Source organism: Lissotriton vulgaris, chromosome 11, assembly GCF_964263255.1.
Source record: "Lissotriton vulgaris chromosome 11, aLisVul1.2, whole genome shotgun sequence".
NCBI classification, from domain to species: domain Eukaryota; kingdom Metazoa; phylum Chordata; class Amphibia; order Caudata; family Salamandridae; genus Lissotriton; species Lissotriton vulgaris.
This window is the reverse complement of record NC_141699.1, coordinates 261,658,841-261,885,268: the sequence shown is the minus strand read 5'-3', so window position 1 is coordinate 261,885,268 and position 226,428 is coordinate 261,658,841. Positions and strand designations below refer to the sequence as shown.

Here is a 226,428-nt window from a genome sequence, read left to right as displayed (position 1 = left end):
GTCTAAACCTGCAATTATTGATCGGGAAATATACAGTTGCCAAGAAGGGCGCACTTTTCCTGGCTTTTATGGACCTGTCATCGGCCTTTGACCGAGTGAACAGGTCCAAATTGTGAACTATGCTTCTGACTTTAGGAGTTGATAAAAACATTGTCCACTTTCTTGCAGATCAACACAGGGGCCTATCTGCTACTGTGAGGTACAACCAGATGGGCAATTGTACCGAAGGAATACCTATTGTTAACGGTGCCAGTCAGGGGTGTATCTTGGCGCCCCTGCTTTTTACACTTTATATTAACAACCTGGATTCCACCCTACGTGCTTCATGTAAAGATATTCCGCGTGTTGGGAAATCCTTTATGCGGACGATGCCGCTCTCTTAGCTAGAACTGCGGTAGGATTACAATCACTTTTAAATTCCTTCACGGTTTTCATGAGATCTTTGGATCTTAGTGTAAACTTTTCCAAATCTCACGTAATGGCTATTGGTCAGAGAACAACAAGGGTCAAAACCCTTCACTGTGAGGGGAACATATTAACCAGGGTATCGACGTTCCCATATCTAGGAGTTCTATTTGATGACCAGGGCTCTTGGGAACTCAAATTTTAGCAAAAAGAACTGTCTTGACAAGAGCACATCAGCTGTCTTGGGCTTTGCCCGTAAATTAAGAGCTAGACCGATGAAGGCCCTTTTTCAAATAAATAGAGCTAAATGTGTATCCCTTGCAATGTACGGGGCTGATTTGTGGGGTATCAGGAATGTAAAGGCCATCCAGATGGTTGAAGACAAGTTCCTTAGGAACATTCTATCTGTCCCGCAATCAACAGCCAGTTAAATTGCCCATCAGGAATGCGGAACAGGCTTTGTTGAAGATTTAATTGCTGTGGCACCCTTGTTAAAATGGATAGTGACCTGGCTAAACCCTGAACTATGGCTAAACCATGACATTTTGAAAGACTGTATGGCACTTGATCATGGGCGTTGTATCCCCTGGCTTAGATATATCTATAATGTATCAGTAAGGTTGGGAGACCTAAATATATAACTCACCTGAAAGGTTGCTGAGGGGAGATGTAAAATGGACCAAAGAAACATATCTGCGAATAGCCACTATGGCTAGAGTAGAGAGGGAGCTGGCAAAGCCGACAGAAAGGGCTCATCAATTGTTGAAGACTACCCTGTCCATGGAACCATACTTGGATATTGTCACAAACCCCAATCACAGATTTTTATTGATTAGATTTAGATTAAATCAATTTCATTTTCTTCTTAGTGATTCGCCAGGTTGGAAGAGGGTTGAAGACCTAGGGGTTTGTTCATGTGACAATTTGTCTGGGCAGGACACTATGCATTTCATCTTTTTCTGCGAGCATCTCACTGGTATTCGGAAGCGCTTTATTCTTCCAATCCTAGTTAACAAGGGCTTTGTGCAAGTTAAGCCAGCTCTTCTCTACCTGCAGTTATTGACAAATGTATGGGAAGTTTTTAATATTGCCAACTTTCTCTCTGCGGCTGTAAGAATTATAAGGAAAACAAGTTAAGCTCATATTGTACATATTTTAACTTATTGTCATGTCCTGATGTAACTTACCCAAACTGCCTTTTCAACTGTTTAATGCATGTAAATATTTGTATATCCCTAAAAGTTTTTATATGTGAATCATGGTTTTATATCTCTTTTGACATCATATGTCTTTTAGTATGCTTTTATGGTTTGTACATAAACCGAATAAAGTAAATTTGACTGACTGACTTTCTAATATGCTTCATTTACTCTTGTTCCTCTATTCCCCATGCCTGCTCTGACTCATGTCTCTCAACCTATTTTTTGCTTGGACTGTTTATGATTATGTATACCAGGCCTGCGCAGTTTTTCTCCCCTTGTACTTCTGACCCCCCGGTTATCTGATTTATAGGTCTCCTCTTTTTCGCTCATCTTTAAAGCGCTCTGATACCCTCATGGGTATTGGTCGTGCTATATAAAACTTTTAAAATAAATAAACCCAACTACTCATCTGCTGTGGATTTCTCGGTCATCCTCTCCTTCCTGACATCTAGGTTACCTAAATTCTCTCTATCTGTATAAGATCGCTGGCTTCCTTGCACTGCCTGAACTTCTGGAAGAGGGTGTCTGATGTTAGAGCCCTTTCTCTATACGGCCTGCATTTTTCCCAGACAGTGCAATATTTTACATCTAGGCTTTCATCAAAACATCTTCTCTCTCTGTTCTCTACTCTTACTTTCCAGGTGGCTTCCTACCTTCAGGAACCATCCCTTGGACTGGGAGTTTTGGATCCTCAACCAACTTCTTTCATTGAAGTTCCCTCACAACCCAGTCTCCTGGCCCAAAGTAACCAGCTGGGCCAGGCTAAACATGATGGATATGAACAGCAACACTTCTTTCCTTGGAGTCCACTCCATTTGTGGTGTACTGGCTCCAAAGCCTCTTTTGCTGACACCAGGCTTGAGGACATCTTTAATGTCACAGATCAGTCTCATGCAGCCACCTTAACCTTAGCCCTCCTGAACACATAACTTTCCAAGTCCTCACCAGGCTTTAAACCTGGATATTGTCTGGCTCCATGTCTTGCTATAAAATGGGTATCTTCCAGTTTTAGAGAAGAGGTTATCTGAGAATTTATTAAAGACAATGAGGCATGTATATTATCCATCCCTCCCTCTCTTCTTGTTCCTTCACATTCCAATTGATCCTTTTGTGTCATCACTCAATAACATCATTGGCTTAGTCACAAAGTAAGAGAGGGGATTGATTTCTGCTCAGCCTCCTAAATACTGTCAGTGACATCACTAATCTTTGTTGTGTCATCTCTCATTGCTGCTGCCTGGCAGTCAGAATTATAGAGTTAAGCATAATATACACGCCTCATTGTCTTTAATTAAAGCTCAGATTTCATCTTTGATGTAATTAGAAAAACATCTATTATACAGCAGATCAAGGCACTAACCAAAGCCTTTTTCTACACATTTTGGATTCTGCACCTTAGTTTGCCATTCTTCCTCAGAGCCCAAACGTGAATTTTTGATAGCTGATTTAATTGTATCATAAAATAACTTACTGAAATTGCCTATATTTTGGCCTTCCTGAATTTCCAATACTTATTTACAAAAACTGCAAAATGCAGTGGGCTGTAGGCCACCGAAAGAGGCTCTAGATTGCATATCACCCCAGTCTTGACAAGACTTCAATGGCTAGTAATGCCAATATACTTCATTTAGGATCTTGTGGCTTGTGCATAATATTTAGGGACAATTCAGGGGGTAGTTCCCACATTTCTGATAGATATGTTCTAGCACTATATCCCTGGTGGTACCTCGAGATTTGTCTAGGTCAACTATCTGCGTCTTCGCAGGTTTCAGAAAACCTATAATGGCTGCTGATCCTTCTCTGTACAGGGCGCTTAGCTGAGGAGCAAACACATGTTAGATCTAGTTGCACATGGCAACCATTGCCATTTTATGAGCAAACTGAAGACATGATGATTGCACATGGAAGTGACAGGTAATGTTCACCTTTTCTTTTGTCAATTTAGCACTGTTAAGCCACTTGGCATCCAAGCCCTTTACAAACAAATAAAATAAAAAGTAAAAGACGCAATAAGGAAGAGTTGCATTTTTAAAACGTTTACAAAGCACAAATATTTGAATAAAAGTTTGTTGGGTGATGAAATATGCAGTCGATGAAAGAAGGATTCTTTTGATGATTTAGTGGGGTGATTGATTTCATAGATGTGTAGGATCTTTTCCTCAGTATGTCTTATGAAGGGAGCAGAATAATATAAAAAGTTACATCCACGGGGAGACAGAGAAGTGATATAAGCCAAGACTTTACATGGTCACGGCTCATCAGATTCAGACACAATCTAGTACCTTAATTATGAAGCCTCCCAAGGTTTTTAGTGAGGTTGCTGTAAACACTGTTACAGTAATATAGTCAAAGCATCACTAACGGTCTTGCCAACTCCACCCAATGGTTGTTTCTGAGGAATGAGAGGATGCAGAGGAGCGAGAACAGCTGACGGTAGATGCGCTTGATCAATATATTGTCCTGAGACACAAAGGAAAGCTCTGCATTAAATATAACCATCTAGTTCTTAACTACACATTTGAACCCTATGAACACTGCTCTCTCCACAGTCTGACATATTCCATAACCTGAGTGGCCAAGGAGGGTGAACTCAGGCGTTTGTGGCAGGCACTGCCACCAAGATCAATGGAGGGCAACACTTGTCTAGAGTGTAAGGAAGATTAGGAAAGCATTCGACAGGTCAATGGGAAGTATTTGACATATAAGAGTCACAATGATTCCAACACAGGTGATAAGAGCTATATCTATAGACTGTACGCGCTATTGCTGTTGATTCCATCACAAGCTTTTACAACCCCAGAATGTGCACATAATGTACTTGTCCCTATGCAAACAGAACTTCATAGAAAGGGTGTCCAGACTCTGAAAGAACAGTGGGATCATATAAATAGAAGAAATACACTATACAAATGCTAATAGGATAACACCATCAGCTCTCCATTCTCCACAAACATCAGTGGCTCAGGATTTTGGACACAAACACACCACCACCTTTGTCCTCTTTATACTTACCACCATGGGCTCTGCCCCTTCACACATCCTTTCAGCCCTAAGCCATCTATACCTAAAGACATACAAATACAAACGCCTTGAGTTCCGCGCCTTTACACATATGTACAATAACTTATCTCCTCTACGCAAAGACCAATATGGAAAAGTGGTCCAGCCTCAAAAAGTGCAGAAGGTTGTACAAATAGCACAAATGCACTTTAGAAATGCTGATAACATAGCACTGTCAGCTCTTAATTTACAAAATATAAAAAGCAACAGGGTCTCTGAAGCCTCTACACGTACACACGATCATCTTTGTATTCTTCATACATAGACACTATGGCTCCTGCTCCCATGCCCTCTGCACCTTCATACACAGGAAAACCAGATGCTCTCACTCTTCACACATACATAACATGGACTCTGTCCCTTTACGCATGTACACCCCACAGGCTTGACTCAGTCCTTATGTTTAAAACATGAAATCTCTGCCTTCTCTACACATTGATACTGTTTAATATCATTACACATTATGGGCTCTGCCCATTAACATACATACATCCTGTGTTCTGCCCACACCACAAATAGGTCATGGATTTGCCTGCTTCTCACTTGCACAAAGTGGGTTTTACCTCTCATGGACATACAATATGGACTCTGCCCTTCACACATATGCAACATGGGCTCGGTATCCTCTGCACAGATATTACTGGCTCTGCCCACTCTACACATAAAAATCATTAGGCTGGGACCCTCTATATCCATGCCAATGACTCTGCCCTCTTCCCACAAGCACACCATGGGTACCTTTTCCACACATAAACCAATGGCTTTGCCCTGCCAAACATACACCTCATGTACTCTTCTTCCTCCATTCATATGTGCCATGGGCTGTGGCCCTTTATGCCATCTGCTATACCCCTGCATAGATATACAACAGTAGCAGTGGCATTTCACAAACAACTTATACACCATTCCTCTTCCACCCATGCACACCATGAGATTTGTCCCTTGGCTCCTGAACACCATACATTTCATTCCTCATCCTCCATACCCACCATCGGCTCCTTTACATGATGCTTTAGATAAACAGTCATCATAAGTGATGTCAATTTTCTTCAACTTGTCTCTGCATACAAATGAGAGTTCTTTTTTTTGTTCTAAAGTGGGAAACGTTGGGGCGCACCTACCCAATCATTTCACCATATCCAGCAATTCAGTTCCACAGACGGAAGGCAGAGACAGGAGTGTACAAATCAGTAAATGTGTGTCTTTGGTCCATCGCCTGTCCTTTGTCACCCGCCCACTCTGCTCCCACCCTTTTCCTTTGAAGTGCAGATGGATACTCCTGATTCATGTACGGAAACTCCAGCTCTAGATCTCTTTGCAGAAAGTTCCTGGAACAATATATAAAGAAAATAGTTAATATGTACAAAACCAATATGATTCTAATCACCAGCCTGCATTGTTTAATCTCCATCATACAGATGACCCAGCCCATAGTGGGTAACAGAACACCAGACGGCCTAACCTGAACATAAAGTTGAACATTTCCCGGGCTGATCCCATTTGCACATTGTTAATTATTCATCTTGATTCTCCTGATGGATCCATTCTCATTCTAGTTCTTCCCCCTCACATGCATTCATGCCAATGAATTAACACTACATCTAGCCACAGATTTGTGATGCCAGTGGTACAATAGACTCACCCCATCCTAAAGTCACCCACCCTTAATGCCTGCTTTGATAATGCACCCTATCTTATCATGTCCCTAATTGTGATTTAATTGAGTGTACATGGGTTTGCCACAGTCCAAATTGTTGTTACTAAGCAAGGTTAGAGGAAAAATAGTGCCAAAAAACTGGCCTTGAGTGATGAAAAGGTTGATAGATGCTTTGCCACACTGTGAGCAGTCCAGGGGAGGACAATGCGTGAGCCATTTACAAAGAATCATACCATGTTTATATTATATCTAGCTGTAGAAAAGTCAGACGTGTGTTCCATCATCCACTCAAAAGCCAGACCGTTTCTCCTAGATAAATAACTGGTAAAGGTCACCTGGATTTATCTTTAGTAATCTAAGATCATGTTGCCACAGTCTGAGCCATGGATAGACTGACGTCTACTGAGTCAAAGAAGGTGATGTTCTATCTAGTTCCAGGTTAGGATTGGACATTATTTAGAGTAATTTGTTTTCCATGTTCTATGCTTAACTGTCACTACACATACTACCAAGTGGTGTTATGTATGTCATTATGTCCCCATTACTACGTTTGGTATAGCCTAAAAGGTGATGTTTATTTTTTGTTTTAAAAAAGTATAGACCTCACCCACAGGGGCTTTGGAAAAATTCATAATCCCTTTACGAGACAAGGAAAGGATGATAATCATGGCTTTGTTTCTGTAATGTCCCACTCCAAACAATATATACCTGCCCCCCTCAACCGGCACACTCCTTATTAAAGTCAGTGGGTAGTATAAAGGCACCAGCACACTGTCCCACTCTGCACTGCACCTGAACTATGAGCAGTGCATTAGTGAAAGGTGGAATGACTAATTGAAGTCACTGCTTTGCCGTTCACTTTAGGTGGAGACCAGCAATCATTTGGAACCCCTCATATTGGAGCCCTATTGCTCCCTTCCAAGAGGCACTCTCCAGTGGCACACTGAGTCTGTGCCACCTCATGAGTGCCCTTAAGCACACACCTGTAATAAGACACAAGTGCAATGGCAAAGCCTTCCTCAGCTGCATGCGCCCAAGCCTACATAAAAATCAGGCCATGACACCTTTGTGATCACACTGGCGCAAATGTTGCTGCAGGGCAATACATACTAAAGAAGGCGCTGCACAAGCATCTGCGGCTCCATCTGTAACATCAAAATGCCCCTGGGGTGCAAAAAGTGGACACACTCCTGTTTCACTTCCAGGGTAATATCTATAATAATTTCCAATGCCAGTAACTGCTTTTTGATTCATATTGCTGCGGCAAAAGCAAAGCAGCTCAAATCCCAGAGTATTTTTATTCCAAGACATGACAGTACATCCAGTTGCTTAACAAATTACCCATGCCATGCTGCCAAACAGATCTTCTCTGATTCACAATCATTACTCTTAGCCACAATCAAGCCATTGCCTTCACTACAACCTTTTGATTCTCAGCACTGGCCAAGCCAGACAGCTCAGCCCCATCTGTTCTACACCTCACCTTAATTAGGCAGTGAAGAAGGCTGGCTTAGTATATGGTGCACACTTATTCAAGTGATGCCCCATGCACTAATCCAGACAACATGGTGATTTTAGTGGTCTTTGATAACCTTTGAAAGCTTTCAAAGAGGTAGCTGCGGAGAGCAGCCTTACGGCTTATCTTTAAGGAGTGTAAAGCAGCTTGCTTTACCAACTTTAATCAGTGGTGTAGGTTAAATGAAAAGAAACCACATAGTGTTTATAAAAAAAGATCTTATTTATTACACACACTATCACTAACACATTGATATATCTCCTACCCGGAGATATCAACACAATACACAATAATACTTTGCACACAATTGGGTAAGTAGCACAAAATACAGTGGTCTCCAGGGGAAGACCAAACCATATACTAATAAAGTAGAATGTAAATTGCAACGGAGAACAGGGTGGATTCTGGAAGTGAAAAACCTGCAAACAGAGTGGACAGAGTCCATGCCACTCGTAGGTGACCAGGAGGCATGGAAGCAAAATGCACACCGATGTTGGGAGGTTCTGAAGTGACAACAGTAACCTTGTTGCTGCAGATGTGAGGACCAGGGCATGCTGAGTAAGACCAGGAGCCATTCAGGAGCTGTCCCACGTCGGATGTCGGTGTCTAGGTGCTAAATGTCCGGCAGGAGCACCAACAAGACTTGGTAGCCACAACTGGTGTGGAAGACGAAAAGGAGCAAACGTTGGGACCAGCAAGTTCCAAGGGACTCACCAAGAACTGGAGAGTCAGAGCAGGCCAGAGCAAGCAGGGGAGCCCACTGAAGCAAGAGAAGACCCTCAGGAGGACCCAAAGGCCGAAGGCACAGGAGTCGCAAGAGGACCTCAGGCAGTCCTCACCAAAGATGAAGGTCTATGGTGCAGAGAATGCAGTGAGGATGCAGATCTTCGGAAGATGAGGTGCTGGATGCCGGAGCTTCTTGTAGCCCGAAATCTCTCTTTAAATTTTTTTTTTTTTATTGAGAGCGAAGTAACATAGCAATGATACATCAAAGTGACTTTTTAGTTTTTTTAAATCAGAATCTTCCAGTAAAAGCCCGAAATCTCAGGAGTGCAGAGCAAACACGCCTTGGCAACGGGAAGTTGATGCGGTGCACCAGGGTTCGGTCCTAGCGGTTCTGACGAGGGATACTGGCTTCAAAATTGCAGAGAGGACCTCTGGAATTCCGTAGGACGACAGGGGCAGCAGGCCGGTCAGCTTTGTTGCGGTGCCGGCAGATGCAGGGGAGTAAATCCTTCATTCCAAGGGAGATTTCTTCAGGTGTCCTTGATGCCCACAGGTCTGTTGAAGAACCCAGATGATGCAGAAGACTTGAGGAACAGCGAGACCAGGAGCAGCAGGAGCCGTTCTTGGTGCAGTCTCGGTTCCAGTTGGAGTCCAAAAAAGTCCAAGTGTCCAGACGATTGAAGAGTGACGTAGTTTCAGAGTCTTGTTGCACCCTTACCCTTAGGAAAGCTTTGAAATGACTTGGAGGTCCTTCCCAGAGGAGGGGCTAGACAGAGGTGAGGATACTCCCATGTCCTTTATCCCGTTTCGCGCCAGAGCGGCAACCAAGGGTTCATAAACTGGTTCAAACTGGAGAATGCAAGCAGGGCACCAAATATGCTCTTTAAAGAAGTCTTTTGGTGCTGGCAAGTGCCCTCACCCCAGACCAATAAACTAAGCCCTGTCCAGGATGTGGTCACTACTAGCTGTGACAGGCAACCTATTGGTCTAACTTCTCCCGCTCGAGCTTGGCTCAGCAGCAGGAGGGCAGAATCATGTCTGTGGTCTGCAGCAGCATTAGCTTGCTTGCAGACCCTGAAAGGCTGTTACTGGGAGTACCGGGGGGGGTCCTCTATGGAGTCTCCCAGTACATGGGATCCAACTTCCAACATTGGAATCGAAGTTGGGGTATGATTCTAACATGTTTGATACCAAATATGACTGAGTTCGGTGCAGCCACTATATAGTTAGACAGCTCTTAATGACTGATGTCCACTATATGTCTAAAAATGTCTGACGGCACTTACAAAGCCTGTAGAATAAACTCCGGGGTTTGTAGGGGTGTCTTCCTCATGCAGGGGCATCCTCACACGTATAACCAAGCACCCTGTTCTCAGGAATGAAGAGCCTGCCATAGGGGTAACTTATAGGTTTTAAGTGCAGTGACCTCAGATATAAGGAAACATATCTGTTGTGAGAGGTGCAAGCACCAACTCACACAGGCTGCAATGGTAGGCCTGTAGTCACAGTTTAAGTGGACTCCCATGGGGGGCACAATACATGCTGCAGCCCATGAGACCCTTGGTGTACCTATTCCCTGGGTATCTTAGTACCATATACTAGGGATTTATAAGGGTACATCAGTGACCAATTGAGGAGGTACCAAAGTACTTACCATAACCAATTTAATGGAGAAAGCACCGTTGCTGGGGTCCTGATTATTAGGATCCCAGCAGACTAGGTCAAAAACACATTAACACCAGGCATAAAGTAGGGGTAACCATGCTAAAAGGATCCTACATGCAGTACCTCTGATTTTATATTTGGATCCTTTCATGCTGATGATCCACCCATTCCTAACTGATCAGTCAGTAGCCACAGGACATGTCACTGTTCCCAACCACATCAACATAAAGTAGAATGTGAATTGCAACGGAGAACAGGACTTGGACCAGAAGACCCAGAGGAGCCAGGGACACAAGAATCCACCCAAGGTAAGTATTGGGAACCCCACATTTACCTTGCCCACTGTATTTGTTTCCAACCTTTTGCAAGCGTTTTATCTTTAACATTGGTTAGTAATTCAATGAACCACTACTAATCCAACATTGGATCTTTTATATAGGGGGGCGTGGCTTAGCACGCGAAGCAAATGGTCGCCTGCGGGTAGAGCTCCGTGCCGAGTTCCCCTTCCCGACGCTGTTCTCCGGGACAGTTCTGCCCTGAGGCCGCCGAAAACCACCGGCGAGTGCCCCACCAGACCCGACGCGACGCCTGTCCAACTTTGGCGCGGATCGGACCCGCGAAACCGCACCGGGAGGTGCCGGCCGCCCGCGGCCGCGAAAGTTGCAGCCGGCCCGGGCGTGGACCCAGGAAACACCGGGGATCCAGCAGCTGCGGTAGGCCCAGAACCGAGGCCGACACCAAACGCTAGCGGACCACGCGCCAAAGCACCGGAGGCCGCCCACCCCCCATGACGGTGAGGAACTGGGGCGAGATGACCTCACAAACCCGGCTGGACTTCCCAAACACGCATTAAGGCGGATCGGCGGGAGTGCCCTAATCGCCAGGCCTGGACGCGTCACCCCTGCATCGGGAGCTACACTGGCCCTGAATCATAGCGGTGAGGAGTGGAGAACGGCTGGGCTTCGGACGCCTGGGGAGCTAGAGGGCAGTGGAGGCTGGGGCACGCAACACGACGCTCGCCGGCAGCCACACGCGCCGCGACACACGGGGCCCCGGTCGCAAGCAGCACCCATTGGCTCCGCAACACAACGAGGCCTGCGACCCACCGGCGCTACCCCAGGCGCACACCGAGGGCATAGCGACGGCTTGAGGGGACGGAGACCCGCACCACCTGCGATCAGAGCGAAGCTCAACACCGAGCGGCTGCCATACGAGCGGAACCAGCCGCCGCGCCAGCACAACATACAGCCCACTGGGATCCACACAGACCCTGAGCCCCTTGCCATAAACGGGCTCACGACTCAAAAGGGGCACATCGCGGAACCGCGCCACACACCCAGATATACCGCGCAGCACCGAGGTGCGAGGCGCCCAGCAGCTGTCTGCCCTCCTAGGAGCGACCGAGTGCCACGCGAACACCACGCAGATAGAGCCTAGCGACACCGCCAGCCGGGCCCCAACCAGCAGCAGACGACCCTCACCCACCTCCCCGCCATTGGCCGGGCCGGACTGAACCGTGCCGGGACGAGGAGAGCGGACTCCCCGTAGGACGCCGATGTCTGGCGGGACCAGGGCGCGGACTGGCACTGGGGGCACGAGGCCTAAAGGCGACATGAACAAAACTAGCAAAACCACAGACCAGGACCAGACGGCAGCGAAGCTCGACGTCATGCTGGCAGCCATGGAGCGGCTAGAAGAATCAATTCAACTCACACGCACCTCCTTGGCCACTAAGATCGACAGTGTGGCCATAGACCTTACGCATCTCCGCGAAGACCACAAAAAACTCGCTGACCGCACCTCGATGCTGGAGGGAACCGTGAAGGAGCTCCAACCCCAAGCCAGCCGGTCGCATACCCAAATACAGGACTTACTGAACCGAGTGGAGTTCCTTGAAGACCGGGCCGAGGATGCAGAAGGCAGGGCGCGGAGGAACAACGTACGCTTGGTCGGCGTCCCGGAGAAATGGGAAGGGAGAACACCGGAGGAGCACATGGAAAAATGGCTGACATCCATCCTGCCTGAGGGCTCACTCTCGCCTCAATTCGTGGTGGAACGCGCCCATAGAGTACCGACTGCGCCCCTGGCTGCGGGCTCCAACCCAAGGCCCATGCTCCTCCGCATCCTGAATTATAGAGACCGGGACTCCATACTGAGAGAAACACGCAAACTTGAGGAGGTGAGAATCGAAAACACCAAAGTAATGTTCTTCCCGGACTACACCATTCATGTACAAAGGCAGAGACAATCCTTTTTAGCCGCGAAGAAACGCCTGCGCCAGCAGGGCCTACAGTACTCCTTACTATTCCCTGCGAAACTCAGAGTGATAGCCGGGGAGAAAACCCATTTCTTCACAGACCCAGATGAAGTGGAAGCGTGGCTGGACAGTGGCACGGATACGGCCCCCAGGACCCCGGCAACCCACGCGAACAGATACCAACCCGGCGGGAATAGGAGACGACGGCGCCCGAAGCAGCGGACGCAGGGGCGCACGAACGGGCCAAGGAAGATGTCTCCCCCTGCCGACGCCACGCAGCAGGAAAAACAAGACGCCCTCCGCCTTGTGCGGGAACTCAGCAACTCCCCAGCGCCTAGCGACCCAACTGGCAGCGGCACACAAGACCCCCCAAGCGACGACGAAGCAATCTACGGAATGTCGGACTCTCCTGCGACAGATCCTAGACCGGACGTCACCCCCCAAACCTCGGAATACATCGGCTAACTGTCTCCTAGAGCATATCCACCAAGCCCCCCACAGGAACACTCGAAGGGCCACCCATGTGGAGATTGCGGACACAGACTGAGCACGACTGGCCCGACGAGACCTCCGGACAACTGAGAGCTGCACCTCGTCCTGGCGATGGCCCAGCGGACGCTGGGCGGCCGGCCCCCCACTCCTGTGGCCCGCCACCCTGCTGCACACGAATCAAGACACGTAACGTATGGCATTAAATGTTGGTTTTATACCTATGACTTTTACAGTTGGGGCTGACTAGGGCCTTCACATACCCACCGGGAAGGGGAACGACCCCTCTTCGATGACTCTACGAACACTTGGCCAGCTGCTACTGCTAGCACTGCACGGCCGCCCCCAGAACTGAACTAAACTTTGTTACTCTCCTTGAGAGCATGGACGGGAGCACGTTTGCCCACCGACCTCTTGGTATTTCGCATGTTTGCGATGTTCATTGGCTACCTGTTTTATTGGCCACGTTAACTACCCGTTTTCCCCCTTCACAAGACTGCAATGGCGTGCGGGCCAATCACTATTCCTTACGAACTGCGGGCGGGCGGGGGGTGGGACGGGGTGGCCACTCTGGGGAGACCGTCAATACAAAGCAATGTCTGTGATCACTATATGCACATGGAACGTGAGAGGGATGCACACACCGTCCAGACGGTATCAAATATTCTCATACCTCAAACGCCATAATGTACATGTTGCTCTCTTACAAGAGACGCATCTCTGTGCGAAGGAAGTCACCACCCTGCGCCGCAGATGGCGTGGCCACCTATACGCCACGCACCACTCTTCTTACGCTAAGGGGGCGCTGGTATGGATACGTCCGGGCACCCCGTGGATAATGCAGGACGCCTTGGTGGACCCCGGGGGGAGACATGTAGCAGTCAGGGGCAGGATAGATGGGAACCCGATAGTGCTAGCCTCGATATATGCACCCAACACAGGGATACAGGATTTCTTAACACAACTGTCCAGCACCCTGGCGCCATGGCACGGCACACAGTGGATACTGGGCGGGGACTATAACTGCACACTGGACCCTTCTCTAGACCGTTCTCGTCCCCCGCGCCCTAACTCCCCAGCTCTTCACGCAGCGCGAGCCCTCCTAGATTGGTCCACGCAATGGGACCTGCTAGACGCATGGCGTAGCCACAACCCAGACACCAGGGCCTACTCCTTCCACTCAGGGGCACATAATCTGCATGTACGCCTAGACAGATACATGGTATCCAGGGACTTACTACCGGCGATACGAGACACGCAATACATGGGCCGCACGCACTCGGACCACAACCCTCACTTCATGACACTCACCTGGGAACAGCCGCGACCACCAATCCCCACCTGGCGACTACAACCAGACCTCTTGCTTGACGGCACATTCAGATCCTCGATAGGGGCGCAAACAGCACAACACTTCGAGGAGAACAACAACACTGCCTCCACACCCCAGATAGAGTGGGACGCGTTCAAAGTGGTCCTGAGGGGGCTATGCCTCGGAACCCAGGCACACACCCGCCGACAGCTGGAAGCAGACCTGAAACAGATAGAAAGGGATTTACTGCACAAAGAGCAAGGGGCGACGGGAGGGGATGATACAGAGCTGCTTGAGGCTAGGGCAGAACACGACAGGCTGATAGGCAGATTAAAACAAGTCAACTTCACTGCACACTCAGCACGCACACACCGCTACGGCGACAAGCCGGGCAAACTCCTAGCCTGGCTGATAAGGCGAGAAGACCGCTCCGCCCCGGTAACGGCCATAAGCCCTACTGCGGATACCGTGGTGTACACCCAGGCGGGCATACATGCAGCCTTCGTAGCGCATTACAAGACACTATATCAGTCGCAAATGGCCAATCCGCAACCGGACATCCAAGCATACCTGGAGGAACTCACACTTCCCGCCCCGTCCGATGACCAACGAGACGAGCTCGGAGCCCCGTTGGTAGCGGAGGAATTACGTGAGGCCATATTCGCCCTCTCTAACGGGAAGACCCCAGGTCCGGACGGACTGCCTGCAGAATACTACAAAGCGTATTCTGACATCCTAATCCCCGAGCTGCTCAGAACATACTCGGCGGCTCTAGACGACTCATCCTTACCAACATCCATGAACGAAGCCATACTAGTATCGCTTCTCAAACCGAACAGGGAAGGGATGCTCCTCGGGTCATATAGGCCGTTAGCTCTGCTCAATACGGACTACAAAATCCTGGCATCAGTACTGGCCCGTAGACTAGCGACCCTGGTACCGGCCCTGGTGCACAAGGACCAGAACGGGTTTGTCCCAACGAGATGCACCTCCCAGAACATCCGGAGGCTGTTCCGGGTGCAGGAATACGCAGCCCAGACGTGGCCGAGATCGGGTTGCCTGGTGTTGGACCTAGAGAAAGCGTTCGACTCTGTCGAATGGCCCTATTTATCGGCAGTGCTACGCAAGTTTGACCTGGGCGATGACTTTCTAGAATTGGTCGGCCTGCTATATGGGAAACCTGAGGTGAGGGTACGCACTGGCAAGTTGGTCTCGGAGCCCATAAAGGTTAGAAGAGGCACCAGACAAGGTTGCCCACTTTCCCCACTACTATTCTCCTTGGCGATTGAACCACTGGCTGAACGGCTGCGCACCAGCGGAGCACTGTGGGGTATCCCGCTAGCAGATGGCACGCATGCAGTGTCGCTATACGCAGACGATTTACTCTTATATATCAAAGACCTTGAGAATGCGCCGCAGGAACTGTCGGACATCTTCCGCACGTTCGAATTGATGTCAGGCCTCAAAGTTAACTGGGCCAAGTCAGGGGCTTATTCGTTCACCCCCGACGCTCCGGACCCGACACTTCACATTAATAATGAACGACTGACATGGTACCAAACCACGTTCAAGTACCTGGGCATCCATGTATACAGGACGCCCCCAGACATTTTAGACGGCAACCTGACACGGGCCATAATGTCTGTTCGCACACAGGTCGCCTTCTGGAAAACTCTCCCCATCAACGTGCCAAGCAGGGTAACCTTAACGAAAATGATAATACTCCCCAGGCTCCTATACTACTTTGCCAATCTCCCACTCTACATCCCGGTCCGCATATTCAGAGAGCTGGAATCCATGCTCAGAGATCTGATCTGGAACACAGGTAGGCCGAGAGTAGCACTGACGAAACTCTACAACCCGGTCACTGAGGGCGGCGCAGCAGTCCCGAACCTAGAGCTCTATTACCTAGCAGCACAAGTGCAATGGGCAGTGGCCTGGATTTCGGGCAGGAATCTCGAGGACACGGCTACGGCCACAGACGTCCTTTCCCAACTGCAGGTACTCACCCTATTTCACCCGCTGACGAGCCCTAGGAAGCACCCGCAGCTACACGTGGCTGTAGCCACGAAATGTTACGACAGATGCTTACGCCTCACCAGACCCACCATACCGTATGCGCCAGCGCTACCGCTCCTGGGCACCCCCAAAGCCACGTCAGTCGTGACAGAGGCGACACTGGCACAGTGGACCCACGCAGGCATAAAGACCATGGCAGATTTGTACGCAGATGGCGCTTTACTCTCCTTCGAGGCACTGACTGCTGACACGGGACTACCCGCGGGACAATTCCTGCAACATGCCGCAATACTGCGGACACTTACACGGAAATGGGGGAACATCGCTGACGAACCGCCCACACACCAGCTAGTGCAGTGCATGCACGTGATGGGCAACGGGACGCACGTGGTGCACTGGCTGACGCAGGCGCTACTCTCGCACACCCAACACGCATTGCAACCTCTCCGGGACAAATGGGCGGAGGACAGAGGGAAGGCATGGACGGACAAGGAGTGGGCGGCGATACTCTCAGGCCCCCGCAACATTCCCCGCAATGCACGTTTCAAACAGATCCAATTTTATGTTCTACACCGCGCATATCTATCCCTGGACAAGATAAACTTGTATTTCCCGGGCACGGGAGCCAAATGCCCGAGGTGTGACACGGAGGGAGCGGATCTCCTCCACATGCTGTGGCAATGTCCCCAACTTCGGGCATACTGGCACTCGATACTCACGACACTGAAACGATGCACGGCAATGTCGATCCCGCTCTCGTGGGAGGCGTGCCTCCTGGGCCTCTTTCATAGGACCAAACTGAACAGGGTGACTTCCCGCTTCTGGGACCTTGGCCTCATCACAGCCAAAAGACTCATCACGAAGCACTGGAAGCGGGCGGCACCACCAGCGGCGGAGCACTGGCGCGCATCACTAGATAACTGGGCGAAAGCGGAAAGTATATCATTACATAATGAGGAGACAGCGGGATTGCGTAAATACCCCATAGCGGCGCCTTGGGACGATATGATCCGCTCTTTCCACAATGGACCCCAGGCACCAGATACTCCTGAGAGACAGACACCCCCAGATGGGGAACATAGCGATGACCAACACACTCCAGGTGCCGCAGACGACAGACACAACGCTCATACACCTGACCCCTAGGCACCCCCCCCTCTACTCCCCCCCCCCCGGCTCAGCTGACACGCCAGGATTGCCGACACCCTCCTGCATCGCCAGCGTACTTCCCACACATGCAAGATCAGACACGAGCCTGCTGCAACATTGCCACTGGGTCCTCCCCCCCCTCTCTCCTCGCCCCCCCCCCACCGTAGGCCCCACCAGCTACTGCACCGCACGCCCCACGACCCCAAGTTTGACACCCCCACCCCGTTACGTTTTCATCGAAGTAGCTTGATTGACGGGATACAACAACTAAGACAGCATGATCACGCACTGTTTGAACGCTGACACTCTCGGCGAACTATTGTGATATACTCTGCAGACTACTCCATGATCTATGTATGCATTACCTTGAATATTGAATCTTCATACATTGAGACTCTGTATGGAATATGCTTGTATTCTTCTTTTCTCCTTTGCATTGAATAAAAGACATATTTTAAAAAAAAAATTGGATCTTTTATATATTCACATGGTTGCATCATTCCCCTTCGTCAGGCTGGGAATCCCATGTACATTAAAATAGCAGTATACAATGCAACATATATAACAGACAGTATATAATGTAAAATGGCCATAGGCCTGAAACAACATAGTATGTTTAGCAACACATCCACCACAATTGAAAGAACCCAAACTCTAGCCAATGAGGCGGAAGCATAAGCACTCCTACCCCTTTTAGAGGCCACCATAGCTCAGATTTCTACTACACGTCCTGTGTGAGGGAGTTGAACCTGAATTTTTTATTTTTTTGGTCTGCCCTGGACTTGAACCAGCCCTATCTTCATCACTACAGTCTTTTTAGGGAAGACATTTAAAATTTCTAACCAGGAAAATCTTTTGGTCTGACAAGCAACTGTCAGCACCTATCACCATTAAATAAAAAAAAAATTTTATTGGGTTTTTGATGATTGAATATTGTTACATACTTTTGCCACATAAAATTGCATGTGAGGCATATCATTGCACACACCAGTTACATAGCAAGCATCAGGGGGCAACAATGAGGCACCTTAGAGGTGAGTGTTACCCCTGAAGGAGGTGTTGCCTCCTGTTATCTTACCTAAGAGAAAAACTTAAGCTGGTAACCTGGGGAGCAAATGTTGGGTTGTACGATTAGGGGTAGGTTAGGGCGGGGGTGTTTTAATGCTTCAGAGGTGGCAAGGAGAACAGGGTCTAGCGCATGGGAGCACGCGCCCAGTGGCGTCACAGTGGTATTAACAGCAGCCGAGGCACTGATGAGTTTGAAGGGTATCATAAGGAAAGTGGGTCTCGCCTCCTGAAGGGAGCGTAGAGGGGAGGTTGCTCAGCGAGATGCCCTTTGTGGGCCTTGTGACTGCGGGAGGGTAGCATCGTATTCAATTGTTTGCTGGAAAAGAATGAGCAAAATGGCCCATTCAAGAGAGTTTGGGCTCTGACACACTCAGTGCACTTCTTCGTTTCGGAGCGCGTCTTCCTTTGCAGAGCCCCATTTGTGCACTGCTCCTATCCAGGCCACTAGAGGAAGGCCCACAGGCACGCGCCAATGTAGTGTGATATCTCACTTTAATAGAAGGGGCGCCAGGGCTGTGAAGCGTGTCTTGACCATGTGTTGCTTCCTATGTTTAAATATGTCTAGCGAACAGGCTTCCCAGGAATAGATGTCCAGGAGTCCAGTGTAGCATGAATAGCTTGCCAGTACTGCTGCAAAGTTGGGCAAGCCCAGAACGTGTAAAAACACTGCATTAGGGGTGTGACAGTGAGGGCAAGCAAATTGGGACTCTGGAAAAGTGGCGGTGGAGCTGTGCCGGCATGATATAGACCCGGTGTAGGGTGAAGAACTGTATATTTTTGAAGCAGAAGATCTGGGAAACCTTCTTTGGTAATTCTAAAGCTCGCTCCCACTCATTATCATGGAGTGGCATAGCGTGTTCCTCGCCCATTTTTGGCATAGACAGGTGAGTGGGACGTACGTCAATTCTTGGATGGCCTTAGATCGCCACGTGATGAGGTGCTGGTCGGGTCCCATAGTTAACACAGCATGAAGCACTGGGTGGGTCGCTGGCTTGCCTCCAGATAGGTACCAGAAGCGCTGGCAAGCGTGTATGAGCTGCCAATGAAAGAGGAACTGCTCTGGAGGAAGTCCACTCTCCTCGACTAACTGGTCAAAAGGGAGAAATTTCCCTTCAGAAAAAAAGAGCCTCCACCTCAAGGAGCGAGTGGTTGGTCCAGGTTTGTAATTCACAGGCAGTGTAGTAGCCACTGCCATAGGGCAGGCCAACTACCGGCAGCAATGGGTTATAGATCGGGGTCCCCGGGGAAAGGCGGCGGATTCAAAGCATTGTTGCCCTCGCAACAGTCACTTGTATGGAGTGGGTTGAAACGGAATGGGCTCACGGCAAAAGCGAAGGCATATTGCCGACAAAGGGCCAGACACTTAGCAAGTATCACTGAGATAACGCCCAGCTGTCCAGCAAGACAGCCACTGAGCTGCACCGCCAAAACATGTGCCTTAAATGACGGGCCCCAAGACCAGCCCGGTCTACCGGCAACTGCAGCTTGGCTACGGCAACTCATCGGCGTTCATTCCCCCATATAAGGGAGCAAAGCAAGGTGTCCAGTTCTCTGAAGATGGAGTGGAAAGGAATTACCAGAAGGTTCGCAAAATAGTATAGAAGGCAGGGCAAGATGATCTTCGCCAGGGCAATTGTTCCTATAGGAGCTAAGGGAAGAGTGCTCAAAAAACCAACCTGGGAGGGTATACCCACTAATTCCCTGCTATGGTTGCCCTCATACAGGTCACAGGGGTATGATACAGACAGACGCCCAGGTAGTGTGGTGCCTGTTCGTGCAAGGCGAGGTGAGAGTTGCCAATGCACACCCTTCCGCGGCGAGAGGGTAAATTGCAGACCTCGTCCAGTTGACCCTCAGTCCAGCCGTGGCAGCCAAGTCCGACAGCGTGCCCAGTAGAGGTTCGAGATCAGCTGAGACATTCCGTGTGTAGAGGAGCAGGTCCTCTGCCTACAGGGACACGCTGTGGGACTTGCTCGCTAGAGGGATACCCGAGTCTATCCCCTCTTTTCGGAATCACACAGGTAGGGGCTCCCTGGCCAGGGAAAATAGTAGGGGGTAGAGCAGACATCCCTGGCCTGTTCCTCGAGTCTCTGGGTAGGGAGCTGAGATGTAGTAGCCCAAATGATCTGGGAGGTGGGGTTTGAGTACAATAGCTCTGTGTAGACTAGAAGTTTGGGTCCTACTCCCATACAGCGGAGCACCTTGAATAGATAAGGCTACAGGGTCTTGAACGCCCTTTCCAAGCAAGGACAAGGCAGGCAAGGTGTTGGCCAACCAGTTGCTCCCAGTCATATGCAAGCTTGTACATCCAGACCAATCGGGCTTTATGCCTGGAAGGAATACGGACCTCAACCTTAGGAGATTGCATGGGGTAATGGGGAGGATTGGCACTATCCAGGAGGATGCTGCCCTGCTGCTGGATGCAAAAATGGCATTCAATACAATCAAATGGACTTATCTATTTGCTCTACTTAAGCGCATGGGCTTCGGACCCACATTCATAAAATGGGTGAAATTGCTCTACATTAACCCGACTGCCCAAATAGTCGTCAATCAACATACATCCCGGCGATTCCGGTTAGAGTGGGGTACTAGACAGGGCTGGCCCTCATCACCCCTCATCTTCACCCTGATCCTGGAACCGTTAGCGACTTGTGTTAGGGGCGACCCCAATATCAGAGGTCTGAAATGGACCCAACACCACGAAGAGAGAATCTCCCTCTTTGCTGATGACGTTTTGCTATATGTCGTGGCCCCCTAAACCTCGATCCACAGGGTCCTCCATATCTTTGCCATTATTAGCGCACACTCAGGGTACACCATTAATTGGACAAAATCTATATTGCATATGCTTCAGGGCCCCACTCCAAGGATGCCCAAAGACACCAACGTTACGGTTGCAACAGAGGGTTTTCGATACCTAGGCATATATATGACTTCACACACCACCTACTTTTACTAAACCAATCTTAAGGCTCCGCTGATCAGACTCCAGAAAGATGTCCTCCATTGGCAGTCCCTGCCTCTGACTCTCCTGGGTAGGGCAGCGCTGTTTAAAATGCTAGCATTGCCCAGATTCCTATATGTGCTGCAGAACACCCCCTACAAAGTCCCGGATACATACTTCACCAACATAGAGAGCGAGGTTAGGACTCTTATGGGACAGGCAATACCCCCGTATTGAGACACATAAACTGACTAGAGGGTGGTATGATGGCAGAATTGCACTGTACGACCTCAAATAATACTACAGTCATTAATCACTGGGTCTTTGCCCCGCCATCTGAACCGGCATATCAAACAGACAATTGGTTAATGAACCCAGGTGGGTATCAGAGAGCACTCTATTGTAATCCTAAACGCAATTGGTTTACAGGCCCCACTGCCCAAACAGTCGCTATTTGGCACCGAGCTACCAAAGCACTGAGGTGGCACAAGAAACTAAAACTAACCAACCCGAGGAGGAGCCTAGCTACCGACCAAGATGGCCGCATAGGGAGTCGGCTCCGCCGATCTCCCCCTCCTTCCAAGACATCCTGCGGCATATCCTGTCCCTGCGTCCCACTCCCATGTGTGGGAATGGTAGCGATGCCCGCTAAAGTTTGCCCGAGCCGCCTCTGAGGTCCGGTGGCAAAGTTACGTCGCCGGACAGTTCGGGGACAGTTCGGGGCCTGGTCCGGCATCTAAGCCGGGGCCTCAGGTGATTCGGGACCCAGCTAGGAGCGCGTCAACACCGGGGGCAGTGGATCGGGACTAACTGGTCAAAAGGGAGAAATTTCCCTTCAGAAAAAAAGAGCCTCCACCTCAAGGAGCGAGTGGTTGGTCCAGGTTTGTAATTCACAGGCAGTGTAGTAGCCACTGCCATAGGGCAGGCCAACTACCGGCAGCAATGGGTTATAGATCGGGGTCCCCGGGGAAAGGCGGCGGATTCAAAGCATTGTTGCCCTCGCAACAGTCACTTGTATGGAGTGGGTTGAAACGGAATGGGCTCACGGCAAAAGCGAAGGCATATTGCCGACAAAGGGCCAGACTCTTAGCAAGTATCACTGAGATAACGCCCAGCTGTCCAGCAAGACAGCCACTGAGCTGCACCGCCAAAACATGTGCCTTAAATGACGGGCCCCAAGACCAGCCCGGTCTACCGGCAACTGCAGCTTGGCTACGGCAACTCATCGGCGTTCATTCCCCCATATAAGGGAGCAAAGCAAGGTGTCCAGTTCTCTGAAGATGGAGTGGAAAGGAATTACCAGAAGGTTCGCAAAATAGTATAGAAGGCAGGGCAAGATGATCTTCGCCAGGGCAATTGTTCCTATAGGAGCTAAGGGAAGAGTGCTCAAAAAACCAACCTGGGAGGGTATACCCACTAATTCCCTGCTATGGTTGCCCTCATACAGGTCACAGGGGTATGATACAGACAGACGCCCAGGTAGTGTGGTGCCTGTTCGTGCAAGGCGAGGTGAGAGTTGCCAATGCACACCCTTCCGCGGCGAGAGGGTAAATTGCAGACCTCGTCCAGTTGACCCTCAGTCCAGCCGTGGCAGCCAAGTCCGACAGCGTGCCCAGTAGAGGTTCGAGATCAGCTGAGACATTCCGTGTGTAGAGGAGCAGGTCCTCTGCCTACAGGGACACGCTGTGGGACTTGCTCGCTAGAGGGATACCCGAGTCTATCCCCTCTTTTCGGAATCACACAGGTAGGGGCTCCCTGGCCAGGGAAAATAGTAGGGGGTAGAGCAGACATCCCTGGCCTGTTCCTCGAGTCTCTGGGTAGGGAGCTGAGATGTAGTAGCCCAAATGATCTGGGAGGTGGGGTTTGAGTACAATAGCTCTGTGTAGACTAGAAGTTTGGGTCCTACTCCCATACAGCGGAGCACCTTGAATAGATAAGGCTACAGGGTCTTGAACGCCCTTTCCAAGCAAGGACAAGGCAGGCAAGGTGTTGGCCAACCAGTTGCTCCCAGTCATATGCAAGCTTGTACATCCAGACCAATCGGGCTTTATGCCTGGAAGGAATACGGACCTCAACCTTAGGAGATTGCATGGGGTAATGGGGAGGATTGGCACTATCCAGGAGGATGCTGCCCTGCTGCTGGATGCAAAAATGGCATTCAATACAATCAAATGGACTTATCTATTTGCTCTACTTAAGCGCATGGGCTTCGGACCCACATTCATAAAATGGGTGAAATTGCTCTACATTTACCCGACTGCCCAAATAGTCGTCAATCAACATACATCCCGGCGATTCCGGTTAGAGTGGGGTACTAGACAGGGCTGGCCCTCATCACCCCTCATCTTCACCCTGATCCTGGAACCGTTAGCGACTTGTGTTAGGGGCGACCCCAATATCAGAGGTCTGAAATGGACCCAACACCACGAAGACAGAATCTCCCTCTTTGCTGATGACGTTTTGCTATATGTCGTGGCCCCCTAAACCTCGATCCACAGGGTCCTCCATATCTTTGCCATTATTAGCGCACACTCAGGGTACACCATTAATTGGACAAAATCTATATTGCATATGCTTCAGGGCCCCACTCCAAGGATGCCCAAAGACACCAACGTTACGGTTGCAACAGAGGGTTTTCGATACCTAGGCATATATATGACTTCACACACCACCTACTTTTACTAAACCAATCTTAAGGCTCCGCTGATCAGACTCCAGAAAGATGTCCTCCATTGGCAGTCCCTGCCTCTGACTCTCCTGGGTAGGGCAGCGCTGTTTAAAATGCTAGCATTGCCCAGATTCCTATATGTGCTGCAGAACACCCCCTACAAAGTCCCGGATACATACTTCACCAACATAGAGAGCGAGGTTAGGACTCTTATGGGGCAGGCAATACCCCCGTATTGAGACACATAAACTGACTAGAGGGTGGTATGATGGCAGAATTGCACTGTACGACCTCAAATAATACTACAGTCATTAATCACTGGGTCTTTGCCCCGCCATCTGAACCGGCATATCAAACAGACAATTGGTTAATGAACCCAGGTGGGTATCAGAGAGCACTCTATTGTAATCCTAAACGCAATTGGTTTACAGGCCCCACTGCCCAAACAGTCGCTATTTGGCACCGAGCTACCAAAGCACTGAGGTGGCACAAGAAACTAAAACTAACCAACCCGAGGAGGAGCCTAGCTACCGACCAAGATGGCCGCATAGGGAGTCCGCTCCGCCGATCTCCCCCTCCTTCCAAGACATCCTGCGGCATATCCTGTCCCTGCGTCCCACTCCCATGTGTGGGAATGGTAGCGATGCCCGCTAAAGTTTGCCCGAGCCGCCTCTGAGGTCCGGTGGCAAAGTTACGTCGCCGGACAGTTCAGGGCCTGGTCCGGCATCTAAGCCGGGGCCTCAGGTGATTCGGGACCCAGCTAGGAGCGCGTCAACACCGGGGGCAGTGGATCGGGAGGTCCCGGTCTGCCCCGATCGCTCGAAAGAAAGCTGCCGAGGGACTGCGAGCCACAGCGGCGTGGAGGCGGGGCGGGGCTCGGGCCAAGGAAGACGTGCCCTCCCGAGCAGGAGCACAGCGTGTGGGGCCACAGAAGTTCACTCCAGCCCCAAAGATCGGCGATTACAAGAGGAAGACTCTGCCAATTTCCCGGTTGGCGCGATGTATGGAGCGCCTCCGAGACGACGGCGAGGTTGACCGTGGGAGAGTAGTCCCGGAGGTCAGCGCGAGGAGTGAGAGCCCTGGCTGCCGCTTCACTCCGCCCTGAGTATTGGGAGGGGGGCGCTTCCAGAGAGAGTGGCGGTGAGTGTCTCGCCCCGTGGGGGGTCTCCAGGAGCTGGGAGCAGTGTTGGGGGCCATACGGGGGAGACATTTGCCAGACCATCGTGAAGGAGGTCCATTGGCCTGGCGGGTCTACTGCAGGTTGCAACTGGTTGCGGGGGGTGCCTGGGAGGCACTCCCCATCAAAGGGACACCAGTGAGTGAATAGCTGCGGCTGGAGACGGAGGCGCAGAGAGTTGCTGGAGCGACGCTTGGGAATATGAAGAGGCACCAGACAGAAACTCCAGTACACTGGCCAAAACAGTGGTGAGCTCAGGGGGTGAGCCTGTTGTGGACCCTGCAAGGCAGAGCAGTGTACCTGCGTGATGAGTAACCGAGTCTGAGCCGACTAGGTGTTGTGACCTGAGAGTGGACTTTGGGGGCGATACAGTAACCCTGCGGGGGTGGACGCTTTTCCCGGAAGCTGTGCAGTTTGTTGGACATGTAAGGGACCGGGAGACGAGGCGAGGCCCGGTGGAGAATCGGGGGGCGAGTTTGGAGAAGGCCTGTCATTGAGTATCGGAGAAGGGCAGAGGTTCTACGACGCTGACCACAGGAGAGGAGAGGTGTGACAAGGGCGTGAGCGGCAAGATGGTGACGAAAACTGATCAGGACAAAGCCTTGCCTCGATCCTCCAAAGGGGCCAGGAATGTTCAGTCCAATAAATTGGATCGTTACACTCTGCCCTAGGGGTCCCCGACGGAGTCGAAAGTGCGCATGTAGGAGGGGGAGAGGACACTCCCGCTTTGGTAGAGCCAACAGTCGCGGCTGGTGACATTTGAAAGTGGTGGGGCGATTGTGTGAACGTGCGTACTGTGATGGCTGGCGAGGCTAAATGGTGGACAGCGAAACTGGCAGTGTGTGCTGGCTTTGTTGTATAGAGACAACAAAATAGAAGTATAAGAGGTTTATATGAAGACATAACGGGGCTCTATTAATCCAACAACATGGTGTGAGCGCGTGTGCCTCCATCTCTCTCTCTCCTGTACTGCAATTGAGAGATATGCTATTGTCCTCCAAAACATTCCCGCTTCGTTGGGGAAAAAGGGCAGCTGGTCCATTTTCTTTCAACCCGTGGCTTTTGACACCATTATATAAAGACCACCACGTCCACGAAATATGTTTCCATTCACAAATAATTGGATTCCTTGTGTTACAACAGTCATGTAAAGTAAAGATTTTCCTTCCCACGGCGTATTTCATGAGTGAATGAAATGTAGTACAAGCTGCTCCGGTAAAAAAATCTAAAGCAGCAATTTAGACAGTTTTACCCTCCCATGGGAAAAACATTAAATGTATGTGAACGTTATATGTTCCTCTCACACACCACTCTGTTCTCAGTCAGTCTGCATCCAGGGAAATAATTTTTCATCCACAATGTAATCAAACAGACTAACAGGGTCATTGGTGACAACCTGCTGCTCACTCAGGGTGTCCACATTGATAGTCCGAGCCGAGAACTTTATCTGTCTCCGGCAGCCAGGCTCTTTGCTTGGCCCCACATAGAACAGTCAAACCCCGGTTTGTACATCAGCAGTCTCGGACACTAAGCACCGATATCCGCCCCATGGACATCACCCGTCATTCAGACCTAGTGCTTCGAGTATTATAAAACGCACAATTGAAATATAAAGACTGACTGCCTCATAATGATAAAAATAAATGTAAAAAAACTTACCTTGGCTTGGCTTGGCTTCCCGCTCTGGCTCTCGACTAGAGTCCTGTCCCGAGCGCCGAGACTGCAGACTCCCGCGCGCCATCCTGGATTTTTTTGAATGCCTCGTCACCAGAGTCGTCACTGAAGGCTGCAGGCAGCCTCCCTCCCCTCCATGGCAGCCGGCGCTGATTGGTTCGGCCGGCTGCCCTAAATACGTCATTTCTCCTAGTCTGTATGCTGCAGAACGGAGAGTGGGAGGAGGCTTGGGGGAGCGGCTTGCCCACTGTTGCTAATACTGTCTGTTTGGACAGCCTCTCAGGCTGTCCAAACAGTCCGTATTCACAACAGTGGGCAAGCCACTCCCCCAAGCCACTCCCCCCTGCCCTGAGGCTCGACTCGTAAACAGGAAGTTTGCTGACTGCGTTCTCGCCGTGTGAGAAGGGCAGGCAGAAACAAATGGTAGTTATAAATAAATACCTACCATTTGTTTCTGCCTTCTTCTCGCACGGCGAGAAAACAGGGGGGGCGGCGCCCAAACGCCCCCATGGTAAAACCGCCACTGAGAGCCAACATTGACTGATCTTATGGTGGCCATTAACGGTGTCCAAACGTCTCTGGGTCAGAAGATGTAGGCTCTGGATAATAAGCTCAACACCATCACAATTGAAGTGGGGCTGATAAGAGCGGATCTCACAAAGACAAGTGAGAAGGTGAAGTCATTGGAGGTCAAAACATCTAGCCTCATAGACGATGTGAATCTGTTGCAGCAGGAAATGCAGGAACTTAAGGCCTCAAAAGTCCTCACAGATCGGATGCTGGATGATTTTGAAGGTAGGGCACGGCGTAACAACGTTCGCATTTTCGAGAAGTCAGAGGGTCAAACGGCTGACCTGTTTGTTGAAAATATTGAACTTTTTACGGTTGAACGTTCACATAGGGTCCCGGGGGGCAGACCCAGGCCTGGGGCGCCTCCCCGTCCTATGATTGCAAGGGTCCTGAACTTTCGAGACAGAGATGTGATATTACAGGCGGCTCGATTGGGGCCCCCACTGAGATTTGAAAATGCAACCCTTTCTTTCTTCCGGATTTTACTCAAACGGTGCAAAAACAGTGACAGGGATTCTTGTCGGTGAAGAGGAGATTGCGTGACAAGGGCATGAAATACGTCATGATGTTTCCGGCCCATCTTCGAGTGGAGCATAATGGGAAGGCCTGGTTTTTCGACAATCCTGATGTGGCAGCGGACTGGTTGGGCAGTACGCATGCAACAGAGACGGAGGGCCAAAATAGTGGAGAGGCGGATTATCAATAAATATTGAACATGGTGACTGAGCGGGCTTGAACTGTGGTATGCTGTGCACGGGAGGTGGGACGGGCGAGTAATAATTCCCCAATACCGCTAAGTTGGTAAAGATGCCTTGGGTGATTGATCTATGCAGGGGCAGTGTAGGGGGGGTGTGGGTGGAGGGGAAGAGGCGGACCTATCCCGGGGCCCTCCTCTATTTTCTACTTTTAGTTATTTGTAGAGTAGGTTGGGGGGCGACAGGCACACTGCTAGTTGGGGATGAGCGTAAGCTACAGGCAGGGATGCAGTGTTGAGAGTTGCAGGGTGTTTGAGAATTCAAGGTTTTTTCAAAATTGAGATCTTAATATGTGTAACACTATCAGAAATTTGTTTTTGTTGTTTTGTTCATGCATCAGGTGACTTAGATATGATGTACCATTTCAATGTCTTCTGGTAGACAGGGGTTGGGGATTGTCACACTCAGTTGGAATGTGAATGGACTAGGGACAAGATAAAAAGGGGGATGGTAAACCAGCTGATTAGGAGACACTCCCCGGATGTAGTGTTGCTACAGGAGACACATCTGATTGGCAATCGTTGTATCGTGCTGCATAGGGGAGGGTACAAGCTAGTGGCGCATGCTGGATTTACCACGGGGTCCAGAGGGGTGGGAATTCTAGTGAGAAAATCCTTCCCACTGATCATTCAGGCCACATGGGCGGACAAACGAGGCAGATACATTGGCATTTCGGGGTTGTGGGAGGGGAGGACTGTTACCTTCTTGTCTGTATATGTTCCGCCGGCCCTGCAGACTGACACCTTTCGTGACCTGTGTAGAATTTTTTTAACTTTACCCGTGGGGATATTGATTGTGGGGGGAGACTTTAATGCTGTGATGAATGGTGAAGTCGATAGGCACCCCACCCGAATTCTGCCACAGTCTCGGCTGTGGTTATCGGATTTCGTTGAAACCACTGGGCTAGCAGATGGTTGGCGACTGAGGAACCCAGGAGAAACACATTACACGCACACCTCTGCTGCACACCACTCCCTCTCAAGGATTGATTATGTCTTGGTGCCGACGTCACAAGTGGCAGGGATCCGAGAGGTGCGACATCTGGGTAGAGGGATCTATGATCACTCACCGATCTGGCTTAGAATAGAGGTGGGACAGAGAGATGTGGGTAGGATTGCCCCCATAAAATGCATGGCGCTTAAGGGACCCTGCCACCAAGAAGGAGATTGTGCAGATCACGGAACGGTATTTCCAGAATAATGTGGGAACGGTGGAGTCCAAGTGTTTCCTGTGGGAGGCGTACAAAACCGTTGTCCGAGGGGAAGTGATATCTTTGATCTCGGGAAAGAAGAAAAAGGGTCAGGCGGAGGTAGACCGAGTGGAGGCAGAATTGACGGCCTTGGAGGGAGAGGAGTAGAGGGAGGGCACTCCAGATGGAGTGCACCGTCTGAGACTCCTCCGAGATGAATATAGGAGCCTGGTGAGAGATAGGGCTAAGGTGCAACACACTGCCACTCAGAGTAGGATTTACGAGCACGGCGATAAAGCCGGGAAATTGATTGCGTGGTTAGAGAGAGGGGATCGGGCATCGCGGTTGGTGCCAGAGTTGCAGACAGCGAGCTTAGATAGAATAACAGATCCGCAGCAGATAGTAGAGGAGTTCTCGACTTACTTCAGCTCAGTGTATACGGCTGCAGATACATATACAGAGGCCGACAACGCTGATATGATACAGGATATCCAGATGCCTGCGCTCTCGGAAGAGGACAGGAAATATCTAGACTCCCCCTTCACTAACGATGAGGTTGTGCAGGCTATTAGAGGGGTGCATTCCGGGAAGGCCACTGGGCCGAACGGAATGCCCATAGAGCAGTATAAATTGAATGCGAACAAGTTACCGCTGTTTATTCGTGACATGTTCATTGAGAGTAAGGAAAAGGGTCAGCTCCCATATGATCAGCGTGTAGCCAATATAATCATTATTCATAAGGACGGTAAGCCTCGGACAGTGTGTTCTTCCTATCGGCCAATCTCACTTTTAAATGCGGAGCCGAAGGTACTAGCAAAATTGCTGCCTACCAGACTGGTCAAGGTTATTACGACTCTGATCCATCCGGATCAATCTGGTTTAATGCCCCGCCATAACACAGCTCTCAATATACGGAGGCTACAAGGGATTCTGGCTGGCACATCGGACATACATCTATTTGCAGTCTTGAGAAAGATGGGTATTGGACAGGAGTTTATCGGTTGGGTCCGTCTCTTATATACAGATCCCTTGCCAGAGTAGTGGTGAATAACCACAAATCTGATGATTTCCCTCTGGGAAGGGGCACACGGCAGGGATGTCCTCTTTCCCCATTGTTGTTTGCGTTGGCGCATGAGCCACTGGCGGACTGGGTCCGTTGGGACAGGACGATTAGAGGGCTGCGATGGACGCCCGAATGGGAAGATAAAATCTCGCTTTACGCAGATGACATTCTGCTCTATCTTACTACCCCCAGGGAATCCTTGATTCATTTTCTGGATGTCCTGGCCATATTCGGGAGATATTTGGGATTCGCCATCAATTGGGCGAAGTCAGTGCTTTTTATTATCAGCGGTGACCCCTCGGCCATCCCGAGCTCCTGCCCGTTGCGGATGGAGTCGGTAGGTTTTCAATATTTGGGAACTTATGTGACCATGGACCCTAAGCTACGATATGATAATAATCTAGGCCCCCGTTGACTAGATTCCGGAGGGATGTGGCGAGATGGAAGGCGTTGCCGCTCTCCCTGTGAGGTCGCGCTGTACTGTTCAAGATGATGGCTCTTCCCCGTTTTTTTATACGCACTTCAAAATACAATGGATCCGGTGCCCTCCTCATATTTCAAGGAAATAGAGTCCCTCCAACGGCAGCTTCTCTGGGAAGGCAGACCGTGTATTGCATTTCCCAAGCTCACTTTACCCTGGTACGACGGAGGAATCGGTTTGCCCGACCTCAGGAAATACTACTGGGCATCCCAGTTGGCTGCGATTAACCATGCGATCTATGGATTGCCCCTGGACCCCGGGTATGTGATGGACCAAGGCCAGATGCCAGGCGGAGACTATATGAGAGCCCTCTATGCTAGAAAGAGACAGTTTTCCCTTGTTGGGCCAGCGGCACACTCGGTTCAGGTGTGGCATGCGGCTAATCGGTATCTTAAGTGGGATGGGAGGATTACATTGGCTACCCCGTTATGGAGTTCGGAGGGATTGGGTAACCTGTGGAAAACAAAGGGCTTTGACAGATAGGATCTCATCGGGATCTCACGGGTTAAAGATGTGTGGGGGAAAGACGGGATTCTTACATTTGACGCCCTGCAGAAAAGTTACCAGCTGCAAGAGAGCGAGCGGTAACGGTATCTCCAGGTTAAGCATGCCCTACTGGCGAATATTCCCCGAGGGGCTATGCCTCCGGAGGCTTCCCCATTAGAGGATCGGATGCTAGACGGTCATCTTCCAACCAAAACTATTTTTCTGATCTATAAAAAACTGGTTAATCACACTGAAGATCCACTGGTAACAATTAGAGAGCAATGTAGCCAATGGCCTAGTCTTAGATGATGAAGACTGGAGGGAGGCAGTCTCTTTCCTGAAATTAGTGGCTATCCAAATGAGACTTAGGTTGGTGCAATTGAAAATCCTACACCGGTCCTACATCACAGGACCTTGGCTTGTACAGATGGGATTGGCGGAGGATGGGAAGTGTCGGAGAGGATGTGGAGAGACCGGAACATTCATGCATGTTTTATGGCATTGTACCGAAATACAGCAATATTGGGTTAAGATCCATGAAAAGTTTCGAGAGGTGCTGGGAGTGGAAGTGTTGTTGGAGACCTGACGTTGTGTCCTGAATGTCTGGGAACCCACTGATCTTACTGCACATGGGAAGCATTGGGTGACTCTGGCATGCATGATTGCTAAGCGTAATATCGCGCAGTTGTGGGGTGCCAGTCAAGTGCCCCAGTTGGGGAAATGGGTGGAAGATTTGGACTAGTGCATGTTTAGGGAAAGGTCCGTGTACGTGGCCAGGGGTCGACCTGGGAAATGGGGGAAAATTTGGGGCGCTTGGAATAGCTACAGGGGGTATATTTATACTCCAACTGTAAATGAAGATACTGTAGTGTTGGAATCTCAATGATCCCTGTGTAACATCCTAAATGTTTATTCTGGTGTACTGAAATGTATATACACTATTGTAATGGCGTTGTTTGTCACCTGATGCTTTTCTTTTGGATTTGTTAATAAAAATATATATATATTTTTTAAAGTAACCACCCCTTTATGGGAGACCGAGCAACTCGGCACACTGAGTAACTGCCCAGGTTTTGATAAATGGGACGTAATCAGCATCTCTTCAGTTGGTGACCTTTGGAAGCGAAACGCAATAGTCCAATTTAAAGACTTGCAAGATGAATACCAACCGGCTGGGTCGGAGGCATTCCCATATCTGTAAACACGCCATGCCCTAACTACTGCTATCACGAACGGTGAGGTCCTGGCCGAAGTGTGCCCCCTTAGAGGACAGACTTGTAACGGACCCCATGTCACGCAAGGCAATATCCCTTACATACCGAAAATTATTTAACAATAAGCCAGACCGGCTATTACGTCTCTGGCAGCTGTGGGAATCAGATATTTCGTTCCTGGAGGATGACGCCTGGTAAGAAGTCATTTCTTCTCCCAGGGAGGTGGCTATTCGAATGAGGCTACATCTAATCCAGTTAAAAATCCAACTCAGAACTTATGTTTCTGCACACACGCTAGTCAAAATAGGGCGAAGACCTGAAGCTGGGTGCCTTAGGGGGTGTGCCGCAGGAGGCACGTTTTTCCATACGATCTGGGAGTGTCCAACCATCCCCCAATTCTGGGACAGAATTGTATCCACACTTGCACAGGTGGGTGGGAAGAATATCAGCAACCCCCCACGACTCTTACTAGGATTTTCCCTTGCTAAGAGAAATATCGCCCAACTATGGGGGACTGGTGATCTGCCCATCTTTCGGAGATGGGCCAACGATATGGACAGCACGATGATTGCCGAAAAGGAGGTTTTCAAAAACAGGGGCTGCCCGAAGAAATGGGACCAGAAATGGGCCAAATGGAATGTATCAAGAGGTGAATTATGTGTTTCCCCAACGGAAGAACTGCAAAGGGCTAATGGGGGCTTTGATCTTGACTCAAGTTAACAGTATACAGATAATGTGCTGTTTGTGCAGTGCATTTATATCAGTGCTTTACCCCTGTCATGTCTAAAATGTTGTGTGGCTTCAAATTCATCTCACTGTACTGTCACGATTGTCCTATAAAAATAATATAAAAAAATATATAAAAAAAGAAAAGGACAAGGCAGGCGGAAAAAGACCCCCAGCCCGATCCTGGACATGGAAAAGACGGCAGATGTTTTGGGAGAAGCTTCTGCCGGGACAAAGCCATTCTGGTCTGAGTGCAGTAGCTCTGGGAGGACTTAGGCATATCGGTCGGCTAATATTTTGTTTAGGATTTTGTAATCCACCCCTAGTATAGCAATTGGCATATGGGAAGTTAACAAGGGTAGATCCCTGTCTGGCTATGGGATCGAGACTAAAAGGTACTTGCGAAGAGAGTGGGAATGCCCACCTTAGCCCAGGACCGCCTTGTAGATTTCCTCCAGCCGAGGTACCAGGAGAGCCCAAAAAGTGCTGTATTAATCCAGGGGCAAGCCATCCAGACCTGGCGTTTTATTACCAGCCAGATTCAGGATTGCGATTGCCTGCATTACATCACCTGGTGTGATCTCTGCATCACGGTAAGTTCTTGTGAGAGGGAGTATGTGAGGCAAGGCATGGTCGGCTAGGAACTGCCCTATTAATTCTGTTTCATTCAGCAGAGCTCTGTATACAACGGCAGAATAGTCGTAGAAGACTTATAGAATGTCAGTTTGGGTGCGGACCCTGTCGTCGGAGGGGGGGACCACCTCAGTGATGGGACAGGGTTCTGAGTCCTGCTGGATAAGCCATGCCAAGAGTGCGCCAGGTCTATCGCCCTCTCAGTGCACCCTGTGCCGTGAGCCTTAAAATTATAACATCTCAGCTCTTCGAGAAGAGCCGAGTAGGTGGTATTTGCCTCCACCAGCCGCATCACGAATGCCAAGGTGGCATCCACAGCCTTGCTAAGAGCAGCCAGATTGTGCTCATCTGTCTTCAAGTCCCTCTCAAGCATTCTGCGGATTCCCGCTATCTGTCGGATGCAGGTACCCTTAGTCACCATTTTAAAGGTGTTCCATTTCAGCGTTGTGGAATTTTTGTGATTTTCAGAAAAATAGCAGCCGATGCTGGTTTCCTGGTCCTGATGAAACACTTGATCCTCGATTTATTCATGTGGCAGTCTCCAAGAGAGAGTGGGGTGTGAGGGAGGACTCCACTTAAGGGTCATAAGGTGCGTGTCATGATCAGAAATAACCCGGTCTAGGAAATCTGCAAACTGGATCAGAGGGAAAACCGTAGGAGAGCATAGAAAGCGGTGAAGGCACATGTAGAAGTTATGTAGGACAGAATGAAAAGAATATAGCTCAGTCATGGGATGCCAATGCTCCAAGAGTCCACAAGCAACCAGTGGTGCACCCAGGCACGTAAGCGTTCTGTCTGTGCATAAGGCGGGGAGCGAGGAAGGGCAGAGTGGGACCTATCTAGGGAAAGGTCAAATATAGTCCCCCCTAGTATCCATGATGTCACAGTAAAGCAATCAATAAGACTTATAAGGCTAAAGGGAAATGTTTCTGTGTCTTTTGCAGGATTAATGGCTATCATCCACTTCAAATAAAGCCTTCTCATATCCTGCCATATTGGTTAAACTTGTCCAAAAATGGTCTCAAATATTATTCTGTTAGGGTCCATCTGACTGTAAGGACTGACAGTATTTACTTTGTTTTCCCAAAGGATCATAAACAGTCCAGGAAAGGGCTTTTTAGAGAATTTTCATCTCGTCAACATCCTCCGGTTCCATGGGAACTTAATACAGTCCTAAGTCAGCTGATGTTACCTCCTTTTGAGCTTATGCATAGAGCGCATTTAAAAAGTGTTTCATGGAAGACTGCACTCCTGGCTAAGACATCTGCTAGGAAAGATGGAGACATTCAGAGAACCTTATTTTCCAGTCCATTAAGGACAAAGCGATACTTAGAACCAATCCTAAAATAATTCCTAAGGTTACTGCTGGCTTCCATTTGAATGAATCTGTTATTCTTCGATCCTTCTTTCCAAATTCATCTTCACCAGCAAAATGTCTATTGCACTCTCTAGAAATGCGTAGATGTCTCAAGTTCTGTTTATACAAAACCAAGGACATACGCACATTAGACCAGTTATTTGTATCTTTTACACAACCAAGCCCTGTCCAAACAGGGGAAGGCATTTTGGCTTTCAGTCTGTACTGCTCTCTGTCATACCAAAGCCAATCGTCTTCTCCAGGGAAGAGTGAGAGCGCATTCCACCAGAACATGGCTTCAACTGCAGCACTCTATGATGGGGTGCCTTTGAAAGACATTTGCCGTACAGCCACCTGGAGGAGCAGGCATATGTTCATGAAGCATTACTGAATATATGTGGACGCAGAAGCTGACGAAGCAGCGGGACAGGCAGTCCGGAGAATCCTCTTTCACTAAAGGTGCGCCTGCTTCCTGCTTTGTTGTATTTCATTATATGAACTACTTGATGTTCTGATTTAAGCACATGAATATATAAACAATGTAATGTTGGAGAACAAATGAGTTACTTACCTGCAACTCCAGTTCTCCAACACTGGTACCTTTTATATGTTCACATGCAACCCTCCCTCCTCCCCAGTCAGAGGCCCATTGTATTTTATTCTACATTTGTGCTTTGAAATCTGAGCTGTGGTGGCCTCTAGGAGGAGACGGAGTGCTTAAGTTTCCAACTAATTGGCTGAAGTTTGAATTCTTTCAAATGAGGTGGCTGTGTTACTAAACAAACTATTTACACTGTATACTGCTATTTTAGTGTACCAGGGATTCCCAGCCTCACGACGGGGAATGATTTAAGTATGTGAATATATAAAAGATACCAGTGTTGGAGAACTGGAGTTACAGGTAATTAACTAATTTCTTCATCAAGACCATGTGACTGGCTCCATACTCTACTGGTCAGTCATGAATTCTGAGCTTGCTAATGATCCCAAATTATAGTCTTGGCTAATCTCTCACAATTTATATACAACCATCCCATTGTCTTGGCCCTCAACGCATTAATCCAAAAATATCAGCCACATCAATTATTCTTCACCTTCCCAAAACATTGGTTGCTGAGACGTCAATGACACAAAGCTCCGCCAATACTCAGTGTATTTATTCTCCAACACCTCTGTTTTTTAATGATCCGCACACATTAATACTTAATTATAACGGCTGATTTATATGTTGGCGGAGAGGGAACTTTGTCGCAAAAAACAGGGACAGTGTTCCCTCCCTGCCAATATAAAGATCCTCCTGCTCAATTAAAAGTCAGGAGAGCAATTGGTTTGATGACAGCAGTCACTAATCCATCTCCATCATGGTCAAACCCCTCTGACCGTCAAACAGAGTAAAAGCTGTCAGAGGTTTGGCTATACGTATGCCCACCTAATGTAGATGGACTGACATACAGCTGATTTTAAATGCCCATCACCATCAGGAAAAACCTGACATAAGGGGGCACTGAAAAGTGCTCAACGCCACCGCCCCCCCCCCTCGCCATTGGAGTTAAATCCCATGGAAAGGGGCAAGTGTTTTGTTTTCTGAACAAGAAAATCCCAGAGCCGCCCATCAGACTTACAGTGCATTTTGGAGAAACTGATGTGATGGTGATTCCTGAAAATGCAAGAGCTGTCCGCTGGAGAATGAATTTAAACATATATATATCCATCCAAACAAAATTGAGTGCTCCTTTCGTCCCACACGTCTGTCTGTAGTTGGTGCACAATGCAGGCGGAGCCCATCAGTCGTAATATGTCGAAGAAAAAGTAGGTGCATACTCAGGGGATAGTTCCTGAGCCATAGATTAAAAAAAAAAATATATATATATATATATATATATATATATATATATCACAGGCTTCCATTCAATAGAACAGACGTCTCCGACACTAGAGAGTTGCAGTGCACGTAATTATTTTAATCAGCAGGAAAACAACGCGTTTCGCAATGTAGCTTGATCACGTGAGCGAGACTGGTAATATACCGGAATCTTGGGTTGATATATATATATATATATCCAGTAGCCCTCGAAAGGCCATTGTATGCCTGCCATTTGCAAAATCGCCAAGGCAGCTATGAGTGCAAAGGATGGTTGGGAGTCCAGAGAAGTTTGTGCAACATCTTTGGACTATTATAGTTTGGAAAACCAATCATAGGAAAAGGAACAATTAAAGTGCAAGAGTAACTGTTGTTAAGGTGTTTTTTTACCTCAAGATATATTTGTTTCTGGTTCATTAAACACTGTCATGGGACTGATCACATTTTGCAACAGGGGGCAGAAGAATGTATGTCAGGCCAGTTCTCTCTGGATAATTGGGCAATCCTTCTGAGAAACATTGCCTATTATTTCTACAACTGCTGGTGGAAAGTAGTATTAAATGCTCACAGCTTAGCCAATCAGTCGAACAGAAACCAGTGCCAGCCCTTCTGCTGACCAGCCACTTCCCTCCAGCCTGAGAGCTGAGATCTTCCTCAGGTTCTGAGACCGACGACCAGCATTCCTAGCCGGGCCAATGTGTGAAGATGTTGACTGCGAGTATTGTTCCACAACCTGGTTCACATCGACCCAGCCCGCAGGCCTAACACCGTCCCTCTGGGCGTTGGATGTAAAACCCACAATTAAGCCAGCAGCCTTCCAGTCTGCTACTGCCTCTCAGCCATGGCTGCACACTGCACCACCCAGATAACCTCTAGCAATAACCAGACTAAAACTATCTTCTCTCTTTTAAAAGACCTTGTAAAGCCCACCGCGGCCACTGGCAGCACCATATCTTCGAATCTGCAATGTGAAGCACTGGCCAAATTCTTTCTGGAGAAGGTAGAATGCATCTACAGTAGCTTCTACCCGGGGTAAATTCCTCGAGACACAGATCAGCGCGCGTCGACTAGCTACGAGTCCTATACGCTCGCAGTGCTTCTCCCGATCTCTCAGCAAGCCAAGGAAGCCCTGTTCAGTAAAATCAGGATCTCCAGCCAACCCTATGAAACCAGATGCCTTACGGAAATATCAGCAATGCCTCCTGCCCAAGTGCCTGTAGTTAATAAATCTGTCCGTTTCCTCTGAGGTGGTCCCTAAGCCATGGAAGAACACCAAGGTGGTCCCCGCACTAAAAAAAACGTCATCAGATATTTCAATGCCAGAAAACTACTGTCCCATCTCGCTGCTTACATTTCTGTCCAAAATCTCTGAATCTTATGTCAATTCTCTTCTAACGGCCATCCTGCAAACTAATTCCATACTTGACGTCTCTCAAAATGGATTCCGGCCTCGGCACAGTACAGAGTCTGCTTTGCTGGCAGTCACAGAACAATTACGGACCTCCTTGGATGCCGGCCGAACCACAGCATTAATCTTGCTCGATCTGAGTGCAGCCTTTCACATGGTCTCACGTAAGATCCTGCTCCTACGGCTGGAGGAGCGTGTGTCAAAGGCTCGGCCCTCTCTTGGTTCTCTTCCTTCCTGGAAGATCGGACCTTCCAAGTCTCGGCCCACCCTTCCACTCTCGCACTCATCCACTGCGATGCAGGATGCCCCAGGGTTAAGTATTAAGCCCTACTCTATTCAATGTTTATGTGAGGCCGCTGGAGCTGCTGGCTAAAACCCGGGGCATCTGTCTGGTGTCATACGCAGATGACACCCAGCTGGTGTTTGCATTCTCCAATAGCCCCAGCCAGGATTCAGTGAAATTTAGGCAGGATCTGACAACAATCTCAGAGTGGATGGCTGCTAACTATTTGCAGCTCATCTCGACCAAATCCGAGATCCTTCTGGTAGGCAGAGATTGCCATCACTGGGGAAATGAAAGGAAGCCTCCTGCTCTCGGAGCTCCGCCCACCCCAAAATCAGCGGTGAAAAATCTCGGCATAATGATGGACAGTGATCTCACTTTCGAGTCCTATGCCAAATCAGTGGCAGGGAAATGCTTTGGACTTGAATACGGCCTCAAACCTATGCTGGATCTCGTTGACTCCAAGACTCGTCAACTGATCATTCAATCGTCTGTCCTTGCCATACTAGATTATTGAAATGTGCTCGTCTTGGGAGCCAACAAATTCCTTGTAAAAATGTTGCAGTGTGTTCAGAACGCAACTGCTTGTGCAATCTTTGCCCTCCCTAAACAATGTCATATCTCTGGTCTCCTCTGTCGACTTCACTGGCTCCCCCTCGAACAGAGAGTGCGCTTTAAAACACTGTGCATCACTCACAGAATCCTGGGGGCATCAGCTCCAGTCTCTTCCACAGGCAGACTTGCTCCTGGACAGAGTTTCCCGGATACAGAGGGCCGGAGCAGGTGGGTGTTCTTTCAGGTGGTTAGCTCCTGCCCTCTGGAACTCCCTCCCTATCCACATCTGCAGCACTCCTGACCACCTCACCTTTAGAAGGCTGGTGAAGACATGGCTATTCACCCAAATCTAATCTTTCTTACGTTCTATTGTCTCTCTTGGTGCTCATCTTAGCCCTAGGACGCCCGGTTGCTGGGGCAGCCATGCGCTCTACAAATACATTGACATTAAAAGTCGACTTGGACTCCACTCCTGGCGCCAAAACAGCAGCACAAGACCTAGGCTTCCTCAGCACCAATAGCACCTTATAAGCAACAGGTCCTTCAATACAGTCGCCAAAAGCCTCTTCGGAGCTGCAACAACACTCCGTATCAAAACCTCACTCAAAGCCAAAACATACTTTGGCGTTTAGTCGACCAAGAAAAGCCCCTTCCTCTGTGGAGTCTGATGAGCATGACCAAACTATTCTGCAGTGCCAGACTTTTAATTTAAATGGGAAAGGTTTCTCCAAAACCACAGCCTAAGGCTCAGGAGACTCTTTCTCACAACAGTAAGATTACATTTGAAGAGCAGCCCGCTCTAGAGCCCTTACCACCTCCAAAGTAGAGGAAACACCAAGACAGGGCCACCAGTCCTCTCACCCCCTGTTCCTCCTCTTCCTCATCAAATATCTCCTCCTCTTCCAACCCCTCCATGATATAGACCACCTCTGCCACCACCCCCAGAGGGCTTCCCACTTTTATACTATTGGGGATGGGGGTGTAGTGGTAGTGCTTCAGATCTGCAGGGCCTTTATGAGACTTTATTCAACCCTGAGCCCAGGGACGATCCCTGCAACCATTATAATATCTTTCCCCTGGGGACAAAGACCTTCATTTATACAAAACACAGGGTGACCACCTTCCACAAGGTAGACCTTCACACAATCCCTGAGGAGGATGACTACTCATTGAAGCGCTTTCTAACACCCCACGTTCCATCCAGTGTCTCCCCATGCTCAAGGTCATGTTCAAAACTGTTCATGACACCTTCAAAGATGCTGTGAAGGCCAAAGTGGTTACTCCGAGGGAGAATAAAAAGTATAAACCCTCCCCCTCTGACCCAGTTTACATACGCCGCCAACTCTTACCTGACACACTGGTAGTGTACACAGCACGTAAACAAGCTAATGCCCAAGGGACTTGATATGCCCTGCTGCCAGACAAGGAGACTAAGAAGATTAACGGCCAGGCGAAAGAGTGTCTACAAAATCCTTTACCCATTGGCGCATCACCAACTTGGTCAGCTTACTCTCCAGGTATGACAGGTCCGGTAGGATGAGATGGGAGACTTGATCCACCAACGCCTCCGGGATCAGTAAAAACAGTGTTATACTGATTAGTTCGTTTCAGAGGGCCAGACTATATTTACTAACACCATTAAGTGTTCTCTGCTGCTGCTGACACCGCCGCCAGAAGTATCAACTAGAGCATCCTCATTTGGCATCATGTGGGGCTTTGTGTCTCTGGTTTTTATGCCAGAGGCCAGTCCAGCAGCAGCTGATCATCCTGCCCTTTGATGAGGAGCAAGCCTTTGGGCTACAAGTTTATCAAATGGTAAAGAAAATCAAGTAATACACAGACATGGCTAAGGCAATGGGTACCCTTCAGTCCCCATTGCTGCAGGGGTCCTTTCACAAAACCCAGTTTCCTGGTGGTGCCAAAGCAACCTCTCCAGAGACTTCCACCCTGTATCAGCAGCAGCAATAACATTAGCAACCCTCCCAGGCATACTCCAGGAGAGTCTGCAGAGGTAATAACCCCAAAGGGGCAGAGAAGGATGCAGCAATGGGAGCCCTACTACCAAGCCTTGACTCTCTCTCCCTTCCCCTGACCACACAACACCTGTCAGGGAATGGTTGCAGGGGTTTCTTGCAAGCTAGCAAAGGATAACCTCTCATCAATGGGTCCTTTCCATTGTAGAGCAGGATTACTGCCTGATACTCGATGCTCTACCACCAAACCTTGCCACACAAACACAACCTTTCCACAGAACAACAGTGCCTCCGACAAGAGAATTACAAGTGCTCATACTCAAAGGGGCCTTGGAGCCTGTGCCACCACATCAAAGCGGCAAAGGGGTGTACACCCTGTCCCCAAGAAAGACAAATCCCTTAGGCCCATCCTCAACCTCTGGCCCCTCTCGGAGCACTTCCACATGGTCATGCTCCAGAAGTCATTCCTCTGCTGCAGCAAGCCGACTACATGAACGCGATCGACCTAAAGGATGCTCATTTCCACATCCTGATCCACTTGCTCACCGCCACTACCTCAGATTCGTAGTAAGCTGACAGCATTTCCAGTTCAAAGTTCTGCTCTTCAGCTGCTAAAGTCTTTACAACATGCCTTGACATGTTAGCCACTCATCTACGTAAGATCTGCGTAAGCAGGCAACAGTGTTTGTCCCACAGCTACATCGCCTTAGATCTTTTACATGATCTAGGTTTCATCATCAATACGGTCACGTCCTGCTTGCAACCCCTTCAGAATACAGTCCTTATTATGAGCGGTTTTCAATTCTGGCACCGGGAAAGCTTATCCCAGCCCTGCACGGGTTCAAGCCTTCCAGCTTCTGCTGCCCTTTTTTCAGCCAGATCCCCAGATAACGGTCAGTACAGTAATATGCCTCCTTGGCATGAAAGCTTCCTTTATCGCCATTGTTCCCCACACACAATTACGTATGTGTTGACTTCAGGAGTGAATTGTGGCACAATGGATACAAGTGGAGGGTCTCTGTAAAGATCTAGTGTTGATCTAGGCCAGCAACCATTGCTCTCTGCACTGGTGGAAAAGCAACAATGTATTGTAAGGCAGGCCCTTTCTAGACCCAGTTCCCCAAGTGACCATTACCATGGATGCCTCTCTCACAGGCTGGGGTGTGCATCGTCCGCATATGACAGCTCAGGGCATGTGGACATCCCTTCAACAGGGCTGCCACACCAACTACCTAGAGTTACTAATAGTCTAGTTAGCTCTCAAGACTTTCTTCTGCCAGGTACATTACAAGGTGCTCCTGGTCAGAGCAGACATGACTGCCATGAACTACCTTGGAAATAATGAGGTATACACTCTCCTCAGTTGTCTGTGTTAGTACAGATCATTTTCCATTGGGCGATTCACAACAGAGCAAATCTGGAGAGGACAACAGTTTGCAGACCTGCTCAGGAGGACGCAGCAGCACGTCCACAAGTGGGAACTCCACCCACAAGTCCTACTCCTGTACTTCTGGCATTGGTGGTTCCCCCACGAATGCTGAAAATGCGAATGTCCAAGCTTCACCTCCAAGTTTCAGGGCCAACGGTCCATAGGCAATGCATTATGGATGAACAGGTCAGGGATATTTGCCTACGCTTTACCTCTTCTACCAGTACGTATTGTATTGTATTGTATGTTGGATTTATATAGCGCTTATAACCCAGGGGTCTCTAAGCGCTTGCCTTGGGAACCCGTCCTGGCTTTTCCCTGTGAGATAGCCCCTACAGGGCATCCCCAAGGTGAAAGCCAGGCATCCCGCAGCAGGGGGCTGTTGTGGAGATTAAGCAAGCTTAATGCCCAGAGTGTGAACCCATGATTAGGTCAGGCACCGAAGCGAGAATTATCAAGTCCGTGGACATTTGAGCTCAAGACCCTGCCGCATCAGGAATTGAACCCTGGTCCCGGGTCTGACCTCTGCTTCAGGGTCTGCCTGCTCTAACCAGTGAGCCACACTTCTCCACTACTACAATACAATACAATACAATACTACTTCTGTACGTGATTCGAAGCCTACAGCAAACATTCCTCACCCTCACCCTGGTTGCTCCCAAGTGGGCCATACAACTTTGGTTTACTACCCTCCTTAGTTGTCTATGGTCCATTACGAGAGGCTGCCCAACCAGCCAGACCTTCTCATTCAATACCAGGGCACACTTAGGCACCTGAACCCCAGGCAGCTCAATCTTGCGATTTTGTTCCGAAGGTCCTAGAGCTTGATTACCTGAATTACCTTTGGAATGTATGTCCATATTCAAAGAGGCTCGCCATCCTACTACACAAGCCTGCTATGAGGCAAAGTGGAAGAGGTTTCTTCATTACTGCCCATCTAAACACATTTATCCATTAAATCCAATATTACAAAACATTGTTTGCTATCTGCTTCATTTACAATGCTCAGGTCTCACTTACACATCCATTTGGCTGTCGCTGTAACTTACCTACAAGACAGGCAATACACTTCACTATTCAGAATACCTGTCATTCAAGACTTTATGGAAGGACTAAAAAAGGGTAATCCCATCCAATGTACCCCTGGCCTCTGTCTGGAGTCTCAATGTAGTCCTAACTGGACTCATGGCCTCCCTACAAATCATGCTGTCGCCAATTTCTAAAACTGTTTGTCCCCTACACTAAACCACACAAAGGCAGTGCCATTTCAAAAGCAGGTGTAGCTCGGCGACTAGTGAAATGCATTCAAACTTGTTATGCCAAGGCCAAAAGACATTATTATTATTATTATAAAAAGAAACATATAGAGCGTGCAGCTACCCAAAAGGGTCTCCCAGCGCTATAAGCTTTCTCCCTGTTCCATCCAGGTTGCATTCTACACACAAAAAGGCAGCCTCCATGACCTTTCTGGGTAATACCCCAATAACTGACATCTGTAAGGCAGCTACTTGGCCCACCCCACACACATTCAACAAACTCTACTGTGCTGGAGTTCTAGCACAGCAACAAGCTCAAGTTGGCCAGGCTGTGCTACTTATGGAGGAACTGCATTACAGCCCACGCACAGCGTGCTTATCTACAGCTACATTTGCCAAGAACGGAAGATGTTACCAAAGATGTAGGCATCTGTTCATGGCATTTAGAGCTGCAGATTCACATATGCCCACCCCCTCCTGGAAGCCTTCAGATGTTTTTCCTTTAATTTCTTTTTTCATGTGCATGTTCTTCTGTGCTCCATTTCCATCCTCACCTGCCCAGTGGGAAAACAATCTAACAATGGTGAAAATGCCCATGTGCATCAAAAATTATAGGAGGAGTCACCATACCTTGTGACTTGGAAGACTTCTTCGAATATAAAATAGCTGCACACGTCCAAGTAGAACACTAGATAGCAAGTGTATGCAGAGCATGTGAATTTACAGCACGATATTACATGAACAGATGAGTACAGGATAACATCTTTCTTCTGTGCCGGCTTCTAAGGTTTTGCAGAAGCAGGTCTCTTTCGTAATACTGGAGTATGTTGCCCACTCTTTCAGTGCATATAGCTAGGATTTCTTCCTGTATTCCAGTTCTTTCCTTGTGCTTCATAAAGTCAAAAGGTCAACATCTGACCTGTCTTACAGAAGCAGTGTACATTCAAAAACAAAGCAGCTGGACCCAAGCCAACTGCAATTCAATATTTGTAAACTCTTGAGAGGATTAATTTGTACCCTATTCATATCACCATAGGGGTTATTGGTTGCATAGAAACTAGCTTTCCAGGAAATGTTAAACCACATTGGTTTCCTTAGAGATAACAACAATATTATACCATCCACAGGCCATATGTATGAGGCCATGAAGCCTCTAGCCAATCAGGATGGGGTATGGGCAGATCACCAATCTCCTTTGTAAAGGTGTGCCTCATTGTCATTCGACTTGGCCACATCCCCTGGTTCATCGTACCTTTTTCCAGGCCACAGAATGATCTGCTCTAGATGGTTTCATTAATGGAAAGTGCTTCCTAGAAAAGTATGTAAACTGAAAACCAGACACACAAAAATGGTCTAAAACAGCTGCAGCAGGACAGAAGACAGGAGGATAGAGATTGCAGCATGTGGATACATGCAGGAATGGAGAGACATCATACATCGGACTACAACAAACCCTATAAAGCACTTAATCATCTTGGCGATAGATATACACATAGTGACCCCTTAAACTGGGGTAACACAATTCTCATGATTCCAAACAACAATTCACACACATCTCTTAGAGACACAGTGGGTAACAAGGGTTGGCAGGTCATTATATCACACAGATTTTGAAAGGCTGAACCTACCTTAGTCCCCACCTGCCAAAGCAATATTTCACCCACCTCTTACAGACCTTGGCGATGAAGCGATGCCACGTCATGAAAAATTACATACAATTTACCAGGATATACAATCTCCCTACTCTGAGTTGCAGGAAAGAAGTGATTTACTCTACAACTATATATCATATGCCACTAATCGCTACTGGTGCCATGGCCTGGTAATCAGGATTGCAGTCACCCATGATAAAAGCAGTTGCTCTTTTTGTGGACCCCTACAGACCAGCAGAGTCTAGAACTCCATTTGAGAGCAACAAAGAACATCACACAGAGCTACAAAGTTGAAATAAGGATCAGGATAGCACACATATTTTCAAACCTGAAAAGTGGTTCAAGATAAAAATTATTTGTGTATAGCTTATATTTCTCTTGGCCTATTCATTCTACTTGCAGGACATACAACACATTCTACAAAGACATTATCATTAAGAAAAGACGCATTGGCCAGATAATCGACCATGAACGCAATAGGACTTTATCGTGAAGAAAAGGAGAATATGTTTCTTATTTAGTAAATGTCCCTAGATTTTCTGATTCTGATATTGCCCCTTTCAATAGAAAAAAAGCCTGTTTATCCAGTGTTGGCTAAGAGGCAGGGTCATGCTGAACGGTTCAACTACAAGAGGAGTTTTAGGAATGTTTATCGTCTCTGTGGGTTATATCCCCTAAAGGGACACATATATAAATCACTACCCACTAACAGACAATTAGAATATTCTAGAATATCATAGAGTGGCAGCTACCTGCTGGCTGTTGCTCATGTCAGGCATCAACCCTTTGATCTTATCTCACTCTATGGTCTCCTTTGACTGCATAGAGCCCTTGTGCCTTTCTTAAATTCACGGACATTGGTTGATCAGGTGATTGAGACTGTTGAGACATATTATTAAAATAATACCTCCTGAGTCTTCATGAGATTCTGGAGTCTCCTAAGTGTCATGTCGAAGGGTCACAGGGGTTAGTGATGGAGCCATCCGGTAAACCAATGTTAAAAGACAAACATTCGGGTAATCAATAAAAAAATGATATCATCATTAGGAATGATTAGGAGGTCAATGTCAAGGACTGACTCATTGGCAAAATGTAACACTGGCAAAGTAGCTCTGCCAGAGGTCTTTAACTACATCAAAAAAAGAAGTGGACTACCACCACTATTAAAGTTGAATTTACAAGAGACGATCAGAGTCAGTCACAGACTCCGAAAGATGGTGAAGGTGGGAAGTGTCATCTCCTATTACAGCTTCAATAGAGAGGAGCCTCTTGATATCTACCTATAGTAGGAAGACTTTTCTTGGATAAGGTTTAGTGCCCTGTCTCATTCCTCCCACCCTATTTCCCATGCCCTCTCACTCATTCCTCCCTATCCACCCTGCCCAGTCTCACTTCTTCCTCATGTTTGTCAAGCCGGCTACTTTCACCCCATTATTCCAGCGCAGTCTTCATCCTTCTTTCACATTTCTCAAGTCCAGTCTTATGTCTTCTCCTACTTTCCATTCCCACAGTTTCATGCCAGTTTCTCCCCAAAATGACTTACCCAGAATGTTGTATTTACACAGGGGGCAGGTGTAATGCAGCAGAAGCCATGGATCAACACAATCCCGATGAAACCGGTGTAGACATGGCAGTACTCGCAAACACTGCACAAGGGATGTAAAAATAGACTGAAATATACTGCAACAAGAGGTGACTCTACAGTACAGCACAATGTAGTAGACAGTCCACAGGAACAGTGGAGGAAAGTTAAAGATAAACACTGATACTGTGTAATTGGCCTGTAAATTACGGTGGTGCATTCTGTAACCTGTCTGTAAAGCACTAAGGGCCAGATATACGACCATTGGCATTAGCGACTTGCAATTTGCGAAAAATTGCAAGTCGCAATTTAAAAGTCACTAATGCCAATGTACAACAGTGTCACAGACACTGTTTGCGGTTCCCAATAGGGTCTCAAATTGCATGCCTCATCAATATTCATGAGGCACTCGCAATTTGCACCCCATTGGGAATGGCTGGCCCTCCCAGGTATGGTGGGCTGCTGGGTTCAGCAGACCTCCATGCATGGGACTGCTTTCAAATAAAGCATTTTTTTTAATGCAGTCTGTTTTCCTTAAAGGAAAACAGGATGCATTTAAAAAAAGAAATAAGAAACGTTTTCATTAATTTTTTTAAGGGCAGGTAGTGGTCCCAGGGACCACTGCTTGCTTCAAAAAATATTTTCCCCTGTATTCACAAACAACAAAAGGTCCCCTTACGTTATTGCGAGTGCTTTAACACCCTCTTGAAGAGGGTGGTAAACTGAGAGTGTTAAGTGACCACAATCGCAGTCACTAAAATAGTGTTATTACATGGCCCACAGGATTTTTGCATGTGCAAACGGGTCACAAACCCGTTTGCTCATGCAAAAATGGGTCGTACATCTGGCCCTAAATCTGAATACAAAAGATTGTGTACAAACCTCAACCTGTATGTAAATTTTGCGAGATCTAAAAGTTAGTTTCATATAAAGTATAGCATCTCCAAGACAAGAGGACTGGTCTATAAGCCTGAGGAGAATTCCACCTACATATGTTGAGATGATTAATAAGGAGAATAAGTGTTATCTTGGCATACTATTTTTATTTTTATAGAATTATTGTTAATCCTCAACAGTTTGAGGCCCACATGGAGGAGAAATTACTAAATATGTTTGAATCTAACCTTTGTGGTTATAACCCTGATTGGACACTACTCAGTTTACGCATACAATGGCACATGTCTGCATAGGATTACTTCCTCTTCATTTTTGTTTTTAGATCTTTTCATCGTCCCCATTCTGTACCACAACGTAACAGAGGCCTTGTTGTTGGCAATGGGCAGGGAGGATTAGACCACCTGATATCAGTCCCACTGGAATATTTTTTGGTAAACTTAGTGTCCTGGGTCGCGGGGTTCCTGAGCCAACCCCTTTCGTATTTAGTGCTATGAAAGGAGCTGGAAAGGGCGAAGGACTAATGGAAAACTTAAGGAAACACTAGATGAACGGTAAACGGAGTAGAAGCCCAAGTACCCTGCTGTCCTTTCCCCCGACCAGAAAGTTAGCCTTGAGGCTGGGCAACAGTACATCAAAGAGGATATATATTTATTTATAATATACTGTATCCCATCTTAAACTTTGAAATTCATGTTGGAACTTTAGCTTCTGCAACATACTTTCTTCAACCTCCAGCTGAGGAAAGATGTGCTCCCCTTTTAACTATTAGTTTGTTCGTCGATTATTCCTCAAATCTGGCTGAACCATCCATTTCGCCCCCCCTACAAAGGCACTCTGTAAAAAATCATCTTTATTTTGTTTTCACTTTTGTAGACTTTCAGCTGTGTTCATGTCTTTCACTTGAACAGACAAACAATGTACCTAGTAGTCCGTGACATACCCTATGGTCCCACATAGATTAAACAATCTCCCTGCAACTCATTAGCAGCCACCTCATCTTCAGACAATGCAAAACACAGCAGTTGTATTGCAAATAGGTATGGAGAAAGCCAGCCCAAGAGGGCACAACTGTCTGAATATTGGCAAAGTGGTGACCTTCAAGCCGAAGATCTCATCAATAAATCCACTTGAAGAGCTGGTGACTGACAAGTCGTATTTCAAGAAGACTCCTATGCACCTATCTTCAGAACATTATGCTTGTCTTGAGAGCTACTATTCTTTCAAAGGGAGGAGATAATTTGCTGTCCATGACCTCTATCTCACCCCCAGGGCAGTCTACCCCTATGCACCGTTGGAAAAATCCTTAATGGGTATATATGCACCAACGCCAGCACCACTAAATAACAGCACCTTTAGGTGAAGTGGTTTGCATAGTGCAACATCTAAACAATAATAACAAACGTTATCTGTGTTTTTTGTGTTTTTTTAATGATTAAGGTTCAGGTGACAGAAAGCTTTATAAATTGGCGAGTCAAGCAACAAGGTTGATTTGCAGTTGATTAGAGGGGAATTAGTAAGTGGACCTTTCAGGAGTGATGTTATTTTAGGTGGCATTTATAAAATTCACAACAACCAATACTTGCCTGGGTTATACTAGTTTACTGAGTACTAGAACATTGGAAAGTTGAGCGCTGCATTGAAAACAGTGGAGTGACCTGGACTTCTAATGGCCGGTAGAAGCCCGGAGCATCAACTTTCCATTGTTTTCAACCCCCTCCGGCTCTGTGAAGCCTTTGTTTTATAAATTAGAATAGTCTGCCTTCTCGGGGAAGAATGTTCTAATAGCCTTAGAGCCCTCCGTAGCGGGCTCTAGCAGCCATTAAAGCCCCACTCCCTTATTTAAGGCCCTTGTCTTCGGCTCAGGCCTTTAATGGCTGGTAGCGCATGCTACGGCTGGCTTTAAGGCTGTATCAGAACATTGGAATGTTCAGAGCTCCATTGAAGACACTGGAGTGGCTCGAGTCTTATAATGGCTGGTATAAGCCCGGAGCTTCAACATTCCAATGTTTGTCTTCATGTTTATTACTTTTCAATTTCGAACATTCTACCCTTAGTGGTTGGAATGTTCGAATAGTCTTATGGCCCTTATGCCTCTGCTGGGGCCTGTAACTCGGTTTCTTTCCATCCCTCTCACCCTTCCTAGTATCTGTGTCACTTAGTCCCATTGGTCAACACCCCCCATTCTGCCGTTCAAGTCGATTTCCCAGTGGTGGGGTTCCATATCTTGGTGTTTATGTCAGACAGCAACAGTGTCAGTGTTTCCCAGTTCTAAACTCTTGTCCATGTGACTGTGTCTCTCTCTGTCCCAGCTTGCATGTCAGGAGTTCCTTGTACCAGTATGTGTGGCAGCATTTAGTGCTCAAGTGTCCATTCCTATGACTTCAGTGTGTGTCTCGTCTTATTTTCTATATATCCATGTCACTGTGTTCCTGACTCCCTGTCCTAGGATCTGTTTTCCTCTGCTGCGATGTCCATGTTTCCTTGCCCTATAGTACACTATCTTCTTCTCCTTTCTCCTCTCTTCCTATGGACATATACAATTTTTGAGCACTAATTTAAATGTAGACCTTTTCATTCAAGCTAAATGGTAAAAGAGAGCCTGTTAACTTACCAGTGTATTGCACCAACAGATAAATGCAAGTTGAATTAAAGTCATAAATTACAACTCTTGGTATAATGTAGTACTCACTTGAAGAATTCAGGTTTTGGGTCATAAGTGAATGTTTTTGCTAAAATTATTGCTAATATGACCTTTTATATTCCCTTTCCCAGTGTCTCCGTCTGTATTTTCCTGTCCCAGTGTATGTGTGTTTTCCTGACATAGCAGGGATGTCAGTATTTACTATCGTAGTTTCCATTTCTCTTATGTCAGTGTAAGTATTTTTCTATTCAACTCAGGGTCAAATGTTGTCTGCGCCAGTGTTCTTATCTTCTGTCCTAGTGCCCATCTCTCCATGTCTCAGGTTGTAGAGCTGGGTTTTGGTGTTGCTTTGGGTGTCCATGTCTCAGTGTCCATGTCTCTTATCTCAATCTTTGTTTCTGCATTTCACAGTTCCTGAATAGCCCTTTCTTTTCGCTCTGTCTTAGTATCTATGTTTCCGTATCCCCGGCCTTTTAGTTTAGAAAGCACTGAATGTGCAGGAGATGTTTGACAAAGTATTTTAATTTGCTTCTAATTATGTGTGATCTTGGAAGCAGTGGTGGTACAATGATTGATGTGTAATTTGCCTTAAAAATGTTTCTAGTACAGAAAGGAGCTTAAAAGATTGTATGACAGAGATGCTATATAGTGTGTAATCTAACTTCAAATTATGTCATTTGAGGGCAAAATGTTTATTGACTGTGCAAACAGTCTGTTAACAACTTTAGGTTTTGATTTTACAAAGTGTTATATAATCTGTTGGAAAGCACTTTGAGATCTGAGTATGTGCTGTCTGTTGTGTCAGTAGTTGCTGCACTATGAAGTACGAGGACAGGTTTCTATTGCTGGTTTACCTTGAAATGTGTTTTTAGAGATTTTTAAAGATCCCCAGCTCAGCAGACCACTCACCTCGTTCTTGTGAAACTGGTCCAAGCACACAGCACAATTTTCAATGTCAGGAGTGTGTGCCCTGTGACATTTTGGGGGATGATATCGCCGCGTCTTCAGAGCCGAAAGTCGCCTCAGGATGTGCTGCCGGAGGTCCACCTACAAAGTTATGACATCATGAGCTGTTACACTGTTATACTTGATAGAAACTCTGGTTGAATAGTAGGGACATTCATTGGTGGCGCCTTATACTGTAGGGGTAAGTGAACATATGTTAAGAGCATCATTCAACATATAATATTGGAAGGGAAACACATTGTGAACATTCCTCACTTACTGTTGGGAGAGAGGATGAGATAAACCCATGTAACTGCTGCATTAGCAGCACCATCATCTTTTGGAGTGTAGGGTAAGGTGAATATATACCCTGGGCTACTGGAACCTCAAACTAGTGGAGAAGGTCACTTGCTGCAGGATGCCCTGTATTCAACAGGACGTCAAGGGTAATTTGAGGGTATTCTGAAGACACTGATGTATATGGCTGAAGGGATGCAATTGTAGGCATACATCAGAGTGTGTGGGCATCATATGAGTAGTCAATGACTGTATCAGAGGCACGATATGCTGTAGGAGGGGAAGTCACTATTTGCTTTAGGGTAGGAAGGGGGAGATCCTTGGTGGAAAGAGAAAGTAGTGTGAGTATATGTTAATGGCTGCAGGGAGCACCACAAATAGTTAGCCATGGGGTGCATATACAAATTGAAGGGGAATATCTTGTTTATACATTACAATGCATTCAAATGGGTGTTCTATTGCTAGAGAGGGGACATAGTATGAACATAGCTACACATAACTACACATGGGGGATGTATAAGGGGGATGGTATAGTAGGTTAGAAGGCTGTGGTACTGGCACGGACTCCTTGCTTCACACTCCTGTCATCTATCACTCAAGTCTATAAAGTGTTAAAGCAAATGTCCTAAGAGCATGAATAGCTTCTCTTAAAGGTCTAGTTGTTTGCAATAGTAAGAAACACAAAAAGAAAAATACTTTTCTATCCTGGTACCTAGAACCTAACTCCAGGCAGATGCACTTTTGATCAGTTGGGCAGGTGTGTTTTTATGCAGAAGCTCAACTTAAGATGAGCTAATCCAAACTAGCTGAACTGCTGTGGCCTCACCATTGGTGTTATGCATTCACTGTAAAAGAACCTAAACATGAATGTCCTGCAGATCGGATGTCCTCTCCAGAATGGAAGGCATCATTCTACTCCATACTTCCAGTACTGAACATAAGTACACCAACATGGTCCTGCATATTTCCATAATGAGAGAATATACCCTAATGGAAAAAGGTCACCCAGGATAATCTAGCTTCCAACGCTAGTTGTCACTACAATTTAACTTAAGCTTAAATTGAACACTCTGAAAAATTCCTTCACACTTTAACTCTTTCCCGCTCCTAGAGTTGGTTTTCCAACATTTAAACCTATCTACCCGACCACTTGCCATCTGGGATGGCAAACTCCTCTGTTCCAAGCAATCAATTTACCCTAATTAAGAGCATTCAAAGCTAAATGCTTGACCTGGGTCCGTCTGTCTTGCTACTAATGTGGTCACCCTGTCGACACAATACTTGTAACTCAGAGCTTGGAGTTTGTAATTGACTTAATGCTGTTACATCTATGACTGTGGCAAAGTGTCAATTGATGCTTCCTGGCAAAAAGGTATGGAGGGCCAGGCTTAGGCCTTTCCGAGATCTGGTAAGCCTCCCTCCCTGCACCAATCATTGACATTGCACCAATATTCTCCTGAGACAGCCTCAACAGGCATTCCTGGACCAGGTCCATCTGGAATAGGAATAGCTCTATATGAGTGGGACTATTATTTCAACTCCTTTTAATCCGGACCCTCCAGTCTTTGATATATTAACACTGACTTGGGCACAGACAATTTGCACCATACAGTGGATTACTTCACCACTGAACTTGAAAGTTGTCCTGCTGCACCTCCTCCACTCTATATAAATGGAACACAGGGCTGAGGGGTCTACAACCGAAACATTAGTGACATCACTGTAATAAAAAAGTTTTTTTAAACAGATCATCTAACCTTTGCAACAGGAAGTGGGGGCTGGCCCACAGACACTGCTTTGTCCCACTCAAACAGTTTCAACATGACTCCTGGAAACAATATTGGGGTGCTCACTATACAGTGAGAGGTCCAAGCAGCAGCACCGGGACCATGATTACATATCTCCATACGGCTAGCCTTGGAGGCACAACTGTTCGCAGACCACCCAATGCCCAACCTTAATTTGGATCACTGGTTCCACGTAGGTTCCTTGAATCCATGTTATTTGAAGCACATTACCATGTACCTTGAGGTTCCCCCCACTACTGCCATTAAAGCATCCAGGATCACCCAACTAGCCATGATGTTGCTTTGAAACTGCAACTACATGCAACAAGTGCTGCGATTTTAGTAAGCTTCATCACCCCTTGCACTAAAGGTGACAGCAATACACAGTGATACATTGAAAGCACAACATATTGCCCTCAAATCGGATTTGCTTTGCAGCTCTTTGACTTCCCTTGGAGTGAACAACCCTACAGCCTCTTTTTTAATTTTTTAATATTTTATTAAGGAGATCACAGTAATACAGTACATGGTTGAGCAACACATTGCTGATACCATCAAAAAATCACAAGTCATCATCAGTCAGTAACTTTCAGGGAACATCTCTCACCAAGCTTTCTTGCCGGCGCATTTCCATTTCTACCGTGGGTGACATACAAATATCTCCCCTATGTTTGTTCCAGTGGGACCATTTCCTGTCCCATTTCTTAGGGCACCCCCTTGCCTTAAAGACCTCTGTCATACACCGGTCCATTTCCTTGCCCCATAAGGTAACACGAGGCAGGGATCTATCTCCCCACCCTCTAGCCACCTCTCTTTTCACCATTGTGTAACCCAGTGTAGTGAACTGTTGTTCGAATTCCGTTAGGTCAGTAGCCTCCCAGAAATGTAGTAGTCCTAGTCGTGGGGTGAGAGTTACTTCCTTCCCGATTGCAGTGGACATATGTGTCGTGGCTCCCTCCCATATGAGGCGTACCTCTGGGCACGTCCATAGTGTGTGGTAAAACGTGGCTTGTTGGCCACACCAGCTTCCACATCTGTTGTTGGGTTTAGCGCCTATTTTTGCCAATACTTTCCCGGTTATGTATGAGCGGTGTAGTATTCTCAGTTAGATCAGGCGGAATCTCTGAGAGATGGCCGCCTCACAGGGGGACATCAGGGCTGACTGCCAGTCTTCGTTTTCTATAGGGCCTCATCCTGCCAGCGCTCCCTAAGCTTTAAGAAGACGTCTGGAAGATTATTACTCAATTTTTTGTAGGTTAAGGAAATCGCCTTCGAACTAAGTGGTCCGTCAAGCAGACGGTCTTCAAGTTGGGAGGACTCCGGTATACCATGAAAGGACGGAAAGGCTGTCTGTAACGCGTGTCTAATTTGGAGATACCGGTAGATCTCTCCTTGAGCCAGTTGGTACTTATCCTGGAGCTCAGCAAAAGTCAAAATTGTCCCCTTTTTAACCAAATCTCCTACTGTGGACAGTCCAATAAGGTCCCATTTATCAAACCCGGGCTGATATCCCAATCTCTCCAACTTCTGAGCAAACCAAAGTGGCGTAGCCAAGTTAAGGTTTCCACCAATCCCAGTCGTGACAAGACATTGCGCCAGATGTCAAGCGTATGCTTTATCTATCCAAAGAACTTCCCTTTGTTTTTCTTATCTGTAGTATACAAGGCGCCCAAAAAACCGGAGCGATCAGTCTGGTACCTATCTAGGGCATATGCTGGGTCATCCGGGGGTAGTATATCCAGTGATTGACAGTCACCAGATGCGCCGCCCAGTAGTAGCGTTGTAGGTCTGGGAGTGCTATGCCCCCATCATACCAACTTTTGGTCAGTTTGTGTCTAGCAATCCCAGGGGCTTTTCCAGCCCATACCAGCGTGTTGATCTCACCCTCAACCGCCTTAAAATAGGAGTCTGGAACTTTATAAGGGCAGTTATGTAGAGCGTAAAGAAAGCGAGGAAGTGCTAGCATCTTAAAAAGCGCTACTCTCCCTACAAGCGTCAGAGATAGGGACCTCACCCTACAGCCTCTTTAACAACACACTTCATAAATATACCCTATAATCCTATGCTATTTGAGGCAACTGATACATTTAAATCTTTTGTCGTTGAACCTCCACCTCAACTGACTTAATCTTCCTAGGCTTGAAGGTTCCACTTTCCCTCCTTTCATCTTTGGGATAAAGGCATCACCTGTCGGTCACCGAAGCTGTAAGATCAACCTGAAGCCTCCACCCCTTACCAGACATTCCTCGCCCTAGCTAGGCTGCTGGTCTGAAGTGACTCTTCCTAATTACTCTCTTCCATAAAATCAAAATCACTTTCCAATGTCTGGGAAGTGCTATTAGCAATTTACCAACCCAAGCCCTATGATCAAACACAGCAGCAAACTTGTCAAACCTTTAAAAAACACTGACAAAGCTCATTATCATTCAGCTAACTCTAAATGAATAAAACTACATCTTTTTCACAACCAAATCTTTGCAATCCCAAACCTCCTCCCACATATAGGATATAATTCTCATGATCAAAGCTCAACTTCAATCCTTCAGTGGCCATTGTAAGATGAACTTAATCTCACCATCTAAAATTCGGACATGGTCCATCATCTCAAACTGATCAAGACACTCTTCTGAAAATATAAGGGATCCTTTCCGTGCTGCATACTTAAAAAGAGTTTCTGGTGGTACATGTCTGTGTATAAACAGTGGTTCTTAAAGGCGATAACCTAAATGTTTTCTTTACCTTTGGAGTAAATACTCTTGATTGAACCAGGTTCTTAAAGTTCTTGGTAGAGCACTTTACCATTGTCGTAAGCATGAACAATCACAGTGTGGTGCGCTAAGTTGGGAAGAGCATCCCAATGTGGAAATCTTCCTCCTACTCATTCACATGCATGGGTACACTGTGGTGTTCTTCCATCCTGACTATTACCTGGATAGGCGGATTTGGCACTAGATGGGTAAGCTTTAACAGGGTATGATTCTAAGGACCAGGATCCAGAGAGTTTGTTCTGTAATCATGACAAGTGCAATTACATTGATGTACAGTTCACAAATTTGAGTTAGATGGTAGGAGACAGGGGGGTGAGCAGAGGTCACCATGCAATTCCACGAGTGATAATGTTTGAATTCTGGCAAAAAAATAGATTGCATTGTTTGTTCCTACTCAGTTAGTAATGCTGCCACCCACACTTTGCATGCAATAGTACTGTTCCATAGAGTGGATTAACAACAGGACATTTAACAATTAACAAGACTGTGGATGAGCAGAGGCATGAGTTAAGGAGCTTTATGATGTGTATATAGGTTTTAGTTTACAGTCTTCTGTTGAGGTTCTTATGCATATTTTTAAATGTGTGTGTAAGAAAATGCTTCTTTTTGCATTACCACCCCCAAATGTTTGGACCAATGCAGCTGTTGTTTTGACTCTGAAAGTGCACTTAGATCTGCCAAACAGGCCTCAGTGCCTGTGATCTGACCCTTAAATGTATTTGTTTAGTTGAGTAACCTCCAATTTACATAAGTTAACTTACTTAGAAGTCGCTAGTATACAGTATCAGGTGTATCCAGGACTTGTAAGTAAAGTGTCCCTCGTGGACTGAAGCACTTATTGCGCCACTACAAATGTCACAAAGCAAAGCAAAGCCGAAGCCGCGCCTAAGCCAAGCCCGTCTGCGCCCGTCCGCGCCAAGACCGCGCCAGGCGCAGGACACGCTGCTCCCACTTCCCCTGTTCTCAGGTACGACTCTTCTGAGTTGTTATCTATGCGCCCCTCCTTACCTAGTCCTTCCTGCTGTGTGCATTCCTTTTCTGACCACCTCTGTGGCCCTTACACCTGCCGACCGTGTGGTTGGTCATCTTCCAGCCCCGCCAGCCCCATTACTCCCCCTCCCCCTCGCCCTCGGCATAAGCCAACCTCCTTTAACGGTGGTCTTATCAATGCCAGATCCTTAGCGCGACATGGACAAGACATCCATGATATTATCATAACAGCCAATCTTGATGCCATGTTCATTACCGAATCTTGGTTGCATGATGCTTCAAATCCCGATCTCGCCACCGCTCTCGCCCCTGATTATACCATCCTCAGGCGAGACAGGCCCATTGGTCGGGGAGGCGGATTGGCCATCATTGTAAAAAAAGCACTCAAGTGTCACACATTTGATCTAGCTTCCTTCAAGGACTGTGAATCCCTGGGATTTGTAATCCAAACTAGTTCCTCCTCCGCCTTTTCTGGAGCACTCGTCTATCGCCCCCCCGGAAATGCCGCTACTTTCCTGGACTCCCTTGATGATACGCTGGCAGCTTTTCTTACCCATTACCCTACCTTCACCCTTCTTGGAGACTTTAATCTCCACTTGGAATCCGATACTGACCCCCACACTCTCAATTTCCGCCACTCTCTTGAGATTTTTGGTCTTTCCCAATTAGTCTCCCTTCCTACCCATTGTGCCGGACACACCTTGGACGGCATTTGCACAAACTTGACCTCCCTAGATGCTTCCACCCCCGTGCCACAAATATGGACAGACCACTGCCTCATTCCCTTCTCCATCAATAACAAAACCCTGCCCTCCCCCCCATGAAACTTCCTCACACCCCCTTCCCTATTAATTGGAAAAAGGTAGCTGAGTACATCAAACTCAACCCTCAACCGGCTGTACCCCCCCCTTCCATCACGGGTGACGCTTCATTAGACTCCACTAATTTCCACCTGTGGATTGAGAGAGTAATCCCTGCCAATGCAAAATCCGTCAACCAAAAACCTGTCCGAGGAAAAAAGAAACCCAATGCTCCCTGGTATACTCCGGCCCTCGCTGACTGCCACCTTAAGTGTAGGCTTTTAGAGAGAGAATGGAGAAAAACCTACGACCCAACGTCCAGATCCACATACATTCTCCAGAGAAAGCAATATCTCTCCAATATAAAAAAACAAAAAAGGCATTCTTCACTCAAGCAATAGACTCTGCGAAACAGAAACAACAAACGATTTTCAATATCGTAAAATCTTTTACTCACCCCAAAGCACTGGCACTTGAAATCCCCCCCTCGCAAGTCCTTTGTGATCAAATTGCTGATTTCTTCGAGGAGAAAATTAATAATATCCACAAGGACTTCCCCCCTGCACCTATTCCCACCCAAGAGCCTGACACAACTATCCCCTCACTAAACCAATTCAAAGCAGTCTCCCTATTGCAAACGCATAAAGCCATACTAGCCTGCAAATCAGGTGCGCCCACGGATTCCTGCCCTCCAGTCATCTTGCACCATCTTATTGAGGCCGTTAACCCTCTAATCAATGCGATCGTGAACGAATCCCTTGACTCCGGCATTGTTCCCCCCGAGTGGAAGAAGGCCACAGTCAAGCCCCTCATGAAAAAACAAAATAAATCCCCTACTGATTTGTCTAATATGCGCCCAATCTCACTCCTCCCTGCGCTAGGCAAAATCACGGAGCAACTAGTTCATGAGGAACTAAAGAACTTTGTGGAAACTCACTGTATTCTTCACCCACAGCAATCCGGCTTCCGCTCCGGCCACTCCACAGAGACCGCTCTGATTGAGTTGTCAGACACCATCAAGTTCTTGCAGGATGAGGGCAGGCAGGCCGTCCTCATCCTGCTCGACTTAACCGCGGCCTTCGACACCATCTCACATGCTATTCTAATTAATAGGATGCGTGAGATTGGTGTCTCGGGCTCCGCGCTTGCTTGGATAACCTCATTCCTGTCCAATCGCTCTCAAACGGTCTCCTTGGGCCCCTTCCTCTCCAGTGAACGATCCATCATCTCAGGGGTACCTCAGGGTTCCATCCTGAGCCCCCTTTTTTTCAATGTTTATATGGCCCCCCTTCTCACGTTGATCGAGTCATATGGGATTCTCGTGACATCCTATGCTGACGACACTCAGCTTGTCGTCACTATTGATAAAAGACTTCCGGATGCTGCCATCAGATTCCAAAGCTGTTTGTCAGAAGTTTTTTCCTGGCTAAACCGGCATCATTTAAAATGCAACAGCGCCAAAACAGAAATAATTCCCCTTGGCAAAGGCACACTCTTTTCCCCCAAAGACTGGTGGCCTCATAACTCCGAAGCACCACCAAGCGCGGTCGCCTCAGCCCGCAACTTGGGCGTTCATTTGACACGTCCCTCAGCTTCGATGAACATGTGCGTATTACCGCAGGGCGCTGTTTCAGTCTGATCAGGCAACTAAAGAAATTTTTTAATTTTCTGCCTATCACAGCCAGGAAAGCAGTCGCGGTGGCTCTTATCCTCTCCCGGCTGGATTATTGTAACGGCCTCCTTGCAGGCATCAAGAAGTCCTCTTTAAAAAAGCTGCAGAGTGTCCAACATGCGGCAGCTAGGCTGGTTTTGAAACTCCCCCATAGGTCCTCAGCCTCTGCAGCCCTTAACACTCTCCATTGGCTGCCCCTCCATAAGAGAATCTTATTCAAGCTCTTGGTCACTGTATTTAAAGCTAACAGGGGCTTGGGTCCATTCTACCTGACCAAGCGCCTCCAACGTTATACTCCAACCCGCTGTTTGAGGTCATCTGACGCCAATTTTATTTCTGAACCCCGTATAAAACTAAAATCCAAGGGAGGAAAGACCTTCTCTTTTCTGGCGGCTAGGGCATGGAACCGTCTCCCCCCCAGTCTCAGGCACGCTCCCTCAGAAAGCCTATTTAGGAAATCTCTGAAAACTTGGATTTATTCTCAGTCCGACTCCTTAGTCCTCGCAGCTATTTGATCCATGCCCCCCTAGACGACCTTCTGTGTGCCCAGCGCCAAGATGCTCCCTCCGGAGCGAAAGTTAGCGCTTTATAAATGCCAATAAATATCAAATATCAAATAACTCCCAGTCTGCCACTGCAGACTGGCTGAGTGGTTTTAAACTGGTACCTCAACTTTGCCTTTAAAAACAATGGCAAAGCCAAAACCTTCCTATTTAATATGTATTTCACCCCGAAAGGCTGACCTAACAAGTGCTATTGGTAGGTTGCATTGTATTAAGAAGAAGGACGTGTGTTTTGTACATGTCCCAACAGTCAAAAGCCTGCATTGTAGTTTTTACTGTGAAAAAGCTAGAAACACCATTGGTTAATATGGAGTTACAAGCTGACAACTAAGCAGTGCTAACTTCCAATTGGTACTACTTAAAAAGGTACTTGAAGGTGTCAATTAAACCTGAGTTGCATTAAATCCAAGTCGTTTCTCAAGTTACTTTAATACAACTATTTTACAGATGGCAACTTGAGAAAGTTGCCACTTTGTTGCTCAAAGTTGTCTAGCAGTCATTTTCGGTTGCACATAGCTGCTGTCCTTGAGACAGACTGCTGCCCTTCAGGGGGGAAGTGAGAATGACTATCACAAAGAGGAACAGAGGACCTAAGAGGTTTGATCTCCTCTTGGCACAATGACCAGAGAGGGTGTGAGCCCAAAAAGTGAGCTTTAAAGGGTAAGCAGTCTGTGAAGTGCGAAGGGGCTGTTCTTTTGTTTTAGAAGACAGGTTGGCATTTCGAACAAAGAGGGCAATGCCGTTGCCAAACCGTTTATTCAATGGGGAGTGTAGCCCCAGGTAGCCACACCTCTGGGCTGGGCTATGGAGCACCAGACACAGAGAGAAGGGTCTCAACCTGTTGGGCATGGGAAGAATAGTGCACTCTGGGATAGCTTGATGTCACAAGAAGTTGTCTTCAGGAGAGAGAAGCCCTGGTAGCCCATTGACTAATTAGACACTACCACCCCTTTTGCTCGTAGCTGGCATTAAAGGGGCAGCCCTGGCATCCAGACCTCAGATCACATCTGTACCAAAGAGAATACTGAAGAAGGTCTTCCCTGCTACTCACTGGACCCAGCAAATAGAGGCTGCACTAAAGTCTGGACTGCACCTGCCGTAACTGTCAACTAGCAAAGAGAGGACTGTACTTGAGGTGCCAGACTCGTGCACACATTGTCCATGTTTGCCAGACAGAGGCAGTGACTTCAAGAGTCAGTTGGTCGACTTCCTGTTACAGCCACAAGTGACATAAAAGCTGAGAAGCCTGTGCCCCTATGAGCCCAGAGCCAAGAAGCCTGACCGCAGCTGGACACCGAGGTGCAGCCTGGGAGACCAAGTCCTGACCCACACAAGTTGCCCCAGAGTCTGCTGGGCCGGGAAGAGTCATCAGAATGAAGTTTGGTCACCCGACAAGAAAGTTACTATAAGTTAAAGGAAACTACTGTGTTTGTTGTAACTGGAGACAAGTAAACCTATGGCAACTGGTCTGGTGCTGGACTTCCCCCGTACACTGTAGGAGATTGACCTTCAAGACCATAGTTTCCCTCCACCCCCCAAGCTCGAGGACCTTGGAGTGGCCACAGGAAGAACCACTGCACCTGCTCAGCATCCTTGGCATCTTCAGCATTCTGTATCCCTTGCTTCTATGGTGGTTTGACCTAAGGACTTAGAACAGTACTGGAGACTGCTAAAATCGACAGATAACTGTCCCCCTGGAAACAACTGGTCCTTGTGACAGGCTCCTATCACAGTTGGCCCATCGAAGAATTCCTAGATAGCTGTTTTCAAGTGTCTTGTCATGGTAACCCTAAACTGTGATCACAGCAGATTACAAAGTTTTATTGTGATTTATTGTTTATTTAAAAATTCATATATCCGGAACATCACAGTGTATTTTTGCCACTGAAGTGTCTATTTAAAGATAAAATACAACCTATTTTTATGTCATTATTATATGGTGATGTTGCACAACCATACCATATAATAATCCACATTTCTCACAGTGCCAATCCTCCAGCCTAAGAGATTTTCTTCACAAACTATAATCAATACTACAATGGTTGGTCTGGGCTAGCAGGCAGGCAATAGTTTGGTGGAATGGCCTCGCAAGACCGCTGGAACAGGGCGGTCTGGCTACAGCTTACTTCCATTTGGGCAATCTAGCTGAACAGGCACACAATGCAATGTACTAGTTTCAGCAGCCTAAGTACTGTAAAACAATAATAATCAAAACAGATTACTTGAAGAGGGCTATCTCCAAACAGCTCTGGCTAAACCAAAGTAAATCACTATGAAATACACTTGGTCCAGATCAGCCTCGACCCTATTATGATCTTGCTAAAATAGCTGATCCTTCCCAGATATTCTCGACTATCTTCCCACTCGCTGATAATCCAAGAATTTAGTATACATTGGAGATGGGATCCAAGAAGAAACTAGCAAAGGTGTAGTTACAGTTGCAAGGGGATTTTTTCCACATGGTGCAGTTCCCTACTTTACGTTACTTCAAAGGTAAAAGGGGGTTTCCATTATGTCTAAACTACAGTCTTTTACATGCATATGAGGACAATGCTCATCCACTCCAGTTCTACCACAGGAATATGTGCTATTGACCACGATGATACTGAGAAGGACTATAGGACATAAAGTGTGTTTTATACACTCAGAGATTCTTAATGTACAGATTCTAAACAACCCCGTGGCAAGGAAACTCTGAGGGCAGATGTAGGACAAGCATAAACAGACAAGCACTGGGAGTATTGCTATAAGCAGGTGAACTGATATCTTTCAATAGCAGACAAACTACAACATATTAAGTTCCTACTTTGAGTACATCATACATTTCTGAAGCTAGCCAAGGTCAGATCGAGGGGTGATACTTGTAAGAGATGTGCTATTAAGGAGGTAGATGTTTTCATCTACATTAAGAGTGCACAGTGATCCAGGATATTTTCACCCAAGTGTCTGTGAAACTGATGTGTTTGATTTTTAAGAGAAGAATGGAGATGCCTGTTTTCCCAGATTCTCACTGTTAAGGGAGAATCAATCAATCAATCAATCATAGGCATTTATAGAGCGCTCTACTTACCCGGAGGGTCTCAAGGCGCTAGGGAGGGGGGGGTGCAGCTGCTACCCGAACAGCCAGGTCTTGAGCTTCTTCCTGAAGGCGAGGTGGTCTTGGGTCAGGCGCAGGTTGGTCGGGAGGGAGTTCCAGGTCTTGGCGGCCAGGTAGGAGAAGGACCTTCCTCCTGTTGTCTCTCTTCGGATGCGGGGGACGGCGGCGCGGGCGTGACTGGCTGATCGGAGGTGTCGTTTGGGAGCGTAGAAGTTGATGCGGTTGTTGAGGTAGCTCGGGCCTTGGTCGTGGAGAGCTTTGTGTGCGTGGGTAAGGAGACGGAAGGTGATTCTCTTGTTGACCGGGAGCCAGTGCAGGTCTCTTAGGTGTCCGGAAATGTGGCTGTGTCGTGGGATGTCGAGGATGAGTCTGGCTGAGGCGTTCTGGATCCGTTGGAGTCTCTTCTGGAGCTTGGCGGTGGTTCCGGCGTAGAGGGCGTTGCCGTAGTCCAGTCGGCTGGTGACGAGTGCCTGGGTGACAGTCTTCCTGGTCTCGATGGGGATCCACCGGAAGATCTTCCGTAGCATGCGCAGGATGTTGAAGCACGACGAGGAGACGGCGTTGACTTGTCTGGTCATGGAGAGGGAGGAGTCCTGGATGAAGCCCAGGTTGCGTGCGTGGTCTGTCGGTTTGGGTGCGGTGCCCAGGGCGGGGGGCCACCAGGAGTCGTCCCAGGCGGAGGGCGAGGATCCCAGGATGAGGACTTCCGTCTTGTCCGAGTTCAGCTTCAGGCGGCTGGTCGACATCCACTCGGCTACCTCTTTCATTCCTTCGTGAAGGTTGGCTCTGGCGGCGGCGGGGTTGTTGGTCAGGGAGAGGATCAGCTGGGTATCGTCGGCATAGGAGATGATGTTGAGGTTGTGTTGGCGTGCGATGGCCGCGAGGGGGCTCATGTAGACGTTGAAGAGGGTTGGGCTCAGCGAGGATCCTTGAGGGACGCCGCAGATGACTTCGGTGGCCTCTGACTTGTACGGTGGTGATTAAAGACCTCAAATACTGTAATGAGATGTTTGAAATTTACTTTGCTATGCTCCAACCAACACCTCATCCGTACAATTTTTGGGACCCATTAAGAAATGTTTTTCTCTACAGAAGGGAGGCTGTACTCTCGGTGATAACTATGAAAAGGAGTCGTCTGTGGTGTGAAACTGTAGAAATATACGGTGTGGGCTTGTCTGCATATAACCCACTGATCCCTAAAATAGGATAATGTAGAGCAGCACAGTGACATGAGGTGGCTGGCAAGGGCTACTCTAGAATGCTTACTATATTGGTTGTGCAAAGACCAATACACCCTGACGACTGTAATGTACTGTGCTACTGTATATTTCATTAGAATGTGCTGGCATTACAGCATCATGACAACCAGCTGTAGCCAATTATTTTGTGTCTGTGTTTTCTTAAAAAAGATAAGGTCACAAAAACATATGGGAACTGCCACATCCCTAACACTAAGATCCTTAAACTCAAAGTGTTCTTTGATCTTAGCATTAATAAGGGAGCCGAGAAAGCATCTACAGTCAAATTGGGTCTTTGCCATTTAAGAGTGTTTATGGTTCTAAGACCTCTCATCTGGGCTTGTATCTGCTTCACTGTGTTGCCCAACGATTTTACAAACAATTTTCACAGGCTGGTTATTCCCAGGTGTGGCCCAAAGTGTGTATTGCCACCCCTCCAACATTTATTGCTACTGCAAAATGCAAGTGACTATTATTATTGATAGAGCTACAGATGAGGGCTCACGTCCTTCAGTCATTTATTGCTACTGACTATTGAATCTTGCCTTGGCGTGAACGTGTCACTTTTTCTTTCCTTCGTTCCCATGAATATTCAATATAAAGGTATTTTTTGCAGTGTGATTTGAGTGTTTTACATCAGAAAAAGAAAGTTACCTACTTGTAACAATTGAATTTTCATGGGCTGTTCCTCAGACTCATGACCAACTTGTCAATGCATCCCATGGATTTTCAGAATGAGTGTGAGTTGGCATACTCAACATTTGAACTGAAATTGTTCCCTGAGTGCACTCCTTTCTGCAAATCGCATCCCCTGACCTCTGCTTTTCAATGGCACAGGACTCTTTTCTCAAGGAAAGCCATCTGTGTGGGTTTAAAAAAGGTTGCCATTTTCCAAGGTATCATTTAAAGAGTTAGCAATGTCTGGAAGATACTTGTCATGAACAACTGTTGCTAAAGGTAAGTAACTTTATACTCCTATCACTTGTTGCAGAAGGACGCATAGTACGAAGTTCTGTTACTAGCTGTCGCTAACACCTTATCCTGCTAGATAGTTAGTGTCAAATGTCACAGATAACCACTGAGGGCACACTATGTCCAGATGGAGGGATTACATCAGGCAGCAGGGGGGCCTATGTGCTGGTAGTAGGATAGTATGAATATCTATTACTGATTGTAGTGGACTGGTAACAATATTTCAATAGTTGCAATAAAGGGGTATGTCAGCTGAAGATCAGTATTTTGATTAAGGGATGGCATGGTTCTCTGGGACGGTTGTGTTTACACCGCACTACCATTACAACGCTGGTTTTACAACGCAAGTCATTACCACGACTTGCACTGTAGGGTGCTGGACTTAGGAATAGTAAGATTTACTATTCCAACACCAGCCTAAGTACAGTAGGGAAGGTGTTGGAATAGTAAATCTACTATTCCTTAGCCTAGAGAGCCCTCCAGCGCAAGTTGTGGTAACGACTTGCGTTGTTAAACCAGTGTTGTAATGGTTGTGCGGTGTAAACACTGCGTCATAATGGATGTTCCCCTCTGGTACTATCAGTGCTCAAAGACAGTCTTGACAAGAATGAACAATTGAGTCACCAGATGCAGCCTATAGTGGAAATTCCTGGGGATAAGAAGAACATGCTACATTCAATGGTGGCTGTGTTCAATGGCTACAACAGAGATGGATGCATTTGTGGAGACACTGACCTCTGGATCAGGGTTTGACAGCTGAAGTCTGGAACGTCGCTGGACATGGACGATGACTCCTGTGCACACAATCAGAGAGACCAGCAAGATTGTGTTCCACAGCTGCTGCAGGTACTTCTGCAGAGAAAGGATCGAGAAGGGTTAGAACTTCAATACAACAAAGGTCGCTTGTACACTTGTACAGTGAAAAGTACCCCCAAGGTGGATGCAAGGGGAAAAGGCCTCAAAGGAGCAGTGGTGAGAAAAGAACTCAGGAGAGGGGTGGGGGGCACAATGCCAAGAGAGAGGCCACACTGTTATAGAGAAGAAAAGGGAACCTGAAGTAAGCAAGAAACTCCATGTACACAGATAAAGAGAATAAGTTATATTCTAAAATGGAAGAGCAGAGAGAACCAAGAGAAGGATATAAATCACCCAATCAGGAACAGAAAACAAAATGCCATGCAGGCCCAAGCAGTAAGAGAAAAGAGATAAAAAAATGAAGAAAGGAAATGAGAAGCTGAGAATGCACAGAATCAGAAGTGACCAGCTCCAACAAATGACAGCATATTTTTTACAAGATGTTTACCAGTGTTGACTAATATATTTAAAACCCCTATTGACTTGGAGCTCAATCGTTCTTTAGTAATTTCTATCATATAGTGTTCCTTCATTTTAAATGATATGCTATTATCTGGTTTGGCTTTTCAAACAAGCACAATGCTTGCAACTAACAGGACACCCGACTGCCATCTACTCCCCAACATTACAAAATTCCATGGCAACAGCCACAAACCTATGTAGTCTGCATTACTTTTTAATGACACCCAGAGTGCGATCTAGTAACTGCTCCACGCATGGGGTAAATTAGTATTTTATTACATAATATGGTGTGTATGGCCGCCCACATCAGTTTCACTTGTTCTGTGTGATTTAAAGCCACATACATATGATTTCCGACTTTAAGTAGGGAAATATATTCTAGTCATGCAGTGAGACTAGCACCGACTCGTACAACTAGGAGCAGCTTTACAAAAAACGTATAAACACAATGTTTTTGTATTAGCTTACATGTTATGTCTTGGAGGTTCCTTCATCCTTAAAGGCTCTACCACAGGATAAAAATGCCTGAATTCGTGACTGTTTATGGAACAGTTTCGAGCAAGTCTGAAAGATTCTGATGGATGAAAGAGGGAAATTCTTAAGGAAATAAACTCAGATAAAACACAGAGAGTGGGGGCTTTTGACCAAATGGAGGGAGTAGCGACTAAATAGCCTTTAATGGGTGTGGTGCTACTGAGGAAGTGAGAAAGACAGAAGTATTTATATTTCTCTCATTAGAGGAGAGAGGATTGCAGGGGGAGAAACATACACAGATATAGGAGAGGAGAATGCTACAGAACCCAGGGAACGCCAGGAGTCAGGGTGAGAGAGATAAAATGTAACAGAGCAGTGGTATACAACATTAGCCCGCAATGACCAGAGACACTGTAGTTTTTCAGCTTCATAACAGGCTACATAAAGTATTCTGTTGTGTATTAATGACACATGTCATTAGGGTATAGGAATGAACCATGTGAATGGCTAAAGGGCCTGTCACTGAAAAAAAGAGTACCCCCAAAAAATATATTTGCTGGAAAGAAACCCCAGTATGAGGAGAGCAGCTAATGGAGATGAGAAAAAGAGATTTGCTGCCAACGGGCTTTAAGGGGAGAAGAAAGAGGAGAGACTCCCAAGGGCAGAGATACTGACTTTAAGGATAGAGAAATAACATCTTTTTTAAAAGAGGCAGTGACCTTAAGAGAAAATAATTTCGACTGCAAGGAAGAGAAGCATATTCTAACTGGTTATCCATATAAAAGCAAGAGAGGAACAAAGGCTGGAGGGACGTAAGTGGTCCTAAAACAGGAGGCTGGGAGGTGAAGCCAAAATATAGAATTTGTAGAGGAGGAAACCAACTATGAAGGAGCTGTGTATAATGGACCGGAGATAGAATCTCCTGGTTTAAGTTCCAATTCAGGGAGAAGATCCTCAGATCAAAAGACTGTGTGATGTTTTGAGTTCGGGGTTAGGGAAACAACTGAGGAGAATCAGATATTGAGGAAGCAGCAGAAAGGAAAATGGCTTCAAAGGGGGATAGAAAGACTCAAGAGAAGAGAGTAAGTCCATGGAGAGGAGTGAGGGATGTAATAAGAAGAGAACTCCCTGCAAACGCAAAAACTCAAAAAAGAAAACTATAGGGAATCCACACACCGTTGTGCATGGACATAATCTTGTATCTCTTGTAAAGTACACACCTGCACCTGTGAGCTGGTCTCTCCTGTGCATATCACCCCCTGCCATTCTCCGTACAGGCCGCCCCGGGAGCGCCCACATGTGGACCACAGAGTGAGTGTCAACCCCTGCAAGCACATTTCAAATGTCAATATCGATACAAGAAGGAAATACATCTTACATAGCATTACCGTGTTCTTGCAACACCACCCTTTTGTAAAGTGCCTTTGTAACACCAGGAAGTGATATTGTATGTGCAACTACAGCATCAGATAGTATCCAACCGAGCAACATCAGCTTTTCAGGTATTCACACAAAGCAGGCACACAAGGATATCTGTGCAACACCATCTCCTCATACTATCAATGCAACATAAGCACCTCAAAGTATCTGTGCAATAACATCTAAGAGAACCCTTGCAACACCAGAAGCATGCCTGCATGCACATATGCACAAACACCCCTACATTTTGTGGCTACTGAACACTGGTACATGGACACTCAGAATGCCAGTGCCCTTGCTGTTTAGGCCTCACCCATCCAACTCATGGAACACGGCCTGTGTGATAAGTGTGTCCTAGTAACACCAGTCACTCACATCAAGTGGTAATTTTACTGCTATAACAAATGGGGCATACAGAATTGCTATGTCCAATTGTCTTTTAGAATGCACTTATCTTATCTATTTGCTCTCAGCATATTAGTTTGAGACAACTTAGTGTGCAACTCTTCTTAGGCTCCAATTAGGAGGTGCTATTTATTGCACCTGGTAAATCACGATACCCTGGGGTTAGTTATTGGGTGCAATAAATAGCACGTATTAAGAGTTACTGTAATAACATGCGGATTGAGTTGTTAAACACACCAAAATCTGCATGGTATGCTAAATACCATACACATTTCCCCTGGTAAATTGCGGCAGACCTGACCTGTCCAAATTTCACGATTGTTGGGTTATTTAACGCATCCGATAATTATCAGGTATGTAAAATATAACAAAACTCATTATACCGCCCCATGCGTAAAGAGGTTTTCACAAGGGACGGAATTAACCACCCAACTTGTAATAGTGTCTAAGTGTCTGTAACAATTGTTGTTGTAATCACAATTTTCGAACCCTTATCTCCATACTTTTATGAACTCAAAGTTTTCCACATGTACTCTGAGAAAACATGGCGGTGGACCGAATGTGGGCCAGTTTCTCATACATCTACAACTTTAAAGCTCAAATCATGGTACTTTTAAAGTGGCAACTGACCCAACTCTCGAATGTGGCCAACCAAAATAGGCAATAAGCTGGTGCCCAACTGTCAGGTCATACACACATCATGTTCGTTGATAATTTGTCATTTCAGCACAATCTGTAAACTCAGGATAAGAGCAGGGTTTTTGTCTTATTATCAAGATCCTTCCACTACTTTAATCTCAACATCAGATTTATATATTTTGGATAGTCTCTTGACTGCACTACTACAATGCTCTTCTCCCAGAATGTTTTGTTCTGTCAATTTTTCTGTAGACAAACCCGTCATTGACCACTTTGAAAATCTCACAGTGCTTGTAAAGTAATTCAGATATTTATCCATTTTCCATTAAAAAGACATGGAAATATTACTGAAGTGGATATCCTGCATCCACATCGTATACCTTGTATCTTGTTTAATAGGACTACTTTTGGCCATTGTTCTCCAGCTTCAAACTTGCTACCTTTTGTAAGAGAAAAACCTTCAAGATATGATGAGCCATTCAATGAGCTTAATAAGTAAAGAGTAAATTGTACGTACAACACAGTTATCTGACAGAGACTTCTAGCCTCAGATTCCTTGCCTTAGAATATTCCACAGACCTCAGTCTGAGTCCGGAAAATCTTAAAAAGTACACATGGGTGCCAGTATGTGGCATCGAGCAGCTCCACATCATAATCATAGGAGTCATCCTCACCAGATGTGACGTGAACGGTACCTATATCAGGAACTGTCCTGACTGCTGCTCAATGAAATCCAAGAAATATGAAGCTTCTGACGGGCTGACATGGAAAGCCTTCGCATCGCTCCACCTCCCAGTCATGTGGAAGGTCCCGGGCCAGCTCTCCAAGTTGTTCCCATTAGACGTCGTTCGGCTTCAAACCGTATTGGGGTAAGTCCCACACACATAAGAAGTCAAAGAAGTTGAAGCACTCTTAGAGTTCAGTGTCATCAGAAGATGTGCAGGAACGATGCCACAAGTCAAGGCCCTGCTCCCACACTCCACCCACGGAGGCTGAGCCTGGGCCCGCTCTGTGTCTCCCTGAGTCAAAGCAGCCCCCGTCAAACTCAAAAGTTTTATGAAGCTATATACCTCTTTTTTGGGTCTGTGGACACCTCTGGAGTGCCTTTGCCCTGCAGGTTCGCTTTCAGTACCAGTCAGGCCTTCTGAATCTGACCACAACTGGTATGAGGAGCTGCAGGACGCAAGTGGTCAACTGGACAAATCGCCAGATACTGGCTTGGTCTTTCCTCCTAGTGTGGCTATGCAGTAATGGGCCTCTTTTGCTATGGTAGTAAGGAGGGCAGCTGAGGTCCTCTGCCTCCAGCTGCCCTCCAAGGAAGTCAGTCAATCAATCAATCATATCATTTGTAAAGCGCACTACTCACCCGTGAGGGTCTCAAGGCACTGGGGTGGGGAATGCTGCTACTGCTCGAAAAGCTAGGTCTTGAGGAGTTTTCTGAAGGTCAGCAGGTCTTTGGTCTGCTGTAGGTGGATGGGGAGGGTATTCCAGCTCTTGACGGCGAGGTGGGAGAACGATCTGCCGCGGGAGGTCGCTCTTCGGAAGCGGGGGGCTGTGGCGAGGGTGAGGTCTGCGGAGCGGAGCTTGCGGGTGGGGGTGTAGAATCTGAGTCGTCTGTTGAGGTACGTTGGTCAGGTGTTGTGGAGTGCCTTGTGGGTGAGGAGCTTGAAGGTTATCCTCTTGTTGACCGGGAGCCAGTGTGGGTCTCTCAGGTGGGGTGTGATGTGGCTGTGGCGAGGGATGTCAAGGATCAGGCGTGCAGAGGCGTTCTGGATGCGTTGGAGCCGTCTCAGGAGTTTGGCCAAGGCTCCTGCATAGAGGGCGTTACCGTATACCAACCTGCTGCTGACGAGGGCCTGGGTGACCGTTCATCTTGTTTCAGTGGGGATCCACTTGTAGATCCTGTGGAGAATGCGGAGGGTGTTGAAGCAGGAGGAGGAGACGGTGTTGACCTGTTTAGTCATGGAGAGGGTGGGGTCAAGGATGACCCCTAGGTTGCTTGTGTGGTCGGTGGGTGTTGGAGCGGTTCCCAGTGTGGTCGGCCACCAGGAGTCGTCCTAGGCCGAAGGGGTGGATCCGAGGAGGAGGCCCTCCGTCTTGTCTGAGTTCAGCTTCAGTCGGCTGTTCCTCATCCATTCAGCGACGGCCTTCATTCCTTCGTGAAGGTTGGTTTTGGTAGTCTGAGGTCCTTGGTGAGGGAGAGGATCAGCTGGGTGTCATCGGCTTAGGAGATGATGTTGAGGTCGTGCCGACAGGCGACGTGGGCGAGCGGTGCCATGTAGATGTTCAACAGAGTTGGGCTGAAGGATGAGCCCTGGGGTGCGCCGCAGATCTCGGTGGTTTCGGAGCGGAAGGGGGAAGGCAGACGCTCTGTGTTCTGCCGGAGAGGAAGGAGGTGGGCCTTCTCTTGGATCCCGGCGTTGTAGAGGCGTGTTCATACTGTGTGGGGGCAGACAGCGTCGAAGGCGGCTGACAGGTCCAGGAGGATGAGGGCTGCCGTTCCTCCGTTGTGCAGCAGGGACTTGATGTCATCAGTGGCGGCAATGACGGAAGTCTCGGTGCTGTGGTTGCTGCGGAACCCGGACTGGGAAGGGTCCAGGATGTTGTTCTCCTCGAGGTAGCGGGTCAGTTGTTAGTTGACGGGCTTCTCAATTACCTTTGCCGGGAACGGGAGCAGGGAGATGGGCCGGAAGTTCTTGAGGTCCTTGGGGTACGCCTTGGGTTTCTGGAGTAAGGCGTTGATCTCGGCGTGCTTCCATCTCTCCGGGAAGTCTTGAAGAAAAGGAGGCCCTTTTGGCGGATCTGATGAGGTGATGGTGTCTGCGGGTGGCGTTCTTGTAGGCTGCGTGGCTGTCCAGTGTTCGTTCACGGAGCCAGATCTTTTCCAGCTTTCAGCAGGTTTGCTTGGAGTCCCGGAGGTCTTCAGTGAACTAGCTGGCTTTCTTGTTGGTGTGACTGTTGGAGGGTTTCTTGATCAGGGTGAGGGTGTTGGCGCAGTCGTTGATCCACTGTCTGAAGTTGCGGGCGGCGGTGTCGGGGTCGGTGGGGTAGGTGGGTAGGCTCTGGGCGAGGGTGCTGGTTAGCTGGTCTTCGATGACTTTGCTCCAGCAGCGGGGAGGCATCTGTTGGGTGCGGTGGTGCGTGGTGGGTTTCTGGAAGGTGAAGTGGATGCAGCAATGGTCGGTCCCGTGGAGTTCGTTGGTGTGGTTGAAGGAGACGTGGGGGCTTGCGTAGAAGATGGGGTCAAGGGTGTGACCGGCAGAGTGGGTGGGTGTTGTGATGAGTTGTCTGAGTCTGAGGTTGGCTAGGTTGTCGATCAGGGTGGTGGAGTTGGTGTTGTTGTTGTTCTTGAGGTGGAAGTTCAGGTCCCCGAGGAGGATGTTGTCCGCGGAGGTGAGGACGTGTGTGCTGACGAAGTCGGCGATGGAGTCGCTTAACTGTGGTCGGAGTGTCTGTAGATGAGTGTTCCTCTGAGGGTGGTGTTGGGGTCGGTGTGGATCTAGAAGTGCAGGTGTTCGGCGGTGCGGAGGGTGTCGTCGGTGTTGGTCGAGACTCTAAGAGTGTTCCTGCGGACGATGGCAAATCCTCCTCCTGCTCCGTTGGTGCGGTCCCTGCGGGTGATCTTGTAGCCTTCCGGGATGGCTATGGCTACGTCGGGTGCCGAGATGGGGTCCAGCCAGGTCTCCGTCAGGAAGGCGACGTCTGGGGAGGTTGAGTTGAATAGGTCCCAGAATTCAACGGGGTATTAGCGGGTGGAGCGGGTGTTGAGAAGGATGCATTTGAGGTGGTTGGGTTCTTTCCTGGTCGGCAGCATGGTGAGGCGGATGCTTGTGAAGCTGCAGTTCTGGCAGGTGAAAGCTCCGTGGGCGCGCTTCGGGGTGGCCAGGAAGCAGGTGTGTGATCGTCCGGTGTTGAGTGCGTGGAGTGTTCTGGCATAGTAGCGGTGTCGGGCATCGTGGCATTCGCGGAGTCCAGGGGTCCTGGCGCTGGGCGCGGTCCAGGCGCGGACGGGTGCAGACGGGCTTGCATTAGGCACGCCAGCGGCACGCCCACTGCGCGAGTCTGCTGCGCAGCCTTCATATGAGGGTTTGTGAGAGGGAGGAGCAGCTGGGAGGCGGGAGCGGGCGGCGAATGGGATTGCAGGGAGGCGGGGAGATAGCGGCGGGAAAACAGGCAGGCGGCAGGAGAACTGGGCACAGGAAGGAAAAACAAGTTTAGGCAAGAAAACAAGTACAGGCACAAAGGAATAAAAACAAGTCTGGGCAAGAAAGCAAGTTAGGCACAGAGGAATAAAAACGAGTCTGGGCAAGAAAGCAAGTTAGGCACAGGGGAATAAAAATGAGTCTAGGCAAGAAAGCAAGTACAGGCACAGGGGAATAAACACAAGTCTGGGCAAAAAAGCAAGTACAGGCAAAGGGGAAAAAGACAAGTCTGGGCAAGAAAGTAAGTCAGGCACATGGGAAAAATACAAGATTAGGCAAAAACAATGCAGACAGAGCCGTGCAGCAGCATGGGGAGCAACCTGCCTGCGAGCAGGGTCAGAGGTCAAGACCAATGTCTTGTTGGAGGGGCTTCAGCCAGGGGTATCAAACACAGAACTCCTTTTAATGAAGCCCTCTCTGATGTCCTGCTTGAGCCTGGGCCAGGCCCTGCATGGGCATTCTCGAGCAAAAGATGATTGCTCGTTGCCACCGCCCCACTCCTAGGGACACGGCTTTCCCAATCCAGCCCTCCAACCCTGAGAACGTGATGGTGCAGGCCTCAATGTCCATAGTGAATCCTGGCACATTCCCTACCACTTCACCAGACATGGAATCCGGAAGAGGATTTTCTCTTCCACCAACCTTGCGCTGTGGTCTCTTGGACAGATATAGCCACACTGTGTGGGACTCGGTTGCGCAAGTACTGCCTCTGGTTTTGGAGGAGCCCCAATCCATACGGAACCAGGCTATTGCCGATGGCAGGGATGAAGTAAAATTCAACATCGGATTCAGCAGGACACAACAGACTCACTGTGCAAGGCCATTGCTTCATTGGTGGCACACTGATGCCACGCCTGGCTGCAGTCATCTGACTTTTCGGGGGTTATCCAGGCATCCCTTCTGGACATGCCCTTTGATGAAAGTCGCCTTTTGGTGACAAAGCCGACTCAACGCTTGAGCGCTTAATGGACAGTAGGGTCACTGCCCGATCACTGAAGCGTGCTATGGCCCATGCTAGCCTCAATTTTCTTTTTGTTCCAATAGTATATGCTACCAGTCACGTCCTTCCCAGCAGAGCCACCATGTCCAACAGGCTTTACCACCTTTTTGTGGCTACGGAAGCAGCTCCCACAAGTCCTGTGAGAACTAAGGTCAGAGATCCACCCAGTCTGCCAACCTCCCGGCAGCCTCCAAATTCCTCAAGTATGCCCTTGCAACATCACAGGCACTCTGTTGTAGGCAGGATCAGGTATTACTTTCCCCAATGGCAAGTCATAACTTTGTATAAGTGGCTGCTCCAAGCTGGCCGGTGGGATTATGTCCTGGAACCCCCTGCCCCACGCACAGTCCTTAGACCAGCTGATGGAGGATCAGATGACGGAGGATCACCTCTTCTTGTCGCAGCAGGAAGTGCAGGCTCTTTTGGCCAAAGAAGCCATTAAGAAGATGCCCATATCAAAAGTAGGTTGTGGTTGCCATTCTTGATACTTTCTGGTGCCAAAGAAAGACGGCGGCCTCTGGCCTATTATAGATTTGTGTCCTCTCAATGCCTTCCTGAGGAAGGTGAAATTCAAGATGCTAACACTTGCTCAGGTCCCGTCTGTGTTGGACCGCAGAGACTGGATGGTAGCGTTCGATCTTCAACACTGGGGCAGAGAAGATGCAGGGAGATGACTGCCAGTAAAAATAGCAAATGTTGTGGAAATAGTAATGTAAAAAATAACAAAAGGAAAGGATGGTACACTACGGTCATTATTGAGGTTTACAGGATCCACGAATATAACGTTTTAACAGTGGGAGGCCTTTAGAATAAATCAGACTGTTTTTTGGGATTGAGTGATCTTGAAAATGGATCAGTGCAGAGCAATGGATGAGGTATATCTACATTTCTTCAGAATAACACAGAAACATCCAGTGATTATTAGGTAGAGGGGCTCAAAGTTTTTTAAGGAGCCCACTGTATGTATTGCTGAATGCCAGGCTTGCTGAATCATAAGCCTGGCTTGTCATGATTCTACTCTATGCTTCTTTTTTCCTACCACCATACACTTCATGCCTCTGTACCTCACTTTTGCTGGCTCTTTTTTCAATCTCTGTATTCTACCTTGGGCATGGTTTTCCTTCCCTTTCTCTTGCTTGTAATGGGCCAAACTGGATGATGAAAAATAAGTACTGGACCCCCAACAATGAGTGCTGGTGCCCATCACCAGCAACCATGTGCACAGAAATACTGTTGTTATACTGGATATACACAGGTACACTGTACACTGCAAATCTGCAAGTGAGCCAAGGAGTTTCAATCTGAGATGTAAAGCAATCAACTTGGTTATTAACTATAAATCACTGAATATAAAAACACCACAGAATACAATGTCCAAACTGACAAAAACTGCCATGTTAGCCTATTTTATGGTTTACATTTGTTTTATTTTTCAGAACGAAGAAAATACACATATACTTGCCTACAACCTCTGGTCAGCATGGATTAATTGGTCATTTCCCCATATCTACATCCTAATATTTAATCTTCTCCCAAAGGTCTCTAATCACTTGTTTCACTGCCCTATGCGCAAGAAACCACATTTGTCCCCTTTGAGAATGTAGTGAAAATATTTTTTTATTAACTTGGTCATGGATAATAAAATGGGAATCTAGGGATAGTGAGTTATGTACATTTTGCCTACAACTTTAAGCACAGCGGTGCTGTAAGTCTGCATCTTGATGCCGAGCCTCAAGAGGTATATTGGAATGCCCTCACTGTGACATGCCTACCAGCATTTACTTAGCTGCATTTATCCTATTCCCATAATTCCTCCAGAGTGTGGTACCAATATGTGGCTATTTTAACTAGGGTCTCCTTTGCCGCAATAGCTCTTGTTGAATTATATACAGGGCCACCGGAATTATGCAGCAAGGGAGGATCAAGTTATGCACTGGAGTATACTAAATTAGGCAGCAAGAAAAAGCAAATTGTGTAGCAAAATACAGCACATTTTGTGACAGTCTCAGTACATTATTTTGTTGATTTTATCAATCTTACTTCACCTCATTATTACTAGTCTATATGCAATTGAAAAGTGATAAGTCAACCTTCTGCTGCGCCACAAGTGTCGCATTTTTTGTACCTTTTGAGCTAGAAACTAGCATTTTTGGGGTAAAATCTGCCAATTATGCAGTAGATGATGGGGGGTTATGAGGCTCATGCGGCATTTCCAAATTAATGCAAAAAATGCAGCAACTGCAGGATCATATAATTCCAGTGACCATGATGATATGTCCTTGCAAACCCCCCTCCATCTTGAGTTGGATAATGTTCTCCCCAATTTCTCTTCCCATCTTTTCTGGCCTAGACAGGCCTAGAGAGTTTGGCACCTTTGCTTAGTTTAACAGGACTTTGTCAGTCTCAGAGATTAAGTTCTTGTCATTCTCTTTACAAGTAAGCCCTTTTTTCAATGCTAACCTTTCCCAAACTCACAATGTGGCCCTTGTGACTGGGAAGAAGTACAGTCCCCACACCCTACGCTTTTTCGGAAGCCAAAAACCTATCTGATCTGTGTATTTGCTCTTAGGTTGTCCACAAAGAACAAATGTTTCTCTGTTTCTAGGCGTCCCCACTCTAAATGTATCTGTGTGCTTTGATCATCACTGGTAGCTTTTTTCATCATGTTCTAATCTGTGCATTATCCCTGCCAAAGCAAAGTTATCTGTTTGCCTCTGCAGTATGTGTATTCTTGTAGGGGATACTGGGAGTGGAAGTTTCTCAAACATGTGGTGAATCTTAGGTGTGTTCATTTTTATAGCTGCAGTTCTTCCACGCCAGGTGCCAGGAATTTAAATCTATTAGGGCGGATTGCAGCCTGGAGTTATAAATGACTTGACAAGTTCATTGTAGGGTGGGACCTAACAGGATGCCAAGGTAAATAATCACAAAGGTAGTCCATTGAAAGGCAGTGATGGGCATTGAACTGTTTGTCATTGTCATCATAATATCATGAACATACATTATAATATCATGAACATACATTACCAATTTATGTGACACCCAGCCCATTTAAAAAGAAGTGCCAAAGCTGAAAGTCACCATAGTTCGGACTAAGAAAGGTCAGAGCACATAATTTAGCCCCTTCTTAGCATGCACTGAGACTAGCAGTGTCTCTTTTTTAGTCCTATTGATGTTTCTGATCTGGTGCACATGGTTTTTAGGTCTCGCATAGACAGCGCATGCGCTGCCTCTATGAGGCATCAAGTAATCTGTATGTGTTGGCCAGCGGCCTGTAGTTTCCCTTACCGCTTGCCATTTGGTGAATGTTGGCACAGCTCCTGTTAGCTGGCTTTTTACTGGCTATTGATGGCAAATGGACTTCTGTGTAGTCTGGAAGCAGCGGTCACTAACTACAGTTTGCGTCCGCCAGATCGCACTTTTTTTTTGCTGCGCATCTCGGCCTGATGTAAACATATCAGCGGCGCATGCGCAAGGCTGCAGCAGGAGCCGGCGTGCGCGAGGGACGGGAAGCGCATGCTGCTTGTTTAGGACTTGTGCCCTGTGTGCATACAACTACCACCCCTCCTTGCATGCCTCCCGCTGTCCCTCCTTCCACCCTCCCTCCCTCCACCCTTGAATTGCAAGCCTCATCCTTGCGATGCAGCGATTGCATTTAAAATGCTTGTTTATTACTATGCAGCTTCAGCTTTACTATGCTTCACAAGCTGTCAGGCACATACATTTTAGGTAAAAAGGCGCCGTGCTTTGTTTCACAAGAGCACCTGTTTTCATGTTTATGGGCTTCAATGTCTTTTTTCTCTGGCTGCAGCCTCCAGTCCTTGCACTCTCAGCACCCACGCTGTTGCGCGTTATGCATGGGCACTGCGTTACTTGTTTTTGCACGGCGCTCTCTTTTATGGCTCAATCCTGCTCTCCCTTGGCTGCTTCCAGCAGCAACAACGGCAATGGAGTCTCGGTGTCTGGCTTTTCCAGTGACGCCTTTCAAGGAGCAAACTTGGATTCTGAAGTGCCAATTTGGGGGTTTCAGAACTCCTTTAGGGCATATAACTTTTACTATGCACGGGCGCCACGCTCCATGTTTTAACATGGCGCCCTCTTTTGTGCTTAATTTCTTTTATTAACATGGCTCCATCCTTGTTTCGGCCTGCCGCTGCTCTCCCTTGGCCGCCTCCAGCCCTGCCTGCCTGTCATCCAGGAACACAAGCAGGGACAGCTCCACATACGATGGTTCTGCCCACGGCACTCCAGCCTCCATCTCCTGATCCTCCGGTAACGCCTTTGATGGTGCAAGCTTGGATTCTGCATTGCCAAATTAAGGGACAGCTAGTAGCATTCACAGCGTGCTTTATCCCCACGGCACAACACATCGATTTGCTTGTAAGTACCTTTATTTGTTGTTATTTTTATAAGAATGTGTTGGCATAACGTACACCTCCAAATGGTATGTGGTCCAACACAGTATATGATTTTCTTCGGGCAGTACAGAAAGTTCTCCCCGTCCTGCCTTTTCAGTCCAGGAAGCAATTAATCCAGGGTCTAATTCTATCCAGACTGGATTATAGCAATGCTCTTTTCCTGGCAGCACCAAAAGCCACGATTAATATCCTGCAGCGGGTGCAGAACGCAGCAGCCAAGTTGTTTATGGGGGCGCCAAGAAGAGCCTCGGCCAAACCATTGCTGAGAGCCCTCCACTGGCTTCTAGTCCATGAACGAATCGCTTTCAAATCATCTTGTATCGCTCATAAGACACTGCAAGGCAAAGGCCCTCCAGCCAGGAGAAACCTGATTCGTCCCTATAGACCGGCTCGGGCCCTCCGATCGGATGGGGACAATCTTGCTATTGTCTTGAGAGTAAGGAAGGCCCGTACTGGAGGCCGCCGCTTTTCTATAAATGCGGCAAAAAACTGGAATGCTCTCCCCAGGGATATCCGGAATGAATTTTCTTATCTTAAATTCAGAAAATCACATAAAACTTTTCTTTTTCCTAAAACCTCATAAAAATTCCAGATACTCAGAGTTTTTTGTTATTAGTTAGGTAGCGCTGGGACGCTCTAGGGCAGCCATGCGCTTTACAAATCAAATTTCATTTAATTTCATTTCATTTCTTAAACATCAATCTGAAACGAGTCCTACCTTCTTGGTACGGCTGTATGCAGGGCATACTGTTTGTTAACACTTATTGAAAACACACGTGGATTGGGCTTTTGTCTCGCCATGACATGCATTGTATGCAGAAAGCAATCCCTTTTCTGTTTTTTTCCTAGGGCAGCAGACTTTTAAATGTCTGGAATTTAGTGATTATTACAAATGCACATACAGGTTGCCACAGGCATGCATGCATGTCTAAACCGGCAACGTAAAAAACAAAAAAAACAACATTGGTAATTAGTCTAAGGCCTCTTTGTGAAGAGGGATGGTTGCATGTAGATAACATAGCCAATTAGTTAGACAAACAGGCCTTTACAGTCGAGCCATGCAACTGTCTTGGGAAAAAAGCTAGTCTAATATTTTACCATCACCAGTTTGCAGTGCTAGTTAGAGAGATGTGCTTAAAATTATCCTACCCGGGTAACCAGTTCTACTCTGGGTATAACAGCAGGTTTTATCCTGGTTGTGTCCGAATTATTTTCAGGACACCAAACCAAGGCTTGAGTTTAATTTTACAGGAAATTAACATATCTTCATTAGCACACTGTGATCTTGGACGACTTCATCAGTATCCCTTATGGGGGAGCGATAAGTTATGGAGTGTGTCTAGACTTAAAATCTAGCTGTGTGGTTGACTATGCAACAGACATAGCTATTTCTGATCCTCCATGGCACAAATACATTTGTTTATTTATGTTTGTCAAATTATAGTAACCAATTTGTTTTCTCACAATTATAGTTGAATTATGGCACAGGCGTAACTATTCGACAAAAGCTATATGATGATTAAATAGCACAAACCATCCTACCGTTAGCCAGGATGATGCTTCAAAAATTAGGTTAAGATATGGTTTGAACTAATGCTATGTTTAAGTGAAAAGTTAACTGGAATAAAACCACATTTATCAGAAAATAATATGTCAAGCAATTTGTGATAAAGTCTGCATTAGAACATTAATTCCATATATAATTGGGTTGCTGTAAGCCTTTAGTTTTGTTTACTCCTTGAAAGCTGTTCCCTTCGTATGGGGAATCTGTGCTCTCCTCCAGTAAAAAAGAACGCACATTGTAATGAAGTTATCTTTTGGCTCACTCCGTAAGTACTGCTAATTGGTTTGTGTTCATCATAAAGCAATAGAGGTATATCATGCTGAAGAAGATTCCGGTTAGATTTCTGTGGTGCTCTTCTTACCCGCCCTACAGTATGTGTATGACGCAGTCCCCAGTCAAACGCCATGAGGCCGTTTTTGGCTAACTTATGTGCATATCCCAAACCATACTTTCTGTGTAAAGTACTTGCTGTAGAAACCCAGGTTCTGAGTGGTTGCTCAAATTGCAAAAAATTGGTTCATCTGTTTTACGTAGATATTCATAGTGATGGTAGACCTGCGGATAGTAGTGTGAAAAATAGACAGTCTGCAGGCAGATGTGAACATTGTGTGTTGACAAGGAAGCCCCTATGAGGATTTCTGGTAGAGGAGAAAAGTTGCTAGCTCTAGAGTTACTGAGACAAGTGCTCAACATATTCAGTACAGCTCTCAGTACTATCTAATCTGTATACCACATAATTCCAAAACAAATACCTTCAGCACTGCAAAATTCAACCACACAACTAGCAAGTTCAATAAAAACAAAATAATACATTTATCAACTATACATCTCATGCCCACTACCCCCTAACATCTCTCAATTTCACTACCCCCTCACATCATGAGGGGGTAGTAAATAGTTAAACAAAGTTAAACTCCATTTCTCACCTCCACCACCCTCTAGTTAACACTTACACTACTCCTTCTCTCTCTCACAACACTATCTAGCTCTCTCACACACTAATACATAATTTCTCATATTTCTTCAATTCATGTAATTCAGCACAGTCTCATAACCACTCATTTTATACAAATTAGCACCTCTAACACACATAACCACGCCCTGCTTTTTCTGTCTTTTACCTACACATACATGGCCTCTTTATAAGTCTTCAACATTCTCTACCCTCCTTTCATTCTTTCACATACAGTTCTTCTACTACTCTCTCCAGTGTTCACTCACCACTTCTAACACACACTATCCATATTACTTTCAATATATTCTATACAACGCTCACCAATATATATTCACCATACCACATAATTACAAAACATAAATACACTAAACACCACACAATTCCACCTCACACAATTTAACAACTAACAATTCCAATACAAACAACATATTACCACTACAAACAACATACATCCACTCCACTACAAACAAAAAACACATATGCAAAAAACATTATCGTTTGAAATACTAATAGCTTTAACTTTCATAAATGCAAGACCTACTGCATTGCAAATGCTTGTTGATAATGTAACTGCAATTTCAGCTTGATACAAAGCTGACTGATCTGGGTCTACTAGTCCTGGCAAGGTCCTTTCAAGAAGACCCACAAGAACACCTGGAAACAGTTTAGTGTCAGTATTTACAAGGCTCTGTAAAAAAACTTCATAGCCGTTTGTCTTTACCAAGTTTGGGGATGATCAAAATTATCGACTGGAAAATTGATTTCATAGTCACCATCTACTCTGTAAAAATGTTGAATAAACCGATAAGTAAGGGACCAGGTTGTGATCGAATGATTTTGCAAAAAAAAGGGGAGTGAACTCGTTGGGGTCCAGCAATTTGTTTATTTTTAACCTACTTATGGTTCTGATGATTTTGTCAATCAGTATGGACTTTTCCACCTGCTCGGTCATACGTTTTTGTACATGTGCATTTGAGGAGTAATTGTCCCATCAGTAGGCACAATCTCTGGCCAATCAGTTTTTCATAGTACTTCCGTAAGTCATCAGTTATGTGTAGGTCTCCAGAAAGTAATTAACCCTCCCCGTTCTTAATGGAAGATATCCATATTCATTCTATTTATGCTCTGTTTGTAGGCCGATAATTTACCAGCTTCACAGCCTCCATTATAATATCCTTGCCTAACTCGCAACAGCGCATATTCAGCTTTGTTTGTGTCAAGAACTTTAACTTGAGCTCTGGCCGCAGAAAACTTCTGCCATATTTTTAGGGAGCTAGTGCATTTGTGAATTTCTTCCATCTGTAAGTCCGGTTTCTACGTGTTCTCATTTCTCTCGCCTTTCTTTATTGAGCCTCACTGAGGCAGAGAAAAATTTCTGTTACTACTTTTTACAATGCACTCTAGAGGAAATCGGATTTCACCTCCCCATTATCATTATTTTCCAAATAGTTGTAAATGCATTTCAGTGCCCTGCCCAGCTACTTCTTTTTTACGAAATAGGGAGTCTTTTAGTTCTTAGAATTTCCTACCCGTATGCTTCCCACATTGTATCAGTAAGGTTGATTGATTATCTTTAAGTATGGGCGAAATTTGCGAATTCGCGGTCCTCGAATTCCTGCGAAATGGCAAAAAAAATCTGCGAGTTCTGATTTTTGTGCCATTTGCACAAATATGTGAAACTGTGTGCCGGTAACTTTGCCAGCACGCCAAAAGGCGCCGAGGTCCCTTGAGTGAGCTGGCCATTATAGTGGGGACGGGCGGGAAGACGTTTCATACCGCTAGTGTGTGGTGGACGGGGCCAACGGGCAGGGCTTCTATGCGAGTTCACATGTATCTTGTTTATAAAAGGTCGGAGACCGAGCAGAGCTGCAGATGAGGAGAAAGCAGCCTCCTGGTCATAGGAGCTACACGGGGATGGTGCTCTGGGAAACTCATGAATGCAAAAATAAGTTTGGCACAGGACCCCAGAATCCTTCAGATGTCCAAGATAGCTCTGCTACGCGTGTTGGTACAAAGCCATTCTGATCCTGCTTAGTGGGTTCAGGCGCATGCAGCTGCTGCTGCTGGACAATGTCCCATCTCATACTAAACTGCCCCCTACAGGCATATGCTGGCGCTGGGCAGTAGGGTGCAGTGGCATGCGGGTGCTCCACGCCTGGTACATGCGCATACCGGTGCCAGGGGGAAACGTGTTTATTGGTGCTGTGTAGCAAGTTATGACTTTACATTTTGACTGCACCAGACGGTGGTACCACCTACACAGATCAGGAGCATCCAGGCACCAGGCTCATGGTGCAAGAGCATAATGGTGCTGTGAAGTACAGGTATATATGTACTGGGGGCAGGGGGGCACTTAGCACAATGTGGGCTCACACCCAGAGGGCTCCCAGGCAATCGAGCACGAATGATTTTTACACTGAGAGGGCTCTGGGGCAGTTCAGCAGCACGGGGGCTCACACCCACTGGGCCCCAGGGCAGTTCAGTAGCGCATGGGCTCACAACCCCTGGGCAGCTCAGCAGCGTGGGGTTCACACCCACAGGGCTCCCGGGCAGTTTAGCAGCGCCACCCTCTGGTTCATCACTGCCACCCTCTGGTTCATCGCTGCCACCCTCTGGTTCACCGCTGTCACCCTCTGGTTCATCACTGCCACCTTCTGGTTCATCACTGCCACCCTCTGGTTCATCACTGCCACCCTCTGGTTCATCACTGCCACCCTCTGGTTCACCACTGCCACCCTCTGGTTCACCACTGTCACCCTATGGTTCATCGCTGCCACCCTCTGGTTCATCGCTGCCACCCTCTGGTTCATCGCTGCCACCCTCTGGTTCATCGCTATCAACCTCTGGTTGATCACTGCCATCCACTGGTTCATCACAGCACCCTCTGGTTCACCACTGCCACCCTCTGGTTCATCACTGCCACCCTCTGGTTCATCACTGCCACCCTCTGGTTCATCACAGCTCCCTCTGGTTCACCACTGCCACCCTCTGGTTCATAACTGCCACCCTCTGGTTCATCACAACACCCTCTGGTTCACCACTGCCACCCTCTGGTTCATCACTGCCACCCTCTGGTTCATCACTGCCACCCTCTGGTTCATAACTGCCACCCTCTGGTTCATCACAGCACCCTCTGGTTCACCACTGCCACCCTCCCCTCTGGTTCATCACTGCCACCCTCTGGTTCATCACTGCCACCCTCTGGTTCACCACTGCCACCCTCTGGTTCACCACTGCCACCCTCTGGTTCACCACTGCCACCCTCTGGTTAATCACTGCCACCCTCTGGTTAATCACTGCCACCCTCTGGTTAATCACTGCCACCCTCTGGTTCACAACTGCCACCCTCTGGTTCACCACTGCCACCCTCTGGTTCACCACTGCCACCCTCTGGATCATCATTGCCACCCTCTGGTTCATCACAGCACCCTCTGGTTCACCCCTGGCACCCTCTGGTTCACCACTGCCACCCTCTGGTTCATCACTGCACCCTCTGGTTCACCACTGCCACCCTCTGGCTCACCACTGCCACCCTCTGGCTCACCACTGCCACCCTCTGGCTCACCACTGCCACCCTCTGGCTCACCACTGCCACCCTCTGGCTCACCACTGACACCCTCTGGCTCACCACTGACACCCTCTGGTTCACCACTGTCACCCTCTGGTTCATCACTGCCACCCTCTGGTTCACCACTGCCACCCTCTGGTTCACCACTGTCACCCTATGGTTCATCGCTGCCACCCTCTGGTTCATCGCTGCCACCCTCTGGTTCATCGCTGCCACCCTCTGGTTCATCGCTATCAACCTCTGGTTGATCACTGCCATCCACTGGTTCATCACAGCACCCTCTGGTTCACCACTGCCACCCTCTGGTTCATCACTGCCACCCTCTGGTTCATCACTGCCACCCTCTGGTTCATCACAGCTCCCTCTGGTTCACCACTGCCACCCTCTGGTTCATAACTGCCACCCTCTGGTTCATCACAACACCCTCTGGTTCACCACTGCCACCCTCTGGTTCATCACTGCCACCCTCTGGTTCATCACTGCCACCCTCTGGTTCATAACTGCCACCCTCTGGTTCATCACAGCACCCTCTGGTTCACCACTGCCACCCTCCCCTCTGGTTCATCACTGCCACCCTCTGGTTCATCACTGCCACCCTCTGGTTCACCACTGCCACCCTCTGGTTCACCACTGCCACCCTCTGGTTCACCACTGCCACCCTCTGGTTAATCACTGCCACCCTCTGGTTAATCACTGCCACCCTCTGGTTCACAACTGCCACCCTCTGGTTCACCACTGCCACCCTCTGGTTCACCACTGCCACCCTCTGGATCATCATTGCCACCCTCTGGTTCATCACAGCACCCTCTGGTTCACCCCTGGCACCCTCTGGTTCACCACTGCCACCCTCTGGTTCATCACTGCACCCTCTGGTTCACCACTGCCACCCTCTGGCTCACCACTGCCACCCTCTGGCTCACCACTGCCACCCTCTGGCTCACCACTGCCACCCTCTGGCTCACCACTGACACCCTCTGGCTCACCACTGACACCCTCTGGTTCACCACTGTCACCCTCTGGTTCACTACTGCCACCCTCTGGTTCATCACTGCCACCCTCTGGTTCACCACTGCTACCCTCTGGTTCATCACTGCCAACCTCTGGTTCACCACTGCCACCCTCTGGTTCATCACTGCCACCCTCTGGTTCACCACTGCCACCCTCTGGTTCACCACTGCCACCCTCTGGTTCACCACTGCCACCCTCTGGTTCATCATAGCACCCTCTGGTTCATCACTGCCACCCTCTGGTTCATCACGGCCAACCTCTGGTTCACCACTGCCACCCTCTGGATTACCACTGCCACCCTCTGGTTCATCACTGCCAACCTCTGGTTCATCACTGCCAACCTCTGGTTCATCACTGCCAACCTCTGGTTCACCACTGCCACCCTCTGGTTCACCCCGGCCACCCTCTGCTTCATCACGGCCACCCTCTGCTTCATCACTGCCACCCTCTGGTTCACCACTGCCACCCTCTGATTCACCACTGCCACCCTCTGGTTCACCACTGCCACCCTCTGGTTCACCACTGCCACCCTCTGCTTCATCACGGCCACCCTCTGGTTCACCACTGCCACCCTCTGGTTCACCACTGCCACCCTCTGGTTCACCACTGCCACCCTCTGGTTCATCACAGGACCCTCTGGTTCACCAATGCCACCCTCTGGTTCACCACTGCCACCCTCTGGTTCACCCCTGCCACCCTCTGGTTCATCTCTGCAACCCTCTGGTTCATCTCTGCAACCCTCTGGTTCACCACTGCCACCCTCTGGTTCACCCCTGCCACCCTCTGGTTCATCACTGCCAACCTCTGGTTCATCACTGCCACCCTCTGGTTCACCACTGCCACCCTCTGGTTCATCACTGCCACCCTCTGGTTCATCACTGCCACCCTCTGGTTCACCACTGCCACCCTCTGGTTCACCACTGCCACCCTCTGGTTCACCCCTGCCACCCTCTGGTTCACCACTGCCACCCTCTGGTTCATCACTGCCACCCTCTGGTTCACCACTGCCACTCTCTGGTTCATCACTGCCACCCTCTGGTTCATCACAGCACCCTCTGGTTCACCACTGCCACCCTCTGGTTCATCACTGTCACTCTCTGGTTCATCACTGTCAACCCTCTGGATCATCACTGTCACCCTCTAGTTCATCACTGCAACCCTCTGGTTCACCACTGCCACCCTCTGGTTCATCACTACAAACCTCTGGTTCATCACAGCACCCTCTGGTTCACCCCTGCCACCCTCTGGTTCATCACTGTCACTCTCTGGTTCATCACTGTCCCTCTCTGGTTCATCACTGCCACCCTCTGGTTCATCACTGCCACCCTCTGGATCATCGCTGTCACCCTCTGGTTCATCACTGCAACCCTCTGGTTCACCACTGCCACCCTCTGGTTCATCACGACCACCCTCTGGTTCATCACTACCACCCTCTGGTTCACCCCTGCCACCCTCTGGTTCATCACAGCCATCCTCTGGTTCATCACTGCCACCCTCTGGTTCATCGCTGCCATCCTCTGGTTCACCGCTGTCACCCTCTGGTTCATCACTGCCACCTTCTGGTTCATCACTGCCACCCTCTGGTTCATCACTGCCACCCTCTGGTTCATCACTGCCACCCTCTGGTTCATCACTGCCACCCTCTGGTTCATCACTGCCACCCTCTGGTTCACCACTGCCACCCTCTGGTTCACCGCTGTCACCCTCTGGTTCATCGCTGCCACCCTCTGGTTCATCGCTGCCACCCTCTGGTTCATCGCTGCCACCCTCTTGTTCATCGCTATCAACCTCTGGTTGATCACTGCCATCCACTGGTTCATCACAGCACCCTCTGGTTCACCACTGCCACCCTCTGGTTCATCACTGCCGCCCTCTGGTTCATCACAGCTCCCTCTGGTTCACCACTGCCACCCTCTGGTTCATCACTGCCGCCCTCTCGTTCATCACAGCTCCCTCTGGTTCACCACTGCCACCCTCTGGTTCATAACTGCCACCCTCTGGTTCACCACTGCCACCCTCTGGTTCATCACTGCCACCCTCTGGTTCATCACTGCCACCCTCTGGTTCATAACTGCCACCCTCTGGTTCATCACTGCCACCCTCTGGTTCACCACTGCCACCCTCTGATTCACCACTGCCACCCTCTGATTCACCACTGCCACCCTCTGGTTCACCACTGCCACCCTCTGGTTCATCACTGCCACCCTCTAGTTCATCACTGACACTCTCTGGTTCATCACTGACACCCTCTGGTTCATCACTGCCACCCTCTGGTTCACCACTGCCACCCTCTGGATCATCATTGCCACCCTCTGGTTCATCACAGCACCCTCTGGTTGACCCCTGGCACCCTCTGGTTCACCACTGCCACCCTCTGGTTCATCACTGCACCCTCTGGTTCACCACTGCCACCCTCTGGTTCACCACTGACACCCTCTGGCTCACCACTGACACCCTCTGGTTCACCACTGTCACCCTCTGGTTCATCACTGCCACCCTCTGGTTCATCACTGCCACCCTCTGGTTCACCACTGCCACCTTCTGGTTCATCACTGCCACCCTCTGGTTCATCACTGTCACCCTCTGGTTCACCACTGCTACACTCTGGTTCATCACTGCCAACCTCTGGTTCACCACTGCCACCCTTTGGTTCATCACTGCCACCCTCTGGTTCACCACTGCCACCCTCTGGTTCACCACTGCCACCCTCTGGTTCACCACTGCCACCCTCTGGTTCACCACTGCCACCCTCTGGTTCATCATAGCACCCTCTGGTTCATCACGGCCACCCTCTGGTTCATCACGGCCAACCTCTGGTTCACCACTGCCACCCTCTGGTTCACCACTGCCACCCTCTGGTTCATCATAGCACCCTCTGGTTCATCACGGCCACCCTCTGGTTCATCACGGCCAACCTCTGGTTCACCACTGCCACCCTCTGGATCACCACTGCCACCCTCTGGTTCATCACTGCCAACCTCTGGTTCATCACTGCCAACCTCTGGTTCATCACTGCCAACCTCTGGTTCACCACTGCCAACCTCTGGTTCACCACTGCCACCCTCTGGTTCACCCCGGCCACCCTCTGCTTCATCAAGGCCACCCTCTGGTTCATCACTGCCACCCTCTGGTTCACCACTGCCACCCTCTGATTCACCACTGCCACCCTCTGGTTCACCACTGCCACCCTCTGGTTCACCACTGCCACCCTCTGGTTCACCACTGCCACCCTCTGCTTCATCCCGGCCACCCTCTGGTTCACCACTGCCACCCTCTGGTTCACCACTGCCACCCTCTGGTTCATCACAGGACCCTCTGGTTCACCACTGCCACCCTCTGGTTCACCCCTGCCACCCTCTGGTTCATCTCTGCAACCCTCTGGTTCATCTCTGCAACCCTCTGGTTCATCTCTGCAACCCTCTGGTTCACCACTGCCACCCTCTGGTTCACCACTGCCACCCTCTGGTTCACCCCTGCCACCCTCTGGTTCATCACTGCCAACCTCTGGTTCACCACTGCCACCCTCTGGTTCATCACTGCCAACCTCTGGTTCACCACTGCCACCCTCTGGTTCACCACTGCCACCCTCTGGTTCATCACTGCCACCCTCTGGTTCATCACTGCCACCCTCTGGTTCATCACTGCCACCCTCTGGTTCACCACTGCCACCCTCTGGTTCATCACTGCCACCCTCTGGTTCATCACAGCACCCTCTGGTTCACCACTGCCACCCTCTGGTTCATCACTGTCACTCTCTGGTTCATCACTGTCAACCCTCTGGATCATCACTGTCACCCTCTGGTTCATCACTACAACCCTCTGGTTCACCACTGCCACCCTCTGGTTCATCACTTCCAACCTCTGGTTCATCACAGCACCCTCTGGTTCACCACTGCCACCCTCTGGTTCACCACTGCCACCCTCTGGTTCATCACTGTCACTCTCTGGTTCATCGCTGTCACTCTCTGGTTCATCACTGTCACTCTCTGGTTCATCACTGTCACTCTCTGGTTCATCACTGCCACCCTCTGGATCATCACTGCCACCCTCTGGTTCATCACTGCAACCCTCTGGTTCACCACTGCCATCCTCTGGTTCATCACTACCACCCTCTGGTTCATCACTACCACCCTCTGGTTCACCCCTGCCACCCTCTGGTTCATCACAGCCATCCTCTGGTTCACCACTGCCACCCTCTGATTCACCACTGCCACCCTCTGGTTCACCACTGCCACCCTCTGGTTCACCACTGCCACCCTCTGCTTCATCACGGCCACCCTCTGGTTCACCACTGCCACCCTCTGGTTCACCACTGCCACCATCTGGTTCATCACAGGACCCTCTGGTTCACCACTGCCACCCTCTGGTTCACCCCTGCCACCCTCTGGTTCATCTCTGCAACCCTCTGGTTCATCTCTGCAACCCTCTGGTTCATCTCTGCAACCCTCTGGTTCATCTCTGCAACCCTCTGGTTCACCACTGCCACCCTCTGGTTCACCACTGCCACCCTCTGGTTCACCCCTGCCACCCTCTGGTTCATCACTGCCAACCTCTGGTTCACCACTGCCACCCTCTGGTTCATCACTGCCAACCTCTGGTTCACCACTGCCACCCTCTGGTTCACCACTGCCACCCTCTGGTTCATCACTGCCACCCTCTGGTTCATCACTGCCACCCTCTGGTTCACCACTGCCACCCTCTGGTTCACCACTGCCACCCTCTGGTTCATCACTGCCACCCTCTGGTTCATCACAGCACCCTCTGGTTCACCACTGCCACCCTCTGGTTCATCACTGTCACTCTCTGGTTCATCACTGTCAACCCTCTGGATCATCACTGTCACCCTCTGGTTCATCACTACAACCCTCTGGTTCACCACTGCCACCCTCTGGTTCATCACTTCCAACCTCTGGTTCATCACAGCACCCTCTGGTTCACCACTGCCACCCTCTGGTTCACCACTGTCACCCTCTGGTTCATCACTGTCACTCTCTGGTTCATCACTGTCACTCTCTGGTTCATCACTGTCACTCTCTGGTTCATCACTGCCACCCTCTGGATCATCACTGTCACCCTCTGGTTCATCACTGCAACCCTCTGGTTCACCACTGCCACCCTCTGGTTCATCACTACCACCCTCTGGTTCACCCCTGCCACCCTCTGGTTCATCACAGCCATCCTCTGGTTCACCACTGCCACCCTCTGATTCACCACTGCCACCCTCTGGTTCACCACTGCCACCCTCTGGTTCACCACTGCCACCCTCTGCTTCATCACGGCCACCCTCTGGTTCACCACTGCCACCCTCTGGTTCACCACTGCCACCCTCTGGTTCACCCCTGCCACCATCTGGTTCATCACAGCACCCTCTGGTTCATCTCTGCAACCCTCTGGTTCACCACTGCCACCCTCTGGTTCACCCCTGCCACCCTCTGGTTCACCCCTGCCACCCTCTGGTTCATCACTGCCACCCTCTGGTTCATAACTGCCACCCTCTGGTTCACCACTGCAACCCTCTGGTTCACCACTGCAACCCTCTGGTTCACCACTGCCACCCTCTGGTTCATCACTGCCACCCTCTGGTTCATCACTGCCACCCTCTGGTTCATCACTGCCACCCTCTGGTTCAACACGGCCACCCTCTAGTTCACCACTGCCACCCTCTGGTTCACCACTGCCACCCTCTGGTTCATCACAGGACCCTCTGGTTCACCACTGCCACCCTCTGGTTCTCCACTGCCACCCTCTGGTTCACCCCTGCCACCCTCTGGTTCACCCCTGCCACCCTCTGGTTCACCCCTGCCACCCTCTGGTTCATCACAGCACCCTCTGGTTCATCACTGCAACCCTCTGGTTCATCACTGCAACCCTCTGGTTCACCACTGCCACCCTCTGGTTCACTCCTGCCACCCTCTGGTTCATCACTGCCACCCTCTGGTTCATCACTGCCACCCTCTGGTTCATCACTGCCACCCTCTGGCTCACCCCTGCCACCATCTGGTTCATCACTGCCACCATCTGGTTCATCACTGCTACCCTCTGGTTCATCACTGCCACCCTCTGGTTCACCACTGTAGATTATGGGGAGAAAGCACACCTGCCCAGCCTCAACAGGGGACCTGTTCAATGTGTTACTGAATTTGAGCTTCAAGTCCGGCACCTGCTTCCTTATCTGTAAGAGCTTCCTGTTGTTGTTTAATTTTTATGACAGCCTGGAGCATTGTGCCATACTTGTAACTATTCTCTGACCCTGCTTCGAGGGTCAGAGAATAGTTGCAAGTAGGCAACAACTCTGGAGGCACTGCTCAGGAAGCACTTACAGGGTTACAGCAGGTGCCCAAGTTGAAGTTAATTTCTATTAGCTTCAACTTGGGCAACTGCTGTAACCCTGCAAGTGCTTCATGTACCTCAGTTTTTGAAAATCCGTCCCGCACGCGATTTCGCTGATTTTTCTGCAATTTCGCGAGATTCGCGGACCGCGAAATTGCAGAATATCCGCAAATTCCGCGAACGGAATTTACACCCATGCCTAATTATCTTTATTCGATTATGCAGATATAATCATGAAAGAACAAAAATTATATACAATGCATTAAAAACCAGTAATTACATAAAATATTCACCAGATAAAAAAACAAAACATAAAATCTCACTCTTATAGTTGTATCAGCTTCCAAATGTACAACTAGGCACAGACACAGTAAGAGGAACATAAAGTACACAAGTGCAAAACGTGCACAGAAAGTGTATAAAACCAAGGATGGGATAAAATACTCATCAGGTATACAAGGGTAAGTTTGACGTTTTTCACAAGGCCAGTTATGAAAGTCCTGATGGATAGATTTAAATTTTCAAAAGCCATAATCAAACCAGGTGCCGGGTAGTGAAAAATTAACAAATGATTAGGAATCAGGGCAATATTAACCCTTACAGGATAAATCAGCACGGAGGTAATATTCACCACCTGCCACCAAAGCCGAAGTCATTTATCCTTAGGGGTTAGAATAGATCCCTCTCACATTTATACTTGGTTGGTTGGAAGCTAACTGGCAGGCGCAGTGCTGGTTCATCAGGGTTTTGATCACTAAACCCACTTTCTGTGGTACCACCCACATCTACATACTGAGCCGTACCCTTGGAGATAAATATATAATCAATATGGCTCCTTGTCCCCAGCCAACAAAAGCAGTACTTGTACTAGGGGGATCACCCATGATTTCAGCCAGGTTATAAAGACTAAACGGCAGTAGTTTGCACAATAATATCTGTCCTCTCTTGTCTGCCCTCTCGACAATCAAAGTGATTTCAGTTGCCAACAAAGAATCACACTGGGTTACATTGTGGCCTATCTTTCCATTTAAAGCATCCCCAATGACCAAATAAAATTCATTTACGGTATAGTCAGCCCTGTTCCCTAAACTTTTCTTTGCATAAAACAAAACCTTGATTTGGCAGCCAAATTCTGCTACAGGATTATAAAAATGAATAAGAAAAAGTTAAACCTGTTTTGGAGGACTATCCATGACATTTGAATACCAGGCTGGTTACAGGCAATTAGCATAACCATGAACAACTTGGAAACTTGAACCAGAGTAACCAACCCCCCCCCCCCGCCCCCCCCCCCCCCCCCCCCCACCACCACCTCCTTCCCAAGCAGAACACGAGGCGGACATAACAAAAGTTTTAAACCCGTCCCAAACAATATCCACCAGATGCCAAGTCTCCTGTAACATTACAATATATTATTTGGCGAGTTCCGGAGCTCGCCAAATATGCGAAAGGGCTCTCTGAAATCATGTCATTACCAGGGTGGCACAGAATTAAATGGTTAAGAGACATGAAATCCCTCTTGTGCAACTTGGGCCTAAGTGAAGCCTGGGCAAATAGGTCCTCTCCATCAAAGGCAACACTTAAGAGTCTATACTGGAATTGGATTCTGACTCAGCGGAGTACTAACTGCACACTGGGTAGATTGACGGAGGACTTTTTGAAATTTAAGGACTTACCGATTCGAGAACTCTATCTAGATATCATTGAAAAACCATTTGATAGGACCCTTTATTTCAAATTTAGAACTGGAACTCTTCCCCTGCATGCCTTTACATCACGGTGGAAACCGCCAGCACAGACCACAGAGTTTTGCCCCACGTGTACATCCAGACAAGAGTCAGTGGCACACTTTATGTTTGAGTGCCAGTAGTATGCACGACCAAGAAGAAAATGGCTTAAACAATTGTGCCGCTTGTTGGGGACCAGACACCACGTTGAGGCACTACGTATTTTAATGTCAGACTCTCGCCCACTGTATGTTTGTACCCTCTCTAAATTTCTATCGTGGGCATGGTGTATTAGAAGTAAAAGGCTCAAAAAAATTGTTTAATTCCTTTTTAACTAACCTCCTATGATATGCTTCTTTTATGCGTAAATCAAGATTTTTTTTTTAAACTGAATGTAATCAAATTGTTGTATCTTCTTCTCTTTTTTTAATCAAATGAACTTGTGTACTTTTAAATTGTGAAGCTTTTATGATAATTTTTATCGAAATAAAGCCTTTTTGACTTGACATTACGATATCAATATTTGAGATATAATTAAGACAATTCGGGTTCTACCACTTTGTACTTAAACCAGCTATGTTCCAGCATATCAGATTGGTTAATGAATCCTTAATTAGGGGCAGCTCTAGGGATATCTGCCTGTATGCTATTGCTTCCGGGTTACTGCAAACTGCAATGTGGCTTACTGCTTCAGACGGTGAGAAGCAGTCATTAGGTAGTCAATCTATAGCCTCTAAAATGTGCAGTTAGTCAAGGTGCCGAGGGGTCAGTGCAGACCTAATGGTCTGTTTACAGGAAGGGTGTCTATAAATTTAGCCCAGTGGCAAGTGGTTGATACGTTTATACTGAAGGTTCTAATGGGCGATATGAGCACTATGCGAAATTAACCAATCAGCTTAATTCGGATTCCCAGTTAATAACCACACTCTCCTGATGAGAATAATGCTGTACTACAAAATGCTAACATCAGAGTTTCCGGTTAACGAGTGGCACTCCTTATTTTTGAGATCATCATAAGTTTCCACCCTGGCTGTAGGCAGACATGGACCATTTGTCAGAACTGCTACATAGGGGCAACAGTCAGGAAAAAGCTCAAGATGAAAGCAAAGAGAGGCATCATCTGGCAGGGTCAACCTTCCTGACTTAATTTCAGGGACAGAATTCCTATATTTCGAGACCTTTTGCTGGGGTTCCGCACCCCCAGTAGGGGGAGTTTTTCCAATGGAGTTGATAGGTGAAGAAGCTATTATGTCGAGTGCAGATCCCTGTGCATGTACCCTTGCATTAGCTACTGTTGCGAGGGCAATATGTTCTGCCATTGCCTCCTCTACATTGATGTATGTGAAAGTTGTACATTTTCAATAATCATAATTGGTTAGCTTTGAGGTCCCATGCTCCAGGCTTGTTTTTTCATCACAAGCCGGGAGACACAAGGATCAATCTGGTATTTTATCTTTTCAAATATCAAATCCCAATTAATTTCAGAATTGTTTTCTGCAGTGCCTAGCCACAGATGAATTACAGAGTGATCATGTGCACAGACAACTACATTTTTTATTTTTGTTTAAATTCTTATGGGCCCCTATCTTGACACTAAAAATGACCTTGCTCTGTTGATTCCTCTTAACAGAGGAGCCTCCTTCATTAGTATGCGGGGAGTCAAGCTCGGTTACATACAGTGTAGACGTTACAACCCTCCTAATGAAATCGCCCTCTACTGGGGGCAATGTGAGATTTTTCTAAGTCCGCTCAGATCGCCAGAGTGACATAAGAGGGAGAATGGCTAATAATTTGCCTTGGTCCAGGGACAGCCGCCTTTCCGCCAAATCAGGTTCTTTAGAAATAACCGCAACTGCTCTGACCAAGAAAGTGTTCAATATAGATCCTACTGTTGCAGTGGATACTTTAGTTTTTTCTCCACTCAGCATTTTTCATTTCCACATAAAGAATATGTGACAAGTGGGCCTTTCAGATAAAAAGTTATCAAGTTAGCAAACAGTAGGAGCAGAGGCCAATACCTTTATTGCATTTCCATTGGTGACCACCGGCCTTCAAGATGGCTTTGACCTTCAACCAAGAGTGGTGGCACAGCCCAGCCTCCTCCAGGCAATGAGAAGCCTAGACGGACTCGCGCTTGGCCCAATCTTTTTCCAGGCATGCGCCAAGTTCGTCCCACGTTGCAGGATAAACAACCTCTTCAAGTGCGCCCACTCAGCACTCTCCTGGTCTGACCCACCTGTCCACCAGCGGGATTTGGGGACCTGAAGTCTTTGCCCTCGTGCAACAGCAGCTGTAAGAGCATCACGCACTACAGGCTAAACAGCCTCCTTAAGTGAGCCCAACCGGCCCCCTCCTGGTGTGACCTATCTCTACACGAGCGGGATAATGTGGCCTGAGCCCTTGCCCCCATGCTGCACCGGCTGTAACAGCATCCCACACTGCAGGCTAAACAGCTTCCTTAAGTGCGTCCGCTCGGCGCTCTCCTGGTGTGACCTGCCTTAAGTTTAAATAGTACCCGGTCTGAGAGTAAGAAGTGGCCCCACCCATGTGGACATGGCCCTCAGTGACATTGTTCTGAAGTCCTCTATACGTACAGTACCCTGCAGAGCAATATGTAAAATCTAGATCTGTGGGGTGCTGAAGGCATGAGATATCTTCTAACCCTATCTTGTTTAGCCAAGTTGCACCATCTGGTGCCACCTTGCCCATATCTCTGTGCCAATCGATCTTTCACCCGTACAAAACTATGTGCAAGTACTCACCATGACTATGACTATCTCTTCTCTATTCAGTATCTCTGAGGCTGTGCATTTAATATGTTTTTCTTGCCCAGTGTTCAGTGAATACAGGGAAGCTACTGTGAACTTATAGGAAGCTACTGTGAACTTATAGGCCGAGTTTAGGGGGGTCAGAGTCAGGGATCTTCCTCCCTTATCTGTTCACATTGTAAGACTCCTGTATTGCCTTTACTATATGAAAGTATTGTTTAGGGAATCATATGGATTTCAATTGAAACTAATCCTTTTTCGTCAGGTGTTTTTTTTGGAGCAGATATATGTCTCAAGTCTATTTTAGAGCACAAAAAGTGCATTTGGAGCACAGTAGACTGGACTGGTGGCAGAGGCTTTTGATTCACATAAGTCATTCTTGAACGAGCACTTTGAATACCACAGTGACACCACCCACTCAGCGTCCCTATACTATTACCACTCTTATTCAGTGGGCTCAACATTGAATGAGGCATCACACTTGGAATATGGCATCTAACCAAACACTGTTTATCTCTATATTAATAACATCACTACTATAGTTTCACTGTAACAAAGGTCCTTGTTTCCTGTTCACCTCTAACGTATCTCTGTAACACGTACTTACCAGGTTCTCCAACAGAGCTGCCTTGTATGTTATTTTCGTTGTAGCTCGTAGACCTCTGGAAATCCCAAAAAGGGAATTTTATTAGATCTCTCTTTAAAGTAGATATGTGAATAACATCTCTATATATTCATTCCCTTCAATCCCCCACTTATTTTTGCAAGGCTATTCCACTTTCTTGTTCCCATCAAGCACTCATTCTTTCTTTTATCTCGCAGAAGATCTTACTACACTCTTGTTCACATCAAGCTTTCACCCTCCCCCGAGATATGACTCACAGCTAGTTAGTGGTCAACCCACATCTATTAGAGTTTAAAGTGTTTCCTTCCCATGCAGTTCTCCTGCTCCCATCTATATTAACAACCTCCTTACTCTTGCTCCATTGCTCCACTCTTTCTGTAATTACCTAATTATCAATGCCTAACCCTGGAAAGAGGCAAAGGGAAATTTGTATACAAATACAAAATTCTATAACAACAAATCCTTATAATATGCTGGACTGACATTATTATTAGGATAGCCTTGGGGTGTTTAGTCCGGAGTCAGAAAAATAGTTATCCACCTCAACACAAAGATGTCAATGCCCAGGATTTCACCATCCTACATTCTTAATGTTTACCTTGTGGGTTCAGTCACGGCTATGATGCAAGCTGCAAGGATCGCATGGCTCATTGCACCTGCTGGGTGTTATCAGAGTCCACATGGATTTTTGATGGGCCTTATGGTTCTTTTCCTTAACCACAACCACCCACCTCAACACTATAACCTTATTACACTTACCCAGGGATAGGCAACATCCCACGAAAGGAACCAAATAGACAATAGGAATAGTCAAATCATGAATGAAATGGAAGAGCAAGACACACACTGGAAGTTCTGATTATGGGACGTGAACCTGACCTATCTATCCTGGATCATCCATTTACAATTGGTCCAAGCCATAATAGTCAACTTTCACACCCTACCCAGAACTGAGAGGTGAAAGGAAGAGAAGAGCCCAGAGGGGAATTTAGTTAAAGAGAGCGCTACTGAGCCATTCTGGGATTGGTCATGCTGGAAAGCTGACATATTGAGGCAGCATTCCCTTTACTTCCACAAGCAAGTTGAAAAGATTCAGAGAAAAGAATGAAAAGGAAGGTGCGAAAGGAGGACCTGTCATGGATGGAGAAGGCTCAATTCAAACAGTCATTTCTCTTTTAAAAAATAATCTTTACTGAAAGTGAGCCCCTGGGTTTACTTAAGATACATTTATCACAGAGGGGGGAGGGTGGAGAGGCTGTGCTGTAAATGTAAGCAGTGATATTCTCATGAAGAAACAAAATTACCTCAGAAGTGGAATGTTAGGATCCCATATGATGGAAGCTATTTGGAAGATGACAGAATGCCAATCGAGCCCCAAACTGGTTTTAAAAGAACAACAAAATATTTAGCCGGAAGTTAATCAATCAATCAATCAATGAACTTGTAAAGCGCACTACTTACCCGTGAGGGTCTCAAGGTGCTGAGGGGAGGGGGTGCTGCTACTGCTCGAAGAGCCAGGTCTTGAGGAGCTTTCTGAAGGTGAGCAGGTCTTGGTTCTGCCGCAGATAGTTGGGGAGGGTGTTCCAGGTCTTGGCGGCGAGGAAGGAGAAGGATCTGCCGCCGGAGGTTGTTCGTTGGATGCGCGGGACGGCGGCGAGGGCGAGGCTGGCGGAACAGAGCTGGCGGGCGGGGGTGTAGAAGTTGAGTCTGTTGTTCAGGTAGGCTTGTCCGGTGTTGCGGAGTGCTTTGTGTGCGTGGGTGAGGAGTTTGAAGGTGATTCTCTTGATGACGGGGAGCCAGTGCAGGTCTCTTAGGTGGGAGGTGATGTGGCTGCGGCGGGGGACGTTGAAGATCAGTCGGGCGGAGGCGTTTTGGATGCGTTGTAGTTGTCGCAGGTGTTTGGCCGGGATTCCTGCGTAGAGTGCATTGCCGTAGTCCCGCCTGCTGCTGACGAGGGCTTGGGTCACCGTTCTTCTGGTTTCAGTCGGAATCCACTTGTAGATCCTGCGAAGCATGCGGAGGGTGTTGAAGCAGGAGGAGGAGATGGCGTTGACCTGCTTCGACATGGAGAGGGAGGAGTCGAGGATGAATCCTAGGTTGCATGCGTGGTCCGTGGGTGTTGGAGTTGTTCCCAGTGTGGTCGGCCACCAGGAGTCGTCCCAGGCGGAGAGGGTGGGGCTGAGGATGAGGACTTCCGTTTTGTCCGAGTTCAGCTTCAGGCGGCTGCTCCTCATCCACTCTGCGACGGCCTTCATTTCCTCGTGGAGGTTGGTTTTGGCAGTGTGTGGGTTCTTGGTGAGGGAGAGGATGAGCTGGGTGTCATCAGCGTAGGCGATGATGTTCAAGTTGTGCTGGCGGGCTACTTGTGCGAGGGGGGCCATGTAGACGTTGAACTTGGTCGGGCTGAGGGATGAGCCCTGGGGTACGCCGCAGATGATGTCAGTGGCTTTGGATCGGAAGGGTGGGAGGCGGACTCTCTGGGTTCTGCCGGAGAGGAAGGACGTGTTCCAGTCCAGGGCCTTCTTCTGGATTCCGGCTTCTTGGAGGCGTGTTCTTAGTGTGCCGTGGCAGACCGTGTCGAAGGTGGCTGACAGGTCCAGGAGGATGAAGTTTTGCCGTTGGCGCCTGATGTCATCTGTGGCTGCGATGAGGGCTGTCTCGGTGCTGTGGTTTCGTCTGAATCCGGACTGGGATGGGTCTAGGATGTGGTTGTCCTCGATGTGGTGGGTCAGCTGCATGTTGGCAATTTTCTCGATGACCTTCGCCGGGAAGGGGGGCAGGGAGATGGGCCAGAAGTTCGAGGACTTTGGGGTCCACCTTGGGCTTCTTGAGGAGGGCGTTGATTTTGGCGTGCTTCCAGCTTTCCGGGAAAGTTGCTGTGTAGAAGGAGACGTTGATGACCTTCCGTAGTTGGGGTGCGATGGTTGCGGCAGCTTTGTTGAAGACGAGGTGTGGGCAGGGTTTTTTCAAGGATCCTGAGTGGATGGAGTGCATGACCTTGCGGGTTTCGTCGTCGTTGACGTAGGACCAGGAGGCCCGCTTATGGTGCATGTGGTGTTCGTGGTGAGGTCTGTTGCGGTCGGGGTGGACGAGGTGTTGAAGCTGTTGTGGATGTCAGCGATCTTGCGATCGAAAAAGGTGGCCAGTGAGTCGCACAGATCTTGCGAGGGCAGGATGTCGTTGGTGTTGGCGCTGGGGTTGGAGAGTTCCTTCACAATGTTGAAAAGCTCTTTGCTGTTGTGTGCATTGTTGTCCAGGCGGGCTTTGAAGGAAGATCTCTTGGCTGTTCTGATGAGGTGGTGATGTCTGCGGATGGCGTCCTTATGGGTTGCGTGGCTGTCTGGTGTGTGGTCGTAGAGCCATTTCTTCTCCAGCTTCCGGCATGTACGTTTGGAGGTCTGGAGTTCTTCCGTGAACTAGGGGGCTTTCTTGCTGGGGTGGTTGATGGAGGGTTTCTTGAGCGGGGCCAGAGTGTTGGCGCAGTCGTCGATCCACTGTCTGAAATTACGGGCGGTGGCGTCTGTGTCGGTGGGTGGGTTCTGGGCGAGGGTGGAGGTCAGCTGGTCTTCGGTGAATTTGCTCCAGCAGCGGCGAGGCAGCAGTTGGGTGCGGTGGTGCGTGGTTGGTTTCTTGAAGGTTAAGTTGATGCAGCGGTGGTCGGTTCAGTGGAGTTCGGTGGTGTGGTTGAGGGCGATGTGGGTGCTTGTGGAGAAGACGGGGTCGAGTGTGTGGCCGGCGGCGTGGGTGGGTTCGGTGACGAGTTGTCGGAGGCCGAGGTTGGCGAGGTTGTCGTTTAGGGTGGCGGAGTTTGCGTTGTCGTTGTTCTCGAGATGGAAGTTCAGGACCCCGAGGGGGATGTAGTCCATGGAGGCGAGTGCGTGGGTGCTGGCGAGGTCGGCGATGGAGTCGCTGAAGAGGGCCCGGGGTCCGGGAGGTCTGTAGACGAGTGTTCCTCTGAGGGTTGTGTTGGGGTCGGTTTGGATCCGGAAGTGAAGGTGTTCAGCGGAGTTGAGGGAGTCATCTGCGAGGGTGTGGACCTGGAGGGTGGACTTGTGGACGATGGCTATTCCTCCTCCAATTCTGTTGGTGCGGTCTCTGCGGGAGATTTTGTAGCCATCCAGAATGGCTATGGCAATGTCAGGTGCCGAGGAGTCGTTCCACCAGGTCTCGGTCAGGAAGGGCACGTCTGGGTTGGAGGTATCGAGTAGGTCCTACAGCTCGACGGCGTGTTTGCGTGCGGAGCGGGTATTGAGGAGTATGCAGCAGAGGTGGTTGGGACCGGTCCTTGGAGGTTTGGTGGTTCTGTCGCAGGTGAAGTTGCAGGTGTGGCAGGAGAAGGGTCCATGGGTGCGTTGCGGGGCGGCCCGGAAGCAGCGTGGTCTCAGCCGGTGTCGAGAGCGTGGAGGGTGTTGGCGTTGTATCGGAGTCTGGCGTCGTGGCGGGTGCAGGGTTCAGGGGTTCTGGCGCTGGGCGCGGTCCAGGCGTGGACGGGCGCAGACGGGCACAGACGGCCACAGACGGGCGCAGACGGGCACAGACGGGCGCAGACGGGCGCAGACGGGTGCAGACGGGCTTGCCTCTGGTGCGCGGCCACTTCTCAGCCTGCATATGAGGAGGCTTGGGAGGGAGGAGCAGCTGGGAGGCGGGAGCGGGGAGACCAATGGGTGTGCTGGGAGGCAGCGGCAGGAAGGCTGTGACGGGGGCGGGGGGGGGAAAGAAACTGGTGCACAGGGCGAGGGAAGCCTAGGGACCAGGAGGCAGCAGCAGGGGCACAGGATCAGCCAGTGACGAGTGGCGGTGACCTGCCTGCAAGCAGGGTCAAAGGTCGCTCCCGCTGCCGTCACTCGGCTGGTATTTCAGGAGTCCTGGGAGGGAGGAGCAGCTGGGAGGCCAATGGGTGTGCTGGGGGGTGGGTCCGCAGGGAGGCAACAGCAGGAAGGCTGTGACGGGGGCGGGGAGGGAAAAGAAACTGGCGCGCAGGGCGAGGGAAGCCCAGGGACCAGGAGGCGGCAGCAGGGGCACAGGATCAGCCGGTGTCGAGTGGTGGTGTGGGGGCGACCTGTCTGCAAGCAGGGTCAAAGGTCAGAAGAACCCTCATGAAATAACAACTTCAATTTTTCAAACTTTCCCAGGCAGCAGCAACAACCCTGAGATGAGACTCTCACAAGGCAGTGCGACTTGACTCTACAGTGCCTACGCCTATACAATTCTTGCAAAGTAAAAGGTACTTCTAATGGTTTGTTCTTCCCGCAGAATCTTACAGCAGAATTACTCACAGGATTGAGGTTAGTGCTAAACCATTTCACAGATGCTGGAGCTAATTTTGCCGATAAAGATTCAGAGGAATCAACTTTGTGAATGAAACGTTTCATGTAAAAATTTAACTAGATTCCACAGCTAATTATTGAATTATGTTTTTACAGAAGATGGAAGAAGTGATTCTATTGGATTGCACGGATCATGGGGAAAAAGGCTTTCGATCTATGGACCAATTTTCTCAGGTCATTAAAACCCAGTACAACATCTGTGCCGCACCAATTCAAAATTAAAAAGATCTACTGCTATGAAGTCTAAATCATAGGGAGACACACAAAATAAGCTCTGGTAGAAACCAGCTGTCAAACAGTGTTGAACCAAACATTAAACTGTTCCCTCAAGAAAAAGAATAAGAGGGAGTAAAATGTAGGCGCCTGCACGGGGAGACCATTCCCTGTCTGATACAAAAAGCTGAAACAGGATGTGGTTCAGAAGAGCAACAGGATTTAGTAGCCGATTTACCTATGCTTCTGGAACCAATAATCTGATCTACTGAACTTCCTGGGTTTCCCTTGTTATCGAAATAATTCTGGAAGACTGGCGGAAAGAGGACCACAGTGAACACTACAGTAGCAGACAAATGCCTGTTAAAGGGAACAAAGAGTGAAAAAGAGGAAAGGGCATGCAGTTTTTGTAAATATGGAAATAGGGTGCTAGAGGAGGAAGGCATTGACTGGTGTTTAGATCAAGAAGGAGGAAGCTTCAGAAAAATCCAAAAGTCACTACATTTTGCCTCTCAACAGGCACAAGGAGAAAAATAAAAAGGACCCATACACAATAGCCATATTTCCAAAATAAGAAAGGGCTTGTTTACCACATCAATCGGTGGCTTTAGAAAACACAGCAACTCCATGTGCTCGGGTTCCTAGTAATTAACAACAGCAAATTTTATCATCAACTTGCAGTCACGCAGACGGATGTCAGAGATGTATTCGGGGGTGGTTAAAATTCTGTCAATAATGCCCCATCCAACCTATGTCTGTACTACTGGACCAAACAACTACTGGTTGTCAAAGACTAGATATTTGCACCTCAGCAGGAACCTTCTCTTATGGAGGATAGGAGACGAATGGCTCCCCAAAGGATAGTTAAGGAAGACCTATAATAAGTGCAGGCCACCTCGTCACCACTCCAAGACAGAACTCATGATAAAAATATGGAAACTAGCCACTAAGAAAATGGGTTCGTTAAGGACGATTAACAATAGAGACCCCACAATGGGACTCAGCCCTGCTAGGGGCCTTACAAGGGTTGGAGTAGAGGCAACATTGGGATAGCGAAATTCAGAGACATTTAAGGGAGGGAAGGATTGCTCCCCTGCCCTAACTTGCAGACTCCGTGTATACCACCCCATCTCATTCACATGGACGCTGAACAAGAGTGGGGTGAAACTATTTTGAAGCTTATCATGACTGATCAAGATTACAGGCCGAATGTTGACGCAGAGACAAAGAAAATATTCTTACGATAATACATTTTATGGATGATGTACATACTTGTCTCTAGGAGAATTTCTTTTTCATGGATTAGCTTTCCAGGCTCGCGGGAAAGTAGGATAAATATACCATTAACTCATATTTCTGGATACACTACAGACTCATATTCTAACAGAAATACTGGAAGCCTTGAAGAAGTCTCTTGTGATACGAAACACGTGTCGGTTGTATGCTGGTAGGTTTGTAGTTGTGAAGTTTATTGTCTAATCAATATTTTCCACAACTATCAGAAGTGCTGAAAATAAAGGAACTATAAAATGTATGGACTATCTTGCCAATCATTAACACACAGTCTTGGTGAGCTTCAGTGTCTTGTTAGTATTCTATTACAGCTCGAAGGGACATTGCCTAGAAGTGGGGGAGCAAAGAAGTACCCACATTATCACACTGGAAGGCAGGATTAGACTGGTGTACACAGGCTGAACACCCAATATATAAAGACAGGGGCTTTCTATGGACATTTAAAAAGTTAGGGGTCCCTGGAAGGAGTACAAAAACATCAATTTATCTGACAGGTTGTCAAATTGTCAGCTCAATTTCTGTAATGTATGAGACATTGACTTCTGAACCGAGTGCGGTATCGGTAGCAAAGTGTTTTGTTCTTGGCATAGTAAAAAGATTTATAAAAAATAATAATGCCCCATCAATTAGCTCAAGAGCGGAGACTGAGATTGTGATGCAGAATCAGCAAAAACTGCATCCATTTATTTATCGTGGTGAGGAAATATAATTAATTTTTTCTTGCCCAGCAATACTATTCAATAATATGCCTTCTTTTTAAGTGTTTGTGGGACATGCACAGCACCTGTATCAGCACAAAGGGGAACACTCGCTGCCGCACACAATCACAATGGCCCCTGACTAGTTTGTAGATATATAGGTCTCTGTGCCTTCAAACAGACTATGGAGTCTGTCAGGAACCGCTGCACCTTGAGGGAGAGTTTTAAAGGTGATTGAAACGATTCTAATGTTAACATATGCAGAAAGTGCACCTCTCATGAAACATTTTCACTCTGTTATTTAACACCAGTCATCTACTTGCTACATCATCACCTCACATAAAGGGCACAGGTAGAAAAATAAAGATCCAATAAAAAATAACACACACGAGCCAAAAAAAACTCCTTAATAGTCTCTAGATATAAGTAAAGAGTGAAGTGGACCAGAAAGGTAAATTTCAAAACAAACACTACTAGAAACGTAGCAATATTGCTGTAAAATAATCTGGAATGACCTCGGGCAATAAAACATGATCCCTACCAACTGTAAGCACAACCAGTGCTCATATGTTGGGGCTAGAGTCGAGTAGGGCTCCTACACTAGACGTCTCTGATAGGAGGAATAGATTAACCATGATGGGGTATCAACCTTAGTCTGTGACATCTGGAATTTCGTCCATACAAGTGGACGAAAAGATTAGAGATCAATTTCTTCTCAAATACTCCAGTAAGAACTGCATAAACACCTGCGCCTTAAAAATGAACCAGCACGGCGAAGTCTTGTCAGTGGTGAGGAGAGAAGAGCATATGAAGATTTGTGTAGGTAACAGTATGAGAACAACGGATACAAAGGCAAGTGTGCGAAGTAGAAGCTGATGTGAATTTAGTTAATTCAGGAAATTGGACATCTTATTAATAATATTGATAGTCAAAGTGGTCTGCGATAACTGTGCTGTGGAAGGGAAGGACAATAAGAGTGCAAACACTGTTAGGAGAGCAGAGAAATGATCCTACAAATATGTAGTACATCTAAAGGAAATCCCACACAGGAAGAGACAATAGAAGGGAAAGAGCTTGATTCACGCTAAATACAGTACACTATCAAGAAAGGTAGATAATGAAATCTTTAGTGAGAATCTGAAAATAAAGGAATTAGATATATACCCTTGATGGTGTGGGGGAAAACAATAAGAATGAAGGGCCTACTTTAAAGCCATCATAAAATTCATGAATAAAACTGCTGTACTTAAAGTTTAAGTGTCCGAAAATAGTGACTGCATTTTGTGATGGGTTCACCAAAAATTGTTCAAGATTGAATGAGATCCGAATTCAGAACAGTACATTTTAGTATATTAAGCTTTGGAAAAAGACTGGACATCTGAAGAGGATTTCTTTCAGTCCTCAACAGGGAACGTGGCTGTCTCAATAATTATGTACACAAGAGTAAATTAACAACTGATTTTAAGCCTGTAAAGAATCTGCCATTAAGTGTTAGGGACTGAAGTATACAAAAAATGATGGATAAACTGCTTGAAATAATTTCAGCCACTGGTAATTATACGGGCTGCATCCCAGTCCATTGATATTTAACACAACTATGCCGCCTCAGTTTGGGCCCAGCATATGCAAATCAGACTTGATCCTGCTCTAATAGGAACAGTCTAGCCCAACTGCCAGTACAAGTCTTCCGTGAACTAGAACACAAGCAACCAAAGACCAGTTTAGTCCTTATAAGGACTTATCAGTGGGGCATAGCTTGGTTCCAGTGGCAGTCTGCACGCCACCTACGTCTGGGTATACCAGTCTCACTAAGGGCGTCACACTGAAGTATACAAAAAAAAGTGATGGATGGAATGCTTGAATTAATCTCAGTCACTGGTGATTACTTTAGGCCATGTGCCAGTCTATAGTTATTTTGCACACCATGCCACCACAGTTTGGACCCAGCCATATGCCAATCAGTCTTGAACCTCCACCAACAGGTACAGTCCAACCCGAACTGCCAAACCAGGTCCTCATGTCATGGAGTTAGTGCTTGGTAAATGAAAGGAAGTAGCACGTTTTTTTGGCTAGTAAGGGAAGAATTAGCAGTAATAAGAGTTGTTCATAGAGCTACACTGGTTCCACCGGCAAAACTCATACCCAAATGGGTATTAGCTTTGTCTCAAAGAAGGCATCTAGGAGTTGTGGAAACCAAGGGGAATACTGATTGTCAGGTCTTATGGTGATGCAGAAAGGTTAATTAAAGACTATACAACGTTGTTATAGTGCCCACATGGCTTGTAAATCAATTCCATAGGAACCACGGGAAAAATAGCCTTTGATATTATTGGTCTATTACTAGGTAAATAAGAAGCCAAAAACGTGCCTTATTTCACTGCAAAACTAACAGGGTGTTGGAAATATTTATTAAGAGCATAAAAGAAGAAATTAAATTGGCTTGGTTTACCGGTATAGGATGGAAGAATCACAGAAAGAAAAGGCGAATTTGTTTTTTCTCCTCATTCAAACAAATAGAAAAACTCTCAAAACTCCCGCTCCCCTTTAGTTCCTCCCTTCCTATGGTTTGCTCCAACAGTTAGAAAAGTAAGCAAGTTTAAACTGGAAGGGGTCCCCCCCGCCAGAGATTTATTGGTAATGCATACGGACAAGGTTGACACGGCAACACCAAGGGATACACATCACGACGTCCCCGTCAGGTACACCCAGAACGACAGATTACACCTACAAGTGACGCAGGGTCGCTATTGTGCTAAGAGGGGCGGGTTACTTTCCCCCGACAGGTCTTTATTATCATGAGGTATACAACACTGATGCTGCAGGAATATGATGTATGTAAAAATGGACCAAACAGTTCCAGAACGGTCGGACAACACAATTCTCATGTATGAGAATGTATACCTGTTTTTTCTTGTTATTATGTCTTCACAGCATCGCACTAATGTACTGAACTATAACTGTCATAATGAATGCAAAAAACCCAATAAACAAATTTAAACAAAAAAAATTCAACCAAATAGAAAAACTCTCTGAATTATTTTAAGGGACGAGTTCCAATACATGTGCATGTCCGGAATAGATTGGGTGGAACAAGGATAAAGTAGATCTGAATGTGAAAAGTGCCTAGCATGAGGAAAAAGGGTTATGCAGAAGAGGAGGAAAGATAGTTTTGTTAAGAGAAAGGTGTCTCAAAGACAGTGGTGAATGTGGGGGACGTAGTAATTGTGAAAGTTCCAGTGTGGAAGAAGGATTTGTCCATGTTTACAAGACATTAAGATTCATCAAAATGTTTAAGAATGCGATAAAAGACAAAAATGGAAGAATATGAAATTTGAATTAGGTTATGAATAGTAGTAATAAAGAAAGAAAGAATGTGCCAAAACTCTCAATTCCATGAAGAATTTAATGATAAGAAGAAATGTAAGAGAATACCTAAATAATCTGTTATCTTCACAATTAGGTTTTAAAGTGATATTTGCTTATACGTTTGTGGCATAAGCACTGCAAATAGTTTGCTGTTCTTCTCTATTTTTAGAGTAAAGTGTATCAATCAATCAATCAATCAATGAATCAATGACACTTATAGAGCGCGCTACATACCCGTAGGGTCTCAAGGCGCTGGGGGGGGGGGGGGGGGGGGGGTGCCGCTACTGCTCGAACAGCCAGGTCTTCAGCTTCTTCCTGAAGGAGAGGTGGTCTTGGGTCAGGCGCAGGTCGGGAGGGAGGGAGTTCCAGGTCTTGGCGGCCAGGTAGGAGAAGGACCTTCCTCCTGTAGTCGCTCTTCGGATGCGGGAGACGGCGGCGAGGGCGTGGTTGGCTGATCGGAGGTGGCGTTTGGGAGCGTAGAAGTTGATCCGGCTGTTGAGGTAGCTCGGGCCTTGGTCGTGTAGGGCTTTGTGTGCGTGGGTGAGGAGGCGGAAGGTGATTCTTTTGTTGACGGGGAGCCAGTGAAGGTCTCTCAGATGTCCGGAGATGTGGCTGGTTCGTGGGATGTCGAGGATGAGTCTGGCTGAGGCGTTCTGGATCCGCTGGAGTCTCTTCTGGAGCTTGGCGGTGGTACCGGCGTAGAGGGCGTTGCCGTAGTCCAGTCGGCTGGTGACGAGGGCCTGGGTGACGGTCTTCCTGGTCTCGGTGGGGATCCACCAGAAGATCTTCCGTAGCATGCGTAGGATGTTGAAGCACGCCGAGGAGACGTTGTTGACTTGCCTGGTCATGGAGAGGGAGGAGTCCAGGATGAAGCCCAGGTTGCGTGCATGGTCTGTCGGTTTGGGTGCGGTGCCCAGGGCGGGAGGCCACCAGGAGTCGTCCCAGGCGGAGGGTGAAGAGCCCAGGATGAGGACCTCCGTCTTGTCAGAGTTTAGTTTCAGGCGGCTGGTCGTCATCCACTCGGCTACCTCTTTCATCCCTTCGTGCAGGTTGGCTCTGGCGGAGGCGGGGTCGTTGGTCAGGGAGAGGATCAGCTGGGTGTCGTCGGCGTAGGAGATTATGCTGAGGATGTGTTTGCGTGCGATGGCCGCGAGGGGGCTCATGTAGACGTTGAAGAGGGTGGGGCTCAGAGATGATCCTTGAGGGACGCCGCAGATGACTTCGGAGGCCTCTGACTTGTACGGTGGTAGGCGGACTCTCTGTGTTCTTCCGTCGAGGAAGGAGATGATCCATTCCAGCGCCTTGTCCTGGATTCCGATGTTGCTGAGGCGCTGTACTAGGGTGCGGTGGCAGACAGTGTTGAATGCCGCGGAGAGGTCTAGGAGGATGAGGGCCGCTGTTTCTCCGTTGTCCATCAGGGCTCGGATGTCATCGGTGGCGGCGATGAGGGCGGTCTCGGTGCTGTGATTGGCTCGGAAGCCGGACTGTGAGGGGTCGAGGGATCCATTTGTCTCGAGGAAGGCGGCCATCTGCTTGTTGACGGTCTTCTCGAGGACTTTGGCTGGAAACGGGAGGAGCGAGATGGGGCGGTAGTTCTTGAGTTCGGTGGGGTCCGCTGTTGGTTTCTTGAGTAGAGCGCTGAGTTCGGCGTGCTTCCAGCTCTCAGGGAAGGTGGCGGTGTCGAAGGAGGTGTTGATGATGTCTCGCAGGTGGGGTGCGATGACAGCGTCGGCCTTGTATAAAGAATGTGGATGTATGCCATTTGCCCTGAATCTTTGATGATATTTAATCTTGGTGAATGTGAAACTATGTTACGATTTTACAGGATAGAACAATGCACCGGTCAGTTGATATGGACATGTGGCTGAGATACTCACGATTAAAGCTCCTCTTGCATTATTTTTTTACAAGTACGTGGGCCTAATCATGTCCGCATCCTTTTGAGGTGCATTTGCCAGCCTCAAGTTACAGGCATTCCTCCAAAAAATAAGTGATATTATGATAATGAGAGAACTAACTAGTAATATGTAAGGTGAAAACAAAATATGTGTACTGTATTTTCACTTGCTACATCTCACATTCCTTTTATCTCCGACTATTTATATCCTCAGCCCCCATTTAGTCCCTCTTACCACCCTTGTACTCTCTCTCGCTCTCTCTCCATTCTCTACTTTCCTTGACTTTCCTTCCATGCTACCCAAGCGTATTACATGAGATGTTAGTGGAGGGGGCTCAACTGTTGATGTTTAAAATATTCAGGGGTGAAATCCTGATACTTGTGAGTAGATCAACAAGGCCAATGAAGAATAAAGAACAGTACAAACAAGTTAGTGAACAACACGTCAGTGAAATTTGGATTAAAGATGACAGTTCTGAAGGTCGGGACAAGGTTTACAGTAGAATGTGTAATGAAAAGTCTTTCAAGGGAGCAACAGTGGGAAAGGCTTCGCAGATTGTCAATGTCTGTATTAATGATTTACTACCCCATAGTTAGTGAGCAATTAGGCCCCTTTCCCATTAATTAATGATATATAAATTATGAACTCAAACGCCAAATGCTTAAATGTCTTGTTGAGTTGCCAGGATGTTGGAACCCCATACAGCAGTTGATGCTCAAGAGGACCTTCTTAAACCTAAACAAAGCTGCAAAAGTAAACTAACTAAATTTCTCAGCAGGTGAGCAAAGTTTTAATGATACAATGAGGGCACATCACTGAAAAATGTCAGTGAATTTGATGAGACAGTGCTGTCAATGCTCAGAAGGAAAAATCCTGATCTCACATTTCCATCCAAAATATTTTTTACTCTTCTGTCCTACCTCTCTTCTCCTGTTTTATTCTGCTTTCCCACTTTCACATTTACTTTTCATCATCTGTCATTGGGTTCTTCTGCTCACCCTTTCATTTCTTTTTCACTATCTTTTCTCTTCTCTCTCTGTCTGCATGCCTCTCTTTTATTCATCCTCCCCTTACATTTCCCCTCACATCCTTCTTGTCTCCTGCCTTCCTTCTTGTCTTCTTTGATTGCCCAACTTAAAATTTCTTCCCTCTTATTCTTACTATTTGATATTTATCTCATATTTGCCCTGGGATCTGTATCCTGTTGTGCCAGATCCAGAACTTACCTTAAGAGCGCACTCAGGAGCTTTGTTACATTTTCTGAGGCCTGGATAACAATCACTGGCTTTGAGAGAACCTGAGACACGTCCAGCTGTAGAGGAAAGGAGTGGGAAAAAAGCATTTTCAGAGAACTCACTATCATTGTTTCTGTTTCACATGTATAATCAGAGGCTGCCTGGCTCTCAATGAACCATATATACCTACACCATTTCTCACATTACACATGCCAGTTCGTGCTATGAAACTTTCCATCCCTTTAGTTCTGTAGAAAAAGGTAGGGCTAGGACCTTTCTCAAGATTTGCCCGGCGCTAACCGCCCTTGTACCATTCAAATTTATCAAGCAATGAGGCAGGCGCCGGAGACCAGAAGGCAGGAAACAGAAGTTTTATTCCGACGGAGCAGAACACATCAGATCAGACAACAAGGTATCGTCTCGAGGTGCTCTAACAGCCACTCAGAGGCCTGGCCTCTTATACACTGGTTTATGGCATGTGACCTTCCTTTCATACAATCACAACTTTGTAGAGCATGGGAAAAGACATCCCCGTAATCCTCGTGTTAATCCCACCCCCATATACATTCACAATAGAGGTCCTCAACCTGCTGATAAGAGAGAGGGTCATCACGCAGCTGAGTGTTTCGTCGAGTCTTGGGATGTGTGCGCCTGATCATGTCACAGGGGGTGGGGAGGCCTGGATCAATAGAGGGTCCTTTGAAGGAGAGCGACCTCATACAATAAGGGCAGTAAATGGTATTTCTCGGCTTAGGCAATGGCCTCGGACCTGTGTGGACAGTCGGACACGGGGTGAGGGGCCATCAATGGAGAGGTATTCATGCTGCGTGGACAATCCAGTGCAGGAGGGAGGTTGATCAACAGAGGGGCATTCATGGGAGGGGAGGAGGTGCTGGTCGGGCGCTGGCGTGACTCTCATGGACAGGGTCATGCAGAAGGGTCGTGCTCAGAAGGAGGAGGGAGGGGGAGCCAGGGTGCGCGGAGGATGCTTGCTGGGTCAGAGGGGACGTGCTGGCGATCGATTGTGGACAGGGAGACCATGATATCTAAAATGGCTGCCGTGCACGTAGTACATAGGTGACCTAGAATGGCTGCCGTGCACGTAGTGCATAGGTGACAAGTTGGCGCAGATAATGTTCAGATCGTAAACTAAAATTCCACAGTCCTCCCTTTTAACATGTCTCGCCAACTTGTCAGTTTGGATTTATCCCCATAAGGCCACGTATTTCTACTTCATAGAGGGGGCTCATGTGCTCATTTCGGAAGTCCAAAGTCTTTGGGCACATACAGTTAGAAGCAAGGCCGAGCAAAGGTGGCAGACATTGGATACCTAAGCAACACCCACATAATATTACAATAGGTATCAGTACGAAGGAAAACAACTTCCAACCCCAATTTTTCAAAGTGTCCCAAAACCAGCTCCCAAGCGACCATCCTTCCTGCTCTTGGTGAACCTCTGAGGACAGTCTGTGGAGGTGTTCAATGGCTTTGTAGACTGAAGGCGAGTTGTCAGGCACGTAGGTGCAGCAGCTGGATCCGATGATGCGGCATGCTCCTCCTCGGTCGGCTAGGACCACGTCTAAGACAAGACGATTTTGGAGGGTCACGAGGCGGACCGCCTGAAGCTCCGCAGTGTTGTTGGCGAGGATGCCAGCCGTGATGTTGATCGTTGTTTCTACTGCCTGGGTCAGGTGTCGGATAGCACGGCTGTTTGCCATTGGGCCCCACAGAGGAACAAGTCCCTTTGCTGCATCCAGGAACTGTGCTCCAGTGGAGTCGGCTTGCCCAAGGTCGTCTGCACGCCTCTGCCGGTGATGGTTGGCAGGGGCTACATATGTGGGTGGGAGAACGAAGGCAATGTAACAGATACCCTTCCAACCCTTCGGGAGCCAGGTGTAAGCCTTGGTGCCACACACAAAGTACATGTTCGGAGAAGCAACGAAGGAAGGGGGGTCAGCTGAGTCCAATGTTCTGGCGATTCGGCAGGCGCTGTAACCCACCAGTTGCGTTCCCTGGCCTTCTAGGCACACAAGGCCGGTGATGTTGATAACAGACAGGGCCACAGTCAGAGTGGCGGTAGTTTGTTTTTGCAGATGAGTGAAGGTGGTTCTGGCTGGATTGTGGAGCACCTGTACTTCGACTCGTTCTTTGGCAGGAATGTCTTTGATGAAGGTGGTGCCTGCGAGTGCTGGACACAGGGCTGCTGGAGTCTTTCCTGTTTTGTTCAGCCAGAACCCAGAGTAGAAGAGTGACACTGTCCGGCTGGAGGTGGCGTTGTCCCTGTGGCTCTCTTGCATGAGGATCAACCAGGCGAGGCAAGAGCCGTGAACTGAGAAGGGTGAAGGGATGAAGGGGATGGAGTGTCCAGTGGCATGTGGGAGCAACCCACAGATCCAACAGTTCGTAGCATTTGCAGCAAGGTTATGTTGGTGCAATAGTTGCACAAAGGAATTGTTCCAGAATTCCCTACGCCTTTCTCGGAGCTGAGGCGACAGAGAGATTAGGAGATGCTCTTTCAGGGGTGTTGGCTGTGCAGTAGGTAGCAATGTCTCATGAGCCGGTGTGCTTTCCTCTAGAATCCAGAAGGAGGTCATGAGGAGGAGGCAGAAGAGGAAGACAATGAAGAGTGCGATTGTCTTTGATTTGTGCAAGTTGTCAGTCTTTGGATTTCTGTACTGGGTATTTCCCGTTGCTTCCATCATCTTCTTATCTGGCGCTTCCATCATCTTCTTATCTGGCGCTTCCATCACCTTCAAGGGGCTCGGTAGTGGGCAGAACCACAGACTTTGTTTAGCTTCTCTCCCGGCAACCCTTGATTGTGTGTAGGTCACCGTTCTGAGATTTTAACTTAGTCCGTGGCCTACTTAGCCGAGACTCCCTCCTTTCGACGCAGGAAATACCCTTCTCTGGATGGCACGGTGGGATCAGAGAATTTTGCAAGTTCGAGTGCCTCAGTATCGGGATAACAGTCCAATATCGGTCGGTCTTTGCTCAGGAGCTCTTCTTGGGTGCTGACGTTTTCTGTCGTGGCCAGGTTCGCAGAGACCTTCCGGCAATGATGCGCGTGCAGCCAATGCCTCTTCCCCTCCACTCGGAGCGCCGTTCGGGTGGTGATCAGCACTTGCCAGGGGCCCGTCCACCGAGGTTCCAGACTCTTGGTTCGCTGGAAATTTCGTATCAATACGAAATCTCCCGGTTGGATGTCGTGACCGGGACCCCTGGAAGCATCGGGGATGGCCTGCTGCACCTGTTGATGAATGACAGACAACGTTTTAGTCAACTTGCACAAATAATCAGATAGTAGGACGTCTGGGACGTCATGAATGGAGGTCGGTTTGGGAGCAGTCCAGAGGTTCATAGGCCGCCCAAACACGACCTCATAGGGGGTCAAATGGTGCTTGGTGGGAGTGGAGCGCATTGATAAAGCCAGTGGGAGGGCATCCGGCCAGTTAAGTCCAGTGGTGGCCACTATTTTTGCCAGCTTCAGCTTGAGTGTAGCATTGTGGCGTTCCACTAGACCAGCGGATTGGGGGTGGAAGACCGCATGGAATCGTTGCTTCACCCCCAACCCTTTCAGGATTAGCTGGATAACTTCTGCTATGAAGTGGGGGCCATTGTCACTCCATAAAATTCGACAAAGGCCATAGCGAGGGAAGAATTCCTTCAGTAGTACTTTGGCAGTAGTCATGGCAGTGTTGTCACGGGTTGGATAGGCTTCTACCCATTTGCTGAAGGCACATACGATGACTAATACGTACTTCAGGCTTTGGCATCTCTCTAATTGGATGTAGTCCATCTGAAGGACCTCAAAGGGATGATTGGGGATCCCGAACCCTCCCCGGGGTACTACAGTTCCTTTCCCGGGGTTGTGTTGCAGACAAATAAGGCACTGCTGAACCAGGCGTCTGGCTGAGTCGGGGATTTTATCGTTATGCCAGACTTTGGAAATGAGTTCGATCATGGGTGCAGATCCTATGTGTGCGGGGGAGTGAGCCATTGTCAGAATGGGAATCAGATATGAGTCGGGCAGCAGCCATTTGCTTGCATCCTTCGTTCGCCAACAGCCCTCCTCATCCTTCAAACCCACCCTTGCCCACTTATTCAGTTCGTGAGGGGTGCTAGCCAACTGAATGTCTCTGATCATTACCCTTGCATCACTCCATTTCTCTGCTTGTGACCTGGTCACATACATGCGGGTCACTGTCCTATTCTCAGCTGTGGTGCGTGCAGTGATGTCGGCCAATGCATTCCCTTGTCCGACTAAGTCTGTCACCCTTTTGTGTGCCTGACATTTGATCACCGCTAATCGTTTGGGGAGGAGAACTGCTTCAATCAGAGCAGAGACTAGGTCTCCGTGGAGGATTGGGGTGCCGTGGGACGTCAGGAATCCCCTCTCCCTCCACAGGAGCCCGAAATGGTGGACCACTCCGAAGGCATACTGGCTGTCCGTATATACGTTCGCGGTGGTCCCTGCGGCTATGATGCATGCTCGGGTGAGGGCTATCAGCTCTGCAGCCTGGGCAGATCGTTGTGTGATGCAGGCTGTCTCAACTACTGTCCGGGTCGTCGTTACTGCATAGGCAGCTGAAGTGGTGCCATCTGGAAGTTTGATGCATGAGCCGTCTACCCATAGCTCTCCATCGGGGTCAGGAAAAGCAGTGTCTCGGAGGTCAACCCTACTCCTAGTCTGTTCGTCCGTGAGGGTCACACAGTCGTGGATGGGAGGAATGTCGGGGTCATTTTCAGGCAGGGGTAACAATGTGGCAGGATTCAAAGTTGTGCATCTCTTTAGTGTGATGTGGGGTGCAAGCAAAGTCAACTCGTACCCTGTCAGTCGTGCGCTAGTCAGGTGCTGGGTTTTGGTCTGGTTCAAGAGGGTGTCGACTGCATGGGGTACTAGCACTGTGAGGGGATTGGAAAGTACTATTCCCTCGCTCTGACGGATTGAGACAGCAGCAGCAGCTACTGCTCGAAGGCAGGCAGGTAAGGCTCTGGCTACAGGATCAAGAGTGGCGGAGAAGTAGGCACAAGGGCGCTGCTTAAGACCAATCGATTGAGTCAGGACAGACAATGCACATCCCTCCCTTTCATGGGTGAAGAGGGAGAAGGGTTTGGAGTAATCCGGCGTTCCGAGGACGGGTGCTGAGCAGAGTGCATCCCGTAATTCCTTAAAGGAGGCTTGACACTCAGTGGTCCAAGGAAGCGGGGAGGGGACGTCTTTGGTCAGCAGGGCAAGTAATGGTTTCACAATGAGGCTGTAATTAGGTAACCACTGTCTGCAAAAAGAGGTTAGGCCAACCAGAGAGCGGACTTGTTTTTGTGTCTTCGGGATGGGGGTGTCTAAGATGGTTTGGATTCGGTCGGGTGTAAGTTTTCTCCCTTCTTTGGACAGGAGATGGCCCAGGTAAGTCACCTGTGGCTGGCAGAACTGCAACTTCTTTTTGGAGACTTTATGGCCATTTTCTGCAAGGAAGTGTAGGAGTTGAACGGTGGCTGTCGTTGCAAGCGGGGTGGTGTCAGCCGCCAAAAGGATATCATCGACATATTGGATCAACACCACTCCCTCCGGTAGCTGGAAGGCATCCAGCTGTCTTTTGAGGGCCTGGCTGTAAATGCTGGGACTTTCAGTGTACCCCTGGGGAGCTCTACAAAATCGGTACGAACGGGATTTTAAGGTGAAGCCGAACAGATAACGGCTATCTGGATGAATGGGGATAGAGAAAAACGCGTTTTTAAGGTCGACAACAGAGAAGGTGGTGGCAGTGGACGGGATGAGGGTCAAAATGGTGGTGATATCAGAGACCACAGGATATTGGGGTACAACCACTTTGTTAATTTCTCGCAGGTCGATGATGAAGCGGTACGCTTTCTCATCTCCTTCACCTTGCTTCTTAACAATGGGTAGGATTGGGCTGTTGCAGACGTTGCTAACCACCTCTTCAACCACTCCTGCATCTACCAGAGACTGAATGATCGCTACCAGTGCCTTCTCACCCTCTGGTGATATCCGATACTGCGGGAGTTTCGGGAGCATAGCGTCCTGTCGTACAGTTATGTGAATAGGATCAATCATCATTCGCCCCACATCAGAGTCATTTTTGGCCCACAGGTACGGAGGTAGGGTGTCAAGCAGGGATAGGTCAGCGTCAGTTATAGAGCACATGTGTCGTGGGGGACGGGATCTGGGCATGTCTGGGTTGTCGTACAGGATGACTCGTATTCCATCTGGGGAACACCTAATGGTAGCTCGAAAATGCTTCAGTAAGTCAATGCCCATAATGGCGTCAGGGGAGTTGGAGGAGAGGAGAAATGTCGCGTCAGTAGTGTTGTTTTCTAGGTCAAAGGTAATAGGTACGGACAGGGGGTTAGTGGAGGGCGTCCCATCGAAACCTATCGACGTTATGTGTGAGCCAGACAAGGGTGCCCTTGGAATCAGTCGTTTTGATAACACACTACGTGTCGCCCCAGTGTCTACCAAGAATGGGGACTCTGTACCCAGGACCTTAGCGGTGACATAAGGACCTTGCTGGTCAACACAGAGCTCGACTGGATCCCTCCCTTGCCCCTGGCAGTCCTATGCGAAGTCGGGGGCATTTTCACCTTCGGACAGCTGATATTGGTTCTGTCGGGGACGGTCAAATGTGTTCAGTCTCCCTGATCTGTCATTGCAGGTGCCATTGGTGTGCCCTCGTCCTTGTATCCCATTTCTCGGACCACTTGCCACATCCCTGGAGTCCCTATTTTTATTCATCTCTAGCACAACCGGACACTGGTATTTCCAATGGCCAAACCCTTTACAGAAGGCGCATTGGTCATGGCTAATGTCTCTACGTCCAGTGTGGGACGTTGGGGTGTGATCCTTAGGAGGTAGATCTCTGGGGGTGCTTGATTGGTAGTTCCCCCTTTGATGTTCCCGTCCCAGCGCTATACCCTGTATCTGGGCTATCATTACCCTTTCCTTTAAATCTTTCTTCTTTTTCTCGGACGCCCTGTCATTCTCATTCTTTTGGTGCTCGTAATACTGAGCCATCTGAAGGATAGCTGCGGGTTTGGAGGCTCCCCAACTACTCTCGCTCATCTGCAGTTTTTGGGAGACTTCTTGTGTCAGGCCTTTTACGTAATTTTGCACAAACAGGTGCTGTCCGGTTGCAGTGGTCATGTCCTGGCCACTGTAGTCGGAGAACACTGTCTCGAATCGGGAGAAGTATTCTGACACATCTTCCTGGGGTTTCTGTCGACAGGCCGTTACTATCGACCAGTCTACTTTTCGTTCCGGGACCAGTGTTTTTAATTTCTGGACTATTTTATCTGGGAGTTCCAGTATGTCTTTCACTGGTTTGCTCCCCGGCTCTCGCTGTCTATCTAGTTTACCGAGTTGGTCCCAGGTATGTCCGAACAGGTCCGCGTGGTCAGCCTTCCGGATTTGCTTCCACACGTCAGCCGGCAGACATAGCCCAAAGAACAAGTCAATATCTGCTAAAGTCATTATCGTTGAACCCAAGGCTGTGCCTAATTCGGTATAAAATGCTGTCGGGTTCTTCCTTAAGTCGGGAAGGGTTTGCTTAAAGGTGAGGATATCTTGTCGGTCCCATGGTTGGTAAACCCAATTGTACACAACCCTCCCTTTTGCATTTTCGTTATTAATATCATCGCTCGTTCCCTGGCCCCGTGGCGGGATCCAGTAAGGAGCCGCTTCTCTGATAGGCATCATAGTATTGACTACTTCTACTGAGGTCGTTTCAGGGACTGTAACCTTGGTTTCTGGTTTTTGTTCCGTAAGGTGGCGGAAGACCTCAAGCATCTGCATGAAGAGCTCCGTCGCCTCACATTCAGTCCCATCCCCAACGTCAATTTTCCTATACAGCGTTGTCAGCTTGGCGGGACCCTTACTCTGATATCTATCTTCATATGCGTTCAGGGTGTAATAGCTGAATCGCAAGATAAAATGCCGTCTGTGGCTGCCGGCATATGAATTATACATGCTCATTGTGTATTCTTCGCTCTCCCTTCGCTCTACCAATGTCTTTGCTATTTTGTCGATCCCATCTCGCTCATCTTTGCTTAACCTATTAAACCTGGCTGATGATTGTTTGCTAGCCTCGGGGTCGTCTGACGAAGTTGTTAATGTGGCTGGAGCGGAGGCCGTGAGGGCCGGTGCACTAGCCCTAGGGTCACTCTCACTCACACTCGGAGCTTGCAGGTTTTGTTGGCTGGGAGCATATGGAGGGGGCATGTAGATGAGTGGGGGACCTAGCAATAACTCATCGTTTGCCCGTTGTTTGGAGGGTAGTTCAGGGTAGAGTGCAGAGGGGGTCCTAACAGGACATTGGCCTGTTGACCCTGATTCTTGGTTTTGTGTAGCTTCGTTTCTTTCTTTTATTTCCTCTTCTAGTTGCTTTGCGGCTAGGTGGGCTGCCTTTCGTAATTCTTTCCCTACTTTCGCTTCTTCTCTTCTCTTTCGTTGTTCCGTTTCTTTGCGCCACATGCCGATACTATCGAGCATGGTGGGCGTGGTCTTATTCTTCTGGAGCGCTATTTCTAATGTTTTTAGTTTATTTTCATTAAAGGAACCTATCAGTGGCCACTGACTTTCAGGGTTCTTTTTCGTGTATTTATGCCATAGTCTAGTGTAAGCTATAGCGACTAGTCCATACTTAGTGAACATGTCCTTATTAGGGGTGCCCTCCAGTGGAGCTGGATGGTTCATCTCTAATAAGCGGTCCGGGCTAAACAGGCTACCAACCAGTGGGGAGAAGACAGGCATGACGGTCTACACCGGGGACAAAAGTCTGCACTACCTGTCTTATCACGGCGGACAAAGACTAGACAGAATATTTCTATTCTACGTTATTTGGAGGCCGTGAATACCTCAAAAAGAACCAATACCGAATAATCGGCCAATCAAACAATCCAGTGGGGAGAATAAGTGGGCACGAAAAGCTATCGCTACCCACTCTTTCTCTACCTGCAAAGAGAGACCTTGTTCTTCCCTGTTTGCAGACAAAGAATCTCCAGTCAATAATCCACGAACGATAGTTCGGGAAACAGTGGGGGAGGAAGATAGGCACGACGGATTACAACGGGGACAAAAGTCTGCGTTACCTATCCTTCACTGCTTGCAAAGAGAGAGCCTGTTTGTTTTTCCCCGTTTGCAGACAGTGAATCTCCAGAGGGTTTCAACAAAGCGTAATACTAGTATTATCCAAACATAAACAATTCTCCTTAATTCGTCGTGTTTGCACGACCTTACCCGGACCGCATGGACGGTTTCCTGTCCTCTGGATCCAGCGCCCGATCGTCCTCTCTCCTTCGTGATGTTCGCGGCACTCCTGATGGTTCCCAGTCAGGACCGTAGATCACTCGAGAGAGGTCTGTTCAGAACTAGTGAAGGTCGGATGATCGGCTGTCAGACGAGGGTCTATCGGACATGAGCTCTTCCCGATCGTTGCAGTCGTTCACTCTGTCATCGGGACCTCTCCCACTGGATCCACATGTCGCTGATGGGCCCCACGCTTTGGGACGCCAAATTGTAGAAAAAGGTAGGGCTAGGACCTTTCTCAAGATTTGCCCGGCGCTAACCGCCCTTGTACCATTCAAATTTATCAAGCAATGAGGCAGGCGCCGGAGACCAGAAGGCAGGAAACAGAAGTTTTATTCCGACGGAGCAGAACACATCAGATCAGACAACAAGGTATCGTCTCGAGGTGCTCTAACAGCCACTCAGAGGCCTGGCCTCTTATACACTGGTTTATGGCATGTGACCTTCCTTTCATACAATCACAACTTTGTAGAGCATGGGAAAAGACATCCCCGTAATCCTCGTGTTAATCCCACCCCCATATACATTCACAATAGAGGTCCTCAACCTGCTGATAAGAGAGAGGGTCATCACGCAGCTGAGTGTTTCGTCGAGTCTTGGGATGTGTGCGCCTGATCATGTCACAGGGGGTGGGGAGGCCTGGATCAATAGAGGGTCCTTTGAAGGAGAGCGACCTCATACAATAAGGGCAGTAAATGGTATTTCTCGGCTTAGGCAATGGCCTCGGACCTGTGTGGACAGTCGGACACGGGGTGAGGGGCCATCAATGGAGAGGTATTCATGCTGCGTGGACAATCCAGTGCAGGAGGGAGGTTGATCAACAGAGGGGCATTCATGGGAGGGGAGGAGGTGCTGGTCGGGCGCTGGCGTGACTCTCATGGACAGGGTCATGCAGAAGGGTCGTGCTCAGAAGGAGGAGGGAGGGGGAGCCAGGGTGCGCGGAGGATGCTTGCTGGGTCAGAGGGGACGTGCTGGCGATCGATTGTGGACAGGGAGACCATGATATCTAAAATGGCTGCCGTGCACGTAGTACATAGGTGACCTAGAATGGCTGCCGTGCACGTAGTGCATAGGTGACAAGTTGGCGCAGATAATGTTCAGATCGTAAACTAAAATTCCACAGTTCCCTAACCTATGATCAGTTCAGTGCATTTCTGTTTTATTTGCTCAACAAACGCAAAGATGTTAGTAAGACTTTTCAATTCCAGTACATGATTCCAGTGTATCAGGGTAAACATCTCAGAATTAGTTAATCATCATCATCACCTAAAATTCTTCAAGGGCAAACCCCTGGACACATTTTACTTGGATTCAATGTTAAACAAGGCTTGGCTGCCTACATACTTCATCAACTTCACAGCAACATCATACATGTTCTCAATCTTCTGTCTAGACTTATCGCCAGGGTTAATTTACTCATACTGGGCAAGCAAGATACAGGGAAAGGAGTTGAAGCTTACATGCAAGCAGTAGTGACTTGTGGCCTACCTCACGGACTGTGCTCTGGTTCAGCGCGAGGAGCAGCAGGGCTGATGCCCCCAGGACCAAGGCTCTTTTCATCTGTAGGGAGTGAGACAGAGATGTAGACAAAGACAGCATCACCTAGAGTGTCCTAAGCATGATGGAGTCACTCAGTCCATACGACACTGAACGGCAGAGGTATAGTTCTGGCCACAACCCAATCTTCCGCAAACCTTACTGACTGTTTATGTCGTTTTATTAAGGGAATCTATAGACACGTAATATGTTTCCTGCTCTGAAGTGTTCGCTCTTAAGTTGCCTTCTGTTGTTAACTCCAAAACGATGATTATGGAATATTGGCCACAAATTAAAATACATCAATATGTCATTATTCTCAGTAGAGAACAAACATTTCCTTTAATCGTCTATGCACCACACACCTCATCTCAAGAAATTTAGTACCCCATAATGAAGACAAAAACAAAAAGTGATAGAGTACTCTTTTTTGAAGAGGAACATCTCCTTTTCATATTCAGTTATTGTAAAAAACAATTCAGATTAATAGTAATGCCATCAACTAAAAGTAGTGCCACACAAATACCAATTGCTCTCATAAAGAGTGTACTATCTCAGATGCATTGTCCTAGATGGGTCCAGTTATTGACACAGCTGGCATTGTATAACAGGAATGTAATTTGTGGGGATAAATTACCAAATACTGCAATAGTATGGCTTGTAAAGGAACATAAACCTACTATGCTCTGTAAGGTGCAATAGTCAAGTAATAATCTGAATGAAAATTCTTTGCTTGCCGACTGGAAAATCTAGTAAGGAACTAAGCTCTGACCCTAAGGGATGGCAATCACAGTATCTGTGCCCACAGGGTGGTAAACCTCTGGTTCTGTGCCACCAGGTGGTAGACGTAGGGTATTTTACAGAATGAATGGTAGATCCGTAGCTACATAACACAATGAGTGGTAAACACCCACTTATCAAGAGTTAGGGTTTAGTGCCCACTAAACTGAGGGCAGAGGCATCCTTTCCCAGTATGTGGTTCAAACGGGTTATGTGCTTGGAGGTTGAGACACGTGGGATCTATGCTTGCCGGCTGGTAAAGCGATTACTGTTCCCTTTGCAATGCCAGGGGCTCAATTCCTGCTGGGTCCTGTACTCAGTGACTAATATTGACAGGATAGTTATCATTAGTTGGTGAGGTTCTGTGTGGAACTGTTGGTAAATGCTCACTGGCTCGGACGCACACATGTCTGTACTTGTTCTATAGTGACAAATGTCATCGGTGATTGGAGTATAGAATTACTGAAGTACGTTTTATAAGGTCCTCAGCTTGTTGCTTACATACCTTATTCATTACGCTGGCAGTGAAAGATTCCTCCATTTTATTACTTATCTTGATCTCGCCTTGCTCTTCTCCGACAGGCACCACACCAATCCAGCTTTCTTCATCTGCCACTGGCAAATCACTATCTCCCACCTGCATTAAATTAATCCAATGGGAGACGGTTGGGTGAGGAGATGGGATAGGTAAATTCATTTGTGCACAATGATTTATCTTCGATTTTAAGGGGGCATAAAGGAATGTAAGCCTCAACCAATCTCAGCACATTTTTGCCAGAAACCGTCATGGCTCTGTAAAATACCAAAGTCTAATGTCCTCTCTCTCTTCCCCAGTGGAGGAGATAGACCCTTCACACTGGGAAAGTTTAGACAAGTCAGGAAACAAAGAGGATAACACACTTAATTAAAGTAATGTTTTGTGACTTCATATTACAGTACTACAGTTATTGGCATTTTTCTGCAGCCTTGCACTCAAAACACAATTTCGAACCTGGCACCAGTCACAAAAGTGAAACTCAAGTAACAGAAGAACTTAACATTAAGATGGGGATTGGGAACATCTTAGTAAGACCTTGTCTAGTCTGGTAACAGAAGTGGGCCTCTGTGTGGTATAAACTAGAGAAACAACCTAGGTGCATAATAAGTGAGCCAGTAGATACAAAATTAATTTTCACAGTATTTTACACACATACTGCATACGTCGGTCCTGCTTGTAAGGATTGTTGGAGGAAATGACTACTTGAAACTGTGCAACTGTTCGGTGTCAGGTTTGCACTTAACTGATCTATTGAACTTGAAGAGGTCAAAAGGCAATACAATGGTCAGCTTAAGAAATCCCTATACACTATTTTTACAAGACAGATGTGGAGCTGTTGGTCCTCGGACTTTATTACACATTAACAGTGGCAATAAATTATCCCACTCAGTGAGAGTACCCCAATAACTGTGCCAGGCACAGAGCTTGATAATTATGGCAGACAAACTCTACTGCTATGGAAAATCCTAGACTAGATTTTAGCTTTTAATTCAGTGCGCCGGTGAGTTTCCGGCTAGACCCTGAATGGCTTTAACTGGAGACAGAGAAGTAAACTATATCCAAAATTGGTTTCAACTTAATTATAATTAGAATTTAGGAATACAGCCCATTTGCCTGACTCTTCCAGATTCATGTTTGATGGTTCTGACGTATGAGGTATATACTTTACTTGTACGCTAATTATTCAGCTGTGGTACAATTAACCTAATGTGAGGGGTACGACTAAGAAAAAATATTCTTTAACCTTTCACATTGCATCTTTCAAGTGGTGCGGGAGCCTCCTTCAGGTGAAGGGTTGCTAGATTTGTTGTAAAATCCACAAATGTGGGCCCATTGTCAGGAAGGACTAGTGGTACAGTGCCACTTTATCGGTGACAAAATCCTTATCACTGACCCGACACTGAAAGCCTGTATTTTCCAGGCGATGGACTACCGGGGCCTATTTCACAGGCAGGAAAAGTCAGCCACTAAAACTGAGTGCAGGTTGGACCGTGGCTGCTAACACCAGCACCCCCAGCCCTCACCGACCCCTCCTACTGAATGAGGGAAGCATGGAAGGGTGCCATTTGCCTGGCAACAGCCTACCCTGTTGCAGTTCTTACCTAACCCCCTCCCGATCTGCGTTGATTGCACACTTTCATTTCCACCCGGAAAAGGGCTGGTTAGTCAACACAGAATGAAGAGCCGCATGGATTTATCCATACTACTATTATAAAGAGAGAACACACACCTTTGAGCCAGGTAAACTCGAGAACCACAGCGCCAATCCACACACCCGATACATTGTAGAAATTGTCAGGGTGTGCAGATGGACATAGGCGATAAAAAATTTAAAAAAACGTAAATTTAAAAATATAACTTAAAAAAAAAAGTAGTGCCCTGAAAGTAGCGCCGGCCGCGACGCTGTGCTGGCCGCGACGTAGCGCTGGCCGCGAGCCCGCGACGTACGTGATGACGAGCGGCGGACATGGAGCGGCGGTGAAGTGAGGAGCGAGGGAGAAGCGGCGGCTCAGGTGCGTCATGACGAGCGGCGGACATGAAGCTGCGGTGAAGTGAGGAGCGCGGGAAGGCAGCGGCAGCTCAGGTAAGGTAAATGCACATTGGAGTCAGGGCGGGCGGGAGTCGGGGAGGGAGTCGGGACGGGAGGGAGTCGGGGCGGGAGTAAGTCGGGGCGGGAGGGGGTCGGAGCGGGTGTGCACAGAGGGACGGGCGGGAGGAGTCGGGACTTGAGGGAGTCGAGGAGGGAGGGGGTCGGGAGTGCACAGAGGGACGGGCACGCAAGCATCAAATGCTGCCCCCAGCCCCTTTCTGCTAAAGGCAACGCTGGGGCGGGCTGCTAGTATCTGATAAAACCAGGCTTCGGGTCTTACTCCCCATTCTAGGCAAAATAACAGGTCACTGGATGGTGCTGAGGAGGATTTACCAAACAGATTCGGTATTTCTGCCCCCTTGCACGGCCTAACTAGTAATTCAGGCCCTCAGAGGTGTTGTCACGTCCCTTAGATAGACCATAGTCATCAGTGGGCTCTCAAATCCTTCATACACAATATAAGGATGGAGGACTCTGTTATCTGTATTCTGAATGTGGTGTAATGGCTCCCCAGCGGCAACTCAATGTATCCACATTAAAAAAAGGCATCAGCAGTCACATGAAATTTCAAAATGAGGCTTGAAAGGAAGTTCAGAGTCAGTTTAAATGTATCAATTTATCATGCAACACCTTGCAGTTACTGAAGCCCCAGAAATAAATATCTGTACAGTTATGGCATGTGTATTTGGTAACTAGCAAGCTGAGGGGGTCTTAGGCACCAGCCCCGGCTCACTGTTTCAGCAATGCTGAAAAAAACGGAGATTCTCTTTTTCTGGATTAATTTGTCCAGAAACTTGGCACACTTTCTGACCCGAAAATGCCCTCCCCTTCAGGCCCTCAGGGAGGCACTGTCAAGAACTTAGGGGTCAAATTTGAGGATAGCTTGTCTTTTAGGCCACAAATTAAGTCAGTGGTTGGCACTTGCTTTGGTATAACGAGTTCCCTGAAAAGGTTTTTACACTATCTGTCCTTCACAGCAAAACAACAACGATTATCCAGGCCCTGATCACCGTTGGACTAAGGTAATGTCCTCTATTTTGGTTTCCTAGAGTACCTTACCTGCTGGAGAAGTTTTAAGTGGTCCAAAATGCGGCGGCTCGATTTTTTTTTATGTGCCTGTTAAACAGTATATGTACCCTCATCTGCATGCTTTTCACTGGCTTCCTAGCAGGAAAATAACCCTGTTCAAGATACTAGTGCTAGTTCACAGATCACTGTATCAGACCGGTGCAGTCTACCTCAGATCAAGGTTGTTTCTATGTTCCATCAAGAAACCTGTGGTCTGCCAATACACTACTAGCAGAGACTCCCAGAAATTGACATGCTAGAGCTGGAGGAAGATCACTGGCCCATTTTGGACCTACAACTTGGAACAAGCACCCTCTTGAGCTCCGGGCTGTAAGCAACATTACAGTGTTTTAAAAAACGTTGAAAACTTGACTTTTTGGGCCAGATTCCAACGAATTGACCTATTTTCACTTCTGACTGTGCAGAGCGCTGAGATACTCTTTGGAGTAGCTGCTTGCCTTACAAGTCACTTTCATCATCATCCTCTCTGTTTCTGATTTTAAGGTTATGCTTCCCAGTGCAGATGTCCGATTGTATTGTGCTGTGGGTTGCATGATGAGTGTGCTTTTGTGAGTGGAGAGATGTGTCTGTAGGAGTGCTGGATGAGGGGTCTGCCAGGGTGAGCACAAGCTGTGAGATGTGTGCCTGTGTTAGTGCAGTGTTAGCTGTGTTTTGAGTGCAGGATTTTTTTCTGTTTAAGTGTTCTATATAGGGTGTGAAAGGTGAGTGGTATGCCTGTGTGAATGCAGCTTGAATAGTGTGCCTCTCTGAATGCAAGCCAAACCAGATTCTGTGTAATTGCAGGGTGAAGCATCCATGTGAATGCAGGTTGAGCGGTATGGTATGTCTTGTGAGTGTAGAATGCAGCACCTTAAAGCCAGCCCTACAAGGATAGCCAATGTTTGTAAGGATTATGTTCATAATAGTTTTGTTATTTGCTCTTCACCATTTTTCTCGTTATCCCAGAGAGAGCTATGTGTTGAGAGCTGTCCTTTAGTATTCTAACCTCAGGTTTTTCTTTCCCTTTATTGCTGGAACGCTGTCCACGCAGGATGGAATTCACGTTTGGCTGAAGGTTCTATGTAATGGCAGTTGGAGACGCCCTGGGAAAATGTTGTTGGTGGTGTGCAGCTGAAACACTTACAATAAATTGTTTGCTGAAACATGGATCTATGACCTATTATTGGTAGGCCACAACAATGGTGATGAGGATGGAATACAGTAGGAAAAATGTATTTTGCTGGAAGGGGCATAATCTTCTACAGTGGTGCCATCAGAGGGACATGCAAAAACTAGCAACAAGGTCTCAACTGGTTTCAATGAGGAAGGCAAATACACATGTATGTACATTACATTACAAAAAGGAAAGAGGGAGACCCGTAGTAATTTGTTCAAAATTTCTCATGGCATCATATATTTGAAATTGCAATTTATGCTCACACTGCTGATATAACTGTTTTGTATGAACTGCAAAGGCAAACCAAAGGGACTTGGTGCATGTTGTGCTCGTGACACAATAAGTGACAAGTGGAGAAAACAGTGAAAGGCGCGAAGCGACAAAGTGATGAAAGATATGTACAGAAATATATGGTTCAACAAAAATAGCTATTTGACCGATTTATCAGCGCCACTCACGGCACATACTCAGCTATAGTTCATAGAAATGTCTAAAAACCTTGATTAATCACTGTAAATAACTATTTTTGTTGAACCATATATTTCTGTACATATCTTTCATCACTTTGTCACTTTGCATCTTTCGCTGTTTTCTCCACTTGTCACTTGCGCCTTCACTTATTGTGTCACGAGAACAAAGTGCACCAAGTTCCTTTGGGTTGCCTTTGCAATTCATGCTCACACTGCTGATATAACTGTTTTGTATGAACTGCAATTTCAAATATATGATGCCATGAGCACGTTTGAACAAATTACTACGAGTCTCCCTCTTTTCTTTTTGTAATGTCGTGTACATACATGTGTATTAGCCTCCCTCATTGAAACCAGTTGAGATATTGTTGCTAGCTTTTGCTTACTTACCCAGATCTCAGCCCGTCTATGGGTTTTACTCCTGTCGTCATTTACTATCAGAGAGACAAGGGCATAATCCCCTACCCTACAAATCTCTCAGCATGTTAAACTGTGGTCAATCTGGGTGAATATATAGATAATTGGGAATAGTTCCCTGGTGTTTTCAAAGAGAAGACATGAGTCTTATGAAGTAATTTCAACGTAAAACCATTCTAAAAATGGCACCAAACATGCGTTTACAAGATCCACAGAGCTCCTAATTTAATTCTGGAGTCAATTAAAGACAAATTAAATAGGTTACTAGATAAAGGAGCAATAGTGAAAATTGAGTCATCAGAATAATTTACAACTGTGGTCCTGGTGCCCGAAAATGCGGGCAATTGTATAAGGAAGTGTGTGGACCATTGCAATCTGTACGAATGTATATGGGTGGACCGAATATATCAGAGACTTTAAAAATCTACCGTGTTATGAACTCATCATCAGGTTCAATTGCAGGACATTTAACCTCTTTAGAACACCTCTTGGGGGCCTACAGATGTACAAGGGTGCATTTTGGTTTGACCTTTATTGACACTTATTTGCAGAGGATTATGAAGATAACGCTGGAGGGCGCTCACTCGTATTGGTGTTCCAATACGATATTTTAATCTTTGAAAGGACAGAGCGGTTAATTATGATATTCTGAGGTGGGTATTAGGGAGTATTTTGTAATGTGGTTTAACTGTGAACAAGGAAAAGCAATGGTTCAGGGTCACATCCATAACATGTCTTGGACACATAATTTCCAATGAGAGTGTTAGACCCTAGCTAGAACTGACAGTATTCATACATTACAACTCCTGTTCCAGTTGATAAATAACAGGTGAGATATTTTCAGGGACTAGCGCAATACTACCCAAAGTTTGTATCCAACAAACAGATAGTGTAGTACAACCTATAAGGATACTTTCGGGAAAAGGGACAACCTTTCTTTGGACAGGTGATTATGCTATTGCTTTCTGTGCTATTAAGGAAGAGATTCGAAAGATATCCACCTTCGGACATTCTGATGTATGTCAAAAAACCAACTTAACTACTGATGTGAGTCTGAAGGGCGTGGGTGCAGTCTTAACTCAAACTGTTGATGGTGAAGGGAGATCAATTGTCTTCACTTGCTAAACCACTTCACATGTGGTTTAGCAATAAGCCACTTCAAGATTTGCCAGTGGGGGGGGTCTCCATTTCACAGCCAGATCAGATTACAGTCCTTTGATCCAAATGTTCTCATGAAAAGGAGGGGAGTAAGTCACTCATTCAATAAGAAGGTGGAGTGATGAATTGGAAGAATGTATTTTTCAGGTGAAATACCTGCCAGGGGTTAAAAAAAATTTTGTGGATTACTTATCTAACCTACCCATTGGAGGGAATTATCGTTTTAGTCCTGTGGATTCCTTCAGGATGAATTGAGTAAAACAAAATGTTGGAGGCCTGGTCACCCAAATTCATGACATGGTGGGGAAGGATTGAGACAATAAAGATGATGATCACCCCAATGGTTAATTACCTGTCGAGCATGCTCCCTCTTATATTAACTGACGAGTTCCACTGCAAAATTGACAACATGGTAAATAATTTCATATGACGCGACAAAAAAGCGAGGATTAGCCTTAAAAAGCTAAGGCTAAACAAGAAACTGGGGGGGGACTAAATTTGGCGGATTTTAAAACTTTCCAAACTGCCTGCTTGGCGAAACAGGGGGCATACTGGGTCCTGCCCGCCCAGGAGTACACGCCAGTCTGGATCACCTGTGAGAGAGTCATACTGGGCAACCTAAACCCAATAGCTCTCCTTACAGCTAACAAACATACAAAGGCAACAAATCCAATATTCAAAAACACAAGGAATGCCTTGCTTAAAATAGACCAGAAAATGGAGCACAGCGTTAAAAACTCAATGTGGGAATCACTGTGGGCTAACACCAAGATAAAGTACAGGGGGAAACCCCTCTCCATAGAAACATGGAAAAGGAGGGGTATCACATACCCGGCACAGCTGAAGATGGAAGCCCTGCCTCCTTCAACATGCTAAGAGAAAAGCACAAGCTACCGGACATAGAGTTGTACAACTTCCTTAAAATCAAAACTGCCCTGACCAAAGCGAGACTAGCAAAACACAAGCCCTTTATCATACAATATATGGTAAACCTCAACAAAATAGGCCACCGCGTATCTCACCTCTACAAGCTACTGCGCCCCAGCGATACCTAACTCAACAACAAAACAATCACGTACTGGGAGAAGCAACTTGGGTCAACAATAAGCGAGAAACATTTACACCTGCTCTGGGCCTCTCCCACGCAAAACAAAATTTCCCCGGTCCTAGCCCAAACAAAATTCTGGTTACTGCATAAAATATACTGGACCCCAGCTCGACTAGCGACTCTGGGCCTGAGGGAAAACGACAAATGCTGGAAATGCGACAAAGAAAAAGGGGACCTGGCGCACCTTATTTACCACTGCCCCAAGGTCCAAAAATTCTGGAGGAAAATATTCACCTTCATAAATAAAACAATAGGGTGCACACTAAAACCAGACTTCGCCACACTCACCACGACATTTATATTAGCGGAGTTAGACTCACAACAGGATAGAGATCTACTAGATCTCCTACTAACAGCGGCAGTCAAAATAGTACTAACCAAATGGAAGGACACCTCCAAGGCAACCTTTAAGGGATGGCTCAACTGGGTGACATACCTCAGAGGCGCGGATACCAGCGCCCTGCGTAACTCACCATGGAGACAGCCTAATAGGGAGCTATGGACGGCCCTTGACAAACTTCTAGACCTTTTTGAGCCGCCGTGAATCCAATAAGCAAAAAGAAGTGCGTGGCTTGCGGGCTCTCCCTCACCGGTTTCAAGTCAGCAACGAGAATGAAGCTAGCCTCTGTATGCTAACTCTACTCTTCTCCACCTTAACTCCTTTCCTTTCTTTCCCATTTTTCTTTACACCCCTCTCCACCTACAGAGACAGTGGATAGGGGGGGGAAACCTAGCTCGTACATGGCGACATTGTTCTGCCGGCAACACAGCCTGTCTGGGAGGCCACCCTGCAACTATGTGCGATGTTTACTATATGTTATGTGTTGTATGTTGTAAAAACAATAAAAACTATTTTGAAATAAAAAAAAATGCTTTGGAGAAGGGGTTAGGAGGCAGAAAAGGATGAGACATTTTGCATCATCAAAGAGATGATTGTTCATGTTTGGCCGGACTATAAGAAGCTAAGCTAACATGTCAAACTGTTTTGGCATGTGGGAAATGAGTTGTCATTGTGTGAAGAGGAGTTCGTGTGAGCCGAAATACTGATTCAACCTGAAAGTGTCAGGAAAAAGGAAGTTAACTTGAGTTATGAGAGACATCTTAGGAGGAACCTCAATAAGGGAAGAGTGAGGGAGAAGTATTAGTGGTGCAAAGTTTATTGGCAAATGGAGGCTGTTGCAAGAGATTGCGTGCTTTGTGCTGCTAACAATGTCAAGTACCACCCACTCAGCTACTTTAGAGCCTATAGCAATCCCAGTTGTACCTTGGGAAAATGTTGTCTTGATATTAAGGGACTATAGGATTTGCTCTCTCCTGTAGAAAGATATGCCCTGCTCTTTAATAGACTATACTTCCAAGTAGGTCTCAACCAGGTGGGTGAATGCAGTGAACATAAGAATGGATCTGGAGTTTTTGAAGGATGGATTTGCGTGCAAAGAAGTGCCCAAGTATCTCACTACAGATAATGGTGTTCAATTTGAGTCTCGAGAAATGGAGAGGTTCCTGAAGAGTTTGGCAATTGTTCACCAGAGACTGTATGCACTCAAAGCCAATGACCTTGCAGAGCAGATGAATATAGTTGGGAAATCACGTGTTCAGAGAGCAACTAATCTTAATATTCCATTAAATGGGGTCCATCTCACTGCTCCTAAAAATGTGACCATGAGATTATAGTTTGAATGTCTGAGTGTTAGAGTAGCCTGTTCTAAACTCAATTCTGCCTAGCTGAGGACCCACAAGAGTAAAATAGAACCTAATGGGGGAGCAGAGAAACATAGTTGTAATGTATATCAACAGAAACACAAGGATACCTATAACAGGCAGAATTCTGCTCCGTGCAAAACATCAAGACTTTGTGAATTGATTTGGGTGAAGAAGAATGGATTGAAAAAAGAAGGGAAGATCCGATTATATGGGTTCTGCCTCTATTGTAGAAGTCAAAAGACGTTGTGGTATTGGCACTGGTGATACAAGTCTAGATTAGTAAGCTGTGAGAATGGATGCCCCAGAGTTTTCTTAATGCTGGGGTGGGAATGCTTCTTCATGATTGGATGACAAGGGTGTCAAGCCCTATTCTTGAGCCCTAACAGACAACCATGAGGATCATATGTCTAGACCTCGAGACTCTACCGATTACAATTCTCAACAGAATTTGTCCTGTGTGACCGTGAGGTTGTAGAAGAAATCTAATTTACTGGTACCTTGAGCTCACACCCTGGGTGCTATTGGTACCGATTAGTATGTCACTTCCTGTTTATTTATTCCTCTGCATCCCCTTTTTAGGTCTTGCTGAGTCAGCGTGCATGCGCTGCTCGGAGAGACATTTAGTAGAGGCTTTGGGATGTGCTCTCAAAGCGGCGACCAGCTTGATAGAACGCGCAACAAGCATGCGCGCTGCTGCGCGTGCATCCCTTGCGTTGTATTCCTGTCATTCTCATTAAGTGGGCTTGACTTGTTCTATTTTCCTGTGCTGCATCTCAAACATATTTTCACAATGACTGTTAGTAAATATACTCTTATAATGTGCTCTGATGCTCCTGGACAATGACCGTGCTATACAAAATCAATTTTTTCTTCCACGCTTTTTCTACCTTACAAGTCTCTCCCCTTCGTGTTACAATGCCTTATTCTGATTAGGCTAGTCACATTTCATAGTGCCCGCGTCTCCCTACTCTCTCTCCCTAGCCTTATATTTGGCCTCACCTTTTTTTTTGTTAAATATATTTTTATTGAGAAGACAGAAAGATAGAAATAACAGAGGAGAGAAGGGATGGAATCACATGAAATGCAATAAAAAAGGAGTGCCCTCGCAGGGGCCAATTCAATAAGGCCAAGCAGCAATAATAGTAATGAAGGGTCGTACAGTGTCATCGCTCAGGGCAGAAAAAAAAAAAAAAAAAAGAGTTCAAAAAATCCGCCCGGGACAATATCAAACCCCCCGAGAAGTCCCGGAGGGGCAAGAGCCCTTACTGGCACCGGGCAAAGCTATCCGAGTCAGAGGCTTATTCGACCAAGTCCATTTGCGCCTCCAAGCGTCCCGGCCATGAGGAAGACAATGCGGCAAGGCCGAACATGAAAAAACAAAAGTCCCCATCCCCCACTAGGAAAGAAAAACAAACCAAAACCCCCCCTCCAGAGGCTCCAACCTCCCCACTACTTCCCTCCCCCTGGTGGTGGCAGCCTAACAACAGACGTTCGTACAAGCAGACTTCACACCTGGAACAGATGTAGGGCCCGTATGGTGGGTGGGCAAACCGCTGACGGCAACCCTCGAGAGAGAAAGCGGACCAGCGGGCCCCATCTGAAAGCAAAGTTCTTAAAGTTATTTCTGAAAATGTCCGCCATACGCTCCACACTCAGCAACTTCCACAACCTTGCGAACCAAAGGGAAAGAGCAGGGGCCTCCCTCTTCTTCCATGCAGCAGCCAGGGTCAACTTGGCCGCACCCAAGCAGAGCCAAAGGATGTGTTTGTCAGCCCTGGTCTGGTGCTCCAAAAGCGAGTCCCGAAGGCCCAGGAGCACGAAGCCAATGGAATCTGGAATCGGGTAGCCCAGGATCTCCCTGATATGAGACAGTATCTCCTCCCAATAGGGGCGTATGATGGGGCAATCCCACCAGATATGGCGAAAATCCCCAAGGAGACCACAGCCCCGCCAACATCTGTCAGATGCAGAAGGAAAAATCCTTTTCAACCGGGTCGGATACAGATACCAATCCAGCATGGTCTTCATATGGGCCTCCCGAAGATCAATAGAATGATTAAATCTGTGCAGATCACGCCAGAGATGAGACCACTCCTCGTCGGAGATATCCCGCCCCAGGTGTTCCTCCCACAAACCCATGTATCTAGGGCGAGGTGAGATAGCAGTGGTCAATAGCAAATCGTGGAGGAATGAAATCACCTCTTTCATAGAGGATGTGCGAGTGATATAAGATTCGAAATCCGTGGGAGGCCTCGTCGCGGCATCCCGTACCTCAGGCGACAATGCCCAATGCAGCAGCTGGGCGTGCCGGTAGCGCTCAGTAGGTGGCACCCCATAGTCACGCATGCAATTCTGGAAGGTGAGCGGCTCATAACCATGGAACAAATGTGTGAGTACGTGGCAGTCCCCCGTCCTCCACCCATCAAAGGGCCCCTCAACAAGAGCCGGCGGAAACGCTGGGTTAAAGTGAATAGGCGTGAAGGGGGAGGGGAAGGAGGTCCATCTTTCATCACCAGATACCGAATCCCAGACCTTCAGAGTAGTACTCGTAGGGGTGCTAATGTAGGCGTTGCGTGGCCGATCCCCCTTCGCCTTCCAAACCAGGTCCCATATAGAACGACCCGCCACACTCCTGTCCATATGTAGCCAGTGCTTCTCCGACTCCATTTGGGTCCATTCAGCCAGCACCCGGAGTTGCGCCGCTTTGTAGTAAAGAAGCATGTCTGGAAGGCCAGCCCCGCCCTTCCTCAATGGCCGGCGAAGCGTAAGAAAGGAGAGTCTCGCCCGACCTCCTTGCCAGATGTAGCGCAGAATCATAGACTTAAGACGCCGAAAAAAAAACCCTTCCAAAGTAATAGGGAGGGCCTGGAACAGATAAAGAAGCTTGGGGAGCATCGTCATCTTGATGGCATGCACGCGTCCCAACCAGGAGATAAACATGGGCTTCCAGCGATTAAGCTCAGCCTGTATCTGGGTCAGCAGAGGAGGGAAGTTAGCCGCATACAGGGTGGCGACGGACGAGGTCAGCGGGACCCCGAGATATTGTATGGAGGAGCTAGACCAGGACAGGGGCGTGAGCGGTCGGATGCGCGCTACCTCAGAGGGTGGCAGCGTGAGGTTGAGAATGTAGGATTTGCCAGGATTGACCCGAAATCCCGCCACCGTTTCGAACTGGGAGAGCACGTCCTGCACACGCGGGAGGGAAGTCCCGGGGTCAGCTAGCGACAATAAGACATCGTCAGCAAAAAGAGATATTTTGTGCTGTTCCCCCGAAAAGGGGAGACCCACAATATCTGGGTCTTCCCGTACCCGAATGGCAAGAGGCTCGATGCTGAGCGCGAAAAGTAAGGGAGATAGGGGGCAGCCCTGCCTCGTACCCCGGGAGTGTGCAAAAAAGGGTGAGACATGACCATTCACCATAACCCTCGAGCGCGGGCCATGATAATTGGCCCGAAGCATATCTATAAACTTGGGAGAAAACCCAAAGGCCTGTAAGGTACTAAAGAGGAAGTCCCAGTCCACCCGATCAAACGCCTTTTCAGCATCAAGGCCTACCAGAACAGCTGGAATTTTAAAGCGATTAGCTTTCTCGATCAGATGAATTAGCCGTCTAGTGTTGTCATGGGTCTGGCGACCCTTTATGAAGCCCGATTGATCGGGATGGATGAGGGCAGGCATGAGGTCCTGGAGCCGGGTAGCTAAGATAGAGGAATACAATTTAGCATCAACGTTTAACAGGGCTATGGGCCGGTACGATTCGCATTTAGAGGGGTCCTTCCCTGCTTTGGGAATGATCGAGATCATAGCTTCTGCCATAGTGCCCGTAGTGTGGCCCGCCTCCCTCATACTGTTGAAAAGAGTCACCAAGTGGTCCCCCAACTCAGATGCGAACGTCTGATAAAAGGAAGCCGTGTAGCCGTCTGGGCCCGGAGCCTTCTGCGGTTTAAGGGACCGAATGGCGGTCAACACCTCCTCCCTAGTAAAGGGGGCCTCCAAGAGTTCGTTCCATTCCTTGGAAACCTGCGGAAGCAACAGGGCTTCCAAGTATTCCCGCTGAGCGGCCGGCGCCAGGCGGTCTGCCGAGTATAAGGCGGCATAGAAGTCGCCGAAAAGCTCTGCCTTAACCGCATCTCTATGTTCCACGACGCCGGAGGGGGTCCGAATGCCACCCACATATTCCCTCTCACGTTTATCACGGAGCTGCCGTGCCAGATGTTTCCCCACTTTGTTGCCCTGAGCATAAGAAAGGCGCCGAAGGCGCAAGAGGGTATATTCAGCCCGATTATTGTAGTGCGCCCTAAGCTTCCCCCGCACCGCAGCAAGAGGGCGAAGGGTCTTTCTAGAAGGATTCTGCTTATGCGCAGTTTCCAGTGTCGCCAGTTCCGCCTCCAGCGCCTCCCTCTCCTCGCGCCTAAGTTTGTTCAGGGCGGAGTTCAATGCAATGCGCGTGCCCCGCGCCGTCGCTTTGAAGGCGTCCCATTGGTGAAGACCGAGGTGTCACCAGCCCTGTTAAGTTCAAAAAACTCACCAATGGCTGCCCTAAGCTTTTTGCAGGATTCCTCATCCCGCGTAAGGGATGCAGGGAAATACCATTTGCGATGAGGGGACGACTCTGGGGCCCAGATCAAACATGTAGCCAAAAGGCTATGATCAGAGACCGAGAGTGGAAATATTTTGCTATCCCGCAAGTCGCCCTGTAGAGATTGATGCAAAAAAATGTGATCAAGACGGGAATATGTGTGGTGGACATGGGAATAGAACGTGTAGTCCCTAGTGCGGGGGTGGAGGGAACGCCAGCTATCAATAAGACCCAAACTCAACAAAGTATCGCGCAGTTCCGGGGAGAAGAGACCCGCCTCCGTCCTCTGCTGATGTGAACAATCAAGACATTTGTCCCAAACCAAATTAAAATCCCCCATCACAATCAACGCTCCCTCCCCGAAATCCCCCACCACCCTCAGAAAGGCCTCAAGGAACCAATGTTGGCCCACGTTTGGCGCATATACAACCACCCACGTGCAAAGCTTACCCATAAGCATCCCCTTCACCATCAGCCACCGCCCCTCCCTGTCCCCCCGCACCCCCACAGGTTGAAATTGAAGTGTAGAGCGGAACAAAAGCGCCACTCCTCGGTGCTTAGTAGCGGCTGAGGATTTGTAAATCAGGGGATATTGCCTGTGCTTAAGTCTAGATTCATCTTTATGGGTCAAATGAGTCTCCTGCAGGCCCACCACATCCAACTGATGATCAAGAATATACTTCCACACTTTCTGGCGCTTTTGAGGAGAATTAAGGCCTTTAACATTCCAGGAGCCTATTGTAACAGGCGACATTGAGTCCAACACCTCCCCCCATCGCTCCAATCAGTGCAGCCCATATCGCCAGAACCAAACCAGACACACTACAGCCAAACCAAGTCCCCAGCCACCACCACCAGGTCCCTTCCCAAACAACCCTACCATAGCCCACAGGAGCCTCAAAAACAAAACACAAAAAGGAAAAAGTCAGAACTAGAAAGAGAACAATGAAAGTCGGACATGACCATAAGGTTCGGGGGTAGAAGACCCTGGTAATGCCCCCCTCGAGTTCAGGGTCGGGGTAACCCTCCAGTGGAGAACTGTCCCACAGAGTACCTGAGATGGTAGAGCCCCCCCGGCTCCCACGGGCCGCTGTCGAGGGAGCTTAGGCCGCCGAGGAGCTGTCCACTCGGCTCGACTCAGTCACCAGGGCCAGTGAGGCCAAAACATCTCCCCTTTCACTCTGGCTCGCCGACGGAGACGGACCCTCTGCTACGCCATGTCGGCCCACTCTCTGCCATGCTGGGGAGCGGGAACGGCGACGTCTTCTTGGGGAGGCGCTGGCGTCCGCCGACGCGGCTGTTTCCTCCATTCCGAGCAGTTCCCTGGCGGCTGCTAAGGATCGCACCTGCACCAGTCTATTTTGCCACCTGAAAATGAGCCGAAAGGGCTGACCCCAGGAGTAGGATACCCCGTGCTCCCTCAGGAAGGCCGTGATCGGGCGGAAGTCCCGTCGTTTTTGCAAGGTGGAAGCCACCAGAACTTGAAAAAGCTGAGGGCTGTGCCCACGAAAAAGCAAGTTATTGGTGTCCCTCGCCTTCCGCAAGATTGTCTCCTTCAATTGGAAATCGTGGACAGAGACCAAGATGTCGGGAGGCGGCGAGCGCGCGCCACGTGGCAGGCCTACCCGATGTACTCTGTCCATCCTGACCTCAGTGCGATCGTCCTCCGCTAGAATTTGCAAAAAGAGAGCCTCCACGTACTCCCGTAGGTTCCCACCATCTCCATCCCAGGGCACCGCTCGTATTCGAATGTTATTACGGCGGGACCGGTTTTCCAAGTCTTCGCAGTGGGTCTGGAGATCCAGATTTTGCTCGCGGAGCTGGAGCAAATCCTGCTGTAGCTGATGGACATCCCCACTGAGGCCCAAGTCGTGGTCCTCTAGGGTCGCTACACGTTCGCCAATGCCGTCCACATCTCGGCGGACCTCACGGAGGTCGGAAGCTAGTTGTGCTTTTAGTTCCGTAATATCGTCCTTGATGGAGGAGAAAAGCTCTATCAGGAAGGCCTTTGTGACCGGGCCATCAGTGTCGTCCTTGGCCGGCGACTTGCTAGGGCCGGGGGGCGATCCAGATGCCCCCTTACCAGGACCATCCTTCCCCGGTTTATTCAAGCGATTCCTTGTCGACATGGTGGGACGCCTCCGCTCAGATCCAGGCTCCTCACGACCTCCCAAAGCGTCCCGGAGAGCCAGCTATGCTCCTCCACCTGCAGCTAATTTCGCTCCGTAGATACCGGGGACCGATGCGATCAGAGGGCAGCACTCGCCCCTGCGCTCCAAGTCCGTTGGGCCGTCCGATGGGCCGCCCCCAGGGCACAGACGGTGAGAGGCAAGATGGCACCACCTCTCCTTCCGTTAGCCTTCTGCGCTGTCCAGCAGCCTCCAGACAGGCCGGCGCCTCTTCGTCACCTCCGCTCGGCGACAACAGCCAGATAGGACGCCGGGGTCACAGGCAGGCTCGCTACAATCCCAGTGGGGGGGACTCGCAAAGCAAGCGCTTCAATCGTTAACTTGCTAGAGTTCAGGGTCCCCTCGTGTGAAGAGCCAATGCCGCCCAGGAGAAGCTCCGTAGGCCGCTCCGGTACTCATGCGTCACCAATCTAACACCTCGGCTAAGTCCGCCGTTCTAGGTCGTAGCTCGACGGGAGAAGGAGCAAACCAATTCAGGACACCTCAGCGACCCTAGGAGAGTCAAAGCCGGGGCTGAAATCGCCCCAGTGCAGCTAAACAAAGCTATGAAAGGCTTGGGGTGCCGGAGGAGCTCGCAGGCACGTCTTACTCCGTCGCCATCTTGGCCACGCCCCCCCCCCTGGCCTCACCTTTTTGGATAGCTCCACACAACAACCCTCTGCTTCTTTCCTTCTGTAGCTCCGCCCACAGCCCTTAAACTACCTCTCTGTAGTACTTCAAGTATTTAACCTCATTTCCTCCTTTCACCTCCTGTTTGCCTTGCTCCTTCCTGGTTCCCCGCCTCCTCTCCCAACCTTACCCCCCTCATCAGCTGCGGCAGCGCACGTTGTCAGATGACAACATGGAGGGCGCCTTTTTTGGCATTGTATGTACGTGGCAAGGACCCTGAGAGTTTGGGAATTGCAACCCAATTGTAAAGGAGAGCATCTGAGTGGACAGGCATGCTGCAGGTTGTGGCTGCAGAAAGCGGCGGAGAGCATTCCAGAGAGGTAAGAAACAGAAAACCAGATCCAAACTTTATTGCAGGGGCGGGGGGGCGGGATGGTGTGCAACTGGGTGGGCTGAGCTCATTTTTCAGCTCTGGGCATTAAAGCGAGTGAGAAAGAGAGAGGTCAGTAAGCATGGGAGTTGTGGAGTACATGTTGACAGTTTTTTTTGTTATCTTTCTCGGTTGACTTCATGAACAGGAATCTCCAGCTACAGACAGTGACCTTTTCCCCATTGTATACCATTTTGCAATGTACTATGCAACTCTTGTCTCTGATTAGGGATATATTTTGAGTGCCTTTAAATTGTCTTTGTTTGCAGTAATTGGTCTTGCTCATCTCTATGTTCGATACACCTACTGGTTGTTTTGGCAGCAGCAACATGATGTAGTAGGTGGGTTTAGCTATAGGTATGGTAAATATCACCACTGGTCTCATCTCGTTCCAGGTTCCACCTACCTCTCAATGTGATGAAACGCAGGTAGAAGGAAGCATTTCAGAAATATTTTACTTGCCCAGTAGCACTATTGACATGTTATTAACTTGCTCTTACTGTAAAGTCAGAAGCATCTCAAACCATTTAATGCCTTACCGCTTGCTACAATCTCAGTGGGTTTCTTATCATTTAATTGTGCACTGTTAAATCAACTCGCTAGAAACGTGTCTTTAACGGTTGCTGCCGTAGGTTTCCCTTGGTTTCATGGTATTTATGAAAATTTTCCTTTTGAGTTTACATTTTCACTTTGTTTTCTTTATTTTAAGGGAATCGTTTCTTTAATGTTAACTGAAGTAAAATAGCAGCTATTGTTTTATACAATGCAGACGCCACCCAAGCAGATTTCCTGTGCTGTGCAAGACATAATATCATGAGTAGAGGAAGCGTATAGAAACAAACATTGGCATAGCCATAGGTCTCGCCTTTGGGACTTTATAAGTGTTTAGTTATCCAAAACAATATCCTTGGTGCAATAACATTAACTGTTGCAGGGCTAAACACTTATAAGGTCCCAAAGGCGAGACCTATTGGCTATGCCAATGCTTGTTAGATCTAGCTTCAAAATGCAGCTATGGTATGAATAAATGTGATCTACCTAAAAACAGCATTCAAGAATACTACAGAGAAAGTGGCTTTGCCCACAAGGTAGTGTGCATGAGTATAGTATTTGATTGGACACAAGTAATGTGCTTCTGTCAAAAAAAGTGCTTGTGTTTCCTTCCTGCTGGCTTCTGAGGGGTGTTCCTTCACTCCTGGACAGAATCCACATACTGATAGACTGACCGATATTTCAAACTGTTTCATTTGCGTGTTCGGTGGAAGGGACGCTCATCCTGCCGTAAAAGTGAAAAAAAGAACATTTAAACCTAACAGTACAGGTAGTTGAATATGGTGCCTGGCACTCCACTAAACGTAAAAACAAGAATTAGCATCAATTACAAAGGAAAATGTGCTCTTTTTTATTTTCTTGTTGAGCATTTGATCTCAATTTCAAATGAACAGTAATTCAAAATAGCTGCTGGGTTGAATGAGGTGACTGATGTTCCGGTTAGTGACAAGTGACAAGCCGAGCCCGGGTGGAGTTCACCGGTGACTCTTCTTTTGAGAAGGAGGAGTTGGTTTATAAATTCCAACGCCCATTCGCAATGGTCGGGAGAGGAGAGAACGCCCAGCGCATATGTATGTACAGCTAAAGCCAAGTGTAATCTTGCTAGGATCGCCACCTTTACAAGAGAAAATTACCTGCCTCTGTTCATGTTTTAAGAGTCTGCAAAGATACTTACATATGCCTTTGAACGAAATTGTCTGTATTCGTTTGTAATATGACTATTCTGCCTTTGTTTACTTTAATTATTAGTCAAGGATCATTAGCAAACATTTTAAAGTGCTTTTTGGAAATCTGGAATGATCGATACTTATTGTCATATAAGGGTATCTTTCTCTTTCCCAGCCCTCATCTAAAAACGTCGGCAAACAGAAAGTAAATTGAGCTGAGGTGTATTCAACATCTGGGCAATGGGTAGTATAGCTGCAAGTAAATGCCATCTGGCCGTCAGCAACCCATGGCGCAGCAGCAGGGACTTAAGGGGGCCCAGGATGTGGCCCTTCCACATTCTGATGCACAGAGTGAGTGACCGCTGTCACTAGGCAAGGGTTGGGGCCCAGTAAAGAAGTAAGGGTTAGCCCAGAACTGAAACAAATCTATCTGTTCTGCACGCACATCTAGAACAGCAGAATGTACAGCAGTTTTTTATCGACGGAGTGTACAGAGTATTTCACCAGTGGCAAAAGTCTTTATCCGATAACTCATGTTCAGTGTCTCTCGTTTTAAAATCCCTTAAAAATCAAACAGAACATTTTAAAGCATGGGTAAAGTGGGCAAACACCCCACTTAACAAGCACCCCCGAGACCATGAATGTTTTCCCTATTTGACTGTCTGTGTATTCTGTACCCTTTCTAGACCTATGTCTGCCTATCTTTACCAATGACTTTGCCACTGAGTTGACCTGCACATATAATAGATACATTTACAAATCCGCTTAACTGACATGTGCAAGACGATTACTTATAGACGTTTCTATTTTATCGGGCTGCCAGCTGGTAAAGGCTACAAATGGAGTTAATTGAAACGGAGTTATTTGCCATTTGGTCTCCTGTGTTTCTGTTGTTTCTTTTGCGGTGTAAATAACACCAGACTGGTAAAGTATCCTCCAGTGTAGGTGAATAGTTAAATTGCTGAAACACAGACAGGACTATACCATTTGTTCTCATGGGCTCTGTTTTTCTTTTGTAATGTAAGTAGCAAAAACTGGTGTCGTTTCTTCAGTATGTGTGTAATTATATTAGAAAGAACCAAATTATTCTCACACAGTCAATGAAGTGCAAAAAGAGTGGTGGGTGGTGGTTAACTACTATAGATGTAGGCAGGGGAGTCCCGAGAATCTGGGTGGTTCTGGTCAGAAGAAACAGAGGGGCTTTTTTGTTATTTGGAGAGATTTGGGTAGCAGGCCAGATGTTACCTGGGAAGTGAATGTAGTCGAGGGCTTGTGGGTGCAGGACGGGACTAGGGGGTGGGTATATAGTGGGCTAAGAGATTTTACGAAGGGTCCCACATGTAATAATAAGCGTATTTCCTTAATGATCCCAAGGTATGCTTTCGCCATAAAAAACGCCAATTATTAGTAGAGCTTCTGCAGGCTATAGATCTCCAGACATGCCAATGTCTGGCCTTGTGCACAGTGCTTCAATGGGCATTGTGGCAAGAAGAAGTGAAACCCATCCGACTTTTCCAGTGCGACTGCGGTTGACTGGTGTGCCACTGTGAGTGCAAGTTCGTTAGTGTGTTTGCCAGTGGAGGGCGAGGAATGCGTCCATCTGATTGCAGGTTGAGAGGTATGTCTTGTGAGTGTACTGTGCAGTGCAGCACATTGAAGACAGTCCTATTGGCATTAACAATGATTGTTAGGGTATTCGTTTTTAGGTCCCGCCTACGCATCGCACATGCGATGCATAGGAGAGAGACCTGTAGCCATCGGCACAGCTTTCTCTGCAAAGACGTGCATGCGTTGCATTGCTTGCAATGGCAACGCGTGCACGTCTGGCGATTTCCTTGCGGGAGCGCGTGGCGCCATATGTTGGCGCCATATGGTCGCACGCTCCCGCAGGCCCCCTCCCCTGCTGCCGCGCGAGGCTCACGCTTGTTTGCTGAAGGTGCCTCGGGGGACAGGCCGCCGGCACCTGTGGGTACCAGGGGCTTTCATTAATTCTTGGTCATCAAAGTACGAATGTACATCGTTTGACGCTTTTGTTTCAATGTAAATGCATCTCTCTTGCACCTGTGTTTGAAGGTCTGTGCACAGCGCAATAATATAGATGGGGGAGGGACGGTACAGAAAAAACGCAGACATAAATAAAAGTCAGCTTTGCGGAACTCAGCATACATTGAAAAGCCTGATGCATTCTGGGGCTTGTAGTCGTTAGTCACTTTGAACCAGATGCATTGATGTGAAACTCCTACATTTGCAATGAATCACCAACTTTTACCAACAGCAGCTGGAACATCGGAGCTTTTAGTTTAGTGATAGACAAAACTCGAGTCCCCCACATGCTTAGTTCTGTTACTGAAAACCCAGGCCCCCTCTTGACATGGGGCAGGGAACAGCTCTGTAGCTGTACTGAAGGGGTCGATCACAGGGGCGTGGGGCCCCCAAGGTTCCCCATCACCCTCTCCATCCGGCCACCCTAGTAAGACTTATTTTAGCTCAGGCGGAGAGGGGCGGGGAGTGAGGTGTCATCCTGAAGAGGGGCACTTGGGCAGTGGACACTCACCTCTCCTCCAAGGCGTCCAGTCTGCGGTGTCCAGCGGTCGGTGGGACCCCTCCCACGCCAAGCCCTCCCCTGCAGGGGCCCCCGGGTGTAGTGAACAGCTCCCAGTGAAAGCCTTGTGGACGGCTGCTGGGTTGTTTCCTCTTTATGACACAGAGCGCACAGCCAGGAGGGTGTTAAACGCCAGCTTTTGTCCCCTGCTGCTGAGTTTGTGCTGATAACGGGCAAGGAGGGGACTGTGGGTGGCACAGTCACCCCTGGGTGGGGGTGGAGCTCCCCGTGCGCCCTGGTGAGCTGCCCTGTCAGCAGGTGCCCCCTCCCCCACCGAGCCTCTCTCTCCTGGCACAACGCTTTTAGGCCCTGTCTTTCCTGGTTTATGTATGTCCTGCCCTCACCCCCTGTATCCCTTTTGGTGTTTGGGCACAAACAGAGGAGGTGCATTCACTGAGGGTTGCCCTTTTAGCTTTAAGTCTTTCAAGCAAAAGTTCATAATAATATTCTAATGTAAAGGTGGTGTCACTTTAAACAAGACACCAGCTCTCAGAGATGGGTGACAATCACTGCAGATTCAGCCTCTTTGTGGCTTGTTGGGAGACAAGAAGCTTTGGGAGCAGTGGCGCGGGGCACGCAGCTGATGCTGAATACAGGACCTTGTACCACACGAGTCTACGTCACTGGAGCGTCACTTGTTCAACCCTGAGCTTCCATTTACCCAATCATTGCATCCTGGGAGATGTAGTTTTGGTTCAGGTCACCTGATAACAAAGAGTGGTAAAAAGAAAGTGTAGGACTGGAAACGTCATGTCCTGGTTACATGAGTCATCTTAGGGTTACCAGATTCCCAAAAGAAACAAGCATTGGCATGGGCAATAGGTCTCGCATTTGGGCCCTTATAAGTATATAGATATGCAGCACAATATCCTTGGTGCAACAACATCAACTGTTGCGTGGCTAAACACTTATAAGGTCCCAAAGGCGAGACCTATTGGCTATGCCAATGCTTGATATTTTTTTATGTTCTCTTCTTCGTTTTCCTCATTATCCCATGAAGTGCTATGTGTTATTGGTTGTCCTTTAGCTATTTAACCTGACGGTCATTTTTCTCCCAGTCTTGACTCTTCTACTTCGCCGTCAGCGAAAAAAAAGTTTCCGTTTGAACTACACTTAAAAAAATATAAAGTTCTGTTTATTAGTTTCCCAACTAAACAGATATTTACAAATAATCTGAACTACACTTTCCCCATAGGTGATTGCGCATTCAGCAGACTAGAGTACTTGGACCATAAAGCACTTTGGTCAACTGTAAAAAAGAAAGGGACTGTTGGAATCCGCTAACAAGGTCACGACATAAGAATTGCGGAATGCCAGGGCACAGACTCTGGGTTTGTTCACAGAGGAGTCTCGCAGGGGCTTTAGTCTCCTGTATCTAGGGTCCAACCTCTTAGGAAGCCAAGTGATAATGAACGAATAAAAACACTGGCACTCACCTCATCACATACATTGATTAAAAACAGTCGCTACCATTAACACTGATTACCGAGTATATCACAAACCGATATTGATGTTACTTACCAATATCAGATTGCCTTGCGCCACCTCCGTGATAGGGGTCTCATCTTTGTGCAGTCGGGTCCTGGACTCTTGTCCCGAGTTGACGTCCCGGCTTCTCAATGTGCCAAGCAGAGTGCCTGGCAGCATGTAGCTACGCTCCCTAGGAGCGAATAGGTGATCAGACGTGCCAGGCTCCTGCATGAAGACGTCTACCCGGACCGTCGTCTCTCCCTCTATGGCCAGACAGTGGAAAATAAGCTGTCCCAAGAAGAGGCAGATGCGCAGCAGGGGCTCTATCCTTCCAGCTAGAATCATGGTGGCTCTCATATCCCAACTGGATTTCTTTGACAACTTCTTCAGCCAGCTTCTACGTTTCAGTAGAAATTCCTGGCCTCTTGCAATGGTCCAGTGACCAGCAATGCAGCAGTCGAACTACTCTATGTCAACCAAGGGAACTCCATACCACCCCGTCCCACCAATGAGGCTGCCTGCTATCCCCTGTGGCCTGTGACCTGCCACCGTCAGCGGTCTATGCAAGCCATTCGAGATGCCTGGCACTTTCTACAGACTGCGCCCCTAAATGGATGTACCTGTCACCGTATGCAGCTTGTACCCACGCTACTCCATACTTTACGCAGTCGTTACCTATTCGAAGAGCTCCCCTGTACTGCTAATAAGCTCATACAGCTTGTATCACCAACAAGCACCCTGGCAACTCCTAGAACTTGTGCACCGAAAGAATACCCTGGCAGGTCATTCACCCCGAGCTCACCAACAGACCACTCTTACAAACACTACAGTACGTGATGCACACAGAGTTTACTGTGTTTCACCCTTTTAGCCGGCGTTCATCAGCCTCGGTGGTAGCCTCGCAGTTTGTGCAGCCTGTGCTAACCAGTGGAGAATTCAAACACCCCCTACAGCCCGTGCTGACCCGTACAGCTCTCTTACACCACTTTATGTCTGTGGTCACCGGCAGAGCATCATTAAAGCCTTTACCTACGACCTAACTCTTCCGACAGCCCGAGGGGCGCCTTAGCCCGCCCACCAGTACAGCTACCAGGAACCTCCCACAGCCGCTCTGCAGTACATCATCCTCACTCCTGGCGAAGCCTCTGCTCAGTCTGCTGCCAACTAAGCATCCTATCACCCCTGCAAACAGGATGCTTCTGTGCGGCTCCGACGCCCCCAGCAACTTGGGCTCACCAGTAGACTCCCTTCTTCTCATGGACACCGTGTCCAGCTGTTGCTGCCCGAGAGCGTCTGAGCTCACTTCCAGCAAGGCAGTCTACTTGACATCTCCTGCAGCCTCCATGAACAGCGGCGGATCAGCCTGACGTGGATCTGCCTGACCAGCCGGCCGGGTTTGTTGTTGACATAGATCAGCTGCTGCCGACAACAAATGAAAAGAAAAGATAAAGAGACGGAGAAAACACAGATCAAGAGAACTGCTCTTGCCAGGAGAACAGGACGTCTGTCTGCAGCGCCATCTAGTGGTCTTAGTGCAGTATGGCACTCCTCCAGGGAATTCTTCTGACACTCTTACCAAGTATTATATTTTTATTTATTTTCTTACTTACTTACCAATTAAAAATTTGCAAACATTCGTGATAAGAATTTTTAAATCTATTAAGGACACGGAGGTGAGGATTATGCTTATTTTTCTTTACTACTTTTAACAGCAGTGGATCCCAATACATTTTTAATAATACCACATTTCCCATGATGCCACATTATCATGTGAATAACCATAGAGCCACTGCCTTATATAATCCCTTCACACCATCTCAGTGTCCTCTTTTTGGGTTCAGAATCCAGTAGAAACAGCTAAGGCAGTTCTAACAATACAATTTTTGTAAATATCCGAAACATAAATCTGTCAAGGTGTCTTTCTTCCGAAAAACAACTTGCGACCCACCCGGGATCAGTCTCAAAACTCCTACGAATGGGATGCAATGAATCCTCCAACGACACTCCGGCCACCCAGAAGGGGAGCCAACTCCTCACCAAACCAAGGTTTCCATAGGCCAGGAATGTCCGCTCCACTGGTGAATATTTGCCATCTGAATCTGAGAAAGCAAAATGGATACTGTAACACTGACCGCACCACATGTATCATAAAACAAGGACATTCAAAAGGGGAGGGAACATTAGGAATCAGATCCCTTCCTGTGCCAAAGCAGGCTCTGGTGCTCAAATACCACTTGGCTTCAGAGGTTTGGGTTTTCAAATTGATATCAAACGGCTGCCTGTCGATAAATAGCTATTTTCTGTCTTTGATGCTTATTACACAGGTTATAGCGATGAAAAGGAAAGGAATGAAATAAAGGAACATGGAAATAAAATAATAACGGTGTTTTTAGGTCTCGCTGGTGTTAGCAGCGCGAAGCGCTGCTTCCAGCCAAAGACCTTATGTTGTGCACTTGCCGGGAATGTTGGACAGGGGAAGGGTACGCGCTTTCCCTCGGCGATTTCACCTCGTGGGCACGCACGCCCAGCCCGGCGCCGAGCACATCTCCTGTTCAACATTTACCGCAAGTCAGCCTCTCGCCTCTCTCAATTGCGCGCGCACACACACAGCCACACTCACGCATGCACACATACGCACACACACACACACACACACCTCCCCCACTTACCTCACCGGGCTCTTGTCGCTACGCTGGTGTCATCTCTGCACTCCAGCTCCTCTGCCAGCACAACGCGGGGCTCTCCCCTTAGGCATGGGAGCCCCGCTGTGCTATCCGCTGGTCTTCACCCGGGCCCCCTCCTGGGAAGCGGGACTTCGGTTCCCGCACTTCGCTTTGGCTCCGGGCTCGCTCCTCATAACGAAAGTTATGAATGGCGCGCATGCGCGGGCAGCCCCCACCCTCCCAGGTCTCCTCGCAGCCCGGATACTGAGCTTGTTTGTCTTTCTATTTTGTACCCATGCTATTTTTTTTCTCATTTGCTCTCTTCCGCTCTCCCTTTTTGCTCTGCCGCACTTGCCATCCCACAGTGTCCTTCCTGACCTCTATACTGTCCGGGGAAATGTCACCCGATATCCAAGTCAGAAAACATTGAGCGGGCCTCTTAAATAAACTGGGGTTCAAAAGGGGGTGGTAATGGACAGAGCATCTGAACCAATCAAACACTCACACCCAGTCAAAAGATCTGGGTTTAATCCATCACCGTTCTTTAGCCCACTCTGCCACCCCAGTTCAGACATGGCTATATGCAAATCAGTCTGACCCTGTGCCTCATGGGAACAGTCCAGCCCGAACTGCCAAGCCATGCCTTCCCTGGACCGGAAACAAGCTTCCGAGGACCGGTTTCTGGCATTCCAGCCCGGCTTGCTTGAATCCAGTGGCAAAGTGAGCAAGGCACTCACGTCTGAGCATACCCTGCCACACTTATTGCAGCCAAAAGCGGTACAAAAGGGGGTGGCAATGGACGGAGCATCTGAACCAATCAAACACTCACACCCAGTCAAAAGATCTGGGTTTAATCCATCACCGTTCTTTAGCCCACTCTGCCACCCCAGTTCAGACATGGCTATATGCAAATCAGTCTGACCCTGTGCCTCATGGGAACAGTCCAGCCCGAACTGCCAAGCCATGCCTTCCCTAGACCGGAAACAAGCTTCCGAGGACCTGTTTCTGGCATTCCAGCCGTCTTCAGCCGGCTTGCTTGAATCCAGTGGCAAAGTGAGCAAGGGACTCACGTCTGAGCATACCCTGCCACACTTATGTCGGCCAAAAGCGGTACAAAAGGGGGTGGTAATGGATGGAGCATCTGAACCAATCAAACACTCACACCCAGTCAAAAGATCTGGGTTTAATCCATCACCGTTCTTTAGCCCACTCTGCCACCCCAGTTCAGACATGGCTATATGCAAATCAGTCTGACTCTGTGCCTCATGGGAACAGTCCAGCCCGAACTGCCAAACCATGCCTTCCCTGGACCGGAAACAAGCTTCCGAGGACTGGTTTCTGGCATTCCAGCCGTCTTAAGCCCGGCTTGTTTGAATCCAGTGGCAAAGTGAGCAAGGGTGATGGATTAAACCCAGATCTGAAAGAGGGCATCAAAGAGCAGAAATTGGATTATAAACTCAAATCTGTTCCGAACAGGGGCCCAAAAATATGTTTGGCCCAGGGCCCCTAAAATCCTTAAGATGTTTTGGCACAGACAAGGAATGAAAGTGAGAGGATACTCTTCTTGCACAAAACATAGGGCCAAGGTGACAATGGCCTATATGCTGAGCAACTAAAAAAACCGCAAGAGCGGGGCGTGGCTAACCACCAGCCAAGATGGCCGCACTCTGAGAGAGCTCTGTGACTGACGAGCCCTCCTCTTGAAATCCGCTCGCCTATCCGTACCTTAAGCGGTTGCTGCACGACGGGATTGTGGCCCCCTTGTCCTCCGGTGCAGGCGGATCCTACCAGCATCCAAATCTGAGGTTCCCCGGAGCAGCTACGTCGTGAGGAGGACTGCGGCCTGTTCTGGCGCCAAGAGCAGGGGTCTGGCGTGAAGACTGAACCCGGGGTGCCCCGCACCCTGCGCCGCCTGCCGCACCCTGCGTGCACACCACACCGCCATCGGCGGACCAGACGCACTCCCGCTCCACCTACGGGACCTGCCAATGTCCCTGTGTGACACCTGACCCCCCGCGCTGGTTCGAGGGCTCGGCCGGGCTGCAGGTGGTGACGGATGCTGACAGGAAGGACTGGGGAGTGAAGGAACCTCACCGAGCCCCACCGCCATAGCGCCACGCAGCGCGAAGGCCCCACTGTCCAGCCGCGGTAAGCTCCTGCTCCGGAGACTCGCTGGGTCTAAAGCGGCTCGCGCCCGACTGCCTGCCAAAGCTCACGCATTTCGCGGCCGCTTGCACCGACTATCTGACTGCCTGCCAAAGATCACGCATTTTCGCGGGCCGCTTGCACAGACTAACCGAGGCAGAACACAACGACAGGAGCAGGGGTAAAAGTGTCCCCCTAATACAACTCGGCTTGCCCACGCCGGCAGGCAGATCCTAGGGTCACCGCTGGCAGTGGCGAGGCAGGGGTCTGGTTTTCAAAACATCCACAGCGGCCCTCGCTAGCCCCGGGTATTCACGACCACCGAAGCGCTGATCTAGTTGGGGGACTGCAACTACAAGCAGGCAGAGGCTGCGAGATGACCGCACAACGAGGCAGACAGCACAACAGCCCGCCGGAACCAATTTTGGATTCACTCCGCGGTGCACCCCAAACACCTTCTTGCACACCCCAAACGACGTCGGCGGCAATGAGTGGCAGGGGTACGAGGGGTCAGCAGACCTCGAAACTGGAAAAGTATGCCTATAATAAGGACCCACCGGACGCTGCAAGGGGAGACTCTGCGCGAACACCACCCCACTCCGGGGTAGAGGGAAACAACACAGAAAAGATCACTCTCCACAACGTCATGGCGGCCCTAAAGACAATGCAATCCTCAATGGGCACCATCTCAACGGACATCTCCCTGATTCGTGCTGACTTCGCTAAAATGTCTGACCGCCTGGAGTCGGTCGAGAAGACAACTACGGACCTTGTGGGAGACACATCAGCGTTAAAGCGCAGAGTCCAACGGCTGGAGGATGACAATTTCATGCTAAAAGCGAAACTGGATGATCATGAACGCCGCTCGAGGCAAAATAATGTACGCCTGATTGGCGTTCCAGAATCAGAACGCGGCCTGGCCCTGGACCTATATGTTGAGGACCTTTATTTATTTATTTATTTATTTATGTTCTTATATAGCGCCGGACTCGACCCCCGTAAGGGTATCACCTTGTTACTAAGCAGCTCCAACCTAAAGGACTTTCGAAGTATTTCTCGGTGGAACGTGCCCATCGAGTCCCTGGAGGTCAGCCGAAGCCCGGGGCCCCGCCTCGACCTATCCTGGCATGCATTTTCAACTTCAGGGACCGAGACGCCATTTTACAGGCAGCGCGCACTCGACCTCCTATCCAAATTGACAACTTGGAGATCCACTTCTACCCGGATTACACAGCGGCAGTGGCTCAACAACGTCGCAGCTTCACAGAGGTAAAGAAAGAACTGCGTGCTCGAGAACTCAAATACCCGATGATTTTCCCAGCGAAGCTACGTGTGGAATCTGAAGGTAAAACGTGGTTCTTTGACACGCCACAAGCGACTCGGGAGTGGTTGGAGGGATGGAGACCAGCGAGAAACCCGAAGAACTGAAATCCGCAGCGCAGCCCCGGAGAGAGGAGCTCTCAACCTAACAACGAAGCAGAATGAGCAGGGGACGTCGCACTACAATCTCCGTCGGGGGTCACCAAAATCTCTCAACCTTTGATTTCCACGACAGACGCAAATCCCCTCACCAATCTGTTGGCAAGTGCCGGACATCCAGTGGGAAGGTGAGGCGGAGGGCCACTTACGGAGGGCCGAATATGGTGGAACTATGATTCAATGGGGCAAAACCCATGCAGGTATGACTGTACGGTTAAGAATAGCACTGCACGAGTATCTACAGAGAGGGGGGTAGGACAACGGACACAGAAGTCTCACCCCCACGAACAATTTCATGTGTTGGGACTGTAAGCACTCTGCTCAGTTGGGGAGGTGGAAGGTTCATTGTCCGCCGGGCAGGGAGGCAGGGAGGGGGGTAGGGGTTATTAATGTTTTTACATTGTTTAGTTTTTGTTTTAATAGTCTCTTTCTAACTTGGTTGGCTACTCACGGACACACACAACACATACACGGTTTCTTCTTCATGCACTTAGGCTTGATGGCCTGGCCGGAGCGACCACCCGGGAGCTTCCGGTCTCGATTACTTCCACATGTCACCCACCCCACAGACACACTGCTAGGCACACGGGAGTATGTTCTACACTACCACGCACCTCGGACCTCGGTCCACATCCTGAATCCGGTGACACTGCGACACCTGCTTACCGATGACCATGGCTGATCACAAGGTCTCTACACTGAGCCCCCAATCACAACCACTAGCTGCCCCCACTCTCACAGTACTATCGTGGAATGTCAATGGCCTAGGCCATAAGATTAAAAGAGGACTGGTCCTCCAATATCTCAAGAGGAAGGCGCCCACATTAGCTCTGCTACAGGAAACACATCTAGTAGGGACTACCTCCAAGGCCCTCAATCGCTGGGGCTTCAAGATGGTCGCACACGCCGAATTCTCGGCGGGTTCCCGTGGGGTGGGAATCCTGGCCCACAAAAACGCCCCACTCCTCATCCAACCCACATGGGCGGATGACCAAGGGCGGTTTGCGGCGATCCATTGTCAATGGGAGGGACGACCCTATAATATACTTTCAGTATACATTCCCCCCACGCTACACCAAGGGGCATTCCAAGACCTGGGTAAGCTCCTGCTTGAACTCCCAGAAGGTGAACTGATCATTGGAGGGGATTTCAATGCAGTATCGAATGCAGCACTTGATCGACAACCTCCTCGTGGATCCACTAGATCTGACCAACAGTTTACCGTCACTACGCTTTCCATTCAGGGGCCCACAACAGTCTCTCTAGAATAGACTACATACTAACCCTTGCGATCCCCCCGGAAAAGATCACGGCCCTAGAGCTCCTCCCCAGAGGGATATCAGACCACTCCCTGCTGCACCTCACCTACACGACACACCCCACTAGACGACGAAGAATATTTCCGATTTACCCCGGTTATCTTAAAAACAGGGCTATTTTGAAAGCTCTAAAAACTTCCACCACGCATTACTTTGAGGAAAACCCAGACTCAGTAGATTCGCCCTCAGTTCTATGGGAAGCATTCAAGGTAGTGCTCAGAGGACAGGCCATTTCTACCATTACCAGGCACAAAAAAGAACAACGGGCGGCTGTGGAAGCACTGGAAACGGCAGTCCAAACAGCAGAATTGGCCCATGCCTCAGTTAACTTGGAAGACACAGCGCACACATTAACATTGTCAGTACGGGAATACAAAGCATACGTAGAGGACATGACCAGAACAAAACTATCTGACACACTGCATAGGGTCTATGAGTTGGGTGACAAGACTGGTAAGATGCTTGCATGGATTGAACGTAAGGAAAGAGCCAATAGATGGATTGCCACACTAGAACGCTCAGATGGCACACGCACGACTGCCCCCCCGGAAATTGTAGAAGAACTGGCCACTTATTATGAGACCGTATACACTACACGGGGTGGGAAGACGGAAGAAGACTGCTTGCGGTACCTGCAGGACATACCCCTGTCCACATTACCGCAAGAGGACGCACAGACACTTGAGGAAGGCTTTACAGGGGAAGAATTGGGGAAGGCAATAGCAGCACTGCACACTGGGAAAGCGATGGGGCCCAACGGCCTACCAGTTGAACTCTACAAAACACTCTCACGACAGTTGATCCCCCACATGCTCCCGATGTATAAAGACTGCCTGTCGAGAGGTGAACTCACGGCCGACCAACGGCTGGCCACAATAGTCGTAGTACACAAACCCGGCAAACCACCTGCCCAGCCATCTTCCTATAGGCCGATCTCTCTAATGAATGTGGATGCTAAAGTGCTGGCAAAAATTCTGGTGCTACGACTACAGCCCACCTCACAGACCTAATACACCCGGACCAATCGGGCTTTATGCCTGGTAGGAATACCTTACTTAATCTGCGGCGCGTCAATGGGGTCCTGCACCGTATTCCCATGCTACGGGAAGACGCGGCCATCCTCTCTCTTGACGCCACCATGGCTTTCGACCTGGTCGAATGGCCATTCCTATTTGCGGTCCTCAGACAAATGGGCTTAGGCCCTAACTTTTGCAATTGGGTAAACTTCTCTACACCAAACCGACGGCGCAGGTAGTAGCCAATGGCCACACTTCCCGCACATTCACACTGGGACGAGGAACGAGGCAGGGATGCCCTCTGTTCCCGCTCCTCTTCGCGCTTATTCTAGAACCCCTGGCGGTGCAGGTGCGAGTAGACTCCGTAATTAGAGGAATCACATGGGGGACTGGATGGGAAGATCGCATCTCCCTCTATGCGGACGATGTCTTGATTTATTTGATGTCCCCCACCCAATCTCTGGCGACTTTGATGGACCTACTCAGGGCCTATGGTGAGGTATCAGGTTACACAATTAATTGGACCAAATCACTTCTTTATGTCTTAAAAGGCAACACACCGACGCTGCCCCCTGACTGCACCCTACAGACGGTCACCGGGGGATTCAAATACCTAGGAATCTATGTCACGCCACTGGAATCATTATTCATGACAGAAAACTTGCTGAAACCCCTACTGAGGCTAAAATCTGACGTCACACACTGGCGCTCGTTACCGCTTACATTGCTGGGAAGGGCCGCATTATTTAAGATGCTATCCCTCCCTAGATTTCTTTACGCATTGCAAAACACACCCTTTCCGGTCCCTCTCACTTATTTTAAGTCAATAGACACGGAAATCTCAGCACTACTGTGGGATGGAAAGCCAGCCCGAATAGCACACTCCAAATTAATAAGGTCCTGGTATGACGGCGGGATCGCCCTGCCGAGTGTTAAATTGTATTACTGGGCGGCACAATTAATAGTGGTTAATCAATGGTTGCACGCCCCACAACTTGACCCAGCCTTCCGCCTTGACCGAACTGTGCTGCCACCTGACCGACTCATGTGGGCGCTATACACGAACAAACGACGCCACACTTTTACAGGCCCGACAGCCCACACGATCAAGATCTGGCATGTAGCACAGAGAGCCCTGGGATGTGAGGGAGTGCTCACGCTCGCCACGCCACTTTGGGACACGCAGCGTCTGGGTACACTGGCAAACACAAAGGGGTTCCGGCAGTGGGACTTAATTGGGATATCCAAAATCGGGGATTTATGGAACAGGGGTGAAGTAATCACTTTCCCAGCCCTTAAAGAAAAATATGGGATGGCAGACACCGAGCACTATCGCTATGCGCAAATCAAGCATGCACTACAAGGGGCAATTCCGACAGGCACACAACTGATTGAATCCTCCCCCCTGGAGGAGAGACTCCTTACTGACTGTCTAGAGAAAAACGCGATCTCCCATACATATTGCAAGCTTATCAATAACATGCCCAACCCCACAGCTGTCCTTCGGAGAAAATGGGAAATAGAACTAGGGGACATAGAAGATGAGGATTGGCTGTACGCGCTGGCATCTGCCAGGGAGGCTTCCATCCCATCGCGACTCAAATTAGTGCAATTGAAAATATTACACAGAATATACTACTCCCGCACACTCCTACACCGGCTGGGCCGCATCCCGGAACCTATCTGCCTGCGAGGATGCGGCCTCCCAGGCACATTCTTCCATACCCTATGGGACTGTCCCAGGATCCAATCATACTGGGGCCATATACTCTCTGAAATATCGGAAGCGAGTGGTGTTGAATTGTTAAGAGAACCCAGATGTTGTTTATTAAATATTTGGTCGCCCACGGACATGAATCGGGGACTGCAGACATGGGCAACTTTGGGTATAGCCTTTGCTAAACGGAACTTTGCCTGGAATTGGGGATCGGGTGTGACACCCACATGCACTCAGTGGGGAAAAGATATGGACATAGCTATGTTGGCAGAAAAGGCAGTGTATGTTCACCGAGGATGCCCCAAAAAATGGACTAGAATATGGGGGAAATGGAATGAATATAGGGGCCAGCTGTGCGACCCCCCACAAGAACTGTCTGATATTGAAAGTAGCCCGTGAAGGGAATGCCTTGATGTGCTAGTGACACAGGGACCCAGGGGGGGGTGTTTGCCAAAGGGAGAGCCATAGACCCTACATAGCTATCAACAGGCATGATGGGGAACGAATAAATATGAAAGACATACAGATATCCCTCTCCCTTTAGGTTGATGTTTGGGAGCACCCGTGGCCCAATGTGTTGAGGTATCTCTAACTGTGCCAAAGGATAACTGCATTCTACCTGATGTATGAGACAGTGAGGTACCCTGCGAAGATTATATGGCATGTGCTCTGTATTTAAACCGAAATGTCAAGTGTTGTATGTAACATGTAAAAGCTAATAAAATATGTTTATAAAATAAAAAATAAAAAATTAAAAGTTAAGGATGTTATTACATAAAAAATCTACAAAATGTTCTACTGTGACGCCATATTAGAAAAATATTTGCCGATTATGCAGTACAAGTAATAACTGTTAACACAAAAACGCCACCGGGCCTCCGGGATGCCGGTAAGAAAGGCTGTGTCACGCCAGTTGCTATCTTTATATTGCTTTGAATATCATGCTGCCAGCCACCGGGTTGTAGGCCAAAAAAAGCGGTGTACTGTATGAACAACGCAATAAAACAGTTTGAACTAAAAAAAAACAGCAAGGCCCCTTTCTGTCACAAAATTATTCAAGCCCTCCAGCGAAGGAGCACCTAATAAACAGGAAGCCCCTGCTATTACTAACCTACTCAGCCCTCCCCAGACCTTCAGCTCAGGAGAAAGGCCCCTGCAATTAGTACATAAAAAATTAATCAGCCCTACCCAGCCCTCTATAGCCCTCAGGGCAATGTCTTGGCAGGGGAGCACAAAACACAGCTGCTGGGTCATCCATGGTAGCCAGGGGGAGGCTGAGGGGAAGATGGTGCAAGTTGCAAAGATCACCTGGCCCCCACAGCAAGACCCATTCTTCCTCGCCCACTATGCCCTGAATGTGAAGGGCTGTGGGCTTGAGGTGTTAAAACTAACACTGTTTATGTGCTGCGTGGGCCCCAGGGGGGCCGAGGTGAAAATGGCTCAAAGGCCTGGTCAACACCTGGCCGCCAGGGAGGCCGATTTTTGCAAACAATCACCCCCTCCACAGCCACCCTCAGCATGATTGCTTTGCAGGGCAGGGGGTGAAGGAGAGGCCACAAATCGCTGTACAGCCGCACAGTGAAGCTGCATTAATTTCTGTCTCTGTCTCTGTGCCCTCTGTGGGCCGTTTTTTTCCCCTCCCCTTTTCTAGTCCACAGAGAGCACGGAGACAGAGACAGAGAAATGAATGCAGCTTCACTGTGTGGCTGGGAAAGGGGAGAAAAAAAACTGGCCCCCAGAGGGCACAGAGACACCGGCCCTTCGGCCCATGCCCGAATGCCCGCATTGCCAATCCGCCCCTGTGTATGGTTCACCGAGAAAACAGCGCGAGTTTCCAAGAACAGCTCGTGTTCATTTCCTCATCAGCAGCATTCTCAAACCGGACATCTAGAACAAAGTGGCGCTGCTCAAGGAACACGTTCTCTCTTTTTTTAATTGCATCCATCTTTAATTTATGTATTACTTAATCACACACTGTGCTTTTTGTGCCTTAAGACTTTGTGAGATCGTGTCTGGCACACAAATAATACAAAATTCACAAAACCTCAGGAACAATGGTCGTAAATGTACACACAGGTCTTATAATTTATGCCTCAAATTAATGTACACCGTGTATGGAATAACGTGTGTAGGCTTACTCCAGGTCTATGCTTGTTGTAGACTTCTTTGAGTACCCCCGGGCATTGTCAAGCCAAGTACGCATCATGGAATATTCAAAAGGTGCAGTTTCCATATGGGAAAATGTGACTTGTTGTATTCGAATTTGTTTTGTTTTGCTTTGCTTCTCTTAGGCAAAATATTTTTCCTTATATAGATACCCCTCCCCTTTACCCCAGCCTAACAATTTTATAGCTTTTCAATATTCCCTACATCAAATAAACTTGATACCTCCGTTTTCAGGGGTACGTTTGTAAATGTGTTCAGAGAGTAAATCTCTACCAAAGTTTGATGGCTTTCCCCTAACTAGATAAGTTATGGTTATTAATTAACTTATTCCAGTGAACCCACCCAGGAACTCCCTCCAACAGACTCTAGGTGTAAAGGTGTCTACATTGATAACCTTTCATACTATGGAATTAATGTTAATGCCTACAAATAGCATTCGGAATACAGCCTGTGGTTTACTCATTATGAATCAATGTTACCCTGGTCATGTCAAACATGGATGAAGCTAGTATGATTGCAGAACACACAGATTAGAAAAATCTATTTTAAGCCTGTACTTTCTATGATGTGCTTTGCTTGCCTCCGTTATTGCCAACTCGTGTAGCTAAATGTGACAAGTTCCAAACGAATTTAATAAGAGTAGAGTTATTCATCACTGCATAGCGGGTGTCTCTTCTCATGCTCCTGGTATATGCTTAAGGATTTTTATTCTGTTTGTAGATTTTTATTAAAAATGCACCTATCATTCACCAATAGGACGAAAGGTGTCTTTCGCATTGTGTTATGGACTGTCAGATTGCGGTCCTTTTCTCTGTGTGATCGAGGAGGCAGCATGAACCCTACAATCCCCCAAAGCCACGTGGCCACCACTACTGCTAGATCATTGACCACCCAATGATACCAAGACAAGGGGATCAGTTACAAACAAAATCTAAGAAGTACAATCAAAATTAACAGGTAACTGGGTATAAGAAAGGCGCTCTACTGAGTAACTAGGTCATAATATCTATCCAATACTTGTTCAAAACAGGTGCTCTCAAGGGAAGAAGAGTTGGGTATGAAACAACTCTACCTCTGTCCGCAAATGCAGAAGTAAAACAAAGAAAAGCCCCCTCCCTGAGCACACAATCCAATCCGTGATGTACCGACTGGATTGCTGTCCCAATTGAAGGAAATACGATTTGGACAGAAGAAGAATACATTTATGGACACTGAAATTTAAACAAGAACTTACTTTTGTGTGCTCAGGGAGGGTTTTTTTGAAAATCTAAGAAGTAACCTAAAATAACAAGCATTTGCAATGCAATAGTTCTCGCCGTTGTTAGAGTTTGAGCTATTGGCATTGTAAATAGCAATGCCTTTTATTTATGTGTTGGTTTTTACAACATAAATAAAAGACATTGTCATTTACAATACCAATAGGTTAAACTCTCGCAAATGCAAGACCTATTGCATTGCAAATGCTTGTTTTGTTTGTTGTGTGTTCCTGAAGGGAGACTACTTAATTATGGAAAAAAACCAGGTGTCTCCTGAAATCTCACTGACACTTCGATGTTCAGTGAATATTAAAACATGGTGCTGAAGGCATCGCACAAATTTTTCCAGGGGGGCTAACCTGGCAAGCAAAGGGGCGTGGCTAATGTTAATCATTAGGGGCGGGGCTAAAATGGTAGACAATCAGGATCTGGTAATGCTCAGGCCAAGCTGAGAAAAAAGTGATGAATTCTGCATTTGAAACTGGACAACAATAAGAGCACACTTATGAACCCTAATATTACCCCCCTGCCCCCTTAAAACTCATACATTCCCTGATCCCTAAAATTAGCCCCCTGGCACCCCAAAACCCATACCCGCCCTGACCCCTAAAATTGTCTCCCTGGTACCCCAAAACCCATACCTGCCCTGAACCCTAAAATGTCCCCACTTGCAACCCAAAACCCATACCCACCCTGAAACCTAAAATTACCCCCTGGGTATCCCAAAACCCATACCCACCCTGAACCCTAAAATTACCCCTGCCCCCCAAAAACTCATACCCGTCCTGTACCCTAACATTACCCCTGGCACCCCAAAACCCATATCCATCCTGAACCCTAACATTTCCCCTGGCACCCCAAAATCCATACCTGCCCTGAACCCTAAAATTACCCCTGGCACCCCAAAACTCATACCCACCTTGAACCCTAAAATTATCACTGCCACCCTAAAACCCATACCCACCCTGAACCCTAAAATTACCCCACTGGCATCCCAAAAGCTGAACGCTACGGGGCAGATTTACAAGCCCCTGGCGCCACTTTTGCGTCACATTTAACACGGGAAAAGTGATGCAAAGTGGGCCAAGGGACTTGTAAATCTGCCCCTACAAGCTTACACTGCATTTGCATATTCGAAGGGGACTGTCCAGCCAGTAGGTAATGCTGATGATGCTGTAGAATGCATTAAAGTTACTGGAACTTACTTAAAAACTGCTGCCTGCTCTTCTGATACTATTCAGTGGAGTCAGGCTGATCAGCAGCACTGTCGTCCTAGCATCCAGCCCCTCCCGAAGGTCTCACTTTCTAGATAGGTGTGGGTCAAATGTCTCCTGGATTCTCCTTGCCTGGCCTCCTCTGCATCTTCATCCATGCACTTGGATGCAAAAAGAGACAGATCCATGTCCCTGTTCACCATTATCTGGTAAGCAGCGCCGGGGATGTTTACTCCATACAAGTGCACAGACAGCAGGGTGAAAGGGATGGCAGTGCAGGTGACACTTTTCCTTTGTAAAGTAATTCCTGCTGGCGTTATAGCCTAGGGTGTGATGTCTGTGCATTAGTATGGAATACACATCTATACAAGTGCACAGACAGCAAACCCTGGGCTATGATGCCAGCAGAAATTCCTATACGAAAGAAAAGCGTCACCTGCACTGGCCATCCCTTTTCCCCGGCTGTGCACATCTTCCCACTCCCACCCCATGACGAGGCAACTAGAAGTGGTGATTTGTCATTCGGAGGGGTGTGAATGTTGTGCCTGTCTGAGACAGCTTCCCGGCACAGCACAAACACACAGCTGCACCCGAGTACTTCACACAGGTCTTTAAAAGACCATTTACTTGGTAATGAGGCTTTGTTGTGTTTTCCCCCCTACTTAGAGCCCCTGCATCTCCACTCTGCACATGGCTTTGGCTGGATGAATTAGTCCCCACTCCCGAAATTTGAGGGAGACGAGTTGACGTGAGGTTTAAAAGAGGGATGAACGAGGGATTGAAGACGCAGAGTGGTGACCGTGATGGGGCAGACATTTAATGCAGTTTCCTTTTCAAATGGGTTTATTGTACAAATCTAATTTGACAGACTCGCAGACAGCAAATGCTGCTGCCTTTCAATGGCGTCTGAAAGTTTTTTCTGGAAGTTGGGTCGACGAGCTGATCGGGTTCTTTTCTTCCTTCATGTGGTGAGGATGAGTAGGTTGCAGGGCGCCTGCACTTGTCGCCTCTGTCATTGGTAGCCCCCTGCTTCTGTCTGAACACCGAGGATCACCGCCTCCCCTTCCCAACCACCGGCACCTGGAGGGGTCACCGTGATGTCTAGGGTGACCAACTGGTATGGGTGCAAATTCAGGACAGTGAGTGTAAAAATTCAGGACAAAGGGTCAAAATTCGGGACAAAAATTCAGGACAGCGGGTCAAAATTCAAGACAAAAGGTCAGAGAAGGTTGCGCAATAGTATATAAGTATGTAAATAGACAACCCCTAAAGTCCAAGTGAAAATAAGTTTATATTAGGTTGAAACAATTGTGCAATTCATGGTTTGTCAGTATACGTTCAGCTTTAAGCAAATGTGCAGGTCTTTTTGTGGTATCAAAACCGCCCCCACCTTTCCAGCTCCCAGAGAAAACACCTGATGCCCGGTCCGGCCAGTCTGGCCTTGATACCACCCTCCACTGGCACCCCTCATCTTCACATAGACCCTCTCTCATGTGTATTTAATTTCTTCTATAGTGCTACTCATCCCAAGTATGTGGGGCAGTGTTGGAGTGTGTTACAACACACACATATTATAAAGAGACAATCACTCATATAAATGAGAAAATCAATGTATAGGAAATGTTTCTGAAAATAATGGGACTTAGAATGTGTAATCATACATTCATCCATAATTCAGACTTTCACCATCCATTCTGTCCTTCCATCTGTGTGCCCAACAATGTCCATATTCACCCATTTACAAACCTATCCATCACGTTTCCTTCCATCCATCTTTTCACTTATCTATCCCTCAATCCACCCTTTTACACATCCATCCACCCTTTCACCCTATCCATCCATACACTCATCCATCCACTCTTCCACCCCTCCATCCATTAACTCCTCCATCTAGCCATTCACCCGTTGAGTCATCCATTTACCCATCCCCCTTCCTCTTTCAATTCCCCTTTCACTTAGCCATCCATCCTTCCATCCACCCACCCATCCAACTACTCATCCACTCATGAATCCATCCATTGAACCTATCATTCATCCATCCTTTCACTCATCCATCCACCTTTTCACTCCTTCTCTCATCGATCCATCCTTTTGTCCATCTACCCGCCCTTTCACTCACTAATCCAGCCTTACATCCACCTTTTCACTCACCCGTCCATCCATTCACTCTTTCAGTTATCAATTCATCAATTCACCCTTTCACTTATCAATTCATCAATCCATCAATCATTTCACTCATCCATCCACCCATTCACTCGCCCATCATCCACCCTTTCACTCATCCATCCATCCATCCATCATTTCACTCATCTATCCAGCCATCCATCCACACATCCTTTCACTTACTTACTCACTCACCTTTTCACATTAATTATGATACCTATCAAGAACTCCACCCTCGCTGTAGTTCCTAAAGCAAGGGGCAATCTGAAAAAGTGGAAGGCATGAGTAATGCATGATGCACAATGCCTTGACGTGGGGCGACTGTGACATGGTGTTGTTTCCAGAGCTTTAAGTGGGATGACAAAACTAGGGGGGGAGGGGTCTCTCCAAAAGAGTGTCTGATGTAATAAAATCCGTGGCTTAAAACACATAAGCTAAAAATCTATGCTTAATATAATATGCTACCCGACTGGTATTTTTGTTGCTTCTGTCATTGCATCCAGATATATATTCCAAGTAACGTTACACTTGGAACAAGTAACGTTACACCTACAACAAGCCAGAACTATTGGCTTTGTCTATGGTTGTTAGTTGCATAAAATAAAAAGCAGCAACCATGGCTGCTACACTATAATTATAATCTTCCTTGCAACTTCTTTCACCGCCTTCCTTTGGCTAACTGGATTCTCACTTAGCAGCAGCATGGGCGTTTTTGCACTTCCGTGTGACAGAATGCCCTGCCCTGGACCGAGGCCGGAGGAGGCCACCACATGCGGTGCCAGCCCAGACTGATCCATTGTCATTCTTTATGTGGCAATCAGCCCCACACAGAATGATAATGGGCGGGTGGGGCTGCTCTTGTGCTCAGAGGAGTGCGAGGTGGCCCCATCAGGGAGCTGAGGGCTCTCACAGGGAACAGCTCTGTTCCCTGCAATGCCTAAAATTAAGGCGGACGGTTGGATGATGTCCTGCCTGAGACCGAACCCCGGAGTCAGGTCTCCCTCCGGGATGCATTTGTGCACATGGGCTTGTGCAGGGGGGGCAAGGAGAGGTGCTTGGGGGGGGGCGAGCGCCCCTCCTTGCCCCTTCCCCCCCTGCGGATGCCCATGACCCTCGTCATGTACAAAATGTCTACGTAGACTGCGGGAGCTCTAACAGCGCACCAGCTACTTTGGAAAGGAATCTGCTCCAGGGACAATGGGCATCACCTGAAGTTACGTGGGTGTGCACCACCTACTGTAATGATTGGGGGAGGCCACCCTCCCGCTGTTCGGAGCACGCGGCGGGCCTTGCTGTGCGCTGCAATGAATACACGCGCACACAGTATAATTATTAGGTGCGGACTGACGGCGCAGCTCCACCCATCTTTATTTGTACTCGCGCTCACGCCAGCAGGAGTGAGAGCAGGGACAGTGATCTTCCAGCGGGGGCCAGCAAATAACACTAGCACGCTGACTGTAAATTGTAAATTGTAAATTGATACTTGTATAGCGCACTACTCACCCGCAAGGGTCTCAAGGCGCTTGTACGAACACCGCTGTGGAACCCATCCTGGCTTTCCCTGTGAGGCGTCCACTCCTGCGCACCCCCAAGGAGGAGGCCAGGCATCCTAAGCGTTGTGGGGGCCGTTGTGGAGATTAAGCAAGCTATTGCCCAGAGTTGCAGAGTGGGACTCCATGATTCACATCCCATCTTAACTCAGTCCTTGACTGGATCTCAAGAGTCCCATAGTTCACTTACTTGACAGGCAAAGTCTCTCAGGTGAGTCTCTCAGGTGAGTGTTTGGTGGAGGATTCTCCCTCAGGACATGAACTCACACAATTTGTGTCTTTGGAAAGGGGGCCCGTTGTCGCTGCAGAGCTTATCCATACATCCGAACATGCCGAATATCTTCTCTAGGGCAGGACTAACATGCAGGAAGGCCATTGAGTTCACGACTTCTACCATTGGATACTTTGAGTAGCTATCGATGAGGGCTAGTGTGACACGCCCATCAGGTAAACTCCCAAAGTCCACACTCACCTTTTCCCCGGGCTTTGGCCGTGTTCTTCTGTGTGGATGGGCACTGGTCTCTCGGGCCCGCTCTTTAATTGGCAGGATGGGTACTTCCGGACGGTTTCTTCTACCCAGGCATCCATCCCTGGGAACCAGACTTTTTCCCTCATGTGGGCCTTCATTTTTTCCACTCCTTGGTGCCCTCCGTGGGCGAGTTGTGTTGCCCATAGCTGCAGGGATGCCGGGATGACGATCCGGGGTCCTCTGAGGAGAATGCCCTCTTGGGCGGGACTTAGTTCGTTCCGGACCCTCCACATATGCATCAGGCTTTCCTTCTCTGGGCTGGACCATGTGTTTGCAGACTGTAGAAATTGATGCCACAGCCCTCCTTGGATAGTGTCTCGAACCTTGATCATGACTGGGTCCTGTCCAGCCATGGTAGCTACTTCTTCGAGCGTCAGCGCTCAAGGGCACATCAGTGCAGCGATCATGTCCAGGTGTGCCTCAGTGTCATCACTGCTGGGTTCTTCACTGCCTTCTCCGGTTGTGTCTGGGTGTTTTGATAGGAAGTCGGCCAGGTTCTTGGAGCCGGGCCGGTAGATCACGTCCATGTCGTAGTGTTGGAGTCTGATAGCCCACCTTTCAATGCGTTGTGGCGGGTGAGGCGCTGTTCCTTTGAATAGCAGCGCCAGCGATTGGTGATTCGTGACTACAGTGAACGGGTGTCCGAATATGTACAAGTGGAAGTGTCTGCAGCCCAAACGGATTGCTAGGGCTTCTCTTTCAATTTGAGAGTATCGTTTCTCTGTCGGGGATAGCACTTTGATGATGTACACTAGGGTGGCCCATCATCAGGGCTCTTGTTCTTGTGTAAGGATGGCCCCTGGGCCCACAGGGCTAGCGTCTACAAGTATTTCTGTCCTCTTCGCCAGGTCAAAGTACACCAGCGTGGTGTGGTCGAGGAGGGCCTTCTCTACGGCCTGAAATGGCATCTCTTCGGCTGGACCCCACTGCCACATGGTATCTACCCGAGTGAGATTTCGGAGGGGCTCTGCAAAGGTGGCTAGGTCCAGAATGAAGCGGTCACAGTACGTGGCAATTCCAAGGAAGCTGCGTACTTCTGCCACAGTTAGTGGGGCAACTGCAGTCTTGATGGCTTGGGATTTCCGTGGATCAACCTGTATGCCCTCTTAGGTGAACATGTAGCCGAATAATTCTATCTTTTGTTGGAACAGCAGGTACTTCTATTTGTGTAGGGTGACCCCGTGGTCCAGGAGTATCTTCAGGGTGGCTCTCACATGCCAGTAATGTTCTTCTGCTGTCTTTGAGTGAATTAGGATATCATCACTCACATTTAGGATTCCAGGTAGTCCAACCAGGATCTTTGACAGCATTCTGGAATATTTATGCGGCAGAGGATATTCCGTAATTCAGCTGTTTATACCTCCTGAGGCCTAGGTGAATGCTGAAAGTTGTTATGTATCGACTGTCTTTGGCACGGACTCGTTTGTTATAGCCTGCATTCAGATCCAGCTTCGAAAACCATCTGGACCCGCTCAGATCGGCCATGATGTCATCCACAGTTGGCGTTATGTGGGGGTCGCGCTGAATGGCTTTGTTAGGGAGGCGCATGTCAATGCAGAGTCTGATCTTCCCTGGTTGGCGGGGTTTTTCTGCGATTACCATGGGTGACACCCACGGCATGGGGCCAGACACTTTCTCAATGACCCCTTGATCTTCGAGCTTCTGTACCTCTTCCTCCACCAGTGGTCGGAGGTGGAAAGGGATCCTCTGGTGTCTTAGGGCCATTGGTGGGTTGGTCGGGTCTTTGTGTAGTCGGATGGGGGCTCTATTTATTCCCCTAGCCCTTTGAACAGGTCCCTAAATTGGCTCAGCAACTCTTCCATCTGGTCTGCTTGTACTCTCCTGGCGAACATCACCAGACCCAGGTCTTCAGCCGCATGGCTGATGAGCAGCGGGTCTACCTCCTGGTCGATGACATGTATATCAATGGTGATCTCGATGCTTTCCGACCGCACTGGCACAGTCATTTTGCCCCGGAGAGGCAGTGGCGAGTCGCTCCCCTACACAAAGATCTGGGCCTTTAACGGTCTGAGTTCCAGTTTGGGCATTCGCTTATTGTATTGCTGGATCCCCATTACTGTCACTGATGCTCCGGTGTCAATTACTGCATTGACATCTGTCCCTGCAATCTGTATTGTGCAGCGAGGTTGGGGTCGCCTCCTACTCTTCAGGGCTCAGGCGAATGAGACTAGATATGTTCCCCCTTCATCTTCTGATGTAGACTTGTCTCCTTGGTAGGTTGTCTGTTCTCTCTTCTTCCGTCTGGGTTGTGATACTAGCGAGACCTGCAATAGCTGTCAGAACATCCCTCTCATATGCTTGGGTCAGTTACCTTCTTTCGCTGTACCTTTTTTCTGCTGACTGACGCGAAGTGGTTTGCAATCCCACAGTTGGTGCATGAACTCACACAATTCGGTACCTTGCGCTGGGCACGCCTGTGAGGGTTGTTCCTCGTACCCACAGTATCCACAGTGGTTCTTTGGGGCCTGCAGCTGGCGATCTCATGGTCTATAGATATTGTCTCTTGTTCTGACTGCGTCAGTCCTTTCCGCTTTCACAACAACGCTCTTTTTTCCGCCCCTCGCACCAGTGCCATATCCATTTCTTCCACCCACGCCGCTGAAAGGTTGTGTGTGCGTACCAGCACGAGAATGTTGTTTATCCGTATGTACGGCTGCCTGAGTATGAGGCCTCACAGGACTTTGCTGCGTATCCCAAGAATCAGCTGGGCTCTGATCTCTTCTGCGGCTCGATCCCCTATGAGGTGAGTGTAGGCTTTTTCCCCGAGTCGTGCGTGAAAAGCATCTACCGACTTTCCCTCTCTTTGCTTGGCTTGTTGCAGCTCGAAATGTTCGAAGTACAGGTTCATTTGGGGCTCAAAGTGAGCGTTCAGGGCAGTGACAGCTGCTGCGCAGTCCTCGGGGGGTCCTGTGTTGGGCAGGTGCTTAAATAATAGGTAAGTCTCTGCCCCCGCATAATGAAGCAATAGCAAGCGTTTCACCACCCCATCCTTCTCCCTCCTGGCGATAAAATAGTTCTCTAGGATGCCAAGCCTGGTCTGCTACCTGCACACAGCTGTGGTGGGGTCTGCAGACTCAATGAACAGAGGAGGACACACGAGGGGGGGGTGGTGCGGAGTTGCTGGCCCAGGGGCCTGGGCAGCATTGTCTTGATCCCCGATGGCATCAGACATGTGCACTGATGTGCAGCCTGGCGGGAACGCTGCACGTTAATGGCAGGCAATGGCGTGTAGGCGGTGGTGCGAGGGCACTGGGTGTCACTTGGGCATGCGCGTCTGCTGGTATGGCACGTGGTCAGGCCAGCTTAAGTCAATGCGTGTCCTTGGGCCTCCCTAGGGGCATGCGAGACTCACCCCTGTAGTGTGGTGCTGAACGCCTGACCGGCAGATGCGGAGGCGGGGAGAGGCTGTTATGTTCTGCTACTTCCTGGCAGCTGCTTGCGCCGGAGATGAGGCGAGGCAGGGTCCACTGAGGTGTCGCCTGGCAGGGGTTCAGCATGTGCATGCTGCCCTCGTGACCTGAGTTGAACGAGGTGCAGCCCAGGGGGGCAGGAGCAGGGGAGCATTGCTCGGGTCCTCGTCGCCAATGTAATGATTGGAGGGGGCACCCTCCCGCTATTCGGAGCGCGCAGTGGGCCTTGCTTCACGCTGCAATGAATACACGCTCACACAGTATGGTTATTAGGTGCTGTTCTGACCGACTTTTTCGGCCCTCCTGTGAGAGAAGATGATTGGAGGTGACTCCAGTCTATTATCATTCTAGTGCAAGGATTAGAACCGTAGTCAGGGCCTATTCACAAGGCGTATTAATACAGTTCCGTACCCTTTTCCTTAGATCAGGGCTTATAAACTTATGTTAGGGGATAGATTCATTAGTATTAGTGATTATCCGTCCTTTTGCAAGAGTGTTAGTATACCTTCTATGGAGTTATACTTATTTCGGGCCTTGTAGGCCTCAAACGGGAGAGACTCCATCTTGCTTTCTGCCCCGGCAGCTTGAGATGCTTTTAGGTCAAATGTAATGTTTTAGTTACGAGGTGTTGTTCACTTGGAGAGAACCGGCTCAGGCTGGCCCTTATCGAAAGACTGTATTTTTCTCCACTCCGAAGACACAACATCAGGCCGGCCGGCTGGGAACGTGTCCTTGGTACGGGGAGGTACAAGAATTTGGTGGGCGGCAGGTTACTGCCCGTAACTTTCCATGAAGGAACAAGCTTCCATATTAGTGAAAGCATGAGGCAGTGAGTCAGTCATTCTGTAGGCGGCAGCTAGCCGTTAGCATCAATGCCATTAATTATTTCCAGGCAGACAGTCGCCATTTTGAAGTCCGAGAAAGACCAGAGCATTCCGAATGAAGCAGTTAGTCAAGAGAACGAATACCAGAGTGGCTGAAACTGAGTTATAAGATCGAAGCCGAGAAGTGTAGATGGTCCGTGATTGAGAGGAGAGAGGAGTAGCGCAGAACAGCCAGAGAGAAAGCAGCTAATGAAAGGAAGGTTCCAGTGACTTGGAGGGAAGCAGAGAAGACAGAGCATAGCGGTGCAGACGTGTACCTGTGACTGCAGAAGTGTGACTTTAAGACGAGCCAAGGCACAGACGAGAAGGGAACCTAGATGACTGCTGAATCCAGACTTCACATTAATCAGGTGACGTCAGTCTTTGTCTCATAGTGTGCACATTCTAACCTTTCACTTTTCTTTGCAGGATATATGTTATAGTATAGTATTGTGTTATTATGATCATTGTAATAAAGTACCCCAGTTCTTAGTGAACCAGCATGTGCCTCGTATTCTTGTTCAATCAGGGTAACCTGTTCTTCTAGTCAGGCATTGTTTTCATGAACGGATGTAATTCCCGGTCAGGTTAGGAGTGACTGAATAATGAGGGAGAGAGGGACCCCTGAAGTGGAGAATAGGTTGTACATCATCTAATTCGGTAAACTGTTGTGTGATCTATAATATTGTAGCATCATATCCCTAGTAGCCAATGAAAGATTCCTTCCAATGGTATTCATAGGAAAGTGATCGTCGTTGGTAAGCGGCGTTAATGAGAACACCAGGCGGGAAACTGGTGCCGATACCCGCAGGATTGCGGCTTGGGATGTAAGTAATGAGAACACCAGGGAGGATACTGGTGTCTAGACCCGCAGGATTCCAGCTTGGGATGTAAGTGAGAGAACACCAGGGAGGACACTGGTGTCTAGACCTGCAGGATTGCGGCTTGTCGGGCGGGCACTGACTGTGATCAGTGTGTAATGGTAACTAATCAGAACTGCCCCAGGGTAGACTAGTCTGGGCCTAAGCTGCCGCGAGACTAATTGGTGTGAGTGTGATATTGTAGAAAACCTATGCATGTATATTGCTATTTTCCCCATCCTTAGGTACAAGGCATAGATACCTATTGTAAATAAGTCCTGAGGAGGGAGGTGATTACGTTCCGGCTGGGTTGGTGGTGCTCTGAGGAGCTGATTCTATGTGGTCTGAGAATCCGGCCGTTACAGGTGCGGACTGATGGCACAGCTCCGTCCATCTTTATTTGTACTCACCTTGGCGTGAGCGCAGGTGGCAGTGATCTTCCAGCGCGCGTCGGCAAAGAACACTAGCAGGCTGACTGTTACACCTACCAAAAGGGGTGAAGGAGTGTGTGCCAGGCAGATGTCTTGTGCAATATTGTGACAATGCTTATAGCGCTTTTCTGCACTGACAAAGCGCTGAAGCTTATTAGCGGATGGGTAGCTCGCTATGCCCATATATAGTGCTTCTTTCCCTAACAAGGCACTGAAACTCATCAGTTTTTTGCACCAAACACTATCAAATGCAGGGACGGCTCGCTAGAATCATGTTCAAAGACCCACCCTGGAACATAGAACAAATCTGGCACCGTGCTGAGTATGTTAACCAAACTACAAGTAATATCGCGCGAAGCGTGTGACAGTTTAATTAAATAAAAATAACATCCTGCAAAGCGTGTGCTCTGAGCATCCCCTACATGTTTTCAAAATAAAAGTTACAGCATGATGTAAGTGAAGTGGACACCATAGTAATTTGAATAAAAAAAAACATCAAAGCGGGCGCCGTACTGAAACATAGAGCGGCGCCTGTGTATATAAAACTTGTGCGCCTCACGGCCTGTAAAGCGCATGGCGCACTGAATGTTGCAGGAAAGCATGCCGTGCCTGCAGTAGGAGAAACGCATTAAAGAAAATAGTGCTTACAGACTAAATAAGATATACCGTGTAACAACTGAAGTAAAAGTGCCAATCCTCATGGAAGGTTACAAATTAAACCAAGGCGGTACTAAGGAGGGACTAACAAGCCTAATAATGAATCAGAAGGCAGCATTTACGAAGGACAATGATACAAGCCGATGACAATAGGCGGAGAGTGGGCGGGGCTTCAAGTACATACTCCAATACAGCATGCCTCGCAGCAGGCTCAACCTAAAAATAGTGACGGTTTGATTGCCCGGTTAAGGCTATTCAGTTTGTCACCATTTTTGGTGCTTTTGTTACTGTGCTGGTGCGTCATGTAATCCAGACAGTCTTGTGATGTTAGTTTACTCGATGGTAGAAAACTCCCAGCATTCCAGGGACCATTGACTTGTAGACACTGTAAATATACTCCCCTTTTGAGTAGGGTTGCAACTGTTCCCAGAGAAAAATACTGGCCATTACGTCACATTCTAAATTCTAATATTCTGCCCAGGCTGGATGCTGATTCTTAAATAGAACTTTATATAAAATCATCTGCATTCATTTTTAATATTGTTTTTCTGTCATTGTTTACTTTAATTATTAGGCAGAGGTCATTAAGACAGCTGTGGAACCCATTTTAAAATGATTTATTTTTATGTTCCCGTTTCGAGTAGGTACTGAAAAGGAAAAAAATACCAGTTCTAGGTGATTTTTGTACCGGCAAGACTTTAAAAACACTGGCCATGCAGGTAAAAAAACTGGCCGGGTGGCAACCCAACCTATGAGGTACATATTCAGTACCCAAATGTTGTGACAACAATTCTATAATGCCCCCCCAAGGTATGGTGGAAACACCTTCATAGTGGACCTGAAGGAAAAACACAGGTTCAAAACCCAATAAATGAGGGCCAAGGGAGATTTAAAGACCAGCCGGTGTTGACTCCCCAATTTTACCACTATATGCACAAAAGAACACCTGGGTCTAAATAAGAAAGCTATACAAGAAACAAGGGTAATCTAACTGGGATAGAGTTTTTCTTTTTAAGGACGCTTTTCCTCACCCAACAAAGGTGGCTACTTCATCATTGGGAACAGTGCTTACGTTGTAAAAGAATAAGCAGCAAGGCTCTTGTCAGGATGCCACTACAGCTTGCACCACACACTGCCCTTGTCAGCTGCCAATAACAGTACAAACACTGCTTCTAACCATCACACTCTTACAAGTGTGACAATTCATAGTATTCCAGGCCCCCGAAACTATAGGAATAGTCAGTGTAAATGTAAATTGAACTAATAAACAGCTGTTATTGTGCACATACCTAAATTAGCCATAAAGCTCTTCCATGTGGCAGACTGTCATCAGCCCCGGTGCAATTAGTTGCCGGTACCAAGCATTGGAAACTACCCTACCAGCTCAAATTAAGCACAGGAACCTCCTTGCACCGTGATACACACGGTGCCGCCTACAACTCTTCAATTAAGAAAGAGGAGCTCAACAGATGTTTTCAGATGTATGGTAGGTACCCTACAATGAGCTAAAGGGTAATGAGGTAAGCAGAGCATGCAAAACATTATGAGATGGTTAAAAAAGGCTCTTAGGTGCGCATACACCTTTATTCGTTTGCCCCTGGGTAAGGATTAAAACAACACACACTGCAGGAGTAGATTAAACCTGCCGAAGTGTGTCACCGGAGGAGGTCAACATGTTTCTGCTGAGGTACCCTCAGAAGAGGTGTAGCGACATTCGTCAGGACCTAAAGTAATGTGCTTCTGCTCCAAAAAATATGCTCAAACGTAATTATATAATATAATACAAAACCAAACAGTGATCCACTGGCAAATACAAGGGGGGTCAATTGTCAGAAACCTGTAGGAAAATACAGACAACCTATGTTACAATTTCAAGAAAAGGAGCACTTTGTTCAGTGGTGACACCTAACACCCAAACACAGTTGGACCTGTTGTTGACATATAGGTAAAACACACTTGAAACAATTGAATGCTAAGTTGAGTACTGCATATATCAAAACAGGTGTACATGCATAAAAAAAAAAAATCGTTGAGTATGAAGCCTCTACTTGGGGACCATGGCGTGGGGCTCAGGGTGCTCTCTATCTCACAGTATTATACAGGAGAGAGTAAGAAAATAAAGGATGAAAGCTCTAGGTACTTCAACAGAAGGGAAAGGGAAAAGAAAAAGGGAATCTGCCTTATTGGCAGCATTCAGGAGAGAGGTCAATTAGATATGCAGGTGTGGACCTCACACACTCTACATATATACTGTACTGGCATGCATGTGAGTCCACCAACCTGGAAGTAATAACAAATGTAAGCACATAACGCTATTGTTAATTACGTCAATTAAACCCAAAAAGCAAAAGGTGCTATCAGGTAAGAGCTGGTGAACAAAAATTACTCAATTAAAATCACAAGAAAGTGTACTGAGCGTTATGGGAGCCGTAAAATTTAAATTAAAATGTAAATGAAGGAGGTGCAATATACAACAGAAACGATCTACTACAAACGGGTTCATGAATGAAGTCTGCTGGCAGCCTACAATATGTTACGATATACGGGTTAACCCAACAGCACTGGGACCTGGGTAATCAATAGTACATAGAAAGGTGTCCCAGTTGGTACAGTGTAAGAGACACAAAACAACAGTTCAAACAATGTAGAACAATGAAGAACTTCCTGAGAAAATACTTTGAGAAATGTTATTTAATACACATCCTCAAAGTCTGCTGGCAGCCTACAATATAGCAAGCCAAAACGTGCGCTGGTCAAGGAGTCAAAAGTTTCTAATGTGGGCTACATGGCAAGTGATGCATGCAATGTTAGGCAAAATGTAGTATGATCAATACAAGAGGGGGAAGACAAATGTCAGCCTACCTTCGACGGTCTAGATATACTGTTGTAGTATATTGTCGTGGTATCTGTCAAGGTGAAAGACCTATCCTGGAGATGGTTTGCGGCTGTCCTTGACAACCTTACTACTCATGTATGGACTACAAAATAGTTGAAGGAATACTAAAATATAACCAAAGGCATAAGGGCAAGTATGCAGATGGGATCAGTTGGAAAACACTCAGCCTATATAGATACTTTGTGTCATGTCACCCTAGGCGTAGAAGGAGTTAATTCAGGTGATCAATGACCATGAGATTCCATCGTTGAGCCCGTTAATGTGGCTACATAGTCTAAAGATCCACTTTTGTTCCTTCATGAAAAGATATCGTGAGATATTGGTAATTGATGGTGATATAATAGGTTTGTCCAATACTGTCTAGTGTAATTTGTCAGGCGTATGTCCTTTCTCCATAAAATGAGCAGGCAAGTTGATGGCTTGTTTCCTGCATCTGATCGTGCTTTTGTGTTCAGTAATGCAAATTGAATTTTTCGGGTCGCCATACCAACATAACGGAGCCCACCAGGGCAAGTTATGAGATAGACGAGTCTCTTGCTATTACAGTTTGTGTATTGCCTTAATTCCCACGGGGTATTACTCCCGATGTCAATGTGATTTGTGTGTTCCGTCAAGGCACAGACCCCACAGGAACCACAGGGGAAATGTCCTTGGAGTGTTGGAAGACCCCAGAATGTGTTTAGTTTGTTTTAAGCTATCGTCCGGGGTGATGAAGCATGCCACCTTTGGGGGTGAGGGAAATCGTCCTTAAAAAGGAATACTCCAACCCAGTTAGGTAACCCTCGTTTCTTGTACAGCTTCCTTATTTAGACCTAGGTGTTCATTTGTGTGGCAAAACAACTTCTGCCATGATGGCAGTTTTTAAATGGGTTGGGCTTTCATCTGGTGGCGTGTGAGAGGTGTTTCTTCCACCAGTAACTACAGTTCAGTATAGTGAGACTGGCCGTAGTGGCTGTTTTTTGACCCTGTGGGGCAGGTTTCTGAAATATCGTCCTCCTGTAACAAAAGCGGCACCAGTGCTTGACACTAGCACCCTGCCCCCGCCACTCCCAGGTAAAAGAAAAATAATACAAATATAGATAGTGGTTATTTACCCGGCCTCCGGCCAAACAGTGCCGAATCTCTTCTATTTACCCAGTGGCCGGGTAAAAAGCTTCCACCATATAGAAAACACCCTTGAATGCCAACCCCCACACAAAGAAGTAATAACAGAATTTGCAGAGATTTACATTAAAAAAATGTGATTCATGTCTCAAAATGTGTAGAATATTTCAGCTCTTCTTCAGAGACATCTTAAGTTAAATATGCATTTTGCAAACATACAGAATACTTTTTAAAATCTCAGGTCCAGTTGCTTTAGTTTATTTGTAAAGTGTACTCGGCAAACCTTAATTGCTTATTGGTGCTACAGCCTTAGTGGCAGTACTGTGATGTGTAGAGGCCGTGCGTGGGCAGGTTGTTACAGCTCGCTCTGAAAGCATAGAACAATTACATAGAGATTCTGCATTGCAATGTATACATTGATTTTAGAGCACACACATAAGAATAAACTCAAATAGTCTTCAATCGTGGAATTCCAGATGTGGACTGTAGAGCCGCGCCAGTTCACACATTTTGTTGGGGGAAGGGACTTTAAAAAAAAATTGTTAAGGTAAACACAAACGCCATTGGCTCCAAATTTAGAGAATGGAGATGTTGCTTTATAGCACCAGCCATACAGATGTAAGCATTAAACAGCAGATCAGTCTGTCCCAGGTTGCACAGGTTGCATTGCAGGCTCAGAATTCACACAATAACACTATTTCTCCAGTACACATGTGTAAGGCCCGAGGATCAGTCAATCTAGATAGAGTTATTGCAGAGCCAAACCTGTCTCTCCAGTTAAAGAGAATGTACAGGTTCACCCTTCAGACAGCTCAGGTCTATTATTAGAAATGCCTTTCGGGCTTTGGGCACCACATCGATTCCTCATGTTGCAGAGATGGTGCGGACTATGACCCACAGGAAAAACTGACAATCATGCTGCATAGATTTCACAGTAATGCGCTCAGGTTTTGGATAGCAAAGCTTTCTGTAGATTTTACAGGTTTAGATGCTAAACAGCAAAGCAATGCCGCATCTTACACAGCTCTCTGAAGATTATTAGACTAACCCCATTCTGAAGGTTACAAAGATATTACAGGCTTAGGACCACATATAAGTGCTATCCATGAGGTTATATTGACCTTAAGGACTCCGGTTAGAGCAGCAAAGCTAACACCAGGGTTGCAGATGGCTCAGCTGTTGAGGAAGTAATGCTAACGATACAGTTATGTGTAGGGTGAGGCAGCAGGCCTGCCACTGTGGTTGCAAAAATTGTGCAGGCTCGGATTCCAGAGAGCAGATTGATCCCACCTCATACACAGAATGTCTCCCAGGATGCTCTTTTAAACTACTGAAAAAACATATGGAAGAACTACTCACAATGCTTCGAAAATCATGGTACATTCGGGTTACATTTAAACTGCTGGAAGAATTTATGGAAGGACTATCCATGATGTTACGGAAATCAGGGTACATTCAGGTTACATTTAAACTACTGGAAGAACTTATGGAAGAACAAGTCATGTTGTTACGGAAATCAGGGTACATTCAGGTTACATTTAAACTACTGGAAGAACTTATGGAAGAACTATTCATGATGTTACAGAAATCAGGATACATTCAGGTAACAATTAAAATACTGGATGAATTTATGGAAGAACTATTCGTGATGTTATGGAAATCATGGTACATTCAGGGTACATTTAAGCTACTGGAAGTACTTATGGGAGAACTATTCACCATGTTATGGAAATCAGGGTACATTCGGGTTACATTTAAGCTACTGGAAGTACTTATGGAAGAACTAGTCACCATGTTACGGAAATCAGGGTTAAGCAAGGGCGGAAAATCTGTTCCGCTCGCGGATTTTGCGGATTTTCGGTAAATTCGCGATCCGCGAACGCTCGCGAATTTACCGAAAATCCGCAAATTCGCACGCAGCGGATTTTTTTTTCTTGGTGAAACAATTTTGCGGCGTGCGGCGTAAGTTCGCAATTGCGAACATGCAGGTGTGGCGGGCAGCAACAATCTCGCACTCGCGAAATTACAAAATTTGCAATTCTGCACAAGAAATCCACTAGCAAGCAGCATAGACCTTCTGAAAATTATGATTTTTATCAGAATAACTCCTCCGGCTGACATTTGCCTGCACTTTTTTTGATTTTAAGCCTTTTGACTTTCTTTGGATCACTTTTGGATTAGAAATCAAATTTCACAAGTAAGTTTGTTTGGGGCATTACAGTTGCTGTAATGCTGTTCTGCAGAAAAACGAGTTTTGCAAAAGTGAAAGCATTCAGCAGGTGCAAAAGTTCAAACTCATCATTAGTAACCATTCCCTGTAGTGCTTCCTGACTGGGGCCCCTCCAGAGTTCAGTTGCTAGTTGCAACAATTGTATGACCCTGCTCTGACCCTCACAGCAGGCTCATAGAATAGCTACAAGTAGGCCACACAGGTCCTGGAAAAAAAAATTGCACTGCAACAGAAAGCAAATTACAGATAAGGAAGCAGGTGCCAGACTGGAATTTTAAAACAGTGACACATTAATAAATCAACCCCAAATTAATTCATGTCAGTTGAAGCAGGGCAGGTGTGCTTGCTTCCCCCCCCCCCATAATCTACAGTGATGATGAACCAGAGGGTGGCATTGATGTACCAGAGGGTGGCATGGGTGAAACAGAGGGTGGCAGTGGTGAAACAGAGGGTGCTGGGAACCTGTGATGATGAACCAGACGTAGAAACAACATAATCGCGACCGTTGCGAGCCGACATGTAAGTTCGCAATTGCGAACTGGTACAAAACCCTCACAAACTGGCAGAAATCCTTGCAAACACACAAAAAAAATCCGCAAATTCGCGGATTTTGCGGATTGCGAGTTCGCAAATCCGCAAATTCGCGAACGCCAGATTCGCAAAATTCGCCCATGCTTAGGGTACATTCGGGTTACATTTAAACTACTGGAAGAACTTATGGAAGAACTATTCATTATATTACGGAAATCAGGGTATATTCGGGTTACATTTAAACTACTGGAAGAACTTATGGAAGAACTATTCATGATGTTACAGAAATCAGGGTACATTCAGGTTACATTTAAACTACTAAAAGAACTTATGGAAGAACTATTCATGATGTTACGTAAATCAGGGTACATTCAGGTTACATTTAAACTACTACAAGAACTTATTTAAGAACTATCCATGATGTTACGGAAATCAGGGTAGATTCAGATTATATTTAAACTGCTGGAAGAACTTATTGAAAAACTATCCATGATGTTACGAAATCAGGATACATTCAGGTTACATTTAAACTACTGGAAGAACTAATGGAAGACCTATTCATGATGTTACAGAAATCAGGGTACATTCAGGTTACATTTAAACTACTGAATGAACTTATGGAAGAACTATTCATGATGTTACGGAATACAGGGTACATTCAGGTTACATTTAAACTACTGGAAGAACTTATTGAAGAACTATCCGTGATGTTACGGAAATCAGGATACATTAAGGTTACATTTAAAATACTGGATGAATTTATGAAAGAACTATTCATGATGTTACGGAAATCAAGGTACAATCAGGTTACGTTTAAGGTACTGGAAGTACTAATGGGATAACTATTCACCATGTTAAAGAAATCAGGGTACATTCAGGTTACATTTAAACTACTGGAAGTACTTATGGAAGAACTATTCACCATGTTACAGAAATCAGGGTACATTCAGGTTACATTTGAACTACTGGAATAACTTATGGAAGAACTATTCATCATGTTACGGAAATCCGATAGATTTAAGCTCCGTACAGCAGACTAATCCCTTAGTTTACACATATCATACTGACTAATGCCCACATCATTCCAGTTACAGATCTAGGCTCAGGTTCAAGCGATGCCCCTTGGTTACAGAGATTGTACAGGCTGAGACATTAGACAGCTGAGCCAGCCCACATGTACACAGATCTGGCAAGCTTCAGACACAAGTTAGGAAAACAACAGTAATGGGTGGAGTGGTTGAATTAATCAGCAACTGGTAATTACTCTGGGCCGCAATCCAATTCATCAGTTTTTTGCTGATCATGCCACCTCAAATAGCAATCAGCCAAATGCAAATCAGTCTTGGCACTGATCGAATAGGAATAGTCCTACTGTCCAGGTCTCCTCTGAATGGGAACACTAGCAACCCAGACGGATTTCTATGTATATGGGACACATTAGTAAGGGGCAGCTTGAGTCCTACTGCCCTGTGAGCTCCCGGCCCGGTAACATAAATCTCACATGCTCATGTACCTTTGACAATAAAGCTGTCACTCAGCTTACAGAGACCTCAGAAGGTCTGACAACTGACAACAAAGCTATCCTTCATATTTCACAGATCTTACAAGTTTAGGCCTATGACCATAGAATTATCCCACAGGTTATAGAGCCCTCCCTTGCCTTGGCATATGTCAGCAAACACACCCCTTTTGGTACAGCAACGTTAAAGACTCAAGCTGCTGATAGCACAGTCGCCTATCAGATTATGTATAGAGTAGAGGCCCAAACTTCTGTCGCAATGCTAGAACCCACATTACAGAGATCTTCCAGCTCTGACCTAAGAGCTGTCCCTCAAGTTAGAGAAAACGTCCAAGCTAAACTTTTGAGAGAAAAACGAATTACCAGGTTACACAGCACCTAAGGCTTAGGCTTCGGACAGCTAACCTGTTCTTTACTTTACAGAAATCGTACAAGCTAGATCTTATTGACAGGCTATGGTTGACAGGCCAAGATCACAACAGAAGAACTATCCATTGGTTTACAAAGAGTTATTGGGATCAAGCTTTAGACAGCATCCCTTAGGTTATGCATATTTTATAGAATTAAGCATTTGACAGTTAAGGTGTCCTTTGGTTTCACTGACCTTACCATATTAGACCTCAGGCAGCAGAGCTATCTCTAAAGTTAAAGAGTATAGTGGTTCAGACATCTAAGAGCAAAGCTATCTTTAAAGCTGCATTACTCGGGATAGCATTGCGACCCATCGTTATTTTGCCCGCCATGCCACCTCAGATTAAACCCAGCCATTTACAAAATAGTCTTGGTCCTGCTTCATTTACTTCTATTGAAGAATCACCTAATTAGCCTGGCTCCTAATGCCCTCAGTTAATACTAGCCTGACCTGCTGTGTATAATGTCTCTCAATCCTTCCAATTACTGATTCATGCACAAAAAGTTCAAAATTCAATCCATGACCTTTAATTTAAGACCAGGTCACCATGTGCTTCGCGATTGGATCACTTCCCAGGGGCCCCATACGTTCAACTCATAACACATTCTCTAAAACCATAAAGAAGCTTATATGAGCAATTAAAATATTTCTCCAACAAACACATGTAGTGGTATTAACATGCTATCTCATATAACAACAAACATATATGTGATGACATAGGTTGAAGGGTAAATCCATTGTTAGAAAATCCATTCAATATGTGTGTCCCTTCTAGTAGTACCTCACAGGGAGTTCATTATGCAACATAGGTACTAATCATTAGGCTTTCTCATCAATCACTCCAACTGTAATAATAGCACAATTCATCATTAAGCTCATGATTAAAGATGTATTTGTGTAATCATCTTGATATAATTTAACAGCCATGATATAATTGTAAAATCGGTATTAAGTATATAGAAGATAAGCTCATTATTCCCCATTCCTGTTATTGATTGTAACCTCATATTTCGTATAAGAACCAGAACTATAGTTATAACATAAAAGGTATCTAGCCACATTTTCAAGTGTATATGATTCGAGTGCTCAAAGCCTCATACTATATTTATTGCAAAGATAAGATCAAATCATATTTTCTAATCAGTCAAACTATTAACCACAAAAAAAATTCTATTTAAATGATTTCACATTCTTTTTCTTTAAACCTTTTCCTTCTTGGTTTCATTATTATATGTCCATGCTAAGTACCTTATTCAGAGGTAAGATCCTATTAGGTTGTTCTATTAAAATCATATTCATCCTAGCCCTACACACTAACTCATCAAAATATGTTCAGATTTCTTATGCCAGATTCTAATATCACACACAATTTGTTGAACTTGCATAATGCATTTAACTCAACGATTCAGTCCTCGTTAGTTATTTGGCCTACTCAGGTAGGGATCCAATTTCATCATCTTAACCACTCTCCTGTTGCTTCTTATGAGAAGTCTTTCAAATCTTGAAGTGCTTGCATTACGAAATACAAGCCAAATTAACCACAAAGTATGTACAGATTATGCAACTGCTCTTCAATATTCATTCAGAACAGTAGCAATAAACTGTCATATATGCATTTATGAAAAATAATCAATTATTTGGTCAGTCACATTTTTTTCCTGTTTGCGCCTCATTTTATCTATACTACTATTATAAAGGAAGAACTTTGAACCTTTGAGGCGGGTAAACTCAGGAACCACAGCGCCAATCCACACACCCGATACATCGTTATAATCGTCAGGGTGTGCAGATGGACATAGGCTATATAAACGTAATAAATATTCGTTATTTAAAAAATTTACCGGAAAGAAAAAGCAGTCCCTTGGAAGAAGCGCCGGCCGCGACATGCGTGCCCGACTTGAGGAGCGCGGGGAGGAGCGGCGTCCAGGAGCGCGAGGAGGACCGGCGAACATGGCGCGGGGAGGAGCGGTGAGGAGCGGCGGACAGGCGGGGAGGAGCAGTGAGCGGCGGATGAGGTAGGTTATTTATTTATTTATTTAGGAGCGGTGAGCGGCAGAAAAATGAAGCAAAAATGAAAATCGTGAGCAAGAGGAAGCAAACGGAGCATTACAAAAGTGAGCCAAACGGTGCATTACAGGAGGAAAAAGTTACGTGTGCAGGTTCCAAAAGCGTACAAAGTAAACATAGAGGTATAATACTGCAATATATGGAGGAAGGCTCCGGGGGACCCACGGACAACGTCGGGCGGGGTCCTGAAGCCTAATTGCTCCCGGACAACGTAGGGACGGGCTGCTACAAAAGCGTACAAAGTAAACATAGAGGTATAATACTGCAATATATGGAGGAAGGCTCCGGGGGACCCACGGACAACGTCGGGGCGGGCGGGGGCCCTGAAGCCTAATTGCTCCCGGACAACGTCGGGACGGGCTGCTAGTATTCTCATAAGAAATATACTAGCTCTAATGATTGGAGCTAGTATGAGGACTAAAAAGAAAAAAAAGATATATACTAACTCTCTAGTCAAAAAAACAGTAGTTCTAAAGGCCAGTTCCCAAAGATTCCACTCTTTATCTTAGGCTTCCGACAGAGTAACGTCATAGTACCTTCTTACACCAACGTGCATGAATTATGTTATGTTATGTTATGTTATATCAATTTATTGTGCGCACAGCTACTCCAGCCAAGGAGCGTCCCGGCGCAGAGACAAGGAGAAACATAACACAACAGGAAAAGATAAAACCCTAAAAGGAACAGCTAAAACAAGAATGTTTTTATTGCTCTCCGAAAGGACATCAGATCCTCTAGCAGACGGATTTCAATTGGGAGGGTGTTCCAAATTAGAGCAGCTTTCACGCTGAAAGAACGACCCCCCATCCGGCAGAGTCTGAATCTGGGGACCACGGCGAGGGCCTGGCCTTGGGACCGGAGATTGCGGGTGGGGACATAGAAAGAGATACAGTTGGACAGAATTTCAGGGCCAATACCTCTTAAAATCTTGAAGGTCAAACAAAGGACCTTAAAGAGAATACGCTTCCTTACAGGAAGCCAATGCAGAGAGCGGAGAACATTCGCCACCGGACAAAATCTGGGCAGGCCAACAATGGCTCTGGCCGCAGCATTTTGAACCCGCTGCAGGCGAGTTAACTCAGCCTGGTTGGCCCCAGCCAGAAGAGAGCTAGCGTAGTCCAGGCGAGAGATGATGGTTGCCTGAACTACAAGCTGTCTGGTTGGGGCGTCGAAGAATTTAAGTACTGGTCTTAATCCTCTCAGCAGACCAAAACAGCAGGCTGCAGCTTTTTTGGTATGCCCTACAAAGGTAAGGCCGGCGTCCAACCAGACCCCCAGATTTTTCACCTCCGACACCGGGGTCGGAGTGGGTCCCAACTCAGCAGGCCACCATTGATCGCCCCATAACTCTACTCCCTTCCCAACAATCATTACCTCCGTTTTCGTGGCATTAAGCTGGAGACAGTTTCCAGTCAACCAGCTAGCCACCGCCTTCAGTCCTGACTGAAACCTGGGGGCATCATGCTCCGCGTCCCCGCTGAGAGTAACCGCCAGCTGTGTGTCGTCGGTATATGAGACCAAAGTTAGGCCCCACTGCCTAGCGACATCAGCCAGCGGTCTCACGTAAAGGTTGAACAACGTGGGGCTCAGCGAGGACCCCTGCGGAACCCCCATGGCCAGAGGCTGGGAACTGGACTTGAAGGGAGGGATGGCAACACAGAAGGAGCGACTGTCCAGGAAAGAGCGGAACCATTGCAACGCCTGGCCACCGATACCAATCTCCTCGAGCCGATGCAGGAGGATGCTGTGGGATACCGTGTCAAAGGCGGCGCTGAGGTCTAACAATATCAGCGCCGCCGTCTGACCAGCATCCAACCTCGCACGGAGATGTTCCACCATCACAAGAAGAGCGGTCTCCGTGCTGTGGCCATCACGGAAGCCATTCTGTGTGGGATCGAGGGCGTTGGTCCGAGCTAGATGTTCTGACAGGGCCAGATTGACATGGGCCTCTGTTAGCTTTGCCGGCCAGGGTAGCAGAGAGATGGGACGAAAACTTTCAGGTTTAGACGGGTCCAGGGAAGGTTTTTTAAGAATTGGGGACACCACCGCCTGTTTCCATTTAGTTGGAACTACCCCCATCTCCAGGGAGAGGTTGACAAGGGAACTCACAACGGGGCGTCCCATAAAGGTCTGATCTCGAAAGAGAGCAGGTCTCACTGGGTCAGATGGGGATCCAGATTTAACTTGCAAAGCAAGTTTATCAAACCCATCCGAAGTGAGAGGGGGGAATGAGAGCAGGGTGATCTGATGAGGAGTCCCATTGGAACTTCCCAACCCGGCCCCAATGCTAGGGAATGTCCGATAAATAGCTTGGACTTTTCCCAAGAAATAGGAGGCAAGGGATTCGCAGTGGGAGACAGAACTCACGGCCGTAGTGGTAGACCGCTTAGCCATAAGATCTTTAACCGCCTTGAAGATGGTCTTCGACGGGTTGGTGCTGTTCCGGAATTCTGCGGCATAGAAGGCCGCACGAGCACGACATATAGCCCGGTGATAGAGCTTGACGGACGCGGCGTATGCAGCTTTTAAATCAGCCCCATATGTCTTCCGCCAAGCCCTCTCCGCCCGTCTACAGGCTCCCTTCAAGGCACGTAAGGCGCCGTCGTACCAGGGACTTGACTCTCGAGGGTTGATCTTAGCCGATACAATAGGTATCAGAGCGCCAAGAGCCCTAGTAAGCCAGGAACAAAAGAGGTCATACCCCTCTTCTGCGCTGTTCAATGGGCCCAGAGGCTCCACTGAAAGAAGATGATGGAAGTCTTCCAGCCTGAGTTTATTCCAGGGTCTCCTGGGTACCTGTCTAGCTGAAGAGGTAGAGGTAGTAGCTGAAATGGGGCACAGGATGGACACCAGAAAATGGTCAGTCCATTCTACTGGAGTGATTGCAGTGATTTGTGCCTCTGTTAAATTGGTGAATTTGGTGATAATGTATCAAATGGCTTCATTTTAAAGTCTGTCCTTTAAAATGGCTACCACCTCATGGTTTCGCCATTCTACCTATCCATAAACCTAGGTCAGGCCCCATACCGAACTCTTTGGGTCCAATGTTCAACGACCTGACTGCTGTCTCCTGGTATCAGCATGTTACAAGGCTCTAATTTCTCTTGGAAAAGCACTGAATACTCACTTCTATGGTACCTTTTCAACAAACATGTGTACTTACATTTGCACCTTACCTACGATCATTGCATACATTAAATGCCTTTTTAATTGTAATATTACTCTCATTATTAATTACTAACAGCACATAAACCTAGATAACTGTCGATTAGTATGAATAATACAATTTTATTTGAAACACATACCTGTTCTTAAATATTTCAAAATAAAAAAATATTAAATTTCAAGCATCGTATGTCGTGATTCAAGCCCTAGACTAGACCTAGTGTGACCATGATAGCCTCCTGGTTTTAACCTTAAATCTATCAGTTCAATAAACATATTTGCAGCTAACATCATGATTGTCTCTCTCCGGCAGATGGACTATACATAGCAAATACATTTTACACAATGTTAGTAGTTGTATATTTCATAACCCATGTTACTATAAAGTTCCATAATTATATAGGAGTTCAGCTTTCAGTCGGAAAAGTATACAGAAAGTAGATCTTAAATCACCATATGTATTGAATGTATTTCAAATCCATGCAAGCACATCTCAATGTTTCAATTCCCGATAAGTCGTTCCACTGGGCTATGCTGCCTCATAGCATCTAGTCATACTTGCATCAGATAATAAATGATGGGCATGTAAGCTTTAGAATCTAAATACTATTTATTATATTGTTTCTTTTATCTTGCTTGTTAGTCATAACAAAGGGACATTATACTCTTGTATTTAACAAAATGGTTTTAAGACATTCAGTTAGGATTCCTGCCACAGTTCACCTCTCTTGACTATCGCAATATACCTGCATGACTCATATCATGCCTCCCAACACTTATGAATGAACAAACATCTTGTACCCTGACGTTTGACCATATTACATACTATTGGTAATAGCTAGCTGCAGCTGGTGTTTCCTGGTTTGTTTGAAAAGGCTTAATAGCTTTTACTAGTGTTTTACCATGCATCGGCAAGGTCAGGTTTCAGGCACCATGAAAGCATCCAGAAAATCCACCAGAATAGGCATCAAGCAACTGGCATAGATGACCTCAATGTGAACCTTCCGGAAGACAGCCCTCATCCATTTAATCCCCTGCACCTGTTCCTTACTATAAGTAATTAGAATGTGACTTTTGTGAACATTCTAAAACACCTTCTAGAAGACAGCCTCATCAAATTATCCATCTGCACCTGTTTTTTGCTATAAACAATTAGAACAAGACCATTGTAAACATTTTAAAGCACCTTCTAGAAGACAGCCCTCATCAAGTAAATTATCTGTACCTGTTCCTTGTTACAAACAATTAGAATGTGACCTTTATGGACGTCATAAAGCCACTTTATTTAAAGAGTGTCCACGCTCCTCCCCTTTGCTTAGCCTCTTCGCCTTCCACTTAACTGTTTCCCGGCTTCCAGGACTTTGTCTTGCCAGCTCCCTTGATTCTCCAGCTTCTACTTCACAGCAAAGAACGTCCCACATTAGTCTCACGCCTGGATGGAAAAAAGAACAAGAAGAAAAGGAGAGACGCATTAACAGGCTTCATTTTACTATTCGCTGAGCTCAGTCGCAACATCATCCTGCAAACAAAGGTAACCAGTGTTTTGTTCAACTTGTACATACTGTTGGCAGGGCTCTACCAAAGAGGACTTGGGTAAAGCTAAATCCGTCCAAATATGCTTTTGGGTTGATGCTGAAATCATACTCACTACAGTTTGGAACATTTTGATAAAGGAGCCTCTATGGACAATCTAAATGAAAACAAAACTAAAGGTTGGTTGAGATTTGAAAAGCTACCATAGGTGAAACCTTAAGAGATAGAGTTAATACTAGACCAAAGCCTTATTATTTGTTTGTTTATGTTACGTTATGTTGTGTTAGCTGAGTTTATAAAGCGCGCAGCTACCTCAGCAAAGAGGAGCCCCAGCGCTAGCAGTAGGAGGAGATAGAGGCTAAGAAACTGGAAGTAGCGGCAGTAAATATAAAAAAGCAAGATTAGGTTGCAGGAAAAAAGTAAGTCTTAATAGCTTTGCGGAAAGCCAGCAGGCTATCCATACTGCAAATTTGAAAGGGCAGAGAGTTCCAGAACTTGGCTGCCAAACAGTAAAAGAAGCGCCCCCCGATACAGAGATGATTCACTCGGGGAATCACGGCCAAGTGTTGCCCTAAGGAGCATAGCTGGCATACAGGAACATGAGGTGTCAGCAAATTGGCCAAAATCCCGGGTGACGTAAATTTAAGAATTTTAAAAGATAGGCAAAGAGCCTTAAATTCGATACGCTTAGCCATGGGCAGCCAGTGTAATTGTCAGATAGCACCAGCTGTTGAGCATCTATGCGGGAGCCCCAACAGAGCCCTGGCGACTGTGTTTTGGACTCGCTGAAAACGCACCACCTCAGCCTGGTTGGCTCCGAGGAGGAGCGAGCTGGTATAGTCAAGTCTTGATAAAATCGCCGCCTGGACGATCAGCTGGCGAGTAGGTGGATCAAAGAACCCCAGCAGGGGTCTAAGTCCACGAAGAAGGCCGAAATAGGTACCGGCTATCTTCTTGGTGTTATCCTAGAAGCTAAGGGTGGAGTCCATCCAAACCACTACGTTTTTAACCACTGTCTTGGAGAAGGGCACATGGCCAAGAGTGGAAGGCCTCCATTGCTCACTCCACAGGCTCCTGTCTTTCCCCACCAACAACACCTCGGTTTTATTTGCATTAAGCTGGAGGCAGTTGGAGGTCATCCACTCCGCGACTGCCGCCGGACAACTTCTGAACTTGGAAGCGTCCTGCATAGAGTCGTCAGAGAGGGCCACCACAAACTGCGTGTCATCAGCATAGGAGACCATAGTAAGGCCTTTGTCCCTAGCCATTGTAGCAAGGGGTTGAACGTACAGGGTAAAAGTACAGGACTCATAGCCAAACCCTGAGGCACCCCCTGCCCGATGCACTGGACATAGGAGAGAAACGGGGGGCAGTCACTTGGAATGTTCTCCCTGACAGGAAAGATTTAAACCATTCCAAGGCTAAGCCAACAACACCGCGTACTCTAAACGGCGTAAAAGGATCTTATGTGCAACCATGTCGAATGCGTCACTGAGATCGAGCAATATCAGTGCTGCAGTGAGCCCTGTGTCCAGAACGGTCCACAGATGTTCGGACATAGCCAAGAGAACAGTCTCCGTGCTGTGTCCAGGGCGAAAACCATTCTGGGATGGATCCAGGGTGCCATTACTATAGAGGAACCCAGTTAAGATGTTATTCACGTGAGCCTCAGCGATGTTAGCTGCCCACGGTAGAAGAGAAATGGGACGAAAATGTTTCCACTTAGCTGGGTCCAGCGAAGGTTCTTTCAGTAGTGGTACCACCATGGCCTGCTTCCAAGTCTCAGGGACCACGGCGGTAGCAAAAGATGAGTTAGTGACGTGGCATAAAGGAGCCGAGAGCACAGAAAGGGAGTCTCTGAACTGGGCGGGCTTCAAAGGATCAACCGCGGAGCCCGATTTAACTTTACTGCACAGCAGAAAAAACTCTTCCTGAGAGATGGGAGAGATAACCTCCAAAAGATGAGCAGGAGGTAACCCGTGAGGGGTGGCGAGAGAGGGGGGCAACTAAGGGAACGACCTATAGATCGTTTCTACTTTATTCACAAAGATGGTCGCCAGGTCTTCACAATGTTGCTCAGAGCTAATCACAGAGGTAGTAGAGTTTTTTCTGACTCGGAGATCCTTAAGTATTTTAAAGATACACTTAGCCGGATTGTGTCTAAGTTTGATTTCATTAGCAAAATAGGCTGCCCGAACAGAATGTATAGTCCTATGATAACTTTTAATTGCAGCCTGCTTTGGCCCCAGGATTGTTGTTTCTCTAGGTACGCTCCAACTTTTTACAAGATTTGCGAATAGCAGCCAGAGACTCGTTAAACCAAGGATTGGAATCAAAATTACGACCCTTAGACCATTTAGCAGGGATGAGAGAGTCAAGCGCTTGGGAAATCCAATTGGAAAGCGATCTATATGACGAACCAGGATCACTGTGCAATTGAGAAGAGTGAACAGAGAGAAGAGCATGAAAATCCTCAAGCTAAATTTTGCGCCAGGAGCGTTTAAAGGACGGCAATTGAAAAGCTCTCTGTGAAGGCTCCAAAATCGGAAAAGACATCGAGACCAGATAATGGTCCAACCAACATACAGGGCTGGGGGTCTCAGCAGAAGCAAAGGGAATGTTAGAAAAAACTGGGTCCAGTAAGTGACTGGCAGTATGGGTGGCGCCAGAGACCAAGGACCAGATGTAGGTAAATCTAATTTACCGACTCTTAAATACCGAATCATACCGATTCGGTATTTATGAATCGGTAAATTAGAAGGAGGGAGATGTAGATAAATTATTATTTTGATTTACCGATTCTGTAACATTCTGTATTTACCGATTCGGTAAATACGGAATCGGTATTCCCCATTGATTCCTATGGGCTTTGGAGCCCATAGGAATCAAAGGGAAATACTGATTCGGTATTTACCGAATCGGTAAATACCGAATCCAGCAAGGGTGCAGGGGGTGTCACTTTGAAACCCTCTAGCACCCCAAGTGCAGGCTTGTGTGCCATGTGGCACACATACATGCCCTAAGGGCATGTCTGTGCGTCACATGGCACAGGTGTGCATGCACATATGTGCATGCACACCTGGATTCGGTATTTTACCACCCAATAGGATTGGGTGGTAAAATACCGACTCTTATGGGCCTATGGCACTCTGTGTAGTGCCACCTACATCTTGATTTACCGAATTCGGTAAAATTACCGATTCGGTATTTTACAGAATCGGTAAATTTACCGATTCGGTAAATTTACCGATTTTGTAAAATGAAGGGCCCTACGTCTCAAAATCCAATTACCGAATTACAGAATTCAGCCGTTACCGACTGGTAATTGGGGACCTACATCTGGCCCCAATTGCCTTAATTGGCAGGCCGCCAAGTCTGTAAGCAGACTGTTGATATCATTGTCATGATTAAGGTCAAAAAGTAAGTTAAGGTCACCCAGAATACTAAAATTATCTGCGCTCATAGCCAGAGTGCTAGTAAAATCGATAAGGGCTAATTTAAACTTCTTAGCTGGCCCAGGAGGGCGATAGACCGGCAGCCCTGACATAGTAGAATTGGCTCTAAGAGTAATGCTAAAATGGGAGCACTCTCAGCCCTTCACCAGTTCCTTTACAAAAGAGCAGGAGTAGCAGGACTGAAAAATAACCGCAATGCCGCCCCCTCTAGATTCCCTATTCAGGATCAGAATACTGTATCCTGGAGGAAGCGCAAGGTCCGGTTCTGCCACCATATCATCACTGAGCCTAGTTTCAGTGAGAAAAAAGGCATCTGGGGATTTATCCTGAATCAGGTCATAGATGTCCAGATAATGTTTAGCCAAGGAACGGACATTCAGATGAAAGATTTTCATAAACGACTGGGACAAAGGGGGAGAAGGTGGAGCGGGTGAGGATGGGTGTAGTGCGGACGTGAGATTTTCGATCAATTATCGGAGCACCCTAACTCCTCTCTCACTTGCCTCTTTTGGATCGATTGTTGGCTGTCATTGAGTAAAAGGCAAACCCCACATAGGTCAAACCCGCCCAAACTGACACAACTCTAAAGAACCACTTACTACGGATAAGTTTAAAGATTTATTATAAAGCCAAAATTAGTTGCAAGTACAAACATCTCAATATAAGGTTCAAAAGATACACAGGTAATAAGATGAACATGAACTCTCTGAGAGATCTCAATCGACAGAAGAAAACCACCAAAACCAATTCAAAAATCAGTAAGTTAAATATCATCGACACTAGGTGAATCTTAAGCGTCATTTACAGGAAAGAAACAAATCAGGTTAAACTGACCCTTCGCTAGACTAGATGACATCCCTACTTAGCAAGTTCTTTACCTAAAAAGGTGTCAGCCGTTTGACTTCCAAAGAAGTTCGATCTCTCTCTTAGTCTCAGATAGAAAACCTATGCATTGTAGCAGTACCCTTTCTGCCTACCCATCCGCTCTCTAAGGGTCCTCAGGCCATCTGCTCTCTCTTCTCCCCGGGGCGTTGTCCCTAATACAAAATCACAGTATGGGTGGAACGCCCCTCTGAGACGCCCACCACGTACACAATTCACGTGGTCTTGTTTCTGGTTTTTTCCATAGTTTCGCTTCTTTGGACCGTCTGTTAAGTTAACCTTGCTTCCCAGGCTCCGTCTCCAGCGTGCCGGTACCCCCATGACATTCCAGTAGACTCCTCCGGACCCAAGCCTATCTCCTCGAACAGTGCTCTATTCATCAAGCTCTTGATTGGTACCCCCCTCGCACCTGCAAACAGACACTTCGAAGCAGGGCCCCAAATTCCAGGCTCCCCTTATCAGGCTAGGCCATAAAACTTCAACCAACATCGGCAATTTATTTTAACGAGGCTTGACTTTTAACTCACACGTGCAGATCAAAGAAGACTCTTTATCTCTCCAGGCCTACTAAATTAGATGCAGTAGCCTGCTCTCTGTGAACCATTATTTCTAAGCTTAAAATAATATGCTAACACACCACACTCAAGTTATACAAAACACTTCTATAAAATATAGCCTTTAACATATAAGCAAAATCATTGGATAATATTGAATCCATGCTACGTGAAAGATGCAATGGTACATTTCGTTCTTACACAGTGCCATGTGGTCTGCACGTTTCTTCATTTTACATTTACATCCTTCTTCATTTAGCAGCTACATAACATGGAACCTGATTAACACATTTAACATTTCTAAGTATTTCCACACATTTCTATATTAGCGCACACTCTATACGTGTTCTTCTATCTCTAATAAAACAATCGTGAGTAAATGCGGATACATATTCTCATCTCACTAGTTACCTTAGCTAACTTTACGCAACTGGCTTGTAAATATGGCGTATTCATACGTTTCATTCAAATTGCGCTCTCTCAGTTCCCCCCTTTGATGACCTCTAGGGGTCATCACTAGTACACCAATTTGAATGTGTCAAACAGAACTTGTTGCAAGGCTCCCTCTTTTTATCGTTTCTAGAGCTCTCAGACTTCTATACTGGTGATCTTGCATAGCAGCTAATCTCTGCTCCTGTTCTCTCATAGACCTTTGCAATCTGTTTGACCTATACCATTGGTACAGTCTCACTAAACCCCACAGTATTATTACGCAAATCACAATTATGATGATAGGCTTCAGAATATACCAGACAAAGCTCTTCCCGAGATTGGCAAACCAACCTCCAACTTTACCCATTCCATGACCTACTTTTTCCCAGACGTTTACTCTTGTTAGGTCCTCAATCTCTTGGTGTATCTCTGTAATATTCTGTATGCCCTTCTCAAGAGGTTTTGAATTGTCTGGAATGTAAGTGCAGCATTCCTGGACCTTCAAAGCCTTACAGACTCCGCCCTCTTTTGCTAGCAGAACGTCTAAAGCAAGACGGTTCTGAAGAACCATTGCCCTTATCGATTGCATCTCCCCTTCTACCAGCATTAGTGATCTTGCAGTACTTGCAGACAATCTGTCTACAACTGTAGCCAGTCTCCTAATCTTGACATCATTAAGTATCAATCCTAAAAGAGGAAACATAGCACCAAATACATCTCCAACTACTTCAGCATCCCCTACATCTCTTCTTCCCCTTGCTGAAGCTTTTCCCTCTATGATCTCTAAGTCCTTGGCATGATATATTTTAGGGAAGACAATTGCCAAATAACATGAACCGTACCAATTGTCAGGCAGCTTCACGTAGGCATTTCTTCCACATACAAAATATACATTAGGAATCACTTGCATCCCTTTTAAGAAATCTTTTGTATAGTATTCTAATCGGAAAGCATGTTCACAGCTAACTTCACCTACAAACACACTCTCATAGTAAGTTTTGCTTCTTGTTAGGCACAACTTCCCTCTTTGCGTTCGATCTAAAGCTATAGGACCATTACTACCCTTCTTTTTGTGAGCCTTCTCCTCCTCAGTCCAATCTGTTTTCCACTGTCCTGACATTTTCAGAATCTTTTGCCTTCTGTAACGGTCGTCAACTTGTCCTATAAACTTTTTCTCAATCTCTGACACTTTGCAAGTAAGATTATTTCTACGAGCATATGAAGTATCCAGAGGATCCCAAGGAAGAAAGAATTTCGCCAATCTATCTTCCTTCTTGTAATAGTCCCACTTGTTCATCTGCTTATAGTTCGGAACCTCTGGTAATACTGAGTCATAATTCGAGAAATAATACTCAAAACTATCTCGTCCATAAAATATACTAAGCAATAAACTACATGTAATACCATAAGTCAATGGAAGATGATGATACCGAATGCCTTCATCTACAGAAGCCGGCAATTGCATGCAGACATAGCAATCCTTGGCCTCCATGACGTCGATGTATTCATACAACAGTTTAGCATAAGCATTGGTTTTGAAATTGCCCTGCGACTCATCTACATGTAACCTACGGGCCTCTGCTGCCAGCAGCGCTTTCTCCTGAATTGCATTGTCCTCCTTTCGTCTAAATCCTGATCCGTGCAATGCAGCCTATGATTACCCTGTAATGCTTTAGTCCTTGATAAGTCTATCATGTACCTGTTTGCCAATTCAGATAGTCTTTCATGTACTGACCTCGCCTTCCGAGTAACATCTTTTGCTATAAACAGTACCTCATCTTGTTCATACAGGTCGATTCTCTCCATTGGCAATGTGCCGTCTATTATTTCATCTAGGTCCGATTTTAAACTCGTTACATCGAGTCTCTTTGCCTTTACCTCAGCTCTTAGTACCTCATTCCTAGATGGTCCGTTTACATTCCTCCCGTCCCAACTCCGAGTCCTACGCCTAGGTTCGGGTGAGCCATGAGGAGTCCTCCCTTGTTCCCATCTTTCTAAATCCCATGCTCTTCCATCTTCCCTTGGTGTATGGTGGAACAATGCTCTATTTCCCACCATCCCATTCTGTCTCTTCGGTTCAGCCTCTCTAGACACACGGTAGGATCCCCCACCATTCTCTAAGCCTTCGCAATTCCCTTGCTGTCTGGTGTCACTCAATACTCGGTAAGGTCCCTCACAGCTCTCCATGTTCCCGCGATCCCGTCCGTGATCACTGGATGCATGGTGAGATCCCTCGCGACTCTCCACACTCCCGCGACTCCAATGTGGTACATTTTCGCCCGGTGTGTGGTGAGTGCACCTGTAACTGTCCCTGTACTCCTGCGTTCTTCGATCCCCCTCACTGAGAATGGGGCGAGGCACCCCTCCACATCCTGTACTCCTATTCTCATGCTCCTGTCCACTTCCACTCCCGATGTGGCGAGCGTCTCCTTTCCCGTCCTGACTCTTCCCGTCCCACTCTAGACTGCTTTCGCCAGCTCCGCAGTGAGAGAGGATTCCGTTCTCTCGGTTTCCCCATTCTCCTCCCGCTCCTAACCTGTTGTTTTGAGTTTCTACGGCCGCATCCCATTCTTTCAGGTACTCCCTCAACTCCCTAAAGGATTTCGGCCGTGGTCCTCTCAGATCCATCAGCCCTCTCTGACCCCCTTGTTCTATTAAGGGATCCGCTACTGAATCCAATGGTGTACTCCTACCTTTTGGTCCTAGCAACTGCCTTTGTGAATTAATAGTATTATTCCTGCTTTCCATCTCTGCTCTTTCCCTGTCCAATCGTACCTGTTCCTCCTTTTGTGCTCTTCCTGGGTCGTAAATCGATACTACAGGACCTATGGTAACGGGTACTTGAAGTGCGTCCGGGAGATGGTACGACCTTGCACACTCTGTTTCCGGCACCTTTTGTACCACAAACCTTCCGACTACTATCTGTACTGGACTAGGTTGAGGTATTTCCTCGCCTTTGTTGGGTTCCCAATCTGTTATGGGGAGCAGTCTATATTCCCCTTTTCAGGTCCCGTCCCCCTTCTGGAGCTCGGGACATTCGGCCTCTCTATTGTACGGAGGTGGTCTGTCCAACAACAACCTGTTTATCAGGCTGTCATCTGTCTCGCTCTTATCATCCTCCACTGGAGGCTTCTTTTCTCCTGTGACTTCTATCACTGGATATAGTTTATCTGCTTCAATTCTCTGCACTCTCCATTTTTTAGCTTCTTCATCCCATTTGGCATCCTGCACTGCTCTTACCGATCTTTTCACTCTTTCTTGGCGCCTGTTCAAGCTCCGGTCATACGCCGCCCTAAACCATGCATTGAGGGCTTCAAACTGTGTTGGTCTGGGTAGAGGTCTCGTTGCAAGCATTACTGCTTTCAGCTGGTTCAATGCTTCTAACCTAAACGTTCCGTATTTCGGGAACGTCAGCTCCTCATTTCCCTCCGTTATCTTGCTCCACTCAGAGATCCACAGTATAGTATGCAACCCGACATTCACAGCCATATAATGAGCTGGTGTACCCTCCGGCGGGGCTTCTTCCCCGTGATATGAATTCCCTCTATCTCTCTTAAAGATCGCCCTTAGACATTTAAAACACTTCATTTTCAAGAATCTACGATTTCCTTAATTCTCTTCCTTTGTTTACTTCCTGATGACGAACCACCAATCCCTGCGCGGCTCTCGCCAACCAGCCTATCCCAGCGCGGCTCTACACCAACCGGCCTATCACAGCGCGGCCCGCTCTGACGTCACTCGTCCCCTTTGCAGCAGTACCCCTCCTTTCTCAGCTCGTCTCCCGGTCATGCATGCGTCCCATTCATACACCGAAAAAAATGACTACTTCCGACCAAGCGGTCACTTTTCCCCCGACTGTACGTCCACAGTCTAACTGTAATTGTCACCTTAACTGACGAAACGTCTTCCGTATCTTTCAGACGATCGTCTTAACTGATAGGTTACTTACACACAGTAAACGTCCGACGAGCGTCCGTTCTTCATACACTCACTCTTACGCTCCCCCTATCACGGTCCTGCGGGCGATCAATGGTACCTCATGACCCCCTTCACAATGGTAGACAATTACTCTGGATGTCCGATACACCCGAACCACTTAAGCCCTTCCCTGAACTTAAGATTTTCACCGGTTGCGCGCGCTCACAACCGTCTCACAATTACACTACAGGCATTCAACTCCGCTTGACATTACAACACAGGTACAACACAAAACACCGCAATCTGGCAACGCATGACCCTTATACTCACTCTCGACCGACTCTGCTGCTTTTCTCTCTCGCACCGTCAGCACCTTCTTCGGCAGGTAGCTCTTCTTCTGGTCGTCGATCACTAGGGGCCTTGGGGTAATCTTAACCTAATCTAGGTCGCCTTCCTCAAGAAGCCAACCATCTTTCTCTGCTACCAACTGCGGACGTGAGATTTTCGATCAATTATCGGAGCACCCTAACTCCTATCTCACTTGCCTCTTTTGGATCGATTGTTGGCTGTCATTGAGTAAAAGGCAAACCCCACATAGGTCAAACCCGCCCAAACTGACACAACTCTAAAGAACCACTTACTACGGATACGTTTAAAGATTTATTATAAAGCCAAAATTAGTTGCAAGTACAAACATCTCAATATAAGGTTCAAAAGATACACAGGTAATAAGATGAACATGAACTCTCTGAGAGATCTCAATCGACAGAAGAAAACCACCAAAACCAATTCAAAAATCAGTAAGTTAAATATCATCGACACTAGGTGAATCTTAAGCGTCATTTACAGGAAAGAAACAAATCAGGTTAAACTGACCCTACGCTAGACTAGATGACATCCCTACTTAGCAAGTTCTTTACCTAAAAAGGTGTCAGCCGTTTGACTTCCAAAGAAGCTCGATCTCTCTCTTAGTCTCAGATGGAAAACCTATGCATTGTAGCAGTACCCTTTCTGCCTACCCATCCGCTCTCTAAGGGTCCTCAGGCCATCTGCTCTCTCTTCTCCCCGGGGCGCTGTCCCTAATACAAAATCACAGTATGGGTGGAACGCCCCTCTGAGACGCCCACCACGTACACAATTCACGTGGTCTCGTTTCTGGTTTTTTCCATAGTTTCGCTTTGGACCGTCTGTTAAGTTGACCTTGCTTCCCAGGCTCCGTCTCCAGCGTGCCGGTACCCCCATGACATTCCAGTAGACTCCTCCGGACCCAAGCCTATCTCCTCAAACAGTGCTCTATTCATCAAGCTCTTGATTGGTACCCCCCTCGCACCTGCAAACAGACACTTCGAAGCAGGGCCCCAAATTCCAGGCTCCCCTTATCAGGCTAGGCCATAAAACTTCAACCAACATTGGCAATTTATTTTAACGAGGCTTGACTTTTAACTCACACGTGCAGATCAAAGAAGACTCTTTATCTCTCCAGGCCTACTAAATTAGATGCAGTAGCCTGCTCTCTGTGAACCATTATTTCTAAGCTTAAAATAATATGCTAACACACCACACTCAAGTTATACAAAACACTTCTATAAAATATAGCCTTTAACATATAAGCAAAATCATTGGATAATATTGAATCCATGCTACGTGAAAGATGCAATGGTGCATTTCGTTCTTACACAGTGCCATGTGGTCTGCACGTTTCTTCATTTTACATTTACATCCTTCTTCATTTAGCAGCTACATAACATGGAACCTGATTAACACATTTAACATTTCTAAGTATTTCCACACATTTCTATATTAGCCCACACTCTATACGTGTTCTTCTATCTCTAATAAAACAATCGTGAGTAAATGCGGATACATATTCTCATCTCACTAGTTACCTTAGCTAACTTTACGCAACTGGCTTGTAAATATGGCGTATTCATACGTTTCATTCAAATTGCGCTCTCTCATAGTTAATCCCACAACCACAACAACACAAAGGACCGTCCATGGGACCTAATGGCAGTGAACCGCAAGGGTCTACCGGTGCATTAACAGCTAAGAAATCTGTCCTGGAATAAGAGCAAAGTTCTGACAAGCAACTGCCAACTTGTCTGGCGACGTCCAGGAACGGATGAGCGCATACGGGCATGTCTTTGGCATGCCTGCGGCGTGCCAGCGGCGTGCCCTCTGCGTGGCCGGGCAAGCATCTGACCTTTTAACCCGGGGGCAGGAAGTAAGGAGGTTAATAGGAGGAGTCGCCTCCCTCCATGCAACCGGCACTGCCAGCCGTGACGGACCGGGGACAATGAGAAGAAGAAGTTCAAGCACACTTAAGTAAGTACAAAGTTAAAAACAGAGTAATTTTAAAAGGTGCCAAAATGAAAGTTCCAGCCAGCCTAATAACAAGCCTTGCAGCAAGCGTGACTCACTACTGCGCGGCCAGGCAGGCGTCTGACCTTTAAACCCAGGGGGCAGGAAGGGGGAGTGTTGTAACTTTGCACTTGGTTCCTCCCACTCCCACTTGTCCCCCCTCCCGCTTCCTTCCCACTTGGTATGGCCCGTGCTGTCACTTGAAGGCAGCAGTAGAATGTTAAGTCGTTACCGTCCTGTCAAGCTGGGAGCACCTGTGATATATTGAACTGAATAAACGTTCCTGAATTCTACCACGTGTGGACTGTCATTACTACAATTTTGGCGACGGAGGAAACGGAGCTGAGCCAGGGTCAGTGTGGTGTCTCTCCCCTGGAGTGAAATGAGCTTGGACAAGGAAAAAGAGGAAATGCTTTGATGACGTATCTTGGGCGCTCTAAGGAATCTGAGAAATTAAAGAGAGGTAAGACCCGAGTTGTTGAAAACTGGAGAGCCAGAGCCAGTGTGGTGTTCTCCCCTGGAATGATATGAACTGAGGCGAGGAATAAGAAAATATGAGGTAACGAATTGATGATTTACTTTGGGCGTTCGTGTGGAAAAGAAATATTTAAGAGAAGTAAGACCCAGGTTGTGGAACACAGGAAAAGGCGAAAGTTAATGAAGTGACCAGATTGAGCTTAGTGACATGAGCTGAGCGGAGAAAGGAATGAATTTAAAATCTCGGAGACTGGGTTTTGAAGTTGAAAAAATTAGCCTTGGATGTGTTGCATTAGAAGCGTGACAGTCAATGAAGAAAAATAAAATATTTGGACTTGGGTTTATCGTGAGAAAAGCCTTGGTGATGATATGGAAACCTTGTTTATAAAAGAAGGAATTTGCGCAAAACAAAGGTGAAGAGCCTTGGTCTCTGAGTTGTGAAATGAGCAAGACAGTGGTACGAAGTGTTCTCTGGTACCGCAATTGAATGTGAGGTGATTCAGCGCAAACAGCGTTCGTGGTGAAATTCTCCACACAGCAACAGAGTGCAGCGAAAGGAAACGTCGTCATTCACAGGCGTGTGAGGTGATCTTTTTCTCATTTTTTATAGCGCATACCCAATAGCATACAGGATAATGCACTGCCGCCTGGTGGCCATTGTGAGCATAAAGCCGTATGTGAATCTCCAGGAAGAATAGGAAAGCGCATGACTTGAAGGGCGGATTCCCTCGGAGGGGAAAACGGCCGGAAGGAAAGAAGGGAGACTCACCTCAGCGCTAAGTGGAGGAAGCGTCGACTGACAGTATTAGGAAGACCCGGAGTGTATGCACACTGTACTGAGCAAGGCTTATCTGGTGAGTCCTGGTGGCTGGGAGGAGGAAAAGTGTGAGAGGCAGGGAGCGATGTATCTCTGAAACGGCATTTTTTATTATTATAAGAAGCAAGACAGAGTGCGAGGGGGAGCAGCTCTATTGTGAAGTAAAAACAACGTAGACTGAGGTGTGCAGAAAATAAACAAGAACAGAAGCTGCCAGGTGTGTGGGACTACGTAGGATGGTAAAGAGACTTTGAGCATTCACATTTAAAACGTGCAGCGCGAGGTCAATGCGCGAGTATTTAAAATAAAAGAAGTGAATAACGGTCTCAAAACAGCTGTTTTCCTCTGAGAAGTAGTTCTAACAAGAGTGCGACGGAGCACATTTTGGGAAAAAAATAAATAATAAAGGCTTCGAACAAATAGCACGGCGAGGTGAAGCACCATAAAGAGACAGTAAAGTGCTATATTCGTAACTAAAGGAAGGTAAGGGGGAAGGTGACTCTTTGGAGCCGGAATTGAGTTTCCCCAGTATTCAGCAAATAGCCAATGTCATACCGCGTTTGCGTCTGACGGCCATTTTGAGCGAGGAACACACCGCGTAGGGTAGCAAATATAACGCGTGTGTCAGTTTTGAAGGGTAGCTCCTTCCAAAATACACCAGTTTAGCGTATATAGAGTAAAAGGAGATAAATAAATGAGTAAAAGTGAACTGGAGCCACAAGGTGAATAAAGAGTAGGAATTTCTGGAAACTAGTCCACAACTGTCATACTTCAAAATAAAAGTGAATAATACAGGAATTTAAAACGAAGTAAAACTAAGCAACTCAAATGATATCGCGCAGAGCGAAACTTACTGGAGGGGTACAACAAATCGGGAATGAAAGGAAAATAAACATGGAAAAAAACAAAGTGTACAATTTACCACCACTGGTGCCATTTGTTGAGAAGGATGGTACTACAACAGCTACATGGGAAGAGAGGAAGGAATATTTGCGCAATTTTTCAGCAATGAAAGGAAAAAAGAAACAACCATTTCTTCCCAATGACAAGGTGGAGACAATGTTGAATAGTTTAAGTGCAGGAGGGAAAGAAGTCTACATTACTACTGAAAAGAAGGACCAAGAGGGAGCTGGAAAGAATGTCGGTGAAGATGTTATGGAAGATACAGGGGACCATTGTATGCAAGTGAGGTCTCGTGAAGTACAAAGGTACGAAGATGTCAGGGAGGACAAGGATGACAAAGTGGAAATATACATGAGTAAAGTTATCCCTGGGTGTCCTATCAACTTTGGAGGAAGTGAAATTTATAATGTCGCTGATTCTGTGTCACATTATTCTACGGTGAGCACGAGTTTGTGGGAAGGTAAGCTAGCGGAAGCTTTTGGATTTGAACTAAAAAAAAACAACATATCCCTTAAAATGTACTTAGGTGACGACAATAACATAACACGGGGCAAAGAGTTGGAAGAGAGATACAAGAAAAGAAGTACTAGGAAGTCGACTTACATCACGGTAAAGGAACCCTCCGATCTGAGAAGGGAGGAACAAAAGAAATTAAGTTTGATGATATACCTAGAAAGCAATGAACTCAGGGGTGATCGAGTGAGAACCAACAGTACACCTATGGACTGGTTTGAGCGGTCAAAAGAAAGGAGACCACCCTATAAGGGTCAGGGGGCATGGAAAGGTACTGCTCGGAGAGCACAATGGAAAAAAAATGTGGTCTTGGACAAACTCAAAGCAAAACAGGGTACATACAAAGGACTTGAGAGGAGAAAGATTATTAGCAAGGAACCTGTGAAGGGAAATGGTGAAGAAGTCAGAAAAAAAAGATGGATCTGTTAGTAAAGGAAAATGTAGGGTAACTCCCACCAAAGGTGTAAAGGAGGAAAAGTATAATCATGTTCGACTAAATTTTCGGAGAGAGAGAGGCATGAAGGTACATGCAATGAGCCCGTGTCCCGAGGTTCAGGTGCTGAGGATGGAAAGAGATTCGTAGTGGGAGGATGGTCTAGACCAGACAACGAGGTTGAAAAGGTGTATGAGGTCTGTGGGGTTACAAGGCGCAGACGTAGTGCGGTATGGTCCAGAAAACTACCCAAGGAAAAGTTCATAAAGTTATTATCACTCTCCCGGAAGGAGGTGATGATAAGATGGAGAGAAGTCTGGAGCACTATAGAACCCAACTTAGGTACTGACTGGTGGATGTCTGGCATAGCGGAAAAACAGGAGGTCTAGGAATCATTTACCCAGCAGCGTCCGCCTGGGTACTCCGTGTTTCCACTTTGGATTAAGGCCAGGACAATTGGTTGGCCATCACAGAATGTACAACAGGGAGGTTAATGGGAGGAGACACATCCCTCCGTGCAACATGCAGTGCAAGCCGTGACGGACCGGGGACAGCGAGAAGAAGAAGCTCAAGCACACGTAGGTAAGTTCAAAGTTGAAATAAAGTTCAAAGTTAAAAACACAGTAATTTTAAAAGGTGCCAAAATGAAAGTTCCATCCAGCCTAATAACAAGGCTTGCGGCGAGCGTGACTATAGGTACCACATCTGCCGGTACCATTAATCAGACTGGTGTGAATGCCTGCTGCAGTGTTGCTGTTGACTGGACGAGACACAGCATCTTTAACTCTACACACTCTCTCAATCCCAACCCCCTTCCCCCAGGGAATTGCCACAGAAGCAGTTTCTCCTCCTGTAAACTGAAGGCAAGTCTCTAGAGGATTCGGGAAGCGGCATCGCCACCCCATTTGAATTATCTGGGATTCAGGTAGGTGGCTTATGACACATTGAGACCCTGTGATGTCAGCTCTTGGTATTGGATCTTAGCATTCAGGCAGGCTACTCCTTTATCTCCTATAATAAAAAACCTTTTTATGTAGTGTGCAGTTTGGTTATCTAAAATAATGTATGTTCACTCGAGGGATACTGCTAATTTGTCATCAGGATAACACCCTATTGTATAGCACACAATTTATCAATCAAAAATCTTTCATGCTTTCTCAGTATCCTATTCCCACCTCTCTTATGTGGTCGTACAGTTTTTAGCTTAGTAGACTTCAACTTTACTAAATCTGACTGTGTGGGTTCATTCCAGAAATGTGTCAGTAGTGGATATTTAGTGTCTCCATTATGTGTGGCTCTCTAATGTTTCTGCCACCTACTTTTTAGTTTGCTGATGGTAGCTCCTACATATAGTTTATTACCAATACATGTCTAACTATATACATAGAATGTAGAATTACAATTCATGAATTCTCCTATCGTATATTTTCTGTTATCACATGGGTCAGTAAGAAATAAGTGGCTGGTGATAAGACTATGCAGTGCAATTGCACGCCGTATGAGAAATTTGAGGAACTTGCTGGAGCCTTGGTCAATAAATCCCTCATGGATACAGAGACTAAAGAGGTGAGATCCAAATGAATGATGAAATGATTAAACAGACTTGAGGGAATAATGATCAAAGAATCATCTAATTGGTGGGACATCAAAACATTAGAGCAATATTTGAATTTGGGAATTATACCACATGGTTTAAGGATCAATTTATTTCCTTCTGCAGATAATATCACTGAAAGAACTGTTGATAAATGGGAGAAGACTTTCAAGTACCTCTTTTGATTTTAATTTAGGTAGAAAGTTAGCACACTGGATAACATATTGAGAAAATAATGACAGACGCTAATATTAAGAAACATATTGAAGATCTGGAAATGGTGGATATTGACAAAAAGAACTATCATTTACTAGATGGTATTTTGAAAACATTTCAGGAGGAGTGCAGAGTAAATGAGAGAGGATGAAATTATTGAGAGACCACAGGGACGATAAGAAATGGAGGAAGTAAACATATTCTAAAAAATTCTATACCATACAAGTACCTAAACAGGGTCCTAAAACTAAAATCAACTGTAGAGGAAAGTCATCTGACATGAGTTCAGTAAGCAATAGTAACTGCACATATAGCAAGGAACAGAGTAGGTCAAATCTTCTAGTAAGGTGTCATCCATACTAATATTATAAAGAGAGAGCCCAAACCTTTGAGGCGGGTAAGCTCAGGAACTACAGCGCCAATCGGGACACACAATACAGCATTGCAAAATGCAGTATCAGCAGATGGACCTAGGCTGTACAGCAGCCCAACATATACATTAGAAGAGGAAAAGAACGTTTTGTCCAAAGTAGTCTGTTGTGGGCGTGTGCGTTGTGCTGTAAAGCGATGGGCGCGGCATTCAGCAAAAGCATGAGGAATTATACCGCTTGCGAGAAGCGTTCTGTGTGGGACTAGCGTGGGAGTGGGCGTGTCCTTTAGCATTGTTGTGGGCTTTGGACGTTGACGCGATGTTGTGCATCTAAGTGGCGTAGGCTGGAGCGGACAAACACGTTCGAGGATGGAGCGAACACACACATTCGCATATTGCAGTGGCTTCGGATGGAGCAGACAAACACGTTCGCGGCTGGAGCAGACACAGTTCGCATATTGCAGTGGCGTCGGCTACAGCGGACAAACAAGTTCGCGGCTGGAGCGTGTTAAGGTACATATTGCAGTGGTTCCGGCTACAGCGGACAAACACGTTCGCGGCTGGAGCGTGTTAAGGTACATATTGTAGTGGCGTCGGCTACAGCGGACAAACACGTTCGCGGCTGGAGAGTGTTAAGGTTTTAAAATAAATTATTAATACCTACTCGAACCATTCAAGACATTCTGTTTTTATGCCCGGACAACGTCGGGACGGGCTACTAGTTGTTAGATAAGGTGAGAAAAATGAGATGGACAAAAAGGAATTACAATACCAGAGATGTAGTACATGTGGAAAAAGGGAGCTTAAGAGAAGAGAAAGGAGAACTAGATTTGAGAGAAAGAAATGTAAATAAATACAGGTGTGAGAACCCGAGCTGAGATTAGGAAAGAGATGAAAATACACTAAATATGGCATTACATTTGTCCAATAGATCTTTGAGAGATGCTGAAAATAAGCTGTTGAATAATTTATTGACATACTGTCCAGTTACACATTTGAATGTTTTGGAGTTTAAGACCAAAATGTTTATGTTTATTAGAAAGGTTAAGGCAAAAATATGTTGTCCTTCCATCTAAGCCAAAACCTGATCATAAGATCTATACTACTATTATAAAGGAATAACTTTGAACCTTTGAGGCGGGTAAACTCGGGAACAACAGCGCCAATCCACACACTCGATACATCGTTGTAATCGTCAGGGTGTGCAGATGGACATAGGCTATATAAACGTAATAAATATACGTTATTTAAAAAAATTTACCGGAAAGAAAAAGTAGTCCCTTGGAAGAAGCGCCGGCCGCGACATGCGTGCCCGACTTGAGGAGCGCGGGGAGGAGCGGCGTCCAGGAGCGCGAGGAGGACCGGCGAACATGGCGCGGGGAGGAGCGGTGAGGAGCGGCGGACAGGCGGGGAGGAGCAGTGAGCGGCGGATGAGGTAGGTTATTTATTTATTTATTTAGGAGCGGTGAGCGGCAGAAAAATGAAGCAAAAATGAAAATCGTGAGCAAGAGGAAGCAAACGGAGCATTACAAAAGTGAGCCAAACGGTGCATTACAGGAGGAAAATGTTACGTGTGCAGGTTCCAAAAGCGTACAAAGTAAACATAGAGGTATAATACTGCAATATATGGAGGAAGGCTCCGGGGGACCCACAGACAACGTCGGGGCGGGGGTCCTGAAGCCTAATTGCTCCCGGACAACGTAGGGACGGGCTGCTACAAAAGCGTACAAAGTAAACATAGAGGTATAATACTGCAATATATGGAGGAAGGCTCCGGGGGACCCACGGACAACGTCGGGGCGGGCGGGGGCCCTGAAGCCTAATTGCTCCCGGACAACGTCGGGACGGGCTGCTAGTATATAATAAAACAGGTAAAACTGTGAGTAAACTAGAGGATATACAGATATACTAGTTAAATAAGATACAGATTTTAATATGGCTCTACATATCCCAGCATCATGAACAAATATTGATATATGCTATGCATCTGACACTGGGTTGAGACTTAAATCTCTTCTTATGCCGAATTTAACTTGCAAAGATAACACAGATTTGTTCCAGCAATGTGTTCTCAAGATATTGTAAAAATCTAATATTTAGCAACAACAGCAATATAACTAAAAGGGGACTAGAGGCTTTTTAAATATTACATCTCGTTATAAGACTGACAACAGTGGTAATGTGATGGTTCTGAATTTTAAAGATTATCATAAAGAAGTCCTCAGACAACTTACTGCTAACATACTTGAAGTAGGTGGTAAACTGCGAGTGTTTTGCGACCGCATTTGTGCTTGCAAAACACAATACATTGCAGTTGAACTTGATTAGGAAGGGACGCCCTTAGCAGACCCCTTCCTAATGGTGAGTCGCAAACCCTATTTTGCGAGTGGGTAATAGGTTACCAACTCGCAAAATAGGGTTTGCACATGGGCAGCCCTATTTTGCAATCGCAAACGGGCCAAATTCCCGTTTGCGACTGCAAAAAACAGTTGTGCATCTGCCCCAAGTGTCTTCTTAAACCACTCCACCAAACCATTGGTTTGTGGGTGGTATACCGTGGGGAAGTAGTACATCACACCAGTTTGCTCCCACATATCTCTCATGTAAGAAGAGATGAGGTTGGTTCCCTGATCATAAATTACTGTCCTTGGAACTCCGACCTTAGAAATGATTCTTAGGAGAGCTCTCACTACCACCTTTGTAGTCATGCTCTTCAGAGGTACAGCTTCAGGGTAACTGATGGCTTGATCCACCACAAACAAGATATAATTGTTGCCTGACTATGAGGGGGGTCAAATGGACCAACTATGTCTATTCCCACCCACTTTTACCTTATTGCTTGGGGAGCACATCTGTACAGTTCAATGTTTACGGATTTTATCATCTGTGGTATTTTATTTAGCTTTTTTACTACTTGTTTTATGTATGGGGCCTGTTTGCTATGCATGGAACTTTCAATTAAGATTAATTAATCTAGAAGGGACGTGGTCAGCAGCCGATTGAGTAGGACCCTTCCTTGTGAGGCACCGCTGGCCGATCCCCATTCAGTACCATCCTGCAAATAGTACTGCCAGTGGGGGGTCCATCTACCCCTTCCTGTGATCCCCATTGCACTGGAAGCCCAAAAAAGATGTTCCCGGCAGAGCAGCAAGCAGTCAAACACGACATCGGAGCCCGCAAAAGACTCCCGTCCCACTCCTAAAATTGCGCGGGCACTGGTGGGATGAACTCAGGAGAATATCCAGCCATTGAACGACAGACATAGGGCAGTCGGATGCTGTGAAAAGCACTGATAGCCCCCACTGTCCTACCAGACAGGACAGCGAGGTGACTGGGGAAACCAGACAGGGGATCGGAGGACGACCCCGTAGAGAAGCAGATGCTGTGGGCCTCAGAGGAGAGAGAGGAGGCTTCAGAGGGCCTAGACGAAAGGCTGAGAACCCTGAGCCCCATTGCCGGGACTGTGGCGCTAGCAACTGACCTAGGCTGCACCTACCAGATGAGAAAGCCTGCAGGCAGGCAGGCTGCGTTGAGAAAATCATCAGCGGCTGCCTGGATGCCTGCACTGCCCCCAGCCTCGATTTGCGGCAGTGAGGCGGATGATCACTGGAGAGGCCCGGAGCCATGGATGACGCAAAGCACAATGAGGTGAGCGGATACTGCGGTTCTCTGGGTGACCGGATCTCCCCCTTGAGGAGGTGCGAGGGGTGAGAAGTACAGGCGGAGAGCCCTAACTGTGATGCTAAGGGGGAAAAAACGAGGGGGAACAACATCTCTTGGACTCTGAGCCTGCTTTTGAGGGGGCAGGGATGAGCACCAGAAGATAAGGGAATTTACCCTGAGAGTGGTGTGAGCTAACTGGGAGGGGCTCACTGGTGGGCTTGCACGGCTGCCTCCTACGTACTCCCTGGGCTACTGAAGGAGAGAGAATTGCCCAGTCCAATATGCCTGAGACACTGGTCCGCTGCACCCTGAGAGGATGGGGAAAACGAGCAGAAGGAGAGAGGCAGATCCCTGACACAAAGCCTGAAGGACTTGGAGGATAGTTCAGCCCTGGATCCCTCCCACGCAACACAAGAAGAGGTGTCAACAGTGCAGAAACTCCAAGATATACTCGAGGCCATAACAGTCTCGTGGTTGGCTGTGGAGAGTAAAATAACCACAGTTTGAGAAGAAATGGGGCTACTGCGAGCCGATCAACGGCGATTGGCTGAGAGAGTGACCGCGACTGAGACAGATATAGAGGACTTGAAACAAGTTGTCAATACGACCATAGACAGGTTGAAAGCGGCTGAGGCGGAAATGAAGATCCTGACAATGAGGGCCAAAGACGCTGAGAATCGGTCTTGCCGCATTAATGTGCATCTAACTGGCCTGCCAGAGAAAACTGAGGGACTAGACATGGTGGCCTTTACACAGAGCTCCTGCGAGGCCTCCGCCCCCTGGAGGGCCACTGCATCCTGTAGAAGCACAATTGTTATTTTAAAAGGACAGAGACCATATACTCTCACAGGCCAGTAAAAAGGAACCACTGGTGGTAGATAACAGTACGTTCAGGCTTTTTCTGGACTTTTCCAGAGAGGTCCAACGTCAAAGATCATTCTACCTGGCGGGCAAGAAGAAGCTGTGCCAGATGGAGGTCCATTTCACTATGTTCTTTCTTGCCCAAATGTGAGTGGTGGTACCTACGGGTACTATATTTTTAAATTCCTCACAGCGGCATAGGATTGGATTGATGCGCAAGCAACTGGGCAAGCCCCTCAGGAGCAGCAGAAAAGATGGGAAACCCAGTCATGGAGAGGATGCACCCGATCCTTAGTTGCCCCTTCCAGAGCTGAGAAGCAGCGAGAACGTGAACAGGTCATGGTGGTGGTGGCATCTCTGAGTGCACCTGGCTCCAGTGGTGCCTCTACTCCTGTAAGGGAAGACGTAAGGGACTCAGACTCGGATGTTAGCACCAGCACAATGGAGGGCGCTGGTCAGGAATTGCTGGTGGTCATCCTGCCACAGCAGACAAAATAGTTTGACTCTCATGAATCCTGCAAGTATTAACAGTGTATGAGGAGTAGAAGGGGCAAATGTTCCTATGGATAAGCACTCATATTTGGGAGAGGGGGAGCGGGGGTGGCCATATCACCCGGTTGGGGACAAATGTACAGACTGACCAATGCACTGGATGGGTGAGAGGGTGGTGGGGCTACACCTTCATCTATATTGGATACTAGGAGGGCCAACTCCACCCCCTATATGATCCATAGTTGGATATGGTTTTTGACAGTTTGGATGAGGAGGGTTTGCTTGCTTACCCTGGGCAGTGTGAGTTGAGGTTGTTGTTAGCGTTGCCTCTGTGGCGCGCGTTCTAGAGCCCGCCTCCACTGTGGTACGATGTGGGAAACTACATTTTCCTGTTGCTAAATGGTGGCTGCAGTGTCCTATAAATGTACATTAAGCACTACAATATGCTTTCTTTGAATTTTCCTTTCATTGTTCATTTTCCTTTATATGTTCTCCTTTTTCCCTGCTGGATGTAACTATAGGGGACAACATATCCCAGAATCTCCACATAGCAGTCACTTTGGATGTGGTTGCCTATGCATGTGGTCATGTCCCAGAATCTCCACACAGCAGTCACTTTGGGTCTGGTTGCCTATGGGTGTGGTCTGCCTATAAAAGGAGTCACACCCATTGGGCGTGGCTCACTATTCTGGATCCTGTGTGGAAGCAGCCTCTCTCTCTTCTGCTGACTCATGAGTTCATTCCAATTTACTTTGAGCCAGCAGGTAAGCCTCTGTTGTTTGAAGGCAACAGGGTAACTTCATTTCCTTGTTGGGATTCGGTGCGCTTTGGAGCTCATTTGGTGCATTCAGTATTTTGGCAGCACACTATCCGCTTTGGGGCTCATTTTGCAAACGACATTTTGGCAAGCATACACCAGTGCGCTCTGGAGTTTATTTTGACTATTGTATGATTACAGTCACACTGTTGATTTTGGAATTCATTAAAACATTGTGTTGTCGAGCATTAGGTCCGGCATTACGATTTAGAACTCTGGCTCATTTTTGCATAATGAGTTGGTGAACATAGGGACTAATGCTCTGGTTCCATTTGGCATAGTGTACGTGGAAATTTTGGATTAGCCCTTTGGTACTTTTGGTATGTTGATTTTTCAAGCGCTTGGGCAAGCTTGCACAAGGGCTCATTTGCGTACTGTGTCATAAATATGAGTATATGCTCTTTATATTATTGAACTTTACTGTTAGGACTGTATGACTTGTATTACGGGCTTGTGATAAAGTAGAGACTCATTAGCAATAAGACTCCCCGTAGCAGAGTCTGGTACCTGAGAATTGTTTATACTGATTGTTATTGTTTGTATGTTTATCTGTTTGTTTTACAGGTCTCCCTCCCAGCTGTTTCCTTCCTCAAACCGTTCCTCCCACTTGGTCACTCTAACTTTCAGTGCTGTAATAGCATCCTGAATTGGAGGTACCGAGAGGCGGGCCCATAGAGCAATGCACAGACTTCGAGGAAGTGGCGCTCTGACAGTTATACATTTATGTTTAAGGGGGTTGCAGATCCCGCAGACCAGATTCCAATAACAGGGGGCCTACACCGCATTCCCTCCAACAGGAATCAGAAGAGGAGAGCCAGCAGGGTCTACTGGCGAAAACACATGATATACACAGATGGCCAAGCTCCAACTGTACGAGATATCTTGGACATTCGAGGGATGAACACTATGTCCAAGAGGTATAAAATTCTGTCCTATTTGAATAAATAGGGAGTTCATATTGCTTTATTGCAAGAGTCCCATCTGGCTACGAAGGAGGAGGAGGCACTCCGACGTCAGAGGTGAGGTCAACTGTACTACACATCATATTCCGCTTTTGCTAGGGGGGTTGTGATCTGGGTTACAGCCGGGGTCCTGTTTCCATGCACTGGGGAGATAGACCCAGAAGGCAAGTATGTAGCAGTAAGGGGTAGGCTGGATGTTCGTGATAAAGTGATTGTGAGTATATATGGCCCTAATACAGATCAGGGGCTGTTTTTGTCCAGGATCACGGGCACTCTTGCGACCTACCTACCAGAGTCTGTTATCATTGGAGGGGACTTCAATTGTATCCCCAGAAGGATCGTTGGCACCCACCCCTGAGGTATGCCCCTATAACTAGAGTAGCCAAGGCATATAAGGGCTGGCAGGACAAATGGGACTTAATTTTTTCCTGAAGGCGCCTGAAATCAGAGGACAGGGATTACTCCCCAATGCATTACCTGCATGTTAGGCTCAAAACCTTTTTGTGCTACACGCCAAGATCTAGACAGTAGAATATTTAACACGCACTTTGTCCGATCACAATCCAACTCCACCAAATCTGAAGTGGGGACAAATGCATCCAAGAATACCAACACGGTGACTAAAGCCCGGGCACTAGAGGTGTTCCATGAGGAGATCAGAGAGTGTTTAGAGAATTATTTTACTACAAAGGCAAACACGACTAACTCCAGACTGACTGAGTGGGACGCTTTAAAGGTGGTGCTTAGGGGCAAATGTATGGTGACCTCTATCGGAGTGAGGCACTCCCTGGAGGCTGACCTCAAGACTTCAGACAGGGCATTGCGTGCACCAGAGAAGCAACGGCTGGGTTACCAAGATCTTAGTACAATCCTCTTAGATGCTAAAGTGGAAGTGTCCCCAAAAACAGAGAGGCTACACAGTTACGATTATAAGCGGTACATGGAGCGCTTGCACGCAGAGAGGGATAGAACTGGACCCTTGCTAGCTTGGATTGCCAATCCAGCAAGGGGAGGATCTCTGATCTTGGCTGTCAAGGACATAGGAGGACACATATTATATAAGCAGGAGGTGATCAATAAGAGATTCCTAGAGTTCTAAACCGCCTTATATAGGTCACGATCTCGGTGGGGAGGTGATGTGATAGGGGAGTACTTGAATGCAATTCCGCTTCCCACTCTAGAGGCTGAGGAGGCAGATGCAGTCACATGCATATATGGAGCTCTAAGTAGAGATATGACACAACCACTGGCAAAACTACACAATAGCTGGACCGAAGACCTGGATACCGCTCTTGGCGATAAATCCTGGGAGAATGCATTGATGGGAATCCTCAGATCCTCGAGAAATGCCTGTTTTTACCTCATTCATTCTTTCATACTACACAGGGCTTACCTCACCCCAGGGCAGATAAATAAGTTCTTTCAGAGGGATGATGCAAAATGCCCAAGATGCGTAGAGGTGGGAGAGGAATTGCTACGTATGATGTGGACATGCCCTGAACTACAGAACGTTTGAACAACAATAATTACCACAATAGGAGGGGTAATTGAGCACCCGATCCCATGCAACCCCGCTCATTGGAGACCCCGCTGCCTAGAATATTTGGGGGTAAATATATATCATGCTCAAGCGGACATTTTTTAGGGCAACCAAGGTAAGGCCCTGAGATCCTTAAAGACCAATATGGAGTTTTGGAGGGGACTTCAATTATCCTTGGCGGGGAGAGTGGCCCTCCTGAAGATAGAGGCATTACCAAGGCTTTTTTATTTCTTTACTACACTTCCAATATTGATATCCCCAAAATGGCATGCAGACTTGCACTCTGTAATGACATCCTTTCTGTGAGGCACGGGTCGTAGGTGGGTCACCTTAGGAACAATGTAGCTCTGTACGGGGGAGGATGACCTGGCAGTAAATGATTTTGAGCAATACTACTTAGCGGCTCCATTGCAGTGGGTGGCGAGGTGGATAGGAGACCTTCAGTCCCAAGTTCGGGAAGTAGACCCACTTACGCCAAGCTTACAAACATTATGGAAGCCGGTTTTGAGTAGGGATAGGGACATACCTGAGCATCCTGATGCAATACTATTGGCCGGACGCAGCTGGAGGCGTTTTCCCCATAAGACATGGACCAGATTTCCATACTCGCCTGACCTACGAATAACCATTCTCAGGGTGCTTCATCGGGGAGCAGCTTGGACGGGCCTTGAGGACTTGGAGATGGCAGGGGGGACAGGACTAGGAGACCTGTATAGTGGTGGGGAACTCATGCCATTTGAGGATTTAAGGCGCTCAAGGACTCATAATGCCAGGCCTTGAGGACTCATAATGCTAAGAGTTGGGTTACCAGTCAGTTTCAGGACATAGCCCTGGTCCTGGCTAAGCGGGAGATCAAGCAACATTGGAAATCCCAGAGGGCTATCTATGGAGACACCTTTTTGACAGCTACCACAAGAAAGTCAGGTTAAAATCACTCCTAGGATCTTTCAAAGTATGGAAAGCTGTGAGAAAACTACTTGGTATAGGACGTATATCTTTCTACTCCCCTCTTCAAAATAACGCTGTTCTACCTGAAATATTTAGCGGGGTATGCATGAACAGATGGAAGGCTGCGGGAATTACCCACATAGGATGTATGATCTCTTCAGGAGGGTTATACTCCTTTGAGGATTTACGAGAAAAATATCACCTGGAATGGAGAGACTTTTTCAAGTATCTCCAAATAAGAGACTTTATATTGCAACATAATAGAGAAAATAATAATCTTGTGAGATTGATATTGCTAATATATTAAGTAACCCCAGGAAAAAAATCAGGATTGGGGGGATGTATGCTCTTTTACTGTCTCACTTTCCGGATGATTTACAGAAAATTACACAAAAATGGCAGAACAAACTTAATATCACATCAGAAGAATTTAAACTTGCATATGATCACTCACAATCTGTTCTAATGTCAACAAAATTACAGACTCAATTTTACAAAATATGCTTTTTTATGTACTATACCCCGGACAAAATAGCCAAATGGGGGAGTGGGAGAGGTACATGTTGTTTTAGATGCAATTTACCAAGTGCTGATTGTTTACATATATTCTCTGCGTGTGACTGCTTAACATCTTTGAAATTAAGTATTGAACGCTTTTTATCATCGGTTTTAAATGCAGCAATCACCCTCCCCGATGAAACAGTTATGTTGGGTATAACGAATCTGACTAATCCAATAATTGGGCACAAATTAATTTTTATAGCAATGGCTGTTTTAAGAATCTGCATAGCCTCTGCCTGGCTTGACCCCATCGCCCCATCATTCCAACAATGGTTTTCAAGACTGCTAGCCATATATAATTTAGAGATGGCTATTTACAAGACAAAAGGCAGGAAGCGACGGATAAAAGGGTTCCAAATTTGGCTTCCTCTAAGGGAATGGTCTCAACGCCAAAATAGCATTTAGCTACACTACAGATTATATATCAGAAAATCGAAGTATCTGTGTATCTAAATCATGTTTAAATAACTTGCTATACTTTAATTGAAGAGCACAATCTCTCAATGTTTTTTTGTTCTCTTTGTTTCTCTTACGAATTACTAGCTTCCATTTCTTTCCTCCTTTTACAAAAATATTGTTTTTCTTATCATCTTCTAAATTCATATCAATATTGCCTGTCCCGGAGGGGGGAGGGGGGAGACAAAATGCATGTTTGTTGTAAAAAACCAAATAAAGATATTTAAAAAAAAAAAAGGAAATCCCAGAGGGGGGCAAAGAGTCTCGTCTGGAAGGCTAAATTAGAGAAATGGGTGGCATGTAAGGGAAGGGTACTTCCCGGAAACGCCAAAAGATGTATTGGTACATTGGAGCGAGCTGGGGGGTATTGTCATGAGGGCTAGAATCAACTAATTGTTTTACTACTCAACTTGTACAGACTGGTTGTTGGAGATCTGCAAGGGGGGGGGGAGTTGGATGTTTAAGATAGGAGGAGTGTGGTAACTCTAGTAATTAGCGGGGATCATAACTGTTGGTCTGATTCAACTAAGGTTGAAGAGATATGATGTATGTGTATTGCTGACAGTGATATGGGACTGTGATTGATATTACAACTCAATGTGAAACCTCAATAAAGTATGTTTAAAAAAAAGATTAATTAATCTGAAGAAGTTACTTGCAGCCATAATAAGAATCTTCATTTTGCATTTTAAGGTGCGGCATTTTATTGCAGAGGTTTTAAGTAACTATGCAACTAATAAATACATCGAATCATCTGCTCAAATGGAACACCTACAACTGGTAGGGGCACTACCAGTGGCTTAGTCCACCCTACTGTCTTGCCACCCATATAGCAAGAGGGACAGGTTCTACAGAATCTCTCTGTCTCTGCATATCCCTGGCGAGTAGAATAGAGGGTTCAACATATCCTGGGTTTCTCTAATCCCTAAGTGTCCTGCTAAGGGCACTTCATGTGCCATTGACAACAAGAAGTTCCTGTGCACCAAGGCCATAGTAACGGGGAGAGGGGTATTTGAGGGCCTGAACAGCCCATAATAATCTTTGGCCACCCCAAATGACAGAGGCAGCTGGCACAGTATAGAAGTGCAGAACTTCAGAAGGAAAATGAGCAACAAAAATGTTTTCAAACTTTGTTTTTATCTTGTTAAATTTTCCTCAGATTTCAAGACCGGTTAAATGTCAGTCTGCTTTCTGTCAAATTGCTGCTTATTCTTTTAAGGTGGAGATATTTACTTTTCTTTCTTTGATTGCAAAGTGAGAGGATTTTGTAAAGTGAATTATGTGGCAATCTCTCTGGAGTACAGACAGGGCCATTCGAATTGTGTGGCCTGTGTGGCCTAAATTATGCTGCAATGTTGACTAAATCATGTTGAAAGAAAACACAGATTATGCAGTTTAATGCAGCACATTTTGTGATAGTAACAACTTAATTAGTTTGTTATTTTTACACGTTAGCAGTGTCTGGGCACATTTTTCACTTCATTAGTACCAGTTCCACATCCAAACACAGATGTGAGTAACTGAAAGGTGACCAGTCAACCTTTGTGGAGGACCTTCCACTGCATAGCAGTGCTTGTTGAAACATTTTTTAGTACTTTTGATCTGATAAAGCTAGAAACAGAAATTCTTTTTTGTTAACATCTGTAGATTATGAAGGAGATGATGGGTCATGTGGCAAATGTAGGAAATGTATAATTATGCTGAAAACACTGCACCCGCAGAATCACATTCTAGTTGCCTTGCATACAGTCAGTGCAAAAAGAAATGCCGGAAGATGTCAATTTGTTTCTAATTCTGCAAAAATGTAAATACCTGTAAATGAACTGTACAAATATTCCAACTTATACCAGCTGTTATGAAAGCACAAAAGAAGCACAATTTGTTTTAGAATTCTGAAGTGTGATGGAAACAAAGACTTTAATATGAGCAAAACAAATGTTGGTGATGCACAAATTATAAATATTGTATTGTATTGCATATTTGTATTGCGCTTGTGACACTAAGGTACTTACCTACATGAAGAGCAAGCTGCGTCATGTAGGGTGGTGTGTTGATGGATGGGTTTTGTCTTTGTTTTGTGATTCTATATGGGAAATGTTTTCCTGTCATGTATGCCAGGTTCAGTTATTGTGTTATAAAATCCAGCGCGTAACAGTATGGCAGAGATGAGGTGTGAGAGACACAGATGCACAGTTTATGTTTTTTCAGTATGCTGGCATCTTTGAACAGCTCTGCTGCTCCCTTTTTGCTATTTTTTATGATTAAAGTCTTCTAAGCTGGTTACTGCACTAGGTTGCACTATCAGAGATTTTGGGACATATTTGCTTACATTTCACGCGACGCAGAATGGCAACTTGCTGCACTGCACTGTGTTGCGTGAAAGGCAGACAGCAGAAATGCACCATATTCACAAAGATATGGCACATTTCTTCTGTCTCCCAGCACAGGTGCTGCCTAGTGCCAATGCAGACATCCTTGCACCACGGTAAAAGGGTGTCTGCGTTATGGGCAGGATTGTTTTTGTGGAAGAAGAGGCCCCTTCCTGCACAAAAACAATTCTTAGGTCCATATTCCTGTTCTTAGGTGTGCTGTAGAATGCAGCACATGCACAACGGGGAGGTAACATGGAGAAATACAAATATTTTTCCTCGTTAGGTCTCACAGGGGAAGGTGTAGCATTTTGCCACTTTCCAGGTTTACTAACTTTAGTAAATCTGGAAATATGCCAAAATCAAATGGATGCATGAGAACGCCCATGTTCCACTCATGGAACGCCTTCCCAAAGCTAGGTAAAGCTAAGCAGCGATATGCGGTAGCTTGCGTTACTTTGTATTTAACCTCTTGCATGCCAAGGACGTAACCAGTTAGCCCTCAGCACAGCAGTCAGCAATCCCTCTGCTGTAGGCAGCAGAGGGATTTCTGTCTTTTTTCCAAGCCTCAGGAGCTGGGAAAGAGCTTCCCCAGCTGCACGAGGCATTTTTTTTTCTTCATTGTAGTGATGAGCCACGCGCATTGCGCACCAACGTCATTACACTGAAAGTAAAAGTAAAAGTTTAACTTTCACTGCCTACATGCGCCTAGGGCTATCTCAGCCCCCAAGCATGTAGGCAAACGAGAGAAATATTATTGGAAAGGAGAGAATCTCCCCTTTCCAATGATGCCCTTCCCTAGTGGATCCCTGCTTGGGTATCGCCGCAGGGGGGTGATCACCAAGCAGGGATCCACTCACTAGACGCCAGGGAGGGAATGCAGCCCCTTGAGCAAGAGCATTTAGTCTTTCTGCCCCCAGGGAGACAGATGAGGGCAGTAGCCCCCATATGCCCCCCTGGGGTGGGTCATAAAGTGAACTGGACACCAGGGATTTTTTAGTGGGAAAAAGTAGGGCTGGGGCGGCACTACATTATTTTTTTTCCAGGAGTTTTATATAGCGCAAACTTGACACAAATCGGGTATCAGAGCGCTTTATATAGCACCAATTGCGTTACATGAGGACACATTAATTTTTATTTTGTTTTAGATACAGCACAGAGACAGCTCTGGTTCAAGTGGCAGAGTCTGTGAGGATGACTGTCTATAGTGGCACATCTGCAATGCTATTACTGTTAGACCTATCAGCAGCATTTGACACGGTCTCACGCTCAATCTTACTGGAAAGATTATAGCAGTCCGGCATTCGGGGGTGGCTCTCGCCTGGATTCAATCGTATCTTTAGGATCGCTCACAACAGGTGTTCTTACGCCCATTTCATTCTATCAAACAACCTTTACTGTGCGGAGTGCCTCATGGCTCTGCCTTGAGTCTGTTGCTTTTTAATATATACTTGGCACAACTGTCAGCTTTCATCGTAGCGGGGGTGAAGATGATTTCCGGAGCTGACCATACCCCGCTGGTGTTCTCTTTTAAAGAACACGCCATTGATGACTTCCTTAATTTCAAGGAATGTCAGGAAAACCTCTCAAGCTGGATGAATAATAACTGCTTATAATTAAATGCAGATAAGACGTAGGTGCTGCTTTTAGGTCAGCTACCTCCTCCGGCAGCGTGCCTCTGGTGGCCCACAGATATGGGTCCTTCGCCGATCCCAACAGAGACAGCCAAAAACCTCCGTATTAAGTGGATACAGACTTATCCTTTACTACACAAGTAAGTCAGATCTCGTCAACATGTTTTGGGAGGTTGCTTTGCATCAGGAAATTTCTCCATCTACATCATAGAGGAGAGCCTCAGGATAATAGTCCATGCACTAGTGACTTCCCAGTTGGACTATGCCAACAGCTTGTATCTGAGTTTACCTGCGTACCTGATACATAGACTACAGATGGTTCCAAACTCAGCAGCTTGGTTGATTCGCTGGGTCCCTTTCCGGCAGCATATATCTCCCTATCTGAGACACATACATTGGCTCCCAGTGTCTAGGAGGATTGAATTCAAGGCTTTGATCTTTGATTTCTGAGCAATGGATGATAGGGGCCCAGACTATCTTAAGCGTCGACTCAGGCCAAATCAATAGAAACAGATGCTTAGATCCAACCACCAGCGTCAGCTCTGCGTCTCGCATTATGCTAAGGCCCGTTTAGGGGGTAGATCCTTCTCTGTAAGGACCGCAAGACTTTCGAACTCTTTACAAGCATGCTTGCATCAACTTGAATCGGAACTCAAATTTACGAAGGCCTTAAAACTACAGCTTTTCAAGCAGGGATAATATCTGTCGGCTGTGAGGTCGCTGATTTAGTCTGTGTAACGCCGGAAAACCTCTGTTTGAGGTCGCTGATGTAGTCTGTGTAGCGCCGGGAAACCTCTGTTTGAGGTAAAAATGCTTTATTATTATTATTAGTATAATGGAGGGGTGGGGCTGCCCACAATGGGCATGCCAATGCCTCCACCCCAACACAAAAGGGACAGTCTTTTTGCCCCCATGAGGCAATTGGGGGTTATTACGCCCAATCTGCCCCCTTTGGGGTGGGCAGAAAGCCCAATAGACACCGGGATTTTTATAAATTATAAAAGAGGGATGGGGGCTGGCCACAATGGGCAAGGCCATGCCCCCATCCACAATTATAATAACAGAAGTCTTTCTGCCTCCCCGGGGGACAGATTAAGGTTTTAGCCCTAGACCAGCCCCTCTGCTGAAACAGAAAATCCACTAGGCACCAGGAATTTTTCATTTTGAATATGTAGGGATGGGGGCTTCCCAAAATAGGCATAATGCCCCCAACCCCCAAACAAAAAAGGGACAGTCTTTCTGTCTGCCTTGAGGGGGAGAAAGCCCACAAGGCACAAAAAGAGAGAGCTGTGTGTTACCCATAATGGGTGATGCCAGTGCCCCATCCCCCCATAAATAGCTCTAGTCTTTCTACCCCCCTGGGCACATATGGAGGCAATAGACTCCGATCTGCCCCCTCAAGGGAGGGCAGAAAGCCCACCAGGCACCAGGGATTATTGTTTTTTTTTCATAATAGAGGGGTGGGAGTCTGCCACATTAGGCATGCCAATGCCCCCACCCCGAACACAAAAGGGGCAGTCTTTCTGCTTCCCGGGAGGCAGATGGGGGTTATTATCCCCAATCGGCCCCACTGGGGGCAGAAAGCCCACTAGACACTGGTGATTTTTTATCAATTATAAAAGAGGGATGGGGGCTGCGCACAATGGGCCAGGCCATGCCCTCTCCCACAATTATAACAACAGAAGTCTTTCTTCCCCCACTGGGGGGCAGGTGAAGGTACTAGCCCTCTATCTGCCCACCATTGGAGAAGGAAGCCCACAAGGGACTAGGGATTTTTTGTTTTGAATATTTAGGGGTGGGAGCTGCCCAAACAAAAAAAGACAGTCTTTCTGCCCATCTTAAGGGGGCAGAATGCCCAGGAGATACCGGAGATTTTTTTAATGGGCTGCCTATAATGGGCGATGTCAATGTCCCTCTCAAAATAGCCCCAGTCGTTCTACCCCCGCTGGGTGCAGATGGGGGCAGTAGCCCCCGATCTGCCCGCCCCCTGGGGGGGGGGGGCAGAAAGACACTAGGCACCAGGGATGATTGTTTTCTTTCATAATAGAGGGGTGGGGGTTGCCCACAATGGGCATGCCAATGCCCCCACCCCAACACAAAAGGGACAGTCTTTCTGCCGCCCCTAGGCACCAGAGATATGCTTATGGGCATGTCAGGGAGCGATCCCTTTGGCAAGGGTTGCTCCTATTTTTTGTGAACACATTTTGGCTGCTTATGCCTCCCCTTGGGGCAGAACAGCAATAATTTTAGGCTCATCTGCCCCAAGGGGGCAGAAAACCACTAGACACTAGCGAAAGTTTCTGTGTGTGTGTGTGATTGCCTGTGTGTACAAGCGTTTGGCTGGCTGGTTGTTAACCTACATTTTGCTGGCGGTGTGAGTGGACTTGCGCTTAACTGGCAGTGTGTGCGGACTAGCGGTTGGCTGGCAGTGTTTGTGAATTGTCCCTTGCCTAGCGTTCTGCGTGGATGGCAGATGTCTGACGGTGTGTGTGGATTGTTGCGTGGCTTGCATTGTGCTTGGGCTGTCGCTTGGCTGGTGGTGTACATGTATGGCGCTTGGCTGGTGGTGTGCACGGATAGCGATTGGTTGGCAGTGTTGCTTGCGTGGATCCTCCAGCGTTTTATTACCCAGAATCCCCTGCTAAAAAGTCACACTTTCGTCACATTTCCGCATGGAAAAGTTGTGGGATTACCACGTCGGCACAAATTTCCTACGACCCAGCATTCCCCTTTTGTCTCCTGATAAAAAGTATACCTCACTTTTGTGGGTGCCCATAACAGAGAACCTAAAAATATCTAAAATGAAGAACCGAGGGGGAACCAAAGTGAGTCCAAAAGGGCAGTTTTGTTTTCATCATTTTTTAGGCTGACTGTGCTTCGGTGATGTATAATTTTTTATTAGAAGCCTGACGGTAACACTGGGTGGCAAAATTGTTCCAGTGCGGTGATCTCACAACCTTGCCACACAGAAATAAAAAAAATGTTGGCTAAATTTGAGGTTTATATATATTTCTTCCTTACACTAGATCAAATGTGTCCATCTGTGCCCTTTGGAGCATATCATATAAATATAACTCACATAAACATATTGTGTTTTTGAAACATTTGTAAACAATTCAAGGACTATGTGGCAGCAATACTTGGAGTCCTCCGACCAGGGCAGCAACTTCCAAGTGTGTTCTTTACGACTTCTTAAAATCACTGGATGATTTGGATTCATCTACCGGTAGATATCTACCTATCTTTCTAAATTTGATTGTTCATACCAGGAAGGTAGCAGATTTACTTGATCTAGATATAATGGGTTGGCAGTACATCATCCTAAGCTGGTTATTTATATGTTTCTTATGTTCTCCCAGGATTTTCTGTAGTAGTGGACAGAGAAAGGTGCCTTATTTTTATGTCCCCCCAGAGAGCAGTCCATATATTTCCTCACCTTGCTTCCTCTAAAACAATTAGTAAGTATGGATTTCCCCTTCATTTAGGCCCATTTGGATTTCTTACCTCTTCCTGATATGAGGTTTATCTATTCTTGGGTATGAGGTTAAGTGCACTTGCTAGGTTTTTTCGGCACTTATTTCCTTGTATTTTTTTTACTTATAAACGCATGTGAGATGACCATCCTTGGTGTATGTATCTCTTCCTTTTTTTCTGAATGTCTGCACACATTGAGGTGTGGTATATGATTATGTAAAACTCTTTCTCCGGTATATCACCTATTATTTAAATATGTCTTTATATTTATACTAGCAGCCCGTCCCGCCATTGTCCAGGGATGAAATCTAATATGTGCAATGTTTGTAATAGTAAATCCCAATTTATTGTAAGATTTCACTGTATACAAATTTTTTTGTTTCATTTGAATGTGGACGGAGAATAAATTGGTTTAGCACATTGCCGGACCTAGAGAGTGGGACATATAACTGTCCATGAGTGAAGCAGTCTTCTCGTAAGTCTACGCCTATTACTTTGTATGTTTGACCTTGAGATTTGTTAATGGTAGAAGCAAAGGCAATGTTAATAGGGAACTGCAAGCGTTTAAATTGAAATGGTAGATCAGTAGGGATCATGGGTATGCAGGGAATGTGAGCTAACTGCCCCGCAGCAGGGCCAGAGAGAATAGTTGCTTTAATGACATATGGCAAAAGACTTGTAACTTGTAGGCGTGTACAATTGCATAGATTGGGCGGATGTAGGTTCCATAATAACATGATAGGAATTCCCACTTTAATTTGTAGTAAATGAGGTGGAAGTCCGGAAGGGTTAAGTGAGTTTAGGAATTCTTGCGGATAATGCACGGCGTCTTCAGTATCTAATACTGTATCAATGGATTTATAGACTTTTGCGTCACCTGAGATTTGTAGTAGTAGGTGTTCATTGATATGGTTGACACTGGAGTTTCTGGGTGCAGCTATAGCTCTTTCGCAAATCCATCTGTAGTCTTTTGTAAGAATATGCTCAATGTCCGGGTATACATGGTGTATGAGTTCATGTAAGTTACAGACTGGGGTACCTAAGTTTTGTATATTAATATTCCCATTACGGTTAGGTACTTCTCCATTACCTACTTGTAGTAGAAGATCTGCAAAGTGAGTATCTTCACCTCCCAAATGTGTCTTCATGTTAGTACGTAAGGTGAGAGTTTGTACAGAGTCCCAGGGGTGTGATGCTTTTAAGCATGCTTTTAGTATATCAGTACACGTTCCTCTTGGAACAACAGGAAGAGTTTGTTGGAAGTCACCAGCAAAGACAAAAGTGACCCCACCCATTATTAGAGTAGAACTTCTAATGTCTTTTGGAGTTCTGCTGACGGCGTCTATATGTGCGCAGTGTGTCATAGTACATTCGTCCCACATGATAAGAGACACCCTTTGAAGCAGCATGCCTAAAGGTCCGTTTTTGCGTACAGAGTATGTAGAATCCTTTTCAAGGAAAACACTTAAAGGTAGTTTAAAAGTTGAATGTGCTGTTTTGCCTCCAGTTAGCAAAGTAGCAGCTATTCCAGAAGAGGCAACAGCAAGAGCCAATAGTCCTAAAGAGTGTATTTTTGCTAATATTAGGTTGATTAAGTATGTTTTGCCAGTTCCTCCAGGTGCGTCTAAGAAGAATACTTTTTCTTGTTTTGTCTCCACACTATGAACAATGCTGTTGTAGGCAACTGTCTGATCAGGAACTAAGTTTGGCAAATATTGTGCAAGGTATTGATGTAGGTTGTGTATAGAATCTCCGTATGGTTGTCCGGTCTATGGATTGTCCTGTCTGTTGCCTGCAGTTTGAAATCCGTAATAGATTTTTCGCTTAGTACATACAGTGAGTCTTCTATTTCTATGAGTCCTTGGTTAAATAGGTCATTAGTGATTTGCATTGAGTTATCATGTGTTTGGTGACGCATAGTGTGTAGTATATCTTCGCATAAATGATGTTTGTATTCCTCCCATAAAGCCACAGGATCTCATGGGTTACAAAACAACAGAATAGTAACAAACAACTGACGTAGCTTTGATGGAGAATCTGAAATTGCAGCATCACCTAATGTATGTTTCCAATGTTCTACGTCTTCAATTAGGCCGAGTTCTTCACACGCTGCCTGATAGGTAGGCATTAATTGGTCATTAACAGTTAAAAGACTGTGAAACCCAGTAGGTCAATGAACATGTTGTAAAAGAATGCGTAAGTGGAAGCACTCTGATTGGTTTGGGTGAATACTGTACATTCTAGCAAGAGCTGAGTCTTTCCTTAACCCAGGTTGTCCTAATACCTCTTGGCCACGTTTCCTACGTGTAAATGTTGAATTAGCCCACGTATAGTATTGCAGAACTTCTTGGTATAGCAATGTTTTAGCAAAACTGTCGGGGTCACACAATTTGAAGAAGGCAGTAAGTGTTGTGGGTGTTGGGTTTTGTTCTACGTGTTTGATGTTTTTTTCATGGAAATATACTCTTTGGCCATTTGGTAGATGTACAGCTAGATGTGTGACAGTGGGATGCCTTTCATGAATGTGAAACTCTAGAATGCTCCGAAGTGCTAATATAACGTCCATTGAGATATGTTTCTATCTCATTGTGTTTGTTTCCGATAGTAGCAGTTGCCTGATCAGATCCTTTGTTAATATATTTGCATATATATTTGATAGCTTTAACTGATTGCCAGTATTCAATATTAATGTGAGCATTAAAACTGCGAGACAGTACTGGGGAATATGGAATCACCCACTGATTATTGACAATAACTTCCTGTCCTCTAACAGTCATTGTGAGTGTATGTCCACCATGTTCCGGGCTCCTCCTACGGTAAATGGGATAACCATTAACCCCAGTTTCCATTTCATTAGAGAGAGGGTGTGGGTATTTCTTAGTACAAATGCCGTTTTTCATACATGGTGAAAAAATGTTGTGTTCACCACATGGACCTTGTAACATGGTTTTTTTGACGATCATAAATAGTTCTTGATCGTTGACAGGATGAGGCAGCTCTGCGGATTTAGTGAGATCAACCTCGTCTGGCTGTATTTTTGGCTTAAGCCACAATAGGATGTGTACGTGAGGCAGTCCTCTCTTTTGCCATTCAATAGTAAATATGTAAGCTTTTGCAGATCCAAAAATAGCTTTTTGTGTTAGACCTTTAAATTGAATACACGTGCGACAATGTCATGTCTATCGCATGATCTCTGTTTTTGAAATAATTGAGCTTTAATTTCTGGCCACTCTGGATTGCATGTGAAAGTGATGTTGATCAGCGTGTAT

The 226,428-nt window shown here is 47.2% G+C and overlaps 1 protein-coding gene across 2 annotated transcripts; it reads right to left on the bottom strand.

Annotated features, from left to right (window-relative positions):
* Positions 1–3,627: 3,627 nt before the first annotated feature.
* On the bottom strand, positions 3,628–148,984 carry RNF215 (ring finger protein 215). Of its 2 annotated transcripts, XR_015300894.1 has the most exons (11): positions 147,593–148,984; positions 124,721–124,852; positions 123,388–123,459; positions 112,572–112,657; positions 98,533–98,587; positions 69,143–69,247; positions 66,867–66,983; positions 51,912–52,049; positions 47,426–47,528; positions 4,663–5,995; positions 3,628–4,567 (listed from the first exon to the last, which is right to left on the bottom strand). XR_015300894.1 is itself a non-coding variant. In XM_086943205.1 (10 exons), exons 1-10 carry the CDS (start codon positions 147,896–147,898, stop codon positions 5,973–5,975), a joined length of 1,137 nt encoding a protein of 378 aa, XP_086799331.1. In that variant the 5' UTR covers positions 147,899–148,948; the 3' UTR covers positions 3,628–5,972. The 2 variants fall into 2 exon arrangements, 1 of the variants encoding a protein (XP_086799331.1); XM_086943205.1 differs by having other exon boundaries at positions 3,628–5,995; positions 147,593–148,948.
* Positions 148,985–226,428: the final 77,444 nt, after the last annotated feature.

Bases quoted from the DNA above. Each gene is read 5' to 3' on its own strand.
- RNF215 (XM_086943205.1), bottom strand. From the start codon at position 147,898: ATGAGAGCCACCATGATTCTAGCTGGAAGGATAGAGCCCCTGCTGCGC. The intron at 66,984-69,142 runs GTGTGTACTTTA...CTTTCTCTGCAG, and splicing joins AGACCAGCTCACAGGTGCAG to AAGTACCTGCAGCAGCTGTG. The intron at 47,529-51,911 runs GTGAGTGGTCTG...TCCCTTGTGCAG, and splicing joins ACCAGTTTCACAAGAACGAG to TGTTTGCGAGTACTGCCATG.